The following is a 288,358-nucleotide window of genomic DNA, read 5'->3' as shown; positions in this document are numbered from 1 at the left end:
CTGATAGCATTGGCACAACCAGCCATGACAAAAGTCTTCAATCTGTTGCACAATCTGTATGAGACAGGCGGTGAATATTACTGAACTATCAGTCTAATAAGTCATAGCTGCAAAAAAAAACACGAATTCTTTATAGAAGAATTGGAAAACTGGCAGAAGCCGACCTCGTAGAAGATCAGCTTGGAGTCTGGAGGAATGTCGGAACACATGAGGAAATACTTACCATATGACTTAGGTTAAGAAGAGGCACACCTAAATTTATAGTGTGAGTTAACGAGCATTTCGCTTTCATTTAAATATATGGCCGACAGAGTCAGCCTCCAGGAATTGTGAAATGAACCCTGACGTCCAGGACCGTGTGCTAAAAAAAAAACGCAGATTCGCCACGAGATAGGAAATTCACAGGCGTCTATTGTGCTGAATGAGGCCTAGGAGCTGCAGTGTGCGAGTGAGACAGACTAGAACCTACGTCATAGGGAAACCCTGTAGAAGCCCTTTGTGGCCAGGGAGACGTAACAGTGTTAAATATGGCGGACATAAGATCGGCCATAAAGAGAAACATTTATGAAAACTATTTATTTCTGTACTAATTTAGGAAAGGAAGCCACAGCAATTTTAATCTAGCATCCTTCATAAATTTTCATGGTGATCCCAATAAAACTTGAAGATTGATCATATCTATAATAATTTAGGATTTAATGTTAAAGTGAAATTAACAAGTTTTATAGCTAAAATATGAACGGTCTGGTCGATCTTAATGGTCAACATTTCATATAGAAGCGTATCATTAACATGACAAATGTTGTAAATAGCAACTCTGTAACTTTATTTGTTTAAAAGATATAGTAAATTTAAATTATCAGTATTTTCAGTTAAGCATCAGATCATCGTTTGCGCCACGCAAAACACGTTGAACGATGACAACATGACACCTTATTGAATCATTAAGTAACAGAATATTTGTTGTAAAGTTTAGTGCATAACAGTTACTTTCGTTCTTTATTTCTTTCTCAGAAAGCACATTGGTGCAAGGCTACTGGCTGTGGCATTCAAAGCTAAGAAGGAAATTCAAGCTTTGATTATTTAAATATGTTAAAATGTAAAATAATGTAGAATAAGCTGTAGCCAATCAGATGGACGACTTCAGGAAAGGGAACTGCCCGAGTCAGTTGAGCTACGATGTTCGGCACGCGGGGGAGGCTGCTGGAGACGATCAGAGGGACAGTTCCGGTCTGAACATTGAACGGACAGTGCTGTAGAGACGTGAAAGCGGACGGTCAGTTTTTAGGTAGCTAGGAACTGAAACGTCTTAGAAAATGTCGCGTTGTGTGATATCGTGGGACTTCGTCTCTGAGCCGTGAGCAGCCGCGATCCTGGAGTGAACTCTAACTCCTCGCGTAGTTAATGACGTGGAGTATTGGACTTTAATTCGCAATGAGATAGCGAATGATCAAACTGTGTCAAATGTACATGCTCTCGAGTGTAACAGTAACTCTACATACGACCACTTTTGTTATTAGTTTCCTGAATAAACATTATTCTAACCAAATCGTCACTGTGTGGCCTACATCAGTTATGGGTTATTAATTTAGATCCTGATATTATTATTATTGTTATTATATGCTATATTAACTTTGTAGGTTTATTTCAATCTCGCAAACTTGCCATGAGTCAGACAATTTAACCAAAGGGTCACAAGCGTGTAATTTAGGGCTAGCAAGGCGACAAGTGCGGTTCAACACCTAGACGAGTTTGATCCAAGACATTTTGACAAACATGAACCACATGTGAGAACGAACATCTTCGGGATGTTAGCTCGCAATAGCTTGCAAACTTAGAAAAAGTTTTTGACAGTGTTGAATGGGATACTCTCTTTGAAATCATGGATGTGGCAGGGATAAAATTCAGGGTGCGAAAAGCTATTTACAACTTGTATAGAAACTAGACGGACGGCAGTTATATGAGTCAAGCAGTAAGAAAGGGAAACGGTAACTGAAAAAAGGGTGGGACACTGGCTTTAGTCTATTACCAACGTTATTTAATCCACTGAGCAAGCAGTAAAGGAAACCAAAGAAAAATTTGGAGTAGGAATTAAAGAACAAACAGAAGAAATAAAAGCTTTGACGTATGCTGATAACATTGTAATTCTATCAGGGACAGCAAAGAGCTTTGGGAGCTACTGAACAGAATGGATGGTGTCTTCGAATGATTATATAAGATGAACATCAAGGAAATCAAAACAAGAATAACGGAAAGTAGACGAATTAAATCAAGAGCTGCTGGGGAAATGAGACTAGGAAACGAGACACTTAAGTAGAGTAGTAGAGTTTTGCTATTTTAGCAGCAAGACAAGTGATGATGGCCAAAGTAGAGAGAATATAAATGTAAACCGACAATGGCAAGAAAAGCGTTTCTGAAGAAGAGAAGTTTTTAACATCGAATATTTGTTTAAGTTTTAGGAAGAATTCTGGTAGAATGGCCCACCCATCTCGTGTAGTGTCCTGCGGTCAGCAGGAAAGAACTAATGATCAAGTTTGAACACACTTTATTTACACACGTTAACATAAATGTCAAAAAGGATGGGAAACAATACAGAGCCTTGAGGGGTACCCGCTGACATGTGACGTATGCTGGAGCGGTGACCTCGCTGAGTAACCAAGAAAGTCCTATCGTGGAGGAAATTATCCACAATCTTCACATAGATGTCGGGAATGGTCATCTGTGTAAGAATTTTGTACTGAGACTATCCTACCAGATATTGTCATGTAAGTTTTGCAGGTCCATAAAAACCTCTGGTGTCGACATGGTGGCGTTAAAGCCCTTACTGACATGTTCCGTGATCAGAAGGACTTGGAGTCTGGTCGACAGGTGGCAAGAGAATACAAACTGTTTCAGACCGATTGTCACAGCCACTGCCTGTGACTGGGAATTGCAATGGAGAATCAAAGATTCTAGAGCCTTGTCCATGGCATTCATAAGGCTAATGGGCCTGTTGTTAGTAATGACCATAGGCTCCTCTGTAGGCTTGGGAATGGGAATCATTTTGGCCTGCTTCCACTATGCGAGAAAAACGCCAGTTGTGAGACATCGGCTCATGATGCTGGTAAATAAGACCAAAGGTTTGTGTGGGAGCTGTCGGAGGTGTTTGTTTAAGATACCATCCGAACTGGGAGTCGATTGTCCATGCTTCTGCCAGAGGATCCATTGGATTTCCCCTGGAGACATAGGGTGAGGGGCAGTCAGAGATGGTCTACATCTACATCCATACTCCACAAGCCACCTGACGGTGTGTGGCGGAGGGAAATTGTCTTTCTCGGAAAATGGCAACGGCTGCTAGAATATCATGTTCATCTTGGGGTTCATCTGGCCTGGTGTCCTGGATGAGAAATTGGTTTTGGGCCTCAAACATATCGGCAAGAGTTTCTACCACAAGGAGGGCATCATAAGTTAAGCCATCCACTGTGCAGGTGGGATGGTTGGTCTTCACTGCAGAACACCACAGAGCTTGGACAAAAGCCCATTTGGATTTATGTTGGAGGAGGAAGGCAGAAATTGTGTCCCCCCATTGTTCCGTTTCCCAATTGGCAAGTTGGTGGAAGAATTCATGCTAGAGGTGTTTGATGAAATGCTTATCGCAAGGATCACAAAACTGTGTCCACCACCTTCTCGATTTAGAGTTTGTGCAAGAGGGGAAGCAAGTCATCGAGTGGGGTTAAGGCCCTTGGAACAACGGAAGTAGTGGCCTTCATCGCCTTTTGGATTTTTGTGGTTGGGTAATCAACAGCACTGATCAGATTGGCAGGCATTGTCAGGTCGTGATGTTGCCGAGTGGTATTATTAAGTATCCTGAAAAATTTGTCCCATTCCGTGAATGTCAAGGTAGAACAGATGTCTAAAGACAGAGCGATGTCAGAAAGGTGCAGGAGCACAGTGTCTTGGTTTGTGGAGTGTTCCAAACGACAACTGCAATGCAATGTTCCTGAAAATGGCCATGTCCAGAACATCCTGCTGGCTATCAGAGCGGACTGGTACGTGGGTGGGAGTTCGGAGCCACAGACCGACAGTGCCAGAGGATCTTCTAGGTCAAGGAGCAGTCTGCTCTTGGGATATGCAACGTGAGAACGTGAGAATGCTTGGCATTGAGATCTGCCCCAACAATGAGTTTGTCAAAAGATGTCAAGGTACAAAGATCAGCTTCAAGAAGTGGGAGATTAGGGCTCAAATACGCGACATCAAAAGTTATAGCACCAGGGCGAGTAGAAATATTGACTGCCATAGCCTCTGTGTGTTCGAGTGGTTGGAGAACCTTAGGATTATGGATGAGCGACTTATGCAGAAACAGCGCTATGACCACACCTCGTCGATTGAGTTGGTAAGTCCGCCAGAAAACATGCTGCGAAGACGAAAATCGTCAGTGGGTTTCTGAGACAAGTAAAATGTCCACATTTACAGCCATTAGCATTAAAAATACAGACAACTACATCCCGAGGGGATGATGGTTGTGTGGTGGGCAATTTGCCATTACAGCAAAATCTGGCTGAGCCCTTCAACAAAAACGATGACCTTAGTGAGCCCATCCGACCGACAGATCTTTTGAGCTGTTTCACTGATAACAGCCATGATATGGGGCCGTCTAAACTGACAGATGACCTGGAGGATCTCCCACATATCATCCCACAAAGAAGAATCTATCTCCAACACTGGAGGAACATCCCAGGTGGGCTGTTTCACCCTGCAGCAGGCAGGGGTGGGCATGGTGGCTGGTGGAGAAGGCACCGCAATGGATGATCAAGGTGTGGGTGGAAGGAGGCTGCAGGCAGTCTTTCAGCTTGGTGGGCGTTGGTATGCATCATGGATGAGCAGGGGGGAGACTGAGCTGCAGCGGAAAATGTGGTCATAGGGGATGGAGTTGGAGGTGGCTCCTGTGTCGCAGATGCGTCAGGCGCCTGAGCATCAATGGTGGGATGGTCGTCGGATTTACGACGTAAGACGATGAAACGGTTCGGTCCTATGATGGCGGGGGTGGCCGATTCGTGTTTTCCTTCGTGGTTGGCGGGAGGACTTCATAGCCATCAGGTATATAGGACATAGGAAGCTAGATGGTGGGGACCGTAAGAGGTGCCCAAACAGTGGGCACATGTAGGTTTTTCTGAGACTGGGAGTTTGCAGTCCTCTGACAGATGCGAGCCAGCACACTTGACACACCAAACAGGCACTGAAGAGCAACTGTTGGTGAGGCGCAAACTTTGACACATAAAGCAGCTGGAGGGGGCGTTGTGGCCTTCATATGATTCAGTACACACCTTGGTGCACAGGAGATACCTGATTTGGTAAACGAGGTAAATGCGTTCGACGTCCTCTCTCTTAATAAGGTAGACAACATGGGTGGGAGTAGGGACCAATTTCCAGGTCTCAGGGTCCTTCTTGTTGTATTGGTGGACCAAAGGATTCAGGAACTAGAGACAGAGTAATTAATTCCTGACGTTGTTATTGTAACTTCACAAGGAAGGTCTTTGATAACTATTTTTGTTCTTCTGTCGTCTGAATCCTAATGAGTGTGGTAGTACATAGCCCTGGACTTCATAAAGTTGAGGACTTGGCGATAATCCTCCATGGTGTCAAGCAGGTACTTGACGTGGATTTTCTCATACACTGCCCACAGTTGGCCTGCAATAATGCGTTGCAGTTCAGTGTTCAGTTTAATGTAGTTTTTGGGATTGTGAACAACGATAGGAGGGATCTTCTCCTTCTTTGGTGGTGGTGGCGGCTGATTCTGGGAAGCGAGGTCGGGAGGGGGACCCATGTCCTGGTCCATGGCAGCAACAGGAGTGTGTCTGCTCCGGGTACAGATGCATCAGAATCTGAATCTCGGTCGCTGGGGATGGGCGTGAGTGAAAGACTGTTCGGATTGTCGACGGGGGGGGGGGGGGGGGGGAGGGGGGAAGACGACGAGATTGCGTGGACGAAGCAGCAGTGGTGGTCAGGTATATTAATGCTGAGGGCCAACATGGCCTGATTGTCACTAGGTGAGAGGTCGATCACTACATAGCCATTCGAAACGTCTGAGGACAAAGAGGAAGATCGGTCTCTTATGCGACGCTGAGTGCATGGTTCACCTGAATCGGTATCTCTCTCGGCGGTTATCGGTGACATGTGGTGGGAAGCACGAAGTGCGCGTTAGGTGGTGTCAGTATCAGCGCAGCTGGTAGCGTGCTGGGACGGCCGAGGAGAGGCCAGTGTCACATAGCTGCGCGAAGGGGCGGCGGAAGAGCAGCCTAGCTGCAGATTCCGGTCCTTGGCCCTATTCACGCTTAGCCCCAGCCCGACTGACGCGGTCAGAGCGCTGGCAGGCTATAGGTATAAACGCCTGTCGCTGATATATACCCAGTACAATGGGACACATACGAAATAACAGTGCTACCTTAAAAGGCGCACGATAAATCAACGTCGATTCAACGCCACGACTACACAACATCGAACAACACTCATGACCGTAACAAACAACGCGCACGTACTCGCAAGTAAACACTGTCAGGCTCCAACCTGACAGACGACTGCTGGTCTGAGTCTGCTGGCGTGCTTATAACACGGACTCGGTGGAGTGCTACTCGTAGTTACATTGGATCCAATTGGTGGGTTTCTGTAAAATGGCTTTTCACGAAGTAGTGCCGTGTTTATGCAGAAAGTCTGTTGAAGTTTACATCCACTGGCGATGTTTTGATCTGAGCTCTTGAAGGGCGGTCGGCAGCCTACCTTGCTTGTCTGTTGTGCGGCCTGATAAGGGCCGCTACGACATGTCGCATTAGGTTTAGATGCTCTGAGGTGGACGGAGGAATTGTGACAGTGCGAAACATTAGTGACACATTGTAAGAGGTCCGAGCAGATGCAATTTCGATGTATTGCTCATGCGCTGCCTGCGATATGCAAGGTATAAGAGAATCGCTGACCAGAGAGCAGTGTTGACTGAGTAGGAACTGTGTAGCTGTAGCTGTAAGTTGTTGCTAGTCTGCGCTAGCCTGCAGTCTGCTCTGGTCTGGTATAGTGTATCGTTTTGGCTGGCCGGTCGCGGTGCTTAGATGCCGGAGCCTGAGTATTATTGTATAAGGTAAAAAGCAGCCTCGCGCATATCTAGTAATGTCATCTGAACTCCCGTTTAAATGTCCTAATAATAATCTTTGTCATATAAAGTAATTTTTGACAAGCATTCATTTCAATTTAAAGAACTTACTAATTTCTCCAATCCATGATCATTCTGATTGTTGCAATAGAAAAATCAGTTGCTTCCTTTCATAAATGACAAATCTATCGGCCAGCATTGCACAGAGCTGTGCCGGAAAAATTTATTGTAAGAGCAGATATTTGGCGACTTTATTGACGTAAGAATTTTTGCTTTTTTATTCAGAATGATTTTACAGGGCCATGACGCAGCACTGCTGTCGTCCAAAATTTACCAAGTTACTGAATTTATTTTTTATTGCGAGGTTTAGGAATTTTTCTGTTTCGAGCTTACATTAAATGAGAAAAGAAATTTGTAGGTACATTAAATGGCAAACAAATTTTGTTTGGAGGTTAAATGTGAATGAATTTCTGTAAGGAGGTTATAAATGGGAACCAATTTTGTTCTGAGGTTACACTAAAAAAATTAGAATCGTATTCAGTATTATTATTATTTATACTATTTATGTGGGGAGGTTACACTTGACGACAACCGGCAAGGATGGTATTTCTTTGTGAATCTCTGAGAAGTAGTCATATATCTGCTCTTATTTACGTAAATGTAGTTTGCATCTGGCGCAACGCATTTACTAATTTGTCACTTTTTCTTTCACAGATCATCGGCAATTTATTGCTCTTTGTTGTAATTGTGTTTGTTCCACTTCGCTTTGTCTTTGTTTCATTTTGTGGTTAAATTTTTATTTGTGAAAAATGCCGCGAAAAACTGTTAACAGTACATCGCGATGTGCAATGAGTGAAATAGTCGACTCGAATAATTTGACCGATAATACTTGCGACACTCAGTGTAATAATGATGATCCCCTAACTACAGATAATCAGTGCCTGCCGAACACTAGTATTGAGTCAAATCCTGATATGGGCAAATAAATTCAATTATGTCCACAGTAAATTTAACAATTGATGACGCGGCACGTTCCGATAAAACGAACGCTGCCCAGTTTGACACAATCGGTTTGCAAAATTTGAATTGTGAACAGATAAATTTTTCTCATGAAGATGAACAATGTAGTCAAAATACGTCAGATTTATTTGGTTCCGAGGTAGTGACCCACAGTGCACATCCGATTGGCAAACCTTTTCGAGAATCACAGAATGACCAAATGGTTACACAAAACATGACAATTGCAGGTACGCCATCAAACAGCACAAAGAATAGAGTAGGTAATTTTGGCATGGATCAAGTTGTAGCATTATTACTACAATTCAGGAAAGAACAAGGCGACAATCTCAAACAACTAAATGAAAAACTAGACAACAATTCCAAACAGTCGAATAATAAGCAAGATAACCATTTCAAACAACTTAATGAACAGAACAAACAACTTAGTGAACAGATTACAGCCGTTGCTGCGCAATGTCATGATACTAAAGAACAATTACGTGAGGAAATTAAGGCTTGGGCTGGGAGCAGTAGTGAAGAAATTAGATCTGTGGCTCAAGAATTAAGGAATACGCAAGCAGCTACAACGAAATTACTTAGAGATGAAATTAGTGCAGTCGCTAAACAATGCTCTGAAAACGCAACACAGTTATGCGACGAGTTTAAATTAATGTCAGCAGAACTTTCATGCACACTGGATGCAAAAGTAGACACGAAATTTGACTAACAGAACAGCCAAATTGACGAACGTTTTAATCACCACCTACAAAACAGTGAAATGCGTTACCGTAAATTTATACAGGAACAGAATAAAGTAAAGCAACAAGTCATGGAAACAATTACTGCACAGAGACAGGAAGATAAGCGTAAATTGTTTACGAAAGCAAAAACATACGTAGACAACAATATTGCTACAGTATCAGACGAAATTAATACTATCAAACAGTTGAACACCGAATTACATGATGAAATCTCTGATCTTAAAAACAGACACACACACAGTAGACTTTCAGACAGTGACCGACAGACTTGAACAATTAGAACTAATACAGGATCCCGATGCCATCAAAGCAGACGTTAAGAAATTAAACAAAACCACACGTAAAATACAAGAACAAATTAATGCTTGCGATACTAAAAACGATGATCAGGTAAAAGTACTGACTGAAAAATATGATGAACTGGCCAGTCGTATTGACGTTATCGAAAGTAATAATGACACCAAATCAGACGATACGTCACCAGTTTCGTTTAATCTAACACCTGAATTCCAAAATTTACAGCAGACGATCAGTGAGATAGGTTCGTCCAGTAATACATTACGTAGAAAATTGTCAACTTTACAGCAAGAAGTGACAGAGATGAAAAATATTTCAGCCTTTAACACATCACAGCATACGCCACTTTCCGAACATTTGTCAGACTCACACAGCCAGTATAATTTAGGTAATTTACAGAGAGTACGTGAGTTAGATTCCGAACAGTCACAGACAAACAGATTATCATACAATCCTGAACCTGTTCAGACATACAGAGACGATAATTTTGATTACAAGCACTTTCTATCCGTGAGAAAATTTAAGGTATTTAATAATGACAGAACACAGATTCACCCCTTGGATTGGATACAACAATTTGCTTTTGAATTTTCATCGGCATTGCCTGTAATGCGGAAACTAAAATTTATTTGTAGCGCATAATTGACCTCAGGGGATTCATTACACTTCGATGAATATGTGCTGTAGCGTGCACAGGGCCCCGAGCCGTAGTAGCGCTATTTCATCTTTAGTTTTCTGCACTGCTGCCTTCTCTTTTACTATCCTTTATATCTATCAAAACAGCTCTTCAACTCTTCAACTATCTAGGATTAGAAACGTGTAAAGAAAACCTGATATGGCAAGTTTTACCGAAAGTGACAATTTTCATTAGACACTCCCGAAATGACAAGAAATACCAGCATAATTTTAATAACAGTAAAAATTTTAATCATCAGTATCTACGAATTTTCAGCAATCGCAGACACAGTTTGGCAACAATAGAGGTTTTTCCCCACAACAACAACAAAACCAGCCAGTTAGCATACTTAACCAACAATGTAGTCTGCAAGGTCAACCAAGCTTTAACGTTTCGCCGCCTACACGTATAGCGTCGGCCACACCAAATAGTAATGCACAGCAACAAGGAAATCAGTACGTACAGAAAACACACCATTTCAACTCATACCGCAATGCACCGTATAGAAATGACTATCATGACAGACGTAAAAGTAATGAGCACAATTTTCAGCGTACGTTTAATAACAGTCGGTCTTACCAGCAACAAAATCACCCGCAACAACAGATTATCATGAATGAACCAGACAGTAGATATCATCCCGAACGTAATACGTCAGGAAGAAATAACAGAACAGTACAAATAGTTGAAATGCCACAGCATCCTCCCGCAAATAATAGCACGTCAGATAGAATTTGCCTAGATACAGTACAGGTTGCATCTTCCAGTAACGCAAGCAATACTTTTGACACACAGAATCTTGTTCACGAAAATGTTATTATTTTTGACGACATCCGATACACACTTTTGCATGAAAGACAGAATCACAACGTATGTAGACGACATCGCTATCGCATAAGCTAACTGGTCTGAACACAATTTGATTCTTGAACAACTGTTGCAAACTTTTCGTGCACAAAGACTCACAGTTAATCTTAGCAAATCGCACTTTGGCAAAACTTCTATAAAATTTCTTGGACATGTAATTTCAGCAGAAGGCATTGCGCCTGACCTGGAAAAACTTCAAGCTTTACGTGACATTACTGTTCCTACGACGAAGAAACAACTACGCAGCTTTTTGGGTTTAATTAACTTTTTTCGTAAATTTATTCATTACTCTGCTTTAGACACCCCTAGATTATGTCAATTGACGGGTAAAAAAACTATTTGGTCCTGGGATAGCCAAGCACATTCTGAATTTGTCAATCTGAAACAAGCTTTGTTGAAAGCACCGCTTTTATCACATCCAGATCTTACTAGAAATTTTTCCATTGCTACCGACAGTTCTAACACCGCTTTAGACGTACACATTTTTCAGGAAATTGAAGAAGATGGTTGTACAGTAATTAAAAACATCGCCTTTGCAAGTCGCATTCTGTCACCTGCTGAACGCAATTATTCTGTCACAGAACTTGAAACATTATGTGTTGTATGAGCATTTACGAGATTTAGGCATTTTCTTTATGGAAGACACGCTACCGTTTACACAGATCATAGAGCTATACAGTTTTTACTTTCCGCTAAATTTACACACGACTGATTAAGCAGACGGAAACTTTATTTACAGGAATTTAATTTTTCAATTGTTCACATTACCGGTACACAGAATATTGTAGCAGACGCACTATCCCGTTCTTTCAGCAACAATCAGCAAGACATCGCAACCAACTTCTGCAAAGCAAATTTCAGCGTCATGTATATTCAAGAAGTTGCATTTGAAAATTTCATTTCGTCGTCATTACGAGACATAGCACAAGAGCAGAGCAAAGACAACATGTGGAAAGAAATTAAACACCTTTGGCAAGATAGGAATAATGTTACCATCAGAAACCATTACACTGTACGCAATAATATTCTGTTTCGCCGCTCTCACCCTGACAGCAACAACTGGTTACTATGCATTCCTGACGAACTTGTTAACAAATTAATTTGGTATACTCATTTAAGTTACGCTCATTATGGAGCCATAAAATGTTTTCTTATACTCAGACAGAACTGTTATTTTGCCAATATGGAGAAACGTATTCGACGAGTTTTAGCGTCATGTAAAATCTGCCAGAAAGCTAAATCAGACACGACGTCACATATTCCTCCGTTACATCCCATTGTACCTGTAAAATTGAGACACATGGCCGCTGTAGACATTTTTGGTCCGATTCCCAGAACTAATAGAGGTTTCTGCTACATCTTTGTCGCTGTTGAACTCACTTCGAAATTTGTTACCTTCACTCCGTTACGCAAAGCTACTGCTAAAACTATTTCGAATGCATTTGTAAAACATTTTTTATTCCATGTAGGACATGTATTTAAAGTAATTTCCGACAATGGATCACAGTTTCAATCTGCTATATGGACACGTATGTTACGAGCAAGAAACATTTCTCCGATCTATATATCCAGGTACCACGCTTCTTCGAATCCTTGTGAACAACTACTGAAAGAAATTGGTAAACTATGTAGAATATACTGCCATAAAAAACATATTGATTGGGACACACACATACTCTCATTCCAGGATGTAATTAACTCCATACCAAATGAATCTACTATGCTCTCTCCGACTGTTATACTGAAAAATGTTGAACCACCCAACAAAATTAAAGAATTAGTATCCTTTCCTACATCTCGTCGACTACGCCACCATGAAATAATTGACATTGCACTCAACAACATCAAACGTGCCGCAGAGCACCGGAGAAGACAGCAAAAACAGGCTTGTACACGCCGTGACCTTCACGTTGGACAGAAGATATTAGAACGTACACACTATTTATCCAACAGAGGAAAGAGTAGATGCAGTAAATTTGAGCTTCTATACGCAGGTCCATATCGAATTCGCAGCATTCCTCATCCCAATGTACTTCACGTCGAAACTTTGAGAACCAGAAAAAGCAAAGGCAATCACCATGTCTCCAATATTAAACCCTTCATTGAATGAACATACTTTATGATTTATCACACTGTAATGCCATTTGCAGATATTTATATGAACACTTACTGATGATTATTATATTTTTTCTTGGCAAGTGCCCGGCAAGGTAAGGTTAGCAGGTCGCTTTTCTTGTCGTTACACATCAGACAGACCGTGCACATTTTTTTCAGATAAACTTACATATTTTATGACCACTTGAGCAATTGTATTTATGTGAGTACTCACTGATAATGATCGTATTTTTTCTTGGCAAGTGCCCGGCAAGGTAAGGTTAGCAGGTCGCTTTTCTTGTCGTTATATATCAGACCGTGCACATTTTCCATTTTTCGTGTATGTATGATTGTTTTCCTGTAGCACTATGAAATGTTTAAGATGTAACAAACATCAGTTGACTTTGACATTTTTCCTTATGATATATCAATATCTTGACTATTCTACACTTTTGGCTACTGCATTATGAGACTCAGTGTACATTTTTGCACCTGAACACTCTCTATGTTTTTGACATAATATGTTTTCTGTCATGCTATGTTGTATGCTTAATTATATCACTAGAAATCAGTTTTTATTTAATGGGTATATGATTTAAATGCAAGATATTAATCCTTATTCATCATTTTCAGAAAGCAATAACGTGTAAAAGAAATAAATTAAACAAACCACAGTGGATTACTATGAAATGGGAATTTCACCTTCGCAATGAACGAAAGAAGATGCAATACCTCGTCACGAAGAGTAAATGGATCTGAATTAACTAACATTAACAAGAATATACTATACACATCGTATGATAGCGGTCTTAACTAATTATTTTTCTTTCAGAATACGAGGCGATTGATGCAGGCTGTCAGACAGAACTACATATCTTAGTTTTAGTGATGAAATATGCTAGAAATAAGAAACTCTATACTATTAATAGTTGTATGAAGTAAATGGTAATATGAATAATGAATAATGAAGTGTCTTTTTGCAGATGATAATGAATGATGATGAATAGTGGTGAAGAATATGGTAATATGAATAATGAAGTTTTTCTTTGCAGGCGATGATAGTAATGAAGTTATGATAATATGAATAATGAAGTTTTTCTTTGCAGGTGATGATAGTGATGAATTTTATATGGCCGCTTAACGCACCACTTTTAAGTTTTTCTTTGCAGATGAGATTAATGATGAAGTTTATATATTTACTGTTAGTTAAGAAATGCTAAGTAGTTATTTAAGTACTTGTTGCAGTTCGTTTTGACAGCATGTCTTATGTCACATGGTATAATGACTGAATGTTTTGGAAAGGACAGCTAGAGTACATACATATTGAGTACACGTTTCATTACCTGTTAATTCGAAGTTCACTACTTTTCAGCATAATATGCGTTTCTTCTTTCTGCTCAATAATCCATTTTGTATTTTTTCCAGGAGAAGCTATTCATGAAATTAATGTGCTATAAGCAGTTAATTATTAAATCTGTTCTAGTACTTGCATTTTTTACCCATTTGTGTGTGTCATTCATGAATGTGATCCCATATACTCTACTTGTTTCATAACCTTGCTACAGCTGACTCATGACGAATGACGTTACTAATCCTTATTTGCAGCAATAAGTGAAAAGCAAATATTTTCATGCTCCAGCAATTAATTATCGATCCCAACGCAATGCATTGCTAGCACAAAAAAATGTATTACCAGTCCCAAATAATGCTACCAGTTTAAGAGAGTTCTGAGTAATACTGAATGATGTTTTCTAACCACTGACCTTGAGTAATAGTCACAGCGTGTTACATTTTTATATATGTCCTATGTCACTTGAATGATGAGTTCTGAGTAATACTGAATGATGTTTTGTAATAATGCATAAATGCTACGCCAATAATTTCTGTAAATAATATTTTTGTTACGTCACTTGAATGATGACTTCTGAATAATACTGAATAACGTTTTATAAAACTATATGAATACTTTGTAATTGGCCAATGAATGCCAATGTTTCTTATATTTTAAATTTGTCTTATGTCACTTACATGCTATTATATATGAATACCAGTAGCTTGATGCTACACTCATTAGCTCCTGTTTTGAATGATGACTTCTGGTGGTTTGTAACTGGCCAATGAGTGCCAATGATTACTATAACTAGATGAATTATGTTAATGTTATGCCATTAATTAACTCTTGTTTTGAATGATGACTTCTGATGGTTTGTAACTGGCTAATGAGTGCCAATGATTACTATAATTAGATGAAATATGTTAATGCTATGCCATTAATTAACTCTTGTTTTGAATGATGACTTCTGTTCTGAACAATGCATAAAAATGTTTAGTAACTGGCCAATGAGTGCCAATGTTCACTGTAATCAGATGACTTATGAATAATATTCTGTAATACTTCATACATAGTACAGAAATGTTTAGTAACTAGGCAATAAGTGCCACCAATTTCTCAAATCGGTTGATACACTAGTGTAATTCTCAATTATGAGTAGCATAAGACTTAATGTCCTTCACCTTCTGACCTAATTACCAGAAATTACTGCAATATCCGTTTGTCCTGTCCATCCTTATGATCATGGAGCACTGTACTTGGTTTTTGCACTAATTCTACGTTGGTGAAAGAATATCGATTCTGCAAGAGTGTGGTGTTGGCACATCATGCTGTCCACCTTGAACAATGGAGATGTTCTTATGATCCCACTGTTTGGTGTACGTAATGTACTACCAAAATGATAACATTGAATGTTAATACGACATTTCAGTGTCTTGGCTACACTGATTAATACTTCAGGGAAGAGAACTTCAGATTGTCTCACATGGTGTTGTGCTTCTGTAGAAAGATACGGACTTTCAGTACAGCTACGTGCAACCTACTGTGCTAAAACCATGATGCAATCCTTCCCTTTCCTATCCTAGTTCTTGTAAAATAGTAAAAATATATACAGTGCGTGTGCACTTTATGTCATTTGTTAATATGTTTTGTACTCATTGCGTATACTAGTTCTTGTAAAATGGTAGAAATATATACTGTGCGTGTGCACTTTATGTCTTGTTAATATGTTTTGTACTCATTGCGTATACATTTTGTGATTTCTTGATATGTTCTATACTCAGTGCATGTGCACTCTATTTCATTTCATGTTCTGCACTTATATATATATATATGTATATACTCTGTGACTGTAAACTTAGTTAATTAAGAAAAATTTGTTGCTCATAGCAAGTCCAATTGACTCACCATCGCTGCCAAATTTTTGCCCCCCCAGTGGAGGGTTATGTAAGAGGTCCGAGCGGATGTAATTTCGATGTATTGCTCATGCGCTGCCTGCGATATGCAAGGTATAAGAGAATATCTGACCAGAGAGCAGTGTTGACTGAGTAGGAACTGTGTAGCTGTAGCAGTAAGTTGTTGCTAGTCTGCGCTAGTCTACAGTCTGCTCTGGTCTGGTATAGTGTATCGTTTTGGCTGGCCGGTCGCGGTGCATAGATGCCGGAGCCTGAGTATTATTGTATAAGGTAAAAAGCAGCCTCACGCATATCTAGTAATGTCATCTGAACTCCCGTGTAAATGTTTTAAAAATGTCCTAATAATAATCTTTGTCATAGAAAGTAATTTTTGATAAGCATTCATTTCAATTTAAAGAACTTACTAATTTCTCCAATCCAAGATCATTCCGATTGTTGCAAAAAAAAAGTCAGTTGCTTCCTTTCATAAATGACAAATCTATCGACCAGCACTGCACAGAGCTGTGTCGGAAAAAATTATTGTAAGAGCAGATATTTGGCGACTATATTGACGTAAAAATTTTTGCTTTTTTATTCAGAATGATCTTACAGGGCCATGACGCAGCACTGCTGTCGTCCAAAATTTACCAGGTTACTGAATTAATTTTTTATTACGAGGTTTAGGAATTTTTCTGTTTCGAGCTTACATTAAATGAGAAAAGAAATTTGTGGGTACATTAAATGGCAAACAAATTTTGTTCGGAGGTTAAATGTGAATGAATTTCTGTAAGGAGGTTATAAATGGGAACCAATTTTGTTCTGAGGTTACACAAAAAAATCAGAATCATATTCATTATTATTATTATTTATACTATTTTTTGTGGGGAGGTTACAACATAAAGGTACACTTTATTGTACTGTAATACTTAACTAAAGTTCTACAGTAAGTCGTTGGATGTGCTTGTGAACAGATACAGCTAATCAATGGCCTGTCAAAGCGTAAATTACTGAATACAATGTCAACAAGACTATATCCATCCTGGGCGCTGCACTGTTAATCACTGTAGTAAACACTTGTCCCTAAGTGAAGGCTGTAGGCGACTCCAGTTCTAGGCAAAGTCTGATCTCCAGTATGAACTGTAGCTATGAATTGTAACCCTGGAATTCCGTACTAGAACTGTCGTACGCCAAAGTCGGACATGTCGCGTTGTTGCCTGTGGCTGCCACTTATTGCTAGTTGGGCCGCACTTGTGGTTGGCAATGAACTTCAAAGCAGTGGTGCCATTGGGAAACATCCTCAGTGTACCATCTCCTGTTGCGTCCATTGTCCATTGCCGAAGACACAACACTCATCCCCCCTTTCTCCCCCCCCCCCCCCCCCACCTGCTGCGCTTACAGATCCTTCATCTGCCGTAAACCATGAAAAAAATGTTGATTAACGTTATACATTGCCTGAATGGGCAGAGAATGCCTGGTTGCCATGGTAGTTGTAGCAACTGAAGCTGTGTGCAATGGTCCACGGACCAACAAAGGGGCATTGTGGGGCTGGGATCAGTAATATGAGAGGAAGAGAAGCAAAGCTTGTTCTCGGGTGTGGTTGGTGTGCAACTCGTCCATCTACTGTTTGGAATCGCGCTCGAAGCCTTTCGCTTCTCAATTTGGTTGAGAGTGACGTGGTGCACTGGTGATGAAACGAGTGCCATTGGTTGCAACAAAAGTCCTCAAATTCTGCCGACACAAAGTGAGGGCCACTGTCCATCACTAGGAACTCTGGTAGACCTTCAATGCAAAATATGGACTGCAAAACAGAAGTGTGCAATGTTCTATGTTGAATTCATGGGCACGACGAGAGGAAACTTGCTGTGTGCATCGACGACAATCTTCCAACGAATGTACTGTAGGGTTAAGCAAAATCCAAATGAATGTGCTGCCAAGGCGCTTTTGGTTTGGCCAGTCAAAAAAATTTTGAGGACGGACTGCCTCATGTTCCGCATAAGCATGGAACTGTGCCATCACTTGTTCTATTTGAATGTCCGTGCCGAAACAAGTGCAGTGTCTGTGAGCTAATTGTTTCGTGCAAACCATATCCTAGTGACCCTGGCGAAGCAAGCTGAGCGCACGTCTCTGGAGGGCTTTTGGGATCACCACACGCTATTGTCGTGATTCAGTGCATAGCAAAATATAAGGGGCGTTCAAAAACAAATTAGCCGGAGGCATAATTACAGAAACCAGTGCCTGTACGTTAGAAGTATTGACTCTGGCTGTTGAGACACTACTCCCACTCTGACAGAAGGCGGTGAATGGCTGTCTCATAAAATTACCACGGCTGCGATGTTAACCAGTTCCGCACGTACAGCTGGACATCGTCGTCCGAGGTGAATCGCTTGCCCCTCAGACCCTTTTTAAGGGGATCAAAAATGGCGTAAGCACAGGGAGAGAGGTCCGAACCGTATAGTGGGTGGTCGAGAACCTCCCATTTGAATATCTGTAGGAGTGCCGCGACTGTGTTGGTAGTATGAGGCTTTGTATTGTTGTGGAGCAGAATGACCCCATGGGTGAGATTGCCTGGTCGTTTTGATTTTATCGCTTGGCGAAGGGTGCTCAAGGTTTACGAGTAACGCTGGACATTCACTGTTGTCCTGTGGTACAGGAAGTGAATCGTAAGTGAATCCCTTTGCGTCCCCCTAAAAAGGCTCTGAGCGGCAAAAGATTCACATCGGACGACAACATCCTGCTGTACATGTAGATCTGGTTAACATCACAGCCCTGGGAATTTTATGAGACATCTATTCACCGTCTTGTGTCAGAGTGGGAAAAGTGTCTCAACAGCCTGGGTCAATACTTCTAACATACAAGTATTGGTTTCTGTAATTATGCCTCCAGCTCGTTTCTTTTTGAACGCCCATTACAATACCTTGAAACACTGACAAGTCATGCCGATGTCCGAAGTATCGGCGAATCAACGGGCTAATGATATGTTTCACTGAGCGACGCCAAAGCATGAGGATATAATGCAACAAAACCTATAAGTCCATGTCCGCTGCTGTTGCCCGGGAGACCTTACGGTGATCTGAAAGGAACTGGTCCAGAGCATCTAACTCCTGCGGATCGATGTGATGACATTATGTTTCCGATGTGTCGAAGTCTGCATCTGGTCCCACAGAAAGATGCAAGAGCATGTCTGCATTGGCATGCTTGGATGTGGGCCTGTAAATTATCTTGTACTGATAATGTGAAAGAGTAAGAGCCCATCATTGTAATTTTTGTGCAGTACTGTTTGGAATAGGCTTGGCCGGGTTGAAATGTGATTGCAGCGGTTCGTGGTCAGTGACTAAGTAGAATTTCCTTCCGTATAGGTACTGGTGAAATTTTGTCACTCCATAAATGATTACAAAAACCTCATTCTCTATCTGCGAATAATTGGTCTAAGCCTTGCTGAGCAGTTTGGAGGCGAAAGTTATTGGTCTGCCTGCAGAGTCAATTCATTACGAAACCATTGCGCCACTGCCGCACGAGGACGCGTCCGTGGCCCAGACAGCTGGCTTGCCAGGGTCGAAATGGACCACACAACAATCGCTGAGCAAAACATCTTTCGATTTTTGAAATGTTATGTCATACTCGTGGAGCAGCACGAAGGTACATTCTTGCACCGAAGACGAATTAACGGAACCACGATTTGAGCTGTATGAGGAATGAAGCGGATGTAGTAGGTCACCTTCCTTAGTACTGATTGCAATTCAGAGAGATTTCTTGGAAGTTTGAGGTCACAAATAGCCTGCAAGTGCGACTGCATCGGGTGAACGCCTTGGGAATTGATCACATGACCGAAGCACTCAATTTCAGTCTGTAAGTAAACCCACTTGTCTTAGTTACACTTGAAGCCTGCCTCTGCCAACACTTTTAAGAGGGTACGTAAACTACTGACAAAGGAACCTCCTCATCGCACCCCCCTCAGATTTTGTTATAAGTTGGCACAGCAGATAGGCCTTGAAAAACTGAACTCAGATCAATCGAGAAAACAGGAAGAAGTTGTGTGGAACTATGAAAAAATAAGCAAACTATATAAACTGAGCAGTCCAAGTGCAACATAGAGACCATCCAGGAGCTTGTGAGCTCAGGAGCGTCGTGGTCCTGTGGTTAGAGTGAGCAGCTGCGGAAGGAGAGGTCCTTGGTTCAAGTCTACCCTCGAGTGAAGATTTTAACTTTTTTATTTTCGTAAAGTTATGATCTGTCCGTTCGTTCATTGACGTCTCTGTTCACTGTAATAAGTTTAGTGTCTGTGTTTTGTGACCGAAACACAAAACCGTGCGATTAGTAGACGAAAGGACGTGCCTCTCCAATGGGAACCGAAAACATTTGATCGCAAGGTCATAGGTCAACCGATTCCTTCACGGGAAAACACGTCTGATATATTCTATACGACACTCGTGACGGAATGTGCGTCACATGAGAGGAATATGTTGTCGACCCACCTAACTTGTACACTTGACGAATGGGTAAAAAGAATCTTCTACCTTGCCCGATTTAGGTTTTCTTGTAGATGTGATAAACACTCCCAAAAAAGTGATGAAAACATAAGAGTTTGTCACATAAACTGCAACAATTGAATGCAACAGTTTCACAGTCCACAGTTTTCCCTGAGCTCTGTCAAAACATATGTTTTTAACGTTTTCAAATTTTTCCGTGTGTAGACCGTCAAATCGTGCATATTTCCAAGCAAATGTGAACATGTCCTGGAATTTTGGAGAGCGAAGTTGATTATGTGTGAGTGCCTGAACTTTGATAATTGTCTGAAAATAAAAAATTAAAATTTTCACTCGAGGGAGGACTTGAACCAAGGACCTCACATTTCACAGTTGCTCACGCTAACCACGGAACCACTGCGCTTTTTTTTTTTTTTTTTTTTTTTTTTTTTAAATCTGATTGTGTTAGTCTTCGTTCTTCGTATCTGCTCGGGGCGGACGTCGCAAGACACCCGTTTCAGTTCGTCGTTGGTTCATTAACTCAGTTTTTTTATTACAGAGGGTAGCTAACGCTCTGACCGGACACGCTGAGCCACCGTGCCGGCAGCGCTTCAAAGCTAAGACTCTCCTCGATGTTGCATATCTTGCCCATGGACTGCTCAGTTTATATATTTTGCTTATTTTTTCATAGTTCCACACAACTTCTTCCTGTTTTCTCGATTGATCTGAGTTCAGTTTTTCAAGGCCTATCCACTGTGCCAACTTATAACTAAATCTGAGGGGGGTGCGATGGGGAGGTTCCCTTGTGAGATGCTCTTCTTCTGTGCGGCCTGATAACCGCAATGTCATCCAAGTAATTTGCAGATGAAGGCACAGATATAGTTAATTGTTCCAGTTTTGGCTGGAAGGTCGCTGGTGCAGAGGCGCTACCGAAAAACAAGGGAAGGAATTTGCAGAGTCCCACGTGTGCATTTATCACAAACACTTCCTGCAACTGTTCGTCTAATGAAATCTGTAGGTAGACATAGCGCCAATCGGTCTTAGAGAAGTAACGACCTGCTTCTAAACGTTCGATAAGCTCATCAGGTAGCGGCAGTAGGAATGAATCAACTACTGTCTCAGGATTAATTGTCGCCTTAAATTCTGCACAGATTGTCAGTTTCCCCGAAGGTTTCTTACGAAAACCAAAGGTAAAATGTAAATGTCGTGTGACTAGGGCCTCCCGTCGGGCAGACCGATCGCCGGGTGCAAGTCTTTCGATTTGACGCCACTTTGGGGACTTGCGTGGCGATGTGGATGAAATAATGATGATTAGGACAACACAACACCAAGTCCCTGAGCGGAGAAAATCTCCGACCCAGCCGGGAATCTAACCCGGGCCCTTAGGATTGACATTCTGTCCCGCTGACCACACAGCTACTGGAGGCGGACAAAACCAACGGCGATGCCCAAAAACTGCCTGTGATAGATGCAATGACGTCTTTTTCTTGCCGCTGTGCAAATTCCTTTGCAGTATGTTCACGGAGCACATGCAGTATCGCGTGAGCGGTGCAAAAGCGGGACAACACAACACCAAGTCCCTGAGCGGAGAAAATCTCCGACCCAGCCGGGACTCTAACCCGGGCCCTTAGGATTGACATTCTGTCGCGCTGACCACACAGCTACTGGAGGCGGACAAAATCAACGGCGATGCCCAAAAACTGCCTGTGATAGATGCAATGACGTCTTTTTCCTGCCGCTGTGCAAATTCCTTTGCAGTATGTTCACGGAGCACATGCAGTATCGCGTGAGCGCTGCAAAGGCGGGGCTGTGCAGTGTCTCACATTGTCACATGAGCAACAAAGATAGCTTTTGAGCACTATGGGACTTAACTTCTAAGGTCATCAGTCCCCTAGAACTTAGAACTAATTAAACCTAACTAGCCTAAGGACATCACACACATCCATGCCCGAGGCCGGTTTCGAACCTGCTCCTAGAACCGCTCGGCCAGCTCGGCCGGCAGACCTTCCCACAAATTTCCAATTTCCAAAGCGTGCGTTACTGAGTACAGTCTCAACAAGACTATGTCCGTCCTGGGCGGTACGCTGACAACCACTGTAGTAAACGTTTGTCCCTATGCGAAAGTTACAGGCATTCCACTTGCAACCTAGATCTTACAGGCTTATCTCCACTACGAACTGTAGTTACAAACCACAACCCTGGAATTTCTTACCAGACGTGTCGTACGCCAATGCCGAACATACCCGTTGCTGCCTGCGGCCGCCGCTTAACACAACGCGGAAATCCATCTCAATGGCGGCGGTGCGGAGATTGCTAATAGGGCTGCGCCTGTGGTTGGTGGCGAACTTCAAAGCGATGTCCATTGCTCCAGTCGGAAACTGTCTCAGCGCGCCAAATCCTGTGCGTCCATTGGCGAGGACACAATAATAACCATGTATGGACGATACAGAGTTTAGAGAAGAAGAAAATAGAAGCTTTTGAAATATGGTGCTACAAAAGAAAGCGTGGGTGAATCACGTAACTAACAAGGAGAAACTGAGTAGAATTGGGGAGAGAAGAAATTTTTGGCACAACTTAGCTAGGAGAATGCATTGCACGCCAGTCTTATTAGGAGAGTTAAGAGAGATAAAGGTCTCTCAAAGGTACGGGGAGAATTTAACAATCTAAAATCGGTGCAACTTACAAGGGAAACTTCCCACCGCACCACCCTCAGATTTAATGGTAAAATAGTCCAGTAGATAGAATGTCAAAAACTGAAGACAGGTCAAGCATGAAAACAAGAAGAAGGTGTTCTGAACTGCAAAAAAAAAAGTGGCCAAATGGAAACAGTGAACGGTCCATGTTCAAGATGTGCAACATCGAGCGACTCGCAAGAGCCACTGCGTCGTAGTTGTGTCATCACGGCGCTGGACTGCAAAGCAGGAGATCCGTGTGCAAACTTTCCTCGTGCCCCCTTTTTTTCTGGCAAATTTGTAAACTGTCCGTCGGGTCCTTGATGTGTCTGATCCACTTCTGTAGTCTTGGCAATTGTCAAATTATACATTGGTTTAGGATATGAGTCACGTGGTAAGAATATTAGCGTCGCAAGTGAAAGCGATGAACACTGTGAACAGACGAGATACATCATAGACCTCTCACAGAAATGAAAACTACAAGTAAACGAGTGTGAACTGTGTTACAACGAAGTAAGTCAAGATTCAAAACTTCCAAAACGGAACGCAAGAGGTTTAAAATGTGGTATTTGCGTAGAACATATAGGAGATAGAAACGTATGGAGGTCCCTCCGTTACACGTCGCTGTTGTAAACTGAGGTTACACAACGATACAGACACAAATTTGAATACAGCGAACAGACACGTCAATGACCGGATGGACAGTTCATAATTTTGTGAAAAAAATTGGGAGAGAAGGGAGATTTTTATCCCGGATCTCCTCCTTCGTCGTCCAAAAACATTGACCACGTGAGTAGGACGCCACGATCAACCAATGTCGCTCGATGTTGTACGTGTTAATCTTGGACCGTTCACTGTTTCTATTTTCCTTATTTCTTCTGCAGTTAAGTACATGTCCTTCCTGTTTTCGTGCTTCATCTGAGTTCAGTTTATGACGGGCTATCCAATGGGCCATCTTACCACTAAATTTGAGGGGGATGAGACGGTGAATTCCTTTGTTAGTACAATAGAATAACCGTGACATGGTGACAACGCGCATTGCGGATGGATCATTTTCATAATACGTGCGGAGTGTGGTGTGTCTCAGGAAAGTTCCCTGTTCTTATACAACGATTTACCTTGTAGAAATCCAGGCTCGTGTTGTTTACTTGGACATTTGGACGGTATTAGGTCACTGACTAGGCTGACAGTCCTCATCGTTCGGAAGCGGAAACCGACCACATCCGCGCAGGTTCGTTGCAAAATATTGCATATCGCTGCAGGGGGGGGGGGGGGGGGGTCCGGGCACTTAATTGAAAAGTAATTAACGAAAGGCCACTGCTTATGTCGGACCTACAGTGTCCGAACAATCCGCCACCTACCTTGTCTACCTTTTCCCAGAGCATATGCAAATCACAACATAAACGATTCATAGACAAGGTAGTGGCTTGACTCAATGATGGAGCCAACACAACATATAGATTTAAATCACCTTTATCGATCAAATAATGACACTATTATGAAAAGGATAGTTGCTACTCACCATATAGTGGAGAAGCTGAGTCGCAGATCGGCACAAAAAAGGAACTGTAGGAAAGTAAGCTTTCAGCGAGTGAGGCCTTCATCGGAAATGCACAATCAATAACATTCTTCTGGGCTGATGACCGCATTGTCAAAATTTAAAATTGTCAGCGCAACACATCCATGAGGAAGGGCACTTGCAACAGTGGCCAAAACATTGACAGTTTTATACTTTTTCAATGTGGTCAACAGCCGAGATAGTGGAAATGGACCTACGCTTGCAACAATCGTACACACTCACGCCTACGCCAAGTGCAACTAACACACATGTGACCAAGGTCTCTGGCTGCTGAGATCAGACTGCGAGCAGCAGTGCCTGACAGAAGAAGCAACTGGGTGTTGGGGGCAAGGAGAAGGCTAAGGTGTGGAGGATGAGGGGTAGCAGGGTTGGGGTGCTGGATGGTAAGTTTTGCTTGTGGGGTCGTATACGGACCAAGTGGAGAGAGGGTAGGGGAGCTAGGTGCAGTCAGGAGGTAAGATGGTGGGGGAGGGCTGGGGGCTAGTGGAAAGTGGAAAAGAAGTAAAAAGACTGTGGGTGCATTGGTGAAATAGCTGACTGTGTAATACTGAAATGGGAACGGTGGAGGGGCTGATGGGTAAGGACAATCACTAACGAAGGTTGATGCCAGGACAGTTATGGGAATGTACGATATATTGCATTGAGAGTTCCCTCATGTGTATTAAAAAAAGCAGGTGTTGATGGGAAGAACAGGCTGTGATGAAGTCATTGAAATGAAGAAAGCTGTGTTTGGTACCTCTTTTTTGGCAACAGTTTGTTAGTGGCCATTCATGCGGACAGACAGCTTGTTGGTTGTCATGCCCACATAGAACGCAGCACAGTATTGCAGCTTATGTTGTAGATCACAGGCCTTGTTTCACAGGTAGCTCTGACTTTGATGGGATAGGTGAAGCTGGTGACCAGACTGGAGTATGTGGTTGAAGGATGATATATGGGACAGGTATTTCATCTATGTCCATTACAGGGACATGTGTCATGCGGCAAGGGTTTAGAGATAGGGGTTATATGGGGATGGATGAGGATATTGCATAGGTTCGGTGGGCAACAGAATACCACTGTCAGAGGTGTGGGAAGGATAGCGGGTAAGACATCTTTCATTTCAGGCCACAATGAGAGGTAGTCAAAACCCTGGTAGTGCATGTGATTCAGTTGCTACACTCCTGGATAGTATTGAATTACCTTGGAAATGCTCATCTGGGGGGCTTTGAGAAGTGGTGGGAGGCTGGAGAGATAAGACATGGGAGATTTGCTTTTGTACAGATGCAATGGCCATGGGCAGCAAGGCTGTATGGAAGGAGCTTCTTGGCACACAATGGATGTTGCAGTGGAGTTGTTGCTGGTGGTTGGTAAGTTTAATATGTACAGAGGTACTGATGTAGCCATGTTTCAGGTGTAGGTCAACATGGACAAAGGTGGCTTGTTGGGGTGAGTAGAGCCTGGTGAATCGAATGGAGGATCAGGTTTGAGTTTCTGGAGGAATTTCCTTACCCTTGATCCAGATCACTAAGATATTATCAATGAATCTGGACCAGGTGAGGAGTTTGGGATTTGGGTGTTTAGGAAGGACTCCTATAGATGGCCCATGAACAGGTTCACGTAGGATGGTGACTTTCAGGTGCCCTTAGGCGTACCCCAGATTTTTTTGAAGGTGATGCCTTCAAAAGAGAAGAAATTGTGGGTGAGAATGTAGATGGTCATGAAGACCAGGAAGTTCTGGGAGTGTGATATGGGATCGAAGAATTTGGGATTGCATATGAAGTTCTGGGAGTGTGATATGGGATCGAAGAATTTGGGATTGCATATGAAGTGGTATTGCAAGTACGTTTGGAACTGAAAGATATGTTTTTGCAGGATTATGTTGGTGAGTATTAATTATTGTGCGGAATCTGAACAGATGGAGCTCATTGTGGGAGGATGGGTGGAAGCTGGAGATGGATAATGTGATGGTATGGCTATGTGAGGGGATTCCATCAGCTAAGTAACAACGCTGGAACAGTATGTCGAACTGGGTTCTGGCTAGGGATAAGGAGAATGAAAGAAGCGAGGATCCATGATGGAGGATAAAAATACGTAAATAACATAGAAATACGACTGAAAAAATTCGCAAAAATTCACCCAAACACGCGGGAAAATCAAGAAAAGAATGAAACGGATGAAGTACGGCGAAACAAGCTGAAATCTGAAGTAATAGGCCGACAGGTGCCTGAACATAGGTGCCTGTTGTGAGCGGCCGATATGGTTGATACATTGTGGTCTGTAAGAACAGCATGCAGTGCGGTTCGTAAGGCGATAAATGAATCACAGGAAAGAAGAGAAAGAAGGAGGGATACTGAGTATAATGGTACATTAGCAAATAGTAACAAAGGAAAATAGTACTGTATTGCAAGATGAAATAAAAGCTGTTAGTCAAAATCAAACAATGGAAAATACAAGTTGAAATAATTATATTATGAATAGGATAATTGCTACGCACCATATAGTGGAGACACTAAGTCGCTGATAGGCACAATATAAAGACTGTCAGAAAGTAATCTTTCGACTAACAAGTCCTACATCAGAACCAGACAACACACCCACACACACACACACACACACACACACACACACGCGCGCATACACACATATGAACACACTCTCTGACTTCTGAAGCCAGTCTGAGAGCAGCAGCACACGATTGGAGAAGCAACCAAGTGGTGAGGGGCAGGATAAGGAAGAGGGTGGGGCAGGGAGGGGAGTCTTAGCAGGGTAGGGGTGGGGAACAGTAAAGTACTGCTTAGGGGAACATACAGGGACAAGGTCGAGAGAGGGAAGGGCAGCTATAAGCAGTCATGCAGTCAGAAAGTGCGATGGAGGGTGGGGGTGGGGCGGGGGGTGCGGAGAAGGAGTGAAATAAAAAGGCTGTGGGTGTGTTGGTAGAATAGAGGGCTGTGTAAGCTGGAATGGGAACAGGGAAGGGGCTAGATGGGTATGGACAATCACCAACGAAGGTGAGGTCAGGAAGGGTATGGCAACATAGGATATATTGCAGGAAGGTTTCCCACACGCACATTTCCAAAAAGCTAGTGTTGTTGGGAAGGATTCAGATGGCACAGGCTGCGAAGGCCTCATTGAAACGAAAATGTCGTGTTGGGTGGTATGCGCTGCAACTGGATGGTGCAGTTATCTCCTGGGCTCAATTTGTCAGTGATCATTCATGCAGACAGAGAGATTTTTGGTTATTATGCCTACATCAAATGCAGCACAGTGGTTGCAGCTTAGTTTGTATGTATATCACATGACTGGTATCACAGGTAGCCCTTGTGAAGGCATTGCTAATTACGCATATAAAATTTTTTATCGTGACTTTCTTTGGATTTCTATTCTTTTTCTTTTGTTCATATGGGCATTTCTAATTGTGATTATGTAACATTCTACTGCAGTTTTTAAACGTAAAGATGTAATTGTGATTATTTCGTTTGCCAATGGATAAATACACTCCTGGAAATGGAAAAAAGAACACATCGACACCGGTGTGTCAGACCCACCATACTTGCTCCGGACACTGCGAGAGGGCTGTACAAGCAATGATCACACGCACGGCACAGCGGACACACCAGGAACCGCGGTGTTGGCCGTCGAATGGCGCTAGCTGCGCAGCATTTGTGCACCGCCGCCGTCAGTGTCAGCCAGTTTGCCGTGGCATACGGAGCTCCATCGCAGTCTTTAACACTGGTAGCATGCCGCGACAGCGTGGACGTGAACCGTATGTGCAGTTGACGGACTTTGAGCGAGGGCGTATAGTGGGCATGCGGGAGGCCGGGTGGACGTACCGCCGAATTGCTCAACACGTGGGGCGTGAGGTCTCCACAGTACATCGATGTTGTCGCCAGTGGTCGGCGGAAGGTGCACGTGCCCGTCGACCTGGGACCGGACCGCAGCGACGCACGGATGCACGCCAAGACCGTAGGATCCTACGCAGTGCCGTAGGGGACCGCACCGCCACTTCCCAGCAAATTAGGGACACTGTTGCTCCTGGGGTATCGGCGAGGACCATTCGCAACCGTCTCCATGAAGCTGGGCTACGGTCCCGCACACCGTTAGGCCGTCTTCCGCTCACGCCCCAACATCGTGCAGCCCGCCTCCAGTGGTGTCGCTACAGGCGTGAATGGAGGGACGAATGGAGACGTGTCGTCTTCAGCGATGAGAGTCGCTTCTGCCTTGGTGCCAATGATGGTCGTATGCGTGTTTGGCGCCGTGCAGGTGAGCGCCACAATCAGGACTGCATACGACCGAGGCACACAGGGCCAACACCCGGCATCATGGTGTGGGGAGCGATCTCTTACACTGGCCATACACCACTGGTGATCGTCGAGGGGACACTGAATAGTGCACGGTACATCCAAACCGTGATCGAACCCATCGTTCTACCATTCCTAGACCGGCAAGGGAACTTGCTGTTCCAACAGGATAATGCACGTCCGCATGTATCCCGTGCCACCCAACGTGCTCTAGAAGGTGTAAGTCAACTACCCTGGCCAGCAAGATCTCCGGATCTGTCCCCCATTGAGCATGTTTGGGACTGGATAAAGCGTCATCTCACGCGGTCTGCAGGTCCAGCACGAACGCTGGTCCAACTGAGGCGCCAGGTGGAAATGGCATGGCAAGCCGTTCCACAGGACTACATCCAGCATCTCTACGATCGTCTCCATGGGAGAATAGCAGCCTGCATTGCTGCGAAAGGTGGATATACACTGTACTAGTGCCGACATTGTGCATGCCTGTGTCTATGTGCCTGTGGTTCTGTCAGTGTGATCATGTGATGTATCTGACCCCAGGAATGTGTCAATAAAGTTTCCCCTTCCTGGGACAATGAATTCACGGTGTTCTTATTTCAATTTCCAGGAGTGTATGTTTCTTGCTTTGTACCTGTGGTAAAGTTTCTAAAGTTCTCTTTTGGAATATTATTAATTGTGAAAAATGCAGTCAATAACATTTATAAAGGCTTATGTAATTTACGATAACGATATAACATCTATAGACAGGGGACAGCGATAGTGATATCGAGAGTTGAAAGGATGTTGCGTAGTAGAGGGGATGGTGGATGGCGTGTCTGTGAAGCGTGCGCGGGAAAAATAATACTGTGTTCCATGAAAAGCATACGTAATTGTATGGACAGTGATACCGAACCATCAGATTGTTAATTCTCTTTACCACTGTCGTATGTAATGCCATTGCCAGCGAACTTTAAGAGCAAATAAACCGGACTGTGAAAGTGCCGCTAACATTACTTTGTTGTGGCCGACACGAACTGTGCCTTTATTCAAATGAACTTTGCTGGTATTGGTTTTGGGTGGTGGAACTGTTGTATATCACATTCTATCAACCCATGAAAGTGAAGACTAATTAACTGTGACGTTGTCGAAGTTTGAAATGCGAGAACAGAGTGGACATTGTTTACGGTGTGCTTCACATACATGAACAATTCTATGAGCTGTGTATTTGTGGCTAAGACTATATGAATGTGACGAACCGTGTAATTATGGACGATAGCGTCACGGACAGTGCATAAAGTGTAAAAACAAGCGATGTCTACGTCATGTAGTTTGAAAGAGAGGACATGTCAACAACGTTCGTGTACTGGCGTGTTGTGGTTTGTTAATCACCACGGGGTTTATGATACAGCTGTCCCGGAACTTTATTTGCGTTTCGCCGGAGATGATTAACCAGCGGAATTGTCTGTATCCTGCTCTCATCATCGTAATCCGCCGACATCGTGCTGCCTAACGCAACACTTCGTATGCAACAAAAAGTTAAGGGATTTCGCTGAACGCTATCCCCTGATCTGGAAACTTTCTTTCCCTATTAAAAGTATAAGAATTACAGACTCTGTTTAATTAAATTCTTTGTTTAGTTTGTTTGCTTCCTGCTAACGAAAATAAAATTACAATGAGTGAATTAAAAGTTTCCTGTGGGTTCAGGTCATCACACCCTGTCTTTGATAGGTGATGCTTGTGACCAAACTGGAGTGGGTTTTGGTGAGAGGATGTATGGGACATGTCTTGCATCTAGGCCTAATACAGAGATATGAGCCATTGGCAATGGATTGAGAGAAGGGGTAGTACAGAAATGGACAAGTACACTGTGTAGGTTTGGTGGGCATTGGAATACCATTGTGTGTGAAGGGTGGGAAGGATAGTGGGTAGGATATTCTTCAATATATGGCATGAACAGAGGTAGTCGAAATCCTGACCGTGGATGTGTTTCATTTGCTCCAGTCCCAAGTGGTACTGAGTTACTAGGAGAATGCTCCTCTGTGGCTGGACAATGGGACTTTAGGAGGTGGTGGGAGACTAGAGGGACATGCCAAGGAAGATCTGTTATTGTACAAGACTGGGAGGGTAATTATGTTCTGTGAAGTGTTCAGTGAGACCCTCAGTAAATCTTGAGAGGGACTGCTCGTCACTACAGATGCGATGGCCACTGATAGCTGGGCTGTATGGAAGGAACTTCTTGGTATGAAATGGGTGGCAGCTGTTGAAGTGGAGGCATTGCTGATGGATGGTAGGTTTTTTATGTGCAGAGGTAGTGATGTACCCATCTTTGAGGTGGAGGTCAACATCGAGGAAGGTGGCTTGTTGGGTTGAGTACGAATAGTTGAAAGCTTTTCAGAATAGTGTAGGTGGAACTCTCCCTGCAATATAGTCTACGTTCCCATAACCCTCATGGCCTCAAACTAGGTTATTCATTGTCCTTACCCATCTAGCCTCTTCCCTGCTCCCATTCCAACACTACACAGCCCTCTATTCCACCAACGTACTCATAGTCCTCTCTCCTTCACCCCTACCCCCACTCATTGCCCCTCCATCCAACTAACCTCCCAACTGCACCTAGCTGCCCTACCCTCTCTGCGCCTCTTCCCTGTATGATCCCACAAGCAGTACCTTACCATCCACCACACCTACCTTGATATCCTTGCTGATTCCCACCCAGCCTCCTTATTACACCCATCACCCGGCAGCTTCTCCCATCATGCACTGCTGCTCGAAGTCTGGTCTCAACAGTCAGAGACTGTGGACATGTGTGTGTGAGTTGTGTTTCTGTGTTTGTGTGTTGGGGGGGGGGGGGAGGGGGTGAGTGGGTGGGTGGGTGTTGTCTGTTTCTGATGAATGCCTTGTTGCCAAAAAGCTTACTTTCTCACAGTACTTTTGTTGTACCTATATCTGACTCGTCATGCCGGCTGTATGGTGAGTGGAAACCATCCTTTCCATAATATTACACCTGCTCAGCTTGAGCTCCTCATGACAAAAGACGATATCACAGGAAGAAGATTAAATAGCAGCACTCCTCGAATTATTATCAGTGACTTTCCATTCAGCACTTATAAAACATCTAGACGTTTTGCAACGTAAAATGCAATCTTTGGAAACTGAGCTAATGCTTGTATCATAAACATTTTTTTTTTCAAAAGGAGTCATCATTTTCTTATTATACATTACTATATTTTCAGTGTCCGCCCCCGGTAGCTGAGTGGTCAGCGCGACAGACTGTCCATCCAAAGGGCCCGGGTTCGATTCCCGGCTGGGTCGGAGATTTTCTCCGCTCAGGGACTGGGTGTTGTGTTGTCCTAATCATCATCATTTCATCCCCATCGACGCGCAAGTCGCCGAAGTGGCGTCAAATCGAAAGACTTGCACCAGGCGAACGGTCTACCCGACGGGAGGCCCTCGTCGCACGATATTTCTATTTTTACTATATTTTCAGTTACAAGAGTAAAAATTAGGGCAGAAAGGAAATAATAATATAAACCACTTTGATACCTCCTTGATGCTTGTAGTTATCGTGGAATAGTATACACGACAAGCATTCAACTGCAGAAGCGGTAGGAGTTATCTTTGAGCATATTATATCTATGTTAACTTTTAGTAAAGAAACAGAGAGTGTGAGATAAATAATAAATTAAAGTATTCGGTGAATGGTCTGTAAAGAAAACCTTACAGATAGGATAAAGCCCTGAAAGATATTCAGGATAAATTCTTAGGTGACAAGAAAATTAATGATGAAAGAATTCTTTTTTACGTTTTAGTATGGGATGAGAACTCAACAGTTGGTCTGATATTCTTTATTGTTTTTAGTTCTCTATCCCTCCCCATCTCGGAGAAGTTGAAAAGGAGTAAAAGCTAAGGACAAAGAAAACCAGTGGAGTGAGGGATTTCACCATGATTTTTAAACCTCTTATTCTCTGGCTTAAAATTGTATACTTAGTAATGTGCGACATCGGGAGACGAGGATAGACAGGCGACGATCGGTAGGCGGCACCGTAGCAGCTGGAGTGCATGGGGCATGATCTGGAACTACCCCACGAAGGACAACTACCGATCGATGCTCAGGTAGCCTGGCGTGATGTTCTTCAAACCACTCGTCAAGTAATTCATGAAACAGTCATAGGGGCAGTATCAGTTTTACATTAACACTTGAGATTCTATGCTTCCAAGTGATAAATTTGGTTAGCAAAGTCACATTACAAAGAAACTACCGAGTCCACACGGGATTTATATTTCGAAATAATTATGATTCAGTAATCCTGTTTGCTGCATTCAATACGTAACATATTTACAACAGAACTGTCTTTCTGAGACATTTTTAATACATGAAACATTTCGTTACCTAGATGTCACTCAAGTGTTTATCACTGACAACAACCAAACGTCAGTGTAGTGTAACGGTGCGTGATTCGCGTTTTATGCAGTTACATACAACTTAGTTTACGAGAAACATATCGACATTTGGTTGTGAAGCGGCATCACTGACACCCACTGTTTGAGCAGGAAGTTAGTTAATGACGGCGGCGTGCAGCGGTACTACATGTTTTTGTGGGCATGAGTGTTTATCACCACTTGCAGGATATACCAAAGACGGAGAGCGTCGTTAGATTCATCGCTCAGTTCCACGTCTCTTCCAGTTCATTAAAGGTGGGTACCCAGGCACAGTGCACTTTCAAATGTCTTTTTAAATGTCTCCTTCTGTGCACCACATGCCATCTTCACCTGAATGAGCATGTCACATGCTACATCATCCGTTCAAAATGTGTGAAAGAACATTAGGTCCACAAATACACAAGTCCGACTCTAATAACTTCATGTAGGGGCTTACACAAAGTCTCTTTCATAGATAGTCCCATGTATTCTGAAACTTTCTTTATAGTATTTGGCTTAAGGAATATTTATAGCTGTTCTTTATATTACACAGAATACAGTGTCTCCCATTTTATTTCTTTAAAAAAATTTTTTTGTTTGACTCTTTATGGCCATAATTCTCATATGGAGCTCAGTGGCCTTATATTCGCAAGTAATTCCAGTTTTTTTCTTTCATTTATGGAGCAGCAGAGGTACTAATTCCAGTATTTGGGATAACACTGTTTTATGCTCACAAGTGACAAATCGTCAAGTACCCTAGATCGGACTAGATATGACAAGCATATCTAAACAAAGAAAAAGAAAATACGATTTCGAAAGAGATCAAGAACTCGAATTTAGTGTGAGACACTCATTAAACCATTCGACACTCATATTACATCAAGTATTATGACATTGTGCCACCAATATACTGTTACAATCCCTGGGAACTCAGGGGTTCTAATATGCCAGGATGACTGAGAGATATGGTTTGGGAGAGACGGGTCAATCACGCTGCGGCGTATAGGCAAACACAGACAAATTTGGCATTGACTTTATTCCGCTGAAGAATACACAGTTCCTTTGCAGATCCAGGAGACGGCGGCGCGGCGTGTATACGTGTGTCAGTACAAATGCCAGAGTTGGAATCCGCTGCTATGACATCCAGCAGCTCCGTCCTCGTCCCAACACGGGCGACATGGCCGGCAACGTCTGCAATCTAAGCTGGAAGCCCTCCAGAGCGCGGGTACCTATTCCCTCAAGTTCTTCTTATGGTCACCATCTAGTGCACGGAAGAGTAATGGCCAGCAGCCGTCGTCGTAGTAGAGCCTCAGGAGCTCCAGCCGACCACCCAGGACAGCTCAGTCGGTGACTAAGAACGGACTCAGAACTGGGAGGCCAAGGTGTTGAGTCCAGGCTCTGCCCATACTGATAGGAGCTTGCAGTCCCTTGGACGACGTCATGGAGAATGGAAACTGGCTGGCTCCTGCTCCCTGCACCTGTGCAGCAATTATCTGTGGTATAACTATACAGCAGGGCTTGATTCAGATGGACAGCTGGTTGCAGAAATTCATCACTTGATGGTAGTCGTAGTTGGCCTACAGCTTAAACATCCGTCTTTCTGTTCGGTTCGGCACGCGAACGGAATGGCGACGTGACTGTTTGCTTTGAGCCGGCTCCCTTATTTATACTTCTCCTTATGCCACTGACTTAGTCACTCTGGAGGGTATGAGCGGATTGTTCCTTAATAATTATAGCGTCAGCTTTTGTAGCACTCGTCAGGCCCCAGATACAATTTCCTATGTGCAGCGGTGACTGCAACGTGCTGGTTTTTCACAGATTCTCAGTGCCCTGTATTGCTTGTGATTACTCCACACCCATCTCCACATTTCTGTATAGTGCCAGCCAGGCCATGCTTCCTCACCTGCGAGCAGTGTGTAAACCTGCCTCACAGAACCGTAAGCTTAATTACAACATGGCCAGTGCCTACCACCAGATGTGTCCATTGGTCCCTTAACTTTTACATTCATGCCACAGCTGCGCAAATTTTCAAGAATTCCCCAAACCCATGCCGATACTTATTCTCGGCGCTGCACGCCTCTACACTTTCGAGAAGATTCGTCCCAGATTTTTAACATCTGACTCCCACTAAACTACCTTAACTCCATTAATTCTTGGTTGCCTTCTGTACATTCTCAAAACTACACCACCTCAAATGGCGGCAAACTCGTTGAAGTTTGGACCTTCGAATTATGCGCACACAGACATAGGAAAGATAGGTTTCCAAGTCATCGAGCCTGCAGTTAATGTAACAAACTCAATATCGTTGCAATTGTCTTGTGCACGTATTTGGTTCTCCCGTTGGTCTGCGGAGAAACGGACTCGTATGTAACATCCGTATACCCAGCAATCGCCACACTTGTTTCATTCAATCTGATACAAAGTTTGCACCCAGTTCCGTAGCTATGGTATCAGCTACCCCAAACTTCAATATCTATTTTTTTTTTCTAACGGCTTCACCACAGTACTATCTCACTGGTCTGGCATCGGTGCCATAATCAAAAGTTAACGAAAATGGTCGATGATTGTGAGAACGTACTTATTCCCTACAGGTGTTTTATTAAACATCAATCTCCTCTGGTAATCTTTTCAATGGCACTTTCTGACGTGCAGTGTCAGTCCTTTGTGTGCATTGCACACAATCCATAATATAGTGGCCATGTCACGCTTCCTGTACCTCCACCAAAACTGCTCTGCTACACATCTATGCATAACATGTCGCCCTCCGTGGCCTGACAGCATATGGTCATGAGTTTGCTGCAAAACTTGCTTCTGAAAAACCGCTGGAATCAACACACATGTCTACACCTCGTCATTCTACATAAAAAACTTCACGAATAAGAAAATGAGGCGGAGACATAAATGCCTGCCACTCCTTATCCTTTGCCTGCGACCCCTGACATTCTTCCACTTTCATCATACTCTTCCCAAAGGTCCTCAACATTACTGCATTAGGACTTATGCATCCCTGGCTTACGTATTACCTTGTACATGAATTCACTGCTTTTTAATATTCACTAAAAGACGGATCTTTTAAAAAAAGCAACCATTTCAATGAGGCATAGTCTGTCATGACGTTACATTTCCTACCATACATCGAAAATACATAATACCATAAATGAGCGGCAACATCTCTGTCTCTCTCTCTCTGCCAATGAGTGGTTATGTTCTGCCTTGTTTAACTGCCTCGAATTGTAAGTTACTGGACGTTGTTGACCACCTTCCATGCGACCCAAAACACAGCCAACTGCCTCATTTGAAGTATCACATGAAAGAATAAACTCTTTCTCAAAATCTGGAAAAAGGAATACTAGGGCTGAAATTAATTTTTTTTTTAATTTTTCAAATGCCACCTGACATTCCGGTAACCAATGGAATTCCATCCCCTTTTTTAGTAGTTCGTTCAAGGATTTGTCTGCTTTGGCAAAGTCCTTCATCAGCCATCAATAATAATTACAAAAGCCGATGAATGACTGTATCTGCTTAGTTGTTTGTGATATCAGAAATTATTGAAACGTCTTTTTAAGTCGTGGATCAGTCTATACACCATGTTCACTTATCATGTGCTCCAGATATTTTACGTCAGTTTGTGCAAAGTGGCACTTCTCCCTACTTAACGTCAAGCATTCCAGCCATATTCTACGAAATACATCCATCATATGTCTAACATGCTCCTGTAAATTCTTTGAAACGACGATAATGTCATATAGAAACACCATACAACTTTTTGGTTTTTATCCTCTCAATAATCCATCTCACAACCACTGAAAACATGTTGACACATTCTAAGTCCAGACAGCATGCACTTGCAAGTATAGTGACCACATGGTACCATGGTACAATACATGTTGTTTTCTGCCTATTTTCAGATGCCACTTCCAGTTGATGACACCCACTCCTCAGATCCATAGTTGTATATAATCAACACTGACCCAGATTATCCAAAGACTGTGGTGTCTGCAACTGAATATGCATCAAAAATGGTTTGTACATTTAGACATCTGTAGTCACAGAGAAATCTGTGTTCCATCGAGTGATTTCTTCAGTATGACCACTATATTTGTGCTCCAGGCTAACACTAGATTCTGTTATGCCACCCCATAGTTGTTCCTCAGTAAACTCTACTACATATAGTTGCCCTGCTGTAAGTATGGCTTCCTATAAATTGGTATGCTATCCCCTGTCGGTGTATGATGTTGTGTCAGAGAGGTTGCTGGTAACCCTTTGTCTACACAAAACAAATTGCTAATACTTAGCAACATATTTTCCTTAGCCCTTTGATCATGAACTTTCAAGTAACCTACTATCCCTGGTAACACTTCTGTGTTGACAATTTGTCGTAGCTTTGCTCTAGACTTGACCTATCAGAGTCCTCATCTTCCAAGACTTCCAGAGTGTCTATTACTGCACTCTTTGAAAGAGTCACTTCCTCTCTGGCAAGTTTTCCACAATAACGAGAATCGTCCATTCCCCACTCAAGTCACATAGATGCACCAAACTCCTGTGGATGAAGCAGTGCGAACTATCAAACGCTTCATTGCTTGAGAGTTGTTCGACCATATATAATGTTTCTCTTAGAAATCGGTATCCACTGAAAATCACAGTATCTTCCTTGTTACTGCTGATATTTGATTTTCTTCATCGATCTTAACTGAGAACCTATGCAATTCAGTTGGTCTCATCTAAGTGATAGATGAACCTTTAGCCATTGCCTCAGTTGCAATTGTTTCCCCTAAATGAAACAAATTCCTACTGAGTTCTAGCGTGCATCACCACAGATCAATCTTACTATGATGTTGGTCGTGAAAGTCTAGCCTGAAAATCACTGAATAACTGTCGTTTATACGTGGCAATAGCTCCGTACATTCCATGAACGTAGTTTTTCCAACTGAGTTCTCCAGTACTGCCGTGCCCAGTGATCCACAAACCCACGGAAACTGTACCACGCTCGCCCCAGTCTCCTCTTTCCCACGAGGTCCTGCTTGAGCCTACCAAAAGCCTCTTTTTCCTGTCACTCACCAAGATCACTAAGCAGTATTCCAACTGTGCACTAACTTGCGCAGTGTTAAGATCTATCGCGACTGAAGTACTCCCATTTCGGTTTAACGACTGCTCCCTAAGCTGGTGCTTCTCACCATTCCTATTTCTACAGTCAGATGCTTGGTGACCCACTCCGCCACACGCCTAGTTCTCTAGTAGCCTACATTGCTTTCATATGTACCCCTCAAAAATGTTGAAATGTGTGTGAATTCCTATGGGAGCAAACTGCTGAGGTCATAGGTCCCTAGACTTACACACTACTTAAACCAACTTATGCTAAGAACAACACACACGCCCATGCCCGAGGAAGGACTCGAACCTCCGGAGGGAGGGGCCGCGCAATCCGTAACATGGCGCCTCAAACCGCACGGCCACTCCGCGCGGCATATGCCCCTCCTAACCATTTTTGTAACACCTGATTTTAGAATCGAACACCCGGTGGTCCACTGCTTGCTTTGTTGAAATATCCACCTCATCTCACCTCCACACGTGTCACAATCCCAAGCGCTGACGCTCAGTCCCCCCGGAATTTCCATCCTCTTTGGGTATACCATGCAGAAACACGTCTACTGTTCTATTTTCTGCCTCTTGCAACAACGTCCTATTAGTGTCTGAATTCTGGGCTTGTGCATTGGTTTTCGCATTCACTTCATGGATTATATCCGAAAATGCCTTCGCAGACTCGTTATGCTGCATTAACAAAGTATTTAGTTTCTCCACAAAAAAATGTTCTCTTTTGCTTTAGCTAACGCTTACGAAGTCCAGCGGCCCACTCCTGAAACGTTTCTGCTTTATGCAAGGTCTCGTGGTACCCAAAATATGCTCTGACGTCCTCTGTCAAACGCATATTAGTAACATTCAGGATTATTTCGTATGATCACCCACGCAATTCGGCAGCATCCCTAGCATTCTTAATAAAAATTGTCATATCTTCTGTTGCCTTGTCCAAGAAGGGATTGATTAATGTGACTATTGTCAGGTCATAGGAAACAGAAGCTACTCTGAAGCCACATTTATTTTCGTCAGATTTTAATTACGGCTAAACCTGTCTCGTTTTCCCAGCTGCTAACTCACGATTAAGCTAGAAATTTCTCTGTCTCTAGTGCCCCAATTCCTGTGTTGACGCGTGCTCTCACAGAGTTAAAGCAGCAACAGCATCCCCCGTAGTAGTATCACGTGTTTTCACCATTTTAGATACTTTCTACTTCTATCTTATCCCAAATTTTAAAAAAAGACCGAAATCCATCACCAGGTGGTCGTCGTGGTTGGCCTGCAACTTAAACATACACCAGTCTCTCCAATTCAAGTCGTGAACAGAATGGGGAAACGATCGCTTGCCTTGAGTGTCTGGGTTCCCTTATTTACACTCCTTTTCTTAGTCACTCTGCATCCTATGACTACAGTTTTCCTCAATAATTATAACATCAGCTTTTTCTTGGCCAATTAGGCCTCCACACACTGGGCGCTAAGCACTGCTGAGACTGCAATGTAGCGGTTATCTGCAGCTTGTCAGTGCGTGCTGTTGCACCTGATTACTCCATACCCATCTCCACATTTATTTATAGTGAACACCAGGTCATGCTTCCTCTCCTGCCAGCAGTGTCGTAAATCTGCCTTGCAGAACCGTTTGCTTAAACAACCCTGACAATGCCTGCTACCCACCCATAACTGCGCTAAGCTTTCAAGAAGTCCCCAAATCCGTGTCCATATTTATTAGTGGCGCAGCAATATTATGAAAGTGAAGACTTGCCCATATAAGAGCTAATAAAAGTCAATTGCGTCTCTTATGATATAAGTAAAATATTACATAACACACTGCTTACATAACAACTTCTTAAAATATTTGTCACAAGTGGCAGCTTGGTTTAAAACTTGTATGATTGACTCCTTACTTTTTCTACATTACACGTCGTATGGAAGAGCAGGCTCCTGTTTTTTTTTTCCTCTTTTAATTCCTATTGCTTAAACATGTTCAGAAGACACATAACCTATACTGCATATACACTGCCAGAAAAAGTATTAGTATACCCTTTCAGAGAATTTAAATTAATTCAAGATTTATTGTCACAACAGTGGATATGCAGTACGTAAAATACTTACAGATCAATAGCACAAGCGGTTCTGAAACACCCACATTACTATGTGGTATAGCCTCCACAGGCGTCCATGCAGGCGCTGACTCTCGCCTCCAGTCGATCATACAGATGGCAAATACTGTCCTGGAATAGGTTATGCCACGCTTTCTCAAACTGCTCACGTAGTTCTGTGAGAGTTGCTGGTTGACGAGTAGCACCAGTCGCTTCTCATACCATTCTATGACACATGTGCTCGATTGGCGACAGGTCTGGAGATAACGCTGCGCAGAAGTTGGTACACGTCTTGCAGAGAAAGTTAAGTTTCATTGGCAGTGTGGGCGAGCATTATCCTGTTGTAACAACACGTCACCTTCCAGTTGCAAGAACGACAAAAAAGTGGACCTAAGAACATTCTGCACGTACCAAACACTGGTCAGCGTCCCGTCCAGAAACACCAAAGGTGAACGACAGTTGTAACTTGTTGCACCTCTGACTAAAAGGTCTGGGGTGGACCAAGAGTCTTTTGGACGAAAACACTCTATGAGGCAGCACTCACCAGGTCTATGTTAAGCACAAATGACCATCACCTGCGTGCAGGCAGGATCTGTTTTCATCGTTCAAGATAATGGAGCTCCATTCCATCATCCAAGTGATCCCTTGACGACACTAGTCGAGCTGTGCACAGTGATGTTGTGGTGTGAATGCAAGGCAGGTTAGAGGTGTGTGTGCCGGCAGTCCCACTTCTAATAACTGGTTCACAACAATTCGTGCTGACACGTCAGGGTTCACAAGCTCTCTCATCTGTGCTGTGGCAGCTGCACGACATGCCACTGCTGCTCTTAGAATACGACGATCCTGGTGGGCGTCTGTGCTGTGTGGAAGTGCACAAACTCGTCTACGTATGTGACAATGTTCACATGACCATTGATACCAGCAGCACTGAACAACTGACGTCCAAGTTGTGGCAATTCTCTTAAAAGAATATCCCACCATTCTGAAGGCCACAATTTGAGTCCTTTCAAACTCGTTCATTTGGATGTAGGAAGCACGAGTGCATCTCCATGGAATCGTCCCTGCTTACTTCACACGTTTGCACCACACTGAGCCTTCTAGCTGTGATCATTCCCTATTAAAGGGTAGACACAAATGGCGCTCTGGTAGCTGTGCCACATAGTATCTGTTGGTGGACGATGCTGAAACCATTATCAGTATATCTCCCATCCCCCAGGTGGAAAATGCCATCGTAAGATCCAAATCGATGTCTTCTTTCCAGGTGTATTAATTTTTCCAGTAGTATACAACCTCAAGGCGTGCAAATAACCTCAAGCGGTGCAACTAAGCCAGTGTTTCGCATTTAACTTAGTCGTTATTGGTAACATCGGAGCAGGATGTCAAATAGGTGTTTCCAGTTCTCATTAATATCACTCAAGCAGGAGAATTTTTCTGGAGGAGCTTAGAAACAAACGTCTTTTCCACTTAGGATCTATACAACTATTTACAAATCACCTCTTAATGTTGAATAGACTGTCCATGTTTTGGCTAAATGTCCATAACTTTAAAGGTAGTAGGTCAATTAATACGCTAGCTAGTCAGTCTTGAATTATTTACATTCTGATTCTTAATCTCCTAGGAATACTAACTACGGTGTAGTGACTTTGTGACCTAGTAGATAATTTTTAAACTTGTTGAACGCCCAATGTACAGCCAAAAGTTCTTCCTCAGTTATAGCGTATGTCTTTTGATGTTTCTGCAATACTCAACTAGCAAATGCAAGAGATCTATGTTGAATAACGTCATCAACTTCAATCTCCTGAAATAAATGAGCACCCAAACTAACATCACTACTGTCTGTCATAATACAATAAGGAAGAGACAAATCTTGTCTGAGCAATATCTGACTTTGACAAATCTGTCCTTTGATCTCATCTCGACAATCCTGATTCCAACCCCAAACGGTAGTCTTCTTTAAAATTTCACACAAGCATGGAGCATTCAAAGAATGGCTGCTAAAAGTTTTGTATATTATCCAGTTAACCCAAAAAATGATTTAAGCTCTTTTTTGTTGCGAGGAGTAGTGAAATCAGCAATAGCATCAAGTTTCTCTTTATCAGATGCAAATCCTTTCTCAGAAAAAACATGTCCTAAAAATTTAACTTCTGCCACACCAAATTTAGACTTACCCATCTTCAAAGTGATGCCTGTACTCTAAGGAGAACCTTATAATATGACGTCTTCATTGTTCTACAGTCATACCCCTAGTAATTCTTGACACACTACCGCAGTCTCACCTGTCATACATAATGATATCTTACAAATTCTTTTACTTCTTCCAATTCGCACTGCAAATTTGTCGCAAATAATCATCCGTCACTGCAGGCAATATGTTGAACAACGTATTATTACGTATATCGGAAGGCCCGACACAGTTGGAGAAACGTTTGGGGATATTGCAGAGTAGGTTGCGACGAGAAATAATTCTTAAGAAAAAAATTCGATACGCTGCATCGTTTACGAGTTAATTAGCATTGAAGTTAGCCATTGCGCACGCAAATTCAAGCAGCCCGCCAGACACAATTAGTATTAGTTGTTCTCATATCGTAGACGATAGCGAACGAGACAGTTCTGACTTTGGCTCGGGTTTGATCTTTACTACCGACCCATGTATCACTCTCTTGTTCGGTTTTAGAAAACCAAAAGAGGAAAACATTTGGCGACACTGTCTCTGGCAGATGCTTGAAGTTTCGTGCGCAACAGCCTGAATCGTTACCTTCAATGGTAATTAACCCCGAAACGGCGCAAAAAGCTCTTCAGACTGTTTTCAACCATGCTGCATGTATATATTGACCAATATTTCTTCGGCAAGAAAACACTTTACTTGAAATTCGTTGAAAATTTCCGGAATTTTTCGGTTTTAGGGGTTGAATCAGTTCTAGATGAAGTTCAACGATGGACTTCTAAGGATGCTGTGCTTTGTGCAACCATATTACGAATTTCACACTCAAATGTACAGTTCTTCAACTCGCCTAAATCAGTACATGAGATAACCTCAGAACGAAACTTTCATTGAGATTATATTTATTGTATAGCCTGATGAATTTCGACCACTGAGGGCTGTCGAGGTGACGCCGTGGTTAAGGTATTGGACTCGTAGCTGGGAGGAGTGCGGTTCAGATCTATTGCCAACCATTCACATTTAGATTCTACTTGGTTTCGCTAAAGGCAGTTACGGCTACTGTCAGGATACTTTCTTTGAAATGAAGAAGATGAAACTACCTCTTCGTCACTGTCCATTGTGAAACTATGAGTTCCCTGTAATCACGTCATCATCTATGGGACTTTTTTTCTTTATTGTGGCTCTACGCAGCACCACAATCTTACGTTGGGATCGATGCGTATATCTGGTATAACTGCATATGAAAGCAGAAATAAGTGTACTCATACTTTGATATTATCATTCTAATTAAACTACGTTAATGCTGTGCACCGACAAGTGTAGAACGAATTTTGAATTCTTCAACCACACTGACCAACACTTGGGAGTATATTTGAAACCAGCGGTATTGGTTCCGAAGTTTCTAAGCAAAATTCTGGGTACCTATGAAAATTCATACGACCAGCGCCACAAAGCTCTGTTGTGTTGCAACACTTCGCACTATCACCGCAGAGCAACAACGAACCTGTGTGAACGTGCAATTCGAACACACGGGGAGCAGATCCTCTATTCCTACACATGCAACCTCCTGTAGGCTGCAAAGTGAAGCACTTACATTCTATGCAGCGCGGAATAGCCGCGCGGTCTAAGGCTTCACGTCACGCACTGGGCGGCCCCTCCCGCCGGAGGTTCGAGTCCTCCCTCGGGCATGTGTGTGTGTGTGTTGTTCTTAGCGTAGATTGCTTCAAGTTAGGTTAAGTAGTGTATAAGTCTAGGGACCGATGATCTCTGCAGTTTGGTCCCTTAAGAACTCACGCACATTTGAACATTTTGAACTTACGTTCTATATTTACTGAACGACGAAGACTCGGATCGGAAGTTTCATAAGGCAAATACACTTCTGGCCACTAAAATTGCAACATCAAGCAGAATAACAAATAAAGAAATTTTACTTGTTTAGCGTACACAGTACAGCAGAATAAGTGATTAAATTTGTATGGTTTTCGATCTATAGGGTCCTAAAACGAATACACAGAACTGTCATCTCTGGTAAAAACAATGGTTCTAGCCCGGTTGGGGACCGAGTTGAAGTGAGCTTGTATTACCTCATTTCATGGTACTTCAAAGCTATGTCTTAGTTCATCAGTAGTGCCAATTTGTCACCAGTGACAGGTTGTTAAGGGATCTGCAGAACGCACTGAGGGATCTGCAGAACAGTTGGACACACTCTGTATCGATATACGTCAGGACAGCGCAGGCAACAAGTGGTTTTATGGTTTTTTCCTAAGATAACGTCATGCAGTCCTCGAAGACAGGGCACAGCCTACAGCCTTAACACGTCAGAAATGTAATAGCTGCTGCACGTGCGAACTAAACGTGATCGTGTTTTGTGCCCAGTGGCAAACAATAAATTATGCAAGGTACTGTCCTGTTGGACAATGACGAATGTAATCTTCCGTTTTCTCGGAGACTCCACATGCGGATACTTCCATCGTGAAGCTGTACACATAATTGGGACCAACGACGTTGTGTTACTCCTGCGTCCAGTGTTGTTGTCGCTTGTGCTAATATCAGAATGTCATTCTTCACTGCAGAGACACTGGAACCCGCAACAATGGCTGTCGTACTGACATCTGTGCTGCTCTAGACGTCATCGCACTGTCCTTCCAGAAAGTTGTCTTGGTGAAAACAATCCCATTTCTTGCACGGCCGAAGGAACAGTATGCTTCTTTCCTCGGGGTGCTAGTCGCTTGAGATCTTGAGATACCGATTAGCATTAAGTATGGGCCTACTGAACCTTTCGAATTCCATATCTGCAATCCAATGGCGAGATCATGACAAATGGGAACAGTAATATCATGGAACGATAAACAGCAGTCTGAATAGGCAACAATCTAGCATCTATCGAATCCTGCCATGTACTGGTGAACATTCCTCCTCCTTAGGCGAAACAGATCACATTCTACATACATACAAGCAATATTCAAATGCGATTTCCGAATGTCATTTCATCCAAGCATGTAGTACACTTAATGCTAATTTGACGTTTGTGCAAGCCACATTATTTTAAAGGTGTGATATTCTGCAGATGAAGAGATTGGTCGTAATGGGCGCTTGTATAGTGCTGCTGCTGACCTGAACTCAATCTACATATTCACCGGGATAAAGAAAAGAATTTACTTAGTATTAATGAGTATCTATTCATTGATTACATCCTATAACATCATATGTATTTCGATATTGGTCAAAAAGCGATTTATCCCTTCCACTGCAGAAGAGATATTTTAATCAAAGCTCTATGGGTCTACGTCTCATTGCCATTAAATTGCAAATGTTTGCTTGGAAGACATTCAAGGAGGACAATTGTGAGCAAGGGTTGCTGAACACCCACGAAGCTCTCGTGACATAAGGATAAGGCCACTCCACTGCTATCCGTGGAAGACGAAGGGCAAACATTGTCAACAAAGCCCAACAACATTGAATGTGCTATGAGAAATCACTGAAGAATGTTATACACTCAACGCTCCTAAGATATTGGTAACTGAAGTTAACTCAGCCGTTCTGAAGCGTCAAAAGGCTGACGGTGGGCGCTTCGAATACTGAACAACGATCACCATTCACGCAAAAATTTTGATTATATTTCCTTTTCTTGGGACTAATGAAGAAGACAGACTTTTGGTGAATTGAAGTATTTGTAACATTTTTGTGTCTAGCGAATACGCTTCCTCCAAGGGCAAAATAAAAATTTAATTGTAAGTCATCAATGAATAAAGTATATACAAGGAATCAAATTACAGCTGCAGCTGCGATTTTACTTTTTAACCCCACGACTGGTTTCGCCACACAGACTCCAACCGTGTACCTCCACGACTCCTAGCCTCCCAACCCGATGAGAATAGCCAAGGTCGGTGAAAACGGTCGAGATATTAAAAAATAATCCTGCAAGCTGTGCTGTAATTTGTTGCTAATTAATTATTACAATTGCAGATACCCTGAACCGTCAGGTTCAGTTAGCTGGCCAAAAAAAAAAAGATTAAAACTATACACGAGCCATGCTGACTCCTATTGATATCTGCTTCGAAGCCTATTTGCATAACTTCATCGCGCCATTGCGAGTATTGCTGTGATCTCTGAAGCGAGTGCTAGAACGGCCTCTCTGGTGAGAGAAAGAAAGAGAGAGAGAGAGAGAGAGAGAGATAGCTCGGACGAGAGAGACGGCCTCTGGAGCACGAGACGGTGCCCGTGTTGAAATAGTGTGTGCGTTGTGAAACGTCCCCTTTGAACAATTATACATGACTGTGCTTAAACTGACACACAATATTTTTTTATCGCAACGCAATCTGACTTTCAAAAATCCCTACAAAAAAATGGCCCTGACTCCGCCATTTCTTTACCCACATCCACCACTGCTGGCGGCTCACCTCCAACTGCGCAACGCTACGCGCTGTTAACAGCCAACTGCCCAACACTACAATGGCAGACAACAATGCAAACTAGCCACAGACTGCACACATCACAGCCAGTGATTTTCATACAGAGCGCTACATAACGTTGCCAATAAGAAAACATAAACAACCTACTTACATAGCCCCCATGCTCCCCACAAAAAATTTTACAAATTGTCTTGGGCAGTGGCCAATAATGATTTGATAAAATTTTTCATAATTACAATAACAAAGATATCAAATGCACACACTTATTGATACAATGATGGTCAAAAGCTAAAATTTTCTCACAGTCCATATAGACAGTCCTGATCATTCATCACAGTAAAATTGCAGTGTTTTTCTCAATGTCTGAGCAGTAAAAGAGAATGCACACGGAAGTAGTGGATTTCCATGCAGTCTTGAAGTAGTGTTGTCCTTCCAACAGAAAGACAGTGCTGACTCTTGACATGCAGACAGGTAATGGGCCACAACAGAGCAAACCCACAGCAGAGTCATTCGAAGTTTTGAAGAATACTTGTAAGTAGGTAATTATAGAGCAGACCCACTGTAGTCCTTGTAGAAATAATGGTATTGGTGGGTCATCAAAGGTACACACCCACTGTAGTCCTTGTAGAGACGGCCAGCAGCCATCTATTACGACTGTGCAGGTGCACAGTCACCATCGAAGAGTCTTGCGGAGAATATAGCAAGTCCATAAACCACCACTTGTGCACTCACAATTTTTTTTAATTGTCCTTAGAACCAGCAATGCTGTTATCCAGACCCTTGCTGAATTATTAACACACGTGCAAACACTATGAGTCCCTATGTCTCACATATTGTCCATATATTATGACCAACAGAAACGTGTGCAGTGAAATGTAACTTACAAGTTACTTAATTTGATGAACTGGTATCAATTACAATTTTATAACATAAGAATACAATAACAAAGGTACAAAATACATCATTAAAAACATAATAATACAGATAACATTTGTAGTAATAGGGGCTTTACAAAAGAATAGAAATAAACATATACATCAGTATTACAGGAATTATGCCATAAGGAAATACATAAAAGATCAGAATAATTATTGAAACATCAACTTCACACATGAGCATTAAAACAGAACAGAATTAATAATGTCTAACATCTTTACAAAGTAAATAACATATTATTAATGCAAATTATATTTGAGGATAACAGTATTCCTCATCATAGTTCATGTAGCTGAGCATTAGAAAAATTCTACAACATAAGTCTTATCGGATAAACATATAAAGACAGGAAGAACATAAATACACAAGGGTACACAAACACATATTGGGATAACACAAGGAAAGGACAGGGTTTGTTTTACTGCAGTATTTTGCAAACAAAACTTTCTTTGCTTCTCGGAGATCTCCCTTCGTTCTTCATCATTTCCAAAAAGTCCTACCTATACCTGCTTTCTGTACTTTTCTCGTATAACCTCTCAGTGCATTTCTTCAAATTCATTGCAACTCATTCTCTTATAGGCTACCCCCTCTTAAGCTAACTTAAATGTACTCAGCTCAGATGCATAAACTAAGGGACGAGGCAATGCAGCAGCACAAAACAATTAACACAAACAGCAATGACAAAAAAATTGAAACTGGCAAAGCAATTGCATTATCACAACTAATATAAGGCACTGTGCAGCAAACAATAAAAATAAATCCGTAGTAAAACTGGCTTAACAGCGTAATACAAAGTCAAATTCAGTAACATTATGCCTGGCAACCAGCAGCAGCAAATGCAATAACTTATATCTAAACATGACAAAGCTCAAGCAGAAAAAATATTACAGTAAAAATGGCCATGTTTAATACCTATGTCACATCTTAACACTAGGGTGATGCATCACGAGAACTTACGCTAGCAGATAAGTTACCAAATCGTAAAAAAATTATTAATGCAATTCCTGTGAAGGGAAATGTCTATTTATGTGCCCTCGTTTTCTTGGAAGTAGATCATAAATTTATAATTGACTGGATCTGTAGGCATAAAATAACTGTATTAGTACATCTATTAAATTTTATTTTAACCAATGCTGCAGTGCAGCTAGAAACTAGATATTAAACAAAATGATTAAGAGCTCCACAGTGTAATCATATGTTTTCAAGTTCGAGTGTGTCGTATTTGCGATGCTTTCTACAAAGAAATGTCAATAGCAAGGATAATGGCCTCTTTTTTTTCTCCACCTGTGCCTCTGAAAGACACACACTAATGGCTTTTTTCCAGGCGTCTATCACGCAGCTGGGTGCCCACGATGCATTACGTGAAGGTGGTCACTTAACTTTCTTACCGAAATATTTATGACAGCAGTTTCCGCTACAGTGACAGTCTCATATAAAAATATTTCACAGGTCAAGAATTTGCGTTACAAATCTGTAGAAACAAAATCCTATTGATATAACAGTGTCCAAAAAATTTTCGGCGGCATTGTAATACATTCACGCATTTATATAACTCTTAAAGTACGGTTCTTGGTTTCCAACAAAATTTTTCACAAACCAGAGTCCCTAACCACTACTCATTATTCCTTACCTTATTCGTTGACACTTCTTCAATATTTCACCATAACAGATATGTAGCATAATCAAATAACTCATATAGCATCAGCTTATTGATCATAAACATACTGCAACAGCATAATACACATAGTCATTGTAATAATAACATCATAACACATCAGTCAACTCTGAAAATCGTTGTAGCTTCCTCCAATAATTTCAAAACGTAAAAAAAATTCTTTGCTCATTTCAATAGTGTCATCTACCTCAAACGTACTTTAAAAATCATGATCCCATACCAAATACATCATTCAAAGCTCTCATAATATCACAATGGGTCCGAAAAAATATGAACAGTTCACAAAGTACAGACAAAATACAGTTTCGTAAGTGTGAAGTTACCCAACTGTGTAATTGCGTAAACATGTGTCACTGATGTAGTAAAAAAATGTTTATCTCTCAGTTAAATGATCAGATAGCTGTGTAATTTGTGTGTTAGAGAAATATGGTACCGATGTGTAAAGTTGTATAAGCAAATACCATATTAGCTAGGGCTCCTCGTGTTTGCCAAACAAATGGTACACAAAGCAGGCGTGTACCCCCTGAGGATTAATGTAATTATACCCTCAGGTGTTACAGATTACAGCAATAGAATGAAATGTATCACGGAAAACCTTTGTAATTCAAAAATCTTGAAAAATAAATGGTTCAAGTACAAAATTAATCACTCAAATGCGTGTCCTGTAGCGTTAAATGTGCGTCTTGTTGTAAGATAATTCTGTGGAAGTGTCGTAGTTATTGTCCTCCGAAAGCTAAGTTCTGCAGAAGCCAATGTACTTACCTCATGATAAACAAATCCTGGCAGGGTCGACATATGAAACGTCCCCTTTGAACAATTATACATGACTATGCTTAAACTGACACACAATATTTTTTTAGCGCAATGCAATCTGACTTTAAAAAATCCCTACAAAAAATTGGCCCTGACTAACATTAACCTATACGTTTCACAAATCTCTTACCTCACAAAAATCTTGGTTACTCGAACTACTGCAATACAGCGAACGCCACTACTGCCAGCTAAATAAAAGATTCAAACTACAGAAGGCACTAACTACTGATAGGGATAGTTAGCAAATGAAAGATTTTAATAGAGAACAAACAATGTATTTACCTTAATATCATCAAAAGTCATAATATATATAGCAGTTCATGACATCCAGTCTTACAAATTTCAAAACTCCGCCATTTCTTTCCCCACATCCACCACTGCTGGCAGCTCACCTCCAACTGCGCAACTCTACGCGCTGTTAACAGCCAACTGCCCAACACTACAATGGCAGACAACAATGCAAGCTAGCCACAGACTGCACACAGCACAGCCAGTGATTTTCATACAGATCGCTACATAACGTTGCCAATAAGAAAACATAAACAGCCTACTTACAGTTGTACGCGGGAACCGTTACGGTGGAAAGTTGATCTATGGGGAACCTAGAAAGCTTGGTGTTTCGAAAGGTGTTTTTCTGCTCCATTCACTTCATGGGCTAACTGGATCAGCCCGCCACCTTCCTGGCGGTTTATCCTGATTTACTTGGACGCTGTTCGCCTCCTCGTGCAGTTGGTGAGACGCTCAATCGCTTGGTTGCTAATGTAGGACAGAGCTCCTCTGCCTTCCTTTTGTCTCGTGTTGCTCCCCAGCATTTTATCAACGTTACTGGGAGCATATTTGTTTCAATATAGCGTTAAGGGTATCCATTTGTAATTGTTCACCTACTGAGGTCTTTGTCATGCTGACCGAATATTTTGTAAAAATACCTCAGCAAGTTCATGGTGTATTTAAAGTTACTGTGCTGAGCTAAAGTTTCAGTGTAAGTCACTTGTTTAATATTCTCCCCTCCCAAAGTGCTAGTATCATATGAGTTTCCGCTCGTTTGTCCTTAATCATGGTTATTCATTTAATGCGCATTCATGTTTTAAAAGGTATTGGTTTTAGTTATGTTATAGATGTGTGACGTGTCCAGGTCCCCGAGGTGTTTATTGAGGCCGTTAATAAGGAGAAATTGGTTAGTTACCCGCCATTGCACTCTCTGATTCTGAGTTATGGTGGTGTTTGGCTTACTTTGGATCACTACATCCGTTTCGGGCCTTACGTTAATGTCTCAACAACGAAAAAAATTTGGGGGTGCTATTTGACCTTTCTCACTCAGCTCTCAGGGTAAGTAATTTGTAACTATTTTTAATTTAATCAATTTGAGTTGCAAATTGTATTATATTTGGTTTTGGTTTGTCTCTTTTAGAGCTTTTACTGAATGAATTTGTTTGATACACAATTTAAGTGATACTCAAATTCTAACTTAGCGGGCAGTAAGCTGATTCTTTATAAAAGGTTGTCATTCAATTGAACCTAACTAAAGGGGCTTATGTGTCTATCCATCTTGCGCTTCCTTTGGTGAAGGACTATTGTGCCTGAATTACCATTTGATTTGGACCCGTCTTGCTTAGCCGATTCCTTCGCTATGCTGTTTCCTACCGGGGAGGCAGTGCTTCTCGCCTTGGTTGCAGGACATGGTGGGACCGGTGGGGGGGGGGGGAGGGTGAGGGCGGACCCGATACCCGATACTAGAGCGGCCGTGTATTGGCGCGTGCGTCTGCTCGGCACGGGGCGGCGCAACTCGGCTTGCTGTTGGTCGGACAGCGCGAGGTCTGACACCGTCACTTACCTCTACGGGCACCTTTCATGCCACTTCGTCAGCTCCCTGAGTCTACCTTCCCTTCCGTAAACTTCAGCCGCTTGTTCCTCAGTGCTTCACGTACTGAGATTCTGTCTAGCCCCTTGATCGTTAGTGACAGTGAAATCCTTTGACAGTAAGGACTTACTGCCCTTGAGTCAAATACTTGCTATTCAGTTGCATTCTTGCTAATTAATTCATTCTCTTAGAAGGGACCTCTCTTAAATGTAGTTGTTTTTAAATTGTTTTGAGGCCCCTACTGATTTGGTATTGCTTGAAATTCAATTGTAAGTTTTTTTGTCTATACTGTGGTTGTTCTAATTGTCATTCAGCACTGCCATAACGAAGAATTTATTGCGCTCCTTTAAAATAAAATATAATTGTAAAGTGCAATATTTGAGCTTGTAATGTCATTAACAGCTTTACAATTGTTCAAATTCTTTGAAGCAAATTAGCGCTATTTCAATTGTGATTATCTCCTTAAAAAGTAAATTTAGATTTTGAGAAATTATGAATGACGTCATATGCGGTGTTTAGCCTTCCAATCCATGTCCTATTCATGGCGATTTCATACACGTTGAAAAAGTTAGTCCCAAACTCTTTCATGTATGATGAGGGCAAAAGAAGAATTTCACATTTATGTCTTTGACAATGATCTAGTTATACTGAAGTGTCAAGTAAGTATTATATCTTTTGTATCGAAGATGCTAGTGGTGTGTGCTTGTGTAACATTGTGGTTTTGCTGTTATGAATGAGTATGGAATGAAAAAAAAAGGGAAACAGTGAAATCTAGTGCTGACACATTGATTTATGTACGTGTTTATACTGTAAGCCATCATGCGGTAGTTGACGAAGGGTATCGATCCTGAGTATCTTCTCTCCTTCGTACAGCATTCGCGGATAGTGCATGAGAAAAAATGCTGTCGATATCGTTCTCTACAAGCATTACTTTCTATGTTGGTACTATTGTGTGCTTACGCGAGATGCAAGTCGAAAGAAGTAAGGCATTCCTTCACTCTTATTGGAACATGGGCTATCGGCATTTTGAAAGTAAGACGGCACCTTTCTTGCAGCGTCTCTCAATAAAATCCACTGAATATTTCCGTAACGGAAATACTCAGCCTCTAAGAAACATGACACAAAGTGCGCAGTTCTTTTTGAAAGCCCACTGCACTGTAAATCCTACTTTTCTGTGTTTACAGACCGAAGAACAATACCTCGAGAACAGGACGAACAAGAGATATTTAAATATCATCCTTCATAGGATTCTTCCCATCAATCTCTACATTCTGCGTTCTCCGTGGCTAGATTTGTATGGTGGCTCCACTTTAAATCTTTCGGAAAAGGTACCTCTAGAATGTCTAATCTTGATGATTCACCGTCGATTACTTGTCAAATGATATGAGGTATTTTCGTCTCTTTTCATTAAATTAAAGTGTGATGAGAGTTAGCTGCCAGTCATTGCACCACATACGAAAATCTTGACTTCTTCCTGCACTTTTTAACAATTTTCTAACAACGTTACCACCCTGAAGACAACATCGTTTTCTGAAAATGGCCATTGAAAGTTAAAAACAATTATTTGTTCAACGTAACGTAATTGTTTTCGTCTTCCATCGGAAGACTGGTTTTATGCAGTTTTCCAAACGAGTCTATCCTGTGAAAACCTCTTCATTTCTACATAAGTTCTGCAACCTATAACAATTGTAGCCTCTCAAGTCCAGGTCTCCTTCAATTTTTACCGCCTGGACTTCCCATCATTAATAAACTGACGATTCCTTGATGCCTCAGTTTGTGCTCCTCCTTTTAGCCAAGTTGTGCCATAAGCTTCTTTTCATGCCAGCTGAAGGCATGCAAGTTATCCCACCACGACGAAGTCCATGATTCAAGGGGAGGGAATTCTAAACAGTTACAGCCCTCCGACACTTTCTTGGGGTACATCGGACTCTAGCCCCTGATTATGCCTCCCCATTAAGATCGATAGACTGGATTCTCTAGCTGAAATGTCTTCAATTCATAGCATATCCATTTCGGTATTTATTAAGATTGTATTTGTTTAATGGACGGTGACAACCGTGTCTCTTTCCTGACATCAGGCCACACAGCATAAACGTGGGCTCCACTTACAACAGCGGTCGGAATATCGCGAATTAATAGAACGCTCAGAGTATACACACAGAAGAGTTACCGGGTCTTTTAAACAGTCATCATACAATACTACCAAAAACATTAATTAATTCTACATCAAAATGACATCAGAAGATTAGTCTCTATTTCTGAGACCCCTACTTAAAAACAGGACCATTTCCAGCGATCTATGACTGATTCATTTCTCATATTCTACGCAGAATATGACAGATACCCTGCCAGCTCTAGAGATCTTTCCTCTATCAAATATCTTCAGTTATTCTTCAATTTCGTGCACAATAATTTCTCTGTCCGTTCTGTCGTACAACACCACGTAGGTAGCTCGTATCAACACCATCATTCGACAGATTGAGTTCCATTAACACTATGACATGCTTTCACTTCATGGGTCACTGTAGGAGGGATCGGGGCACGTTTACGCAAGGGGCATGATTACGCACAAAACTTCTCCCGGGAACCACCCTTCCTATGGCGCTACCGACAATAGAAGAATATGAAACTTCCTGGCAGATTAAAACTGTGTTCCGCTCCGAGACTCGAACTCGGGACCTTTGCAAAAGTCCCGAGTTCGAGTCTCGGCCGTGCACACAGTTTTAATCTGCCAGGAAGTTTCATATCAGCGCACTCTCAGCTGCAAAGTGAAAATCTCATTCTGGAATAGAAGAATGTTATTGCCATCTAGTGAGGGCTTTCACAAACTGCACAGCATCTGGTGAATGAACGTCTTAGTGCGAAGCAGATATTTGTGTTTTTGTGCAAGGTGGGTAAATTTTGCCGCTCAAAGATTGAAGTTCTTGCGGAGCACGCCATTTAGAATTAAGAATAGATAAAATACAATGACGGAAAAAGAGTGAACCCTTTTAGAAGTTTCCAGTTCACTCAATATTTGATGTTGCTTATAGGGAACATGAAATGATCACATATACGGATCAATAGCGCAAGCGGTTCTGAGGTACCAGGTGTCAACCCAGGCCCAAACATCCGTATTAGTACGTGGTATAGCCTCCAAAAGTGACAGTGCAAGCTCTGATTCTGGCACCGAGTTGATCGCACAGAGGGAGAGCACTGTCCTGGGATATGTTATATCACTCCTGCTCGACCTGTTCAACTGATTCTGTAACAGTTCCTGGTTGACGAGTCATACGAGTCACTTCTCGTCCCATCGTATCCCACACGTGGTGCATTACAGGCAAGTTCGGACATCGTGCTGGCCAGGGAAGTTGCTGCACGTCTTCCAGTGTATGTTGAGTTCCACAGGCAGTGTGTGGGCGAGCATTATTCTCTTGGAATAATACATTACTATTCAGTTGCAAGAATGACAAAATAACGGACGTATAAACATTCTGCGCGTATCGGGCGGTGGCTAGCGTCGCCTTCAGGAACACCATAGGTGAAGGAGGGTTGTAGCTTATCGCTCCGCGAACTATAAGGCACATTGTGAGGCTAGTGTGTCTTGAACGAATGCAGTCTACAAGGCAGCGTCCCTCACTTGCGTGCAGGCAGAATTTGCTTTCATCGCTGAAGACCACAGCTCGCCATTCCATCTTCCAAGTGATTCTCTGACGACACCAACGGAGCTGTGCACAGAGCTGCTGTGGCGTGACCGGAGGACGGGCTAGAGGTGTGCATGCATGTAGTCCTTCTGCTACTAAACGGTTCGCAACAGTTCGTGCTGACACGTCTGGACTTACAATGCCTCTTATCTGCGCTGTGGTGGCTGTACGTTTCGCCACTGCTGCCCTTACAATAAGACGATCCTGGAAGGCATCTATACTACTAGGAAGTCTATGCGTGTAAGAATGTTCTCGTGACCACTGATACCAGTATCGTTGCTCAACTAACGCAGCGCGTCCAAGTTGTGTGGACCGAAAGGACCATCTGACCACTAGGAATGCCACAGTTCGACCCCATTCAAACTTGCTCACTTGGCTGTAGGAACACATGTGCGTCTCCGTGTCATGGTTGCCTGCTTGCTTCAAATATCTGCAGAACACTGAGCTTCCTGTTTGCGAGCGTTCCTTATTAAAGGTTAGACACAGATGGAACTCTGGTAACTATGCAACTACGATGTGTGTTGACGGACGGCGTTGAAACATCTACTATCCTCTAGGTGATACACGCCATAATCGGATCTAAACCGACGCCGTCTTTTCAGGTGTTCCTATACAGAGGGTTATTCTACACCAGAAGGTACATCTCCATAACTCGCTACCATGACAGTTACTACTGTAGTTTCGAAACTAATACAAACATGACGATGGGGTATGTTTATTCAGTTCAGTTGGGGCACGTTTACTCATTTTTTGCATTGTCGTCCTAAGTGGTACTCAAGTCCAGAAAACTTTAAGACAATATCAGTCAGAAACACAATCTAAAAATGTATTTACAGTGGAATAAAAAGTAGAAATGTAATGCAATCTCAAGGAGAAGGAATTAATTCTATGAAAGCAAAGATCGATAGCGGCAAAAAATTACTAAAATTAGGAACAAGTAAAACTTTAGGCAGGCCCACTTCTGATGTCATCTTTAGTGTTCTTCCCGAAGCCTGGTTTCTCACATGGTAGATCTCCACGCTCTCCAGCCTTTTGCCATCTTCTTCAGGTCTGTGCCCAGAAAGGTTTGGCGCGCGAATTGTGAACTTTTAAAAAACTGGTTCAAATGGTTCTGAGCACTATGGGACTTAGCAACTGAGGTCGTCAGTCCCCTAGAACTTAGAACTACTTAAACCTAACTAAGCTAAGGACATCACACACATCCATGCCCGAGGCAGGATTCCTCTGACCACGAGCCTTGTGTTCCTTGTGTGTTGCAGGCTGTGTGATTGACACAGCGTACTGTAGGCAGCAGAATGGTCCGATATTCATGTTGGGAACAAGCTGAGATGGTGTTTCTGTACGGCCAAACAGATGGAAACCGATGATAGCCAGCTCGGCTACACCATAAAAAGTACCCTAACAGACACCAACCACATCACACAAAATTTAAAGCTCTTGAGTGTAATCATGAGCCCTTTCAGACAGATGAATGTGCAGGGAAACAGCGGACTGTGCGTACGCTAGATCTGGAGGACTGGTTTCTACAGGATATTGAGATGAACAATAGTACAAGATCCAAGTAAGTGGCCTGCCAACATGATGTAAGCTAAAGTACGATTATGTGTATCCTGCAAGACAATCGATACTATCCCTATTACCTGCAACGAGTGCAAGGATTATCAGCTGAGGATTTCTCTCTAACGGAAGGATATTGTCGATGGTTTTCGCAACAGATCGTTTGCAATTTTGTGATTTTTTCATCAGTTCTTTTTACTGACGAAGCAGCCTTTACAAGAACTGGCATCATCAGTCTACATAATCGTCATCTGTGGGTTACAGGAAGTCCTCGGGGAATGGTTGAGGCGTCTCATCAGCATTGGTTCAGCATCAGAGTGCGGGCAGGGTTTCTTGGTAACCGCATACTTGGAACGGTTACTATTCCAGAACGCCTCGACAAAGGAAAATTCCTGGACTTTCTGCGAAATACTCTTCCTAGGCTGCTTAAGAATGCGCCTTTGGCAATACGACAGGTTATGTGGTTTTTGCTTGACAGAGCATCATCCCACTTCCACATTACAGTTCCCTAACGTCTCAAGAACATCTTCCCCGGAGTTCGGGTAGGACTCGGAGTCCCCGTAGCATGGTCTGCTAGATCGCCGCACTTAAGCCTCCTAAATTCTTACCTCTGCGGTCATCGGGAAGGCGTTGTGTATGCTAGACCATTTCACGATAGGCAAATCCTTCAACGGCTATCGGAGAGAGGCCGGAACGTGCGAAAGAGTGTGGCAATCCATGATGCGACGTATGAACGCTTGCATTAGGTCTCGCGTGCATTACATTTGTTGTGACGTGGACACGATGCAGCTAAGTACTGTGTTCTGGGACGATTTGTTGTTGTTTCATGCATACCGTCCATTTCCAGACACATGTTCCTGGGATCTTTCTTCCTCCATTTACGGTCAGCTATCCGTCCCTGTAGTTTGTCTGTTTTATTAACGTTCACTCTGTATAAAATTATTTCGCACTCTTAAATAATACGTTGGAAATACATACAGGATGGTCAGAAACAGTGTAGAAAGCTTGTAAGGGTGTTGCAGGGCATGTTGTGCTGAGAAACAATTGTTAAGAAAAAAATTCGATATTTTGCGTCGTTTCCAATTTAATTAGCACTGAAATTAGCCGATCAGGTCGATGCTCGCTCAAATTTCAGCAGCCTACCAGAGGTGGTGTTGCTAAGTGTGTTCTTCATTTGGTTTCTTAAAAGGGAGCGATACAAAAATTGGTCATGGGATGGTAGTAACGACTGAACCCGAGCCAACAGCTGAGCAGTCCCGTGCTCCAAAATCAGTGCTACGAGAACAACTGACACTAATTGTACCTGCCAGGCTGCTTGAATTCTTTTATTTTTCAGTACAACCTACCCTGCATCACCGTTACATGCTTATCAGAATCTTTCTGACCACCCGGTGCACTAAGTTAAACAGGGTGAGTCGAAAAGGACTTTACAACTTTGGAATGATACAGAAACTTGTTGAGATAACTTACAGAATCAGTAGGTGTGTCATTTTGTAGCAAGAAACCTCAAGTTTGATTCATGTAGTGCATCAGTATCCCGTTCCGCCAGTAGAAGCGCCAGCTTAGTACACAACTAAAATGGATACTTTCACTGCTGAACAGCGTGTAGGCTCTGTGTTTTGATTTCATGAAAAGAACTCTGCAACAACTGTTCAGTATAACTTTCGCACAGAATAGTCTAAAGAACCCGCAACCAGGCCTACAATTTGCTCTCGGCAAAAGAACTTTGTTGATACGGGTTATTCACTGCGACATGATAAATCACCAGGTCGCCCGCATGTTGATGTTCTGTCGAACAGGTTAGGGAGATTTTTGCCAGCAGTCCACAAAAAATCAACACGACGTTCGTCTCACGAGACAGGTATTCCATAAAAAATCTTTTGGCGTTTACATTTGAAACCATACAGATTCACAATGGCACAGCACATTAGTGATGGAGATAATGTTGCTCATGGGGAATTCTGTGCGAAATGTTGCATCAGATAGAGGACGACCAGACGTTCCTGAACATAATAATGTTCAGCGATGAGTCAACATTTCACATCAATGGCATGGAAATTCTGGCTGTAGAGAATCACTATCACACGCACTTGCTCAGAGAAGCTGTAGAAATACAAAAACACGCGAACAGTTTCAACAAGAAAGAGGAAAGCCTTAAGGTAAACGGATCCTGGCTTCCCGTACTGCAGCCAACGACCGTCGCAGGTAGCAAGAGGAGAACCGCACCAGGTAGATGCTATTTTTCTTGACTTCCGGAAGGCGTTCGATACAGTTCCGTACTGTCGCCTGATAAACAAAGTAAGAGCCTACGGAATATCAGACCAGCTGTGTGGCTGGATTGAAGAGTTTTTAGCAAACAGAACACAGCATGTTGTTATCAATGGAGAGACGTCTACAGACGCTAAAGTAACCTCTGGCGTCCCACAGGGGAGTGTTATGGGACCATTGCTTTTCACAATATATATAAATGACTTAGTAGATAGTGTCGGAAGTTCCATGCGGCTTTTCGCGGATGATGCTGTAGTATACAGAGAAGTTGCTGCATTAGAAAATTGTAGCGAAATACAGGAAGATCTGCAGCGGATAGGCACTTGGTGCAGGGAGTGGCAACTGACCCTTAACATAGACAAATGTAATGTATTGCGAATACATAGAAAGAAGGATCCTTTATTGTATGATTATATGATAGCTGAACAAACACTGGTAGCAGTTACTTCTGTAAAATATCTGGGAGTATGCGTGCGGAACGATTTGAAGTGGAATGATCATATAAAATTAATTGTTGGTAAGGCGGGTACCAGGTTGAGATTCATTGGGAGAGTGCTTAGAAAATGTAGCCCATCAACAAAGGAGGTGGCTTACAAAACACTCGTTCGACCTATACTTGAGTATTGCTCATCAGTGTGGGATCCGTACCAGGTCGGGTTGACGGAGGAGATAGAGAAGATCCAAAGAAGAGCGGCGCGTTTCGTCACTGGGTTATTTGGTAACCGTGATAGCGTTACGGAGATGTTTAATAAACTCAAGTGGCAGACTCTGCAAGAGAGGCGCTCTGCATCGCGGTGTAGCTTGCTCGCCAGGTTTCGAGAGGGTGCGTTTCTGGATGAGGTATCGAATATATTGCTTCCCCCTACTTATACTTCCCGAGGAGATCACGAATGTAAAATTAGAGAGATTAGAGCGCGCACGGAGGCTTTCAGACAGTCGTTCTTCCCGCGAACCATACGCGACTGGAACAGGAAAGGGAGGTAATGACAGTGGCACGTAAAGTGCCCTCCGCCACACACCGTTGGGTGGCTTGCGGAGTATCAATGTAGATGTAGATGTAGATGTAGAAATGACCGAGGAGAAGCCCTCGAACGTAGGCGCGCCAGGTACATATAGTCTGCGGCCGCGAGCTCGGCTCCAGTTCACCACCGGCAATGAAGAGGGAAGCTTTGACAATGCCAACCACTCGTGCTGGTGAACGTCAATAAAATCATTAGATGAACGTCGGCCGAAGAACCCGATACAGAAGCCAATAGGGAATTTGTCAGCAAGTGGCCACGAAAGCCTTCACAATTTTGTATACTGCCCTTTCTTCTTCGTGGAGGAAACTGTCACTGGTGTTGTTTATCTGGATATGCTTGAAAACCTAATTCCACAAACCGATGAAAGTGACTGAGTTGGGATGGTTTACTACCAGAAAGACCGTGTATCGTCTCATTTCCTCACGGAACTTCGGCGTTTCCTCGATAACCGGTCCCAAGTCGGTGGATTGGCCGTGAAGAGCCAATCGGATAATCGCATGATCACCTCGCTCCCCAGACTTGACACCACTGTATTTCTTTCTCTGGGGTTTCAGCAAGGACCGTTTGTATGTTCCTCCCCGAACAAACAGTTTAGCCGACCTGTAAAGTCGCATCTACGCTGTCTTTGAGGAAGTTACACCAGATTTGCTTCAACGGGTGTGGGAATAAACTGATTGCCGATGAGATGTTGCGCATCACAAGTGGCAGTCACATCGAACCAAAATGACAGTTGACGCTTTCATGTGAGACTTAAGGTTGTTTGTTACAAAATGACACATCCATCGATTGTATAAGTTATCTAATTAATTTCTATATACTTTCTATATACTTCTTTTTGACTCATTCTGTTCTGTAATAATCAGGTTATAAGACTAAATAAATTAAACGCATTAAATCTAATCAAAAATAAATAAATATATAAAAAAGTCTTAAAAGAAGTATACCTAAATGTGGCCCTGTCTCCCCAAAGTAGATTTGGGATTGAACCCTAGACACTGATGCAAGGTTGAATAAACCTGGCCAAAGTATCATCTTTTTCCCTTGCCGATATAATTCTGACAATAAAATTGTTTCGCAATATAAATATGAAACAAGAGAAACAAGAACGTATTTCACAGCCACACGTCCAAGTACTGTCACGTACCAGCGACCTCGCATGGACAGGATTAGTTTCGAGGATAACCAAGTAATCTCCATACAAATTCCGTTATGGAAGAGAAAAGCTCTCTACTGTAGAATACCTGAATTACTCGTCACCACGAGATGGAATGCCAATCTGGATGAAGAGTGATGGGGCACTTGTGTGCACCCAGTTGACCCCAAATAAAAGCGGAGCAATGACAGCAGAGAAGCCGCGTAAATCTGGCAAGAGTTTTGTCGCCCGGCGAGGATGCTCGGCGGAGAGCATTTAATTAAGCTCACGAGCCCGCCTGTGGCCATGGCCGCAGCGGTAATTGGCGTCGAGTGCGACGAGCGCTGAGTGGTCTGCTCTGCTCGTCTGGTCTGGCTGCGTCCCCGGCTGGGTCGCCCTGTCTGGGGTGTGGGGTGTGGTGTTGGTGGATAGGGGAGGGGGGTGGGCGCCATCGCATTCTGCGCATGCGCACTGGACTCGGTCTCCCGGCCCATTGTCCGGCAATCTCCGGCGAGGTCGCCGCTAGACAAGGCGGAAATCCTCCAAATATACGATTACGCCTCGCGACCGTGCATATTTGCTCTGCAGATTGTCCTCTAATCTCGCTCAACGGGAAATTATACAGCGGTTTCTTTTGTCGTCGTAAAGCAAATTTAACAATGCTCCCAGACATTGTTCTGCCTTCACAGCACAGGTTCTGCAAGACCATTTCTTGTCCGACTTGATACCATAAAGGTTGTACATATACTCAAAACGAAATGGAGTGAATAAATGTGTTCATAGAAAATATTTTTTTTTGGGGGGGGGGGGAGGAGGGGGGATATATAGATACACTGCCGTGTACACAAAATGTTGGTATTTATCATTATGGTCGAAGTATTACACGCAAGAAGAAAAGTTAGACAAATACAGGATATTATGAGCTCGTGAGTGGCACCAGCCAAACAGCTTGTGCTATAAATATAAGAAATTAATAACACAGTATGAAAGAACGATAGAGTGCATGGGCGTACCCACGACTCACTGGGTACTAGAGTCTGGGGTTGTTTCCATCTACAAAAATATTGTCTTCACAAACGGAGCTCGAATCCCTCTGCACAGACAGATACATCAATTCAGTATTAATCTGAAGAAAGGCAAAACAAATAAACGATTCCCACAAATAGCAAATGTATCCAAAACTATTCGCCATGAATTCTCTAAACTTCACTGTTGGAAGAAGAAAAAAATCTCAGCACTAACAAGGAGTTTTGAGACACAAACAGAAGTTGGTAGGCGCGTTCTACATCTAAAAAATGATGACTATTCAACTTTCGCGCCAGTCGCATATGAGTGGCGCTAGTAGCGCCGCTATGAGACTGAAAATCATGGTTGCTTTAAATACAAGCTGTAACGGTCGTGAGCGTTAGTTACCTTTGAGATTGGACGTGGTGAGTTGATGTCATTCAAGAATGCCTTTAAGGCGACAGTGACGCCATTATGAACACCTCACTCAGTTTGAACAAGATCGTGTAATAGGCCTGCAACAAGGCGGATATTCCTTCACCGACACAGCAGGAAGACTTGGCAAGAATGTAGCCACTGTAGTGACTGCTGGCAGCGGTGATCACGAGAATGTACGATCGCAAGAACACCGGGCCCAAGGCGGCCACGTGGCACTACCGAGACAGAAGATCATCGTCTTCGACGTACAGCTGTGGGGCATCGTATTGTCTCTTCAACGGCAATTTCAGCAGCTATTGACACCACAGCGACGCAGTGAACTGATGCAGATCGGTTATTTCAAGGACAGCTCCAAGACCGACGCCCTGCAGCCTGCATTCCACCCATTATAAACCATCGCCATTTGCGACTACAGTAGTGTCGAGCGAGAGCCCACTGGAGGGTAGGGTGGAGCTCTGTTCTGTTTTCTGGTGAAAGCTGGTTCTGCCTGGGTGCCAGTGCTAACCGAGTAATGGTTAGAAGGAGGCCACATGAGAGTCTGCAACCATCCTGTCTCCGTGCTGGACACACTGGACCTGCAGCTGGAGTTATGGTCTCGGTTGTGATTTCTTATGATAACAGGAGCACTCCTGTGTTTATCCCACGCACCGTGACTGCAGATTTGTACGTCAGTCTGGCTATTCGACCTGTTATTCTGCCATCCATGAACAGCATTCCAGGAGGTGTTTTCCAGCGGAGCAACACTCGCCCAGATACCGCTGTTGTAACCCAACATGCTCCCGAAATTGTCTACATGAATTTTCTTGTAGTGTTGCGATTTTTATTCCGTCTGTGTATTTCGCCATTCACCTCCCTCCTTCTCTCCGCTCCCTCAGCGCAGATTTTGGGTACGCTCTTGCTTGAGGAAATCGGTTCATGCCGCTCTAAACAAGGGAAAGGGATTTAAGCTAAAAATTAAAAGGTACTTCTGATTATCTGTTTAGCTCCTTCGTATTTCTGAACAATAGTTTGCCCTACAGCTTCTTGTAGTGCTGTGCCTGATATTCGACATCTATCTCGCGGTTTCCTATATGTTTCTTTACTTTATGTAACTTGAAACAGGTAACGACTAAACAAATATTCTAGTATTACAAATGCCGACTGATTACTGCCATTTCTATCTGTAAGCACTATACCTTACGATATGGTTTTCATTTTAATTTGGCAGAAACGAGATTTCTGCTTCTCAGGCACAAAGATATTTGTTAAAAAGTGGCATGAAGCTCGTATCTGATGATTCGTACTTTACGTTAGGACACTTTTGTATAGGCTCAAAATTGGTGGGACAGAGTGTCACGATGGTGTTATTGTCTTTGCTGGTGGTGATGATAGTTCTGCATGTACACCAGATTATGATGCTGCTGCTTATACTCTGGGTGACTGTGCCGCCGCAAAACTCTGGATATGATGCCGGGCATGAAGTCTCAAAAGTGGCATATTAATGCATCCTCATTGATGTTAAAGAGTGACATGGGACATAGGACGACGAGGGTATAGAAGTAGGAGGAGAGATTCTGGTGAATGTACAAGGGTTTGAATTGTATAATGTGATATCGGTATAGAGAAAGTAACATGGAAGGATGAAGACATTACGATAGGATGTTCAACGAGTAATTATATATCGAAAGGAAATGAAAACCTAATAATTATGATTGATTCGAGAGCTGTAGTAGCCGAGTGAATAGAAGACGAAATTAAGGGGGAATGTGGGCTTGGTAGTAGAGCGAAAGAGGAGAAAGTCTAATTGAATTCTGCGATAAATTTCAGCAGGTATCAGGGTCACAATAAAAGAAGGTATACTTGGAAAAAACAGGGAGACACGGAAAGCCTACAGCTGTACTAAATCAAAGCCATACAGAAATTCTGAAATCAGGAATTAGATTGTAGAATATATCCAGGAGTTTATGTGGACTCAGATGACAATTCAGTTACTATGAAGGGTAGAAGAGTAGACTGAAGTTTAAGAGAATAGCCAGAAAGAGTCAATGTGGAAAGAATTGGGATACAGAAGTACTGAGGAACGAAGATGTGCGTTTGAAGTTCTCTCGGGCCACTATGATAATGAACACCACAACAGGCAAGTTAGTTGTAGAAGAGTGGGCATCTCTAAAAATGGCAATCTGAGAAGCTGTAGACAAATGTATGTATAAATATGTTAACAGCGAAGTAAACATAAGTAACACAGGAAATATTTATGTATTCCATTCTGACAAAATGAAGAGGGAAAAAACAGGAAAATAAAACCGAGGATCTGTTATATGACGATATGATTGGCTTAAGGAAGGGAAAAGGAGACAGAGAGGCAGTTCTGAAATTGCGCTTGATAATGGAAGCCAGACCGAAGAAAAATCAAGACACACTCATAGGATTTGTGGCCCTATAAAAAGCTGCCGACAACGTAAAATGGCACAAGCTGTTCTAAATTCTGAGAGAGTTGTAAGGGTAGAAGAGTAATGTACAATATTTACAAGAACCAAGAGGGAACTATACAATTAAAAGTGCTAGGATTAACGTGGGTGTAAACAGGGATGCAGTCTTCCGCCTCTGTTGTTCAATCTATATCTCGAAGAAGCGATAACGGAAATAAAAAAAAGATTCAAGAGTGGGGTTAAAACTCAGCATGGAATGATATCAATGAGTAGTTCGGACAATGACAGTGATGTCGTCAGTGCAAATGAAAAGGAATTACAATACGTATTAAACTCAATGAACTGTCTAATGAGTACAGAATATGGAGTAAACCGAAGCCAGGCTACAGCAATTAGGAGTAGCAGAAATGAGATTACTGAGCATCTCACCATCAGAAATGGGGACTACGATGTAAGTAAAAGGATTCTGTTACCTTGGAAGCAAAATAACACATGACGCCGTAAGCAAGGCAGACATAAATGAAGGTTCTCCGCAAAACCGACAAGCATTGAAACATGTGGAAAAACATTGATAAAAAGAAGGGACAGGACGGTAGGATACGCGTTATAAAGCAGCAGGGAGTAACTTTCATGGTACTAGAGGCAGATGCAGAGAGTGGAAACTGTAGGCGAAGACAGGGATTGTAATTCATCCAACAAATTATTGAGGACGTCGGATGCAAATTCCAGCCTGATATAAAAAGGTTGTCACAGGAGACGAATTCGTAGCGGGCCATCAAACCAGTCAGAAGATTGATAACCCCCTCATCCTGCAACACTTAGTTATGTTTCAGCTTGGGAGATGTGGTGCGAATGGGTTTATTAGGGACCGACTGAAGTCTGGGGAGGAAGAACATAGCTCTGTTGAAAATAAAGTATGACCAGATCTGGGACGAGCTTTGTGCTTTGTGCTGGTCACTTCGCTGGCTGTCAACAGCGTCCACACACCAAGCAGCTGATATGAAAGTAGCTTGTCCCAGATTGCGGAGGAGCTACGGATCAACAAGCCATCAGGATTCTAATAATGATTATCTATTCAGTTTCCAACGGTATAAGGCGTCGGAAACGTTCCTACTTGCAAGGATTCCTTGATTAGTATGGACACATAAAGTTGAGGATAAAGGTCACAATAAAAGAATTTCCGAAATAGCAGTGTCTGTGTTATGTATGCAATGTTCCTTCAGACATGAATACATGTCCGAAATAACAGGCGCTGTAGCGACTACAGCTTTCAAGAAGGAATATTGCGATGTACTTATTAATAACACAGTCACTGCTTTTTTTTCGTTTTTCTATTTCTTTTTTTTTTTTTTTTTACCTTTGCCTTTCCCTCCAACCTTTCTGTCTCTTACGTCATACTAATCAATGAACCCCTGCAAGTAGGCACGTCTCCGATGTCTTACGCTGTTGCAGACTGAATAGATAATCGTTATTAGAATCCCGGTGGCATGTTCATCTTTACCTCCTCTGAAAACTGCGTAAAAGTTGCTTTCGTATTAATCACTTGGCGTGTGAGCGCTGCCAATGCCAGGCCCTCGTCTCTCAAGAGGTATGTCCTTCCTGCACAGGAATATAAGTAACGTACGAGTGCAGAATCTGACACATAGACGACGACATATGGAAGATTGGGTGTGGCCGTGATTTGTGCACGGATAGCCGAAGCGGTTAAGACGACAGCTTGCGTAAAGCTAGAAATCCGTTTTCTAGTCGTGGTCTAACACAAATTTACACTGTCGCCATTCGAATATACATGCGATGGTGGTTCATATTCGCAATTGCGAATACTTTCCCCGTAAAAAATTAATTAATTAATTTAAAAAAATTAAATAAAATTGGTGTAACACAAAAATTACATTTATTCAGAGATTATAGGCTTACAATAATCATCCAAGAGCAGCCATCAATAACGTTAATCATTACTAAAGAAGAGTACGTGAATAGAAAACTAAAACGCATTTCTCGATGCAAATTTACTTGAGCTGTACAGACGGCAGGGCAGTTCTAGGTGGAGACTGTTGGAAGGGAACCGTTTACGCCAGTGAGAGAGAACTGAACCATAGTATACCGAATCAGGCGATAAAGGCAGGAGTTTACGGCTGAACCGTACGGCATGGCTGTTTGTGGCCGTAGCGTGTGACGGTCGCGCTCGCCAAGCGTACCTAGCGGCTTGTCTATGCACGTTCCCGAATTGTGTTCAGTTACACTACATGTCTACAGAAACGCAGCTGTGAAGGAAATGAAATTGCATCTGTTTGTAGACACCGAAGCTGGAACTGAATGGGGTTGGGGTGGCGGCTATCGCACTATTTATGACTGCAGAAGCGCTACCCGCCAGTGAGATTCTGAATCCCAAAAATAGGAACGTTGCCAACTTAAGTGAACAAGCAAGACCAAAGTCTACCAGATGTGACATAAGGGAACTGACCACGTTTTTTTGCTGACAGAAGTTTTACTTCTGGCTGACTGCCAACCCCGGATCAGCGGTCCTCACTGAATTACTCCGCTTCCACATGTCGCCATTCTGAGTAAATTAACAACTTTTGACGAAATGGCCACAGCTATAATTCACTTCCAGATTTCGATTCCTCAGTACTTCAAGAATAATTATAGCAATGTCTTTATTTTTGTTGTGGGTTAAAGCACAACTGAAAATTCAGAGAACTCGATATAAAATTTGTATAAAAAAGTGAGTACATAAGCGAATTCTTCATTATCAAACGATCCTCAAACTGTAATCAGACTTATAGATTTTCGACTATTACTCTTTTATTTCTTTGTTTGAGAGCTAAGGTGGGTGTACCTGTACTTGTCCCGACACAGCTTGTCTTTACATTTAAGTAGAAGATGACGTTGACTGCAAATTTCTTGAAAAAAAAAATAGGTTCCCTGCTTTTACTTGTATTCATTTCCATTATTTTGTCTACTACTGTACATCCATTTGCAAGTATAATAACTAATACGTGAAGTTCCTATGTTTTGGGTTAGACTCATATAATTTCATAGGCAGTCCGCCGTCCGTTACAGTCCTCAAGCTCGGCTACAGCTCTCAAGCCAGGTCAACGACGGACTGCCCATGAAATTATATGGCTGTAAGCCCAAACTTGAAAATGGCTACACAGCAGAAAAGTCATTGTGCACAAAATATAAATAAAATGGAAATGAATATCGGCCAATGCAGGAAACTTAGTCATTTAAAGAGTTTACCACGGCTGTGGCTTCTTTTTCAACAAAATTATTTGTGCAGATATTTGGGATATAAGGGATGAGTTTTCAGGAGGGAATTTCTTATGAAGCAGATAATGTCTTGAGATTTAGGTGGAGGACGGAGATAATTGTTTGGGTGCAGAGGCGCATCAGTTGATCTGACGGGTAGATTACTGCTTGTTTTGGGGAAGGATTTCATTAACAGTTGTGGTAAAAAGGTAGATTGATCCCGAATACATGTATTATTGTCGATGAAGGGGAGTCATTACGGTTTGGTCATTGCTGGTGTAAGTGGGGTTCTCTGTAGTGTAACCAGATGGGAGGATTTCTGCCGTTCTCTGTTAAGTGAGCATCGCATGATGCTGGCCATTAAACTTGTTACAACATGGCAAAAGGCAAGGAAAAAGCCGTCAAACTTGCATTCTGTATGCTTGGATGTTCAAATGCTTAGAATTTCCCAGAAAAACGTAGGACGAACGTTATCTACATTCTGGATGTAATGACAGATTACGCAGAAATTGCAATTAAACATTGGTTGTTCGTTAAAAAATCGTGTTATACCTCATCTCAAAAGGAGGAACATCTGCCTGCAAGTAAGGTAAATCAGTATTGGCTAAATGGTAGCCTATCGAGATTTCGTTTTACCGTTCCACGATATGCTGCCCATTTTGGTTGGGATATCACGACTGTAGTTGAGACATGGAAATCGATGACTTCAGGAGTGCTGTATTCAAAGTTAAGTAGCATCGTACCGGCCCCACTCTGCTATCGGGTGAGAGGACAGACATATTGTTTTGATGGCTGCTCTTAGATGAATATTGTAAGCCTATAATCTCTGAATAAATGTAATTATTGTGTTACACCAATTTTATTTAATTTTTTTAAATTAATTAATTAATTTTTTACGGGGAAAGTATTCGCAATTGCGAATATGAACCACCATCGCATGTATATTCGAATGGACTGTACGACGACGTCTCGAGCACCACGGACCGCCAGCACGGCCACTATTATTGCATATCCCCTTGCCGCGGCAGCTGAGGAAGGCGTGTGGACCGCAACACACCGAACGGACACTCTGGACAAAGCATCGGTGGGTTATCATCATTTACGACAAGTTACAGATCCATTTGCGGCGCCTCTAAGGAGCACTAGCGATGCCAGATTGTATTCATCGTCTTTTGGCCTCAGCTCCTGCCGCGAATGTACAGGGTGACATTAGGTTCGCGCCGACGATAAGCTAGACGGCAGTCGTTTTCAACACTGACGTGTGAGGACAGCAGTTATGTCCTGTCGCCGATGTCTCCGTGAAGTTGCCTTTCTACAACATAATAACTGACAGCGTGCGCCTTCCTCGATGCAGAGGGTGCTCGACTGTTCTGGCCAGTTCATCCTCTAGGTCTCTCGCCCACTGGGAACGTCTGGTCATGGTATGCTCAATGGAACGCCGAAAACTATAACTGAAGAATGTGCCGAATAAAGTTTTGAGGGATGGAAAAAGATCCGCCGTGGTTCGACAGCCGTGTTAAAAAACTGCTACGAAAGCAATGAGAGCCTCACTGCAAATTTGTATGAAGTCAAAGCCTCATTGACAAATAAAAATCAAACAATACCAAAATTAGAATAAGGAGAGCCATGTGTGAAGCGTTCAACGATACCTAAAGTGGAATTCTGTCTACAGATTGACAGAAAATACTAGCAAGTTTTGGACTGTGTTAAAACCGTAAACGATCGAAGCCATCTGTCCAGGTAGTTTGTGACCATAATGGCACTGAAGAGCAAGACGACACAGAAAAGGCCGCAGTACTAAACGTTATTTTCCAAAACTGTTTCACAGAAGAAGATCGTACTGCAGTACCGCCTTTAAATCATCGCACGGACGACAAAATCGCTGGTACCAAAATAAGTGACCAAGGGACAATACACGAACTGAAATCAATCAACAGAAGGAAGGTCATTCTACCTCATAGGTACCAGTTCGATTGTACACAGAATATGCGGAAGAACCTGTCCCTCTTCTGGCAGCAGCGTACCACAGCGCTCTTGAGGAGCGTAGCGTTCCTAATGATTTTCCGAAAACAACGACCTCGTGAAACCCATCGCGCTCTGCTCATTTCCGAGACCGAGAAGACGGTATATACCACTGCCTAACTAGATGCCGTGTTCCTTGGCATCTGTAAGGCATTCGATTCGGTTCCGCCCTCTCGGCCAATGAAAAAATTACGAGCGTACGGAGTATCAGACCGTGTGATTGACTGAGAGAAGTTTCTATCAAACAGAACTCACTATCTCATTCTGAACAAAGTCTTCAGACATCGAAGTAACTCTGAACGGCCCCTGTGTATTTTTCACAGTGAAACAGGGTGTGTATAATTAACGGCGTAAAAGAATACAGGTGGAAGTAGACGATAGCAGAAGCCAAAAAGTTTCTATAAAATGGGCTATGAATTGCATACCTTAAGAGGTATGAGCGCTTCTTAATCTTCGATACTCGAACAGAAATTCTTCTCTCTCTGCTTTCCATATTTTGAGAGGTGATAGTATGGACCAAAAAAAGGAAAAAATCCAGTAAACGTGTGCTCTGAAGAGCGTACCTTAAGAACTATGAGCACTTGCTAATCTTCGTTACTGTGAGACACATTTCGTGTATTGAAAAATGTTTTCTTAACTCTTAAGTTATGCGTTTTAGAGCCCATGTTTGCTGCTATTTTTTTTTCTTGTAGCATCGCATACTTTTTGTTTGGTATTGCGTACTTTCAACTGTATGCGTTTACGCCATTAATTACGATACACTGTTGTAAATGACCTAGTACATAACGTCGGAAGTTCACGGATGACACTGTTTTATAAAGAGAAGTAGCAACCGTAGAAAATTGTAGCGCATTTCAAGGGACCTATAGAGGATCGCTACTTTGTGGAGGGAATGGCAACTAACCCTCAACATAAATAAATTATTGCGAATACATAGGCAGAACGAGTATTTACTGTATGATTGCAGCCGGCCAGGGTGGCCGAGCGGTTCTAGGCGCTACAGTCTGGAACGACGCGACTGCTACGGTCGCAGGTTCGAATCCTGCCTCGGGCATGGGTGTGTGTGATGTCCTTAGGTTAGTTAGGTTTAAGTAGTTCTAAGTTTTAGGGGACTGATGACCTCATAAGTTAAGTCCCATAGTGCTCAGAGCCACTTGAACCATTCTGTATGATTACACGATTGCAGACCAATCACTAAATGCAGTTTCTCCCATAAAATATCTAGGAGTACGCATACGGAGCGATTTGAAATGGAACAATCATAAAATTAATTGCGGCAAAGACAGATGCCAGACTGAGATTCACTCGAAGAATCCTGAGGAAATGTACTGCTTCAACAAATGAGGTAACTTACAAAACACTCCTCGACCAGTATTTGAATATTTCTCGTCGGTTTTTGATCCAGACCTGATAGGATTGACAGAGGAAACAGAGAAGATCCAAAGAAGAGCAACGCGTTTCGCTACAGGTTCAGTTAGCAAGCACGAAAGAGTCATGGAGATAATAATCCAAATCCAGTGGCACATGCCGCAAGATGGCGCTCTGCATTGCGGTGTGGTTTACCGTTAAAGTTCCGAAAGCGTACGTTCCTAGAAGTCATCAAATATGTCGCTTTCTCTTACTCATATCTCACGAAAATACCACTAACATAGAGAGATTCGAACGCACACGGAACCTTACCCGCAATTGTTCTTCCTGCGACCAACTGGCAAGTAGAAGAGGGAAGGGTACACAATACATTCTCCGCCACACACTGCAAGACGTTTTGCGGAGTGTAGATATATATGTAGGTGCAGAAATAGATGTAGATATAGGACTCTAGCATTGAAGGGACCGATGACCGTAGCAGTCTGGTCCCTTTCATCCCCACAAACCAACCAACCACTGAGTTGAAGCAGCATGGAATGATGTACCTGTAACCGTCAAAAAAGCTAAGTTCTCTTCGCTTCCCAACCAGGCTAGAGTCATTGTTGGTACCAGAGGTAACAGCTCTGAGTGCTAAATTTTGAACCCTATACAGCAGTGGGAATCAGTATAAGGACAGGGTTCCTAAGAAAGTGATATACAATATGTGAAACACAGATGCAGAGAATTTTTATTATTAAAGTAGTAGTACATACAAGACAAGTAATCATGACTTTATTTCATAGTTTCTTTCATATCACAAGTAACAAAATAACGTGTTCGCTTTTCAATAACGTGTTCGCTTTTCCTGAATGGAAATTGGTATAACGACGCTCGCTGTCCTGTTGTTTTATTGCACTGTTAGTACTTTGTCCAACCTCCTGTCTCCCTAATTACCTCAGAAATTCTCTTCGACATTGATTTTGTTAGGGTTTGTAGTTCTTGCAGTAAAGTTGGCAGCCACTCTTCTCTTGTGGCTCTTTTCACCTCACATACGGCCACAAGTTTTCTTCCATTGCGATAAACACGCCTTGAAAGTGTTCCCCAAAGGTGTTCCACGGTATTCAGATCTGGACTACAAGCAAGCCAGGGTAAGTCACCGATATTTTTATCTTCAAAGCTCTTACCTGATGTAGCAGAAACGTGCACAGATGCACTATCTTGTTGAAATACACTTTCGTCCTCTAGGTCCCCATACATTCCAATCCATTCTGTCTCTACCATCTCAGTGTAGATATTAAAGTCCATTATAGTGTTCACGCAGGCAATGCATGATTTACCTTTACTGAGAAGGTTGCCGAAATCATAACGCATCCACATGCAAAATTCCTTCTCATTCTTACTGCTGCTTTGTTCTCAGTTTGTGACAATCATACTGAAATCCCACCACCGAAGATCACTATATATCATTCTCAAGTCCATGACATGTTTTCAGCAAACTCCAATTTAGCCTGTTTATGTTAAAGTGTTAGAGCAGGTTTCTGAAGTCGTTTCTTGAATGCAAGGTGTTTGTCATTTGACAAAAATATCCGTACACGTCGGGCAGTTACTCACAGCTGTAAATTAGCAACAAGTTGAGGAGAATAACAGTTTGTAGTACTTGCTTTGTAGGAAAGTAACCGTTTCGATGTCTTATATAATTTTCTACTTTTGCATTCTGTCCGTATTGTGCGCTAAATCTAACGAAATTATAAATCACTGTACTTGCATGGTTCAACTTTTTTACTACTTGACGATTAAGAGTCCCATTCCCCCCCTGCCAACCAATTTTTGCTTTTTCATCACATGATAACTGTTCTTTCACGTAGCAATATCACAATCGTGAGGTATGAAGACAATACGCACTGTTACTAGTGTGTCTGTTTCCTGTCCGTGGGAAAGGTAAGCACACACACACATGCACAGCTGACTACCTTTATAACGACTTCCAGCTTGTACCACCCGAAATGTTGACGTCTTGTCATATTGTACTACTGACATCAAATGCGATACCATTTAACTGCGTTTCTCACTATATTGGGTCTCAATCTATTGCATATACACTGTGCACAATTATTCCGAACGACAATGCTAATTTTCTTGCAAATATTCATGCCTTTATACTGATTTTCACTACTGTGTACTTTCAAACCACCTTCAAATTTTATTATGTATTCTTTCCACGGTACTAGAATGAGATTTTCACTCTGCAGCGGAGTGTGCGCTGATATGAAACTTCCTGGCAGATTAAAACTGTGTGCCAGACAGACTCCAACTCGGGACCTTTGCCTTTCGCGGACAAGTGCTCTGCCATCTGAGCTACCCAAGCACGACTCACGCCCCGTCCCCACAGCTTCACCTCTGCCAGTACCTCGCCTCCTACCTTCCAAACTTTACAGAAGCTCTCCTGGGAACCTTGCAGAACTAGCACTCCTGAAAGAAAGTATATTGCGGAGACACGGCTTAGCCACAGCCTAAGGGATGTTTGCAGTATGAGATTTTCACTCTGCAGCGGAGTGTGCGCTGATATGAAACTTCCCGGCAGATTAAAACTGTGTACCGGACCGAGACTCCAACTCGGGACCTTTGCCTTTCGCGGGCAAGTGCTCTGCCATCTGAGCTACCCAAGCACGACTCACGCCCCGTCCCCACAGCTTCACTTCTGCCAGTACCTCGCCTCCTACCTTCCAAACTTTACAGAAGCTCTCCTGCGAACCTTGCAGAACTAGCACTCCTGAAAGAAAGGATATTGCGGGGACACGGCTTAGCCACAGCCTAGGGGATGTTTCCAGAATGAGATTTTCACTCTGCAGCGGAGTGTGCGCTGATATGAAACTTCGTGGCAGATTAAAACTTCGTGCCGGACCGAGACTCGAACTCGGGACCTTTGCCTTTCGCGGGCAAGTGCTCTGTCATCTGAGCTACCCAAGCACGACTGGCGCCCCGTCCCAACAGCTTCACTTCTGCCAGTACCTCGCCTCCTACCTTCCAAACTTTACAGAAGCTCTCCTGCGAACCTTGCAGAACTAGCACCCCTGAAAGAAAGGATATTGCGGAGACATGGCTTAGCCACAGCCTGGGGGTTGTTTCCAGAATGAGAAGATGGCAGAGCACTTGCCCGCGAAAGGCAAAGGTCCCGAGTTCGAGACTCGGTCCGGCACACAGTTTTAATCTGCCAGGAAGTTTCATATCCACAGTACTGCATACACACAATAAGTAAAATTTCATTATTCGCTTTCCTTGCTGATGTCGCAATTTTAATGGTCAGCAGTGATTATTCTCGAACGATGGCCACGAAATATTTGGGAATTCATGTTGCGATTGGCGCACGGATATGTGAAAATATTAAATACGAGCTGCGGTCACGGTGTAGTGAGAGTAGCGTAGTACGGGTGTGCTGCAGCCGGACTCGTGTCGGCACTCGGAGACTCCACAGAGCGACCACTGGGTGGCTGCGCGCGCAGCGAGGCGCAGCCGACACCGTCTCCCGGGGCTGCCCTGTGGCCTCTGTGGTGGCTGCCGGCAGTCCGCGCCTGCCCTGCCCTGCTGCCCGCAGCACTCCTCCGGCGCCTCTCCCACAGGAGGGGTCGGCGCCACTCAGACACCAGTCTCAAGCGCGCGCTGGTGTAGGGGCCGCCACGCACGCATTACTCGTGTGGAACTTTGATTTAAAGCGGCGAAAACGCTCTACGTGGACGGCCGTTATGGCCAGCTGCAAAGCGAATGATATTAATAGGGGCAAGAGCAGGGCTAGTTGAACGTTGTCCACTGCGTAAAAGTCAAGGCCATCTGTACGCTCGTTATGTATGGTTCAAGAAGAGCAGCACGACAGTACACCCTAGTTACTATGAATTTCAAATGTTAAATCTATTCCTATCTCATTTCAAGCCTTCTTTCCGATGTGCCTTCACTCGTCACTGTTAAGTAATAATTTCAATATGCATATACCCTTTCACTTTTTCGGTTTCGTCTTTATGACTGTTTTAGATCGTTTCAAACGTATATAAACGCGTCCGACTTACGGCGGGTGTCACTCGTGGCTGAGAGAGAAACATTTCGCAATTTGAAATACAAAAGATTCGATGTTCCTCTGCCGAGGCGTGAAAACAATAAAAGGAATGTACACAAACATATTAACAAAATTATATGTAGTTCGTTAGTTCGAAAGTGGTTCAAATGGCTCTGAGCACTATGGGACTTAACATCTGAGGCCATCAGTTCCCTGGAACTTAGAACTACTTAAACCTAACCAACCTAAGGACATCACATACATCCATGCCCGAGGCAGGATTCGAACCTACGACCGTAACAGTCGCGCAGTTCCGGATAGAAGTGCCTAGAACAGCTCGGCCACCGCGGCCGGCTTCGTTGGTTAGTTCCAGAACATTTTACGCGGTAGATTGTAATAACGTGGTATGAGTTATTTACATTTACATCGCAAATCAATTTGTACATATGGTAACATTCTGAACATTTCGATGTCTCCCCCCCCCCCCCCCCCCCAAAAAAAGGAACAAAGATACACAGATGTAAGTTAGTTATTCCTACCCTCCACGTTCTACATATTACAGTACTAGAAATTTTTCTGCGGAACAGAACGAGTTGTCAAGGAGAAACTTTCTCAGTTTGCTTTCAGATGTTTCTTTGCTGTCTGTCAGACATTTTATATCAATGGGTAAGTAATCAAAAAAATTTTTTGCAGCATTGTACACACCTTTTTGTTCTAAAGACAAGATCAATGTGGAGTAATGAATGCCATTTTTCCTTCTGATATTGTAATTACGTACCTCACCGTTCCTTTTGAACTGGAGTGAATTATTTACAACGAACTTCATGAGGGAATAAATACGAGTACACTGTGAAGCGGTAGTCAGAATGCCCAACTCCTAATATACATGTCTACAAGATCATCGAGGGCTAGTGCCACTTATTATTCTTACAGCACGTTTTTGTGTAATGAAGACTTTCTTTCTTAAAGATGAGTTACCCAAGAACATTATTCTGTATGACATTATTGAATGAAAATATGCAAAACATGCTTAATGATATGTCTCCCCCCATGTTTACAATAATTATAAGTGCAAATCTAGTTAAACTAAGTTGTATTAGGAGGTCCAAAATGTGATTTTTCCAATTTAAATTCTCATCAATATAGACACATAAGAATGTTCAAGTTTCCATCCTATTCATTATTTCGTCGCCATGTGCTACACGTGTCATTGGTGTAGTACCCCTAGTTGTGGAGCCCCGAATATGTTGGGTCATTTTAATTGTGTGTAAGACTATTCCCAGATAATCAGTCAATGATACTATTAGAACTTCATTTAACATTTCTTCTGTTTCTGTATGTATGCTTGGATGGATTACAAGACTCGTGTTACCTGCAAAAAGAACTAATACTCCGTGTACGTATTCTAATGGGACACAAAATTCATAATCCAACACTGTAACCCTAAGTAGTTACGTGGCAGCAGTAGAGAATTACAACAGTAAAACCACCAGCCTAAGTGAGTGAGAACGGTAATTTTAGGATGTCACCTTACGTAAGGGGGGAGCTTTGTAGACCAAAATCATCAAAAAACACCTTTTTGGGGTTTTCTACGACATTAAACACTGCATACTATTCTGAATCGTGAAATATATCTTTATCGCATTCTTGTTTGTCCCTTAAAAAACTTTGTGAAAGGGGAAAGTTTCCGAAAGTATTTAAATATACCTGACACGCCTCCTTGACAACGAAAGTCATAACGCGTTTGATATTTTACAGCACATTCATAGACTTGAGGAACTAATATGAATTAAAGTTTACAGTGCTTTGGAACCACCGTGGCATCACTGGATCCAATGTAGTCCAAAGTATGTCAGCTTGAACGTTACAGCAAGTTATCTACTTCGTCTAAGTGTTGAAGCGTGACAGTGTACGCATTTTTCTATATTGGTTTAGTGAATAGTTCACGTCCAGGAAAATGTTTCACAAAACATATCTTCAGATGAACTTCGGGTAACGGTCCGTGTGATCTTTTAGGCAGCAAAATTATGTCTAACCTTGTTGGAAAAACGAGTTCTCCATATTAAAAGTTTTTGGAACTGATCAGTTTTCCTATTATAAATGAATCTGTCGTAAACAATGTAATCGCTGATACGACGACAATTTCAGATTTAATACAGCAGAATGATGCGTAAATACCACGATAAATGCAGCTGTGTGTATTTGTTTACTGATTTCGAAATAGGTGTGGTATTGTTTCTCAAAGTTTTCTGGGGAGATTTCAAAAATACACAGTCTATATTTTTAAAGATTTTATGAAGTTTCTAAGGACTGTGATCCACTGGTAAATCTTACGTCCTATGTTAGACTTTCCACCAGTGCCTGTGAGATTACAAAATTGTTACAATGTTCGGTTAATGACACTTACATATGTCAGTGATCTGTCTACGACAAAGGTCATGAAGAGAAAATGTGTGTTCTTTTTTTTTCGAAGATTGTTGTTGCAATTGATGGAATTTCGCTAAAGATAAGTCACAAATCCCTAAATTAGAATATAATAGCAACATTGCTTCCGCCAGATAAAAAGGGAGAGGGGAATGTTGTTGTCTTAAAAAGTACTGCTCATGCTGTAACCTGATTTACATTTTTGTACATAATATTTCAAGAAGCTCTTACGGACCTATGTTAACATGGTGCTATGGTAATATTCCAGTGTTTAGTGTCAACGTGCGATATCATGTATGTTGAGTTTCTGGACCACGGTGGTCCCAAGGCACTCACAGCAGTAAAGGCAATGCTATGGAAGCATCATTTTAGAGAGGAAGACTGTGTTAGTCACATTCAGAAACGTATTGTCTCCAGAGTAAATAGCCATAGAAAGGAACAGAAAAGGAAGAAAGTTTTTGATGGTAAACCACTCTATGGGAAGGGTCATGAGAGTCCTGAAATAGATAAGCCTCAAAGATATCGTGGAGTAGCCACCAAAGGAATCTGTAGAGATTTTGGAAGCATAAAGAGAGCTGTCTGGGCAATTAATTTTCTATAAATCGTCAAGCTGAAATGATCCAGCTAATGTTGTGGGTATAGAAACCATGAAGCGATTGATGGTACCTAAGAACACATTTACTGCTTGCATTTGACTGTGCTAGATTGTATAAAACCACTGATTAGGAATAACAGTAATCAATATTTACTTAGAAAGTGTCTTCTTGGTCATAACAAAATCTTGAATGAAAGCTTTAATTGACGGATGTAGTGTCGTTCACGTAACATAAAGATTTGTTAGGGACTCTAATTACGTTCGGTGATGGTATTAATGGCGGTTATAGTGCTGCAGACTATGTAACATGCAATGGCAAATAGACATGATAGACAGTGTCTTCAGTGTTGATTGAACTAGTATACTAAGTGCTGACCTCACTCTTTTTACCATGAAAACCTATTAGATCGCTCAGCCTCGGCATGATCGATTAATGGTGGTCCTTCTGGTGTTCAGCTGAGTAGCTGATTCGCGGCAATGTGATTGCATCGGTACGTGGAGCACACGTTTGTGGTGTAGTCACATGGAATGAAAAAAACTTGAAGAGTTCCTGGATAACAATCTTAATATAGCCTTACCTCGAAGAGTTACCTAATAAAAGAACGCACCGAACCCTAGGTTACAGTGTATACAGAAAACCCTCGCACTCTGACCTGTATCTCCACATGACGAGTCACCAACATCCACCAAAAAGAAATTCTGCGGTAAAAATTCTGATCCACAGAGCACGAACGCTGTCAAACGAGGAAGACCTTACTAGTGAAGTAAAAGAGAGACTAAGACTCGCTTACCTGGCTTATGCTGGACCAACCTCCGGAAAGATCGGTAAACTACACTGGTCTCCAAAACTTATCGACGAAAGCAACTTCGCACATTGAGTCATTGCCAAGTAACATCGCTCGATGAAACTTGGACCACACATAGAAAAAACCTGCTACAGTACAGTATAGTTTAGTACAGTACAGAACGAATCTGAAACAAATACGTAATGGCACGAATAGAACTGACTCTCTTATTCAAATGCAATAATTATGTTGAAGTCACCGTGATTTATGATGGTCCCCTGGACATTACAAAGGGTGGAACGTGGTTCTTCACAAAGTGTGTGGTCACAGCGGACGGCAATGCGTGATCCGAAACGTGCTCCCATTCTGACCACGGGGTTGATAAAGAGTTCTTGTTGTAGAGTGTAAATCAGCACGGATGATAACTGCTGGATAGTGGACGTGTTGCAATAGGTCTCCCCAACGCATCCGACACATGTTCTATAGGACTCAATTTCCAAATTCAGTTCCTTAGTGATTCTACTCAGAATATACATTTTTCCATGTATTGTTTGTCCTCATAGGTTTTATTTTTCATAAAATTGTATTAGTGCGTTGTCATGATCTTTCCGTGTGATATTAATTTTTCTATACAGAATGAATAATAATATAAACTTAAAGCAATATTGTGTTTTTCGTAATAAAGAAAAAATACGTTAAATACAGGAATAAAACTGTCTGTAAGGTAGTTAGAAATTTCAGCCAAATTCACCAATTGACTGGTGAAGTATATCTATGTAATTAATTTGAAAGAGAGGTCTTTATAGAATTCAGTCTACAATCCCCCCCCCCCCACCCACCCCGTCCACCCACCCATCCCGTCCCCCCACCCTCCAAGACATCCTGATCTTCATATAATAGCACGACTGTGCGGCGTTTGTGCCTGTAAGATGAGCAATGGACGTGAAAATCGTTTGATATTAGGATGTGCCTTCTTACATTATTCTATTGCATTTCTTTTCCAAAGAGAACACTAATAAATTAAAAATGTGTACCGGAAATTGGACTCACACACGGGACTTTTGCCTTTCGCGGTCAAGTGTTCTGCCTGTTCGGCATACAGTTTAAATCCGCGAGGAAGTTTCATATCAGCGCACACTCCGCTGAAGTGTGAAAATTCATTCTCGTAACAATAGTACGCTATTCGTCTTTATAAGAAATGCCAGAGAAGATAAATTACAAAATTTTTTCTTGCTGTGTGTTTACAGAATAAAGTGAAAAATACACGATTAAGTTTGTAGTTGATTAGGGAGCATACAGGGTGCAAAATGTTGGACATACAGCAACTATCTCAATGGCTGTAACCTGGCTGGCCATAATATGCTGTTTCAGTTGCTTGCAAAGTTCACCAATGGTAGTGATAACGAATGGTGACACGCCGATCTCGTGGCAACCTATGGACGAAAACTTGGGACAGATACCTGGAAAACGTGATGGAAAGAGAATAGTCCAACAACTTTTGCATCAAATTAGATCAGGAAAGCACAAGCAACATTCGACCCTCTGTTATCTTGTTGAAAGATAACACGGAGGCCTCGAAGACAGGGCTCAGCAACGTGTAACGGAACTGAAATGATGGTGGGCTGACAGTAATTTGGAGCCCGCGCGTCGGAAACGGGCGCGCTGGTGTGAGACTGCCAGGGAGTGCACCCTGATGCCATCTATTGGCGAAACTGGGAATTAGCGCTGCCTGTCAGACAATGCACTAAGCTCTCGGAGTCAAATGTATTCTTTTTCTTGGTAATTATAAGTTATTACTGTATGATTTAATGTTATAAGGCGCTAGTAGTAAATTATTATGACTGGTATGAAATCCAGGGTAATAAATATAAATATTCTTAAATACTAAATGATTTCGGTGAAAAGGTGGTAGGGGAACGCCCCCACTCTTGGTGATACGAGCGTAGCTAGAGGTAGCTGGAGACACAGGGACTGAACAATGGAATGGCCTGGGGAGTGTTGACGTGACCGGACGTGCGTAACTGTGCTCACGCAAAAGTGATTGTGCAACAGCGAAGAGGCGAATATCGTCGCCGTTTGTGGAGTAGAACGCGACGAATGGTTGTCGAAGCCGTCTCTATGCCACTGGGGCTGATTGTAAGAGTTCCTGCGCCCAGATTTTATGGCGGACGTGCAGTAGCTTATACGAGTGCTACAGCTCGTAGTTCCAGCCGCCATTGAGGGCATGAGGTGTGAAGAGCTGCGTTAGCCACGTGCATCTCACCACCAGCACCGACACGTCTACCCAAGGCAAGACTGCTTGCAATTGTTAAGTCGAACTTTGTATACATGTAAAAGGAGAATACCAGTTTTCTTTTATGCAAGTGCAGAGGACAGAATATAGTAATGAGTAAAATTACGACGCATGTTGTTCATTGTAAAGTGTAGTAACCTGAAACATAGTGTAGTGAAATCAGACTGAGGCCACCATCGCCTCTTTCATTTACAATTCCTTTGGTTGTAGAATACTTTGGCATATAAGAATGTTGAAAAGAGCAATGGTCACACCAGAATGAGTCGCCTATTTATAGTTACTTAAATTTTTCTGAGTAACCTTTCAAGTAAAGTCACTTAACTAATTCTATATCAATTGTCCAAAGAGTAATATCCAAAATCATTAAATAAGTTGAAGGATAGAATTTTGTTAACCTAAGTTGCATAAGTTGTCTTGGTGGTAATTACCAAGCCAACTCACAGAAATTGAGAGAGTATTTGCTTTGTAGAATCACCTAGAATGATCAGAAATAGTAATATTCAGAATTAAGTTTAAATTCAACTCAAGCCGTTTCACTTTGAAACGAGCCAAAAAATTGATTTATTCTTTTGCTCCTTCAGAGCTGGCGACCGTAGTTATAAGTATTTTCAGGAGGATTCGACGGTAAGTCTGCTGCTCTCGTCGTGCTGATAGGATTATCCACTGCTGCTAGCAGTGGTGATTGGATACATAAGCTCACTACCAAGTTAAGTGGGTCAGGTAGGCAGTGTTACCGTGTGAACTGTAGGGCACTGTAGGCCGTGGATCGAGCCCGTTCAATCATCACAGCTCTTTGGGAAATAGTCCGGTTAGGAGTGTACTAATCATTAGGTAAATACTCGCAAGTAACGGTCAAAATTGTATACGCAAGTGAATTTAGCAAGGTCCATGTAGCACCTAGTTAATGTGGTGCAATGGCGAGGGTAGGAGTGGAGTAAAAGTGAGCGGAGCTTATGGCAGCTGTGCTGTCTTCAAAGATTAATAACGTGAATTCACTACTACCTCTTACCATTAGGGCTGAGCTATTTACGGTTAAAATACGTAGCAGTAAGCGCAAAGGCGTGACAGCTACAAGTCCGTATCGGCTTTATACATACGGAAGTAGGAAGCGGGTCATTCCGTCAGTGGAGGGGTTAAAACAACCGAGTCAGTTGAGAACATACCCCATTTACTGATGGAAAGATTCGGCGGTTCGGTCGCAAACGGCCTTAACTTGCTAGAAACGTAACGGCTGCTGTCGAAATCACCGTCTATGCAAATCGGTGGTAATAGTGTTGTGTACCTAAAAGCATCCCCTAAAATCACGTTAGAGGTCTACAGAGCCCGCATTGCGATGGCGAATGCAGTCTGGCAACGTTAATTCTCATTGAAACCATCATGCGGGAATTACGTCCATCGTGTCCAAAGTTTCAATTGAGCTCATCATCGTCGGCGCGCCTCTCTCAACCACTGTGTCAAGGGAAGCCGTTACAATGTTCGCCATGCGAACAGATCGTGGGGCTTCAGCCTTCGTCGCACTGCCCTTGTTGATGCTTGCTACAAACAGGCTCCGATCGTGACCCAAGGAAGTGGTATGTCTTACGATCCTGTACATCTCAGTAAACAACATGTCTGTCCCAGGTGATTTTGAGTTCCTGCACAGCGTCGAATATTCATATGACACCCAACGGCAGGAATACAGCGTATCAGTAAATCTCAGTCTCTATAGACGTCTCTATAGACCTCGATCCCGCCACTTTTGAATTCAGACTGGTAGATGTTTTGTTTCTTAGACAAAGCATAACACGAACACCTCACAATAAAAGCGATTTCTTAAAAAGAAATCTGCTACGTGATCTTTCCTTATACGCACAATGTAGATGACGTTGCTCCTACTTACTGTGTACAGCTGCACTGAAATCCTTATCATCTGCATATACAAGTATGTGGTACACCTCACACTAATTTGAAGTTTGTTGCATACCATGTTCATGGTAGTGAACTGAAAATATTTTACTTGGCATTGCTAAATAAAAGTAAAGACGCCGCCAATGGATTATTTCAGGGACTACATGCTGACAGAGCACTGAAAGACCTGAGTCGAAACAAGGCCCCGGGAGTAGACAACATTCCATCAGAACTACTGATGGCCTCGGGAGAGCCAGTCATGACAAAACTCTACCATCTGGTGAGCACGATGTATGAGACAGACGAAATACCCTCAGACTTCAAGAAGAATATAATAATTCCAATCCCAAAGAAAGCAGGTGTTGACAGATGTGAAAATTACCGAACTATCAGTTTAATAAGTCATAGTTGCAAAATACTAACGCGAATTCTTTACAGACGAATGGAAAAACTGGTAGAAGCCGACCTCGGGGAAGATCAGTTTGGATTCCGTAGAAATGTTGGAACACGTGAGGCTATACTGACCTTACGACTTATCTTAGAAGAAAGATTAAGAAAAGGCAAACCTACGTTTCTAGCATTTGTAGACTTAGAGAAAGCTTTTGACAATGTATAGATGTAAGTGTCAGGAAGTCGTTTCTGAAAGTATTTGTATGGAGTGTAGCCATGTATGGAAGTGAAACATGGACGATTACTAGTTTGGACAAGAAGAGAATAGAAGCTTTCGAAATGTGGTGCTACAGAAGAATGTTGAAGATAAGGTGGGTAGATCACGTAACTAATGAGGAGGTATTGAATAGGATGGGGGAGAAGAGAAGTTTGTGGCACAACTTGACTAGAAGAAGGGATCGGTTGGCAGGACATGTTTTGAGGCATCGAGGGATCACAAATTTAGCATTGGAGGGCACCGTGGAGGGTAAAAATCGTAGAGGGAGACCAAGAGATGAATACAGTAAGCAGATTCAGAAGGATGTAGGTTGCAGTAGGTACTGGGAGATGAAGAAGCTTGCACAGGATAGAGTAGCATGGAGAGCTGCATCAAACCAGTCTCAGGACTGAAGACCACAACAACAACAACAACAACAACAATGCTGATTCTGCAAGTACTGCTGCAGTTACCACATACTCGAGTTCCGACGGCGCAGCGAGTGCCGCATCATTATTTAAAACAGTAGTAAGACAGAAGCCGTTGTGGCGCTAGTGTCTTGATTGCTACACGACAGAGCCGTGACTTACGTGATGGGAAACAATGCCCTGGCAAAACAGACGTGAAGCAAGCTCGCAAAGGGACTGCTCTTTCTAGACAAGCATTATGGAGTCATCACTAGGATTCAGCCATGAGGGAAGGGTCCAGGCTAGTTCACGATTGAAAGTTAGTCAAGGGGCTCCACTCTGCTTGCACTAGCCGCATGCCTATTGTCAGCGCTAAATTTAAAATGTTGTCGACTAAGCGTCTTCCAACCAGCTACCTATCTGCTGGCTAATTTCCATCTAGTGATGGCGCCGACTCTGAAGATCCACGGTTCGAGCCTGGGACATCTACCTGCCTAGCCGCCAGGTATTTTTAATCCGGTTTTCATAAGTGAATCGTGGCCAGTAAACTTATACAACGTACCTAGTACCCAATCATTTATATCGCAATCTTTTTCCCTTTTATTCTCATAAGCTTCCTTGAGTGAATGTGCCTGCCCCACCTTTTCATTCACACCATTTGAAACAGAAATTATGTCACTGGATTTTTTACAACTACTCATAGCATCTGTCACAATATTATTTTCTGCAGTCTTATTCTGCACATCATAACCACTATCAATACAAATGCTTAATGTGGGGTATCCAGCCCGCTCATCAGTATCATCATTCCCACTACTAAAACATGTACCTCCATCCACATCTCCAACCTTAATAACACTAGTAATAGGCACTACTGTCTATGCATAATTAATATCACCTCCCACTGGAGTAGTCTCAACTTCGTCCAGTTCAGTGTTTTCCATGTAAACATTCACACACTCCTTCTCTTCCTCACACCGCACATTCACTTTATCCAGTTTCACGGTTGATACATTTTCCACGCCCGGGTTCCCGGGTTCGATTCCCGGCGGGGTCAGGGATTTTTCTCTGCCTCGTGATGACTGGGTGTTGTGTGACGTCCTTAGGTTAGTTAGGTTTAAGTAGTTCTAAGTTCTAGGGGACTGATGACCATAGATGTTAAGTCCCATAGTGCTCAGAGCCATTTGAACCATTTGATACATTTTCATTGCTTAACATAGAGACCAAGTCAACACTATTTATTTCACCATCTACCACACTGTGATCCATTTCATTAAACAAGCCGTCAACATTAATTTCCATCCCTCGAGTCCTGTGTTTTCTGTTAAAAAATTTTCTATACGTTCTTATCATACTGATCAAACGGCGCCAAAATAGCTCAACACGGCCTAGGATGGCCTCCGTACTACATATCCTTTTTTCTCTTACTGCCTTGCTTACATACTTATTTTGACACTGAGACATGGCAGCTTCAATTCATTTCTTCTTCACCCGCCCCGCTATGTGGCAGGAATTACCCATAGCTTCCTGTGTGTAACCGCTGGCGTAAGAGTCTTGAAAACACCCCGCCGGCCGGTGTGGCCGTGCGGTTAAAGGCGCTTCAGTCTGGACCCGCGTGACCGCTACGGTCGCAGGTTCGAATCCTGCCTCGGGCTTGGATGTGTGTGATGTCCTTAGGTTAGTTAGGTTTAATTAGTTCTAAGTTCTAGGCGACTGATGACCTCAGAAGTTAAGTCGCATAGTGCTCAGAGCCATTTGAACCATTTTGAAAACACCCCGAAGCCCGTCGAGGGTGTTGTGTCTGGGTACGCGACGAGAGGGCAACACGGACAGGGACCGGCCAATCGGCTGTGTGGGTCGTTGACTGTTTGTGCACAGACCGATTAGTCGCAAGAGTACCTTTAGTGGCTACGTCGGAGTTTACATCATGCCCTTCAGTGTGCTTCAGCTGAAATGTCTTTCCTTATGTCCATGCTGTGCGCTTTTAGATGTTGGCGTCTTGCACCGGGCTGAAATTATGGAATAACGACTTCTTGGTGTAGTAATGGTTGGTATCAATCACGTTGTTATATGCCCGCCTCCTTGACTCTTGCTTTAAGGATCTCAAAAAAGTGTTTCACCTGTTGTAATTATTTGCTAACCTCAACTGATCAGTCTGAGTTTGATCCATTTAATGGTTAATGTTCGTTCCGCAAGTGTAACAGAGATACTTGTTTGCGACAAGAGCTGTCTGGTATCTTAAATCCAGTGACTTTCGAATCAGTGTTATTTTCCTGTGAGCCACCAGGGCATTTCTCGTTACCCTAGAGCTTACTTAAAGTGCGTATTTAGTACTGTTAAATTGTTCATAATCTACAAAATTGTTAAGGGCTTCGTGGTCACTTGTTGACAAACTGCCTATTGGCTTCTGTCTCGGGTTCTTCGGCCGATGTTCATCTGATGATTTTACTGGCGTTTCACCAGCACGAGTGGCTGGCATTGTCAAAGCCTCACCCTCCATTGCCAGCGGTGAACGGGAGCAGAGCTCACGGCCGCAGACTATATGTACCTGGCGCGCCAACGCCCGAGGGCTTCTCCGCGCTGATTTCCGGTGCGGTTCTCCTCTTGCTGCCTGCGACGGTCGTTCGCTGCAGTACGGGAAGCCACGATCCGTTGACCTTAAGGCTTTCCTCTTTCTTGTTGAAGCGTTTCGCGTGTTTTTGTTGTTCTAGAGCTTCTCAGAACAAGAGGGTGTCATAGTGCTTCTCTACAGCCAGAACTTCAGTGTCGGCGAATTTTATTACGTTGTCGGTCTCACTCATAAGCTCTGTGGTAAATCTGATTTATTAATTGATTGTTTTTAACGTCTTGGAATTATTGTTTAATCTTTTAATTATTTTAAGGAAATTATTAAAATGCGGGCGACTTATGTTTTCTCAACTTGCATCTTTTAGCACATGTTTCACTTAATTGCGGCTTGTTAACATCTCTTAGCTTTACAAGTTGCGGATCCGCTGTCTGGAGCGGCGCTTGGCCACAGGGACCTGTTGCTGTTACGCAGCGGCATGGTGTTTTTCGCGAAACATTACGTTACACGTCCGCTGCTTAGCTCAGTGGAAAACTTGCTTGCCTCCTATGCAAGCGGGCCCGGGTTCGATTCCCGGCCGGGTTCGAGATTTTTGCCGCTCGTATACTGGTGTTGTGTTGTCCTCATCATCATTTCATCCTCATCATCGGCGCGCAAGTCGCCCAATGTGGCGCCAAATGAAATAAGACGCACATGACGGGCGAACTTCCCGAATGGGGCCTCCCGGCCAACGATGCCATACTCTCATTTCATTTCCATTACATTACAGGCGCTGTTCGTGCTAGCAGCGTACTTCATAAGTCTGTGTGCAGCGATGCAACTGGCACCAAATTTGTTATAAAAGTAAGTAAATTACTCAGCGGAAATTATTTATCAGTACAGGTAATTCGTTCGTACAAAGCAAGCGTCGATTCGTGACGTCATCGTCCAGACACAAGTTGACTGTAATCTGAATCCGTTTTAGCCAACTAATAATTTCTCTCAGGTGATAAAATTTTATTGATTATGAAATACAAGTTCTTGAAGTTTATTCAGAATCGAAAATGTTTAATTAGTACTTACATTCCATAATTTATTTGTTTAATATAAAGGTGTTTTGAATTTTATAGGCATAAAAATGTGTCAATTTATGTGCGGTTTTTACTCTCAAACGAGTTGTCACTGAGAGTGCTAAGAGTGCACGTGTACAGTTCGCTAACCTGCGCGGTCAATTTTATTCTTTGTGATTTTGACCCGAATGGAGACAAATCCAGTTTCATTTATACTTTACGTGAGTTAGGCACATCACGTTTTTACAAAAGAGTCGTTTAGCTCATTAAGGAAAACTGAAACCTGAGCGCTCAATTTGTAATACACGCCAGTGCGTGATCGAGTTGTCCAGTAAATCGCTACAATAGTGACAAATGCGTTTGAACTTAATGCACGAAGTTGGAAATTAATTTTAAGACAAGTGCTGATTTTGACAAAAAATGAACCGAAAGTTTATTCAAAATATCGAGGTCCAGTTTTAATTGAGATACGTATCACCTTGTTGATTACGTTGCCTAGCAACACTGTAAAGCAGCTTAATTAATTCATTATAACGATTTGCGACATAGTAAGGCCCATTATACACACAAAACGTTACGAAGTTTGCTGACCGCATGAGAGTACGACAGTGTTTTTCTTTCCACAAATGCCAATAAACCGGCAGTTTCAAAAGTTAAATTATTAACTGTTGTGTAACTTCACTGAGTGTCCTAAACCACTACAGAACTTGTGGGTCTAGTTTAGCAGGGGATACAACCCGTCGGCTTTGACCAATGACGTCAGAACTCGCCAGAGAGCGTGTGTTACAAAGATGAAAGAGCTGAGAAGAATGTTCAGAAACAAAGGAATGCAAGAGATAAAAACTATACTTCACATATATAAGGGCCAGTAGTATTTTCACGTTAACGATATCGCGTGTTTGTATCTTAGTATTTATCCGCAAAATACAATGGAAAGAAATGAATGAAATATATTACTAGCAAAGAATACATCACGTTACATGTATGTCAGTTGTATCTCGAAAGTCTTTCGAACTGTATTGCTTAAGTGCAGTACGGGATACAAGTTCAGCGTAGTCGATTTCTTAGTTTCAACTAGCATTGCTGTCCTGTTGTTCACGTGAACTACGTATCCCCTGCTTCACTAAACCGTAAATGAAACACCTGATACAAATTAAAAGCCCATTCGAAGTATGTTACGTAAGTACAGTACGGAATACGAGTTTGTCGTAAGTCGATTTCTTCGTTTTCACTAGCATTACTGTCCTGTTCTTCACTTGAACGATGTATCCTCCGCTTCAGTAAATCCTAAGTGGAACACGGGATACAAATTGTCGATGTGTTGTTCATTTCGTCTCCGCTATTACTAACAGTCTTTTCTTACATACATATCAGTATTACTGATGACAGAAGGACCTACGTATGTAATATATGTATACCAGACTTCCGTTGACCTCGATATATGTACACTGGCAACGAAAAGGTGGAAATAGACGTACGTTACATTTGCAACCTGTACCTCAATTGAACTACACGGAGACAAGATGACGACACATGTACAATTTGCATCCCGTACTTCACTATGGGGTAAAGTTTTCTTGTTGCCTTGAACTCTAATAGTATCCCATACGTTACTTGAGCTATAAAGCTATACGCAACATTTGTGTCTTGCTCGCCAATTGACATGTATAATGTCAGTGTAAAGGCGAAGTGAAGGACGGGATACAAATTTTAGTTGTGTCGTCAGTGTAAAGGCGAAGTGAAGGACGGGGATGCAAATTTTAGTTGTGTCGGGGGTTTCGCCTGTAATATAGCAAGTACATATTCGAAAATTTCGTACTGATACTAGTGCTGGGAAACGAAAGAAGATCGACAGCTGAGAAATTTCTATTACGTACTTCACAACACGAAAATACACATATTGGTGGAATAAAACAGTGAAATCTGTGAAAGTTGTGAAATACAGTGAAAGAAGCAAATGGAAAAGTGAGCTTTCCACACGGAAATATCGAGGAATAACCGAAGCTCGCCTAGACAGACAGTAACGAAAATTACATACCCACAAACAGACAAATCCATTTCTATAAACGAAAATAAGACACTAAAAATTGTTCTACAATAACAAACTAATACTCCAAATTACCTCAATATCATTACGAATAATTATTTTAATGTACAATGATAGCGCTTATCCGGAACACAGAACTGTTTTATTATCTATGCCTCGAAGTGAAGACATTACTATCTATGACTGATGTATGACGTCATTGGTCAAGGCCGACTGGTTGTATCCCCTGCTTCACTAGACCCGAACTTGTTGTATCGTGTCTTTTCACAAGAGATCTCAAGAAGCCGGGATAAACAAGAAGACGAAAAAGACTAAAGAAGAGGCATCGGTATACAAGCTCTTGTTAACATGTTCCGCCAAATATTTTACATCTCTCCTGAAATGGATAATATTATCCAATTTATGATTAACCTTCAGGTTTTCTATGTCAGGCTATTTCAGCCTGTACTTACTGTGCTAATATTTGGAAACTTTGAGCTCACTTTCTCTAGTGTTCAATATTTGAGACATTTTTCTAATTATTTTGCCATCTCTTCCTTATTACATTCATTCCATGCATGTAAAAAAAAAATCTTGCTGGATTGTAGCTGTTGGCATTTAATTTCACGGTTGGTCTGTTCTGGAGTCTGTTTGGATTTGTGATTTAGTAACCGCTGCTGCTGATGTTCCTTTCAAAGGCTAGTGTGATTAATACTGAAATTAATTTAAATTTCTTATTCAAAACGCTGCTAAAACTTGTAGGTGGTGATGTGTTGTTAAGGTTTTTGGAGAGTAATTCTTTAAATTATTCTGAGGCCAAACTTCTTTAGATAAGACTTGTCTTATCTTATTATCTCATAATTTCGTATTTATTACTGATTTCTTACTTGCCTTTGATCAGTGGCTTAAACCAATTATTTGTAAAATAATAGTCCTGTTGTTCATTCTTTGACATAATTAGCAGTGTATTTAATTTAGTAGTGTAGTGTTTTCTGTAAATAAACGTGAGCAGCCAAAGGAAAAGTGATGCAATTATCGTGGGTCCATCTTTCGACGTGTTTTTTTTCCTTTCCCACCTTATGTAAGAGGATTTCAGAAAACTCCGATTATTTTTCCTATTCTTATTTTCCTGTTACCTGGTCCTATTTTTGTCAGTGCGTCTTGTCCCAGCTGGAGCATATCCTAATTTAAAGAATTCTGCTCCTGTTGCCCTCTATTATTCATCTCTCGTCTCCTATTTCTGTCTTTCTGCTCTGCCCTTTGCTCATAATTGTATTTATCTCCCTTGGACCCCTTTGGTTCCTATTTTCATCGCTGTATGTTCCTCTGTTTTCTCTCCAATTTTCATTTTGATTTATATTTCCACTTCTGTTCGCCCTCCAGTTTTCATTTTGGTTTCTACCCCTGTTTGGCTTTCGGTAATTGCTACCCCAATCCATACTCTTCCTTTTCTCTCCACACTACCTCTGAGCCTGGCTTATAATATATGGCCTGATCCGTCCTTTCAGTGAATTCCAAAACGTGCTCAACTCAATCAGTGGGGCAGTGTATAAGTTTCCGCTGCAATTTCTCTTGTAATGTACTTCTTAATGTAGAGATTGCAGTTAACATTCCCAACGGTCTGTCGAAATGTATCAACTTCCTTAATTTTTCCAAAACTCTCGCGTTGAATATTTAGCACTCTTATACATTGGTCCATTTAGAAATTCATTCTGCAGCCTACTCTGCTTTGTTTGGCTCCTGTATCTATTTAAAACCATTTGTTTGAACATATCATATGAAGTGAACTATTCAGCATATTTATTCGCCCATCCAACAATCTTTTAACAAATTAGGTTTATGTTATCATATTTTCGCCGAATGAAACTGTCTCTGAATGCTGAAAGAAAATCTACGACATGCTGCTTACTCTCCCCTGAAAAAGTTTTACCACTGGGTGCCTGCATCACAAGGCACCCCACATTTCCAGATGCACCACATAATTCTAAATTACTTATCCCATCACTTACCTTTCTAATTTCATTATTATTAACAGTAGCTAATTTCTCCATTTATTTTCTCAGACTGACAGATGTGCCTCCCAATTCACCCATCAATAAAGTATTAGTGTCGTCATAGGTAGCCACAATTTTTCTGTCTACGTCAACAAGAGCTTGCGTTGTCTGCTCATCCCTTGTGTTACACAACTGCCTGCCTGAACCAGTCTCAACCCTCAAAGCAGCCTCAACTCTATCAAACACATTGTTTTCGACCTCCCCAAATTTTACGGAAAAATCCTCAACTTGACTGGTTAATCCCTCAATTTTACACACAGTTCGTCTTCTAAACTCTCCACAGAACTATCCATATTGTCCATATCCGTTCTCTGGTTTCCCATGTCGCTCATCAGTGACCTAAGCAAGTCACACAGTAAGTTGTATCCTCTACTTTTTCTTGTCTCTGCGGGCTCTGAGGATTGCTTCCACATGCTGTTGATTCACAATCAGTCGGTGATTTTTTGATTTTCCCAATCTCGCGCTCCCACTCTGGCTGGCACTGAAGCTGAAACTACAAAGGAAATTGAGCCTCCTGTAGCACTTAACTTGTGACTTTGACTATGCTACTGCTGCTGACGAGTGCTGCACTGCTATGCTGCTGTTGCAGCAGGCGGTCTCGGCATCTGGCGCGTCGTACGGCGAACTGTGTAGCGCTGGCGGCGGTCGCTGCTGCAACGAGCGATAGTTCGGAGGCGCGGCTGCGGTCTCGGCGCGCTGGCGTTTAGCGATGTTCGATGAAAGTGTTCTATGTCGAGGCACTGTTCCACAGGATGCATTCCTGCACTGCCTCCGGAATGTTTTCACTCTGAATTATCCCAGAAACGAGTCCACAAATGCGACCGTACTCGTTGCACGGGAATGCGCATGTCCGTGGATGACGAAATGAAACACTATCTCTGTCATCAACACTCTGAGAGTCAAAGTCCTAAACTCTTCACAAGTTGTATGTCAGCCCGGAGACCCCATGTGCCGGCCGGGGTGGCCGAGCAGTTCTGGGTGCTACAGTCTGGAACCGAGTGCCCGATGGGGTCGCAGGTTCGAAATCTGCCTCGGGCATGGATGTGTGTGATGTCCTTAGGTTAGTTAGGTTTAAGTAGTTGTAAGTTCTATGGGACTGATGACCTCAGAAGTTAAGTCCCATATTGCTCAGAGCCATTTGAACCATTTTTGAAGACCCCATGTGCTACTGTACGAAAAGATTTATCCACACATTACACAACACAAAAACTTCAATCAGCCCCCGTAAATGTGGCTGTACTTACTATTTGGCTTCGTTTCTTCTATGAAGGACGTACTCACGTCGTCGCAGTGTACCCAACGTTCCACAAAAGTGTTTAATATACACACAGGCTGGATTTGCTATGCAAAAGTCATGTATGCACTCACGTATTTTTTTAAAGTTTCAGAAATTGTAATTTATTTCCAACAAGAATATAGAAAAATCGGAAGTCAGAGATCACAATAAATTAATTTCATAGTCTGACAGAGTCTATTATGACCTTGAAGGTGGTTGAATAAACCACGAGTAAATGGGTTAGTTATCTTTAGAAAACCATTAAACTTCCGCAGTACAGGGTGATTCAAAAAGAATACCACAACTTTAGGAATTTAAAACTCTGCAACGACAAAAGGCAGAGCTAAGCACTATCTGTCGGCGAATTAAGGGAGCTATAACGCTTCATTTAGTTGTACATTTGTTCGCTTGAGGCGCTGTTGACTAGGCGTCAGCGTCAGTTGATGCTAAGATGGCGATCGCTCAACAGAAAACTTTTTGTGTTATTGAGTACGGCAGAAGTGAATCGACGACAGTTGTTCAGCGTGCATTTCGAACGAAGTATGGTGTTAAACCTCCTAATAGGTGGTGTATTAAACGTTGGTATAAACAGTTTACAGAGAATGGGTGTTTGTGCAAAGGGAAAAGTTCTGGACGGCCGAGAACGAGTGATGAAAATGTAGCACGCATCCAGCAAGCATTTGTTCGCAGCCCAGGAAAATCAACTCGCAGAGCAAGCAGAGAGCTGCAAATTCCACAATCAATTGTATGGAGAGTCTTACGAAAAAGGTTATCGTCTGAACGTCAACTACCCGAGGCGATGGATCGGCCGCCAGGAAGCCCGTGACAGAGCACTTCATCACTCCAAGAAGCCCTGATCTTACCCCCTGCGATTTTTTCTTATGGGGGTATGTTAAGGATATGGTGTTTCGGCCACCTCTCCCAGCCACCATTGATGATTTGAAAGGAGAAATAACAGCAGTTATCCAAACTGTTACGCCTGATATGCTACAGAGAGTGTGGAACGAGTTGGAGTATCGGGTTGATAGAGTGTCTGGAGGGGGCCATATTGAACATCTCTGAACTTGTTTTTGAGTGAAAAAAAAACCTTTTTAAATAGTCTTTGTAATGATGTATAACAGAAGGTTATATTATGTTTCTTTCATTAAATACACATTTTTAAAGTTGTGGTATTCTTTTTGGATCACCCTGTATTTCAAATTATAAATTCCACAATGGCTACATACTGAAACGTAAGTGCGGCTTATATCATACGAAACCGGAAAAATAACAAGTTAATCAGATGCCGAAAAAATTTCTATGGGTGAAAGTAGGTACAATGAATAATAATTTAAACACGTGAATTAACTTCTATTTCATCGCTCATCAGATAAAACTTTCTCGAAACACAAACACAGCCTGACCGCCTCAGCGACGTCAGATCCCTCCAAAATGCCTTTCTTTTGTAAGTAGGCTGTTTAGGTTTTTATGTTGGTAACGTCACCTAGCGCTCTGTATGAAAGTCACTGGCTGTGCTGTGTGTAGTCCGTGGCTGGTTGGCTTTGTTGAAATATTCTCTATTGTAGTGTTGGGCAGTTGGCTGTTAACAGCACGTAGCGCTGCGCAGTTGGAGGTGAGTCGCCAGCAGTGGTGGATGTGGGGAGAGAGATGGCGGAGTTTTGAGAGCGGATGATCTGGACTTGTGCCCATCAGAGACAGTAAATTTGTAAGACTGGATGTCATGAACTAATATATATACAGAGTGAGTCACCTAACGTTACCGCTGGATATATTTCGTAAACCACATCAAATACTGATGAACCGATTCCACAGACCGAACGTGAGGAGAAGGGCTAGTGTAATTGGTTAATACAAACCATAAAAAAATGCACAGAAGTATGTTTTTTAACACAAACCTACGTTTTTTTAAATGGAACCCCGTTAGTTTTGTTAGCACATCTGAACGTATAAACAAATACGTAATCAGTGCCGTTTGTTGCATTGTAAAATGTTAATTACATCCGGAGATATTGTAACCTAAAGTTGACGTAATTCGGTGCTCTCCGATATACACGATCGAACAGCGGAGGAGTGGTACTCAAGCGTCAACCATTGTGATACTACGAGAGCTTTGAATGATGTATTCGGTATGGGATCATGATTTTTAAAGTATGTTTGAGGTAGATGACACTATTTAAATGAGCAGATAATTTTTTTTTAGGTTTTGAAATTATTGCAGAAAGCTACGACGTTTTTGAGATTTGACTGAGGTGTTATGATATTATTACGACAACGATGTGTGTTATGCTGTTGAGGTATGTTTATGGTCAATAAGCTGATGCTATATGAGGAATTTCATTATACTACATATTTATTATGATGAAATATTGAAGAAGTGTCGACGAATATGTATATGTGTAATAAGGTAAGGAATAATGAGTAGTGGTTAGGGACTCTGACTTTTGAAAAAGGATTTTGGAAACCAAGAATTGTACTTTAAGAGTTATGAAATGTGTGTAAATGTATCACAATGCCGGCGAAAATTTTTTGGACACAGTTATATTTATAGGAAATTGTTTCTACACATTTGTAAAGGAAATTCTCGACCTGTGAAATTTTTTAAATGAGACTGTCACTGCTGTTCTAAATATTTCGGTAAGAAAGTTAAGTGACCTTCACGTAATGTGTCGTGGGCACCAAGCTGTGCCACCTGCCTAGAGAAAAAAAAGGAGACCATTACCCTCGATATTGACATTCCTTTGTAGAAAGCATCGCAAATACGACACTTTCTGATATTTACTGAAATGACTAATGAAACGATGAGAAACTTTTCATGGCTATTGTCTTGCTAGTTGAGAGATTTTTTACTGCCTTACGAAATGCCATATGGCTAGTGAATGACGTTTCACCCCTTGCTTTATCTATTTATTTGCTCATTTTGTTTAATATCTAGTTTCTAGTTGCACTGCAGCATTGATTAAAATAAAATTTAATAGATGTACTAATATCACTATTTTCTGTTTACAGACCCAGTGAAAAATAATTTTATGATGTACTTTCTTAGAAAAGAGAGCACAAATAGACATTTCCCTTCACAGGAATTGCATACATAATTTTTGTCAGTGACTGGGTAACTTGTTTCGTAGAGTAAGTCAAGGTGAGGCATCACTCTAGTGTTAAGATGTGACATAGTTATTAGACATTTCCTATCTTTACTGTAATATTTTTTTTGCTTGAGCTTTGTCATGTTTAGGTATAAGTTATAGCGTTTTCTGCTGTTGTTTGCCAGGCATAGTTCTACTGAATTTTACATTGTATTAAGCCAGTTTTACTACTGATTTATTTTTCTTGTTGCTGCACATTGGCTCATATTAGTTGTAATGTTGCATTTGCTTTGCTAATTTAGATATACTGCTGCTTGCTTTGCCAATTTCCATTTTTTTGTCATTTCTGTTTGTGTTAATTTGTTGTGTGTTGCTGCATTGCCTTGTCCCTTAGTATATGTATCTGAGCTCAGTAGATTTAAGTTAGCTTAAGATGGGTTAGGCTATATAAGAGAACGAGTTGTGATGAATTCGAAGAAATGCTCTGAGAATCTATAAGAAAATAGTTTGGCCGAAAAAGTTGTGTACAGTGGAGAATAACTATTTTCAAAGAGGATATGAATAGAATACAGAAAGCATGCTTGGATAGGATTTTTTTTTTTTTTTGTGGAAACAAATGTTGAAATAAGAGAAAAGATGTATGGAATGAAGTTTTGGGTTGGACTGCAGTACCAGGTGTCTCACTGAAAACAAAGCCTCTCCTTTCCTTTTCTGTTATTCCGCTATGTGTTTGTGTACCCTTGTGTATTTGTGTTTTTCCTGTCTTTATGTGTTTAGCAAATAAGATTTATGTTGTAGAATTTTTCTAATACTAAGTTACATTCACTATGATGAGGAATACTGTTATCCTCAAATATAATTTGCATTAATAATATGTTATTTACTTTGTAAAGATGTTTAGACATTATTTTCGAAAGGTATTCTGATCTTTTATGTATTTACTTATGTCATAATTCCTATAACACTGGTGTATATGTTTATTTCTATTTTTTTGTAAAGCCTGTATTACTACAAATGTTATCTGTATTGTTATGTTTTTTAATGATGTATTTTTTACCTTTGTAATTGTATTCTTATGCTGTAAATTTACAATTGTATAGACACCAGTTCTTCAAATTAAGTTACATTTCACTGCACACGCTTCTGTTGGTCATAATGTATGCACAATAGATGAGAAGTTGGGACTGTTAGCGTTTGCACGTGTTAATAATTCAGCAAGAGACTGGTTAACAGCATTGCTGGTTCTAAGGACACACCAAACAGTTTGTGAGTGCACAAGTGGTGGTTTATGGACTTGCTATATTGTCTGCAAGACTCTTCGATGGTGATATTGCACCTGCACAGTCGCAACAGATGGCTGCTGGCCGTCTCTACAAGGACTACAGTGGGTCTGCACTTTTGATGGCCCACCAATACCATAATTTCTACAAGGACTACAGTGGGTCTGCACATTTGATGGCCCACCAATATCATAATCTCTACCAGGACTACACTGGGTCTGCTCTGTGATGCCCTACCTACCAGTATTCTTCAAATTCGACTGACTCTGCTGTGGCCCATTGCCTGTCTGCATGTCAAGAGTCAGCACTGTCTTCCCGTTGGAAGGACAATACTTCTTCTGCAAGACTGCATGGAAATCCACTACTTCCGTGTTCATTTTCTCTTACTGCTCAGACTTTGAGAAAAACACTGCAATTTTACTGTGATGAACAATCAGGACTGTCTTTATGGACTGTGAGAAAATTTTAGCTTTTGACCAACATTGAATCGATAAGTGTGTGGATTTAATATATGTGTTAGCGTTAATATAATTTTTTTTCAAATATGTATTGGCCACTGCCCAAAACAATTTGCAAATTTTTTTGTGGGGAGCATCGGGGCTATGTAAGTAGACTGTTTAGGTTTTTATGTTGGTAACGTCACCTAGCGCTCCGTATGAAAATCACTGGCTGTGCTGTGTGCAGTCTGTGGCTGGTTGGCATTGTTGAAATACTCTCTATTGTAGTGTTGGGCAGTTGGCTGTTAACAGCACGTAGCGTTGCGCAGTTGGAGGTGAGCCGCCAGCAGTGGTGGATGTGGGGAGAGAGATGGCGGAGTTTTGAGAGCGGATGATCTGGAGGTGTGTCCATCAGAGACAATAAATTTGTAAGAGTGGATGTCATGAACTGATATATATATATATATATATATATATATATATATATATATATATAATGACTTCTGAACACTATTAAGGTAAATACATTGTTTGTTCTTTATCAAAATCATTCATTTGCTAACTATGCCTATCAGTAGTTAGTGACTTCAGTACTTAGAATCTTTTATTTAGCTGGCAGTATTGGCGCTCGCTGTATTGCAGTAGTTCGAGTAATGAAAATTTTTGTGAGGTAAGTGATTCATGAAAGGTATGCGTTATTGTTAGTCAGGGCCATTCTTTTGTAGGTATTTTTGAAAGTCAGATTGCGTTGCGCTAAAAATATTGTGTTGTCAGTTTAGTGATGATCAGAATAAGTAAAGAGAGAAATGTCTGAGTACGTTCAGTTTTGCTCAGCTGTTTCAAAATCAAATAACGTAAGGGGTTTACCAGCACAGTAATTCACTAATTTTTTTAAGGGGACGTTTCAGTTTACCCAGGAAACCTCGGTCATTTAACGTACTGAAAATGAAAATTGCTGAAATTCTTAATTTTAACGATACATCAGTTCACATGAAAATTTTTCGAGAGATATTTTGCTGTTATTAATTTTCTGTTACCTATCACAGTTCATTTATAAACAATAATTTCTATACTTTTCCTTCATTTTCCGATTTGTAAGTGCAAATACTAGGAAACAATTTAAATCATACATTAAATAATTTCCTATATATCTCAAGTTGAATTAGGCTGCTAATTCACTCGAGGAACTCCGCTATCAAACTGCGGCGGGATCGGTGCTGCGCCTGCCTTAAGCCGCCTGGGTAGCGGCGCTGCTCGCACGTACAGCAGGATGTTGGCATCAGACCGTCCGCGGGTTGGTGAGACCGTCACGTGGTTTACAGCCAACCGCGGGATGCGTTTGCCTGGTATCGATAATGTACGGCACCACGCCCACAGTACTCTCCCCGCCGTACATGTCAACCGTTAGCGTTGACCACATCCCATATCCACATGCCTACTGCTTGATGGTTGTTTCTTCAAAGTGAGAAGCTCTTTCCGTCTTTCTTGCTGCTTTTGACTCATTTCCTGTGGACGCTTTTTGCCCAAATGTTTGTAAACTGACTCAAGAAAGTGTCTCACGTGTTTATTTGATTCGGTTCAAGCTTCGTGCTTCTGATAGTTTAGCTTATATGAAAGAAATTACAAAATGACCAAGTCCCTAGAGAGAGAACTCATATTTCACTAATCGTACGGAACAGTCACTCACCTGCTTAGGCGAAGACGTTAACATACACTAGCTCGATGACACTCCATCTAGAAATAAACGTATTGAATCCTGTAGCAAAAATAATTTTTCATCGCTAGAAATTGGTGAAGTGGTCGTTGACGTTCCAAGACACAAACGCTGCAACAACGCCACTCGTTAAATACGGAAACCATCTGCTTGGTGACTTCCTTGGCGTAGTTCGAGACGACAGCATTTCATACCCTCTCACTTCCTTTCAGTCTTCACTCACCGACGACATCACAGACGCGAGAGCACGATACAGCCACACAAGATGGAGTAAGACCAACGACCTGACCTACGATCTTGTCCAGGACTGACTTCGACTCTGACTATGGTATTGAAATAAGTCATTGGTACATCACATAAAATACGAACTCCTCTGGTTGTGCACAAATACGGAGTGAACTGAAAGACGTACAGATTTTCCAAGTGAACAGATGAACCTACTCTTAGGCAGAAGAAATAAATACCGGAAGAACAACTGAAAATGTTTGCTATTTGTACACTGATAACCATTAAAACTATAGCAACATTGTAGAGGTCAGGGAGAATGATCTCTCTGGTGGGTAGTGGAGCAAAAAGCGTGGTGGAGTGATCAGCCTTCGGTGTGTTTGCTGTGGTGTGGCTGGTAGATGTCAAGTTGTTGTCCAACGTTCCGTCATGAAAACACTTTTCTTACGCCTTCGTTTTATTGTATGACAGTCGTGACAGTCCTGAAGGTGACCAACGCACCCAGGTTGCAGGCTGGCCTCAGTTTGTGACAGCGTGCTTCGCTCAGCAGCGGACTGCCGTCTCTGACAGCGTACAGCATCCGGCGAGTCAGTACAGGGACTGACTCAGGCCGGCAGGGGCGGCCGGTGAAGGCGGCCGCGAAGACTAAGCACGGGAATACACAGCTTGGAGCGGGGTGTGCCAGAGCGTGCAGAATCAAGCCGTGGACACAGAGCGAACGGCGGCGCTCACAGTTGTGATGAGTCCCCGCACCCGCGATGGCGAACAACTACAGCGTTTGCCTCCACGGGGCGGTGATCAACAGGATATGCCCACACAGGTGATGGTGGCTGGGCAACTAGATGGCCGAGGCTCAAACCGTGGACTTCCGGAATCGGCAGCCAGCAGCAGATGGCAACCTTCCAGCAGCTTCCTTCGGCAGCAGACCAGAAGCTCGTGACCGCAGCTCCTTGGAGTAGTAGGCTGGCCTGGACCTGTCCTCGTAGTTGCTTCCTGGCGGCAGCTGTATGACACTTGTTTAAAATGAGTAGTATTTATACGGGGTTGGCTTCTTTCTCTTTTGCCAAGGCATCGTTTCCTATCGTGTAAGTCGCTGCAGAACGACGGCTCGGTCGTGTAGAAATCAGCTCAGCAACGCCTCAGTGGCTTCTGCCTTTCTGCTGTGCCAATTACAGTGCGACTCTAGCGTCACTGTCTGGACTTCAGCACGTGGTAACGGCCCCGACACTACGGCAGCATTACTTGCGGTATCAGCAGCTCGGCCCTGAAGTACCTGCTCCCGGCCAGCCTCTGTCCGAGCTGCTTCCACGGCGCTCCTTGTATTAATCCATGTGCGGCGCCCTTACTTTTATTTAGCCATGCCAGGCGAACCAGCTGCCACGCGACCTGTCTCCCTCCATTGGAAGATCTGTTATTCTAGATCACATTTCATGGTGATTCTAAAACGGATTGACACACTTTACGGTGTGATAGATATATACAGTATTTATCAGTTTTTTTCCATATACTAGTTGAGCTTAATCCACAATGTTCAATGGCTGAGTAAATAACTAATTGTTACCTCGTAATCACTATTTTCCTGCTTTAACTCAGTCTACTGGCAACTGATTCACTTTTGAGTTCAAGTGAGTGGGAAGTTTTCCTCCAAACATAGATGCATGCTACACGAAGTACCGCCAGAACGAAAACGGTAATAGAAGTTAAAGCATATACTTGTATTCTTACAACCTTACGATGTCGATCATTACGGTATTTCTATTCGTGTAGGAGTATCGGCTCCACTTCAGTGCGTCCATTTTCTTTTGCTATAAAAGTATTGAGCTTTCGTCGTTTTCAACCCATTCTCTTTCTTCTTTCTTTAACAAATCGTGCTTTAAAGGCAAATGGTGACATTCAGTGAGTTCTTACGCTTGGAATTTCTTCCCGTTTATAAATTTGTTTTTGAACTTTATTTTTTTGGTTCAAATTTCGGAAATTTTTCTCTGCAAGAATTGTTCGCCTTACGTTTTTCTATGAAATTCATTCGCAAAACTATACTCATACATATAGCACACATCGTACTACCACATAGACACATGGATAGGTAGTTCCACTTACTTACCTAACTTTCAAAAATCAAATGTGTGTGAAATCTTATGGGACTTAACTGGTAAGGTCATCAGTCTCTAAGCTTTCACACTACTTAACCTAAATTATCCTAAGGACAAAGACACACACCCATGACCGAGGGAGGACTCGAACTTCCGCCGGGACCAGCCGCACAGTCCGTGACTGCAGCTCCTAAGAGCGCTCGGCTAATCCCGTGCGGCTCTTACCTAACTTAAATGCTTCAAGAAGATCACTGTCTTTGCAGTGCTAGGTTTGCTTGTTGGTTGTGATACTACTTCATGCATATTGAATCTTAATGACTTTGCTTGCAGTTGTAACATGACAGCCATTGTAAAGGGAAGAGACACGTTATTCAGTCACAAACACGCGACCGCGTAGCAGAGGCGTTGGCTAAGGTCGGGTCATATTCGTGTTGACAGCTGAAATCAGCTCGATTGGAGCACGTGGACGGCCAGTTTCATACTATACTTCACAGATGAGGTTGTTTCTGAAGTTCAACTGGCCGCTAACGTGAACGCTTGACCTGGAAAATCCGTCAGTTGTGCAGCACAATGGCTGCTCGTTTCTCATGTCCGCTTTTTGCGTCCAGTGCAAAATTAAATCGTACCCTGAAATGAATAAATATTGAACCATATGTATCACTGAAGAGCCAGTAGGCTCATTTGAAGCATAAAGAATGGGCAATTACGCTTCTGAATACGTGCGTTCGATAGCCGCCTTAGCTTATAAGATATTCTAAGTTAAATGTCATAAATAATTCCTGAACTTTAAAAGTGAATATCTCGCAATGCATTATGCCATTGCAACAAACGAGGTGTTTACGGATACATCTCATAAAACTGTATCCAACTATGATAGTATATGTACTGAAATTATTCTCATATTTAAATGAGGGGTCGAAAAGTGGATTTCGCGCAATTAAAAACAGCTTTTCTTACCAAATAAAAAGAGAAACATTCAAAGTTGCGGCAGTACTGTAAACCCAGACGGCTTAAGGCAGACGCGGCACCGATCTCGCTGCAGTTTGACAGCAGAGTCCCTCGAGTGAATTAGCAGCTTAATTGTCACTGACATCTACCAGCCTAATTCTCTAGATTTTGATAGCTTATGGCGACTGGTCTCTAACGGATTTCTGTAATACAATTGGACTTGCTGAATTGAAATTAAATAAAGTGCTACTCAGATTACGCGTACTTATGATTATTTCTACTTTCTGTCTGGGCACCCATCTATTCCCCATTCCCCGGCACCCGCCTCTGCCAGATCCAGTTGCAGCACATTAATCATGCAGAGAGAGTCCGCACGATGCGTGCAGCTGTCCTGTGGTCTAGTGTCCTGTTTGATCGATAGTAACACTAATAACAAGTAACCAAAACTGCCACTGAAATCTTCGCAGGTGTCACTGATAAATCAGGGTTTACTGATCATGGGAAACCTGATGGCCTCATTAATATAGCACGAGTTGGTGTAATCCCAATGTTACAGATGAGCCAGCAACCAGTGCGTACAGTGAGCACACAAAACATCATACTAACATACTGGTTAAGGTAGCTGATACAGTTTACGATATTTCGAAAACATCCTTATGACTCATTATTAGGAAGTCAGATATTCGGGTGATAAAATCCAAACTAAATAAGACTAACAGAGGATGTTGAGCGTATATGAAAAAGGTCACCACGCCCTTCACAGTGATTTGTAGATTATACTGTAGATGTAGACGTAGAAGTACTGCCATATCAAGAGCATAGAAATGTTCGAGCTGTGAAGAGTAAAAAGTCAGCTGGTTTCACAAGAAACAGCTACATCTGGAAGTGGAGTAATACAAAAGGAACTGGAAAATATATTGCGATATTTTCGGTGCAAGATTTCCCTCAATATTGCGAAGTGTAATTATTGTACTACCCAGAAAAGACATAAAAACAGCTGTAGGCGTATCAGCTTCGTCTCTGTGATATATACTGGAAACCGTACTAAAATTATCGACAACAACACATAAAGAGATTAAATTTTAGTCAAAATTTAGACATCGGCTACTTGGATATCATTATAGAAGTTGTAGCATATCACTACGAAACCACTCCGTGTGCTTGGCTGAACACATTAAGAATGTCTGGACCAACGGGTTAGAATAGGGGGGAGTGGGGAACTGAGCATTGTTCTTTCAAAACACGAGTATTTTTAAATTTATTGGGTATTATTATTACAACTGAAAGTTGAGCACCATATAGTTATTGTGAATTAAAGTGATTTTAACAAGGGATTATTATTTCATTAGGAAGAAAGTAAAACAGAACTATTAAAACGTAGAAGATTGGTAACAGAATTGGGGTGTTCTTCGAGAATCGCTTAAGTTTTGTCCAACTATCCTAATAAACAGATTTAAAAGTCTTTAGTTAAGAAAAAAGCACACAATAGTAAATTTTACCAATGGTAAAAGATAAAAATACCAAATTTAACTGACAGAATTCAGACAGAAGTGGTGCCTATTAGGTGTGATCGACAACAGCGTGTCCTAAAACCGGTCAAGGCTCCCAGCTGCCACGTCAACGGAAACAAGCACGAACAAGGTACACCCAGGCCGCGGAGGCACACGCCAAGGCTGATGTGAAGAACCACATTATAACAGACATCTGTAACACACCAAAATTCTTCAAGCAAGCGAGAAACGGGAATTACAGCCGCCATTTTGACGTAATTAAAAGAAGGGAATGTTTCGAGAGAGGTTGCAACTTTTAACAAATTCAAACATGAAATACCAAAAGCCTATAATGTGACGTCACCGAAAAATTGAACACAAAACACAGAGAAATATAACAATCCTCCAAAGGAAAACTTACTTTGTCATGACTGGGGTATCTAAGCACAGTATTATCAAGCTACTCACCTATTGCACTCAGTGAACCGATAAGTGAGGTGCTTGTCACTCGACTCAACATCAGCAAACCTCTACACACTGCTGTGCATCGCAGTTAACAGACACCTACCACTGCCAGCAAAACAAACCCGTGACAGAACCGAGCACTACTAACTTCATGCTTGAGAGCGTAAAATACCGCCAGTGAATGTAGCAAATTTGTTTCCATACAAGACACACAGCCTAGTCGACATTTGGATTATGGTACATATATTTTCAATGTAATACATTTACAAAGTTAAACGGGAGTAAGTAGTCAAACGAAATACAATACAATGTAATGAACTACCGGAGATCTCGGATGACTTACATCAAAGTGCTCAGGATATGTCGTTGAACAAGTTCCGAAAATTTATCGATGGAGTTCGGGTTCACACTACATAACTTCTGAACCGTGCTGCAAGGTCGATACCTCGCGCATGACCGGCGGGTATGTCTGTGGTGCTGCGATGTGAGGCTCTCTTTAGTTTGCTTACAGAGAGCAGGCTAGGGCAGTGCGCGAGGAGAGGATTGTGGTGGTAGCCGTTGAAAGAGGCAGCTGGCGGTTTTTTTTGGCTACGAGGCGGTCGGTACGGAAAAAATGCCTTAAAAGAATTTACAGTGGGTACAGTAGCCCAAACGTAATAATATATAAAGCCCAATTACAAATGAACACAATAAAGCAGAAACACTTGGAAATAGAAGCCAAAAGAAAAAACAAATTACATCCCAGAGGGCGGCTGAGCATAGTGTTGCTAGATCTAAATAAGCAATATGGTTACGAGCCGATATATAGAAGAAAGTGATGCACCGCAGCAGGGTAAACGGGCAAGGTGTAGTGTAATATTCCAAGAACAGCGCTAAACTCTCCACAGCCCAGGACTGAGTAAAACCACCAACGCATGAGGATAATTACGGCGCTCAAGCGGTCTTAAGACGTCCAGCACAAATAAGGCTTCGTTCTTCTATGGAAATGAGCGTTTGGCGTCAATGGCCGGGAGGCCCCTTACAGGGCAGGTCTTTCTACATTCAGCGCCACATTTGGCGACCCGCCCGCCAGATGGGGATGACAGGCCGCACCTCCTCTGGTCACGGTGCATTCTCAGTGCAGGAACGTCCCCCTTGCATATTTATGTTGCTTCTCCTTACACGCCCAGCGAGCTCCAAACAGAGTCCTTCCCTACCGAGCGCCTCGGAGTCAAAACAAACTGCCAGCGACATCTTTCAGCGGCTACCACCAGAAATCTCTCCCCGCTCGCTGCCCCAGCCTGCTCTCTCTAAGCAAACCAAAGAGAACCTCACATCGTAGCACCACAGACATACAGCGCTGCTACTACGGTCACAGATTCGAAACCTGCCTCGGGCATTGATGTGTGTGATGTCCTTAGGTTAGTTACATTTAAGTAGTTCTAAGTTCTAGGGGACTGATGACCTGAGATGTTAAGTCGCATAGTGCTTAGAGCCATTTGAACCATTTGAACCACAGACATACTTGCGAGTAGGGCACCAGATATCGACCTTGCAGCATCGTTCAGCCTCCCTCCCAAATACTCGAGCACCAGGGTGAGATTGGTCAACAAGCCTTGGTCCGTTGGGCCCATTACTTTTGACTTAGCTAACATGTACTCTCTGGACCTACCCCATCCCTTCGTTTTGGACGTGCAAGCTACCCACAAAACGCGCCAAGGGCTCATGAAGCGTGGCGCTAACTTTCTTGATATCACACCTTCCTGCTTTCTCCCTCAAAGTTTTCAACAGAAACGGTATGTCCTCCTTAAAGTTATGGGATTCACGCCTGCGGCTATACCGCTCTGCCTCCAACTTATGGGCTCTTTCAGTGTTCCTCTTTGCCCTTTGCGAATTATCTTGAACAACAGTATGTGTTGTTTTATCGAGGAGTAAATCCACAATGTCTTATAAGTTGGCAAGCTGGAAGTTAATCAAGTGAGCGAAAAGCAGAGAGGGTGGCCTGTGTTGAAAGCAAAATTCATCCGTGGCAAGGAAAGCTCCTATTTGGTTTGCGCCTCGGTGTCGAAAATGATCAACGTGGCCTTTAAGTTTCCATTACGTCTTTCGGCAAAAGAAGGTTTAGGGTAATACGGTATAGTTGTCACATGGGTGACGCCATACCGAAAGCAAAACCGTCGAAATTTCCGAGAAACAAAAGCAGGAGAACTGTCACTGACCAATAACTTTCGATAACCAAAGAACGAAAATATTCCGCCGATCTAATGTGGGCTAGCCAGAACCCACGTAAGGGCTTAGTTGTCATTTTCAAGTCCAAATTCTTGGTGCTCAAGAAATAGCTTAAATTTTTCGACGACGAACAGGCTCAAGAGTACCTCCAACTCATACGTGGAATACTTCGACAAGAGTCAGGGAACGTGAAGCTTTTGGAGTAGTGCCTGCTGGGTTTCCGTCACTTAAAGTCGAAGCCTCTCTGACACAAGGCGTTCAAAGAGGCCACTAGCTGGACAAAGACTGGAATGCAATTTCGAAATACACTGTATTTTATAAGTCGTACCTAATCTGTTGGTTAAAGTGAGAAAATTCACGAGATAATTGCAACACGTGTTGTGCCACTTCATTTGATAATTCACTCAACACATATTCATTAGATTCAGAAACCATAGAACAAACACCTAAACGACTAGTATACTTGCAGAACAAAGTCCTTAAGGAGGTGCAAAACCTGAAATAATAGGAGCCCTGAACATAGTCCAACAGTAACTAAGTTTTTCCTATGAAAATGCACCCTAAAAGAAGTTTGGTACACAACCCCTTCATCACAGTGACCTGAACATACCAGGTAAATCAGGAAAACAGAAATTGCCACAGGTTGCTCGTCTTCTGGCCGCGGTGCGTCCCGAGTGCGGGAAGGTCCTCCTTAGCGTGTTTATGCTGTTTCTGCCTACTCGCCCAGCGAGCTACAGACAGAGTCCTTCCGAACCGAGCGCGTCAGAGCAAAAACCAAACCGCCAGCTGCCTCTTTCAACGGTTACCACCACAATCCTCTCCTCGCGCACTGCCCTAGCCTGCTCTCTGTAAGCAAACCAAAGGGAGCCTCACATCGCAGTAACACATACATACCCACCAGTCAGGCGCGAGGTATCGACCTTGCAGCACGGCTCAGAAGTTATATAGTGTGAAGCCGAACTCCATCGATAAATTTTCGGAACCTGCTCGGCGATATATCCTGAGCATTTTGACATAAGTGACCCGAGATCTCCGGTAGTTCATTACATTGTATTGTATTTCGTTTGACTATTTACTCCCGTTTAACTTTGTATAGGTATTACATTGAGCATATATGTACCACAATCCAAATGTCGACTGGGCTCTGTGTCTTGCGTAGAAACAAACTTGATGCATTCACTGGCGGTATTTTACGTTGACTCTACTCTTCGCCCTCAAGCGTGAAGTTAATACTGCCTTGTCCTGTCACGGGTTTGTTTTGCTGGCAGTGTTAGGTGTACGCTAACTGTGATGCACAGCAGTGTGTACAGGTTTGCTCATGTTGAGTCGAGTGACAAACACCTCATGTATCGGTTCACTGAGTGCTGTAGGTGAGCAGCTTGATAATGCTGTGCTTAGATATTCCAGTCATGAAAAAGTAAGTTTTCCATTGGAGGATAGTTGTACTTCCCTGTGTTTCGTGTTGAATTTTTCGGTGAAGACACTTTATAGGCTTTTCTATGTTGTGAAAATATTTTTAAAAGAACCAAGGAATTTGTGGGAACGAAACTCATTATGATAACAGTACGATTTATACCAAAATATGCACAGAATGTCACTGTAAAGCCAATCAAATTTTTCCAATGGGGATCAGGTGCAAAAAGTATCAATTACCACTTCAACTGAGAATCATAGTTTGTCAAAAAACGCAATTTCAACTAAATCTGTACTAAGAATTCTTTGTGAAACAAGGTGCTGATTGAAGCATTGAGAGATCATTGAATAATATTGCGAGGGACACTTTATAAATGATGTACAATTTTTTTTTACTTACATTTTTTCTCAATATCCCTTTACAGTCCAACAGTATAGTCTCCGTGCCTCTACGAATGAATCCCAACGTCATGAAAGCTCTATTATACCATCAAGAACACCACTTATGCTCATTTGTCTAGTGGATCGGGTAACGGTGGTAGAAAGCTCTTCCAGAGAAAGATAACGACGCCCACGCATGGATTTTCTCAACCTCGGGAACAAGTCGCAAGTCGACGTCTCATGGAATAATATCCTGGCTGTAGGGAGAATCCGCAGACACTGCCCATCCGTACTCCCGTAGTTTTTGTGCTACATCATTGCCGATACGCACTGTGGATTTCTGCCGGGCTTTTGCCACATAAAGTTTTACTCTTGATGTCGTACCTCTGGTATTCAACAGTCATAGTACCTGAGATCCCTGCAGGGTCTACTTCTATCTTTGGCCAGTTTTATGTTAGATTACACAGCTAAAAGAACAAGAACACTTGCTTCTTCCTCAACCACCCAATTACATCTGATGTAATTTTCAATGTTGCTGCATCAAACAATCCACAATAATACCAACCAGTTTTATATTTATGAAGTGTCACCTGTGTATTGAAGAATACTGCCAATTGGAATAAATACATAAATAAAATAAATATATACGCCAGTGCTATTGCTTCCGTTACAGCATTATACACTCGTCAACAAACTAGCCGCTTCGGATATCAAATACACTGAACACAATTTCGACGCCATCGAGTGTCAGCGATATGAGACTAGCTGTTTCCTAGTGAATCACATTATGTTTCTGTAGACAAGTACCGCCATAACTTGTGCTTATTTGTGCTTGTACTGTTATGATCTCGATGGTCGTTTCCGACTCATCGCATGTTTTTTCTTGTACATCAGTCAACATACCTCAGTTTCAAGCTTTTAGCATCCAGTGGAATTATTTATGGTTTAACTATGGTTGGTAGACGAATTTTTCTTATTTCCTCCAAGGAAGAATCATCAAAAAGTTGCGAAATAATATTTTTATTCGACTACTGATCTCTGACTCCAAATCATCAGTTAAAAGCCCTATTTTAAAAGTTATAAACTTTTCTAATCAAAACTATCATTTGATTTTCTATTACTTAAAACGAACTTTTAAATTCTCAAGGCACGTTTATACTGCTCTATATTTCTATTTATTTAATTGCCGTATCGGCCTTTTTATGACTCATTTCAAAAAATTCCGTTTTCATTCCACAGTAGATGTTTTCTGTGTGTACATTATCAGTGTTGGCTCGCTGATCCGAAATGTTTGTCATCTGAACCCATTTTTCACTTTTCCTCCTCCCTTTTTGCTGTGAATTTACACCCATCTCTTTTACGGTAAGGAATGTTATTTAGTCAGATTTCCTACAAATCGGTGCAATTCATTTGATTACAATGCCATTTATTCTATGATGATTTCATAACGCGTTCGTAATATGAACCAGAGGAAAATGTAGATTAGTAGTCACACTGATCTATTATGCTTCATAGATGTTCTCGATCCAATACAATTCGTCTGGCAAAATTGGACTCTTTTATTATGACTTTTCATTATTTGACATGTGGTATGCGATGGAACCGCCGACTGTGAAATTTAAAACAGAAATGAAATATTTATTTTGACTCTGTTTTTCACCATAATAAACGTCGCGTTTTTATTTTTCTTCTTTTCGTCGTTCCTTGCTTGAAACTGTTTCTGCTTCTGACAAGTCCTTTTCAATGCTTGGTTTCAACGTCTACATAAGTAGCTTGTAAGGGGTTAGGTTAGGTTAGGTTAGTTATAGTGAAACTAAAGTTGGAGCATCTGCTTTTATACGTACTCTCAAGCTAGGAAGTCTGAAGGGATCCAAAAGCAATGAATATTTCATACCCACTATTTCTCTCGTGCGCATATAAATGCTTCAAACAGCAGTTTATGAAGCGAATTGTTATAATAAGGTTGAATTTGTTCCATAGAATTCTTTGTGTGAGCTTTTTATTTAGTATATTGAAGTCAACTATGAATAAGATTAGATTGCTTTCGTGCAAGGAGAAAATATCTCACTTCCCTTGCGGAATCCTGAAGTTGCAACGAACTCGAAGTGTCACCGAAAGTACGTGAATGGTGGCGCAAACTTGATGGCCCGACGCATCCCCCAGATCTGATATTACAGTCAGCGACGGGAGTGGTGGGACGTCCTAGCCAGGGGACGCAGACAGACGATGGCGGCAAGTCGTGTAGAAAAGTAACAGATCCTTCAAACAACCGTTCAACCCCCAGACGCGGCTGTAATCCATACTGCTGAAAGTGTGGTCCAGCACAGATTTAGTTTATGTGTTCCGACAGGGACACTGGAAAATCAATTTTGTTTATTTATCGTATGGTAACCAATAAAGTAGAAACAACGCAACAAGCAATGAAAAGGGAACGTATTTAACTATCTAGAGATTACTCCACGAAGATAACCACGTAGCATGTTTTGAAGTCGTAGTATCTTGATGCCGTAATGATCCTTTCTTGAGATCGAGCACAAAGATGTCAGGGTATTATAACATGGTCACAGTGAAATCTGCGATACTTGACAGTAAAACTAGCGTAGAGATTAATCCCTAATGAGAGAGACTTCGAATTTCAGCATCAGAAGCATAATTCGGTACAGTTTTAACACGTGACTGTGACTGTCCTTTCATAGAACATAGTTCGCTGCTTTCCGTACACTCTTCACTATTTTAATATCGTAAGTATGGCCTGAGTGGTGCATAAGCAAATAAACTGTGAGCTACTTTGAGCCGCAAAATTATTAAGTGAAACTGAGAAAAATAATGCAAGACTCTTAAGAAGGATGAAGTTGTCGAATGTCAGCAGCTGATTTCAGATGTAGCCTAGGAAGACTGAATAAATCATTTATTTCTGTACGGTATTCATCTCAAATAAAATCGTTGATCACAATGGAGAAATGCTGTAAACTTTTGCATCCGTCCAGTAGTCTGTTAAGCAATACTACTTTCAAAATTACGTTGTATGATGGGACAGTCATTGAATCAGTAGGATGTACGGTATGATAAACTCTCATATGAGATCTTTTCCGGTTAGGTAGAAAGTGGAATCTCTTGTGATAGAAGCTTTGATGACAGCGTTCGTAGTGCACAGATGCATCGCACACACGTATCAGAGTAAGTACTACTATTTCGTTTCTGAGACCCTTCGGGGTCGCATAAATAGATCAAGGCCAGGGCGACACGTAGATTTCCTGACTAGTGACCACGTTGTTGACGTAACCGCGGAGTAACTTGAAAAAGTCGAAAATTGGTACGACAGTGGTTTTAGATAATATGAGGCCGAAGAAATAAGTTAAGAATTTGGAGCTCATACCTAATTCATTGCCCCCGTAAGTATTCCCGTGTTGAAAACACCCCTACATGACGAACAAACGCCAAATACTTGTCACCGAAAATCTCTTAGAGTCGTTTTAATCACTCACTTTGGTAATTCGAGGTTGCGGTTGGGGAGTAAAGTCACTGAATAAAGCAGAATCACTTCTGCTTTACTCAATGACTTTTCCTTCGTTTACTACAAATATGATCTTTCTGACACGAAATCATTAGTCCAGTCTCACAGCTGAGACGATGAGACGATACACTATAGGTACGCGCTATGCCTAGAACTCTCTTGTGAGGAAAGATGTCCAAAACCTTCTGGAAATCCAGAAACACGGAACTAATTTGAGGCACCTTGTTGATAGTACTAATTACTTCGTCAGAATAAAGAGCTATCTGTGTTTCACTAGAACGATATTTTCTAGATCCGTGCTCACTATCTGTTAATAGAAAATTTTGTTCGAGGTAATTCATAATTTACGAACACAGTGTATGTTCGAAAATCCTACCGCAAACCGATGTAGGTTATGTGGGTCTGAAATTCATCAGATGACTCTTATTTCCTTTCTTGAGTGTTCGTGTGATCGGTACGGATTTTTCGTCGAGCCAACAGTTGTATATGATTGCTAAGTACAGAGCTACTTGTAACAAGTTACTTTGAAAGGAATCTAAATTGTATTCAATCTGGAACGGAATACTTGCCTTTATTAAGTGATTTAAGCAACTTCGCTATACCGAGGCTATTCACTTCTAAGTTACTCGTGTTTTCAGCTATTCTTAATTCGAATTCTGGAATATTTACTTCTTCTTTGGTGAAGAAAATGCGGAAAACTGTGTTTAATAACTCAGCTTTAGTGGCACAATCACCAGTAATATTACCATGGGCACAGCGTAGTGAAGCTACTGATTGTGTTTTGAATCTGGTCTATTTTTCATATTTGCCAAAACCTATTTGCATTTTCTGCCAGAGTTCGTTGTGGAAGCTATTAAAAGCTTTTCGCTTTGAAATCCGCTCTAAGTTGCGAGCTTCAGTAAAACATAGCCGGTCTTAGAGCTTTCGTGTTATCTTCAATTTTGCATGCTTTTATCGTTGCTTCTGCAACAGTATTCTGACCTGTTATGGTCCATACTATCTCTTTTAATTCAAACCACATCTGATCTATAATCACATAGTCAGTTTGGAAGAAGTGGAGATTGCCTGTTCGGCAGGCATCAAGCGAATTTTTGTCAGCTTTTTTGAAACATATATCTACCCTGTATTTTTGGTTTTGGACGTTACGACTTTCAGTCTCGCTACAACGCACTTATGGTCGCTAAACCCTGTATTCTTCATGATGAGCTCTATTTGCTGAGGATTATTTGTTGTTAAGACGTCAAGTACGTTTTCACAACCATTTACACTTCGGGTGTGCTCCTGAACTAACTGTTCAAAATAATGTTTGGAGAAAGCATTTAGTACTGACAATTTTTTATACCAACCTCCTAATTTAAACATTTTCCCACACATGCGACAGGTTGAAGACATCGCCAAATACAACTGTGTGAGTGTGGTTACTATTTGAGGGGAGTCAGGTTTGTTTTGAACTGTTCAGCAACTAAATCATCTATGCTGGTGGATGATAAAAGGAACCAGTTATAAATTTATTGCGATTGTTAAGTATAACCTCTACCGATACTAACTCACAGGAACTATCTACTTCAATTTCGCTATATAACGCGCCGCCACCATCTGCATTTAATGTCTTTACTAAGCACCGTCAGGGTTCTTGCTAAGATTTCGGTTGAACTTCTCTCCGGCCTTAGCCAGCTTTCGGTACCTATAAAGATTTTAGGTTCAGTGCTTTATATTATCCCTCTGAGATCTGGTTCTTTTACAACACAGCTACGACAATTTACAACTACAATACCTACAGTGCTGATTGTTACTATAACTACGTCATTCTATGTCCTGCAGTCTGAGACTGAACCCTTTCTGTACTTTCCCCATACCCTCTAACTTAACTAACCGCCCAGTCCATAACAGATAGCGCCTCTCTCCGTGTAGCCGTATCCTCTGTGTAGTGGACCGCCGACAGATTAAGCGGAAACTGAGCCCCCTTCCCCTCCTCATCCACCCAACCCTACGGCGTAAGTCGAGGAATCTGCAGACCCACACTCGGCTCTATACCAAAGGTTCGCAATCGATCCCGTCGACGATGCTACAGATGGTGAGCTCTGTCTTCATCCCACAACCGTGAACGGCAGTCTTCACCACTTCAGACAGCCGCGCGATCCCAGACAGAATCTCTTCGGATACAAAGCGACGTACGTCACTAATTCTGACATGAGTTACCACCTTCAGTTGGTTGCATATATGCTCTTCATGGCATCCGAAAGCGTCTGTTCTATAACTGGAATGACTCCACCTCGTGCGCAAACAGAACTCACACTCGATTTCTCCCCTTCCTAGGGAGCCATGTCCCTAAGTGTACCGGTAGACGGCGAGCCGTGCAGACACGCCAGTAGCAGCAGCATTTGCCTGATACACAGTAAGTTAGTTTAGCTTTTGCAAAGGAGTGAACTGCACTTGTGTATTTTACCGTGTAGACTAGAGCTTAGCAAACTACTGTAAGTTTTTTGTTTCTGCGTGCACATCCTATCGTATAATGTAATGTAAGTTTCCCACCGTCAGACCGCCACGTCACGGCCCAAAGTTTAAATCTCGTTCTGGTACATACCCTATAGTTTAGATCAGTGCATTCTGGTATTCATACTTACCTTGTGCAGTAGCTTTCGGATAAGCAAAGTTTCTAGTAACAGGTAACTGTAGATACATCCACTTCAGTAGAGAAATTTATTTCTGCTTAAGAATTTTCCGTCTCAGGGCATAGTAATAAATCTGCAGAGCAGCTTTTAGTGTTTCTTTATTCTCCTCGTTATACAATGCGCACACTCCAAACTCAGTAGCGACATTTGAGATCTTTTATCTTACACACTATGGTAGGAAGTGTGCTTGTTGTGAGCGGACACAAGGAGAATTGGCTGCTGCCCGTAAACAGCTGAAAGCAAGATTGGCTACCGTCTACGTGCTTCTGGCTAATATTAAAAGTCGTGGCGGCACCGAGGCACTGGAGAAGAGACACCTTTGGTGTCTTTGGAATCCCCTGGTGACCCGGATGTCGCTGCATTTTCTGATTCGCAATATCTGACTTGTCTGTGCTCAGTTGGGACCGGGTGGCAGACAGTGTTGGGTTCACGTGTCAGTGGACGGAAGGCGAAAGAGGGAGCATGCCGCGCGGCTGGTTCCCCACGCCTTAGCAACAGGCGCGAGGTGCTACCCGATGTTGATGGTAACTCTGGGCCAGCACGAAATGCTTCTTCTGTCCAGTACGGACAAGTGTACGGGTTGGGTATGCTCGTCATTGGGATCTCCAATGTTAGGCGGGTGATGAAGCTCCTCAGAGAAATAGCACGCAAGGCTGGAAAGAATGCCAGTGGGCACTCGGAACGTTTGCCGGGGGTTCTCGTCCCTGATGTGGAAGAGGCCTTGCCGGCAGCTATCGAGCGCACTGGGTGCAACCGGCTGCTTATAAGGCACATGCCGGCACGAATGACACCTGCCGATTGGATTCTAAAGGCATCCTCGGCTCCTTTCGGAAGATGGCTAATTTGGTGAAGGCAACTCGCATCTTCCGCTGTCTATTTGTAGCATCGTTCCCAGAATTGATCGCGATCCTCTGCTTTGGAGCAGAGTGGAAGATCTAAACCAGATGCTCAGACGACTCTGCGACGATATCCGATGCGAATTTCTCGACCTCCGCTATCGGGTTTCAGAGTTTCCCGTAATAGATTAGGCGTGCACTACGCGCAGGAAGCGGCTACTAGGTAGCGGAGTATGTGTGGTGCGCACATGGGGATTTTTTCGTTTAGAGAAACCCTCCCCGGGGATCAAAGACGATTTGCCTGAAAAATTAGCCACACTGTCTTCAAAGAACGTTCGTCGTTGCAAATCAGAGACATAAAAGGCTGATATGATTTTAGTGAACTGCAGGAGCATCCAAGGAAAGGTCCCAGAATTAGTATCGCTTACTGAAGGTTATAAAGCAGAGATATTACTTGAAAGCGGACGTTAATGACAACGAAATCCCAAGTTAGAGACTGGAATGGATACGTTAGTCGGAAATAGTTGCGGCGTGTTTATTGCAGTAAAGAATTCGACAAAATCTAGCGAGGTTATCACGGATTCCAACTGTGAGTTAATCTGGGTGAAGTTAAGTATCAAAGATCGGTAGAAACTTGTAGTTGGATGCTTTTATAGACCGCCTGGGTCAGGAGCTCTATTGGTAGAGCGCTTTTGACAGAACTTACAGAATATCGTTAGTAATTTTCCTTATCATGCCGTTGTAATATGGGGTGACTTCAACTTGTCAAAAAAAAAAAAATGGTTCAAATAGCTCTGAGCACTATGGGACTTAACTTCTGAGGTCATCAGTCCCCCAGAACTTAAACCTAACTAACCTAAGGACATCACACACGTCCATGCCCGAGGCAGGATTCGAACCTGCGACCGTAGCAGTCCCGCGGTACCGGACGGCGCACTTAGAACCACTAGACCATCGCGGCCGGCTCAACTTGTCAGTTATAGATTGGGAGTGTCACACTATCTAAACTGGTGCCAGATACAGATGTCTTGTCCAAAAATTACTTTAAATAGGTTGTTAGAAAACTAACTCGTGACGGTTAACGTCTTAGACCCTGTGGCAACAGACCTGAGCTTACAGAATCAGTTAACGTAGAGGAATGTATCAGTGATCATAAGGCTGTGATAGGATCTGTGACAACGTGTCTGACAAAGTATGTTAAGAAAGGTAGAAAAATATTTTTGCTTAGCAAGAGTGACAGAATACAAATTTCAGAGTATCTGAGCTGTCAGCACTAAATATTCGTCGATGAGGACGAAGATGTGGAAAATAAATGAAAAAATTGAAAGGAGTTGTGCAATATACTCTAGACAAATATGTTCCGAGTAAGGTCTTAAGGGATCGGAAACACTCACCATGGTATAACAGCCATGTTAGAAAACTGCTATATAAACAAAGAGAACTTCACCTCAGATTCAAAAGAAGTAAAATTCTAGCTGAAAAACAAAAACTGAACGAGGCGAAATTGAGGATAAGGAGAGCAATGACTCTGAAAGTAAACCTTTCTCAACCGACCTGAGTAAAAACTCCAAGAGGTTTTATTCCTATGTAAAATCAATAAGTGGGTCAAAACCATCTGTTCATTCACTCAGTGACCATACTGGCACCGACACGGAAGACGACAGAGGGAATGCTGAAACACTGAATTCGGTCTTCCAAGATTGTTTCACCGCGGAAGATCGTAACACGGTCCCTACAATCAATCGTCGTACGAACGTCAAAACGGCAGATATTGAGACAACCGATCGCAAAATAGAAAAACCAATACAATCGTTTAGTATTGGAAAGGCGTCACGACTAGTTGAGACGCCTACAAGATTATACAAAGATTATGCGAAAGAAATTGCTACCCTTCTAGCAGAAATTTATCGTAGATCGCTTGAGCAACGAAGGGTACCAAGTGACTGGAAGAAAGCGCAGGTCATTTCCGTTTTTAAGAAGAGACGGAAGACAGATGCATGCAATTATAGACCTGTGTCGTTGACGTCCATCAGTTGTAGAATTATGGAGCATGTTTTATGCTCAAGAATTATGACGTTTTTCGTGAAGGAAAAGCTCTACAAAAATCAACATGGATTCAGCAAGCGGCCGGCCGCTGTGGCCGATCGGTTCTAGGCGCTTCAGTCCGGAACTGCGCTGCTGCTACGGTCGCAGGTTCCAATCCTGCCTTGGGCATCGATGTGAGTGGTGTCCTTAAGTTAGTTAGGTTTAAGTAGTTCTAATTCTAGGGGACTGTTGACCTCAGATGTTAAGTCCCATAGTACTTAGAGCCATTTGAACCATATTTTGATTCCACAAGCAGAGATCCCGCGATACTCAGCTCGCTCTGTTCCTCCATGAGATCCACAGTACCGTACACAGTTCTGCGCAGGTTGATGCCGTGTTTCTTGACTTCAGGAAGGCATTTGACACCCTTCCGCACTGCCGTTTAGTGAAACAAACACAAACTTATTGAGCACCGGAGCATCTTTGCGACTGGATTCAAGACTTTCTTACAGAGAGAACTCAACATGTCGCTCTTAACAGAACAAAATCAGCAGATGTAGAGGTAATTTCTGGCGTACCCCAAGGAAGTGTGATAGTGCCGTTACTATTCACAATATACATAAATGATCTAGTAAAAACCGTCGGATGCTCTCCAAAGCTGTTTGCAGATGCGGTTGTCCATTACCGAGTAGCAACGCCAGAAGTTAGTAACGATTTGCAGAATGACCTCCAGAGAACTGATGAATGGTGCAGGCCCTGGAAGTTGACCGTGAACGTAAATAAATGTAACATATTGCGCATAAATAGGAGAAGAAATCCTCTACTGTATGACAAACCACTGGAAACAGTATCTGCTGTAAAATACCTAGGAGTAATTATCCGGAGCGGCCTTAAGTGGAATGACCATATAAAACAAATAGTGGGAAAAGCAAATGCCAGACTCAGATCCATAGGAAAAATCTTAAGGAAATATAACTCAACCATGAAGGAACTGGCTTATAAGGCGTTTCTTCCACCCATTCTCGAATATGGTTCTTCTGTCTGGTATACCTAACAGATACGAGATACTGAATTGCCAGAAAAGATAGAGAAGGTCTAACAGCGGCACGTTTCGTCACGGTATCTTTTAGTCGGCACTCGAGCGTTACGGAGACTTTCAACAATCTCTATTGTCAGACGTTACAAGAGAGGTGTTGTGCATCACGAAGAGATTTACTACTGAAATTTCGAGAGAGCACTTTCCTGGAAGAGTCGGACAACATATTACTTCCCCATACATACGTCTCGCGTACTGACCACGAGGAGAATTCCAGAAATTAGAGCCAATACAGAGGCTTGCCGCCAGTCGTTCTTCCCACGCGCTATTCGTGAATGGAGCAGGGTTGGAGGGCTCAGTTAGTGGTACAAAAAGTACTCTCCACTACACACCATTAGGTGGCTTGCGGACTATGAAGTAGACGTAAGGGGCCCCAATGCGCGCCTAATATTGGAGCTTCCAGCTACCAGTAACTGCACCCAAATCTTACAGACCGAGAGGCTGCCTCTGAAACAGGGAAAGCGACTGCACCTTGCTCATGATCTTTAACAGCCACATATAGCACCTGAAACGTGTTTGTCAGACGAATCGTGGAAACATTTCGATTGATGTTCTAGAAAGTCTTTCCCTGTAGCCACACCTTTAAATGACCTCGCATTCCACCAAGGCTGAAGGGTTACTGTCAACGCAGTCTGTAATCAGGGCGGTGACAGTAGTACACCGATCGGTTGATGTGTGGGACGTGCTGGCAGCACCACCTGGAGCTGTGAGCGAAGAATCAAAGTTCAGATCGCATTTGAACGCAGCAATCACAATTCCTATACATGCTGAAGAACTACAGAATACGCACCTATTAAAGCGCGGAAAATGGGTACTAGATAAACACACACGCGATGAATTTAAGAACTTAAACTAAAATACACAATGTAGATTTTAGTAAGTCGCTTCTGGTTGTTAGAAGCTTGTACAACTCACAAACCAAACGCGGTGCTTCGATGTACTGCTGCGGAGGGTGATTTAGATTTCATCTCGGAATATTTAATATATTTCATCAACATCATACCATCTCAAACGGTTGTCGTTTGAGTTTCAACTTTTTCAAGTTATTCCACGGTGATTTTAAGAGTGAGGTTACTAGTCTTCATGCCTATGTGTCGTTCTTGTTTTGCACTACTTATGCTACCCCCAGTTTTTTTAGTTTAGCCAGAGTAAATGAGCAATAGCATCGGGAGACAAGTCGACGAGCACAAGGGGTATCTTGGAAGTGTTATTAATCCTTTCCAGTATTCTCTATGACTAAATGAAATTACAGTTAGCATCGCCTCTGAGTCAGGTTCAGCTGCAAGTACTGTAGTACTCGTAGTACTCGTAGTATAGAGACATCGTTAGTGAGAAACAGTCAAGAAGTAAACTACGAGTTAAATGCCCCAGGTGCGAGGAAACGCAAAGAAAACTCGCTCCCATGCCCAGTTAGGTGAAACTCCCACGGCGGCCGGTCGGTTCCGTTGGGCCTTCATGGCCTGTTCGGGCAGAGTTTAGCTACATCTATAGTCTACATCTATAGTCTCCTGCAAACTCATTTTAGCACCCCTGGATTTAAAGGTGAAAATTTTAAGAAACTGTGAGGTTGCATCTTTGTTAAAAATTAAATCCCTCTGCTTATCCTGACTTTATTTTCTGAATACACAAATTGACTGATTTATGCGTCGCACTGAATAATTTAACTGGGTTTCTTTTTGAGTCTACTCTCACTGCCAGATCTACATATTCTGGTAGCAGTCCCAAAATGCTTCTTGGGTATGACTCAGTATTTCATATAGACAAAGAACATATTGAGGACAAAAGTTCATGATATCTTATTAAGTGGTGTGAAGTTTTGGGCAGGCTTGTTTTATGAATGCTTTATGTTTATTACGTAATGTCTGAGATGGGCATATCTTAGTCTGATCTGATGTTTATGTAACAGGCTCCCCCAAAAATACAATATCGCATAGGAATCATTACAAAACTACATATATTTTCATAATTACTATTAAAAACAGTCTTGAACACAATTTATTTATAAGGTGACCAGTTTCGACCACTACTGTGGTCATCTTCAGACCATTGAGTAGGAACCTCTTTGTTGGAGAATCAATCTCCAACAAAGAGGTTCCTACTCAATGGTCTGAAGATGACCACAGTAGTGGTCGAAACCGGTCACCTTATAAATAAATTGTGGTCAAGACTGTTTTTAATAGTAATTATTTATAAGACATTGATCACTGCTGTTCCCATAATGCATTCAAAAGTAATACATATATTTTCATTGTTTCATTTTTTCTAAATTTTCTATAGTTGTTTTGCGATCTCATATATGTGAATATGTGATGTGAAATTATTATTTAAATTAATAAAGTTATTTTGAATTGTAATATTATTCTTAATTTATGGTGTATACTGTCTATGCATTTCTGGAAGCTGTGTAAAAGTTTTACAAAAGCAAGAGGGACAAGGGATCAGCGAGTTACTTCAAGATGGGACTCGGTGGTGTTACAACAGGGGGTTGTGGTATGTCGAATTATTGGTAGAGAATCAGTTATTTTTGTAAAGAGGAGTATTTCCGAATAGTATTCGTCGGAGGGCGAAGTTCGGAAGAAGAAAACGTTCTGGAAGAATAGTTGTTCGAGGCCGGAGCGGGATCTGACGCGAGAGCGGCGTGAATCGATGAAAAGTTTCATTAAATTGCAGAGAAGGAAAAATTTTGGCCTGTCGAGGAAGTATGAAAAGAGTGGAGGAAATATGAGGCAGTATTTATGAGATAGAGAATGTCATTAATTGCGAGGAAATGCGAGTCGAACTTAGAACATTCTAGAAGACAACTGCTGCACTATAGACCTTTAAGACAAACTAGTGACTATAAACCATAAAGTCCTACCGATCGTGTTCTGTACACCGAATTGTGTTCTGATTGTTCAGTACTGAGCTTTAAATTGTATGAGGACCTAGCTTCCGCTCAATTAATTTTGAGGAGAGTAATGAACTGACAACTTGCTGTTCAAATACGCAGTCGAGCAATCGTCATTGTTAAAGGTGGAAGTATTCGCAACATTAATCCCGACTTATCCCATACCGCATCTTTTGGAAACCGTGCCAAACTTTTAATTATAATGCCTTCTGCTACCAAACGGCACGCCGGAGCAGCCGTCATATCTAATTTCAATACTGTTAACTCAGCAACATTCGAGGAGAGAAGAGCATGGGTAATGCATGTTTCACAACAATTTCTGGGAACGTGACGTCATTTTGACCGCATGAATGGCTATTGACTGTCCGACAAGAAAGAATACTATTCACTTGCAGCAATTTAAGCTGTCCTCTTAGATTCCTGCCTAACCAGACATTCGGAAATCGCCACATATTTGAAAATAAAGAGCCAAATATCAGTGAAAAGACACAATATGAATTTTATTGCTCCTCGTTTCAGTCGCAGCAATTTAAGTTGTCCTCTTAGGTTCCTGCCTAAACACACCCTCGGAAAACGCCACACATTCGCAAATAAACAGCGATATATTTGTCACAAGGAAGAACACAAATGTTGATTACAATTAAATTAACACCCTTAGCTGCATACAGGCGTTGATATAAGTCAACGGGGACAGTTGAAAATGTGTGTCCCGACCGGGATTCGAACCCGGGTTCTCCTGCTTATATGGCAGACGCTCTATCCATATCTTTTTTTTGTGTTCGGTCGTTGCGGACGTCATATGACATCCGTTCAAGTTCGTTTGTTGATCCTTTCACTCAGTTTTTTTTTATTACAGAGGCCAACCAGCTCTCTGACCAAACACACTGAGCTACCGTGCCGGCATCCATTCGAACCACCGAGGACACAGAGGATAGTGCGACTGCAGGGACTTATCTCTGGCGCACCTCCCGTGAGACCCACATTCCCAACTTATTGTCCCGCACTATATTCATAGTACCCCAGCCCATCATACTCATTACTCGCCGCTTTACTGCCGATTCTCATAAGAGTTTGGGCACTGTTTGTGCATCCGCACAGAAGAAGATGGTCATGCCCGAAAGAACAGATACCATCTTCATGTATATAAATGTTAATGCTCCTCGTTTCTATCGCTATCCTCTTAGGATCCTACCTAACCACATAATCGATAAATATTTATTTTGTCCTTCGTTCTCAGATCAGATTTAATGTAAATAACTTCAAATATTGCAGAAAATACTTGCATTACATTCATAATAAGGTAAAAACGTATTAATTCGCTAACATGAAAAAAATTGCATGTAACGGGATTATTAGGCGACATTTAATGATACTGGTGATGTGTTTGTGATAAATTTTCAGTGCTCCGTTACATTGAAACGGCATACTGCAAATTATAAAACAAGTGTGTTTCATGCTTTATATGTAATTATTGACGATAATGACTCACTCCTAAAAGAACGTTCTTATATGAAGGCATAACCGCAGATAAATCATTACGTGACATTTTATTACAGCAAAAATTACAGTAAATAAGTCCAAGAATGGCCTGTAAATCTCCAGTACGTGCGCATGAAATCTTGTGGGAGACCCGTATCGAATGCTAACAAAAGTCAACAGCCGATCAAGCGGCCTTCAGTATTGTGTGTGACGTCAAAACGACGTCACGATTGCGGGAATTATTGTGAAACGACCTTTATCCGTAGAACATCGGCACCAAAGACTAACACCGCTGCCACCACGTGATAGGCTATTATCTGTGACACAACGATCAACAGTACACCGCCATTTGTTTTGCTGTACCGTAGGAAACAAACCCGTAGCTGAGCATCATGTTAAAGAGCATTACAGGTAAAGAACAGTAAGAATAGGTATTCCTTAAGACAAATACGAAACATCATATCACAGTGTACTAATTATATCTGCATTTCATAGATTTATCTCGCTGCCAGAACTTCACAAACAGACGATACAAAGTAGTGGTGTTAACATCATATGTTATGAAAGTCACTATGTTTTGAAAGATTAGAAACATGGTTAAAGGCGACATTAGTTTACCTGAACTTACGAGATTGAAACGGAGACTGTTACGAATCATTTCAGTAGATTGCGTTCAGCTGACGGCTACATTCAATTGCGACTTCACATAGTAGTGTTATTATTAAGCATGACATGTAAGTCATGGTTTGCTTCCGAAGTCATTTATCTCCAATTATGGTTCACATCGCCTTGTTCTAACAGCCTATATACAGGGTGTTACAAAAAGGTACGGCCAAACTTTCAGGAAACATTCCTCACACACAAGAAAATATCTTATGTGGACATGTGTCCGGAAACGCTTACTTTCCATGTTAGAGCTCATTTTAGTACTTCTCTTCAAATCACTTTAATCATGGAATGGAAACACACAGCAACAGAACGTACCAGCGTGACTTCAAACACTTTGTTACAGGAAATGTTCAAAATGTCCTCCGTTAGCGAGGATACATGCATCCACTCTCCGTCGCATGGAATCCCTGATGCGCTGATGCAGCCCTGAAGAATGGCGTGTTGTATCACAGCCGTCCACAATACGAGCACGAAGAGTCTCTACATTTGGTACCGGGGTTGCGTAGACAAGAGCTTGCATGGGGGCTTAATAATTTTAGAATGCAAATATTTTTTTAATTTTATGATTTAGTAGCTGTATGTACGATTACGAAGTCTCGTAACCGGTTGGCCTCGACTAGTAATAGTACGCAATCTGTCTGCATAGAACAACAACAAAGAATGAAACGGAATTCCCGTTAACACAATTAATTAATTAAGTCCCCAGCAACTACAAAACCTAGAAAACAACAAAACACAAGTGTAGCTGTTCTGTGTGTGGAAGTGTGATTCAACGTACACATCTGGCACGGTTCTTCCTCGATAAGACCAGATATTTTAAACACCATTTATACTGAAGTAATTAAAAAAAACAGAAATACTATAGTTGCACATAGAAACCAGAAATACAGTCTAATACAAGAACACGAGCCAGATGCTTTGTTGACTGAACCTGTGACCAAGAGGCATTATTGTTTAAGACATTGAAATAATAAAAAAAAGGGAATTTTTTACCTTCATATATATTGACGAAAAGCACATTACAGCATCCCTAATCCAACAACAACTGGTGTCTAGCCCATCAAAACAATACTACAATTTCTGAACAAGCACTCTCCATGGGAACTTCTCAACAACGACTCACCACTGCTACATCTCAACAAGCACTCTCCACCACGACTTCTCGATAAGAACTCTCCACTACCACATCTCGACAAGAACTGTCCACTACGACTTCTCAGCAAGCACTGCCAGTGGAGGCGGCTGAATAATACTCTTTGGCGCAATCTCTGGCGCTGTGGCTCAGTGTAGCCACCTTTCATATGCCCCTCCTCCACGGGCCAGAATTTGATGGTATTTTTGCCAGCATTGGTGGTGAAAATACCACCAAATTCGTCCAAATAAAAATACAGACAAAAATAAAAGATAATATTAATAAGTAAATATCACTTCACTAAATAAATTTTGGCTTTGCACTGACCGTTCAATAACCTAATATATAATACAGTAGGGAATACAAATGCTTTCATACATGTAATTTTACATAATAGTTTACACAAGTATCATTCAATCAATGGCACCAGCAATGTCAAATAGGTGTAGGTAAGAGTCTCATAACATTTCACAAACAGTAAATACACAAAAAAATCAGTTTATACAAATATTCACATAAAATTCTTTCCATAGTTCAATAAATAAGTAGTTGACAGTTCCAGCAGTAGCACCCAGCAATGGTCAACAGGTGCAGACACCAACAAGTGACATTATGTCAGTAGAAACAGTTCCATCAGTGGCACCTAGTAATGTTGAGCAGGTGCAGACACCAACAAGTGACATCATTTCAGTAGAAGCAGTTCTACCAGTGGCACCCAGCAATGTTGAGCAGGTGCAGACACCAACAAGTGACATTATTTCAGTAGAATAAGTCCATCAGTGGCACCGAGTAATGTTGCGCAGGTACAGACACCAACAAGTGACATCATTTCAGTAGAAGCAGTCCATCAGTGGCACCCAGTAATGTTGAACTGGTGCAGACACTAAGAAGTGACATTATTGACATTATTTCATTAGGTGCAGTCCATCAGTGGCACCCAGTAATGTTGAGCAGGTGCAGACACCAACAAGTGACATTATTTCAGTAGAAGCAGTCCATCAGTGGCACCCAGTAATGTTGAGCAGGTGCAGACACCAACAAGTGACATCATTTCATTGGAAGCAGTTCCATTAGTAGCACCCAGTAATGTTGAGCAGGTGCAGACACCAACAAGTGACATCATTTCAGTAGAAGCAGTTTCATTAGTGGCACCCAGTAATGTTGAGCAGGTGCAGACACCAACAAGTGACATCATTTCAGTGAAGCAGTCCATCAGTGGCACCCAGTAATGTTGAGCAGGTGTAGACACCAACAAGTGACATTATGTCAGTAGAAGCAGTTCCATCAGTGGCACCCAGCATTGTGGAACAGGAGCAAGTAACAGTATATAATATTCACTATCACTAAACAGACAATTTATCAGAGTTTATGAGCAAAAATTAAACATTTCCAAGTGGCACCCAGCAATGTTGAATAGGTGCAAGCACGAACAACAGTTTGAAGGCACACACAATTGCTTTTACAAAATTATTATCAATGCTCTTACACTAAATATACAATTTATAATAAACACACAAATGATATAAGATAATTGTCACATTAACTATTACAATACACAAATAACAGTAAACCTATAATATTTGTGGGTGTCAGTGCAAGCCACAAAAAACGTGTAAAATAATATTTAGGAGATAGGTCGGTACCAATTATCTAGGATTAGGAAAGGAAAACACACAAAACTCACTCACTCATCTTTCATCCACATTAAGTACTACTGTGTAATTGAATAGTGTTAACTGTATAAATGCAATTCTGTCCAAAATTTCATGTTCAACTTGTGTATCAAGTAGTAGTGGTAACAGTATGTAACAATCAATAATAGTTAGTCAACGTCATAGTCATCATGTCAAGACCAATGTTTGCCAAGCCAAATCAAAATGTACGGTTGCTGAACAACTGTCAGCGTGCCAAGATATGCAAACACTTCCTCTCTCCAAAAAAAAAGTATATACTGCTTAGTGATTTAACAAAGTATGTGTGTAGACAATCTTCTTTCCACTTGAGTGTTCTAGTCTGCCATCTTTATCCTCCTTGTTCCATATAAACCAACAAAAAAAACATGCTCCTCACTTACTGTACCTCTTATCCACCAAAACTCCAATAATCGTCAGCATCACATAATCTTAATACTTCAATAATACCTCTTACGTCGATACATATAAACCTTATCATCAATATCATTTACCTTACCTCTTGTCCACCAAAACCCCAATAATCATCAACTTCACACAATCTCAATACCTCAATAATACCTCTTCAATACGTTGATACATATAAACCTTATCGCCAATATCATTTCACTTCCATAACAACTCCTTCCTCTAGTCAGTCTCCTCGAACAAGTGCAAACTTCAATTCATCATCCCATACAATCCGAAGACACAATGTCCACACACAACCTCTGTGTAGTCCATCTGACCCATATCTTCTACTCATTATGAATCATAAAATACATTTTGGTTACCTTGTCCATCATAAAATAAAATAAATGCATACATGACCTCTAACAGCCTTTAGTTCGAAGAACTTTCAGTAAGTAAGTACGATTACGGAGTGTGAATGATCATAATATTTCACAGCGTGTACACCTCTTCAAGAATCGTGGCAAAACAGAAGCAAACATGTGGAGTATTTCTTGTGTCAAGTGTCACTTGCTATTTCAATTGCTCACGAAGAATGCAGTGTAACAACTGTCAATGGTCTAAACCTAGTGTTGGTATGTCATGTCGTTAGCTTCCTTCCTATTAGCATAAATTTATACAGCTTCCATAAAACCTCCAGCTCATGTGACTTCAATGAAGTTCCTTGTAACAATGTCGTTCGTAGAATTACAGCAGTTCATTTTCTTATCTTAAAAATATAAGGTACTGAGCGTAAGCAAAACCTGCAATAGCCAGTAAATATACCAGTGGAGAACAGAATGTCAACAAGTGGATGCAGCACAATTCCTACAACGAGGCTCTGCCAAGCGAACAATCTATAATTAATACCATAGTGTGACCTAAACTCTAAATTTGCACACAGTATATCAGCATTTCTACATACCAAATTAAAGAGTAGTTATGACAACAAACAGAAATGTGTAAATATGCAATCCATACGCAAGCAGCAATTATGTATCTTACATAATAAACAGGTCATTAGCATCATATCAGCATAAGCAAATAAATGTTCATATGTAATCTTCATAAGTAAACACGAAGGCGCAGGCTGATAAATCACAAAGTATAACTTACATACATAACCATATCAGCACAATTAATCATGTGACAATTATAATTTAAATAAATAAGCACAGCAAGCACATAAAAGAATATGACGTCAGTGAAAAAGCATAGCAGCCAAGCGATCATAATATACACAAGTAACAACCCTGTTGATTAATCAATCATTGTCAAATTAGTTAACGTACGCAAGCACGTCGCTTCACAAGTAAATTCATAGAACATGAAATTTAGTACAAAGTATGAATCACGTAATCGCGAGCAGCAAATTACGTCTAAAGTATGTACCTAAGTGGAAATATGTTACCTGAAAAATAAACTCAATTAACAGTTACCTTTTTGGTTTATTACTTTTTTCTTCGAAATTACATTCTTCCTGAAATTTTCTCCATAGCAAGTTCTCTTAACGTCGGAGACACACAGAATTTACCTGAAGTTCTTAAATATTTTATACAACCGTATCCTGAAAAATACTGAACGTTAATAATATAATTTATCAAGTCACTATAGCTTTATACTGAATTTAGTCAGAGAAATTAGACTGTGTATCAGTTTACGGCTGTCAGTGCATTCGCACTGAGCGCTCGATCAGCTGTAGGTACACGTGACGTAGGAAGCAATTGTTTGCGGTCAACGACTGCCTTGTGCGGCGCACAGACTTCACTGTTGCTTTGAGTATGTGCCGCCGCCAAAACACAGCGCGGTATCCTTGTACTCTCCGCATGTATACTTATAACTGTTGGTTTCGCGAAAGTATGTCATTCCACAAAAATTTTAACGTTAGATATATGATGTACTCCCTTAGAGCGTCGAGATTTAAGAGTTTCTACTTCTACAGTGTTATCATGAATAATTTTGCAAACTCTATATGGAACGTTATAAAGCAGAAAAAATTTGCGACACTAGCATTTTCCTTTGTGAGACAAACGATGAGATTTAATTAACACCTTTTGACCAACTGACAAGGTTTTTAAACCACCAGGACGTTTAGCTGATTTCTCTCTTCTAGCAGCCGCAGATGCAATATTTCGTAGAGCCAGGTTGACAACTTCAGAATGCCGCAGTTTCCGTGTAGGTGGAAAAGGAACGATTTCAGAAATGCGATTTGTCGCTGCTTTATTTTTTAATATCAGTATAGGCGGTAAAGAAGTTGAATCATTAGGGAGTTCATTCAGAATGTTTTTAAATATATGAAGATACTGATCCCACGTTCTGTGATTCTGATGACAATAAAGTCGACACAATTTATCGATTTCCTTCATCCATCTCTCTGAAGCATTAGATTGAGCGTGAAAAAGTGAAATGAAAATTGGTGTAATCTTACGACGCCGTAGAGTACGAAGCCAGATTTTAAAGCGAAACTGTGATCCATTATCTGATATAACCTTATCAACATGTCCCACTTCTTTAAGAAAATGTTTGATGAAAGCATTAGATACTGAACGAGCTGTTGCTTTGTGTAAAGATGTAAAACACACATATTTTGATGTCAATTCCACTACTACCAAAATGTACGCAAAACCATTAGTAGAACGAACCACTGGACCGAACAAATCGACTGCAGCCATGTCCTTTAATTTTGCTGGAATGATAGGAAACAACGGTGCTCTGTGAGAAATAGTTGGCGGCTTAGCCTTTTGACATAATTTGCATTTGGCAAGAACAGATCGAATACGTTTTTCCGTATTACTGAAGTAGCAAATTTTCTTGTAATTTATGAAAGCACTTTCTGGGACCAAAGTGTGCATAACTGAAATGTGTGTACCAAATCAATTTATTAACCCACTCATCAGGAATACAAACTAACCAAACAGAGTTGTCGACCGATTTTCGTTTAAAAAGAATATCATTACGAACTAAATAATACTGTCTAATCGCTACGCTTTCCTTTCTCCTCCACTTCTCCTTAATGTTCTTCCAGATTGGATCCTTATTTTGCTCCTTAGCGATGTCCTGGAGCGAAGACGAAATAAAATTCTCAAACGCAACACCTTGAATATACATCAAACAATAATTGTTTTCTTTGCAGTCCTCCTCAGCACTTTGTTTCAAACCCATAGGTGCACGTGATAAAGCATCAACGATAATATTTGAAAAACCCTGTATGTAAACAATACGAAAATCAAATTCCTGTAGATACAGCGCCCATCGTGACAATCTTCCATGTGTTAATTTTGTTGACATAAGAAATTCCAGAGCTCGATGATCAGTGTAAACCTTAGTATGTCTGCCAAACAAAAATGTCCGAAATTTTGTGAAAGCCCATACAACAGCCAAAGCTTCAAGTTCCGTAATCGAATAATTCTTTTCTGATTTAGAGAGAACACGACTTCCAAATGCAATAGTTTTCTGTACTACAACGCCGTTTTCTTCTATCTCTTGAAATAAATGAGCACCTAGGCCTTTGTATGATGAGTCCGTCGCCAAACAAAAATGTTTAGATAAATCCGGATGTGAAAGAAGTGGAGCAGCAACTAAAGCATCACGAAGTTGTTCAAATTCTGATTGAGCTTCCTCATCCCAACACCAATTAGAATTCTTTCCAGATAGTTCACATAAACGAGGTGTGTCCAAATCGTCCAATCTAACAAAGCGTCTAAGAAAATTACAGACACCAAGGAAACTACGAACATCACGTTTTGTAGTAGGAACAGCATAATTACGAATAGCGTCCAGTTTCTCTGGATCAGGGAGAATACCTTCTGTAGAAATAATATGACCAAGAAATTTCACCTGAGAACGACCAAATTCAGATTTTTCCAAGTTCACTGCAATGCCAACTCTTGCAAAAATACGTAATAATGAATCCAAAATTTTGTTATGCTCACTCCAAGAACGTTTAGCAATAAGAATATCGTCAACATATGAAGTAATATTGTCACGAAGATGAACAGGTAAAATTTCGTTTAAACTACGAATGAATGCTGCTGAAGACACAGTAAGTCCAAACGGTAATTTCCGAAATCATTTTTGGGTAAAATAGTCATATCCGGTTATTCTTTACCGACTCTCTAGATAGATTGATAGTTGAAGAGTTATTTTGATAGATACAAAGAATAGTAAAAGAGTAGGCAGCGGTGCAGAAAACTAAAAGGGAAATAGCACCACTATAGCTCGGGGCCCTGTGCACGCTACGGCACATATTCGCTTAGTGTAGCGAATCCCCTGAGGACATTAATAGCCACACATAAATTCCAGTTTGTGACTTAGTGGTCAATTTGGTGGAAGTGCGTACATAAATTGATCTAACCATGAACATGGTTGTATGTCATTCTTAGAATTGCGAAAGATCTTAAATTTCCGAACAGTTAAGAAGTGTTTATATTCAAAGTTTTCTCCTCGTGGCGACAAAGACCTACCGCGTCTGTCCCTGTCCCAATGTCGATTATTGTCAAGTTCGCGCGCCTGGCGCTCTCTTGTTGCTTCTCGTAAATGAAATAAATTATTTTCTTTAAAGCCCTCTTCTATCGGTGATTCCAAATTTCTTCTACCGTCTTTTCCCACGATTTCGCTTTCAATTTGTTTGACTTGCTTTCGTAACGCCTCAAATTCCCTTTTAACACGTCCGTTAAATTTTCCCTGATTTTCAACATGTTTATTTATGTTCTGGTACTCTTCGGTTTCAGCAAATGGCAATGGAGCTGTATCATCTGAATCTCTGTCCCCATGTAAACTAAGATTTGTCAATTTATCTGAAATCTCCTCAACTCTTTCCGATAAGTCACCTATTTTTTCTTTCTCTTTATTTATGTCTTCCGTAAGTGTCGCGACTCGGATTTCAGTATTGACACATTTAGTAGTTAACTGTTCATATTGCTGTGTTAGGTTATTGATTCTGTCATTTGGTACGGATTCCTCGATTCTCTCAAATATTTCTTCCTTATCATGTGCACGTTGTAAATTTAACTCTGAAAATTTTTGTACTATCGCGCGATCTCTTTCTTCTTGTTTTCTATCCTGTTCCTTTTGTCTGATTTCTATTGAAATTAATCTATTATTGTGAGCATTCAAAATCGGTTGTACTTCCTCTCTAATTTCTTTTTTAATTCATCTTTCATGTTTTTGAAACATGTCCCTATTCGTGAGTCTAACCGTGTTTCCATTGTTTCCATCTCTGTTTTAATTGTTCCTATTTGTGAGTCTAACCGTGTTTCCATTGTTCCCATCTCTGTTTTAATTGTTCCTATTTGTGAGTCTAACCGTGTTTCCATTGTTCCCATATCAGTTTTTTACCGTGTTGCCAAAGTTCCCATCTCTGTTTTAAATTCAGATCGTAACTGTGATCCCACTGTTTTTAATTCAGATCCCAAATTAAATATTGCACTCATCAACTGCTCCATATTAACTGGTTCGAAATTCTTTTCGCCCCTAACATTTCCCGCAAAACCAACTTCTTCCGGTAAAGCTGTAAAGCTATCTGTGTTCGATACTATTTCAGAGTCTTCTGTCGTTAATCTCGTATTCTGAAAATGTTTTGATTGTGAAAATTTTTTAACTGGTTCTGGACTATTTTCCCTGCTTATTAAATTGTTTTCTACTTCATTATTCATGATACTGTTTTCCTCTGTTGGCGAGTTCGCCATGTTAACAATTTCGTCATTCTCACTATCCATCATTTTTGCCTTTTTCATCGATCGCATAATCATTTACAAAACATACAAAACTCGTCACTATATGAGAAATAAACACAATATGACACTTTATCTCCAACAATACCATTCACACGAAATACTTCGCGACAAACACGATTAACGAACAATTGAAATCTTCATAATTGCACAAAATAGTCAAACGGGTATACAAGACATCAAAAATTAAATTCTGCAAAAATACCATTAGAAGAATGACAATTACCAAATCTACACATGAAATATCGACTACAATTACTAAACTACAAATTACTTCAACAATACTACTGTCTGCTATTTTTTCAATCAGAATAATTCCAAGGGACGATCCGAAGCAGCGGTCGCCACGTGCATGGGGGCTTAATTAAATATAATGCAAATAATTTTGATTTTTGTCGCTGTCTGTCCGGTTACGCAGTCTCGTAACCGGTTGGCCCTGACTGGTAATGGTACGCAATCTGTCTGCATAGAACAACAACAAAGAATGAAACGAAATTCCCGTTAACACAATTAATTAATTAAGTCCCCAGCAACTACAAAACCTAAAAAACAACAAAACACAAGTGTAGGTGATCTGTGTGTGGAAGTGTGATTCAACGTTCACATCTGGCACGGTTCTTCCTCGATAAGACCAGATATTTTAAACACCATTTATACTGAAGTAATTAAAAAAACAGAAATACTATAGTTGCACATAGAAACCAGAAATACAGTCTAATACAAGAACATGAGCCAGATACTTTGTTGACTGAACCTGTGACCAAGAGGCATTATTGTTTAAGACATTGAAATAATAGAAGAAAGGGAATTATTTACTTTCATATATATTGACGAAAAGCACATTACAGCATACCTAATCCAACAACATCTGGTGTCTAGCCCATAAAAACAATACTACAATTTCTGAACTTCTCAACAACGACTCACCACTGCTACATCTCAACAAGCACTCTCCACCACGACTTCTCGATAAGATCTCTCCAGTACCACATCTCGACAAGAACTGTCCACTACGACTTCTCAGCAAGCACTGCCAGTGGAGGCGGCTGAATAATACTCTTTGGCGCAATCTCTGGCGCTGTGGCTCAGTGTAGCCACCTTTCAAACTTTCAAATGCCCCCATAAATGAAAGTCAAGAGGGTTGAGGTCAGGAGAGCGTGGAAGCCATGGAATTGGTCCGCCTCTACCAATCCATCGGTCACTGAATCTGTTGTTGAGAAGCGTACGAACACTTCGACTGAAATGTGCAGGTGCATGTTGTGTCGTACTTGTAAAGGCACATGTTCTAGCAGCATAGGTAGAGTATCCCGTATGAAATGATGATAACGTGCTCTATTGAGCGTAGGTGGAAGAACATAGGGCCCAATCAAGACATCACCAACAATGCCTGCCCAAACGTTCAGAGAAAATCTGTGTTGATGACGTGATCGCACAATTGCGTGCGGATTCTCGTCAATTGTTCCAAGTGGCGGTGAATCGAGGAAGTACAGTACATACTGATGAAACTAAAATGAGCTCTAACATGGAAATTTAGCGTTTCCGGACACATGTCCACATAACATCTTATCTTTATTTGTGTGTGAGGACTGTTTCCTGAAAGTTTGGCCGTACCTTTTTGTAACACCCTGTATAAGTAACATTTTGTCTTACGAGAGATCTTTTGCTACAATGACTTGTCAACACTTGTCAGCAACCTTGTCTATTCACTTACTCTGTGCATAAAATTCACGGAAAACATATTTGAAGTTACTTACTCATAAATCTAATTGTCATACAAAACAGTTAACTGACAGCCACCATCAACAGCAGCATTTACAATATTTGTGTATTTATACCTATTTATGTGTTTCACTGTATTGTGTCTTCCGAAAACGCGTGTTGTATTGATCATTTAAGAAAGAGGAAAAGCTAGCTGACAGGTATTTTCCTAAGTACATATATTCGTACAGACTGTAAGCTTTCCGCAATAAGTTGTGTTAAACAGGAGGACGGGGCACCTCGAGATACATTTTAGTCAGCAAGATGTTATGGTGACACTGTATTCAGAGTTACTACGTTTCTACGTAGTACCGTATACTCCTGTTATCAGGGTGAAAATATACAGCCCGGAAAAGATACTGATTTGTTGGTTACAACTGCAGCTACTGTTGACAACATTAAAGTTTTATAAAGTTTTAAGGGCTGCACAAACTTTGATATAAACCGTCTTACCCTATTTGGAAACAATCACGATTGCTAATCAGTCACGTGGCAGAGTAGTTAGAACCGTTTTAGGTTATCATGCTGAAATGTAATTCATTAGTATTAGAACAGCGCATATTTCGTACAGTTTGATTGTTTTATTGAATACAATAGAAAACCATAAGAGATAAATTGTCAAAAATATATTCTTTCGCATTAGCTTAAGTACAACAACTTCATGCATCTCAGGCAGTTTTCAGATTCCATGCTTCTGTAAATCTACTTCTTCGGAGATAAACACGTCGTCCATCCAGGGTTTAAACTGCATTATTGTTCACAAAGAAATCCTCTTGGTGGTTGTTCGATAAGGAGCGAGAAATGTAAACGTTTAAGTCTGCAAGACTAGAAGAATTAGTGTGGCAGGGACTGTTTTCCAGAAGCGCTCCTGGACAGATTCACCAGTAAAATCAGCAAAGAGCAGACGAGTGTCCTCGTGCGGTAGCAACACTTGATGTAGTTTTCTTGGGCGCTTTTCTTATCTGGCGGAAACAAGATTCAAATGGTTCAAATGGCTCTGAGCACAATGGGACTTAACTTCTAAAGTCATCAGTCCCCTAGAACTTAGAACTACTTAAACCTAACTAACCTAAAGACATCACAAGCATCCATGCCCGAGGCAGGATTCGAACATGCCACCGTAGCGGTCGCGCGGTTCCAGGCTGTAGCGCCTAGAACCGCTCGGCCACCCCGGCCGGCAGGAAGCAAGGTATCTCATGGTCAGTTGGAATCAAACGCCAGCTGAGGTGGGATGCAGTCCGTAGCACAGAACACTTTACTAGCACCACCAGATGCCTAAAATTATCTTTTGTGGACTCACATTGGCATTTAATTCTGTTTCTTAAAAAAGCCGATCAATATTTTCTTTTTACGAAGTTAACACACGGTAGTTCAAATTTCCATCTGGCCTTTGTGATGTTATTTCCGCAAGTCGAGTAAGGCAAATACTGGGATCTTTCCGTTGAATTAACACAGTTGATTTCCTTCCCCATGCTTCCCAGCCTACTGTATACAAGCGTCTCAAGAAGGTTAAAAGGTCGCACCTCATCACATTTGTCAATAATCTGGTAAACCATAGTGGCAAACCACAAAAACGTCCACTGGTTTTCTTAAATGTTACAAATAATTCACGTCGTAACGTAATGAAACCATTTTTAACTTGATTCCTCATGCACTTACAACATACACCATACAAATATTTCCATCTGCCTCTGTCTCCGGCAACTCTCTATTAAATAACAAAGATAACAAAATATCAGACTTTTTTCCCATTTTTTATGATTAAACGACATTCCTCATAATCTTCAACTACGCCACATTCAGTAAATCAATGCAGGACCAATTCTATAACGTCAGATAATAATGAAGATTGATAAATATACTTATAACAACCTGCATGACAACACGCCAACGAAATCTTCGCGAATTTATGTGCCTACCTATCTTTCCAGAACATTTGCCTGCTATTATAGATTACAAGTATTAATGTCTTCAAGTCATATACTGCTTGAACAAATGTCATACCGCTATTGGTTACGAAATTATATCAGACAAAATGTGGTTTACAAAGTAAAGAGATGAATGCGCTCCATACTTCTGTTCCGCATTTACACTGCGAGGTGTCTTTTTTCTGTCTTTCAGTTTTTGTTTAATCAAATATTCCTCTTAAATAGCAGTCTAGACAGACTAAATTGGACATCTCGTGTTGAATTTGTCACTTCATATTAAACGTCTCAAGCGAGTTAAAATACGTTTATGCATAAAAGTAGCTCTTAGGAATATATGATTAAACAGAATAATATAATCATAAATTAAATTCGCCCCGATAGCTGAGTGGTCAGCGTGACGGATTGCCGTCCTACGGGCCCGTGTTCGATTTCCGGCTGGGTCGGGGATTTTCTCCGCTCAGAGACTGGGTGTTGTGTTATCTTCATCATCAGTTCATCCCCACCCTTCGCGCCTCCATGCCAATGACGCCAAACGTTCATTTCCATCATAAATTAACACTGGTATTTTCTCAGAAGCTCTTGACGTCTCATCAGTTGAATTTTATTTCTTGTTTCTATACAGAAACTGACGTTAAATAAAATGGAATGCCTTAAGTTAAGAAATAATAACACAGTAAAAAGCGGTCGCTCCGCCTGCGAAACTAAAACAAACCGTATGAAGAAAACCAAATCGTGTACCTGTTTGCACATGTGATGATGTAGAGTTGAATGATTACAGCGAGTAAGTTAAAGGCGGGAGTTTTGCGGTAGTGGAAAGTAAGTCCCATGCTTCTTGACAGAGCGTACGGGAAAGATGCGGGAGACTCTTACCGCCGTACTAGGCAAGGTCCTAATGGAGGTGGTTTGCCGTTGCCTCCCTCAGACAGTAATGGGGATGAATGATGGGATGAATGATGATGATGAAGACGACACAACAACACCCAGTCATCTCGGGACAGGAGAAAATCCGTGACCCCCGCAGGGAATCGAGCCCGTAACCCCATGTTCGGGAAGCGAGAACGCTACCTCGTGACCACGAGCTGCGGACTTACAGTAATGAAGATAGTTAAAATGTGAAGGAGTATTGGGAGCATGAAGTCATATGTGTGTGATACGCTGTTAAACATTCTGTTCAGTTGTATGATATGGTGTAGCAAGTGGGCTGGCGGTGCGCCGCGTTAAGCGACACGATGCACAACACTGTGTCACTGACCCATTCGCCGCACACCAGGGTTTCAATATCGAGACTGGTAAATAGGTCAGATACACCATCCGAGCGCAACACCAGAATATTCCACCGATCTACTGGGGGAGAAGAACCGCAGACATCAGTGGTAGAAATCCGTATTTAAGGAACGGGAGCCAGCTCTTCATCTCATCCGACGTCAGGCTTTGGAGTGACACAGAGCCTGAGTCTCTTAGCGCAGCCAGCATTTCGGAATCGCAGTCGCAATCGGAGTTCGCGTCGTAATAGTCACCGTCGTAATGCAGGTGGTCGCCTAGGGGGCGCCAGAGTGACGCCGCCGCTGCAACTATCGTCGGACGCCGTGAACAGGCAGACACTCGCCAGAGGAGTCATCGCTTGGGGCGTGTTGTGGTAACGCGTTGTCGCCATCATCCTGGGACACTGCCCCCACAAACACAGTGATAGGGACCGGGGCCAGAGCCGGAGTCCCTTGCCCCCTAACTTCAGACAGCCGCAGCCGAGGATGGCCACTGTGATAGGGTACTGGGGTACTGACCTGTCCCGCTACCACGCCCCTCAGACACCACCACATCAGTGGCCCGCGGCACGTGGTTCCAGCAGCCGCTGTACGACCCAGCGACGCCGCCTAGGGATCAGATTCCAGTCGCCGCAATGGGCGCGCTTGTGAGCGGCCGCCGGCCGCCTTTGCCGCCGCCAGTGATATTACTAGCGGCAGCAAACTTCGCCCACAGGGCCCACAAACAATGTATGTACGTATTGTAGTGTATGTTGGTATTCTGTCATCAGAAGCCATCCGTAGACACATCCCTACCATCCTCTTCCTTACGCCCAGCAGAGAACCCACGTTACAAGCTGGCGGTGGACAGTGGAGTCCTGTGCCTCTTAACACAGCCCGTTTACGATTATCCTTAGTTTTAAAATTTAAAGCATCTTTTCTAGATAAAGGATTAACATTTTTCTTAACTGAACTGATTTCCTTCTCCTTTCCTTCATCTTTTCTTTCTTCTGTTCTTTAGTTTTTCTTCTTTATCCTGTTCCTCCCTTTTCAAACAATATTACTACCATGTTATCAAAGTTTATTTCACTTCAGCACATCATTTTGTCAGTGTGCTGTTTTCATGTACATTTGGAAATCCATTGTGTTGTCACCATCGCATCTACTAACTACATAGGTTATATAATTACCGATAAGCCACATCAGTGTTTCTTTCTTCGATTTTTATTTATTTTTTTATTTTGTATTTCAGCTGAAGTAGAACTATGTATTTGGACACAGTGATATCTCTGTGGTAAAGCCCGTTTCGAAGCTTCTCGTGATCAGCCTTAATCTCTTAGGTACCCATTTCCAGTAGTTTATCTGTCCACCACAAATGAATATAATATGTCTAGTGTACCTATTAGCTCACATTCAGAAAATTTATCACTGTCGCTCGTACGTATCCTGCACAGCATTTCATTGGTCCACACATTTATACCATGATGAGACGACAACAGAGCAGTGCTTTTTAAAAATCTCTTGCTATTATCGTTGATAAATGCTCTATAAAAAGTTTCTCCACGTGGTTTACCACTTCACAGCCAGTTATTTGATTTCAGTATTGTTGCGATTGTCAGACGGTTTACTTTTTTCAACAAGCTCTCTTATTGTTAAATATATTTCCTACAGCGTGGTTTCTTCCACTTCGATAAGTTAAAGGTTTTCTTTCATATGCTTTAGGTTGTTGTTGTTGTGGTCTTCAGTACAAAGACTGGTTTGATGCAGCTCTCCACTCTGCTCTAATCTCTGCAAGCCTCTTCATCTCCAAATAACAATTGCAACCTACATCCTTCTGAATCTGCTTACTGTATTCATCTCTTGGCTTCACGCTACGGTTTTTACCCATCACCTCTCCCCCACGCTTCCCGACCAGTACTAAACTTGTACTACTGTGGTAGGCGTCGGCTTCGTGTCTGTTATAGGTCAGCTTACTTTCATTAATGGGTGGTCGCATGGTAGCAGGACGCGCACCCATAAAGAGCTTGGCTGTGGTAGTATTAAGATACTTTTTTTAACGGTGTTACGGTTCGTTTCTGCAGATGTTTATTAGGCCAGCCCTGCATCTGTGACATCACTATATTTCATTTTAAACATACTTCCATGTCATCCATATTTATTGACAAGTTGGATAATTGTTTTCGCTTGTAACTTTGGCATTGGGAATACTGTGCCATCTCTCGGGCTTTCGAGATGAAGGTATTTTATGGATTAGATTCACCCAGCGCCATTTGCTGTCTTTTAGTCCACGACGTGTTTTACTACATTCCATTTTTGGCTGACATTTTTATAGAGCATATATCAACGATAATACCAAGAGTTTTGCGGGTTTCAAAAATCTTACTCAAGTTACGTCTAGATGTTCTAGCACTGTAAGATATACTATTTTTTATTTCCCTGCATTAATTTTCGCCTCAGATGTTAGACTATATTTGTCGATTTCTTCCTTCAGTAGTCTTATTTTGTCTTCCTGTAGCACTACAACTCCTACATCATCTTCGTACGCTACTGCCACAAAGGTTTTACCTGATGTTCTCACATCAGTTAGTTTTTCATTTACTACTCTAAGCAGGACCTCGAGACACGCGATACACGCAGTAACGTGAAAAGTGGACTGCCATGTGGAATCCTTCTCTGTATATTAACGACTTTCGTCAGCTGATCATTCATAGAGAGCGGTGCATTGATAATGTTGTGAACTACCGTTATTGCTCTTTTTTGTAGTCCGATTTCTTTTAATATTCATTTTATGTACCGACAGCTACTTTGATCAAAAGCTTTACAAAAGTATATGAGCAGTAGTGTGCATTTTATATTTGTAACTGTGACTGTTGATATAGTACCTATGTATTCAGAATGTGCTACCACACGTGACCTTCTTAGTAAACAGGTTTGATATTTGTTCATTATATTTCTAATTACTGTCGTCTCTTTCACGCAATCGCTCTAGGAGTAGTTTTATAATCGAAATTCTTAAGTTTTATCGGCGAGATCTGTCTAATTTCTTTTACCCGTTGCGTTTCTGCAGTAGAGCAATTTTTCCTTCCTGCATTTCTCTAGGTATGTCTCTACCACTCATTATTTTCTTTAAAACCTGTTCGAAACGTAGATAAAATTCTTTTGGGTGGCCATCTTGGCCTAGTGACCTCTTTGCAGATGATTTTCACACGAAATCTAAACCGTCTTCTATTGAAAACTCAGATAAAAATTCAATTTTTCGGTATTTCTGATCGCTGTATTTAAGAAATTTATTGCTTATAAAAAAATGGCTCTGAGCACTATGGGACTTAACTGCTGAGGTCATCAGTCCCCTAGAACTTAGAACTACTTAAACCTAACTAAGGACATCACACACATCAATGCCCGAGGCAGGATTCGAGCCTACGACCGTAGTGGTCGCGCGGTTCCAGACTGTAGCGCCTAGAACCGCACGGCCACTCCGACCGGCTATTGCTTATAGTAGCGATGGCTTGTCAGTTGGTTTTCTTCGTATAGTTTTTCGAAATATCGGTACATTTCTTACATAATTTTGGATTGTTTTGTGTGTGACCTACCACTTTCTACAGGAAACACTTCAATTACGGTACGTCTTCGTTTGGAGCGGTGTTTTATCAGGTGATACAGCGATGCGATTTTTTTCTATGTGTGAGATTGAGTCTGCGATTTGAATTTCAGGCCTTTAGCTGTTTCAATTTTACACTTATCAATGTGGCTTTTATTTCTTCAACTTGTTGCAGATCGATGTCCGTCTGATTTATCATACAGATCACTTAACATTCTGTAGTAAAATTCGGTACTACTCCTTCCTTCTCTGGAGTTTTGGTTACTAAAGCTAATTAAGCATTGTCTCAGCTTCTTTTCGGCAATCTTGGTGCATCAGTAGGATCTAACGCACATCTGTACATTGACCGCAAGCAGAGAGCCCATGTTTCTTTAATGATAATATCATGTAACTTTTCTTGCTTTTGGGTGAGAAGTATTTAAGTGCCACTGACTTGCGTATATTTCTGCAGGCGCTCTTGGTAACTTTATTGTTACGGATGGAGCACAGCGATCAACGAAACAAGCCCGAATAAAGTCCACTGCTAAAAGCAGATCACAAATGTTTTCAGAGATGTAAATTCTGTCAAGTTCAATACGTGATTTCGATGTAAAAAATTTTATCAACTTAGGATTCTTGATCAGTTTTTTATAATTTTTTTAAATTTATGTCTTGCAGTTCCTTGCAACAATTTAAATGAGGAATCTGATCTTTTCTACTCACTACAGGATTAAAATCTCCGCCTATGTTAATGTTCAGAGTGTTCCTTTTCAGCAGGTAAATGCCTTCTTTATAGAAAATGGTGGTTTCTAGTTTGTCCGTATTAATGGAGGCTGCATAACGATTTACTGCAGTGCCATCATAGATTTTGCATTCTGTGCTGCCTCCTGTTTCTAATTCCCCTACTTTCTGTATAGGAATAAATTCCCGGATCAATATGACTGCTTCTGTGCTATTTCCAGGTGCCAGATACGTGCAAGGTTGTGGTTGTGACCTCCTGCGGGGTACTGTATCAGCATCCGACTCTCAGATAAACTGACGCAGGGACTGTATTCTTAAATGTGATTTTATTTTATGTTAGTGCTAGTATCCCATAAGCTTGTTTCATTTAATGATGTAGAGCTGAAAACAGTTTATTGGTCACCGTGTAACCTCCTTGTGACACAATACTCGTTAAAGCCTGTGCTATGGTAAGTGAACGGGGTTCACATCATGAGAAAGGATTTTCGTATATATTTAGACCGCGTGTACCTGAATGGTGGTATATCAAACTAACACCCACTCTGTAATAACAATGATCCGTCACGCAAGTTCGAAATGCAATTACACGTCAGGATGGACCAAAAGCAACCCCGAAGATGCTACCAATTTGTTAATAATACGGTCGCCAGCCTAATTAGGAATTAACTGAGTTTCTTCCCTGTACAAGTTGGTATATATTCATGCAAAACAACAAGTAGTAACACTGCATAATATAGCAGAATTATAGAACCAGAAATCCATTGAACTGATAGTTTCACGTTCTGTACTGATAAGGAAAAACCATGAATACATAACACTACACTATAATGTATACTACAAAACTTTATACTGTCTATTAATCTGATTAAAATCGGGCATAGGTTACCCTAGAAATAGCACTTTCGAGCCACACACAAAATGTCAATTTTGATGAAGATAAAACACTGATAAATTTTGACTTTTATATTGACTTAAACTTTTGCTGGTCAAACCAATTTAGAACACTTCAGAATTCAAATGAATAAAAAAGGGGGGGACCCTGAAACTATTATGATCACTGTATTAAAAAAATGATTACTTAATTTATTATGCGTTCAAGATTTCCAGTATATAAGTTACTGCTCTTTTCATCTTATTTACTGCTCATTTAAGTACCTTTATATCTGTCTCGAAATAATAAACTTCATCACTATATCAATATTAAAGTTATCTTTCAACTTCGTTAGACCATCGTTATTCATTTACTGGTTCATTAACAAAACATTTCTTTAAACACCTTTCTAACATAGCTAATTCTGCAAATAATTATTATTAACACAAATTTTAGTTTTCATTTTGGGACACTCGGATTACACAACATTTGGAAAGGACCCTGTCTAGGTTAGTTGTGAGGATAATTAAATGATGGGAAAGTTCTGGTAAAATTTAGGTTATTATTGCTCAGTTCACTCTCTGATCCATACGAATACAGTACTAAAAGTTTCAACCTGCTAGTATCGATGCGGCGGTCGGCGGGCGGCGAGATGACGAGGCACTGAGCACACATACAACCACAGCTATGGCTCTTGACGTATCGGCACTTTAATTCTTCTTGGCGTCGCAATACTTTTCCATTTAGTGCCTATTGAATTTTGCCATGCTGTGTGGGCGTTGGAACGGCATACCCGAGGCTCAGTGAAACTACGTCTTCCAGGAGAGCCTCCTCGCTCCAGAAGGTGTTGCTCAAACCAGTGCCAAACTCCAACTACTACTGAGCCCGTTGTGCCGTGCAGTGCCCGTGCGGATTTTCCCGGGCTCGCCTGCCATCCACCTTTTACCGCTCCCTGACAGACCGGGTATTCACCTTAGGTTTTGCATTCTACATATCCTAACACATTGCCTACGTATGGACCAGACGCACAATTACAATTTTAAACATCTTACAATATTTTCAACATTTGTTACATTTACTTGTTTACAGTTTTCTTAACATAATGACATGAAACAAACAAGAAATGAAATCAGACCATCAATTACACAAGTTTATAGAAAAATCAGATGGGAATAATTACTTATATGTACTATATCACAGAGTCGTTGTTGTTACAACCGCTATACATCGAAGCTATTTTAATTCCAAAATTTTCATTTTGCCCATCTAACAAAACTCATGTACGCTGCTGATATGCGAGCTTTCGCTAGAACTATGACTCCGCGCTCTTTTTCTAATGTTACAGTAAAGGACGTGATGCAGCCTGGATCTCACAACGTTGAGCCATTCACTTTTTTTACTTCATCTTTATATCGGTTTAATGTTCCATGGTATTTCTTTCTTCCGTATCTCGATCTTGGTTCTCTTTTTCTTCAGCCCAGTCGTAACGTCTCTTTGGAGGATGACGTCTTGATCGAGTTTCTTGTTCTGCTTCTGTTTTTAAAGTATCAAGCCCAATTTTTTTTCTTTTATTGCTAGCGTAGCCACCGGTAGTCCGGCTGATATTCAATATCTGCTATTCAACTGATACCAGAACGCCCTTATCCTTCTTTTTTGTACCTTTCTCGATGTTCCGCAATTTCTCTCATGCAGCTCGACCAAGCTGTCAGTAGCCCGATGTGCTAGTCTCTCTTTGTTTCTTATTTTCCGGAATTTCCTAGCGGACCCCTTTGGCGATATATCACGGAGCTTCTCGGACGATTCCGCAGGTGATGTCCCACACGGAAACAGAAGTTCTCTCGTCACCATCCATTTGTTGTCTAGAGATTGGCTCTATCTCCTGAGCACCTACAGTGTTAGAACTTCTTTCGTTGTCGATGCGCTATTCGCACTTATTGTTAATGATATTTCGTTTTTTCCCTTCCTGCCTATTGCGATGAAATGCCATTATGAACGTAACGAAACTCTTTTCCAGCTTCTGCCTTCCTTGGACTTCAGTATTTCAATTTTTGTGTTACTATTGTCATGCTGTTCAGTATGGAATTACCTCTTTGTGGTCAGTTCGTATTTGTATTCCAAAGAACTTGCACAGACTGTGTCACCATTTCTGTTTGATGTATTATTTGTGACATCGTTGACATCTGGTACACTCGCAAATTGACTGACTAGTGCTTTACTTCCATCCATGTTGTTTGCAGCTTCAGCCTATAGCACAAACGTTATCCTTGCTCCACTAGTGTGTGTTCGGTTGATATTGGAAACGCTGTGGCGGCATCGTAGGACTGCTTCGTCGCAGTTACCGGCCCCGCTCTTGCAACTTCCCAAGTTGGCAGCTGAATAACCCGTCTTCTATTGCACTGTACGCGAATGTGACCGTGGAAACCCCGTAACGCCCCTGTATTAGATTCACTTATCCCGCTCATATGCTACTCTTCTCTGGAGTTATGATCCTGCTTTCTTTACTAATGTTACAATAAAAGATTTGACAAATTTTGCATCTTAAAACTGTTATCCATTCGTTCTTACTCACCTTTAAAACTGTTCAATATGCTATACCATTTGTTTCTTCCATATCCCGAACTTCGTTTGCCGTCATATATTGTTAGTGCACTGTATCCACAAACATTTACGTTGGTGATGTATCCCGTTGCAGCTTGATTTTAGTTTGTCGCATATCATTCAATACAGGAAAATTTAGGAGTCTGACCATTTTCCTGCAACATTCAAATTTCCATACGAAATAAATGTTCTATTCTTTTACTCGTCCAGAATGTCAGATGAAAGTACAAATTCTGACAATTCTTATGTTGAGATACTATTACTAACTGACTTACCATTGTACTGACTGAACTTACTTGCCACATCACAATTTTCTGCAACAGCACAACACATATTACAGTTCTTCAGTTTAATATAGAGTGATTTGTGGATGAAGGACAAATGCACACCTATAATGTCATCTTCGGTAATGTTGACATTTTACAACATCATGTTTCTATGTCAAGAGCTTTGGGTGTAGGCCCCGATCATAGTTACAATCGAATGTAAACTTGACCATATCTTTTCTCTACTAACTCTACATATACATCATTTTTCGATTTACGTTTTCTAAGAAAGCAGATTAGCGTGATGGCAGCTTCGAGTAACCAGGTTTTCAGGTAAACAGCCGTTGTTTACACACGGATGATGCCCCGCACGGGCACCTGGCATCCATCCCCCTCTGCGGCTGCCAGGCGATTCGGGATTAGACCGCTAGACCATTAACACATGGAGCACCACAGTAGAAGTGGATAGCAATACGTCGTTAAAATAGCAAACGGTCTATTTCAAAGGAATTTTTTTTACAGCAAACTGAGAAAGCTTTCTGGCATGTACGATTTTTAAGTGATAAAATTATACTACTGTAATGAGATGTTGAGTCTCGAACAAAAGTAATACTATCTGTTCCACATATCATTTGACAGTTTTGTGGCTTTTAGACCTTATTTTCTACAATAAGAGGTGTTGAAACAAGAAACTGTTAACACACATTGCTCTCAAATAGTTTTTAATGTTACTAACGGAACTAACCATATAAACACATAAAACAAATTTAATTTGAATTTAAAGCCTTTTTACACAAAAATAAAAGATACGCGAATGTTCTTTGTGTCTTTCTGACGGTTTGCTTGATGTTATTAGTAGACACCTTAAAATATGACTGCAAATATGCAGCCAGACGGGGTGGCCGAGCGGTTCTAGGCGCTACAGTCTGGAACCGCGCCACCGCTAAGGTCGCAGGTTCGGATCCTGCCTTGGGCATGGATGTATGTGATGTCCTTAGGTTAGTTAGGTTTAAGTAGTTCTATGTTCTAGGGGACTGATGATCTTAGAAGTTAAGTCCCATAGTGCTCAGAGCCATTTGAACCATTGTTTTTGCAAATATGCATGAAAAGTGCGTAAAAATGCATGAAAAGTGACGAAATATGCAAGATCAAATAACAAAAATACATGGTATTTACTGCGTGCACTGTATCTCAAAGTCGAATCAGGGCATAGTGCATATCATTTCCGAGGAAGAGCGCCGGCCGCGCGAAAAATCGGGTCATTTCGAATGCTGATATTATTTTCTCTATACTTTCTGGTAGAGGTTAGGACGGGGACATTTCTAGGATTATTTTCTAGAAATTTGCAAACTGGGGACGCGTACTGTTTTTCAGAATTGTTCTTTCTGTGCCATTGTTATTAGTTGCAAGCGGATGCGATGCGATTCGCACCGAAACAATCGATGTGTACAGTACGAACTTCGAGATATATCGCACGTACAGGGGCACGATCAAAAACTCTGTGATTTTTTGTTTAAAAAACAACATACAATTGTGAATTCTTTTGAACAGCATAAACCTTTAATTAATACTATTGGACCAAAGCATCATTTACAATTTATTTTACATTTTTCTACTATTGTAAACGCAAAGGACCAAGTACTGTTCCAAATTTTTGGTAGTAATATTGTGTCTTTGACAATCAAAACATTTTTATGGTCAGAAAAGCACCATTCTACATCAACTGATGTAATTGGGCAGTATTTGAATTTGTCTTCTGGTAAACCTTGCGGGATGTAAGGTCGTGGTCTATGAAACTCTTCAGCTCCTAACGTTTCGTCCAGAGCTGCGCTGGACATCTTCAGAGGGGTGTTTCTCCTCCGGTGAGTCTTGCCGACCAAGACTCACCGGAGGAGAAACACCCCTCTGAAGATGTTCAGCGCAGCTCTGGACGAAACGTTAGGAGCTGAAGAGTTTCATGGACCACGACCTTACGAATTTGGTTGGTATGTTGGCACTTGCGGGCTTTCAAAGCAATTAACGAATGAAATGTGGCCCTCAACTACGTACCCTCTGACTCAATGTTGCAATATTAAAAGTTTTGGCTGGTTTCGTTTGCTAGAGCTGGTTGGTTCAAATGGTTCAAATGGCTCTGAGCACTATGGGACTTAACAGCAGAGGTCATCAGTCCTCTAGAACTTAGAACTACTTAAACCTAGCTAACCTAAGGGCATCACACACCTCCATGCCCGAGGCAGGATTCGAACCTGCGACCGTAGCGGTGGCGCGGTTCCAGACTGAAACGCCTAGAACCTCTCAACCACTCCGGCCGGCTCTAGAGCTGGGATACGTAGTTGCCACAATACAGGCCAAATACTGCTGAGTCTACAGTATACGATAATAATACACACATGAATCGAATGGTCGAAGGTTTCTATCACTCGGCAATTGCGAATTATGAATGTAACACATAAATTTGTAAATGAAAGATTGCTATTAAATAAAATCTGAAGGTACTGTCTTAACGACGTTAAATTATGAGTATGATAGTAGAAGTACTTTCGAGGCACATAATGAGTTATGAACAACAATACAGCTCGCGAGATATTCACTTCTAAACGCACACTTCGTCTTCACTGTAGAAGCCACGGAAATCTCACTAGTGCACAGGTCGGCACTCCAAAATATTCCTATCTGCCACGACCACGCGCAAGCCTCTCCACACTCTCCAAGTCTCTGCCGCGACTCTCGCGACCACGCGCCGTCGCGTCCAGCACTCCACGTGACCCGTGCGAACGTCCCTCGCGCCGCACTCTCCCGAGCTCCCTCGTGTCCGCTCCTCCCTAGTCTCCATACGTCTCTCTTAGTAACGAGCGCTGTGATTGGCTAGAGCGCTCCCTCCATGGTTCCAAACCAACGTACACTCACATACATATTGAGACACATACGAAATACTGGATTTACATTTAAATAACTTGAAATTAAATAAATATTCCTACGGCTGGACCATGAACACCCTCTAACACACATTATAAGATAATAAACAAATTAATCAAATATATATCGAAGGAACAGAACAACAGGTAGGCAAGTAGCCTAAAGTCTCTGTGCTTTCCAAAACACAGTAAATATTTATCCAATTTTTTCATGAATAGTATATATCGGATATAAACAAAGACATAAATGAATAAATATATTTATAAGCATGCTGCTACCGTGTTTTCGTGTAACTGTGGAGTACTTATGGCATGACACAATCGATAGTAATCGGCCACTTTGACCTCCAATAACTCATGTACGATTCAAGTTACATGCCTGTAATTCATATCAATTCAGGTTTACACTAACAGCTTTCTAAAGAAACGGCGATCCACAAAATCGGATGAAGGGTTTATATTCTGGAAATTCGTTGCTGGGTGTTACTTGTATAATTTACCGTTAGATACTAAACTTTAAACTAATAAAGATATTGAAAATCTGATTACACCATCAGAATGTACCTGTTTCTTTTTGAGGTATCACGATTCATCTGGCTACTAGTAATTTCTATACGAACTGTGAAATGTCTGCCATTAAGGTTTCACAAAATTCGTCATCTTTGGCCCACCCGGCGCACAGCGTCACCAAGGAATTCCCAGCCACGCAGCTGGACCATGCGCTGGGGCTACTCCTCTCGTTCGCCTACCATGGGGCACCACGTGTTTGCTGCCGGGCCACGGCTGGCCGAGCGGCCCGTGCGGCCACTGCTTACTCCGAACTTTGAATATTTTCTGGGCGCGACGACTCGCCCGTTACCTCACACACTTATTGTTTCTGTTTAAAGTTCATCCATCCCATTAATGAAACTATCAATTTGGGACAAGGGTTCAAAACCTGGATTATTGTTTAAAATGTTTTCAACTTTTCTTTAAGTTTTCTTTGAAATACCTCCGGCAGTGAGGGGTCCACTTGAATAATTTTGTTAATTAACCGAATGGATCCATTCAAGGCTAAACCTTGAAATCTGTTTATTTTCATTCACAAACGTGGAACCTTCTTCTTCAACAAGGGGATGTAATTCAAGAGCAAAGCGCGTCACATGAATCAAATTGGGATAAAATACTCGAAGGGCTTTTCCTGTTATGATCATATAGCAAGCAGCATCTGAAATAAATACAAACACCCTTTCATCTACTAGGGCCTCTTTAAAATATTTTTTCTAATACCCTCATTCACAAATCAGGCGAACGTAGAACGACTTACTTTTTTCAAGTTCTTTGCAGGCCGCTAAATAGGAAGAAGAAGGCTCTTCTTGTGAAGCACCAACAATTAAATCTGCAATGGAACGGCCGCAAGTGTCTGCAGTTTCGTCAGCTGAGATACAGATAATGTTGTCCTTGAGTTCATTGCGTATTTCATTCAAAACATTTACGTAAATTGCCGGTATGTAATTTTCACGCAATGTTGATTCATCTGATATACTTCGATGTAATCAATATTTGCGCAGGAAGCATTTAAGGATAGGGTTTGTAAGTTTGTGAAGAGGAGTATTGCTTGCAATGAATCCTTCACATAGATCCATGTAAAACCGACTTTTTTGATTACCTTTAGATAAATCCCTTCTACTGCAACTTGCTGTTGTCAGAAGTTGTTGTCGTGGTGTTTTCTTCTGCATTCCTGCGATATGAAGAGTGTTTTGCCATGCTGGTCTATTTGGAACTTTTTTTTCACGAAAGGTTTTTCTAGCAAACTCGACAATTTAAAACAATTCCGTCATCTGTAAATGTTCCATGATGGTCAGCTACCCACGAAACTATGTTCCTTTCTTCGGGCGGCATGACACGCAACATGTTCACACTACACGTCGTAAACACGGTCAACTGTACACAAGTAAATAGAAAGCTAAACTGAAACCATTGAAGTGCGACTAAAAGCTTGCATAGTTTAAATTAATTGTTGCCGACGTGTACGGAATGACAGCGGAGGGGATTAACCGGGGGCGAGGGCGCAGGAACATTGACCCTGTCTGCCTATTACTGATCGTCTTCTGTAATGATTTCGCTAGGCAGTGGCCTCTCGGTTAGCGATTGCACGCAGTTCTAGATCGCGGTCAATCTCTGAGACGTCAAAACTAGATCGAGTTAGAGACTGCTCGTCTAAATGTTTAAAATATTGTAAACATAGGGGGAAAATATGCATCGTCACTAGTTTCTAGTTAAAATATCCGAGAACCATGAAAAGAGCCAAGTATGCAAATGCATGTGCAACATGAAAATGCATATAATCCAGTCTCTTGTTACTAGTAAACATACCTTCACAAAAAGAATGATAATCTCTTGAAATTTCTTTTTTAAAGACATAAAGTAGTGATACTCGTGTTCAGAAATTTCTTTTCTGCGGACGAGATAAATCTGTGTTGTTTTTCTCCGATTTGTTTCACAAATTAATATTTTCCAGCAATTGTTGCAGTGCCATAACTAACGCCATCACTTTTGAAGGCTTTGTACAGACGAAAAATTTGCCTCCAAACAAAGCTTATAAATAGATGCTCGGCAATATGGGATTGCCAGTTGTCAGTCTTATCTAAATGTTGCAGATATTTCCTTCCATTGCTTAACTTTCATCACTCCATTTCCTTCCTCTTTTGAAATAACTATATTCTTCACTCTGTTCAACCCAAATACTGACTGACCATTCACGAATTTCTAAAACTGAAAAGCACATTTCTTTACACACGTGTTACACCTCATCTTGTACTTTATTTTTACTTCTTTCCTGTGAGCTAGGGTAGCATTATACACTTTCTGTTATGCCCAATTCATGTTTGTCCAGAATGTGTGAAATACACTCCTGGAAATTGAAATAAGAACACCGTGAATTCACTGTCCCAGGAAGGGGAAACTTTATTGACACATTCCTGGGGTCAGATACATCACATGATCACACTGACAGAACCATAGGCACATAGACACAGGCAACAGAGCATGCACAATGTCGGCACTAGTACAGTGTATATCCACCTTTCGCAGCAATGCAGGCTGCTATTCTCCCATGGAGACGATCGTAGAGATGCTGGATGTAGTCCTGTGGAACGGCTTGCCATGCCATTTCCACCTGGCGCCTCAGTTGGACCAGCGCTCGTGCTGGACGTGCAGACCGCGTGAGAGGACGCTTCATCCAGTCCCAAACATGCTCAATGGGGGACAGATCCGGAGATCTTGCTGGCCAGGGTAGTTGACTTACACCTTCTAGAGCACGTTGGGTGGTACGGGATACATGCGGACGTGCATTGTCCTGTTGGAACAGCAAGTTCCCTTGCCGGTCTAGGAATGGTAGAACGATGGGTTCGATGACGGTTTGGATGTACCGTGCACTATTCAGTGTCCCCTCGACGATCACCAGTGGTGTACGGCCAGTGTAGGAGATCGGTCCCCACACCATGATGCCGGGTGTTGGCCCTTTGTGCCTCGGTCGTATGCAGTCCTGATTGTGGCGCTCACCTGCACGGCGCCAAACACGCATACGACCATCATTGGCACCAAGGCAGAAGCGACTCTCATCGCTGAAGACGACACGTCTCCATTCGTCCCTCCATTCACGCCTGTCGCGACACCACTGGAGGCGGGCTGCACGATGTTGGGGCGTGAGTGGAAGACGGCCTAACGGTGTGCGGGACCGTAGCCCAGCTTCATGGAGACGGTTGCGAATGGTCCTCGCCGATACCCCAGGAGCAACAGTGTCCCTAATTTGCTGGGAAGTGGCGGTGCGGTCCCCTACGGCACTGCGTAGGATCCTACGGTCTTGGCGTGCATCCGTGCGTCGCTGCGGTCCGGTCCCAGGTCGACGGGCACGTGCACCTTCCGCCGACCACTGGCGACAACATCGATGTACTGTGGAGACCTCACGCCCCACGTGTTGAGCAATTCGGCGGTACGTCCACCCGGCCTCCCGCATGCCCACTATACGCCCTCGCTCAAAGTCCGTCAACTGCACATACGGTTCACGTCCACGCTGTCGCGGCATGCTACCAGTGTTAAAGACTGCGATGGAGCTCCGTATGCCACGGCAAACTGGTTGACACTGACGGCGGCGGTGCACAAATGCTGCGCAGCTAGCGCCATTCGACGGCCAACACCGCGGTTCTTGGTGTGTCCGCTGTGCCGTGCGTGTGATCAATTCTTGTACAGCCCTCTCGCAGTGTCCGGAGCAAGTATGGTGGGTCTGACACACCGGTGTCAATGTGTTCTTTTTTCCATTTCCAGGAGTGTATTTGACTATGGTTCTCCTCAGATATTGAAGAGCACATTCTCTTGTTTTATTTGCAATAGTACTCCTACGAGCAATGTGGATCCATTTATTTCGATTATCTTGTTATTGCAGTTCTTTCTCTTTTTTCCTTACTCACAGTACTTCTATATTCTTTGCATTTCATTCTAGAAATTTTAGCTTCATTTCCTTTCCATACGGAAGTATGATTTACCTACCTTATTGTACTTTAAGGTGTACCCGTGGTGTAGGAGTAGTGTCTTTGTTTCATAATCAAAACGTCTTCGATCCCGGGTTCGATCCCCACCACTGCCTAAATTTTGATAAATAATCAGCATTGGCGGCCGAAGAAGTCAGCCTCATTCTGCCAACGGCCTTGTCAAAGAGGACGGAGGAGCGGATAGAGGTTCAGGACACTCTCTTGTCCTAGGGGTGGGAAATTGCCCCTAAAGGCGAAAGAATCAGCAATGATCAACGACATGAGGATGCAGAAGGCAATGGAAACCACTGCATTAAAGACACGTAACGTGTATCCACAGGACATGTGGCCTGTAATTGAAGAAGTGTCATGATGATCTCTCCATTGGCAAAAGATTCCGGAATAGTCCCCCATTCGGATCTCCGGGAGGGGACTGCCAAGGGGGAGGTTACCATGAGAAAAAGATTGAATAATCTACGAAAGGATAACGTTCTACGAGTCTGGGCGTGGAATGTCAGAAGCTTGAACGTGGTAGGAAAACTAGAAAATCTGAAAAGGGAAATGCAAAGGCCCAATCTAGATCTAATAGGGGTCAGTGAAGTGAAGTGGAAGGAAGACAAGGATTTCTAGTCAGATGAGTATCGGGTAATATCAACAGCAGCAGAAAATGGTATAACAGGTGTAGGATTCGTTATGAATAGGAAGGTAGGGCAGAGGGTGTGTTACTGTGAACAGTTCAGTGACCGGGTTGTTCTAATCAGAATCGACAGCAGACCAACACCGACAACGATAGTTCAGGTATACATGCCGACGTCGCAAGCTGAAGATGAACAGATAGAGAAAGTGTATGAGGATATTGAAAGGGTAATGCAGTATGTAAAGGGGGACGAAAATCTAATAGTCATGGGCGACTGGAATGCAGTTGTAGGGGAAGGAGTAGAAGAAAAGGTTACAGGAGAATATGGGCTTGGGACAAGGAATGAAGGAGGAGAAAGACTAATTGAGTTCTGTAACAAGTTTCAGCTAGTAATAGCGAATACCATGTTCAAGAATCACAAGAGGAGGAGGTATACTTGGAAAAGGCCGGGAGATACGGGAAGATTTCAATTAGATTACATCATGGTCAGACAGAGATTCCGAAATCAGATATTGGATTGTAAGGCGTACCCAGGAGCAGGTATAGACTCAGATCACAATATAGTAGTGATGAAGAGTAGGCTGAAGTTCAAGACATTCGTCAGGAAGAATCAATACGCAAAGAAGTGGGATACGGAAGTACTAAGGAATGACAAGATACATTTGAAGTTCTCTGACGCTATAGATACAGCAATAAGGAATAGCGCAGTAGGCAGTACAGTTGAAGAGGAATGGGCATCTCTAAAAAGGGCCATCACGGAAGTTGGGAAGGAAAACGTAGGTACAAAGAAGGTAGCTGCGAAGAAACCATAGGTAACAGTGGGTAACAGAAGAAATACTTCAGTTGATTGATGAAAGGAGGAAGTACAAACATGTTCCGGGAAAATCAGGAATACAGAAATACAAGTCGCTGAGGAATGAAATAAATAGGAAGTGCAGGGAAGCTAAGACGAAATGGATGCAGGAAAAATGTGAAGACATCGAAAAAGATATGATTGTCGGAAGGACAGACTCAGCATACAGGAAAGTCAAAACAACCTTTGGTGACATTAAAAGCAACGGTGGTAACATTAAGAGTGCAACGGGAATTCCACTGTTAAATGCAGAGGAGAGAGCAGATAGGTGGAAAGAATACATTGAAAGCCTCTATGAGGGTGAAGATTTGTCTGATGTGATAGAAGAAGAAACAGGAGTCGATTTAGAAGAGATAGGGGATCCAGTATTAGAATCGGAATTTAAAAGAGCTTTGGAGGACTTACGGTCAAATAAGGCAGAAGGGATAGATAACATTCCATCAGAATTTCTAAAATCATTGGGAGAAGTGACAACAAAACGTCTATTCACGTTGGTGTGTAGAATATATGAGTCTGGCGATATACCATCTGACTTTTGGGAAAGCATCATCCACACAATTCCGAAGACGGCAAGAGCTGACAAGTGCGAGAATTATCGCACAATTAGCTTAACAGCTCATGCATCGAAACTGCTTACAAGAATAATATACAGAAGAATGGAAAAAAATTGCGAATGCGCAAGATGACGATCAGTTTGGCTTTAGGAAAAGTAAAGGGACGAGAGAGGCAGTTCTAACGTTACGGCTAATAATGGAAGCAAGGCTAAAGAAAAATCAAGACACTTTCATAGGATTTGTCGACCTGGAAAAAGCGTTCGACAACATAAAATGGTGCAAGATGTTCGAGATTCTGAAAAACGTAGGAGTAACCTATAGGGAGAGACGGGTCATATAAAATATGTACAACAGCCAAGAGGGAATAGTAAGAGTGGACGATCAAGAACGAAGTGCTCGTATTAAGAAGGGTGTAAGACAAGGCTGTAGCCTTTCGCCCCTACTCTTCAATCTGTACATCGAGGAAGCAATGATGGAAATAAAAGAAAGGTTGAGGACTGGAATTAAAATACAAGGTGAAAGGATATCAATGATACGATTCGCTGATGACATGGCTATCCTGAGTGAAAGTGAAGAAGAATTAAATGATCTGCTGAACGGAATGAACAGTCTAATGAGTACACAGTATGGTTTGAGAGTGAATCGGAGAAAGACGAAGGTAATGAGAAGTAGTAGAAATGAGAACAGCAAGAAACTTAACACCTGGATTGATTGTCACGAAGTCAATGAAGTTAAGGAATTCTGCTACCTAGGCAGTAAAATAACCAATGACGGACGGAGCAAGGAGGACATCAAAAGCAGACTCGCTATGGCAAAAAAGGCATTTCTGGCCAAGAGTAGTCTACTAATATCAAATACCGGCCTTAATTTGAGGAAGAAATTTCTGAGGAGGTACGTTGGAGTACAGCATTGTATGGTAGTGAAACATGGACTGTGGGAAAACCGGAACAGAAGAGAATCGAAGCATTTGAGATGTGGTGCTACAGACGAATGTTGAAAATTAGGTGGACTGATAAGGTAAGGAATGAGGAGGTTCTACGCAGAATCGGAGAGGAAAGGAATATGTGGAAAACACTGATAAGGAGAAGGGACAGGATGATAGGACATCTGCTAAGACATGAGGGAATGACTTCCATGGTACTAGAGGGAGCTGTAGAGGGCAAAAACTGTAAAGAAAGACAGAGATTGGAATACGTCAAGCAAATAATTGCGGACATAGGTTGCAAGTGCTACTCTGAGATGAAGAGGTTAGCACAGGAAAGGAATTCGTGGCGGGCCGCATCAAATCAGTCAGTAGACTGATGACCAAAAAAAAAAGAAAGCATACTTTCTTCTTATTTCAATACCTTCATTTACAGGTTCTGGCTCTGCAGCATTATTCAGGACGTTTACTCGTACAATTTGGATTTTCCTTTGATTCTGACTGCGTAATGTCACTTTATTTTTTTTTTTTTTTTGACGTTTTCCTCTATTTTCTTGTTGGGTTTGGATCATCTACTTGCAAGCTTTCAGATTCTTCTATTGTGGCAGTCTACTAACTTATACACGAATATATAAAATACTGCCTTCTGAATTATTCACATTTATGTTAGTAAGTAGTGAACATTCCTTTGCTGGGGAGAATCATTCGAGAGGTATACTCGAAATTTCTGAGCAGAAGAATATGCTAAATACGACATCACTGCATTCTGAGTTACCTAAAGTAGATGCTGAACGTTCATTTGCTAGTGAGAATGATTTCAGAGATAAACTTGGAAATTCTAAGCAGGAAATGCCAGATAACTGTAGGGCCATATTGAGTATCCAGATTCCCCTTAGTCTGTAATTATTTACTTGTATTTGACTTTCTAGCAATATCAAGAGAAACCCCAGAAAATAAACTGTAATACTTATACATTCCCTACTTCTGGATCACTCTGTATAATTCTTATAGTCCCCATAGAAGAACCAACAAAATGAAAGTTAAGCTTTGGAATCGTAACATAAAGTAAGGTGGAGATAGAATCTAAGATAACTTCATTTTTATTGGTGAATATTGTTTTATAATAGATCCTTGAAAATATTGTCGATCATTATTTGTCTGCTTATCATTTTTGGATAGTTTTAGTGTTAAGCAGAAATTAACTCATCATTGAACAAATAATAATTTATTGTGTATTAATAACTTCACTATAACACTCTAAAATTAGACAAATTTGGCTACAAATATCGCCAGCAAACGCTAAATAATTATTAAATTGGCCCAACTCAACACGTTGACAAAGTGGTGTCAAAAATTTGCACCAGGCCGCTTACAACCCGAATTGGGGTCCTCAAGACAACAATGCCATACCATCGTTTGTCATTGGTACAATAATCGAAAAAGCGTGGCAAATCTCTAGGAAAAAAGTTCTTCTGAGATACAAGATTTCATACTTTAAGATTTGAAACTTACAAGATACGAGTTTTTGATGCTTCGCTATAGAAGACCATTCCAGTACTGAGATATAGGAGTTTTCTTCTTATGCGAAACACATTGATAACGTGTGGAGAGATGTAATTCCTGATGGTCAGTTTCTGAGCCAAGGCTCTGTGATCTTAATTATTATAGTGCCCTTAGAAATTTCGCGTCCCAGTGTGTTGCCAATTCATGCAGATGGCCGTTATGTAATTTTATTTAAGTGATTCAAAATCAAGTCGAAAGTACGCACGGGGTAGCAAAGGCAGCTGGTGAATGGGAATGTGGCACACAAGGAAGAACATGTTTTGAATTGTCAGAATACCCATCCAGTGTGGAGCATCCTTTATTGAGACAGTATCGTGAGCTAAGTGTAATTCGGTGGGTTTTAGGAAAGATTCTAGACTCATATGCTTAAGGTTTGGGTTCGTTTAACACTTCAGATAACCATTTCTAACAAGAATAAACAGCTACCTCTGGTAGCACCAATTGAACAACTTAAGGTTGCACCTTCGTTCAAAATCCAGGTTAAATGTAATGTCCCTTTTCTACCAACTGGAGGAAACTCGGGGTAGGTTGCGCCATGACAAAAGCTTAAGTTCCGGCAAGCAGAAACCCTTCCACTTCTAAGCTTTCTTACCCCAGCAGTTTTATTTTTTTAACAAACTCGTCGTTATGAAAAGTCACAGGGCATTTATTTCTTATTTTATTTGAAATTGAGATGTTGAAAACATTGATGCTAGATTGAAATCCAAACTCATATCTCCCCTTTCACGGGAATTGAGACCTTGTGGGCGATTCAGTTCCATAGTTTCTTTGTTTTCCCAAGATGCCCAACTCCTCAAGATCTCAATTACAGGAGAGTGTCGAATTCTGGTTCAACACAAAAATATTCAGCATGCCATTTCAACCAGCAGCATCTGCACACCAAACTACAGGTGAAAAATAATTATGATTTGAAACATTTCTCCAAGCGTTCTCCAGAATTACATATGGTTCCGGTTTTGGCCCAATCAGTCACAGAACTTTTCATCAAATCATTTCAGGTTCAAACATGCCGCTCTCAGCTACTGGTGACAAAAAAAGAAAGTTAACATCTCTTCACGTGTAGTTGAAAGACGCCAAGCTGTTGTGGCTTGTCCCCTACTGATTTGCCTTGATTCAGCTCTTTCTCTTTAAGCTCCCGAGTGATGACGACTAATTAAGGTTATTGGAGGAATGAAATCAGGAATGAAAGCTTCAAATTTCTTTAGACACAAACCGGGTGATGGGGCTGACGAACTTTACTAGGTGTGCAGCAATGTGTGACGGCACAGCTACACGAGCGATAAGAGCAGAGTACGGTCCACTCGTCGCACCACAGGGAGTGTCCGGCATTTTCACTTTTTGTGGATAGGCAAGTAGGGTGGGGATGTGGGCAGCCTCGGGGCTGGCGCCTTGCAAATCGTTTTAGTGCACTTGGGCACGCCACTCGCCTGCCAGACGAAGCCGGGGGGCTGCATTCTATGTGTTGGTTTGTAGAATTCTAATGTCTGTGACACTATGGCGCCCTCATAGACCACTGCTGTCCAATAGCCAGAGGCAATTTCAGGCCTATACTTTACCGCACACAGAGCGGAAAACGCAATTTGATTGGTGGACCCGTATGATGTGCTCTGGCACAAAAGAGCGCACCCTGAATTTGGCAGGACAACACGTTATAGGCGGAAAATTTTTTGTAATGGTTTGGAGGGAAACTAGCAGCTGAGTCTAAGAGTGGCAGCTGCCTCTGTGTCCTCCCGCGATTGGAGAATTTTCTGTGCGGCGTTGACAATGCGCTAATCTTTCAGCGTGAGCATTTCAAGAGATTCGCTTCTGGACAGCCGGTGTTTCACTTCTGAACCGGCAGAGCGAACAATAGACTTCTTCACATCAGTTCAGCCAGAGTGAAGCTATTCGTAAGAGTCACAAGTATTACTGTCACGGTACTCTGAGCAGAGCCTGTCTGTTATCATTTGATGACAACAATCGGTATTGTATGTCATTTCGCATTTGCGATATTTCGGTCGGGTCTTGATCCACGGCTGCCGACCACCACTGAGAGGAGCTGCAACATCATCCTGTGCTCTGAGCTGTTGGTGCATATCCAGTCTTGAGGGTGGTAATGTATTTGCAGCACCAGCACAGTAGTGACTTATCTAACTAATTTGACCCCTCCCAGTTTACACTGTTGCCTTGTCGCCATACACAGCCAAAGTTTGCGAGTGTGATCTGAATCAAGGGCTCACATTCCCGATGAATATTGTTCGTAATAGTCAGGAGTAACGTGTTAAGCCATAGTCTCACTCATAAAGATTGTAGGACTCTACAACGTGATAGCTGATTCCACTCTTGCACAGGAATTCAGTCAACATCTGATTACACAAGTTACATTCTTCTCATTAATATTCCATTCAATATTTGTATCTTGCAGTAAATCAGTTCGTGATACTAAAATCTTTTCACATCTATTGTCAGGGCCTTTTGCTAGATATGAGCGATGAGCTATTAAATTATCATAAATAGAATTATGTCTAAAGTGCAACTCTAGAACAGACCACAAGCAGAGCTATGTCATAATTTCCTCCATAAATTATCGGCTGCATGATAGGAAATATAGTAGCTAAAGGGAGAGTTGAGGATATTACCTTAACTAATGCGCATTTCTTTAAAGAATTTGGGTGACATGTCCATCTCTCAACCCCAACACCTCACATAGGCAGCAACGATAGTATGTACGTGTTCGACTCTCAGTCAGCACTGAACACTTGTTGTTTCCTGTTCAGACTTGCGCACATCTCACTAATGACTTAATAAACTGCTTTTTAACGTGTTTTGTGGCTAGGGAACGATAGTGGCAGGTGCTGGGACCAAAACCCTACAAGCAAAACTTCTTCATCGCGTCATTTCACTTTCAGTCACCTCGTTACGAGTGAAAAGTATCGATACCTAACATTTGGTTTTGCTAAGTTAACAATAGATTGCGTATTTAAAGTTTTAATATGCTCACATTTCCTAATTTGTGTATAAAACCGTATTTAAGATCTTTCGTGTTTAGTTAAAATGGTGCTGGTCCGGTACAAAAATTTTCATCATTTCAAGATGAATCTTGCTTCTTGAAACGTTATTTACAGTAATAAACTAGTCTTTCCCCATGGTTTCGCCCATTTGTGCATTTGACACATGTACTGAACACACTACTCTATTACAAATTCTGAAGGTGGCAGGGGTGAAATACAGTGAGCTAAAGGATATTTACAATTTGTACAGAAACCAGATGGCAGTTATAATAGTCGAGGGGCATGAAAGGAAAGCAGTGGTTGGGAAGGGAGTGAGACAGGGTTGCAGCCTATCCCCGATATTATTCAATCTGTTTATTGAGCAACCAGTGAAGGAAACAAAAGAAAAATTTGGAGTAGGAATTAAAATCCATGGAGAAGAAATAAAACTTTGAGGTTTGCCAATGACATTGTAATTCTGTCAGAGACAGCAAAAGACCTGGAATAGCAGTTGAACGGAATGGACAGCGTCTTCAAAGGAGGATATTAGACGAACATCAACCAAAGCAAAACGAGGATGCTGAGGGAATTAGATTAGGAAATGCGACACTTAAAGTAGTAGATGAGTTTTGCTATGATGGTCGAAGTAGAGAGGATATAAAATGTAGACTGGCAAAGGCGAGGAAAGAGTTTCTGAAGAAGAGGAATTAGTTAACATCGAGTGTAGATTTAAGTGTCAGGAAGTCTTAAAAGTATTTGTACGTAGTGTAGCCCTGTATGGAAGTGAAACATGGACGATAAATTTTGAAATGTGGTGCTACAGAAGAATGCTGAAGATTAGATGGGTAGATCACGTAATTAATGAGGAGGTACTGAATAAAATTATGGAGAAGAGAAATTTGTGGCACAGCTTGACTAGAAGAAGGGACCAGTTAGAAAGAAATGTTCTGGGGCATCAAGGGATCACCAATTTAGTTTTGGAAGGCAGTGTGGTAAGTAAAAAACGTAGAGGGAGACCAAGAGATGAATACACTAAGCAGATTCAGAAGGATGTAGGTTGCAGTAGGTATTTGGAGATGAAACACCTTGCACAGGATAGAGTAGCATGGAGAACTGCATCAAACCATTCTCTGGGCTGAAGACAACAACGACAACTACTGAACACACCTTCTCTCTCCCCTTTCTGTATCCATCTGTACTCTCTCTGTTTACCTCATCCTCCCACCAATATCTTTCTCCTTCTCTCCACTGCCTCTTGGCTCTTCTTCTCTTTCTCCCCCTCTCTTTGTCTATCTCTTCCACCATTTCTGTCTGAATGTATTTTCCCAGCTCCCCTGACTACCTCTTCCTCCACCTCTCTCTTTCCATCTCTTCCTCCCTCTCTTCCTTTTTCACCTGCCCACTACCCCTCTACACATTCCACTTGCCTCATGCATCTCTCCCTTCCCTCCTCTCTCTGTCCATTCCCTCTTCTCCCTCGCTCTCTCTATACAATTCTTTAGCCATTTCAAGCTATCCCCAGCCATGCTCATTATCACTTGCTCCCCTGCCACTCAGTTCAGTATAGCAGGCTGATACAACTCTCAAAAAAAATCTTCCCTGCAAAGTAGGATACAGATCAGGAGCTTGAAATAGTTTGTTTGCTCTGCCATGCAGATCGAAAAAAAGGCCAATACTACTCCTACACAACACGTTTATCATGCAGGGTAGCCTACATGTTGGGGCCCATTTCTTGCACCTGACCTGTAGGCTGCCCTGCAAAATATGCCTGTCATACAGGGCAGTCTATATGCCAGGGTTTGGAAAAGCACGTTTTTGCTCATATCTTCGCTCCTGTTGGAGTTGGTAGATTAGAAGCGCCACAGTGCTGATACCCATGAGGCCTGCTGCTTCTGTACCAAATTTGGTTGAAATCGATACAGGGGTTTAGAAGGAGGTCCCAGACATACACACGTGAACTCTGCTTACACATACACACACTGCTTTAGTACATGAGGTGTGTGACAAACCTAATATGCTGATTTTTTAACTACCAAAGTTTTATTTTTTCAAACAACGCTATGGTCCTCTTCAAAGCAAATCTCTTCCAGTGCTATAAATCTACATCTACATATACATATACATCTAGGTGATTATTCTGCAATTCACAATAAAGTGCCTGCCAGAGGGTTCAATGAACCACCTTCAAGCTGGCTGTCTACGTTACACTCTCGAACGGCGCGACGGATAAATGAGCACTTAAATTATTCTGAATGAGCCCTGATTTCTCTTATTTTATCATGACGACAATTTCTCCTTGTGTAGGTGGGTACCAACAGAATGTTTTCGCAACCAGAGGAGAAAAGTGGTGATTGAAATTGCATGAGAAGATAACCTCGCAACGAAAAAATCCTTTTTTAATGATTGCCACTCCAATCCACATATCATAGCTGTGGCACTATCTCCCCTATTTCACGACGATACAAAACAAGCTGCCCTTCTTTGAACTTTCTCGATGTAATCTATCAGTCCCACCTGATGTGGATCCCACACCACACAGCAATACTGCACAATAGGGCGGACAAACGTGATGTAAGCAGTCTGTTTGTTTCTAAGTGCTCTGCCAATGAATCACAGTCTTTGGTTTGCTCTACCCACAAAATTAACTGTGCAATCGTTCCAATTTAGGTTATTTGTAATTGTAACCCCTAAGTATATATCTATACAGGAGGAGTCGTTGTTCCCAGTCTTCGTGGTACCACTGAAAGTCTTTCATCTGGTATGGCCTTTAACAAGTCATTTACATTCTTTTGAATGTTCTCCAGAATCCCAAAATGATGTCCTTTTCAGAAATTTTTTCAATTTTGAGAAACGAAAACCTTCACAAGGACTCAGAGCAGCTGAATAGAGGGTTGTGAAATAACAGGAATGTCTTTTATGGTAAAAAAAAATCTGTACTGTAAGTGGACATGCGACAAGGGGCGTTGTCACGATGCCGCATCCACTGTCTGCCATGTCCAGCCACACTCATTTCACCCTTTTCCTGAGTCTTTCAAGGACGACTTGTTTAAGTTTAACAGATCAACCATCGTCCCTATTGTTAAACATCAGTCCGATCTCACAAGACCATGCATTTGCTCGACGTTTTCATCGGTTTTTATAGTTGAAGGCCTACCTGAGAGAGGTTCATCTTCAAAATATTCTCGGACTTCCAAAAGTGATTTGTGCCAGCGAAGAATTTGTGCTGTTGGTAAGGAATGTTACCAATAGACCTGTTTCATACTCGAGGATTCCCCATATTTAACGCAAAACTTGATTGCATAACGTTGCTCGCTCTAAATTCCAGTGTGCCATTTTCGTAACCAACAACAAAAACACAACTTCACTGGTGATACTCACAAAAAGCACGCGACGGCTGTGTGGAGCTGAAACTCGCAGCAGTGAGTGTCACGAAGGGATGAACGCATTGGTGTACGCAAGTAGAACAACACAGCATTGACACACCGCTCACAGTGTTGTCAATTTCATTAATTTTCTCACACACTTCGTGTAAAGGAAGAAGATTTATACAGTATGTCACATTTAAAGTTTAAATATACCGTAAGTAAATGAAATTAAGATGAAAATTTATTTTTGCTTTTAAGTATATCAGAATTTTGGAAATTTACAATACGTATCATTTATCTTAATACTAACGGACCACAGTTGCTTTCACAATTTACTGCGTACTCAGCAATACTCGTAGCGGCTTTTGTTTGTGTAGCTTGTACTAGAAGACACAAAATCCTAAAAATTAAGCAGCTATCGATTTGATAAAGAGAACTACATCCACACGCTTTTGTCACCCATGGAACAACCATAAATGTCCTCACACAGTTGTACGGTACTACTTGAAAAATTTTGTGCAGGAATCTTTCCCACTTTTCAGTAACACGATTTTACCATAAAAATTAAATTTTTAAAACATATCGCGGTTAAAACCGATCTTTGTGTAATCCCAACTGCGCCTCCTGTAATCACATTTTCATGGATATAGCCAGTCGAAATTTACGACGCCCACCGTAGGGCTATTGGTTCATATAGAACTTCTTATAAAGTAGCCTCATCGACATTATGCCTGTCAATAGACGCTGTCAGCACAGATTGTACTCTGTCCGGTGTAAGGTTGATATTTATGGCATCGTTTATAGCCTTTTAACCCTAATGCTCTCTGCTGTTACAGACTTCGTGATCTAGAACAGTGTTATTGCAGTGTCTATTTTTAATAACGGTGTATCAGTTACCTATATGGTCGTATTAATATACTCCACATCATGAAAACGTTCTGCTGCTCTATTTATAATTGATAAAAGATATGTCTCTGTCTCAGAGGCACGATAAGTAAAACTAACAGAATACAGACTAACTCAGTGTAGTTTACAAAAGACAGAATATTCTTACTGAATAAGCAAAGATGATTACTGTTTTCCCCTTGTAATTGTCCTGATGATCTCTGAATGTCTGTACAGTTATTTTGTTGTACTTAGTTGAACACCTATCCCTTCCGTAGAAGGACTCTCAGCTTTCCACAGGACACTTTTGTTGTCAATTAGCAGTTTTCAACATCGTCTCGCTGCCTTCTGAGTCACTGATTTACGAAAATAATATATAGCAGTAATATCTTTCATCGTGAACATTTATCGGACAGCAATTACAGTGAATATCGAACTTCTGATCATAACTTATTGATCATATGCGTTGTTAAGGAGTACAGGAAAAATACCTGGTGGACACGAGACATACAAGTATAGCTTTCACAATCCACAGAATGGAGCTTGAATTCACATCGTTTGTACTCCCTAAGTTACCTAACAGAGTATCTGCCGTTGGTGTTTAGGAAGATCTACTGCCAGTAGGCCTCGGTACGAAATTACTTTTTTTTTCTGTCAGGATCGTTTCGTGAGACACATGTGCAAGGAAGTGGTGGAACTATAAGAGAAACGAAAGGGAATAAAGTTTATAAAGAGGCTCCAGTAAAGTTTTATACAAACGTGGCAGTGTGTAGTTTACTCTCTGGTAGCGAAGAATGGATAACAGGGAAAAAACATTATCATATACAGGCAACAGACAGGATTTTTAAGATCGGGGAAACGATGTACATGACAAGACAGAATAAGGAATGAATTTGTTTGTCTTGAACTAAACATCATTGTCCTGGGCTGCAAGGCTACCAGCTACAGGGAAAAATAAGAAAGTTATATAGATAGGATGGATAAAAATTGGCTATCCAGAGCGACGAGATATATGTACTACGGGTAGAAGAGACGACGGTCGACTGAAATAAAGATGGAAAGAGGCAATTACAGTGAATATCGAACTTCTGATCATAACTTATTGATCATATGCGTTGTTAAGGAGTACAGGAAAAAGCCTGGGAGGAAAAAAGAAGAATAAGTAGTAGAAGAAGAAAGTAACATGTTGCTTCACTGTTCCTTGAACATGTATTTTCCTAAAGTTACAAAATTTTACCGCGAGGTGGAAGACTTCTACTGTATGTCGCTGGTGTGGGACGAACACTATCGTGAAGCCCTCTCTCTAATAAACGGAGACGCAGTAATTTACACTTATTTTCTATGAGGAATAGCTGCCAGTCGTTGGTGTAAGTGTTGCTCCTTTGCACTTCGCAACAGTGTTCTGATGTCGCGACTTACCTGCGCTGGAGCACCAAAGAAACTGGTATACGCAAGCATATTCAAACACAGAGATATGTAAACAGGCAGAATACGGTGCTGTAGTCGGCAACGCCTATATAAGACAACAAGTATCTGGCGCAGTTGTTAGATCGGTTACTGCTGTTACGATGGCAGGTCATCAACATCTAAGTGAGTTTGAACGTGGTGTTATAGTCAGCGCACGTGCGATGGGACACAGCATCTCCGAGGTAGTTTTGAACTGGGGAATTTCCCGTACGACCATTTCGTGAGTGTTCTATGACTATCAGGATCTGGTAAAATATCAAATCTCCGACATCGCTGCGACCGGAAAAAGGTCCTGTAAGAATGGGAATAACGACGACTGAAGAGACTAGTTCAACGTGACAGAAGTGCAACACTTCCGCAAATTGCTGCGGATTTCAAAGCTGAGTGATCAAGAAGTGTCAGCGTTCGAACCATTCAACGAAACGTCATCGATATGGGGGGCTTTCGGAGCCGAAGGCCCACTCGTGTACTCTTGATGACTGCAGGACACAAAGCTTTACGCCTCGCCTGGGCCCGTCAACACGGTACTGTTGATGATTGGAACCACGTTGCCTGGTCGGACGACTCTCATTTCAAATTGTAACGAGCGGATGGACGTGTACGGGTATGGAGACCAGCTCAAGAATCCGTGGACCCTGCATGTCGGCAGGGGATTGTGCAAGGTCGGCAGGGGATTGTGCAAGCTGGTGAAGGTACTGGTGTGAGAAGTGTGAAGTTGGAGTGATATGGGACCCCTGTACAATTGCGTACGCATTCTGTCTGATCTCTTGAATCCAGTCATGTCCATTGTGCATTCCGTTTCAGGGGTCCCGTAACACTCCAACTACACACGCCCCTCACCATCGCCGGCTGGTGTGGCCGTGCGGCTATAGGCGCTTCAGTCTGGAACCGCGTGACCGCTACGGTCGCGGGTTCGAATCCTGCCTCGGGCATGGATGTGTGTGATGTCCTTAGGTTAGTTAGGTTTAAGTAGTTCTAAGTTCTAGGGGACTGATGACCACAGATGTTAAGTCCCATAGTGCTCAGAGCCATTTGAAGCATTTGAACCTCACCATCACAGGGTCTCCAGCTGCTCGGCTATAACAGTATGCATTTGTGTAAGTCGCTTATGTCAGTGGATGTCCTCAGTTGCGGCTCGTGTCATCTCTACAATGATTCCACATTCTTCCCTTCTGTGATTGTACAGGGTGTTTTACAATTTATGTTACAAAATTCTAGAAACTGTAGAGGACCTTAGTAGAAAAGAGTTTTACGTAGGAACCCATGTCCGAAAACACCATCCAACGGCACTGCAGAGAATCAAAGTTATAGGCGCTGGCGTCTGTAAATGTATGTATATACAGGATTATTGCGTGGTGATGGAGAAGGATAAATGTATCAATTTGAGGTGAGGGTGCCTCGGAATACATGTCCCGGTACTGCTGTTGCTAAGATTGTAGGATAGGCAGCTTTCAAGGGGGGGGGGGGGTCATATGGAACAAAAAGAAAAAATGTCTAGTAAACATGACGAACTTGGGAAATTCCAGCAGGACAATGCGAAACCCCACACGACCAAAATTGCTACAGAGTGGTTCCAGGAACACTCTTCTGAGTCTAAACACTTCCGCTGGCCACCAAACTCCTCAGCCATGAACATTATTGAGCATACCTGGGATGCCTTGCAACTTGCTGTTCAGAAGAGACCTGTCCCCCGCGTACACTTACGGATTTATGGACAGCCCTGAAGGATCCGTGGCGTCAGCTCCCTCCAACAATACTTCAGAGATTAGTTGAGTCCATGCAATGTCGTGTTGCGGCATTTCTGCGTGCTCGCGGGGGCCCTACACGATATTAGGCAGGTGTACCAGTTTCTTTGGCTCTTCAGTGTATATAAAGCAACATCATCCGCGGAGAAAGTAATAGAGATTACAACTTTATCGATGAGATTGCTTATTTAGTCACCAGCTACGCGAGGACCTTCAATCCAGAAATGAACTAACAAGCGTCTAATTTAATGAGATACAAATGTGCTTCAGAAATCGATAAATATCTCTGATGTTTTAAAATTATTGGACATTCATTTTATAAAGAAGCTTCAAAATGGCTGATCGTAAGCATGAGAAAAGAACTACTGATAAGAAGGTGAAATCTGTTAAGGCACTCACCTAAAGAATTAGGAAATACATCAAGATCTACAATGCCTAAATAATGGAGTATTACCAAAATATATGACATGACATTCTTAGTTCAAGGTTAAGCAAAATCAGTACCTGGAATCGACATGGCAACAAGAGTAAGATAAAAATGCGCTTAATGGGAACCTTCCCACACCAAGCCACAATCCTGAACTAAAATCGAAATGTTCTTCTGCTTATGTTGTAGATATTTTACTCACTAGTTTACCATGTTTTACCAAATGGCAGTCTACCGTATGACAAAGCTTACGCAATGACAGTGAGGTTCATCATCTCCGTTGCTCTGCCTTGACAGTCTCACTTTCGAATATTACTCATGCTTTTTATTTGCCAAAGTAAACTGTCTCCCTTCTCAGAAACCATGATGAAACTTCAATTCGCGATGTGACTCGAGCTCTGAAGCACTAAAGTAAATTTCTTAGATGAGGCGTAGTTCATTTAACACCTCCACCCATTGTCGTTCTGGGAAGAACGTGAACGCAGTCGCAATGACAGTTGAGTTCTCAGCCCGTTTGTTCCGGAAAATCTGGAACTGCCACGTCAGCTGGTTAGCTGTTCGCCGGCCTGGAAATTTCTCGAGGGCGGCTGACACAAACGCAGTCAGCACGCTACGGAGCGTATGAGAATTATCTCTCCGTCAAAACGACCTAAACGCCAGAATAGCAGACAAAAATGCCAAATCAAGCAAAAACAGACCACGTGTAAAAATTCTCCAACTAGAAACCTTTCATTATTCACCATAAATTGGAAAATTATAAGAAACACGCAGATGAGACAAAACATTTGGTCCATTGAACAGCGTGAAGTGGCGTTTCGGGCACATGTTCACAAGGTACGATACACCCTTCAAGAGGTTACAGAGGGGATGTAGTAGATCAAGTTTTACGTAGAAATACATGCCTCTAAGTAATAGGCGCCGGCGCCTGAAAGGTATGTATATACAGGGTGACTACGTGATGATCTTACAAACTTTCAAGAATGATGGAGACGGATAAACTGATCAATTTGAAGTAAGGGTCACTGATTCGGAAACTAACGAGTCGAAAGTTACAACCGAAACCGTTCTGATACATCTGACAGTGCAATAGAAGTACCGGTACTGTTGTTGCTAAGAATGTAGGGTATGCAACTTCCACAAGTGGTAGCATGAACCAAGACAAGAAAAAATATCTAACAAACATGGGCTAGAAAATGCATATCAGAGGAACTACAAACACTTGTTCATCTTCGCTAGTGTGAAACACATCTCTTCTACTGAGCAAGTGCTCATAGTTTCTAAGGGATATATTTTAGAGTCATGTTCACTAGACATTTTTTCTTGTTTTGTTCCATACGACCACCTCTGAAATTTGCCTATCCTACAATCTTAGCAACAGCAGTACCGGGACATGTATTCCGAGGCACCCTCACCTCCAATTGATACATTTATCCTTCTCCATCTTCACGCGATCACCCTGTATATACATACATTTACAGACGCCGGCGCCTATAACTTTGATGCTCTGCAGTGCCGTTGGACGGTGGTTTCGGGCATGGGTTCCTACGTAAAACTCTTTTCTACTAAGGCCCCTCTACAGTCTCTAGAATTTTGTAACATAAATTGTAAAACACCCTGTACAAGCGCAGAAGAGACGAATGAGAGGTCATTATAGAGACGACATGGGCCGCAACTGAGGACATCCACTGACATAAGCGACTTGCACAAATGTAGGCTGTTATAGCTCAGCAGCTGGGAACGGTCGTTTCGGATGAAGCTGGCAGGTTGTTACTGTGCTGCTGTCGTGAGTTCCTATAGAAAACTGTAGGCGACAAGGTGTTCGACGTCCACGCATCGCCACTCACTGTGAAGGTCAGAGGCTGTAAGGCAGGGTAGGAGGCAATCTGTGGCAGATGTCTACAGCTTCATCTACATACGTACTCCGCAAGCCACCGTGAGGTGTGTGGCGGAGGGTACGTTGTTGCACTACTAATCATTTCCTTTCCTGCTCCGGTAGCAAATAGAGGGAGGGGAAAACGACTATCTACATACAGATTTACACAAATTATTGTAACCAGTCGCCTTTCGTGTTATTCGTCAATTTTTATTTCCATTACCGGTTCCGTATCACCTAACGTTTCATCATCAGAAGCATATGTATTGCATGTTTGCATCATTGTGGGGGTCGTGTAGCTGTGGCAAAATGAGTAAACAAACACGTAAGCACTAAATGTCACGAGAATTATTCACATTATGAGATCGCACATTATGAGTCGGATTACTTACAGTTTTTAGTAATTGTTGGTTTCTCTTGGTACATACATTGTTTTCGAAGGTAACAACTTTGCTTTACAAAACATAAATAAACCAAAGAGCATTATTAAATTTGCGCTTTAAGAGTTATGTGCTGTGTTCAGCGCTTGCATTATACGTTGGCGATAGTAAATATACACTCATTCATATTCTAATCATTGCTGCAAAAATAACATGTATTTTAATTACAAACTTGTCACGTACTATTTACAAAATCTATTGTTCAAATGGTTCAAATGGCTCTGAGTACTATGGGACTTAACATCTATGGTCATCAGTCCCCTAGAACTTAGAACTACTTAAACCTAATTAACCTAAGGACATCACACAACACCCAGTCATACAAAATCTATTAAGCAATGAGTTTGGATGATATTTAATCTACAATTTTAGTGCTGAAATTACATTTGAGAGTTTGTTTGATTGTCTACATGCTTCTGTACGAGACCTAATTTCTATTATTTTATGTTCGTGGTCTTTGCGCGAATTTTAGGTTGGCGGCAGTAGGATCGATCTGCAGTGAGCTTCAGATACCGGTTTCCTAAATTTTGTAAATGCTGTTCCTCCAAAAGAAGGGCATCTTCCCCTCATGGTTTCCCATTTGAGTCCACGAAGCAGATTCGTAACACTGCATTGCCCGAACATATTGATAATAAATCTAGCAGCCTACCTCTGAATTGCTTCGATATCTTCCATTAATCAGACCGGGTGCAGATCCCAAACACTCGAGCAGTATTCGAGAATAGCCCGACCTATAGGCGGTCTCCTTTATAGATGAACCACATTTTCTTAAAGCTACCCCAATAAACCGAAGTCGACGAATTCCTTCCCCACGACAATCTTTACATGCACGTTGCATCTTATATTACTTTGCAGCGTTACGTCTAGATATTTAATCGCCCCGACTATGGCAAGTAGTACATTACTAATGCTGTCTCGAACATTAAGAGATTATTTTATCTACGCGTCCCCATGCTGACAGAGTTATGGTGCAGACGCACCTTTTTCGGGGCTCACCGTTCTGTGCACATTGTTGAACATGTGCTCCGCAGCAGATAACCACTAAATGTTTCCATATTGACGCCATTACAGCTAGGGACTACGTGAGCACTATTGCGGATCATCTGCATGCCTTCATGCTTGATAAAAGAAAGTGAAGGAAGCATAGAGTTTAAAATCCCATTGACAGTGTGGTCATTGACCCAACGACAACAGGAATTACGATTGCAGTAGTCACCGTAACATCTACAACATTATGAACAAACGGAAACATGTTGTTTACTCGGAAGAATTACGTTTCTTCCTGCACCAGGAGTCCGGATACACCGTTATCCAGGCGAAAGGCTACTTGAAACATGGACCACAGGGACGTAGGCCTGTGGTGGCAGAATTGCGTTGGGGGAAATTCACCTTGGCTTCCATGGGACCTGTGGTTGAGGAGCAGTCAAATGGAAACGATAACCCACCATAACTGGACCATTGAATGGGTCCACTCAAAAATAATCACCATATGCATCAAGACATTTATCTCGCTAGGAGACTCGCTCAGTTCCTGTTTTGTAGAACATGTCTGCCGCTGACAGATTCACAACCGCACTCACGCTCGTACATCCTCGTCCTACAGAAAGCGACGTTCACGCATGTCTTTCTTCAGGTCGCCAAAGATGCAAAATGCAAGGTGAAAGATCCGGTCTGTACGAAGGTTGTTGCCATGTTTCCCAACCAAAACACTCAAGTGTACACTTCGTCCGATTGGCAGTGTGGGGGCGGGCGATGTCGTACAATAAGGTGCTTCAGTCCGACAGCATTCAGACAGCCCTAGGGCACACGATAAATCCAACAGGGGAAACATCCCACATCTCCCTCGCCAAAGAAATCCAAAGCTGTTCATATAACTTCCGGTAAGGTCATGAGGGTCCTCTCTTCAAATGCAGGGGTCTTCTGCTTATCGAATTTCTCGACCATGGAACCACAATCAGTGCGCAGCGTTATGAAGATGCTTTATAGATCCTGTGACGCACCATAAAGTGAAAACGGCCAGAAATTCCGCCGGACGAAATCATTATGTTGCACGATAACGACGAGCCCCAAATTGCCAATTGGATGAAGGGCTAAGCTTCATAGATTTAGTTATAAAACCTGGGAATGTCCTCCGTACAGCCCGGATATTTCACCGCGTGATTTTCACATTTTGGACGACCTGAAGAAAGACATGCATGGACATCGGTTTCAGTGGGACGAATAAGTGCAAGAGTGGATGTGGTTGTGGACCCGTCAGCAGCCGACCGCGTTCTACGAAACAGGAATTGATCGTTTCGTCTCCCAGCGGGATAAACGTCTTAACCAGTTTAGTGACTTCTTTTGAGTGGGACCGTACCATGGTCCCATTGTGGCGGGTGTTCGGTTTCCTTTGACTGAACCTTATAGCAATCGAAGGCACTATGACAGCTACGGATTACATGGACATTATTGTGGATCACCTTCACCTCTTCATGCCTGATAAAAGAAGGGAGCTTAAAGTCCCGTGGATAGCAAGTTCATTAGAGAAGGAGCACAAGCTCAGATCACGAAAGGATGGGAAAGGAAATCACCCATGCCCTTTTCAAAGAAACCATCCCTACAGTACCTGGAGCTGTTTAGGAAAATCACGGAAATTTTAAATCAGGATGGCCGGACGTGGATCTGAACCTCCGTCCTCCCCAATGCAAATCATGTGCGTTAACCACCGCGCCACGTCGCTATGCTTTATGCTTGACGTCTTCCCCGACGGCAATGACTTCTTACAGCTGCATAACTTTCATTGTCACAAGGTCAGAATTATATTACAGAAGTTTAAGGAGCATGTTGGTGAACTTACGTTCTTGAGTTGTCGACCAAATTCACCTGTTCTGAACCCTATGGAACAGTTCTGGGACGGCATCGAGCGCCAGCTCTGCGCTCACACAGCATCGGCCACTAATTTCAGAGTTTTTCTTGACATGTGCATCGACATCTGGTGCCATATACCGCTGGAAACCTATCAACGACTTGTCGAACCCATACCACGCAGAAACACTGCTGTATTGTGCTCCGAAGTAACGCTTAACTAAGCAGGTGGTCAAAATGTTCTGGCTCATAAGTGTACGTCTGTATGATTAAAAAAAAATCTACCGAACAGCCACCTGCTTTCTTTGCACACACAAATACCAGTAATCTTTCTCAACATGTACGCATGCGCGCGGGCCACTATATTACATAAAAGTCTCACACCGAATTATATTTTTTTATAAAAATAGTTTATTTTGTGTTTTAAATTAGTTTTAAGTATTTTGAACCATTCTTAATCATATGACTGCAGCTGAAGAGAGCAATTCAATGAAAACATACAGTTTAAATGAAATCTGCTAATTTATCTTTTTAAAATGGTTTCAAAGTCATGAAGGAAATGGGGAAACTCAAATCAACCGCATTCTTAACAATAAATTGAAAATCCTACTGTCATTTTCTTTCCTGGTCTAAATGCAATTCTAGAATGCGAAGTTTTGGAGTAGTAGGACACTGGGCGAGAATTTAGGAAGGCGACGTCCAGCGAAACGAAACTTAGTTTCTCTGAAATTTCCCTAACTCGCTTAAGGCAAATGCCCGAATACTTCCACACCCAACGCTGTGTGGCGGAGGGCACTTAACGTGCCACTGTCATTACCTCCCTTTCCTGTTCCAGTCGCGTATGGTTCGCGGGAAGAACGACTATCTGAAAGTCTCCATGCGCGCTCTAATCTCTATAATTTTACATTCGTGATCTCCTCGGGAGGTATAAGTAGGGGGAAGCAATATATTCGATACTTCATCCAGAAACGCACCCTCTCGAAACCTGGCGAGCAAGCTACACCGCGATGCAGAGCGCCTCTCTTGCAGAGTCTGCCACTTGAGTTTGTTAAACATCTCCGTAACGCTATCACGGTTACCAAATAACCCTGTGACGAAACGCGTCGCTCTTCTTTGGATCTTCTCTATCTCCTCCGTCAACCCGATCTGGTACGGATCCCACACTGATGAGCAATACTCAAGTATAGGTCGAACGAGTGTTTTGTAAGCCACCTCCTTTGTTGATGGACTACATTTTCTAAGGACTCTCCCAATGAATCTCAACCTGGTACCCGCCTTACCAACAATTAATTTTATACGATCATTCCACTTCAAATCGTTCCACACGCATACTCCCAGATATTTTACAGAAGTAACTGCTACCAGTGTTTGTTCCGCTATCATATAATCATACAATAAATGATCCTTCTTTCTATGTATTCGCAATACATTACATTTGTCTATGTTAAGGGTCAGTTGCCACTCCCTGCACCAAGTGTCTATCCGCTGCAGCTCTTCCTGCATTTCGCTACAATTTTCTAATGCTGCAACTTCTCTGTATACTACAGCATCATCCGCGAAAAGCCGCATGGAACTTCCGACACTATCTACTAGGTCATTTATATATATTGTGAAAAGCAATGGTCCCATAACACTCCCCTGTGGCACGCCAGAGGTTACTTTAACGTCTGTAGACGTTCTCCATTGATAACAACATGCTGTGTTCTGTTTGCTAAAAACTCTTGAATCTAGCCACACAGCTGGTCTGATATTCCGTAGGCTCTTACTTTGTTTATCAGGCGACAGTGCGGAACTGTATCGAACGCCTTCCGGAAGTCAAGAAAAATAGCATCTACCTGGGAGCCTGTATCTAATATTTTCTGGGTCTCATGAACAAATAAAGCGAGTTGGGTCTCACACGATCGCTGTTTCCGGAATCCATGTTGATTCCTACATAGTAGATTCTGGGTTTCCAAAAACGACATGATACTCGAGCAAAAAACATGTTCTAAAATTCTACAACAGATCGACGTCAGAGATATAGGTCTATAGTTTTGCGCATCTGCCCGACGACCCTTCTTGAAGACTGGGACTACCTGTGCTCTTTTCCAATCATTTGGAACCTTCCGTTCCTCTAGAGACTTGCGGTACACGGCTGTTAGAAGGGGGGCAAGTTCTTTCGCGTACTCTATGTAGAATCGAATTGGTATCCCGTCAGGTCCAGTGGACTTTCCTCTGTTCAGTGATTCCAGTTGCTTTTCTATTCCTTGGACACTTATTTCGATGTCAGACATTTTTTCGTTTGTGCGAGGATTTAGAGAAGGAACTGCAGTGCGGTCTTCCTCTGTGAAACAGCTTTGGAAAAAGGTATTTAGTATTTCAGCTTTACGCGTGTCATCCTCTGTTTCAATGCCATCATCATCCCGGAGTGTCTGGATATGCTGTTTCGAGCCACTTACTGGTTTAACGTAAGACCAGAACTTCCGAGGATTTTCTGTCAAGTCGGTACATAGAATTTTACTTTCGAATTCACTGAACGCTTCACGCATAACCCTCCTTAAACTAACTTTGACATCGTTTAGCTTCTGTTAGTCTGAGAGGTTTTGGCTGCGTTTAAACTTGGAGTGAAGCTCTCTTTGCTTCCGCAGTAGTTTCCTAACTTTGTTGTTGTACCACGGTGGGTTTTTCCCGTCCCTCACAGTTTTACTCGGCACGTACCTGTCTAAAACGCATTTTACGATTGCCTTGAACTTTTTCCGTAAACACTCAACATTGTCAGTGTCGGGACAGAAATTTTCGTTTTGATCTGTTAGGTAGTCTGAAATCTGCCTTCTATTACTCTTGCTAAACAGATAAACCTTCCTTCCTTTTTTTATATTCCTATTAACTTCCATATTCAGGGATGCTGCAACGGCCTTATGATCACTGATTCCCTGTTCTGTACATACAGAGTCGAAAAGTTCGGGTCTGTTTGGTATATCAGTAGGTCCAAGATGTTATCTCCACGAGTCGGTTCTCTGTTTAATTGCTCGAGGTAATTTTCGGATAGTGCACTCAGTATAATGTCACTCGATGCTCTGTCCCTACCACCCGTCCTAAACATCTGAGTGTCCCAGTCTATATCTGGTAAATTGAAATCTCCACCTAAGACTATAACATGCTGAGAAAATTTATGTGAAATGTATTCCAAATTTTCTCTCAGTTGTTTTGCCACTAATGCTGCTGAGTCGGGAGGTCGGTAAAAGGAGCCAATTATTAACCTAGCTCGGTTGTTGAGTGTAACCTCCACCCATAATAATTCACACGAACTATCCACTTCTACTTCACTACAGGATTAACTACTACTAACAGCGACGAACACTCCACCACCGGTTGCATGCAATCTATCCTTTCTAAACACCGTCTGTACCTTTGTAAAAATTTCGGCAGAATTTATCTCTGGCTTCAGCCAGCTTTCTGTAGCTATAACGATTTCAGCTTCGGTGCTTTCTATCAGCGCTTGAAGTTCCGGTACTTTACCAATGCAGCTTCGACAGTTTACAATTACAATACCGATTGCTGCTTGGTCCCCGCATGTCCTGACTTTGCCCCGCACCCATTGAGGCTGTTGCCCTTTCTGTACTTGGCCAAGGCCATCTAACCTAAAAAACCGCGCAGCACACGCCACACAACCCCTGCTACCCGTGTAGCCGCTTGTTGCGTGTAGTGGACTCCTGACCTATCCAGCGGAACCCGAAACCCCACCACCCTATGGCGCAAGTCGAGGAATCTGCAGCCCAGACGGTCGCAGAACCGTCTCAGCCTCTGATTCAGACACTCCACTCGGCTCTATACCAAAGGTCCGCAGTCAGTCCTGTCGACGATGCTGCAGATGGTGAGCTCTGCTTTCATCCCGCTAGCGAGACTGGCAGTCTTCACCAAATCAGATAGCCGCCGGAAGCCAGAGAGGATTTCCTCCGATCCATAGCGACACACATCATTGGTGCCGACATGAGCGACCACCTGCAGATGGGTGCACCCTGTACCCTTCATGGCGTCCGGAAGGACCCTTTCCACATCTGGAATGACTCCCCCCGGTATGCACACGGAGTGCACATTGGTTTTCTTCCCCTCTCTTGCTGCCATATCACTAAGGGGCCCCATTACGCGCCTGACGTTGGAGCTCCCAACTACTAGTAAGCCCACCCTCTGCGACCGCCCGGATCTTGCAGACTGAGGGGCAACCTCTGGAACAGGACAAGCAGCCATGTCAGGCCGAAGATCAGTATCAGCCTGAGACAGAACCTGAAACCGGTTCCTCAGACAAACTGGAGAGGCCTTTCGTTCAGCCCTCCGGAATGTCTTTCGCCCCCTGCCACACCTTGAGATGACCTCCCACTCTACCACAGGTGAGGGATCAGCCTCAATGTGGGCAGTATCCCGGGCAACCACAGTCGTAGTCCGATCGGGGGATGCGTGGGACGAGCTGGCCGTCCCCGACAAACCCCCATCTGGACCCCCACAGTGATGCCCATTGGCAACAGCCTCAAGCTGTGTGACCGAAGCCAACACTGCCTGAAGCTGGGCGCGAGGGGATGCCAACTCAGCCTGCATCCGAACACAGTAGTTGCAGTCCCTATCCATGCTAAAAACTGTTGTGCAAAGAACGTCTGAACTAATCTACAGAGAGAGCAAACAAATCGACACAAAATTTAAACGGTTATTAAAATTCAAGATTGCCTAGTAAATGCAGTAATGCTGCTACTTGCGCACTGCTGACACACTGCTCGGCGGCGGAAGGAGACTACGCGATTTTACACTATTCAGGTACTAAAACGCGATGCTACAACTCTCAAATACTATAATACGCCCGAAATTTATGAATTAAACAATGCAAGTACCAAAAACATGCAAAGAAATTAAGAATTAAACTATGTAACAAATGAGTGAGCTAGGAGTATACGACTTGCTGCTGCAGCTGCTTATCCAACGGCGGCAGGGAGCACACTCCTAGTGTAACCTAGTAGTCGATGGGACGCTGAACCCTCACTTTCCTTCCATTGTTCTGATTGAAAATTTGGACATGATACCATGCAGTGTTATTGGAAGTGATACCACGTAGTGCTGTTGGTCACGATACCACCTGGTGTTATAACTTTGGTGTTCTCCTCTAAGAAATTGACGTCGTAGATTTAATTTATATTCAGACTCTGCTTTTCTCTTAATATGTGATATTCCTTGTTTCTTATTTCTCACCTCACTCATTATAACTGAAGACATGTTGTGGCAATACAGCTACATGTGGGTCACCTGACCGTTACCAACAATGTTTCGTACCGAATCATGTTGGAACGCAGAAGCTCGCACAAGATTTTACACCGTCCAGTCATATTAATGTGAGCAAAAGTCAGAAACCTGACTAACCACCTTTTCACTGAGGACCGCTGCGAGACGTGTAAGAAGAGAGTCACTGTGGCTTTGGAACCGTAGCGACTCCAGTGCTGCCGCCAGCAATGCCAGCTTTCACGGTTGGAGGATCCATGGCGCGAACAGCCGGACGACTATGGTTCCACAAATTCCCGATGGTATTTATATCTGGGGAGTTTAATGGCCAGAGGAGTATGATAATCTCATCCTGGTGCTCTCTGAACCACTCAAGCACACAGAGAGCTGTATGACGCGTTGCGTTGTTCCGCTGGTAGATACCATAGTGCCGATGAAAAACAAACTGTATGTAGGGATGGACATGGTCCGCAAGGATTGATGCAAATTTTTGTTGGCCTTCCAGAATGACGAGATCACCCACGGAGTACCACGATAACATTCCTCAGACCGTAACACTCTCTCCTTGTTTGCTGTCAAATGTTTCTGTCCGATGGAGCATAAAACGTGACTGATCTAAAAAGCCACCTGTCACCACTTAATGGACGTCCAGGTGCGGTACTGGCGTGCAAATTTCGGCTTTCGTCGACAGTGAAGAGCAGTCAGCAAGGACGCATAAACCAGGCACCCGCTGCAGAAGCCAATACGCAGCAAAGTTCCCTGAACGGTAGTTGAGGAGACACTGTTGGTAGTCGCTGGGTTCATCTGGGTAGTCAATTGCTCAACAGATGCACTCAATTCGCCCGTACACATCCCCGCAGTCATTGTTCACCCCTGTAATCTATGGCTCGCGGTGCACCACAGTTACCTCCATGCTGGGTTTGGAAAGCGTCATCTTGGAATGCGCAGTACACTTTGACCACAGCGGCACCGAGCTGTTTACAGACTTAGCAATTTCGGAAATTCTTCCACCCTTGGCTTGAAAGCCGATGATTATGCGGTTTCGTATGTCACATAACGACTGCATTGCACTGTTTTCTGTATCCCCCACCCCCTCCGCTTTACATGCCCTCCACTGCTAATACTGCCACCTGCCGTCTATGAGTGATTATTGCACGTTGTCGCCGAACGAAGACTGTGGTAACATTAAGGTGATTGGACCGCGTAGAAACAGCGCTGTGCGTATAATTTTCGGGCGATAAGTCAGACACATGTGGCACAGCATGGGAGTCCATTGTCGAAAGGCTATTTGCTGTGCGAAAAGAGACCCTATGGGTGTTCCCGGGATGGGGAAGTGGCGCCAGCGGCTCCACGTGCTCTCTCCTATGCCGCAGATGAGATCCCGCACGTGTGAAAGGCGCGTCTCGTTTAAGGCAGACCAAGCTCAGAATCATGGCCCTTTCACAGCAGTCTGTTTTAGTTTAGGGTAAGATCGCATGTCTAGGCGGCAAACTGACCGAACCAAAATCAAAAATTTGGTGTGATGTTTTGTCGGCAGCAGTATCATTCGTGCTGGTGACATATGAATTTGGTCGCATAGCAAACACATGAAAGTTTGACGAACATGTTTAACTCAGCTGAACACTTTCCTTAACTTTAACTTCTGCATCCCTAACCATAAGACAAGTCTGCAACGTAGCACGTTATTACGAGATGGCATTTGTTGCAGTAAGGCACGCAGCCATTTGATATGGGGGCTGAAGGATGGCTATGCTTTTTTTTCCGCTTTGCTCACAGCGCAACTCACGCTGCCTGCCGTGAGAACTGCATAGAGTATCATTCAGTCGATCCGAAGATTCATACCCTCTACGAATCTAAATAATCCATATTAATTATTATCCGATTTTGTCCAAATTTGGTACACAGCCTTTTGTTATTAATGGAATGAGGCTGTCAAAATTTCAGATTCTTGTTCATTATAGTGCCGGAGATAAAGAAAATTACCTAAAAGTCCTAAAACCAATGCTTTTTTTAAAAAAACATGTTAGGAACAAATACAGCTTGACTTGCATTATCGTTTTAAGCCATTACTAAATTACCAGCGCATATAAATCAATTAGAGTTTTCTGTTTTAACACTTTAGTCATTGTGCATTGCGTAGTACAAAAATCGGTCAAAATTATTATTTGATTATATTTTGTTGCGTGAGTATGATTGAGAGAGTGTATGCGGGACATTCGTAAAAACTCGATATGTCATTTTCCATAAAACCTTTTGCAAATAGACCGTGGGATAGTTAAGGTGCAACCATGATTCAGATGATGTATGTCGGTGAGAGCTTGCTTTTCTATAAAAGCAGCCAGAATCAAAGTTATAGGCGGAATACGTTTATTTATCAATTTGGAGAATAATTCGTACTTCGCTTATCTTGATTAAACAATATACTAGAAATTGAAGTTCTAATGGCGTTAATTACTATCAGATTATTGATTGGATAAGGCAAGTTTTGCCGCGAGAATGATCTGGAAGGAACATTCCATTTTAGATACCTCCGAAAAAATACTGTGAAAAAATGAAGAAATAGTGAGTTAATTGCGGTTCGAATACCTCATGACTGAAGCGACTAGAGTTACGAATATTTTAATTTAAGTTTGGTGGTTTTAAATTAAATAGTTTGAGAGAGTTGAACATGTGAACTTTCAGGTCGTAGTAACAATTTCGCATGACATGTTTCGTGCTCTGTACGGAATACTTTGGCGAGCACTTGTTTCGAAGAAGATCACTGAAACGACCAAATGTTTAACTCGCGAATTATTGTGGGTCTTTCAATGTTAGAACGTGAAAATTAGTCGGGTCGGACTTTCAAAAATTCTGGCTGTTTTTAGAGTGAAACTGTGTTGTACAGACAGTGAACTTTGAATGATAGAGTATTACCATAGTTAATACTGACTTGATAGCCATTTCATGCGTTTCCATATGAATAAAAAAGGAGATTCAATCTGATTTTAAATGCTTTCTGCAAGTAGACTGCATGCTCCGAACGCCCAATTTTTTAAATATGAACTTTCAGGAACTGACTTTCAACTCGAGTTACGTGGCCTCTGTGTGGTAGGTATTAGGTAGTGGTTTCATCAACGCTGCTTTACACTGCCCAGCACAAATCTGCTACTACAGAGTGAAGGGATGTCGGAAAGAAGCATATCGAGGTAGATGGACTTTCGATAAGTGAAAGAGAGAATGCAGACGACCGACCGCCCCCCCCCCCCCCGCCCTCCCCCCCTCCCCGCCGCAAGCCTACAAGAATTTGAGGTTAGACTACCTTGGAATGAGTGTGGTCTAGTGAGACACAACTTGGGTCCAAGATAACATTGTGCGCCCTCCATTCAAGGAAATTCTCAGTCCAGCCACAAATTTGTTTGATACTTTCGTTACTAAGCCTTGGTGTGTGACCGAATGAAATGGTTTCCGAAAGTCAAGAAATATTGCATCCACCTGATTTCCTTGACCCATTGCTTCAAGGATGTCATGTGAGAAAGCGTGAGTTGAGTTCTGCGTGATCGATGTTCCCTGAATCTATGCTGGTAGGCATGAGGAAGGTTATTCTATTCAAAATACCTCTTTACGTTTGAGTTCAGTATATTTTATATAATTCTACAATATACGGACGTTAGTGATATTGTACAGCGGCCTTTGGCATGACTTATGTTATCTTTCTTGAGACGAGTGTGACGTATGTTGTGTTTCACCCATTGGGAATAATTTCTTTGTTTAAGGGATCTTGGTATGTTATGGTTGAGAATGAAGATAGCTAAGTTTAGAGTTCCATGTGGAATCTGACAGGAATTCCGTGGTAGCTTGCTGAATTGTTCAGATCAGCTGTTTATCCATGCCACTGACATCGATATATATATCGCTCTTTAGAGGTGCGAGAACTGAACTGGGCAAGACTCATGGATATTCGTTTGAAAAGGAACATCTCAAAACAGAGCTCACCGTTTATGTTTTTACTTTGCGACCCTCAATTACAGATCCTATGCCATTTATGAGCATGTGTACATTTATTTTGATACTACTGATAACCTTTACACATTTCAGAACTTTATTGCGTTTTATGGGAGCTCTTTCGACAAGATTCTGCTAGGGTGAGTTTTGAAAGCTTCAAGTATTGCCCTTTTAACAACCAAATGCCTTTCGATCAGAATATTTAATACTTAAGCACCACACTTCATTTTACACCTCCTCGCTGTTTCTTTACAAGTTTCCATAAGGGCAGTGTTCCTGACATTATGAACGTTTCCCTTAAATACGTGTCTGTCCTGTGTTTGGTCACGTGTTCCTCTAAACCAGATCATATGACGTTGCTGTATCTTTGTACACATTCTGGAACACGTAAATTTCTGTATTTGTTTTATATTGCACAAGTACTTTGGTAATCTTTCTCGCTGAAACTGCTCCATGGTCATCAGTCTGAGCGTGCACATCTTCAGAGAGCTCAGGTCTATTTCTTACCATTAGATCTAATGCATTTTTTTTTGCATGACTAGACTTCCAAACTACCTGTTGTAAATAATTTTCACAAAAACAGTTCATTTTGTATGACAAGATATCTTGTCACGTCCATCCCTTACAAAATTATGTTTCCCACTTGGTTATTGAATTATTAAAATCTGCTCTCATGATGTTAGTATGATCATGGAACTTTGCTTCAGTGAGCTGACTTTTGTATACTAAGTTTTCGGTTACATCTGGGGGTGAGCCTCATAATTGACAGAAAGAAAGTTGAAGGGGAATATTCTTGTCTTCATCCTCATTTTGTTTGTTGACTTTTGTTATCACAATCTGATTTCTGTGATCTTGTTCAGTTCTACGGGCTTTTTCTGTGGTCTCGTCCCACGACATCTCTTGTGTTTTCATTCTGGCTTTGACTCGCTGTACTCATTCAATAACACAAGTGTCGAATTCAAGAAGACAATAGATACTCGAGCTCGGCGCGGTAGGCCAACATGAAAAGCAAACGTGTCTAGTTGTAAATCTGTCTTAATATCTTGTAGTTCCCAACGAATCTCATGAATCATCTCGGTGCATCTAATTACAATCTATTTCAAACGTGAACAACTGACTCAGGAAATTTTACGATGAACTCAGAAAGTAAAAGTGTTGCCGAACGAGATTCAGGAGGCAACATAAATCCAAATAACTAAAAATTCACTTAAAACATACCTAGTAAATAATTGATACTTCCTAGTCACGGTATATTTAGATAACACAGAGCAGCGAATAGCAAAAAAATATAGTTACTTTGTAATAAATTACTATCATTCTACAGTAAACTGTCATACACTCCTGGAAATTGAAATAAGAAAACCGTGAATTCATTGTCCCAGGAAGGGGAAACTTTATTGACACATTCCTGGGGTCAGATACATCACATGATCACACTGACAGAACCACAGGCACATAGACACAGGCAACAGAGCATGCACAATGTCGGCACTAGTACAGTGTATATCCACCTTTCGCAGCAATGCAGGCTGCTATTCTCCCATGGAGACGATCGTAGAGATGCTGGATGTAGTCCTGTGGAACGGCTTGCCATGCCATTTCCACCTGGCGCCTCAGTTGGACCAGCGTTCGTGCTGGACGTGCAGACCGCGTGAGACGACGCTTCATCCAGTCCCAAACATGCTCAATGGGGGACAGATCCGGAGATCTTGCTGGCCAGGGTAGTTGACTTACACCTTCTAGAGCACGTTGGGTGGCACGGGATACATGCGGACGTGCATTGTCCTGTTGGAACAGCAAGTTCCCTTGCCGGTCTAGGAATGGTAGAACGATGGGTTCGATGACGGTTTGGATGTACCGTGCACTATTCAGTGTCCCCTCGACGATCACCAGTGGTGTACGGCCAGTGTAGGAGATCGCTCCCCACACCATGATGCCGGGTGTTGACCCTGTGTGCCTCGGTCATATGCAGTCCTGATTGTGGCGCTCACCTGCACGGCGCCAAACACGCATACGACCATCATTGGCACCAAGGCAGAAGCGACTCTCATCGCTGAAGACGACACGTCTCCATTCGTCCCTCCATTCACGCCTGTCGCGACACCACTGGAGGCGGGCTGCACGATGTTGGGGCGTGAGCGGAAGACGGCCTAACGGTGTGCGGGACCGTAGCCCAGCTTCATGGAGACGGTTGCGAATGGTCCTCGCCGATACCCCAGGAGCAACAGTGTCCCTAATTTGCTGGGAAGTGGCGGTGCGGTCCCCTACGGCACTGCGTAGGATCCTACGGTCTTGGCGTGCATCTGTGCGTCGCTGCGGTCCGGTCCTAGGTCGACGGGCACGTGCACCTTCCGCCGACCACTGGCGACAACATCGATGTACTGTGGAGACCTCACGCCCCACGTGTTGAGCAATTCGGCGGTACGTCCACCCGGCCTCCCGCATGCCCACTATACACCCTCGCTCAAAGTCCGTCAACTGCACATACGGTTCACGTCCACGCTGTCGCGGCATGCTACCAGTGTTAAAGACTGCGATGGAGCTCCGTATGCCACGGCAAACTGGCTGACACTGACGGCGGCGGTGCACAAATGCTGCGCAGCTAGCGCCATTCGACGGCCAACACCGCGGTTCCTGGTGTGTCCGCTGTGCCGTGCGTGTGATCATTGCTTGTACAGCCCTCTCGCAGCGTCCGGAGCAAGTATGGTGGGTCTGACACACCGGTGTCAATGTGTTCTTTTTTCCATTTCCAGGAGTGTAGTTTGGTGAACGTTACTGCATGATCTTATGCCCACGATGTATGATGGATAATTTTAACCCCCTCCTACTTTTTTTTTCTTCAGAGTCTCAGTCATTGTAGTGAGGTACTGACTTAGCAGTTTCTGAGTTGTCAACGGCGCAACGCTAAGAATACAACATAATGGCGCAGGAATGGTCAGGATCCAAAGGCCAGCCGAAATCGTGTGTGTGTGCACGCGCGCTATGTAGTGCAGTATAGTGTAGAGTAGTGTGTGTTTGTATGTAGTGTGGTTAGTGACCAGTGACGTGGTACAACTGGATCGTGTAAAATTATTTTTTCAGATTAATTTTACACTTCTAATCAAATGTGTACGAATCATGGCGCACAAGATATCAAAATAAACAGCACAACATGTGGATCTATAGTTACAAGCGATAATATTACTCTATTTATGAATTAGTTAATTTAAAAAATATATGCTAAATCAATTAAGATGGCATGTCTGGTACCATTGTGTAAATGATCCGTCGATGAAGGAACAATTAACTACGTAGACATATGTTAGACTGAAGGTACGATAAAAAGTACTGTAGGAAGCATGCGACCATAACGAACAAGATAAATAGTACTGCACAAATGGTGGATAGGTCACTCAATGTAATGTCGCTGGTTGGTGGATAAATGACTTTATTATGATAATATGTTTCGGGTTTATCCATCATCAGATATTCTGAAAATAAAGGATTCGTTGTCATGAAATACGATTTTTTTTACCGCACCGACATGCCCCTATGAAGCAGAATAAATGGTGGTTGCAACAAAATGACCATATGCATCACGTTGTTCAAATGACCTGATAGTGCATGTTGAGTACGTAACTGACAGAGACATACTGGTAGTGCTAGTTAGGTGACATCATCGTGAAGCAAAACTTCTTATAATATGAATGTTCAGCACGCCGCAATCACTCTGTGTCAAAGACATTTCTTGTGAACAATTCATTGTAACGTAAAATGAAAACTGTATTAGCACTGATGCTTCATGGGAACGTTCTCACAAAATTCTGCTCCAGTAGACATTCAAAACAAGACGGTCGCATTTTGCGGCGACTGAAGTATTCAATTCTCATGTTCGTGACACATATCCATCCGTTATCGTGACGGAACGTCCAGCAAACGTAGTACTTATGCATCTTGATATTGTGTACAGGTAACGCAAGTCGAACTTTCTATTTTGTGAAATTCACAGACTCCATACGGACCAACAGAGAAGGCACAATACGTCTGGCTACGGCTCTGCGTAATGGCAATACCGTATCGTAAAAACCAAACGCTACTCGATCGACCGAACGCAGGATTCAATTGGATAGCGGACACTGAAAATTTACACTGCCTCTGGGCTTTGAAACGTATTAAACGCACCACATTTGTAGTGGCATGTTTTTGACACTGTCGTTTACAGTTGCTCTGTATATAAAGCTTTTTAGTTACAGCCCTTTGTAGTCGTAAGAAATGAGTGACAATAAATCTAGTTCAAATATATCAGTCATAATATTTTTTATGATACGTTTTTGGCTTTTGTGAGAAGTGGATAGTAGGCATCGAAGCAGTTGTCACTGAAGACAGCATGTTTGCCTAGGACAATGGCAGTTATGTTATTGTCAGTTGAATCTCTGCTTCGAGCAGTCGAGATAACACGGCTCACATTTTTTTCTAATTGTCTGACCAGTCGAGTGAACTAGGCTTTGCTACGGTCGCAGGTTCGAATCCTGCCTCGGGCATGGATGTGTGTGATGTCCTTAGGTTAGTTAGGTTTAAGTAGTTCTAAGTTCTAGGGGACTGATGACCACAGATGTTAAGTCCCATAGTGCTCAGAGCCATTTTTTTGAACTAGGCTTCCTTAGGCCATAATTCCTGCTAAAATTGTAACTGGCCTTTATGAAACTTATCGTTAATCAATCTTTCTATCACACACTAAGATAGAACAAAAACAATAATATGCTCTTTTATTAATGATTATCTCGTGGTTGCTTTGCTGAATGTTAGTCATTACGTTGAGACAGATGGAACATTGGTGGCGGATTTAATGAAAGTGCTTTAATGCATTTCGTTACTCGGAAGCATATGGCCTTAAGTTGTCACCGGGAAACTCCTGGCAATCACACATTAAACGCATGACAACAAAAATTCAGAGTGGAAGGGAAGAGACTCAGAAATTCATCAAATTAAGCATTGGTTCATCTGTGGTCCTTATGCAAGCAAGCAGTTATTCGGCTTCGCATTGATTGATAGACTGAGGTACTTGCGCGTTAAATCGTCAAAATCCCGACCTGATTGGAGGGCCCTACGCGTAGAGCTCCAAATGTTCTCATTTGGGAAGAGATCCATGACATTTCTGGCCAAGGTAGAATTTTAAACGCGAGAAAACAAACATTAAAAACTCTCAAACTTCCTGGCAGATTAAAGTTGTGTGCCGGACCGAGACTCGAACTCGGAACCTTTCCCTTTCGCGGGCAAGTGCTCTACCCATTGAACTACCCAAGCACGACTCAGGGCCCGTCCTCACAGCCTTACTTCTGCCAGTACCTCGTCTCCTACCTCCCAAACTTTACAGAAGCTCTCCTGCGAACCTTGCAGAACTAGAACTCCTGAAAGAAAGGATATTGCGGAGACATGGCTTAGCCACAGCCTGGGGGATGTTTCCAGAATGGTAGAACACTTGCCCGCGAAAGGCAAGTTCGAGTCTCGGTCCGGCACACAGTTTTAATCTGCCAGGAAGTTTCATATCAGCGTACACTCCACTGCAGAGTGAAAATCTCATTCTGGATTAAAAACTCTCTTCGTCTGCGGGCGGGCATTAGCTTGCTGAAATGTAAGCCCAGGTTGGCTTGCCATGGAGGGCAACAAAACGGGCGTAGAATAACATCGACGCACTGCTGTGTTGTCAGTGTGCTACGAATGACTAACAGAGGGATCCTTCTATGAAAAGAAATAACACCCCAGACCATCACTCCTGATTGTCGTGTCGCATGGCGGGTGACAAGTTGATATTACACCGCCGTTCGGGGCGTCTACAGACACGTTTCCGCTGGCCACTGGAGCCTTAATCATACAGGGTGTTTCAAAAATGACCGGTATATTTGAAACGGCAATAAAAACTAAACGAGCAGCGATAGAAATACACCGTTTGTTGCAATATGCTTGGGACAACAGTACATTTTCAGGCAGACAAACTTTCGAAATTACAGTAGTTACAATTTTCAACAACAGATGGCGCTGCAGTCTGGGAAACTCTATAGTACGATATTTTCCACATATCCACCATGCGTAGCAATAATATGGCGTAGTCTCTGAATGACATTACCCGAAACCTTTGACAACGTGTCTGGCGGAATGGCTTCACATGCAGATGAGATGTACTGCTTCAGCTGTTCAATTGTTTCTGGATTCTGGCGGTACACCTGGTCTTTCAAGTGTCCCCACAGAAAGAAGTCACAGGGGTTCATGTCTGGCGAATAGAGAGGCCAATCCACGCCGCCTCCTGTATGTTTCGGATAGCCCAAAGCAATCACACGATCATCGAAATATTCATTCAGGAAATTAAAGACGTCGGCCGTGCGATGTGGCCGGGCACCATCTTGCATAAACCACGAGGTGTTCGCAGTGTCGTCTAAGGCAGTTTGTACCGCCACAAATTCACGAAGAATGTCCAGATAGCGTGATGCAGTAATCGTTTCGGATCTGAAAAATGGGCCAATGATTCCTTTGGAAGAAATGGCGGCCCATACCAGTACTTTTTGAGGATGCAGGGACGATGGGACTGCAACATGGGGCTTTTCGGTTCCCCATATGCGCCAGTTCTGTTTATTGACGAAGCCGTCCAGGTAAAAATAAGCTTCGTCAGTAAACCAAATGCTGCCCACATGCATATCGCCGTCATCAATCCTGTGCACTATATCGTTAGCGAATGTCTCTCGTGCAGCAATGGTAGTGGCGCTGAGGGGTTGTCGCGTTTGAATTTTGTGTGGATAGAGGTGTAAACTCTGGCGCATGAGACGATACGTGGACGTTGGCGTCATTTGGACCGCAGCTGCAACACGGCGAACGGAAACCCGAGGCTGCTGTTGGATCACCTGCTGCACTAGCTGCGTGTTGCCCTCTGTGGTTGCCGTACGCGGTCGCCCTACCTTTCCAGCACGTTCATCCATCACGTTCCCAGTCCGTTGAAATTTTTCAAACAGATCCTTTATTGTATCGCTTTTCGGTCCTTTGGTTACATTAAACCTCCGTTGAAAATTTCGTCTTGTTGCAACAACACTGTGTTCTAGGCGGTGGAATTCCAACACCAGAAAAATCCTCTGTTCTAAGGAATAAACCATGTTGCCTACAGCACACTTGCACGTTGTGAACAGCACACGCTTACAGCAGAAAGACGACGTACAGAATGACGCACCCACAGACTGCGTTGTCTTCTATATCTTTCACATCACTTGCAGCGCCATCTCTTGTTAAAATTGTAACTACTGTAATTTCGAAAGTTTGTCTGCCTGAAAATGTACTGTTGTCCCAAGCATATTGCAACAAACAGTGTATTTCTATCGCTGCTCGTTTAGTTTTTATTGCCGTTTCAAATATACCGGTCATTTTTGAAACACCCTGTAGGAGTACATTTGTCTTCAGTGATGTGTCCCGCTTCACACTGAGCCCCGTTCACCAGCGAAGACGTGTCTGCGGACTCCACATACAGCGGTGGGATACCAATCTGACTGTCGCCCGCCATACGGCCCGACAACCAGAAGTGATGGCCGGGGGCGCCATTACATTTCATTGCAGAACCCGTGTGGTTGTCATCCGTGACACCCTTACAGCACAGCTATACGTCGACGATATTCTACACCACATTTTGTTGCCCTTTATAGCAAGCCATCTTGGACTTACATTTCAGCAAGAAAATGCCCGCCCACACACGACGAGGGTTTCTACCGCTTTTTTTCGTGCTGGTAAAACACTACTTTCTTCTGTTACCTATAGTTTCTTCGTGTTCCCTCCCTTATATGTACGTTCAGCTGTCCATCATCTACGATTGCTCTTTTTAGATACGCCCACTCCTTTCCAACTTAACTACATACTCTGTTATTAGTTATCGCATTATCCATATCCTTAGCGTACTTCATGTCTCAACAGTCCTCAATGTTTCAGATTTCCACTTCGTTCCACACAGTTTCTTCCAGATAATTCTCTTGAACTTTAGTCTACTGTTCGTCGTTACAAAATTATCATATGAGTCTACACCTGCTTCTGGGTATGTCTTACAATGCAACATCTCTGTCTGACCATGATTGATCAAGCTGGAGCGTTCCTGTGTCCCTGGGTCTTTTCCAAGTTTGTTTCTTCCTCTTGTGAGTCTTGATCATAGTATTGGCTATTAGCATCTGAAATTTGTTGCAGAATCCTGTGTTTCGCGTCCTTCGTTCCTACTTGCAAGTCCATCTTGTCCCGTGAACCTTTCTTCTATTCCTTTCCTTACAACCGCATTCCAACCCTTTATAATTATTAGATTTTCATCTCCCTTTGCATACGGAATTATCTGTCAAATATGTGCATGTTATTTGCCTATCTCTTCATTTTCTGTTTGTGACATCGTCATAAATAACTGAATTATCGTTGTCGGTTTTGGTCTTCTGTCGAATCTGGTGAGGCTGTTCACACTGCCTCACTCTGTACTCTACCTTCCTATTCGTAACGAATCCTATTCGTATTATGCAATTTTCTGCAGATATTGATATTTCCCTGTATTCTCATGACCAGAAATGTTTATCTTTTTTCCACTTCACTTCACTGGCCCCCACTACACCTAGAGTGAGTCTCTGCATTTCCCTTTTTACATTTTCTAGCTTTCCTTCTTAAATTCAAAGTTTTGATATTCCATGCTCTGACTTAAAGTGTGTCACTCTCTTTGGGACAGTTTCCCACACCAAGGCCAAGAGAGTGCATTAAACTTCTACCCGATCCTCCGCCATCTGTGACAAGGCTGTTGGCAGAACAGGGGTGACTTCTTATGCCGGAAGTCTTCCACCGCCATTGCTGATTATTTTTATTCAGAATGTAAGCAATGGTTGGGTTCGAACATGGCATCGAATACGTTTTGATTACTAGTCGAAGACGCCACCCCGCCCCCTCTCCCTTTGTTTTTACATCAATCTCCGCTATCAAGACCAAAAGAAAAACCAAAAACGAAGTATAGATACGGAATTTTCTCATTTGTAATTTTTTAAGGAAACACGAGAACTTCATTTCCAAAAACTAAAGCAAACGAGCAGGTGCCGTCAGAAAATGCAAATAGGGAAACTGGCCATTCCTTGTGAGAGGACGAAACCTACGGATGATGGGTGATGAGCAAGTGTGGGGCGCCTCCGGCTCGATGACACCGAGGGGGCAGAGGGGGACGGTGTAGGCGGGGGTAGAACACACGAGGACTTACCATGGCGTCCTCAACAGCACTAACCAACCGGAAGTCGACAAGAAAGGACATCTGAGGAAGGAGATGTAATCACGTGCCACAGCTGGGGTAGGGAGAGGGAGAAGAGGGAGAGGAGAAACGGAAAACAAAGACAATGTGGCGGCAGCCGTTGTACCCGCCAAGGGCTTGAAGTAACGCAAGGGGCCGTTACAAGTCTCCCTCTGCAGCATTTAGGCCAAATGTGCCAGGCACATTCCAGCTGATAGGAGAATCGCGTAAAACCCCCGCGGACGTAACTGACGAAATAGGCGTGGTAGTTTGGAGGTCATTGAATTACTGCATCCGCCTTCCTTAGGAGGGTCCAAAGATAGGTGTGATTACCCATATCCGTAAGGACGGCGACGGTCCATCCATTGACTTAGAATATCACAAGAATCTTGGCTGAAGGGAAGCACACGCCATCTCGGCGAATAAAAGCATAAAGGTTCGACCACGGATGGAGGGGCGTCAAGGAAACAGGCGACCATTTGTCTTACCAGTGCCCATGCTTCACTAACACCTACGCAGGTCATCGTCCACCGAGTGGTATGTGGAGCATCAAGGAGTGTCCATCAAACCAGTGCCATGTAAATCGGGTTAGTGGTGAATTTTCCACAGGTTATGCAATGTCTTGTTGCTTGGACTGCTGTTGGGAGATACGACTGATAAAATTTGATCTCACTGGTGTTGAAAGGTATGCCATGTAGTGATTGAACGTAGAACTCTTTGGGGCGTGGGAGAGGGGTCATGCATGGAAGGTCTAAGCATACATAGCTGAGGTCCACGAAGAAGACAGACAGTTGCACGAATAGAAGCGCAATGTGTCCTACCCTCACTGGAGGGGAGATGGAGGCCATCATGTAAATGTCCAAGAGTTGTCATGTGGGTGAGTTCCCTGTGCCTGACCACTGTTTATTCATGGCGTTCATATATAAGGCCGCCACACGCAACAGGACGTTGGTGAGTCCAAGTCCTTCATCCTTGTGGGTGAGGATACGTGTGTCGTATTTGACCTTAAAAAAGTATCCAGCTTTGAGGATGCAGCCCAATGCAGTCTGTAGGCATGCTACCAATCGCCGGTGACATCAGATGGACCCTTGCTATGTGCACCAACTTGGAAACTACATGGGCGTTCGGACATTCCACACATCAAGGGAACAGAGGCGATGTTGTCGAACGATCGTGCAGGTGGCTTGAAGGTCGTGCGAGTAGTTAAACGACGGGTGGTGAACAATGTCAGTGTAGCGGAAGCTCTGGAAGCGGGACAGAGGCGCCAATTCTTCTTGTGTGAGTCTGCGCCCAGTTGGCATCGCCGTAGATTTGGTCACACTCAAAGCACCGCCTACCATGTCTCTGTATGTGGAGATCAGATTAAGTGTGAGCATGGTCCCGTCCTGTGACCTTACCAGCAGCAACAGGTCGTCTGCATAGGCGCAACAGTGGAATGTGTATTGTCGCAGAATGAACCCTGACAAGTGTGTCATGAGACTCTCAATAAGCAGCTCCAGGGCGAGAAATATGGGCATCCCTGACGTAAGAAACATGGGATTGGTACCGTTCTAGCGATAAGGCTGTTAAACTGGACAAGGGAGCAGATGCTGGCATAGAGATGGTATAGATATCAGTCAGGGTGTATAAGCGGACAAGGAAAAAAATTTCCTGGATTTTTCTCGGATTTCCCGAATAAAATACACTTTCTCTCGGGTGAAAACACACTTTTTCCGTGTTAAGTGACAGTATATTTTCCCTGCAAAACTTATCAGTCCTTTAAATGGTTATGGTTTTATACACGGGCGTTGGATTTCCCGGCACTTTAGGAAACTAAACTCAGGGAAAAAAACATGTTTTGGAAATATCTTTGATGTGCAGCAACATGTACGCTGCGTATTTTCGTATTACGAAAGTATACATTTGAATTTCACCAAACACCGCACGTTACTTTCCGATCATTGGAATCGAGATTGCGATGCGCTTTTGTAAGCTAATCATAGCTCATGTCACGTGATCTCTGATATTCAGAGCATAGGACACGTGATGTTGTCAGCCGACAGCAACATCACTGTTAAGAAGCACGAACACTCGAACAGGGAAAGTTAATATTTTAAATTAATATACATAGTGTCGCTACAAGAAAAGTAAAGCTTTCACGTATAATATTGGTCTCTAAGATTAATAAACTGCAAGAGAAGCTAAGCTTTCGCATATATTGTTGATCCTTTTTGCACGTGTTACACTTTAAGATATATCACACAAATGTGCCAGTAAAATTTTTAATAATGACATAAATGTCTGATCCTCAGGGTTCTAAATTCTTCTAAATGGCTCGTCATCAAAGAGTTGACTTTTAAATGAGAGTCAAACGCTCTGTGATTTAAGAAATTCTCGTACATTCTTGCACATAGTTCAACTTACGTAAAGGGATATTTTTACTTTGAAAGTAACGCTTTTCAAATCACCATTTGCAATATTTTATCTGCGACCTGTTAGAAATAGGTTCGTTTCAGCAGTTGCCAGAGAGCGCAGATAACAGGCGACAACGGCGCTTGCACATCTACCATGACGTAGGAAGCCCGTAAGTACGTACGTGTAAAAAATTGAAAGATCATACATTATGTCATAAAAGAAACAAGACATCAGAGGATACCCCAAGAGCATCGGTATTTCGTGAACCATACTACAACGTGCACATTTAAAATGCATACTTAAAGTGCACATTCGTATGTCCAGATTCACAATTAAGTAGACCTCGACCTGATATTAAGCTTTTCAGTGTGGTTTTCGGGATGTAAATTTTCTTGGAGCACCAGTACTGTATTATATCATGATTGGTTCTTTATTATGGCATAATGCCATACATAATGCCATACGTGCTAGAAGATAAAAACGTGCACTTGAAATGCAGCGAACAGTTGAAACTACCCAGTACTGTGGAATTAAACATTTCGTTTCAAATATATTGACTGCCTCTGCGGAAGAGGTTAATAAAAGTCAAATTTCTTTAGCAAACAGACAAAAATAACTTCATTGTTCAGCAAGGCGTTTAATGCTTGACTGTCAGAATGGTGGAAATAAAATAAACTCTGAAACTAATCACATATTTTAGACTTCCGTAATTATGTGAATGTATTTTAACTCACTTGATAGCTCCCGGCCACACATATCCGTTTTGCACATAAGAGTAAACGAAGGAGAAACAGCAAAAATCACTAAATGTAAACACTGGTCACGTGGAAACTACCCAATATAACTCAGACTGCTCTGTGCATCAGCCCCGAAACGATATATACGTGTTCGAGGAAATGTAAGACGTGTTGTTTGGTCTTAAGTGTGTCAAAGTGCAGTTCCACGCCTCTTCAGACAGTATTCTTGTATCGCACGTCACTGTATTTCGCTCAGTGGTATTGAAACGTGTATATTTTGTAATGGATGCCATCAAACTAGATTCAGGACAGTGGAAATTAAAATATCCTTGGTGCCTCTGCTGGTCCCAGTCAGCCGGTTTGACAGCCCGCCTCTTTATGTATATATATAAACACTCGCAATTAATAGCGAATGGGATTATTTGTAATCGAGAGAACAAAAACTCTTCAGAAAATTTGCACTCATTATTGCCTATTAGCTAGTAACGTGCTATTTTGTGTGACATAAATTAAATATAGGATACCTAAAACCAGTAAAGACAAGAGACAAGCAAGGAAGTATACATTTCTTCAATCCTTAGCGCCTAGCATTTTTTCTCTCTAATCCCGATACAGCTTTACATGGTGTGCTTTCCTTTCTGCGAAAGAATCTATTACCTCATCAAAGTTCGTCAAACGTTTTGCTACATGAAAAATGGAAATGTCGTTATCTAATACTGAAAAACACAAATAATACCCAAGACTGGTGTGGTTTCTCGATCTGATTACGTCTATTTTGTCACTGTCTGCTAGATAAAACAAAATAGGCCTTTCCAATATTGCACCTATTTTGTAACACACGCCAAGTAAACTAGACTGTTTTGGCACAAATGGTCATTTTTATAACACGACAGAATATAATTCACGAAGTACCAATATCAAATGCCAATTAGGCATGTTAGGAAATAGTTTCACATTTCATTCATACGCATCAGTTTCTCAAGCATGAGATCGAAAAGTAGTATTACGAAATTTTTATTTAAATTTGGAATCGTCTTATTCTTTCATAATTTGTGTGGTGTCCCCGTTTCTTCTCCTTCCTCATTTTAACTAACAATTTCGTCATCACCAGTTCTGTAGCTATTCCTGCTATTGTCAAAATTTGTCCATCGATTAACTGTCCCTGCCAGAATCACAGGTTTACTTATTCTCCGGATAGTCGTTGTTACATGTTCGTACAACATGTTTTCCACGTTACTTCCAGAATAGAACTTAAGTGGCTGCTAGCCGGGGACTGTTCAACTGGTCCTTACCAGTGTAGTGATCTGGCCAAAAGTTTCTGTAAAAATTTCACTTTCTTCGATACACCGACAAGATAATACGTAATCTTTCTCACCTGTTATTCCTGTTAGTCGTTTATTTCCACTCTGGTAATCTGAATCTATGGATTTCACTAGTAATTATAACAAAATTGAACATTTGCAAATACAATCAATCACATAATCAGACAGCGATTGGCGTTCATCCGTTCGGCTTTACTCCGCTCAGCTCGTATAGCCCAGTCGCGTTTTGTCTGCGGAAAGTTTATTTCTAGATGCGACGAGGATTCTCCTGACAGAGACATCACGTACACTATGCACGCATTCAAAAATGAATTTATGATTCATTCAGAAATCAACTTAAAATGTTTTCAAAAATGTTCAAAAACCAACAGGGATGCGTTTCAAAATCAAATGAATAATCAATAAACCAACGTGCGCTGGATGCTAAGCGCTTTGTGAAACAATTTTTTTTTTACCTCAAGAATATGAATTTGGCCCCCCCTTTTCGTGGTAGCATCTAGCTGCTTGCTGCGACTGCTTGCACAGCCAACAGTCACATTCCTATAGCCAGAAGCGGGAGAATCTACTACTAAAACGCGACTCAACTTCACATGCGCATGAGCCTGCTCCTACCTGCCTAAACGAATCTACATCTACATTACCGTGATTACTCTGCTATTCACAATAAAGTGCTTGGTAGAGGGTTCAATGAACCACCTTCAAGCTGTTTCTCTACCGTTCCATTTTCGAACGGCACGCGGGAAAAACGAGCACTTAAATTTTTCTGTGCGAGCTCTGATTTCTCTTATTTTATCGTGATGATCATTTCTCCCTATGTAGGTGGATGCCAACAGAATGTTCTCGCAATCGGAGGAGAAAACTGGTGATTGAAATTTCATGCGAAGATCCCGTCGCAACGAAAATCGCCTTTGTTTTAGTGATTGCCACTTCAATTCACGTATCATGTCTGTGACACCATCTCCCCTATTTCACGATAATACAAAATGAGCTGCCCTTCTTTGTACTTTTTCGATGTCATCCGTCAGTCCACATGATGCGGATCCCACACCACACAGCAATACTCCATAATAGGGCGGACAAGCGTGGTGTAAGCAGTCTCTTTAGTAGACCGGTTGCACTTTCTAAGAGTTCTGCCAATGAATCGTCGTCTCTGGTTTGCTGTACCCACTATATTTTCTATGTGATCGTTCTAATTTAGGTCATTTGTAATTGTAATCCCTAAATATTTAGCTACATTTACAGCCTTCAGATTTGTATGACTTAGCGCGTAATCGAAATTTAGCTATTTCTTTTAGTACTCTTGTGAATAACTTCACACTTTTATTTATTCAGGGTCAATTGACACTTTTCGCACCATACAGATATGTTATCCAAATCATTTTGCAAGTCGTTTTGATCATCTGGCGACTTTACAAGACGGTAAATGACAGCATCATCTGCAAACAATCTAAGACAGCTACTCAGATTGTCTCCTACGTAGTTAATATCGATCAGGAACAATAGAGGGCCTATAACACTTCCTTGGGGAAAGTCGGAAATTACTTCTATTTTACTCGATGACTTTCTGTCTGTTACTACGAACTGTGACCTTTCTGACAGGAAATCACGAATCCAGTCGAACAACTGAGGCGATACTCCGTAGACACACAGTTTGGTTAGAAGACGCTTGTGAGGGACGCTGTCGATAGCCTTCTGGAAATCTAAAAATATGGAATCAATTTGACATCCCCTGTCGATAGCACTTATTACTTCATGAGTATAAAGAGCTAATTGTGTTTCACAAGAACGATATTTTCTGAATCCGTGTTGACTATACTAAATCGTTTCTTCGAGGTACTTCATAATGTTCGAACACAGTATATGTTCCAAAATCCTACTGCAAATCGACGTTAGTGATATTGGCCTGTAATTCAGCCGATTACTCCTACTTCCCTTTTTGGGTATTGGTGTCACTTGAGCAATTTTCCTGTATTTAGGTACGGATCTTTCTTTGAGTGACTGGTTGTATATAATTGCTAAATATGGAGCTATTTCATTAGCATACTCTGAGAGGAACCTGACTGGTATACAATCTGGACCGGACGCCTTGCCTTTATGAAGTGATTTAAGCTGCTTTTTAACACCGAGGATATCTACTTCTATGTTTCTCATCTTGGCAGTTGTTCTTGATTGAAATTCACGAGTATTTACTTCGTCTTCTTTGGTGAAGTAGTTTCGGAAAACGGTGTTTAATAACTCAGCTTTAGTGGCACTCTCATCAGTGTCTTCACCTTTGATATCGCGCAGTGAAGGTATTGACTGCATCTTGCCACTGGTGTGCTTTATGTATGACCTGAATCTCTTTGGGTTTTCTGCCAGATTCCGAGACAGAGTTTCGTTGTGGAAATTATTAAAAGCATATTGCAATTAAGTATGCGGTATATTCGAACTTCTGCAAAACTTTGCCAATGTTGGGGAATCTTGCGTCTTTATTCGTTGCTTCTGCAACAGCGATCTGAGCTGTTTTGTGTACATGGTGGGACAGTACCATCGGTTATTAATTTATGTGGTATTTGTCTCTCAATTGCCGTCGATACTATCTCTTTGAAATCATTCCTCATCTTTTCTACGCTTTCATGATCAGATCGGAAAGAATGAAGACTGTCTCTCAAAATGAATTAAGATCATTTTTATCAGATTTTTTTACATACATATACTTTGCGTTTCTTTTTGATGGTTGCAGATGTTACGATATTTAGCCTAGCAGCAACTGCCTTGTGCCAAATGAGATATCATTCTTATCAGCGTACACTCCGCTGCAGTGTGAAAATCTCATTCTGGAAACATCCCCCAGGCTGTGGCTAAGCAATGTCTCCGCAAATATCCTTTCTTCCAGAAGTGGTAGTTCTGCAAGGTTCACAGGAGAGCTTCTGTGAAGTTTGGAAGGTAGGAGACGAGGTACTGGCAGAAGTAAAGCTGTGAGGACGGGCCGTGACTTGTGCTTGGGTAGCTCAGATGGTAGAGCACTTGCCCAAAAAAGGCAAAGGTCCCGAGTTCGAGTCTTGATCCGGCATACAGTCTTAATCTGCCAGGAAGTTTCAACTGCCTTGTGGTCGTTAATCCCTGTATTCGTCACGATACATCCTATTTGTCAAGGATTATATGTTGCTAAGAGGTCAAGTATGCTTTCGCAACCATGTACGCTTTGAGTGGGCTCATGAACTAATTGTTGAAAATAATTCTTTGAGAAAGAATTCAGTACAATTTCGGATGACGTTTTATGCCTGCCGCCAGCTTTAAACGTATAATTTTTCCAGCATTTCGAAGGTAGATTGAAGTCACCATCGACTATAATTGTATGAGTGGGATACCTATTTGACGTGGTACTCAATTTTCTTCGAACTGTTCAGCAACTATATCTTCTGAGTCTTGGGGGGGGGGGGGGGGAGGGGAGGTTCGGTAAAAGATCCAATTAATAGTTGTGAGGGGTCCACTTGTACGCGGAGCCCGATTTTGTAATATATTTCATGAAAAAGTGACATGAAATGGTTATCACATGTAGAAGAGATTGTATCTTTGACACTACTAAACCAAAGATCTTGCCTGAGTGGCAGAATCGATTATAAGCAGGGGCTAGGAGAGCGCAGTAGCAGTTGCCGTTGCAATCTGTTAAAGGAAGGATGTAAGACTTATTGCTAGTGGCCAGCTGTGAGAATTTAGCTGTTGGTCTATGGATGCAGCATAATACAGTTTTGTAAGGTAATGAAGTTTTGTATATTTATTTTTAAGTATGCAGCAACGCAATGTGCATCTTGCTAATTTTACAGTACTGACCCTTCAATGTAGAAACCACCAAATATTTGCCATCAGGTTGAATGTATAAGTTGATTAGGTATACCCGATTTGTAATATTATGTGTTTTTTGCAATCCTTATACAGACAACTCAATTTTGGAATCTATTTTGTAAACGATGTTGGACCATCGTCATGTAACAATCCAAGTGTGTTTAATTACATCAGTTAGTGAGAATTGTAGAACAACTGACAAGTTCACTGATAGCACAATTGACAAGTTAACTGATTTTGAAGTTAATGTAAAATGTTTGAGATTAGATTTTGTGAAGGAGAAACTTTATTTTGAATACAATTTTCGAACTGTATCATTCAGTCTTAGCATATCCCGTTATCAGTACCTCATCCTCTTCCATGTCATGTTTATTTAAATCCAATGAATATTTTTAAAGCAAATAATTGTTTAATCAGGGACAGAAAAATATTAACGTGCCAGAATCGGAAAAGTATTAATGTGTGTAACAGTTTCGTTGCGGGTAGCGTCGCACAGTGCTGAGTCAATAACCAAATTTACCGCTGAAAATTTGCAAGGTTATTCATTAATCAGCTAATCTACTGACATTATTTGTAGGAAGCTATTTTACGGCCGGCTTTGCACTTCGCTGAGCTAAGACTGAATATTTTGTGTGCCTACTGTGGAGAGAACAGATTCCAAGATTATATCCATAGCACCTCAAGAGCTAAAAAAACGTTTTTCATTGTTTATTCGCATAGAGAATTTTATCAGTTTATTGCACACGGCCATAGAACTCGGCGATCACGAGACTGAGTAAATTTCAGAGGGATTAATTTCCATATAGATATTACATACTGGTTTTCTGGATTGTGTTGTATAATTTTTCTGTCGATAACAGCAAAACTGATTAAGCACACCATTTGCTCAACAAGTCACACAGTAAATTTGGATAACCCAAAGATATTTTTTAAAGTCTGTTACACTTAGACATTTTTTTAAAAAACGTTAAACTTGGTGACAGCTCTGCAGGTCGTTTGCTCTGTGAATTCTTTGCTCTCAACCATTCTGTAGCAATAATAGTAGGTTACATTCTTTTCGGCGCAACTGAGTTTACTAACTTGCATAAATTTTTTCCACATTTCATAGGCATTCTTATGCTCCACTTTGTTTTCCATTGATTTCATGGTTCAATTTTTTTTGTCTTTGGCTTTGTACCCTTTATTTCATATACGATCCGCTCAAAAGTGTTACGGTTCCGGCACGTAGTCTCACAATTAAAGATACCGAAATGGACGATTCTCCGATTTTTGACAACAATGTTGAGAATGATAGTGACCAGTCTGCGGAGCAACAGTTGCAAAGCACCACAGAAAACGTGAGTTCCGTTTCCAAAAATAATGTACAGTTTCCTGGTACTATAATTTCGCCCAGTGATTTGACTCGTAATGAGACAGTAGATTCTGGTATTGCGGACGCCGCTGATCTGCACATGGCTGATGTGCACAATTCATAACTTGATTGATTACGGAATGAGGTCACTTATTTCCTTACTTTTCACATCATTAATCAGATTGCCAATAGTATGTCACAGGAAACAATAGAGCAAAATCTGTCAGATTTTATTAACGGTAATTGTGCAGATAATGCAACAAACGAAACGTCCATGGTTGTAAAAGATGTCACCAACCCACAAAACACTACACAAGTGACACCCGACGCATCACTTAAAAAGAATACGGGAGCGACACTTCAAAATCACATGCAAATGATCGTTACCTGAACACTCAGTTAAGACAAGAAATACGAGAAATACAAGTTGACACCACCACTCAGTTCAATGAACGATTTAATAAGACCGATGAAATGATGGTTAAACAGAATGACAAAACCGATCAGATCAATGAACAATTTTCCACCATACGTGACGAGCTTAACTCTTACACAGAAACGACTGATAACCGTTTCGAACAGATACAGACATAAAGGCCAGTGAAAAACGTCTTTGGATAAAACTGAAGCGATAGCCAGGCAATGGACAGACAGTACCAAACCTTTGAGAGATGACATTAATGCTTGAAGATACAAATTTAGTGAAACCTATAAAAAGCTTACTGATGAAATCTAATCAGTTAATGACAGAATAAATCAACAGGACTCTCGATTAGAGGCACGTCTTAAAGTTCACACTGAGCCCTCAGAAAAGCAATACCAAGACTTTCTCCGTAAACACACTGACGAAAACAATCAGTTTTACAGTAATTAGCAGTAAAAAGACAGGAAGTAGAATAGCAGTTGCTCACTAGTCTTACAACTCATGTTGGTGCTAGTATAAATTCGTTACAGGCGAGGCTAACAGTGTAAAACAATCACAGAACCAAATACAGGTAGATGTAACTTATTTCAAAACCATTGTTGACACACGAATCCAGAAAGTTAAAGAAAAGTGCACAGATGACATGGAGTCGTTAAACTCCCGTCTGGAACAATTAAAGCTGGTGCAGAACCCTGACACAAGTAAAGCAGAATTAAAAAGATGAACAAAACTACATGTAAACTACAGAAGCAAGTGCACGCTTTAGATTCAAACAATTCCACACACATTCTTACGCTCACGGAAAGATGTGATGAGCTATCGGCAAGATTAGAAACACTTGAAAATCAAACCAATTTAAATCAGACGACACAGCTCCCATTCCGTTCACTGAATCTCAATCACCAGATTGGTGCACGTAACAGTTCCCTACATAGGAAAGTTAATAGTTTACATAAGGAAGTGGACAATATCAGAAAATTTTCTCCACACAATCATATTCAAACTAACGTGCAACAACAACAGTCAGATACTTTTCAACCTCACAATAATATGAGCAGACTACAAAAAGTGAGCGACTTTGATACAAGCCAGTTATTTCGCTATCAGTTTTTTTACGCCGCCGAAACCTCTCAAAATTTACAACACGAAGGATTGGACTATAAACATTTACTATCCGTAAAGAAATTCAAGGTATTTAGAAATAACCGCACAGACCTGCATCCCCTTGATTGGGTGGAGCATTTTCATTTTCGCTGCTACCGAACTGGCCAGTGACACACAAGCTCCAACTTATCTGTAACTTTTTAGAGGGAGAACCTTCGATGCGTATGACAACCATAGCAAGGCAAGGTCACTTCGTCGACTAGTTTCAAAATGCTTTTCTAACTGCATATTGGTCGGAAACGGCTCAGCGAGGCGGTAAAGACCAGCTAATTAGTTTACCCAATTTTGAACACTCCAGTTTTCCAACTATCACCCAGTTTTTTAAAAATATGGTCCAACAAAACCTGTATTTGACCGAACTATGCAGCCAATCTGCGTTCATACAATTATGCATCTCAAAGCTTCCACGCTCGTTACGAGTTTCCCTTCTCACAGGATAGTAAAAGGAAAGCTTTTCAGCTTTCAGGGAGTTATTACAATTATTAGAAATTCTGCAGTCGGACTACTCATTTGTCAATAAAAACTTTAGTGACATCAATCAAGGTAACAACTCATTCGGCTACAACGAGCAATCTCACCCACTCCGTAACAAGAGGAATAAAAGATTTGGTTCCGATAACGATTTTCATGAACATTTTGACAGACAGTATATTCAGAAGCAGCAGCAGCAGCAACTATATCAGAATTTTTACGCCCACAATCACAGTTTCCAGCCGAAATTCTTGCCGCAGCCATAGTGGCCCGTGAATATCCAACAACAATACCGTCGACAAGACAAACCGAAGGTCAATGTGTCACCGTCCAGCTTTGCCAGTAGAGCCCAGTCCAGAAATTTTACGCAACCGCAAGGGAATAACTTCTCCCACAAAAACCAACGGTCACAGTCGCATCGAAACGATCAACAGCAAAGAAATTTTCACCACAATTTAAGAGTAATTTTGGCAACAGAAACTTTCATCACAATCAGCCCCAGCAGTCTCAGTTCATTCTTAATGAACCTAATGTTTGTTTCCACCCATAGCGGGATTCTGCAGGCTAAAACAACCGTACATGCGTATAATTGAATCATCACAGCAATCGTCTGCCACCAATCAGCCCACTAGTAATGCATGACTAGAAACTACCGAAGCTGTTCAATCGGAAAACATGCAATGCAATTCTTCTACTCATAATACCGTTCAGCAAAACGTCATAACCTTCGACGACATTAGGAACACATTATTACAAGAGAGATACCAAACTCAAAAGAATATTTCTCATCCCGTTGTTGAAATTAAAATTGGTTTATATTTATTTTCTGCAGTGATGGACTCTGGTTCACCAGTAACAGTGATAAATGAAATAGCATTCCAAAAATGTAACGCGGATAATACCTGTCTCTACCTTTCCAATTAGTAAGACGAAAGTTCGAGGCGCAATCTCCAACAAGGGAGTAGAAGTGAAACTGAAAACCCACCTATCTTTTATACTTTCTGATCACACATTTCATGCTAATTTCTGGATCTTTCCTCTCTTAACAACCTACGTCATCCTTGGTATGGATTTCCTTGTCGAACATGACCCGATACGCAACAACTATCTGTCACTTTACAGAATACTTTGTCAGCTGAAGAGGAAGACATTAACAGAGTAGAGGTCATTTCAGCATTCTTTACAGACAAGTATTTCCGCAATAACAATATACTGAGGAAGACGATTATGACATTGTACAGACGATACAGTAAGGTGAATGAATGTAAAGCTTCGACCGACGAAGACCGCCAACAGTTGCAGGATATTCTTTTACAGCACTCTGAAGTATTTAACAGTGTACCAGGAATCATGTCCCGTTTTGTTTTGCGAATTCCAAGTGAAACCGGGTGATACATTCAAAGCAAAACATTATTCCATTCCGTTCATCTATCGAGATCAAGTTAAACAAGAACTTCCGGCTATGTTACATCCGTGTGATGAATACTATTCTTCCCAATGAATTAAATGACTGAATCACCACTTACATTGACGACTTTCTAATTGAAGAACCTTCTTGGTCAGAACATAATACTGTTCTTCGCATGCTATTGCAAACTTTTCTTACAGAATGTGTTACCGTAAACCTCAGTAAATTTTGGCAAGACTCCCACTAAATTTCTAGGTCACTTAATTTCGGCTGACGGCCTTACGCCCGATCCCGACAAACTACAATTCCGTCTACAAAAAAAAAAAAAAAACAACTTCGCAGCTTCCTCGGTTTGATCAATTTTTTCGCAGTTTCATACACCACTCTGCACACGTTACCCCTAGATTGAGTCATCTTACTGGTAAAAATACTATCCGGCCATGGGACCACCAAGCACAGTCCGAGTTTCCCAATTTAAAGAAGGCTTTCCTTAACGCTCCACTTCCTGATACGACAAAGAATTTTTCGACTTTTACAGATAGTTCCAAGACTGCTCTTGGTGTCCATGTATTTCAGGAAATAGAAGAAAATGGTACAACTGTTAAGAAGAACATCGCGTTTGCTAGTCGCATCCTCACATCGGCTGAAAGAAATTATTCTATCACTGAACTCGAAACATTACGTGTTGTTTGGGCTTTCACTAAATTTCGTCACTTTCTATATGGCAGACACACAATAGTATAAACAGATCACAGAGCTATTCAGTTTCTTTTTGTCAGCTAAATTCACACATGACAGACTCAGTCGTTTGAAACTTTAATTGCAGGAATTTGATTTTACCATTGTACACATCCCAGGAGCCCAGAATATTGTAGCAGATTCACTTTCTGTAACCAGCAAGAAATGGCCGCAAAATTTTGTCAAAATAATTTCAGCCTTCTCTATATTAAACAGGTAGCTCTTGAAAATTTTATTTCAACATCGTTAAAAGACATCGTCAGGTCAGAGAGGAGAGCAAGGACGACGTCTGGAAAGAGATCAAACTTCTCTGGAGTGACACGAACCAGACCACAATCAGAAATATTGTGTTTCGCCGCGCTCGAACTGACAGCGATAATTAGACTCTATGCATACCTGAAGAACTTGTCAATAAGATAATCTGGTATACACACTTGAGTTACGCCCGTCATGGTGCTCTCAAACGCTTTTGATACTACGACAGTACTGTTATTTTACAAACATGGAAAAGCGAATTCGACGTGTCTTGACGACTTGGCAATATTTTTCAAGAAGCTAAATTTTCTACAGTATCTCACATTGCCCCTTTATCCTCACTGTACCCATTAAATTAAGACATATGACAGCTGTTGATTTGTTTGGACCCATTCCAGGAACTAATAAAGGTTTATGTCACATTTTCGTTGCTGTAGAACTAATTTCGTTATCTTTCACTCCGTTACGAAAAGCCACTGCTACAACTGTTTCTAATGTTTTTTCTAAACATTTTTTGCCTCAAATCTCCGACAATGGACCGCAGCTTCGATCAGTAATATTGAAACACATTTTTCTGAAACAGACAACATTTATTATGTGCCCAGCGGATCGCATCCCTTGGGTCTTAGGACCACCGCAAACTGCAAACATTTTTCATATAATAAGAATTTGTGTCCTTTTTGTATATAGCCGCTATATACCTTATGTTCACTTGTTTCTGAAGCTATTTTGTCTTTACTGATGCCATGCAATGTGCTATTTTTATGATACTTTGCTGAAATTTATGACATTGTCTGTTGAATTACTAATACGTTTGTTGTTAGGTTAGTAACTCTTTGTATTTTATAATGTTGCCATGTTTCATTTATGCGGAGTCTTGTGCTCTAATTTGCGCTATATCTCTTGTACTTGATGATGTCACTAGTTTACTTGCCTTCACCTATATAGCTTTAAGAAATCAGTGTACCCTGTAACATATGTTCATAACATGTACTCATACATTTTGTACGTTTTGCAGAACCAATGTACCAAAGTCCCGTTATATCCAAACGAGACATTATGCTCATAAATAGAAGCACATGAAAGTTCAGGGAATGCAGTACATAAGAAAGCATGACATAAGCAACTTATATGGAATTAAACACCTATGACACTTCTCACATTGTTTCCTAGCAGACCTTTATAAACATTTTCCTCTTGGTGTAATAGGTAAATTAGGTAGATTGCTTATAAAGATTTAGGATTAAGGATATTTTTTCCTACATTTTGTGTTAGATATAAGAGTATTATTAGAATATTTAATGAGAGTTCATGCCCTGAGTTGCATCAATATTTTTGAATAATGATGGAATACTGATGTTTTAATGAGTGTTCATGCCCTGAGCTGCACTCCAATAACGACGATTATTTTGACATATTGATGATTTTTCTTAATGATATTCTATTATCTTAATACACATTTTGCGTAAGTTTTGTCCTTTCTAGGAAAATCTGTCTTGCCTTGTGCCACATGATTGGTGTTGTTTGTGAGAGACTGTCTCAGGGTCGAATTCAGGACGTTTGTTTTTCGCTGGCAAGTGCTCTATCGACTGAATTTTAATCTCCCAGGAAGTTTCATATCAGCACAAACTCCACTGTAGAGTGAAACTTTCACTCTGGAAACATTCCCTGGCCTTCCAGAAGTGCTAGTCCTGCAAGTTTCGCAGGATATCTTCTGTGAGAACTGTTCATGACTCATGCTTGTGTATCTCAGTCGATACAGCACTGCCCGCGAAAGGTAAAAGTCTCGAGCTCGAGTTTCGGCTTGGCACACAGTTTTAATCTGTCAGGAAGTTTTAGCTGTTTCCTCATTTGTTTTGTGAAGATTTAATAGCGTCCAGCTTAACTACATCTGAAGCAGCCATTTCCTTATCCAGACAGCAATTTGACAAAAACAACGAAGGAATGTTCTCAAATTATTGTACATACTTATTTTCTTCCTGTGAAATATATGTTGTGTGGCTTTAACAATTATCTCTGTTCCTTCTTCCAGTTGTTCTAGTCAGGAGTATGCAGGGATTTTAATTGTGTCTCTTATTTCCTGTATAACACTATTGCTAAAATAATCTTCCACATATTCCAGGGTGTACACTGGCAACTCCTCTGCTTCACATTCTTACGGAATGTGTGTAGAACAAAGTTTACAATTTTTGCAAATGAGTTTCCAATAAATGTTCTTGTTCCATCGGTTTTCAACTCTGCATGTGGGATTTCTGCTGCAAGGTGCACGACTTCAGGCCACCACAGATAGAATATAACCATCCTTCCCGAGCCTGTTCAAATGGGGGGAATATCATTAATTCGTGTCTCCCTTAAGTAAACGTCCACGGGTCTATTGATTTCTGTGAGTACGCCTACACGTGATAAGTTTTCATTGCTATTTACAGTAAAAGTTGTTATTTCATATTCCCCAGTCACATCCATATTCCTCCATACTTTTTTTTAAATTAATACACAAGTTTTACTTGTACAAGTTCAGTGATTTCCTTTTCAAATTACAATTTACATCCTTCTCTTATGGCAGATTTTTTCGTCATGAACTCCATTTCTCGTTTTTTTTAGTGTGATCTCCTACAGTTCCGGTTTTCTTTTGTGTGTGTGTGTGTAACATATTTACTGTACTTAAAGAGGTAATTTCTTTAATATGGAATGGAAGAGGTCTAAGCAATACATCTACGGTTTTTCTTAAGACTTGTGGAATAACACTGTGGAAAGTAGCACTAGTTTGGTAATATCTATATTTGCTAGAGTTATGGTGAACATTGATCTGGTTTGTGAATAATATTTTCTCCTACTTTAACGTAACATTCCTGAATATCATCTTTGTTAGGGTCTGTGTTAACAGTCTCCACACAGTTTGTAGGTAACTGATTAAAACTGTATACAGAAAGAACATCTACATTTACATCCATACCCCGCAAGCCACCTGACGCTGTGTGGCGGAGGGTACCTTGAGTACCTCCATCGGTTCTCCCTTCTACTCCAGTCTAGTATTGTTCGTGGAAAGAAAGATTGTCGGTATGCCTCTGTGTGGACTCTAATCTCTCTGATTTTATCCTCATGATCTCTTCGCGAGATATACGTAGGAGGGAGTAACATACTGCTTGACTCCTCGGTGAAGATACGTTCTCGAAACTTCAACAAAAGCCTGTACCGAGCTACTGAGCGTCTCTCCCGCAGAGTCTTCCACTGGATTTTATCTATCATCTCCGTAAAGCTTTCGCGATTACTAAATGATCCTGTAACGAAGCGTGCTGCTCTCCGTTGGATCTTCTCTATCTCTTCTATCAACCCTATCTGGTACGGATCCCACACTGCTCAACAGTATTCAAGCAATGGGCGAACAAGCGTACTGTAACCTACTTCCTTTGTTTTCGGATTGCTTTTCCTTAGGATTCTTCCAGTGAATCTCAGTCTGGCGTCTGCTTTACCGACGATCAACTTTATATGATCATTCCATTTTAAATCATTCCTAATTAACTACTTCCAGTTGCTGACCTGCTATGTTGTAACTAAATATAAGGGATCTTTCTTTCTTTCAGCACATTACACTTGTCTACATTGAGATTCAATTGCCATTCCCTGCACCATGCGTCAATTCGTTGCAGAGCCTCCTGCATTTCAGTACAATTTTCCATTGTTACAACCTCTCGATAAACCACAGTATCATCCGCAAAAAGCCTCAGTGAACTTCCGATGTCATCCACGAGGTCATTTATGTATATTGTGAATAGCAACGGTCCTACGACACTCCCCTGTGGCACACCTGAAATCACTCTTACTTCGGAAGACTCTCTCCATTGAGAATGACATGCTGCGTTCTGTTATCTAGGAACTATTCAATCCAATCACACAACTGGCCTGATAGTCCATATGCTCTTACTTTGTTCATTAAACGACTGTGGGGAACTGTACCGAACGCATTGCGGAAGTCAAGAAACACGGCATCTACCTGGGAACCCATGTCTATGGCCCTCTGAGTCTCGTGGGCGAATAGCGCGAGCTGGGTTTCACACGATCGTCTTTTTCGAAACCCATGCTGATTCCTACAGAGTAGATTTCTAGTCTCCAGAAAAGTCATTACACTCGAACATAATACGTGTTCCAAAATTCTACAACTGATAGACGTTAGAGATATAGGTCTATAGTTTTGCTCATGTGTTCGACGTCCCTTCTTGAAAATGGGGTTGACCTGTGCTCTTTTCCAATCTTTTGGAACGCTACGCTCTTCTAGAGACCTACGGTACACCGCTGCAAGAAGGGGGGCAAGTTCCTTGTTGTTGTGGTCTTCAGTCCTGAGACTGGTTTGATGCAGTTCTCCATACTACTCTATCCTGTGCAAGTTTCTTCATCTCCCAGTACGTACTGCAACCTACATCCTTCTGAATCTGCTTCGTGTATTCGTCTTTTGGTCTCCCTCTACGATTTTTACCCTCCACGCTGCCCTCCAGTGCTAAATTTGTGATCCCTTAATTCCTCAGAACATGCCCTACCAACCAGTCCCTTCTTCTTGTCAAGTTGTACCACAAACTCCTCTTCTCCCCTATTCTGTTCAATACCTCCCCATTAGTTACGTGATCTACCCACCTAATCTTCAGCATTCATCTGTAGCACCACATTTCGAAAGCTTATATTCTCTTCTTTCTTCCTTCGCGTACTCTGTGTAAAATCGAACTGGTATCCCATCAGGTCCAGAAGCCTTTCCTCTTTTGAGCAATTGTAATTGTTTCTCTATACCTCTGTCGTCTATTTCGATATCTACCATTTTGTCATCTGTGCAACAATCTAGAGAAGGAACTACAGTGCAGTCTTCCTCTGTGAAACAGCTTTGGTAAAAGACATTTAGTATTTCGGCCTTTAGTCTGTCATCCTCTGTTTCAGTACCATTTTGGTCACAGAGTGTCTGGACATTTTGTTTTGATCCACCTACCGCTTTGACATAAGACCAGAATTTCTTAGGATTTTCTGCCAAGTCAGTACATAGAACTTTACTTTCGAATTCATTGAACGCCTCTCGCATAGCCCTCCTCACACTACATTTCGCTTCGCGCGATTTTTGTTTGTCTCCAAGGCTTTGGCTATGCTTATGTTTGCTGTGAAGTTCCCTTTGCTTCCGCAGCAGTTTTCTAACTCGGTTGTTGTATCACGGTGGCTCTTTTCCATCTCTTACAATCTTGCTTGGCACATACTCATCTAACGCATATTGTACGATGGTTTTGAACTTTGTCCACTGATCCTCAACACTATCTGTACTTGAGACAAAACTTTTGTGTTGAGCCATCAGGTACTCTGAAATCTTCTTTTTGTCACTTTTGCTAAACAGAAAAATCTTCCTACCTTTTTTAATATTTCTATTTACGGCTGAAATCATCACTGCAGTAACTGCTTTATGATCGCTGATTCCCTGTTCTGCGTTAACTGTTTCAAATAGTTCGGGTCTGTTTGTCACCAGAAGGTCTAATATGTTATTGTCATGAGTCGGTTCTCTATTTAACTGCTCAAGGTAGTTTTCAGATAAAGCACTTTAAAAAATTTCACTGGATTCTTTGTCCCTGCCACCCGTTATGAACGTTTGAGTCTCCCAGTCTCTATCCGGAAAATTAAAATCTCCACCCAGAACTATAACATGGTGGGAAAATCTACTCGAAATATTTTCCAAATTGTCCGTCAGGTGCTCAGCCACAACAGCTGCTGAGCCAGGGGGCCTATAGAGACATCCAATTACCATGTCTGAACCTGCTTTAACGGTGACTTTAACCCAAATTATTTCACATTTCGGATCTCCGTCAATTTCCTTCGATACTATAGCACTTCTTATCGCTATAAACACGCCTCCCCCTTCACTGTCCAGCCTGTCTTTGACGTATACATTCCAATCTGAGTTTAGAATTTCATTACTGTTTACATCTGGTTTCTGCCAACTTTCTGTCCCTAGTACTGTGTGGGCATTGTGACCGTTTATTAATGAGAGCAGTTCTGGGACCTTTCTATAGACACTCCTGCAGTTTACTATTAGCACATTAATATTGTTATTCCCTGTTGCCTTTTGCCTACTTCTACCTTGCCGCTTCTCAGGAGGCGTCTTGTCGGGCCTAGGGAGGGAATTCTCTAACCTAAAAAACCCACATGTGCACTCCACACGTACTCCGCTACCCTTGTAGCCGCTTCCTGTGTGTAGTGCACGTCTGACCTACCCGGGGGGACCGTACATTTCTCCACCCGATAGCGGATGTCGAGAAATTTGCACCCCAGATCTCCGCAAAATCGTCTGAGCCTCTGGTTTAAGCCTTCCACTCGGCTCCAAACCAGAGGACCGCGATCGGTTCTGGGAACGATACTACAAATAGTTAGCTCAGATTCCACCCCGCGAGCGAGGCTTTCCGCCTTCACCAACTCCGCAAACCGCCTGTATGAACTGAGGTTGACCTCTGAACCCACACGGCAGGAGTCATTGGTGCCGACATGAGCAACAATTTGCAGTCAGGTGCACCCAGTGCTCTCTATCGCCGCCGGCAGGGCCTCCTCCACATCTCGGATGAGACCCCCCCGGCAAAAAGACAGAGTGAACACTGGCCTTCTTCCCCGACCTTTCCGCTATTTCCCTGAGGGGCTCCATCACCCGCCTAACATTGGAGCTTGCAATCACTAATAAACCCCTCCCCCCGTGTGCCTGCTCGGACCTTGCTCAAGGAGCGGCCACATGTCCACTCACAGGCAGAGCGGGTGATGCCACACGGCCAGCTTCCACATTGGCCCTCCGCCTCGTGCGCCGCGAACGCCGCTGAACCCGCCACTCCCCTTGGGGAGAGGGTGGCCCAACCGCGCCCGGTACCCGCGAAGATGTCTCGACAGCAGTGACAGTGGGCGAAGCATGTAACACCTGGGGTTTACCATGCGACGCACCAGACTCCCCACTGCCGCTACACTCCTACGCAACAGCCTGAAGACGGCTGACCGCGGCCATCAATACGTTCAGCTGTTCTCGAACAATGGCCAGTTCCTCCTGCGTCCGTGCACAGCAGTCACACACATCCTATCCATCCTAAGAAATCAATTTACTGTAGAGAGTTAATCAACTTTTAACTAGACTGCTAATTCACTAAAGGCGGCTGATAGTTGACTAAACTGTGGTTACTAGGCACTTCTTGCAGAAAACAATGAAAATAGCACTACCTGCCTCTGGACTGTATTTAAAACAAACACTAGCACTTCTGGCACTATGGCTGACTAAAGGGACTCTCTCTGACTGTATTCAAAACAAACACGAAATCTATGGAACACTATTACTAGCACTCGACAATTAAAGCTACCTAAAAGCAAAAACTCACGGAAGAAGAAGTGACAAGTTAGAAAAATACAGTTAATACTTAAGTTAACGTAGCTCGCTACACAGCAGACGTGACGCAGACGGCAGTTACGACGACACTGACACTGGCACTACGGCTGACTAAATTCATTATCTTTTCTCAGCCTTCATTGATGGACCTGTATACCAGTCAATCTTTGACTTTGACTGTGCGTAATGCCCCTGTAAGCAAAGTGCATAACACTACTAAACACTACACAGCAGCACTGTTCTGTCAGTTATTCGTTAGTTGACACCCCCCTCCCCCTCTCCTAAGCAACTTGCACACAGTAACAGCTTTCTAAATTTACTCGGCCTTTAAATTCAGGATGTACAATCGGAATTTTGTGTATCGAACAGATTGGATTGCAAGTACAAGCATATTTGGAAGGCACCATCTTGGATCTTTAAGAGTAGATAAAGAGGCATGAAAGCCGCAACTGATCGGTCTTCTGTGAAAAGTGTCAACATGGCTCCCTTTAAAATAGTAAACATTCCTCAGCTATATAGGGAGAAGAAGAGGCCAACCGACGAAAGCTTTGGTTTTTGGATCTTACTGGGGAATCTGGCCAATTCAGCTACTGATGCTGGTAACATAAGTTAACTGGAATTGGTTTGTACTTTAGCAAGAAGAATTTAAAGTGCTGACGACTATTTCAGAACACTCTTTCGGTGACATTATGGTAGTTAAAACCTGTAATCAACTGGACTGCCAAGAAAAATTATAAGTCTAAAATGTTAAAGAAAGAAATGTGTGGCGCATTTAACAGATACCTACGTGGTTCATCGCAGTAATAAGACAATAAGTCAAACCTACCATTTCTACTACATTAGCAAAACGATGTGATGGCAAGAGGCATATTGGAAAAATTCTGCAAGGAAGCACTGGAAATCATTACGAGGAAATATAAAAATTCTTTTCCTTTGTCATATAAAGTGAAGTTAGCGGACGCTAAAACGGGTATACCAATGGAAGAGCTGCCTGGAATATTGCAGCAGCTTTGTGTAGACTATCTGGACATAGCACAACAATTTGCTGGGATTTTTAATAAAATGGACATGTGTGACTATCTAGCAAGAAACCACGACTTCAGCGAGCAAGGAGACTAGCAAGCAGATAGCAGTGTGACAGTAAATAATGATAAGACAATTGTAATAAACTGTTTAACGTAGATGAGCTCTAATTGTTCAGTAAAGTATAACAAATAAATGTCAGATCACAAGCCTAGGGGTGCACAAAGATATCAGTAACCACTTTATCAATTTCATAAATTGTCCAGACATGTATCTACTAGTAACTTTAATGTCTGCCTGGCTGCAGAACATGGTATTACCAGACTTGTACTTCAATACACAACAGTAGGATGGATCACATGTTTGACCCTGCACAAAACTGTATAAGTGCATTAAACACGAACAAACAGCATTGCCAAACAGCTCCTCTACGCTCTGTGCCCATAACTTCTCTGTGGTGTCAATTAATGAATAACTTACAGTACAAATGCTGTGTGGCTTATAAAAGTATTCTACATGTAATGTATTGGGGTAATAAGAATATCCCAAAACTGATTAATGTACAGGAAAACCACCCAGATAGTAAATACTGAGGAAAGATTATAAACCATTATCTGTCAGAACACAGTTTTAAGTACTATCTACATACCGATTTTCACAAATGGTTGTAACCAGTCGCCTTTCGCGTTATTCGTCAATTTTTATTTCCATTACCGGTTCCGTATCACCTAGCGATTCATCATCACATGCTTATGTATTGCATGTCTGAACCATTGTGGGGGTCGTGTAGCTGTGGCAAAATATGTAAACAAACACGTAAGCACTAAATGTCACGAGAATTATTCACATTATGAGACCACACATTATGAGTTGGATTACTTACAATTACTAGTATCTGTTGGTTTGGCTTGGTGCATACATTGTTTTCAAAGGTAACAACTTCCACGTGCTTCACAAAACATAAATAAACCAAAGAGCATTATTAAATTTACGTTCTACGAGTTATGTGCTGTGTTCAGCGCTTTCATCATTCGTTGGCGATAGTAAGAATATACTCATTTGTATTCTATTCATTAGTGCAAAAATAACATGTATTTACATTACAAACTTGTCACGTACTATTTGCAAAATCTATTAAGCAATGAGTTTGGATGACATTTCATCTACAATTTTAGTGCTGAAATTACGCTTGACTCTTTGTTTGATTGTCTATATGCTTCCGTACGAGACCTAATATCTATTATTTTCTGTTCGTGGTCCTTACGCGAATTTTACGTTGGCGGCAGTAGGATTGATCTGCAGTGAGCTTCAAATACCAGTTCTCTAAATTTTCTAAAAGGCTTTCCTCCAAAAAAAGGCACCTTTCCTCCATGGATTCACATTTGAGTTCACGAAGTACATTCGTAACACTAGCAGGTTGTCCGAACCTACTGGTAATAAATCTTGCAGCCTGCCTCTGAATTGCTTCGATATCTTCCTTTAATCCGACCGGGCGCAGATCCCAAACACTCGAGTAGTACTTGAGAATAGGCTGATCTATAGGCGGTCTCCTTTATAGATGAACGACATTTTCTTAAAACTACCCCAATAAACCGAAGTCTACGGTTCTCCTTCCCCGAGACAATCTTTACATTCACGTTGCATGTTATATTACTTTGCTTCTAGATATTTAATCGCCCCGACTATGCAAAGTAGCACACTACTAATGCTCTCTCGAACATTACGGGATTATTTTTCCTACGCATCAGCATGATGACCAAGTACAATTATGGTGCAGACACAATTATTGTGGGGCTCACATTGTTGAAAATGTGTTCCGCAGCAGACAACCACTAAATGTTTCCATATTGACGCCATTACAGCTGGGGACTACATGAGCACTATTGCGAACCATCTGCATGCCTTCATGCTTGATAAAAGAAATTGAAGGAACCTTAAGAGATTAAAATCCCATCGACATTGAGGACATTGACCCAACGACAACAAGACTTACGATTGCAGTAGTCACATCCAGTAGTAACATCTACAGCATCATGAACAAATGGAAACATGTTGTTTAGTCGGAAGAATTATGTTTCTTCCTGCACCAGGAGTCCGAATACACCGTTATCCAGGCGAAAGGCTACTTGAAACATCGACCACACGGACGTAGGCCGGTGGCGGCAGAATTGCGTTGGGGAAAATTCACCTTGGCTTCCATGGAACCTGTGGTTGAGGGGCAGTCAAATGGAAACGATAACCCACCGTAACTGGACCATGGAATGTGTTCACTCAAAATTAATCACCATATGCATCAAGACATTTATCCCATTAGGAGACTCGCTCAGTTCCTGTTTTGTAGAACATATCGACCACTGACAGATTCACAACCGCGCTCACGCTTGTACATTCTCGTCCTACAGAAACCGACGTTCACGCATGTCTTTCTTCATGTCGCCAAAGATGTGAAAATAACACGGTGAAAGATCTGACAGCACAGAGGATATTGCAGTGTTTCCCAACCAAAACGCTCAAGCGTATACTTCGTCCGATTGACAATGTGGGAGCGGATGATATCGTGCAATAACGTGATTCAGTCCGACAGCATTCTGACAGCCCTAGGGCACACGATAAATCCAACACAGGAAACATGCCACATCTCCTTCACCAAAGAAATCCAAAGCTGTTCACATCTACATCTACATGGATACTGAGCCGTGGTAAAAATTGCTGTTTTGAAGAACGTGCCGCAGCGCGTAGTGTGAAGCGGTCGCCCTCTGTGGCAATCGCAACTTTGGTGTATCCTTCTGGTGGGAAAGGGGAAAGGTTACCTGTTCACGTGGGTTTAAGGGGCGCTATGAGCTCTCCAGTGAGTTAGGAAGGGTCAGTCCCTCGTCCCCAGCTTGCTAGTCTGTCTCTCGTCCGCATTTGTTAGGCAGTTAGTGTCTGTCTGTCGTTCGGAGTGCTAGTATATCTGTCGTTCGGATCAACCTTTAAAGCCGGCAAAATGAGAGTCTTTCCACTCCGCCAGTAAGAGAACTCAGCGAGTGGTCGCCTGGTCGGGGCTTAGTTCTTGCATCTGAGTCTGCGCGTTAGGCCGCCAGTCTGCTCGAGTTTGCTCAGCAATGGTCATTGGGGGTTGGATCGATCAGTTGGTCGGTCGCGCACTGATACACAAGATGACTTGAACGTCTTCATCGTCGGCGCATATGAGGTCGCCACGTGAATCCAGTGGGCCGCTGCGTATAGCGAGGGGTAGTGACTTCGCGGTCGACACGAGAGCAATAGGAGTCAACCCATGACATCAGTCTGGACGGTGCAAGCTGCGACGCCGTGAGACGGGAGATCGGCCCGATTTCCTGCGTCCGTTGAAGCGGCTGGCAGCGGACGGTTCGGGAGAGCGATTTGGGGGTGCTGCGCCAGGTCTTCTCGAGAAATCGCAGTTTATTAGAAGTTAAGTGATTGGTGATATGTTGTTTGATTTACTCTTGTTAAATTCTACTTGTTTTCTTGGTGAGATCACCAGCCGTTTTGCTTTGGGCTTGTCCCACCATTCTTCCCCGTTTGCCCACCCGCGGGAAGGTGGTTGCTTATAAATTGGGTGGTCCGTTTTTCACTTGTGGAGTAGGGGCGGGTTAGAGCAACCTGCAGTTCGGGTTGTTCGGTTATCTCCCTATCAACCTACCGTACGTTAGTAGCTGCCTCTGTCATGTTTGTCGGATTTGGTGTGTTACCGAAGTTATTGCTTGGAGTGTAACGGCCTAATACCTGAAATATGTTTTGATCTTTAGAAACTTTGATATTATTGCCTATGATCTTGAGAGGCGGTATCTGTGTACAGTAGAGCAACTTAACTATTGTTTGACCAGCCTTGTAGAATTTTACATAAGATTGCATTTCATGGGCTTTTATTTAAATGATCATTTTGGGATATAATGTTGCCACGCTTTCACCGTAAAACTTTTCTTAGAAGTTAAAATCAAGTTGCACTTTCGGTTACAAGGTTAATATTTTAATTGTTAGGGTTTTGTACCATTTCCATTCCTCCTACGGGGAGTGCATAGTTTGTGTGCTTGTGTAAATTGTTAAAACTCTTAGGTTAAAGTTAATTGGTGTGTTGCAGATTTGCTCCAGTGTAGTCTTTCAGAGGCTGTTGTGAGCGGTCGTAACTACGGCCGTCTCAAAAGGGAGCGGCAAGGTTCTCTGCCCGAAAGCGCATAGAGTCAAAACTTGTTTCTTTCTGCCTCTGAATAAATTGTAACTTTGGTATTTAGAGGGTGTTATCTGATTATAATTTTAAATCTGTTTCTGTTAAAAAATGCTGTTAGGCACTATTAACGTGAATAAAATTGCCATTTGTTAAAAGGAATTTGGTTAAGATTTCATCAGTTACTCCCTGGCAAGCTCGGATTACGAAAGGATGGGGAATCATCCCTACAATACCTGGAGCGATATAAGAAAATCATGGAAAATCTATATGAGGATGGCCGGACGCGGATCTGAACCATCGTCCTCCTGAATGCAAATCATGTGTGTTAACCACCCCGCCACCTCCCTTTGCTTTATGCTTGACGTCTTCCCTGATGGCAATGAGTTCTTACAGCTGCATAACTTCACTGTCACAAGGTCAGAATTGTACTAGAGAAGTTTAAGAAGCACTTACGTTCATGAGTCGTCGACCAAATTCACCAGTACTGAACCAGATGGAACAGTTCTGGGACGGTATTTGGCGCCACCTCGGCGCTCACGCCGCATCGCCACTAATTTCCGGGTTTTTCGTGACCTGTGCATCGACATCTGGTGTCATATACCAATGGAAACCTACCAATGACTGGTCGAACCCATACCACGCAGAAAAACTTCTGTACTATGTTCCGAAGTAACACATAATTAAGCAGGTGGTCTCAATGTTTTGGCTCATAAGTGTACGTCTGTATAATTAAAAAAATCCCAAGCTACCAAACAGCCATCTGCTATGCTTGCACACACAAATACATGTAATCTTTCTCAACATGTACGCATGCGCGCGGGCACACACACACACACACACACACACACACACACACACACACATCCACATTGCTATATTACATAAAAGTCTCACACCGAATTATATTCTTTTATAAAAATAGTTTATTTTTTGTTTTAAATTAGTTTTAAGCATTTTGAACCATTCTTAATATTATGACTGTAGTTGAAGAGAACAATCCAATGAAAACATACAATTTAAATAAAATATGCTAATTTGCCTTTTTAAAATGATTTCAAAGTCTAGACAGAAATAGAGAAACTCAAATCAACCGCATTTTTAACAATAAATTGAAAATCCTACTGTCATTTTCTTTCCTGGTCTAAATGCATTTCTAGAATGCGAAGTTTTGGAGTCGTAGGACACTGGACGAGACTATAAGAGAATGACGTTCAGCAAATCGAAACTTAGGTTCTTTGAAATTTCCGTAAGTCGCTTAAGGCAAATGCCCGAATGCTTCCTATGTCATGGATATGGTCGACTGCCTGCCCCATTTGTCCTAAATCCGAGCTGGTGTTCCGTCTGTAATGACCTAGTACTCGATGGGACGTTGAACCCTAAGTTTTCTTCCATTGTTCTTATTGAAAATTTGCACATGTTACCATGCAGTGCTATTGGCAGTGATACCACGCAGTTCTATTGGTCATGATACCATTTTGTGCTATAACTTTGGTGTTCTCCTCTAACAAATTGACTTAGCAGATTTAATTTACCTTCAGACTTTCTGCTTTTCTTTTAATGTACGATATTCTTTGTATCATATTTCTCACGTCACTCATTATAACAGCCACAAATTTGTTTGATACTTTCGTTACTAAGGCTTGATGTGTCACAGAATGAAATGGGTTTCGAAAGTCGAGAAATATTGCATCCACCCGATTTCCTTGACCCATTGCTTCAAGGATGTCACGTAAGAAAGCGTGATTGAGTTTTGCATTGTCGATGTTCCCTGAATCTATGCTAGTTGGCATGATGAATTTTATTCTATTCAAAATACCTCTTTACGTTTGAGTTCAGTATATTTCATATAATTCTGCAATATATGGACGTTATTGGTATTGTACAGCGGCCTTTTGCATCACTTCTGTTATCTTTCTTGAGACGAGTGTGACGTATGCTATATTTCAGCCATTGGGAACAATTTCTTTGCTTAAGGGATCTGTGGTATGTTACGGTTGAGAATGAGGATATCTAAATTTACAATTTCATGTAGAATCTGACAGGAATTCCTTCGTAACTTGCTGAATTGCTCAGATATAGCTGTTTACCCACGCCACTGACATTAATATATATATCGCTCTTTAGAGGTGCGAGAATTGAACTGGGCAATACTCATGGATATTCCTTTGGAAAGGAACATCTGAAAACAGAGCTCATCGTTTATGGAAAACTTTGCGACCCTATGGCACTCGTGAGCACGTGTCCATATATTTAACAACCAAATACCTTTCGATTAAGATCTTTCATACTTTAGCACCACACTTCACTATACACGTCCTCCCTGTTTCTTTAGGAGTTTCTATATGGGGAATGTTCCTGACATTACGAGCATTTCCCTTAAGTACATATCTGTCCCATGTTTGGTCACCTGCTCCCTTCTACATTGTCCTGCCCATACATAAATCTTTCTAGTGCCACTCTGACATATGACACTGCTTTATCTTTGTACACATTATGGAACATGCAGTTTTTTTTACTTCTTTTAGATTGCATTAGTACTTTGGTAACCGTTCTTGCTAAAACTGCTCCATGGTCATCAGTTTCAGTGTGGACATCTTCAGAGACCTCAGGTCTATCTCTTACCATTACATCTAATGTATATTTGTCATGACTATACTTTCTAACTACCTGTTGTAAGTAATTTTCACAAAAAAACAGTACATTTTGTTTCGCAGGATATCTTGTCACGTCCATCCCTTACAAAATTGTGTTTCCCACTCGGTTACTGAATTATTAAAATCTGCTCCCACGATGTTAGTATTATCACGGAACTTTGCTTCAGTGAGCTGACTTTTGTATACGAAGTTTTCGGTTACATCTGGGGGTGAGCCTCGTAATTGACAGAAGGATAGTTGAAGGGGATTAATCTTGTATTCATCCTCATTTTGTTTGTTCACTTTTGTTATCACAAACTGTTTTCTCTGATCTTGTTCAGTTCTACGAGCTTTTTCTGTGGTCTCGTTCCACCACATCTCTTGTGTTTTCACTCTGGCTTTGATTCGCTGTACTCATTCAACAACTCAAGAGTCGAATTCAGGAAGACAATAGATACACGAGCACGGCGTCGTACGTCAACATGAAAAGCAAACGTGTCTCGTTGTAAAGCTGTCTTAATATCTTGCAGTCCCCAATGAATCTCATGAATCATCTCGGTGCATCTAATTACAATCCATTTCAAACGCGAACAACTGACTCAGGAAGTTTTACGATGAACTCAGAAAATAAAAGCATTGCCCAACGAGATTTATGAGACAATATGAATCCAAATAATTAAAAATTCACTTAAAACATATCTCGTAAGTTACTGATACTTCCAAATATGAATCCAAATAATTAAAAATTCACTTAAAACATACCTCGTAAGTTACTGTTACTTCCAGGTCACGGAATATTTAGATAACTTAGAGTAGCGAGTGGCAAAAAAAATTAACGTTATTTAATAATAAACGACTATCTTTCTACAGTAAACTGTCATGGTTTGGAGAATCTTACTGCATGATATTACGCCCATCAGTTATGGTGGATAATTTTAACTCCCTCCTACTTTTTTGACCTCAAAATCTCATTCCTTGTAGTGAGGTACTGACTCAACAGTTTCTGACGTGCCAAGGGCACAACGCTAAGAATACAACAGAATGGCGCAGGAATCGTCAGGCTCCAAACGCCAGACGAAATTGTGTGTTTGTGTGTTCCGATGTAGTGCAGTACAGTGTAGGGTAGTGTGTGTTTGTGTCTTGTGTTGTCAGTGACCAGTGACGTGGTACAGCTGGATCATGTAAAATTATTTTTTCAGATTAATTTTACACTTCTGTTCAAATGTGTACGAAACATGACGCACAAGATATCAAAATAAACAGCACAACACGTGGATCTAGAGCTACAAGCGATAATATTACTCTGTGTACGAATTAGTTAATTTAAAAAATGTATCCAAAATCAGTTAAGATCACATGTCTGGTACCATTGCGTAAATGATCCATCGATGAAGTAACAACTAACTACGTAGACATGTGTTAGATTAAAAGTACAATAAGAAGACATCTAGAAAGCATGCGACCATAACGAATAAGATAAAAATATTGCACAAATGGTGGCTAGGCCACTCAATGTAATATCACTGCTTCATGTATATATGGCTTTATTATTATGTTTCGGGTTTACCCATCATCAGATATTCTGAAAATAAAGGATTCATTGCCACGAAATACGATTTTTTTACCGCAGTTACATGCCTGTTCTTCTTCTTCTTCTTCTTCTCTTCAGCGAACACAGGCACTGTAGACCATGCACTGCATCAACTATCTGCTTCCATCGCCTTCTATTTCTCGCAGTCTCTCTCTCCACCCTGCGGAAATTCCTAATGCTCCGATGTCCTTCTCTATGTCATCTTTCCACCTTGTACGCGGTCGACCCAATGGTCTCGTTGCCTGGAGAATTCCTTCAAATGCTTTTTTGGTGATTCTGTTGTTTTCCATTCTAGCCACATGTCCAGCCATTGCAGTCTCCTACTTCTTAATTTCTGGATGATAGTGGGTTGCTTCATTATCTGATAAATTTCGTTGTTCTTTCGAATTCTCCATACGCCATTCTCCAACACAGGTGCTCAGATTTTGCTCATTACTTTTCTTTCGAAAACTTTCAGTTTTTCTCTTTCATTCTTTGTAAGCGTCCAGCTTTCTGAACCGTACAATACTATAGGGCAGATGATAGTGTTGTATATCTTCATCTTTGTGGTGTTTGACAAAGCTTTACTTTTGAGTGGGTTGCTTAGTGAGTACAGACATCTTGATCCTGAGGCTATTCTTTTGTTTATATCCATTGTTATGATATTTTCACTGTTGAAACGTGATCCGTGGTATGTAAAGAGCTTTTCTGAATTCAGAATGTTGGTCAATTTCAAGGTAAGGATTTGGGTTTATGACTCGACCTATTTCCATATATTCTGTTGTCTCTTGGTTAATCAAAAGCCCCATTTTGCTGTCACTGTGCCTGAGAGATCTGTACATGTCTTTCAGTTCTTCTTCAGTTTCACTCAGCAACACTATATCATCTGCATCAGCCAGGAGTTTTACTTCAGTGTGTTCGAATCGGAACCATTGTATAGATGTAAATTACTCTCCCGAACCACTTTCTCTAATGCAAGATTGAAGAGGACACATGAAAGAACGTCTCCTTGTCGTAAGCCTGTTTTAATTGTAAAAGCGGGGTATATGGATCCTCTGAACTTCACTGCTGCCTGGGAGCCATCCATGCACAGTTGTATCATCCTAATGATTTTACTGGGTATACTAAATTCTCGTAACGTTTTGTAGAGGCTACTTTTGTGGATGCTGTCATAGGCTCGCTGGAAGTCAATGAAGAGACAGTGGATGTTTTTGTTGAATTCCCAGTATTCCTCAAAGATCTGTCGTATAGTAAACAAATTATCAGTTGTAGAACGGTTTGTTTGAAATCCAGCCTGGTAATCTTGAATAATGTTTTCTGTGTAAGGTTTAAGTTTTTCCAGAATGATCATTGACAGTATTTTGTATGTTATGTACAGAAAACTGATTCCTCTGTAATTTCTACATTCCGTTCTGTTTCCTTTCTTGTATGTGGGACAAATTATTGCAGTTTTCCAATCTTCAGGCAGTGTTTCAGTTTTCCATATCATTGTGATAAGATTATAAATTTCTTTGTGTAGTTTGCTTCCGCTTCTTTCCACATCTGTGCTGATATCTGGTCCTCGCTAGCTGTCTTGTTGTTTTTCAGCTTTTGAATGGTGTGGATCACTTCCCGCTCTGTGATTCTACATTCGTCATTATTAATGCTGTCACTATCAGACATTGCGTAATCGAAGGTTATTATGCGGATCAGTGGAATTTAACATTTCTGAGAAATACTCTTTCCATCTTTCGAGGATATCTTCCAGCTGTGTCAGCATATTTTGATTTTTATCTTTTATGAATAGGTTTTCACTTTGATAACCTCTTACATTTCTTTATGTACTGAAACAACTTCTTTGAATTTCCATTCTTGCTTTCCACTTTTATAGATTCTAGGACTCCAGTTAGATACTTCCTTTTCTCTGTTCGTAGAACTCTTGCTGTTTCTCTTCTAACCGCCTTGAAGGTATCTCTCCTGTCCTCACTAACCTTACTATGCAGCCACAGTATCCTGGCTTCTTTCCTCTTTTCCACTGTTTTCTGACACTTTTCGTTGAACCATTTCTTTTTCTTCGTTTTCTTTTTTTCCTGCCCAGTGTTTCTTCTGCTGCATCTGTTACTACAATCTTAATTCTTTCCCAAATCTTCTCGACGCTATTTACCTTCTCAGCTTCTTGGAATGCTGTAAATTGGTTATTTATTTCAATCGCATAGGTTTCTTTAACAGACAGTTCCTTCAATCGTTCGCTGTCTAAATTAGGTTTTGGTTTGGCTTTTGGTTGTTGATCCCAAATCATCTTGATTTTTCATCTTTCCTACCACTATGAAATGACCTGAGCCAACTTCAGCTCCTCTCTACGTTCAGACATCTCTTATAAATGAAGTGCAACGTTGATCTGTCACAACATGGTCAATCTGATTTACTGTTTTGTCATCTGGAGAGCACCATGTACCTTTATGTATTTCTTTGTGAGGGAACATCGTCGAGCAAATTCTCATATTCTTTGACAATGCGAAATTGATCATTTTTAATCCATTTTCGTTTGTGGTCGAGTGCCTGCTATGTTTTCCAATTGTGGGGATGAACATGTCCTCTTTACCTGTTTTTCCTTTAAAGTCCTCTAAGATAATTCTCATATTTCTTGTTGGAATACGATCGACTACTCTCTCTAATTCTTCATAGTACTCATCTTTCTTATCCTCAGTTGAATCTTCAGTCGGTGCGTGGACATTTATGAATGTTATATCGTACCACTGGTGTTTGATTGTTATGTAAGACATTCTTTTGTTAATGGAATGGAATTCCTTAACCCGATTAACAATCCTGTTCTTATCAGAAATACCAGTACCCGATTCATGATGTTTTTCATCTCCACCATAAAAAATGACACAATTATCCTCGGTGTGTATCCCTTCTCCAAGCCACCTAACTTCCTGTAGGCCTACAATGTCTGTCTTGTATGTTTTTAATTCAGATATCAAAGTCGCTGCCGCAACTGGTTTATTAAGACTACGAACGTTCCATGTCCCAAATGTGAAGCAGTGTTTCTTGTTTCCATCTCGCGAATTCCTGTTCCATAGCCTATGTCCATTTCCTATGAATCCACTATCCGAGGCAAATCGTTGATGTGCAGGTTAAGCTTGGTGATGGGGCTGTCACCTCACAGCTTCACAGCTTCCAAGCTCTCTGAATAATATTTTGGATTACCATTTCCTAGGCAGATTGCCTTTCCCAGACTCTGAGCTCTGCCAGCTCCGTAGAGATTAATTCCGCCTCTTCTACCGTTGGAATGCTGTAAGAACATTCTATTCCGGCATCCTAGCCGTTGACTTCCCCTTCACTGGTTTTGGTCCACCCCGGGTATTTTATTTCCCCGGTACCCACCATATCTAATGAGCATTCCCCTATCCGCGACCTAGGGATGCACCCGACTGGGGACCAGCAACCCCTCTACGAAGCAGAATAAATGGTAGTCACAACAAAATGAGCATATACATTGCGTTGGTAGGCAAAGACAGAAAGGAATTTGAGCAAGTATTGGGATGTTTTGGATATGGAGGCAGAAATGAAGAAGGGGAAAGACTCCTGGATATGTGCCAGAGGAATGGAATGAAAATAGTAAACAGCTGGTTTATGAAGAGAGAAAGCCATGTTATCACCAGATACAGTTAGGATGGAAGAACCAAGAGTGTAATTGATCATATTCTAGTAGATAGGGAATGGGGAGAGAATGTGAAGGTAATTCCAAGTGTGAGTGAAGATGGAGAATATAGATTACTGGTGGGACAATGAAAAATGAATCAGTGTGTGAAAAATAGAAAACAGAAGAAAGTGATGAGGATACGGGATTGGAAACTGAAAGAGAGTGAATGTGCTGCGAAGTACAGAGAATTAATCACACAAAAATTTTCAAAAGAAATTTTCTGCGATGTAGAAAAAGAATGGAGTTTATTCAAAGACACTTTTGTCGAAGCAGCACAGAAAGTATGTGGTAGAACATCTGGAAAGGAAAAAGTAAGACAGACAAGTTGGTGTGATGATACCACAATCCAAGCAGTTAGAAGAAAAAATGGAGCATGGAGAAAGTCGTGGAAAACTAAAAATGACGAAGACCATAAAAGATATATAGAGGAAAAGAAGAAGTGCAAAGAAATAATGGAAACAGCAAAGAAAAAGGCATGGGAAGAGTTTACAAAAAAAAAAAAAAAAAAAAAAAACTTGAAGAATATGTGAAGAGCAATAAGAGAATGTTCTATAAAATTATGAAAAATAAAAGGAAGGCTTCTGAAGTACCAGTAAAGATGGAAACAGAGGACGGTACCGTGATTGAAGATCCAGGGAACATAAAAGATCTCTGGAAAGAACATTTTAAGAAGCTGTTAAAGGCTGAGGAGCAGGTACATGAGGAAACAACAAATAATGGAGAAATTGAGAGAAGTTGGGAAGCAGAATTAGGACAAATTACACTGGAAGAAATGGCAATAGCTGTGAAGACGATGAATAGGGGGAAAGCCCCAGGACCTGATGAAGTATCAGTGGACATGATAAGAGCAGTAGGTCAAGTGGGGATGCAGTGGTTGTGTAGAGTACTATCAAGCATGTGGATAAATAGTACAATACCTGACGATTGGAGAACAGGAGACATTGTTCCCATCTTCAAGAAAGGCAATAAAAGACTTTGTAAAAGCTACAGAGGAATAACCCTGATGAGCCATAGAGCCAAGATTTTTGAAAGAATTTTACAAAATTGAATAAGTGAAAAGATAGAAAAGGAGCTGAGTGAAGAACAGCATGGGTTTAGGAAAGGAAGAAGCACGATCGACCTGATATTTTCTATCCGTCAACTGATGGAGAAAAGTTGGGAGTATAAGAAAAGGGTGATAATGGTTTTTATAGACATAGAAAAGGCATATGACTCAGTTAATGGGGAAAGACTTTGGGAAGAAATGAAGAAGATAGATATAGAAGAAGGATACATTAATGTAATAAAGACAATCTACAGAGGGCACAATTGTAGAATTAGAACACCATTGGGAAACTCTGAATACTTCGAAATAAGGCAAGGACTTAAGCAAGGAAGTATTCTATCTCCTGCACTTTTTAATGTTGTGATCAGGGAATGAATAGGGCAGTTAAAGATATAGTAAAGGAAAAAGACAAAAAGATGATTTTTGCAGATGATATGGTAATATGGGGTGATAAAGAGGTAGATGTACAGTTACAGCTTGATGTGAGCAAGGGAATAATGAAAAGGTATGGATTAAAAATAAATAAAGATAAGAGTGAAGTAATGGTATTTGGAAGAGAGAAAGGGATCAACGGAAACATTACCTGAATGGAGAACCCCTCAAAGTGGTAGAAAGTTTCACTTATTTAGGGAGTGAAATATCTAGGAATCGACGAATAACTAATGAAATTAATAGGAGGTTACAGAAGGGAGGCAATTTCTACCAAGCAATAAAACACCTGATTTGGAATAAGGAAGTTTCAGAAAAAGCAAAACTCCTTATAAGAATTATTACTTCCCTATTATCACCTATGGTGGAGAAACATGGACAATGACAGAAAGGGACTGGAGCAGATTGCAAGCAGGGTAAATGAAATTTCTCAGAGCAGTTAAGGGAAAAACAAGAATGGACAGAGTAAGGAATGTAGAGATTAGAAAAGACCTTAAACAAGAAAGAATGAGAGAAGAAATTGAAAAAAAAGATATTAAGATGGTATGGGCATGTTAAGAGGATGCATGGGCAGAGACTCCCCAAAATTGTGGAAGAACTAAATATGGATGGGAAAAGACCTAGAGGGCGCCCAAGAACACGATGGAAAATGGGAGTGAGAATATCTGGAGAAAGGAGAGGTGTGACCTGGCAGCAAGTGGAGGAAGAAAAGTGGTTGGATGACCGAGCCAAATGGAGAGGACTCGTCAGCACCTAGACCCGGCAGTAGCTGGAGCGGGATTCGGATATAGATAGACATTGCGTTGTTCAAATGAACTGAAAGTTCATGTTGAGTACGTAACTGTCAGAGACAGATTGTTAGTGCTAGTACGGTGACATCATCGTCAAGCAAAAATTCTTACAATATAAATGTTCAGCACGCTGCAATATAACCCACTCTTTGTCAAATACTTTTCTTGTAACCACTTCATTGCAACGTAAAATGAAAACTGTATTAGCACTGATGCTTCATTCGAACGTTCTCACAAAATTCTGCTCCAGTCGACATTCACAACAAGACGATCACATTTTGCAGACCTGATGTACTCAATTCTCATGTTCGTGACACATATTCATCCGTTATAGAGACGGAACGTACAACATATGTAGTGCTTATGCACCTTGATATTGTGTACAGGTAACGCACGTCGAACATTCTATTTTGTGAAGTTCACGGACTTGATAAGACAGATATTTAGGAACCAGGTTTCAAATTGTAAGACATTTCCAGGGGCAGATGTGGATTCTGACCACAATCTATTGGTTATGACCTGTAGATTAAAGTTGAAGAAACTGCAAAAAGGTGGGAATTTAAGGAGATGGGACCTGGATAAACTGACTAAACTAGAGGTTGTACAGAGTTTCAGGGAGAACATAAGGGAACAATTGACAGGAGTGGGGGGAAAGAAATACAGTAGAAGAAGAATGGGTAGCTTTGAGGGATGAACTAGTGAAAGCAGCAGAGGATCAAGTAGGTAAAAAGACGAGGGCTAGTAGAAATCCCTGGGTAACAGAAGAAATATTGAATTCAATTCATGAAAGGAGAGAATATAAAAATGCAGTAAATGAAGCAGGCAAAAAGGAATACAAACGTCTCAAAAATGAGATCGACAGGAAGTGCAAAATGGCTAAGCAGGCATGGCTAGAGGACAAATGATGTAGAGGCTTATCTCACTAGGGATAAGATAGATACAGCCTACAGGAAAATTAAAGAGACCTTTGGAGAAAAGAGAACCACTTGTATGAATATCAAAAGCTCAGATGGAAACCCAGTTCTAAGCTAAGAAGGGAAAGCAGAGAGGTGGAAGGAGTATATAGAGGGTCTATACAAGGGCGATGTACTTGAGGACAATATTATGGAAATGGAAGAGGATGTAGATGAAGATGAAATTGGAGATATAATACTGCGTGAAGAGTTTGACAGAGCACTGAAAGACCTGAGTCGAAACAAGGTCCCAGGAGTAGACAACATTCCATTAGAACTACTAATAGCCTTGGGAGAGCCAGCCCTGACAAAACTCTGCCATCTGGTGAGCAAGATGTATGAGACAGGCGAAATACCCTCAGACTTCAAGAAGAATATAATAATTCCAACCCCAAAGAAATCAGGTGTTGACAGATGTGAAAATAACCGAACTATCAGTTTAATAAGTCACAGCTGCAAAATACTAACACAAATTCTTTACTGATGAATGAAAAACCTGGCAGAAGCCGACCTCAGGAAAGATCAGTTTGGATTCCGTAGAAATGTTGGAAGAGGTGAGGCAATATTGACCCTACGGATTACCTTAGAAAATAGATTAAGAAAAGGCAAACCTACGTTTCTAGCATTTGTAGACTTAGAGAAAGCTTCTGACAATGTTGGCTGGAAAACTCTCTTTCAAATTCTAAAGGTGGCAGGGGTAAAATACAGGGAGCGAAAGGCTATTTACAATTTGTACAGAAACCAGATGGGAGTTATAAGAGTCGAGGAGCATGAAAGGGAAGCAGTGATTGGGAAAGGAGTAAGACAGTGTTGTAGCCTATCCCCGATGTTATTTAGTTTGTATATTGAGCAAGCAGTAAAGGAAACAAAAGAAAAATTCGGAGTAGGAATTAAAATCCATGGAGAAGAAATAATAACTTTGAGGTTCACCGATGACATTTTAATTCTCTCAGAGACAGCATAGGACTTGGAAGAGCAGCTGAACGGAATGGACAGTGTCTTGAAAGGTGGATATAAGATGAGGAACAACAAAAGCAAAACGAGGATAATGGAATGTGGTCGAATTAAGTCGGGTGATATTGAGGGAATTAGATTAGGAAATGAGAAGCTTAAAGTAGTAAATGAGTTTTGCTATTTGGGGAGCAAAATAACTGATGATGGTCGAAGTAGAGAGGATATAAAAAGTAGACTGGCATTGGCAAGGAAAGCGTATCTGAAGAAGAGAAATTTGTTAACATCGAGTATAGATTTAAGTGTCAGGTAATCGTTTATGAAAGTATTTGTATGGAATGTAGCCATGTATGGAAGTGAAGCGTGGACGATAAATAGTTTAGACAAGAAGAGAATAGAAGCTTTCGAAATGTCGTGCTACAGAAGAATGCTGAAGATTAGATGGGTAGATCACGTAACTAATGAGGTGGTATTGAATAGAATTGGGGAGAAGAGAAAATTGTGCCACAACTTTACTAGAAGAAGGGATCGCATGATAGGAAATATTCTGAGGCATCAAGGGATCACCAATTTAGTATTGGAGGGCAGCGTGGAGGGTAAAAATCGTAGAGGGAGACCAAGAAATGAACACACTAAACAGATTCAGAAGGATGTAGGTTACAGTAGGTACTGGGAGATGAAGAAGCTTGCGTAGGATAGATAGCATGGAGAGCTGCATCAAACCAGTCTCTGGACTGATGACCACAACAACAACATATCTCCCAATTGCCGTCGACACTATCTCTTTGAAATCATTCCACATCTTTTCTACGCTTACATCGTGAGATTGGAAGGAGTGAAGACTGTCTATTAAAAGTGCGTTAAGAGCATTTTTCTCATTTTTTTAAGTAGATATACTTTGCGTTTCCTTTCGATGTGTGTAGATGTTACGATATTCAGCCTAGCAGCAACTACTTTGAGCCAGAATGCGATATCATTCATATCAGCGTTCACAACGCTGCAGAGTGAAAATCTCATTCTGGAAACATACCCCAGGCTGTGGCTAAGCCATGTCTCCGCAATACCCTTTGTTCTGGGAGCGCTAGTTCTGCAAGGCTCGCAGGAGAACTTCTGTGAAGTTTGGAAGGTAGGAGACTAGGTACTGGCAGAAGTAAAGCTGTGAGGACGGGCCGTGAGTCATACGTGGATAGCTCAGATGGTAGAGCTTGCCCGAGAAAGGCAAAGGTCCTGAGTTCGAGTCTCGGTCCGATACACAGTTTTAATCTGACAGGAAGTTACAAGTGCCTTGTGGTCGCTAATCCTTGTATTCGTCACGTTACTTCCTATTTGTCAAGGATTATATGTTGCTAAGACATGAAGTATCCTTTCATAACCATTTACGCTTTGAGTGGGCTCATGAACTTATCATCGAAAGTGCACTCATGCTCATAAATTAAGTATAATTGCAGAATGTGGTGCGACACAACGTGGCACTGCACAAAACTGGTGCTAATATCCTAGGAACATAGGGAACACACACGACACAGATCTGTAAGTCCACGGAATTGGTGATAAGTTGAGAAAACCGTCCTGAAACACAAGTGCTACAAAACGCCACTCTTTCCTGCGCATGTACCGCGACATCAATATGAGATATGATCACCACGCACACGTATACAGGCCGCAAAACGTGGTCAAGCTGCTGCAGGGGTATAGCCTCCCATTCTTGCACCAGTGCCTATCGGAGCACCTGAAGTGTCGTAGAGGTTTGAAGACGTGCAGCGATACATCGACCGAGAGCATCCCAGACGTGCTCGATGGGGTTTAGGTCTGGAGAACAGGCAGGCCACTTCATTCGCCTGATATCTTCTGTTTCAAGGTACTCCTCCACGATGGCAGCTCGGTGAGGCCGTCCGTTATCATCTATCAGGAGGAAGGTCGACCCAATGCACCCCCCCATTCCCCCCAAAAAAGGCGGACATACTGGTGCAAAATGACGTCCTGATACACCTGACTTGTTACAGTCCCTCTGTCAAAGACACGCAGGGGTGTACGTGCACCAATCATAATCCCACCCCACACCATCAAACCACGACCTGCATACAGGCCCCTATCAAGGACATTAAGGGGTTGGTATCTGGTTCCTGGTTCACGCCAGATGAAACTCGGCGAAAATCACTGTTCAGACTATGTCTGGACTCGTCCGTGAGCATAACCTGTAACCACCGTTCCAATGACCATGTGCTGCGTTCTTGACACCAGGCTTTACGGGCTCTCCTGTGACCAGGGATCAGTGGGATGCACCTTGCAGGTCTCCGGCCGAGTAAACCATGTCTGTTCAGTCGCCTGTAGACTGTGTGTCTGGAGACAACTGTACCATGGCTGCGGTAAGGTTCCGAGCAAGGCTACCTGCAGTACTCCGTGGCCGTCTGTGAGCACTGATGGTGAGATATCGGTCTTCTTCTGGTGTTGTACACTGTGGAAGTCCCGTACTGTAGCGCCTGGACACGTTTCCTGTCTGCTGGAATCGTTGCCATAATATTGAGATCACACTTTGTGGCACACCGAGGGTCCGTGCTACGACCTGCTGTGTTTGACCAGCCTACAATCGCCCAAGTATTCTAGCCCTCATAACGTCATCAATATATGTTCTCTGAGCCATTTTCAACACACAGTCACCATTAGCACGTCTGTAAACGTCTGCACACTTACTCGCTGCACTGTACTCTGACAGGCACCAACACACCTCTGCGTATGTGGACTGCTGCCAGCGCCACCGTGCGACGACCGTAGATCAGATGTACCGTATGGTCATACCTCGAGGTGATTTAAACCCGCAAACCGCCCAACAGAGCGTTGTTTCACCATGTGTCATCATTATACTTAATTTATGAGCATGAGTGCGATTCTCTGAGAAAGCATTCAGTACAATTTCGGATGACGTTTTATGCCTGCCGCCGACTTTAAACGTATAATTTTTCCAGCATTTCGAGGGTATATTGAAGTCACCACCGACTATAACTATATGATTGGGGTACCTATTTGACGTGGGACTCAAGTTTCTTCGAACTGTTCAGGAACTGTGGCAGAATCGATTATAAGCAGGGGCTAGGAGAGCGCAGCAGCAGTTGCCATTGCACTATGTTAAAAGGTAGGGTAAAGCTAGTCGCTAGCTGTGAGAATTTAGCTGTTGGCCTATGGATGCAGCATACTACAGTTTCGCAAGGCAATGAAATTTTGTATATTTAATTTTAAGTATGCAGAAACGCAATGTGGATCTTACTAATTTTACAGTACTGACCCTTCAATATAGGAACCACCAAATATTTGCCATCAAGTTTAATGTATAAGTTGATTAGGTATACACGATTTGTAACATTTTGTTTCGCAATCCTGATACAGACATGTTAAATTTTGGAACTTATTTTGTTAAACGACATTGGACCTTTGTCATGTAACAATCCAAGTGTGTTTAATTACATCAGTCAGTGAGAATTGTAGAACAATTGAGAACTTCACTGATTTTGAAGTTATGTAAAATGTTTAATATTAGATTTTGTTAAGGAGAAACTTTATTTGGAATACAATTTTCGAACTGAAGCATTCGGTCTTAGCATATCCCATTATCAGCGCCTCATCCTCTTCGATGTCATGTTTATTTAAATCCAATGAATATTTTTTTAAATAAATAATTTTTCAATCAGGGACAGAAAAATATTAATGTGCAAAAATCAGAAAAGTATTAATGTGTGTAACAGTTTCAATGCGGGCATCATCGCACAGTGCTGACTCAGTATCCAAATTTACCACTGAAAATTTGCAAGGTTAGTCATTAATCAACTGACCTACTGACATTATTTGTATGAAGCTACTTTACGGCCGGAATTGCACTTCGCTGAGTCAAGATTGAATATTTTGTGTGCCTACTGTGGAGAGAACACCATGATTACATCCGTTGTGACTCAAGAGCTAAAAAACGTATTTCATTGTTTATTTCCATAGAGAATTTTATCAGTTTATTCCACAGGGCCATACAACTCGGTGCACACGGGACTGATTAAATTTCAGAGGGATTGATTCCATTATAGGCATTACATACTGGTTTTCCAGATTAAGTTGTTTAATTTTCCTTTGCATTACAGTAAAACTGATTAAGCACACCATTTTCTCGACAACACATTACACAGTAAACTTTCGTAAGACAAACATTAAACATTGTATATCCATTAACAGACATAAATATAATAATTTAACGAATGTTGCACTAAATTATATAAATGAACGCTACATAGTTTAGTCCGATTGTCAAGTATACTCTCTACCCATACACCTATTTCGCAGGAACTATCTGCTTCAATTTCACTACAAGATAATCTACTTCTGACAGCAATAAATACTCCACCACCAACTGTATTTAATCTATCCTTTCTGAACACTAATAGACTGTTTTAAAAAAATGTCGGCTAAACTTATTTCCGGCCTTAGCCAGCTTTCTGTACCTATAACTATTTGAACTTCAGTGCTTTCAATTAGGGTTTGGAGCTCTGGTTCTTTTCCAACACAGCTATGACAATTTGCAACTACATTACCGATCGTTCCTACAACGACCTTACTGTGTTTTACCTGGCAAGTTTTAGACGGACGCCGTTTCTGTGGTTTCCTGACACCCTCTAACCAAAGAAAAAAAAACGCCCAGTTCCACCCGATGGCGCAAGTCCAGGAATCTGCAGCCTACTCGGCCACAGAACCGCCTGATCCACTAATTCCGACCCTCCACTCAGCTCTGCACCATAGGAGCACGGTCAGTTCTATCGACAATGCTGCAGATGGTGAGCTCTGCACTCATCTCCCAAACAAGACTGGCAGTCATTACCATTTCCGCTAGCTGCCCGAAACCAGAGAGAATCTCTTCCAATCCAAAGTCACCCACGTCATTTGTACCGACATGAGCCATCATCTGCAGTTGGCTGCACCCTGTACTCTTCATGACATCCGGAAGCACCCTTTCCACATCTGGAATGACTCCCTCGGGTATGCAGACGGAGTGCACACTGGCTCCCTTCCCGTCCTTGGCAGCCATTTTCCTAAGGGCCCCCATCTGGCACAGGGTGAACGATTTTATCTGGCTTAGAGACTTTGTCAGCCACAGATAACGCCCGAAACATGTTTGCCAAACGAACTGGGGGACCTCTGATGGGCCTCTCGGAAAGTCTTTTGCTGCCTGCCAGACTTTGAAATGATCTCGACGAGGGGTCAACTTCAATGCAGGCAGTACCCAGGGCGGCCATATAAGTGGACCGATCGGGGGACACGTGCAACGTGCTCGACATCCCCGCGTCCGACGGCCCAGAAGTCAACACAGCCTGGATCTGTAAACAAAGGGTCACCAACTCAACTCGCTTCTGTACACAGCAATCACAGTTCTTTTCCATTATTGAAGTCGCTCCTGTTTGAAACTCGTAAACGAACGGTGTACTTGGCTTATTAGCAACAGGAATTCGAAGTACTCTCTCACTGATGGTCTGACCAACACTGAGCTACACTAACCAAAAGAAACAAAATCCTGTACGATACGAGGGTCGATAACAACTGTGGTATTGTACACTACATTGTTATTAAAATAAAAGGTTGTGCCTAGTAAGCACCCTAACATGCAAGATATTACAAAACTAAACTAGTACCTACAGATGTATCTGTAAATAAGTCGCTCCTGTTGGAAGCTCGTAAAAATATATAACAAACGAATGGTGTACTCGCCTTATTAGCAACAGGAACTCAACGTGCTCTCTCACTGACGTTCTGACCTGACTGATATCATCAGCTCCAAGCTAACACATAAGTTTTGTTATAAAGTCCTTGCCTACAACTCGGCACATCAATTTGGAAAACGAGGAAATCATATTGTGTGGCAGACTCCACGAAATTTAACTTTGCAGAAGGACAAACATAGTAGCTTCTTCTAGCATTACACATCAATCCTCAGCTTTTTATGGTAAAGGATGCACGTGCACAAACGGTTGAGTACACTATTGGCAATGTGAAGTGGGATTGATGTAAGGAAATGTTCATGGTACATTATATGTTTGGTACAGTTTGTTTATTCGAATGGTGCTTGTCAGCGAGGTCACTGCTTAGTGGTGGTGAGATCCCAAGATCCCACAGAGGTAGATAATTACAGAGATGTTGATTGATATATTTCACCCGTTGTTCCAAATAGTCCCAGAAGTGTTCTACGGCAGTTAATATGGGATATTCACTGGCCCATCCAAAAGGTGCAATAGGCGCCTGAGTGTTGATCAAACAAGGAACGTTTGCATGCAGCCAAGAGAACATACCTGTTGGAAGACGGGAGTGTCCACAGTATATTCGTCCCGAAGATATAGAAGAAACATCAATCTCTGGACACCAAAAATAGAGGAATAAACATCTAAGCATCTAATTCATGGGCACTGTAACCATAAGTGGCTCCAAGTCGTTGTACGAGGAACACACCCAAAATTCCACAGAACCAGTTCTGACATGTACTTCGTTCCTCATACATCGTGCATTATATGCCTCACTGCGCACTTGACGCCTTGCATCAGTTGGCGAAGATGGATAGAGGCAAAATCACGACTCATCAGACTACACTGCACGCGTCCAGTCAGCTACTGCTTAGTGTCTGTGTTGTTGGCCTGTTGAAGTGCACCTTTATGTGCCACAATGAACAATGGCCTGTTAAGAAACAGAGAACTCGAAATGGACATTGCATGGCTACTTTTCAAGGCCACCCAACTATCCATTTCCCTCATCCAAATGACACATATTTAATTAATTGTAAGTACAAGAAATTTTGGGACTTTTAGCAAAATAGCGAATAACAACCCAGTATTGTAGTAAAAAATATTTATTAAATTTTGTTCGTACATTTAGACACAGAAAACAACTTTCTCTCCAGAATGAAATTTTCACTCTGCCACGGAGTGTGCACTGATATGAAATATCTTGTCACATTAAAATTGTATGCCGGACCAACAGTCGAACTCAGGACGTTTACTTTTCGCGGGCAAATGCTCCACCGACCGAATTTTAATCTGCCAGGAAGTTTCGTATCAGCACACGCTCCACTTAGAGTGGCCGACCGCCGTGGTGGAGCGATACTAGACGCTTCAGTCTGGAACTGGGCTGCTGCTACATCGCAGTTTGGAATGCTGCCTCGGGCATGGATGTGTGTGATGTTCTTAGGTTAGCTAGGTTTAAGTAGTTCTAAGTCTGGGGGACTGATGACCACAGATGTTAAGCCCCATAGTGCTTAGAGCCATTTGAATCATTCTGGAAACATTCCCCACCCTGTGGCTAAGCCACGTCTCAGCAATGTCCTGCAAGTTTCGCAGGATATCTTCTGGAAGAACTGTTCATGACTCGTGCTTGGGCTAGCTCAGTCGATACAGCCCTGCCCACGAAAGGTAAAAGTCTCGAGTTTGAGTTTCGGCCTGGCACACACTTTTATTCTTCCAGGAAGTTTTAGCTGTTTCCTTATTTGTTTTGTGAAGTTTTAAAAACCAACGAAGGAATGTGCTCAAATTCTTGTACATACTTATTTTAATTTTGTCTCTTATTTCATGTATAACACTATTGCTAAAATCTTCCACATCTTCCAGGGTGGACACTAGCAACTCCTCTGCTTCCCATTCTTACTGAATGTTTGTAGAACAAAGTTTACCATTTTTGCAAATGAGTCAAATAAATATTATTCCATCGGTTTTGAACTCTGTAAATGGGTTTTCTGTTGCTAGGTGTACGACTTCTGGCCACCCCAGATAGAATATAACCATCCTTCCCAAGCCAATTCTAGTGGGGGTGAATGTCTTTAATTCGTATCTCATTTAAGTAAACGTCCACGGGTCTACCGATTTCTGAGAGTACACCTACACGTGATCAATTTTCACTGCTATTTAGAGTAAAAGTTGTTATTTCATATTCCCCAGTCACATCCATATTCCTCCATACATTTTTACAAAATTAATACATGAGTTTTATTTGCACATCTGCAGTGACTTCCTTTTCAAATTACAATTTACATTCTTCTCGTATGGCAGTTTTTTTCGTCATACACTTCATTTCTCGTTTTTTGAGTTTGATCTCCTACAGTTCCAGTTTACTTTTGTGTGTTTGTGTGTAACATATTTACTTAATATATTTACTACACTTAAAGAGGTAATTTCTCTAATATGGAATGGTAGAGGTCTAAGCAATACATTTAGCTTTTCTCAGCCTTCACTGACTGGACCTGTACACCAGTCAATCTTTGACTGTGCCTAATGCCCCAGTAAGCAAAGCGCATAACACTGTTAAACACTACACAGCAGCTGTTCTGTCAGTTATTCGTTAGTTGACACCTCCCCCGTCCCTGTAGCTTGCACATAGTAGCAGTTTTCTAAATTTACTCAGCCTTTGAATTCAGGATGTACAACCGGAATTTTATGTATCGAACAGATTGGATTGCAAGTACAAGCATATTTGGAAGGTATCATCTTGGACCTTTAGAGTAGATAAAGAGACATGAAAGCTGCAACTGATCGGTCTTCTGTGGAAAGTGTCAACATGGTTTCCTTTAAAATAGTAGACATTCCTCAGCTATACAGGAAGAAGAAAAGGCCAACCGACGAAAGCTTGGGTTTTTAGATCTTACTGGAGAATCTGGCCAATCCAGCTACTGATGTTGGTAACGTAAGTTAACTAGAAATAGTTTGCATTTTAGCAAGACACCTATTTCAGAACCCTCTTCTGGCGATATTATGGCAGTTGAAATCTGTAATCAAGTGGACTGCCAAAGAAAATTATAAGTCTAAAATGTTAAACAAAGAAATGTGTGGCGCATTTAACAGCTAACTTTGTGGTTCATCGCACTAAGACATGGTGTCAAGTCAAAGCCACCATTTCTACTACGTGAGAACAACGATGTGATGGCAAGAGGCATATTGGAAAAATTCAGCAAGGAAGCACTGGAAATCATTACAAAGAAATATAAAAATCCTTTTCCTATATCATATAAAGTGAAGTTGGCGGACGCTAAAATGTTTATACAAATGGAAGAGCTGCATGGAATATTGCAGCAGCTTTGTGTAGACTATCTGGACATACCACAAGATTTTGCTGAGATTTTTAAGAAAATGGACATGTATGACTACCTAGCTTCAAACCACGACTTCTGCGAGCAAGGAGACTAGCAAGCAGATAGCAGTGTATCGGTAAATAATGATAAGACACTTGTAATAAACTGTTTAACCTGGATCAGCTCTAATTGTACAGTAAAGTATAACAAATAAATGTCAAATCACAAGCCTATGGGTGAATAAAGATATCAGTAACCACTTTATCAATTTCATAAATTGTCCAGACATGTATCTACGAGTAATGTTAACATCTACCTGGCTACAGAACATGCTGTTACCAGACTTGAGACTTCAATGTACAAAAATAGGATGGATCATGTTTGATCCTGTACAAAACTGTATAAGTGCATTAAACACGAACAACCACATTTCCAATCTGCTCCTCTACGCTCTGTGCCCATCACTTCTCTATTGTGTCAATTAATAAATAACTTACAGAACTGCTGTGTGGTTTATAACAGCATTCTGCCGGTAGTGTATTGATCAATAAGAATACCCACAAACTGATTGATGTATAGGTAAACCATCCAGATAGTGAATACTGAGGAAAGATTATAAACCATTTTCTGTCAGCAAATAGTTTTAATTACTATCTGTTAACTACGTGGAGAGTGTTAACACTGACTCCAACAAAGGTAATATAAGTATTTTGCAGAAGTGTTATTAAAGCAGGAGAAACACGTTTTTCATAAGCCAGAACGTTGATCTCCAAAGTACTGTCAACTATGGATGTTACTAAACTACGACTGGTCCCCACAAACAATGTTATTCCACAGGTCTTAAGAAAAAGTGTACCACACAGACTTAAACCATTCCCTAATGAAGAAAAATTACCCATTTAGGTCAGTTAATGCATTATGTGTACACAAAAAAAACTGAAAATACAGGGGATCAAACTCAAAAAACGAAAAGTTGAGCTTCTTCAAAATCACTGTCATAAGGGAAGAACGCAACTGTGAAAAGAATAAGCCATTGCAGATGTGTAGGCAAGGCTTACATGTCACTTTAAGGATGGTGTATAGAGCAATATGCCTAGGCCTATGGAATATAAAATATCAGCATTTGCTGCAAATAGCTGCGGAAATTGGTCACATGTTGGAGTACTCACAGAAATCAATGGAGCCACCCAAGTTTCATATATTAAGATTTAGAAATTTATAAACATCAATTTCCATTTGAGTCATCTTGAAAAACGTACATTCTATCTAAATATGGAGGACTACAAATTGTGCACCTAGCAGTAAAACAGTTTTTGCTAACTACAATTAATGTGCACTCAATTTACAACTTTAATTCTGGACAGAAATTCCCCGAGAATATGGAGCAAAGATTTGCCTACACACACCCAGAAAGATGTGGTATGCTTGAATCATACTGTTATGTGGAAAATAAAAACAAAAATTAAAATCCTCAACTGCTCTCAGCTAGATGAATTGCAGGAAGGAACAGAGCTACAGTAGAACTCTTCTAATCCGTCACCTCCGGGACCGGGACCATGGTCGGAATGAAAAAAAGGTCGGATTATCCGAAAAATCTAATATTTATTGCAAAAAATATAAAATGACATTTATTACAAGAAATTAAACGAATTAAGAACTAAAAGACGCCTACAGTAATATAAAAAGATGTTTTTTACACAGTGTTAAACATATCAACTAAAAAACGTCTACACACACTATAATATGAATTGGTTTTAAAAGGAAAAACGACAAACAAATTACAGTACTGTACTGTACTTAATAAAGTATAAACGATATATACTGTAAACTAAAAACTGTTTATAGCGCTGCATATAAAAAGAAATTTTTTTTTCAAAGAAATAAACTACTGTATGTATAAACTAAGAAATGATTATACTGTATGCATTGTTTTTAAAATAAAAACGAAAACAAATCACTTGGAAGAAAAGTCAGTGATACATTTTTAACTAGCAGATGTGATTCTAGATTTTGCTGCAGTGTCCCTCCATTTTTTTTTGTCCACAAAATGTTCATTGGAGTGGAAGCTGGATTCTGCTCGATGTATTGAAGGGCAATGTCAAAAGCGTTTTTTGCATCGTTGTGTCAAATCCGGGTGGGGGGATCGTCTTCGCCGTCCGAGTCCTCATTCACAGTTTCCTGGCTAACAGCGACAACAATCTGGTCGTCATTGAGCTCTTCAAAAGTATCACAGTCTTTGTCACATTCGTTGATCCACTCTTCAACTTCATTGTCAGGGACGTTCGGCTCCAGAGTGTAGATCTTTAACGATTTCCAATGCGTCGTTGTTTTGCTCATCTTTGGTATGCTCATTTTCAGTCATAACCTGTGGCCAAAGCTTACGCCACGATTTCCGCAGTGTGTCAGGTTTCGGTTCATCCCATGCTGCAGCGATTTTGTAGATAGCATCATTGATGTTCAGGGATTTCATTGCCTCAAATAAGTTATGACCTCCTTCAGATTTTTTCCAAGATTGAGCTGATATACTTCTCTGCGATATCGCCTTTTTAACCATTGGATAACGCCCTGATCCATTGGTTGGATGAGTGAGGTCACATTAGGAGGCAGACAGAGAGCTTTTATGTCCCCTTTCACCTAATCTCCCTCAGACGGGTGTGATGTTGCGTTATCCAACAGCAGTAGGCACCAACAGGCTGACTTTTTTCTCAAGTCTTTTTCGACTGATGGCACAAACTCGTCGCAAAATCAGGATCTAAAAAGGTTGCAGTCCATCCAAGCAAATTTTTCATTGCAGTAATAAACCGGCAAGGAGTATAAGTTTATATTTTTGAATGCACTTGGCTTCTTAGATTTGCCAATGATGAACAAGGAGAGCTTGTGAGTGCCATCTGCGTAGCTACAAGGAATGGCTGTTATTCTTTTATAAGTTTCGTTCCTACCCCGGATTCATTTGAAGCTGCGAGCGTTTTTGTTGGCAACATTTTTTAAAGTTCTCGTCAATTTTATACACTTGGCAATGTAACAGTTCATTTTCTTCTACAACTTCTTGAAACTTAACAGAAAACTCCTTAGCAGCTGCGGCATCGGCAGATAGTTTTTCACCGGAAACAGAAACAAATCGGACAGGATGACGAGTTTCCCAACGATCAATCCAGCCTTCACTGGCAGCAAATTTACTTTCGGCTTACAGTTTTTTGTGCAAAACTATCGCTTTTTCTTTGAGAATTGGCCCGGATATTGGAGTTCCTTTCATTCTTTCTTGGCAAAACCACATCCACAATGCGTTATCAAGCAGTTCAAGTTTATGCTTTTTTAATGTTTTGCGATTCTTCAGAGTGTTTTCACCATCAATCGAACTGTATAGGATTCAATGTCTTTCCGATTCTTCCTCCAATCCTTAATTGTCGTAACACCTACATTCAGTTCCTTTGCAATTTTTAGAAGCGATTCTCCTTCGCCCAGTCTTTGCAGCACTGCTAATTTTTCATTTAGTGAAAGAGTTACGTGTTTACGTTTGAATCCAGACATGTTGAAAAACAGACAACTGTACATACAATGAATCTACAGTAATATGTACTGTAGAGAACACGGAATAAAGCAAACAAAGGATAAAACTGCACAATAACGTACAGTACAACAATATAAACAGCGACAGACACCGCAACAGTGGCCCCACAGGCGTCCAGTCAGTAACAAGTCAGCACAGGCTCGCGAGCCTGAGCATGGTCGGACTAACCGGAGTGACGGACCATCCAAGGTCGGATTAGAGGGGTTCTACAGTACTTGTTAAAGCCATGAAAGAGATAGTTTACAGGAAAACATTAAATATGTGATAGAATTCAACCTTCTTTGTATTTACCAATATACTGTTTGTAAAAATAAATACTTAATTCTAGTAATAAATGAAAAGCACCAGTTTGCTTTTGTTCTACAATATTACTCTTATTGCTAACCGGTTTTCGGCTTACAAGTAAATGTCTGAAGATGGCCTTGTAAGCCGAAAACCGGTTAGCAATAAGAGTAATATTGTAGAACAAAAGCAAACTGGTGCTTTTCATTTATTGTTATAATGTTGTTCTACCAAGAACCGACGGAAGATTCTTTTAATACTTAATTCTAGATTTAAATTATAAGTTAAACATTAAACAGGATATTATTAAAACTAAACGAACAAAAATGAAGGAAAATGTTGTTTTCTATGTGTATATGTACACACAAAAGGTAATGAAAGCTATTTACTATAATTTTTACTTTCTTATTTGTAATCTGGCCAAAAATCCTAAAAAGTCTCCCGTTTATAAAGATTTAAATATATGTCTTTTGGATGGGGGAAGTGAGTTATTGGATGTGAATTCCTATTCAAAATCATATGTACTCATTTCCCTCTACAAGGTCTAGAAATCGGTAACAGGAATCTCCAAACAGCCAAAATAGAGCACACATGCCCCGCTAGAAGTTATAAAATTACTGTGGCATGTCTGAGGGATCTTTTGTGCGTATAGGATGCAGGCATTACATAATACGCACATGCCTTGCAGGAAATTACAAATTTACTATGCTGCCTCTTTCAGGGCATTGTGTGAGGTTCCATTAATGTCTAGAACTAATCTACTGGCAGGTGGCAGTATGTCATGAGCAAGTACTTTGGGTGGAGCTATAAATTTACTGATTTCTCTGCAGGACGTTGTTCTAGGGATCCTTTGCGCATATAGATTACAAGCAATATATATCGTATGTTTACTCAAATGTAACGAACTGTGGGCGACAGGATATTATTATTCTGACTGTGTCCTGAGTGTATAATCACTCTAGGGAAATACTTCAACGTGCCACTTAAGGCAAGATAAGAACAGCCAGCTTGATGAAATTATATAAAGCGCACTGCTGCAGAGCAAATTCTTGGCGAGTCGGCCTTCAGGTTGCTGGGTACACGCACCTTTGCTCTGTAGAATGGACTGGCAGAGTTAGAGATAATTAAACAGTCTGCAATACAATGAGGCATCTGTATGCAGTGCAATGCCCCTGCTGCTGCTACGGCATTTTGACTGAATAGCAAGGGATCCTGGAACTGCCAATTGCTGACCTATAAGCAAACAGTGGGACAGCCGTGTACTGCGAGAGACAGTGAACCCACCTGACACACCTATAACACCGGTGTGGCCACACCACATCTACCGTTGACGTAGTTTGGAGCCAATGTCTCTGTGCAGCATGAAGTATTTGACATTTGTCCCTTACAGCGGAGTAAGTGCAACATGATATACTTTTACATAAAATAAAGCACATTCATAATATCAGATCCAGTTCCTTAAAGTGATTACCTTTTTTAAGTATTATGACAAACCAGCAGTTTTATATCAGCACAGTGCTGGTGGTGTCTTATCATGTTTTCAAAGTTGGTAAAAATATTAGGCAGTCGTTTTGTATCATAAATTATAGTAATAAAGGTAAGGAAGACGTAAATATCTAGAGGTGCCATGTTTTTATTGTAGTGGCCATTCTGTGTAATAAATTATAGTAATAAGGTTGGTCATAAATTATGGCCATTAAAATAAATAGCTGGCTGTCTGCCTACCCAAGCGAATAGGCTAATGCACATTTAAATTTCCTGCCATTTGTACATCACCCAATTGGCCTGGGAGAGAAGGGAAGGTGTGAGTGTTGGCGGTAGGTGCTAGGGGTGACCTTGAAAGTGACAGGTTGTGTTCGTTTATATAAGCGTCATAAATCATTGTGCTCATACACAGTTTGTTCCACTACTATAAGCCTGGTCTTTGTTTAACTGTAGTTGTTATTTCACGTCTCCACGTGACAGTCACTTCACATACATTCACATACAGTCGACCTGGGACGCTATAGAAGGGCTGAAATGTTCCTGGTGGATATGTTACCCAAGTGACAGCCCATGTTCGAAGTCACTGAGCTCTCCTAACTGACCGACTTATTCCGCTGTTACTGCTACTCTATTGACAACACAATACTCACGGTCTCTTTTTGTACTGGCGGTTTCGCCTCTCGTAACATCTAGTGGTGAGTTCCGTGTTACATAGGGCCGTCTGGATACTTTTGATCAGATAGTGTTCTTGCCATCACTCATAGCAACATGGCACTGCATATATCGGGTCTTGGAGTGTCTGTCTTTGAACGGAACGACAAGCATTGGATGAGGCGTTCTGTAGTATGAGTTAAAGTAAATCGATCAGAAAAGAATGACGTTCATACAGTACGTTGGTTTCGCTGACACGGTGCCTCTCATCCGGTCGCATCATACATACCATTGTTAGCATCAAATGCTTCTTGTAAGAGAGGAATTTTACATATTAATGCCAAAAGTATTCCATTGCTTTACAATCTTTGTTGCTCAGTTTCTGGTCCTGCAATCAGTTATAACTTGCTCCATATTATAACTACAACTTGCCTCGTTACATAAGTCGAGGAATCCCCAGAATCGAATTATAGCTACAACTTTCCCAAATGATGTGTGTCCGTTGTGATGATGACAGCACTGTACCTTACATAATTCGACGAAAAAAGAGATGGAACCATTTACGCAACAATAACTGGCACACTAGGTACACACTTTTACAGTTTGCATTACGGCAGTGTTAGGAGATGAACGAACAGACATGAACTAGGCACACACGGCTTAACATACTTTCAAAACGCGCCACTGTTCATTCCAGCACACTCTCTTCGCACCATAGAGATAAACCAACTTTTAGAATACAGGCATTATTCGAGAAATCGAAATGTTTTCGATGGCGTTGAGCCCTAGTTATGCAATTCTTTTTAAAGGAATAAACGGCCATTTGACTGTGTATTATTGTATTTATCTTTCGTGCAATAGAGATTTCGGTTTTACGTCATTATCAAGTATAATTCTAAAGGTAATTAGACAACTATTAAGTCATGTTTGTTAAGACAGTCCAAAGCAGCATTAAGGTAGCACCTGCTTTTGTCTGCCTTAACGAACATGACTTAATAATGGTCTCATAACCTGTAGTATTTTATTTGAAACTGGCGTAAAAGACGAAATCTCTATTGCACGAAAGATAAATACAATAATACACAGTCAAATTGCAGTTTTCTCTTTAAAAGGTCGAAATGCGTTTCTGGGAGCACAATGGTGCATTTCATGACAGTTTTGGAGACCTTAATATTTTGTATTCTTAATCTAAACAGAAGACAAGCGCGGAATTTTAACTCTAATACTGTTGTACCCACTTTCATTTACTCTCAAACCATAATTTTCTGCATCTGTTCGCCTTTGGATTAGAGCGTGGTTCAGTTTTGCCTTCATCGCCAGTCACACACTGTTACGCATGACAACAGGAAGTGCTCTGGATAACCTATAGGGTGTAACTGGTCTTGGACAGTACGACTGCAGCAATAGCAGTGATCAAAATCGATGAAACGAAATTCTGAAATATATTAAACAGTTTGCATCCCATATCTCATCTTCCATTTCTAGTGTAGACCAGAAAATTTCTTACCTAATCATGTTACAATTACTTTGGCAGCGTAACACATTAAGAGCTATCTAAATATTAACACTGCAGACTAGTGAGCAATTTAAAAGAGATGCACCCTAAAGTAAATGGATTAGAAATGATAATTAAATGGACACCCTAGCTGCAAACAGGCGTTGATGTACTTCATTGGGGACATGTTGAAAATGTGTGCCCCGACCGGGACTCCAACCCGGGATCTCCTGCTTATATGGCACACGCTATATCCATCTGAGCCACCGCGGGCACAGAGGATAGCGCGTCTGCACGGACTTATCCCTTGCTCGCTCCCCGCGAGATCCACGTTCCCAACATGTCCACACCACTACATTCGTAGTGCGCCTAATAGATGTTTGCCCATCATACTCATTACTCGTGGCAGATTAATCTACCAAGTCCCGTACGAGTTCGGGCATAGCGTGTGCGTTCGCACAAGAAGGTCAATGGCCGGGAAGCCATATTTTAACTATGTATGACGGTAGTATCTGTTCCGGAAAGAATAGTTACCGTGGATGACCATGCAGCTTTGCTAGAAATGAAATGATAATTAAATGGACACCCTAGCTGCAAACAGGCGTTGATGTACTTCATTGGGGACATGTTGAAAATGTGTGTCCCGACCGGGACTCGAACCCATGTAAGCAGGAGATCCCGGGTTCGAGTCCCGGTCGGGGCACACATTTTCAACACGTCCCCAATGAAGTACATCAACGGCTGTTTGCAGCTATGGTGTCCATTTAAGTATCATTTCATTTCTAGCAAAGCTGCATTGTCATCCACGGTAACTATTCTTTCGGGAACAAATACTACCGTCATATATAGATAAATGGATTAGCCTGTTGAATCGAGTTGTATGCGAAGGAGGTAATGAACCCAGCTTGATACTAAAGAGACATTCAACATGACGAAAAATTTAAGAGAAGGAGAGCACCAACTGAGGTGTAAACTAATGAAATTACGGGGATTTCGAAAACGGATATGCTGAATGGCAGGTAAAATGTGGACAATTTTTTGAGGCAATTTTCTGTATTTGATAGGATGTGATTTATCATCTGAAAGGAAATATCAATGGTTTAAAGAATTTGCTTCTGACTACATGGTGCACACAGCCTAAAAGAAAATATTATAATCTAGGAAGGGAAATGGGGCTTTTTCCAGAAAATGTCCTCTCCCTTGACGTGGCAAGCAGTTGTAAAGAAAGTTAATAATTTTCTTCTTATTGATAAACGGATAGATAATTGTTAGGCTCTTAGACCAAAGATTTATTTGAAAAGTATTTAACACTGACGGACAAAAGAGGATTTACGCTCTTCGTTTATTAGTTTTAGGAATAGTTACCTTCCGTTGTTCTCATGTACTGGTGGTTAGACGTTATAAACGAAGTGCTCTGTAATTTCAGGTGAAGTTGTGCTTAATAATGAAAGCAACTTCTGAAACAATACGATTTTCTCATTTACGATACCATGGATACCAGCTCCTGTAACTCTGGAAGATTATTTTAATTTGATTTTGTATGGAGAATTTAGATGGCGGCGACGATCTTCACGACGGCGCTGCTCAACAACAGAGGTACGTGAACGTGTTCATCCCCTTCCCTTCGTGGCCACCAATGTCAATTTCAATACTTAGGTCATATTTTCCGCGACATTCTTTCTTTTCATTTAATAACGAAGTACAATTATTTTCTTTCTCAGAGGAGTGTATACCAGATAACTATACTTATGACCCATTTCCCTTACAGTATTAATCTTTATTTTGAACCACTCACTCGCGAATACGTATGCCCTCTTATTTTGTGTAGTAGTCGGGTGTCTTCCTTAATAACGTTGCTTTTAAAGTTCAGTAGCTTAGTTTCCACAACTGGCCTTTGCCCTCTTTCACGCGAAATATTTATTACGAAACATTTATACTAGCTTTCATTTGAAAATTACGACACCGGTTGACTAAGTTTTTTACAATTTAACAGGGCGATTTCAATGTCGAGCGAGTGCCATGACCTTTGTTCTAGCATAAATTAGTACAAATTTTAAGTTGAAATATTTAAGTAATTTTTTCCATCCGTTATTGAACCTATAACCAATTTTTTCTGTTACACGTTACGCCAACTGCGTACCAGACAAGAAAAATGTTACCGAAATCAGTCCATAAAATAGACAAATATTTATCCTAAAAGTTTGGAAAAGAAGGAAGTGTTGGAACATTAAACCTACCGCTAAGAAAACCGATCGGCAAAAGAAAATAGGTAAGAGCAACAGCACTACTACGCTTTTGGTTGATCCTAAATGTAGGACAGAACTGCGTTTTTGGTAGATTTTTGTAAATATATTATACGTGAATATATCACAAGATGGCGGAAAATTTTTAGTAGCTGCGCGTCGGACTCTGGATCGTTAGTCTATTGTTTGAGCAGAGTGCTATTTTACTGTATTAATTCAAACGAACAGCGATACGACATCTGTGATTTGTTTACGTGTGATACGAATTCCTGCAACAGTGAAGCTTGGTTATCCATTGACTAACGAGTACAGGTAACGATGATGAAACTTTGTCTCAAACTAGCACAATGAATAAAATAGTTCATCGGACGACGAATCTGTTGCTCAGCCTTTTATAAATCCTGAGGTAGGAAACGTACACGACAGCGATACTACGGTTGCAGCGACTAGTGGTACTAGTGTCGCAAGCGGCAGGCGATAATACGCCTATGCTAGAAACAATACCAGACTCTTCACTTACGCAGCTTCCAGCAGAGCCAAACTCATTAAAATTGTTCAAAGCTATGCAAACTGACCTGTTGATACAGTTTGCAAATCAGATAGCCACACAAATGATAACACAGATGAGCAGTTTGGAAACTAAAGTCAGTACACAGATGAGCAGTTTAGAAACTGATGTAAAGTACTCGTATCTTACAGAAATGCAAAACAACATGACAACCCAGATAACACAGTTAAAACCGAATTGGCTGATGGGGTCATTGAAGTATTATGGGAAGATTTAAATAATATGAATCAGGACATTGACAAATTAAAAACAATGGCAAAGGATGTGACTGACCAAATAAGAAAACTGAAAACTTTAATGCTATGCATTTACAACAAACAACATTTAACACAAAAATGATGCAAGCTGTTACTAAAGTTGAAGAAAATAACTAAAAACCAGGAGCGGCAGATTGATGAATTTTTGCACGAGAAAGATATTCATATCAACAGCACTTTAGAAACAGAATTACAGAAATCTAAAATAACACAACGGAACAAGCTTACACTAAACAGAACGCATCTGTTATAAAATTACAGACAGACATAGAGCAAATTAACAGCAACTTCATGACATTAAGGCACAACGTAGAAACGCAGAAGAAGAGGAAGAAGCTGAAAACGTGCATGCATATAAGGACGACTGTGCACATAGTAACTATCTCAGTAGCAATGTTAATATGTATTCGCCTAACTACGAGGAGAATGGCAGTCAACGACACCAGAATGTGAATAGGAAACAGACCAGTAGAACCAACTATGTCTACCGTATTGCTCGAAGAGAGCCATATAAAACATCGGCAGTTTCAGAAGTTTATCCCCGAACGCACGTCAGTACATCCTGTTATTTTTATCAAGTCATTCAGGAATGTGTTGCCAAGGTCCGAAAAGCAAAGGATTCAGTATGTTACCGGATACATTCAAGGCGATGGTGCACTGTAGGCGACCGAAATGTCTGAAACTTGCCCAACAGCTCGAAAATGCTTTTCTTCCTAAATACTGGACCCGCTGTGTATAGGAATGATTGAGAAAATCGGCGTTCGCTCCTGAACAGTACTATCCAAAGTGTGGATCTTTACGGAAATACTTCGAAAAGCGTATAAACAAAACGCGTTTCTGGGATGAACCAGTTTCACAAACTGATGTTATACGTATTTTGAAAGTCAAACTGCCCTTTAACATCAGAGAAAAACTTGTACAGGTACTTGAGAGCAATTTAGAGTACTTCTTATCTACCTTAGATGCCATACATTTGATTTATAACGACGCAAGGCACGGCGGTAACAGACAAAATAGTTATCTTAACGGTGGTGGAAATCAGTCTCCGCATCACCAAGCACAATACGGCGCAACAACGCCGAGCGCGCGGCTGAGCCACGACCGGCTTTTGTCGATCCAGCCTCTGCAGCGCGCAAATGCAAAACCCGAATTTGGGAGGCAATTTTTATTCCAATTACAATTCTAATTACAACCAAGGCTTTGAAAAAAAGAGGAAGAATGGCGATAGGAATTGTTCTGGCTATTCTGGCAATATGGATCGAAACTGGAATAGGCAGGTTGGCAGAAATCAGTGGGGAAACGCTTGTAATCAATGTCACCCACAGCACAATAGCAACAAAAGTTAACCGATCCCAGAAATACGCAATGATAGTATGCAAAATGAACTAACGGTTTCAATTTCAGGCACAAAATAATATCACGCTAGTGAATTCAGGACCAAGTAATGACCGATATGCGTAACGTATAAATAACACCGAGGGCCATAGACATTATCGAAGTCGCGAATGAGACACCAAATAGAGAATAATGTGGTGTTAAACTAAATGTGGGCACACTATGCCCTCAAATGGTGGCCATGGATAGTCATGGGGGCTATCAATGCAATCAGAATAACAATTAATTGAGATACCAAGATGAAGCTGATATACGTGATGTGTTGACAAACGATGAAATACCCTGTTTGTACGAGGAGGACGGTGTGGTTCAAGCTAGTAGGAAAAATACATTACTGGACGCAGGTGCCAAGAATAATGTGATATCGAAAGCCCTTTTCGAAGAGATTGACAGTCACAAGACCCTACCAACCTACCCAGTACAAAATTATATGATACTAGGTGCCATAAGTGGCAAATACAAGCTGATTAAAGTAAAAACCGTGATCGAAGTACAGATTGTGAAGATCGTATTCCAGGATATTTTCCTGATGGTCGAAAGGTTGACAGAACAATGCATTTTCGGACTGGATTTTCTGAGGGAAAAGTTGGCTAAAATTGATTTAGAATCTGGGAATGTCATCTGTTTATCAATGGCCAAATTTGTGTAATAGATTTAATAAAGGTTAAACGTAGGATTGGTAAGCCTTGTAAAAACATACACATTGAAATATGAAGGGCGATGCATTTCACTGCCATGACTCGACAGTAAAGTGGTGCCAACAAGTGCAGCGTGATGAAATCGAAAATAAGTTAGAAGAATGCACAGGGATCTTTCCGCAACAAAAAGAGGAACTTAGAAGTTTATTGTTTGAATATGCACGTGTGTTCAGTACACGACCCGGAGTTATTGGGAAGTATCAGTACCACATGGATATTCTACCCCACGACAAGTTTTGCAAGAACACGTATTCCATACCATGGTTGCAAAGCGAGCTCAGGATATATAAAGGAGACCTCGTTATCACCATACTGCAGCCCGCTACTCAGAGTGAGGCTCGTTCCAGGCACCCGGGAAATTAACTAAATTATTGTCCCAGTAACCCCTGGCCTAAAAATTTAGAGCAAATCCAGACAGCAATTTGTGGTGTGTTTGTATTCCCAAAGCGTATGAAGAGACTGTAATTTGGCACACTCATTTCATGGTGTGCAGTATCTGTCCAATGTTGACCTCCGGAGTTCTTACTGGCAGATCGCACCAACACCTGAAAGCAGGATGTACACAGCCTCTTTTTGCAGGCAGATGCTACCAGTACTGCGTTTTACGCTTTGGGTTGAATGTTAGTGCTGGAGTCTTTATAATTGCACTTGACACTGTATTAGGGCCTGATCTCCTAGACAAGCTTACTGTGTACATTCATGACATATTAATCGCTACAGCTACTTGGAATGAAAATTTAGAACTATTATAGAGAATGCTGCAGAGATTTTTGGCAGCTGGGGTAGCGGCAAATCTTAAGAAATCAAAGTTTGTTAACAAAAACATTAAATTTTTCGGCCACATAATTTCACCCGCTGGAATAAAGCCTGACCCTGAAAAACTGCTAGCGATTATGAATTTTCCTGTACCTTGCACAAAACGAGAGCTAAAAGCGTTCATCGGCTTGTGCTCTTTCTCCGCCGTTTTGTACCTAATCAGCTGCTAAATAGTACCGCCTTGTTAGGATTGTTAAAGAAGGACAGGCAGTGGATTTGGACACAACAGTGCCAAGCTGACTTCGAGGACATAAAACATGCTCTGGTAAACTCTATCATTCTTGGCCACCCAGACATGAGATAAGACTTTTGGATCGCTGCCGATGCATCATTTTTCAGGTTTAGGTGCCTGCCTCTTTCAGATGACTGAAGGTGGTGGCGCCAAAGATTTGAAAGTGATCAGTTTCGCTAGCAGGACACTTACTGAATGTGAACGCAGGTACTCAACAACAGAGTTGGAGGCTCACTCTCTATTGTGTGGGCATTTAAGAAAATCCATAATTATCCGTTTGGTAAGCATGTGCGAGTATACAGCGCTCATCAAGCACTAAGTTTTCTACTCATTTGTAGGTTGTTACACAATTGGTTTGCATGGTGGACACTGTTCTTACAAGCCTACGATATTGAAATTACGCATGTGAACGGTAAAGACAAAGTAATTTATGATGCCTTATCACGATTACCTCAAGGTTCACCTGAATTCGAGGAGCTGGTAGAACAGGATACTGAGTTTAGGATTATGCTTATAAAGGACACTAAGATTAGAAAATATTTTTTATAGGTAACATGGAACATGTAACATGTAACATGGAACATGCTGTTGCCTCCTTGAGCTCCCGGTTCGTGATGTACCCTTGTCCGGTTTTAAGCTACGCTACAGATCAGTTTATTTACGAAAATACAAAGTACAATCTCCAACAAATTTTATATATTCACATACACCTTTGCCTTTAATCCAAATGAATACAGACTCATTTACAGATACTTTACGTCTACTACGGGTGTAGAGGGATAGTGGGGAAAGTGACATATAGACAGATTTTCCAAAGTCTTTATTTGCAAATTCTCCAATATGATATGTGCGATAGGCGATAATGTCTCTATCGACGAAACTCTCCAAGCCACCAACAGATGGAACACCAGTACCACCCCTTACGATGGCTACAGTTAACCATCCGTTGGCATGGGTAAAGGAATCATTAATGTCAATGCTGAAGTTCAGTCTGCAACCACGAAAAACACATGGTCCGTCGATCAGTGCAGTAGCAGCAATGATCTTCACAGTATTCTTCTTCTTGTCTGCAGCAGATGTTGTGAATTCGATGTTTTCAATAGTTTTGTAGACTGTTTGACGAGAGCAGCAGATCCAGCAAATTTTGATATCAAAGTATGGCCCGCAATCCCTTTGTAAGAATATTCCCTACGCTAATTAGATTCATGAGAACTTATGTAGCCGGTAAGGCTAAACTGGAAGAGGAGAAGGTTTCAGTTAAACAACAATCCACAGGTATCGGCGCGGCATCACTGCCAACTGTATCACGATGTTTTACTTTATAGGAGAAATCCAGACAGCAATTTGTGGTGTGTTTGTATTCCCAAAGCGTATGAGAGACTTTAATTTGTCACACTCATTTCACTTGGAGACACTACCGTGCCCGTAAGAGCTGTAAGAAGTTAAATGCTACTGCTATTTTCCTAATACGGCCAGGCACACCCAGTTTTAAAAACTTGTATTGTTTGCCAGAAGGCTAAGCCTTCCAGCCAGAACTGTGAAACAGCACTACATCCGATACTGCTAAAGAATCCGCTACAACTAGTTTGTATTGATGCTACAGGACCCCTGGCTTCTGCTCGAGGTGGTGTTAAGTACATAATAGGCGTATATGATGTCTTTTCCAAATATGTGAAACTGTATGCCACAAAATCTACGGAAGCTAAGTCTATCGTCAGACCTATGCTAAATAACTACTTGCCCTCTGTTGGGAAACCTCAAGTGATTTTATCTGACACTGCAACTAATTTTTCCTGCCATGCTTGGAAACAATTTTTAAGGGAGCAGCAGATCCAGCAAATTTTGATATCAAAGTATGGCCCGCAATCCCTTTGTGAGAATATTCCCTAAGCTAATTAGATTCATGAGAACTTATGTAGCCGGTAAGCAATCAAAATGGATCGAGTACTTAAATGTCTTTGAACAGGTGGTAAAAAATCTATCGATTTACGACACAACAGCTACACCGTCCGATCTTATTCATAACAAAATGGGGGACAACGAGTGGATAAATCCCATCCCATCTATTCAAAGAGAACAAATAATTTAGATGATAACGAGAGACAGGTGCTAGTTTCTATTACAGAGAAATTACGGAGAATGCAAATCGTAGGGAGAAACGCTTTGACAGGAAATTGCATAGTATAATCAGATTTGTTATTGGAGAGAAGATCTTGCTTAAAACTCAAGTTAAATCATCTTTATTAGCTAAGAGAAACGCTACGTGGCAAATTAAATATACTGGTCCTTACACCACTGTACTTAAGGGATGTTACCTAATTGTGTACCCCACAACGGCAAAGTCAAAGAACCTTACGCGCACCGAGACTTAAAGAACTTTTACCATGTTTATAGTCACACGTTACACTTGTTTATGTACATAAATACACTATGTACTCTATGATAAAAGAAAGAAAATCTGGAACTGTCAGAGTAATGCCAATTTTGTTTTCACCGCAAGTGAATGTGGACACGATACGTCATTAAGCTAGGACACACAGAGAGGAATTAGTGACTAGTGAAATAAGCACAGAAGGTACTTGTAAGGTTTTGACTGAATAATTTTTTGATCATGGAGGTTTTAGTTTTAAGTTTATGAATGCAGGTATCTGGAGAGAACAGTTAGCACTGACCTGGTATTAAAATAAAGTAGCTGTAAGTTTTTTTTTCACCACTTGTATATCAAGATAATAAGGATCTGGGTAAGTGACGTAAAAAATTCGGACTCCCTAAGGCACGGTATTAGTGTACGGTTACACAACTACATGTCATGGTGCATAGAAACTTTAACGACGAATCCACACCACTGCACAATTTCGGCACAACTTTGATGAGAATCTTTCCCATACAGTAACTCGCGGGCAGTTGAAGCGCAGATTTTGCGCCATTTGGAGACAATTTCTACAAAAACTTTTGGTGTATTCATTTTTTTATAGTTGTTTCGATGTATAAGTGCATTTGTTGCACGATCCTAAGTCAAGGAAGTGCTGCTGTTCCCGAAAACATGTTCTCTTATGCCCTGTGAAATTTAAGATACTATCGCGATCGCGAACTGTAGTGCTATAATCCATTCATCATAAGAATGGACTTGATCTAAACAAACACAAACGCGATGATTGGTCAGAAGTCCTATCATAAGTAGACTGGTGTTGTTAGGTGTTGTTACGCTCTTGGAAGTAGGTCCTACTTATGTATTAGATATATTATTACTAAGTTACGTTAAATGAAACTTTTTTAAGATTTTCAAATGTATTAACAGCCATCAATGTTTTACTTAATCACGCTTTAGCTACGTAGTTTTTCTTTTTTTTTTTAATCGTGTACAGTCACAGCCTCTGCAGCGTTGTGCTCTGACTGTCGCGCTGTTTATGCGCAGTATGAAAGTGGCTGAAGCTGCTTTCTGTTCCGTAGTGAAACACGCGTGTGGAATTCGGTTAAAAGTGCCGAGAAATAGGCTGTTCTTAACATTTTTCAAAAATTTACGGAGATAATAGGCTTTGAAGTTTTCCCAGAGACTGTATGTAATACAGTTCATTTATAAAACCGTATGTAATACAGTTGATTTTTAAACCCACGTTGTACGTGTAGCGCAGTCGGTAGTGAAACGGAATGTTAACGAAATACAGTTAATGTGTTCGTTGGTGCAAATCTCCCCAGCAGCATTTATTTTTCTCGTTCAATTTGAAATACCTGAAATGAAATGAAGTCCCATGCTTCTTGTCAGAGCGTGAGACCCGCACCACCGTAGTAGGCAAGGTCCTAATGGAGGTGGTATGCCGTTGCCTTTCTCCGACCGTAATGGGGATGAATGATGATGCTGAAGACGACACAACACCCACCCACTTGGGGGAGGTGAAAATCCCTGACCCCGTCGGGGATCAAACCCGGGACCCCGTTCTCGGGAAGCGAGAACGTACGCGAGACCACGAGCTGCTGACTTGAAATACCTGCATCTCGTAATTATAGAATTCATCATCATTTTTTATGAATAATGCACGTCTCCTTGTTTCTAATTACATTTTGGACGCGAAATTCCTGTTTTCATTTCAAATACAAAGTCTTAATTATCGATGTTTTATGAAAGACTGTTCATAAAAGTTGCTCAAATTAAGAAAACACAACTATTTAATTTCTGAGGCAAAAATGAAAAACCAAATCCTCTTTATCTGGACTACGTCCATCGTTTTATACCACAGAGGTAGATAAGTATCGTAGAAACATGAGAAACAGTGATTTTCACATCATACAAATGCTGCATTTTTACATTTTCTACTGTACCATTGCAATATGAACCCAACAAAACAGGTCTGGAGCCAAGTCGCGGGATTTGGCCTTAGAAGTAACAAGACTGTTAACCGGCCAGACGTACTGGAACTAACGCACGCAGCTTTTTCTCATGTCACTGCCGATCGCTGGCGAGCTATACAACGGCTCGTCAAAAAAGAAGAAGAGAAAATGTGGCGCCTGGTTAGATTCGTGGATTCTGTTGCTGATAGGCTCGTTATCAACGTAGCAGGTGACATTTCCAGAACTGAAATGTATTTCTCGTATTCGGATAAGGAAGGGGCTAAGAGACTGTAATTAATACCTTCAGTGGCTTCAGTATTCGACAATACGGTGAAATCCCTGCTGTATACTTTTCCATTACACACAACTCGCTCAGAAAAATTACGCTGTGTTGAAGTTAGAAATTTTCATCACTCTTGTTTTTACTTAGAATACTATGTCAGGTGAGAACGAGTGCATTTTATGCTTTCTATCTCGTCACCTAAGAAGCGCGCGGTAGTGCTGGAGTTTCTCCGAATAATATTTCATTCTCTCTAAAAATTAAATAACATTCGAAGCTATATTGTTTCTTTGCTCATCTCTTTTTACGTTTCAGCTGCAACTGCTTACATCATTGAAGGTTAGTTGGACCACTTGCTGGCCAGTGCTGTCCAAGTTTAATGCGCCGTAAAGCTGTTGTCCCACATTATCGCTCAGTCTGTGTGCGTGTTAACACAGCATAAAACGTATCCTTATGATTGTACTTGACTGTACTGGTCACAGGTTTTAGCTTCCGCTCCACGTGAAACGAAATCCAACGAGATTCAAGCAAACGCGGAAGAATACACAGCGTAATGTTTACATCAGGTTTATTCTTATGGTGTACAGAGTATAGGGGCACGTATTTTCTAAGAGCACATTCACCTACCAACTTGTGTAATGAAAAATTTTGAGCAGTATGTGCACAGACAACGTTTTGAAAGAGGATACAGAAGCAAATAACGAAAATGGGCGTAAACTACTTAAACCTAGCCAGTGGTCTCGTGAGCTACAATTTTTTTGAACGGTAAAGATGAATGGAACAGTGTACAGTTACCCTACGACAGTGAGTTATTCAGTGACAGTGGCTTATTCAGTGACATGTGAGTTATATGGATAGAGGCAAGTGAGAACAAGTTTCATACCACGAGCCTTCTACTTTGAAATAAATGAGACTTGGTGACTCGAGCAAGCCTGCTACGGTACAGGTGTTAGTGCATTATGACTGTGTGCCGTTGGCAAGCTAAATAATAAAGTGCAGTACTTACCTTCGGCCAGTGACCGTAGAAGGTGCTCTGTGGTCCCTTCTCACAGCCAAGGCGTACCACGAGTTGAAGCAGGTGCAGTAATTTCGTAAATGCTGCGAACGCTGCACTAAACACTTCATAAAGATCCAATGACCGTCACGCGCACATTGATACCCGGCGGTAGGTGCGCGGCTACTCGACTCCAAACGGTGCGTAGTGTGCTGCAAGACTAATTTTTGCGTGTGCGGTTACTTGTAACTTTCGCATTATTGACTGATGGCCTGATACAGGACGACAGTTTGAATAGAAAAGAAAAATCTACCTTCAAGTGATCACTCACCATAGTGCAAAGAGATGTAGAGACACGATTGCCTGACGCACTAAATAAAGTCTTACGTCTACAGCTCGTGATCTACGTCCCACCTTACGAAATAAAAACGACATCCATGTTCACTGAACTTAAGGCAGAAGAGTATCTATGGTTATGTATATGTTAGTGTTAAATTAGACTAAGTACTAACCTCTATGAATTTCATTTGTTATCTTGCCCATGATGAGACAACTATAAAACCTAGGAAGGAGATATACCGAGACGTTTTAAATAGATCCTATATAGAAGAGGGAGGCAGTGGAGAGCATAAGCAGCTATAAGGAAGAATTTATCACAATTTTCGCTCCAGATACACAAATCTGAAGGCTGCAAATTCAACTAAATACTTATGGATTACAACCTAAATTGGAACGATCACGTAGATAATGTTGTGGGTGGAGCAAATCAAAGACTGCGATTCATTGACAAAACAGTTAGAAGGTGCAACAGGTCTACTAAAGAGACTGCTTACACCACGCTTGTCCGCCCTATTATGGAGTATTACTGTGCGGTGTGGGATCCGCATCAGGTGGGACTGACGGATCACATCGAAAAGGTACAATGAAGGGCAACTCGTTTTGTATTAATCCGAAATAGGGGAGATAGTGTCACAGACATGATACATGAATTGGAGTGGCAACCATTAAAACAAAGGCTTTTTCGTTGCGACAGGATCTTCTCGTGAAATTTAATCACCAGTTTTGTCCTCCGATTGCGAAAACATTCTGTTCGCAGTCACCTACATAGCGAGAAATGATCATCACAATAAAATAAGAGAAATCAGGGCTCGCACAGAAAAATTTAAGTGCTCGTTTTTCCCGCGCGCCGTTCGAGAGTGGAACGATAGAGAGACAGCTTGAAGGTGGTTCATTGAACTCTCTGCCAGGCACTTTATTGTGAATAGCAGGGTAATCACATAGATGTAGATACCCTTACTAACCCTACAGCCTGGATCGGCACTCTAAAATATACGACGTTCTTGTGAATGCTTTTTTTATCTTCAGAAAAAAGTGCTAGAGAGTCTTAGAAAAGACTTTTGTCAACGTGCTACTGAAAATGTTATTTGTACGCAGGAACAATGGCGCTACAAACTAATCATAAAGAACTGAACTATGGACTTGTATAAAATGCAATGTAATATTCATATATTTGTTGTGAAGGACGATGCAGTAATTTTTGTGTGTAGTATGTAAGTTAATGTACATTTTGTGTACTCTAGTGGATATGTTTTCATTGCTAAAAAACAATAAATGTACAGTATACGAGAGAAACGAATGTTACAACAAGTGATTAGCCAAGTGCCAGGCCAGCACAAGAAATATATAAGCAAAGTGGTGATGACAAAATCCCGTAAAAGAAACGAACAATGCAATTCAAGTACGTGCATAAAGGAGTGAAAGGACTACCAGTGTGTAAAGTGATTGGACTCATTGTCCGGAATTTGACATTTCTTTGGACAGTTCACCCAAGGGGGCAATGTAAAGAAACTTAATAATTTTTTCTTTTTGATAAACGTATAGACAATTGCTCGACTCTCAGACCAGAGATTCATTTGAAAAGTATTTATCATTGACGGACAAAGGAAGATTTACGCTCATCGTTTATTAGTTTTAGGAATAGTTACCTTCCGTTGTTCTCATGTATAAACGAAGTGTTCTGCAATTTCAGGTGAAGTTCTGCTAAATAATGGAAGCAAGTTCTGCAACAATACGAGTTTCTCATTTACGATACCATGGATCCCAGCTCCTGTAACTCTGGAAGCTTATTATTATTTTAATGTTGTATGGAAAATTTAAATAGAGGCGACGATCTTCATGACGGCGCTGCTCAACAATAGAGGTACGTGAATGTGTTCATCCCCTTCCCTTCGTCGCCGCCAGTGTCAATTTCAATACTTTGCATTCATATTTACCGCGACATTCTTTCTTTTCATTTAATCACGAAGTACGATTATTTTCTTTCTCAAAAGAATGAATGCATTTTAACCTCGTTTATTTTTACCCAGGCCACAGGGAATGATAGTGCTTAGAACCTACGTGCCTCTATCCCGATCGTACGTTTGCATACAAATGAGTGTGTATGTACCAACGCAGCTATACTTATGACCCATTTCCCTTACTTATTTTGAGCCACTCACTCGTGAATGTACCACTACTTATTTTTTGTATTCAGTCGGCTGTATTCCTTAATAACGTTACTTTTAATATTCAGTGGCTTAGCTTCCACAGTTGACTTATCCCTCTGTCGCAACGGTGCTTCACGCGAAATATTTATTACGTGACATTCATACTAACTCTCATTTCAAAATCACGACACCGGTTGACTAAGTTTTTAACAATTTAACACGGCGGTTACACAGTGAAAGAGTCAGTTTGACTGGAGAATATAATAACGTGGCTATTCTATAAATGGTACAGAGCATAACACATACATAGAAACAATTTATGATTAAGAAAGTAAGTATGATAATTTACAAACGTTAGAAATATGATGAATTGACAACATGAGGTACTAAATCTGCTACTCAAAAATATCTCGTCCCCCACAATTCACTATCGAGCTCATGAAATACGGTAATCCTCAGCTCACCTGCAACTACAACAATCTCGTATTTTTATTCGCAAATTACGAAAGTAAGTATGTCAAAATTATAAACCATTCTCTTCGCAACAGTGCCTTGGAGAACTCAACTCGACTGTTTAGCGCAGGGCTTCACAACATACGTGCTCGCGGAGCAAGCTGTGAGCAGCAAGGCGCGAGTACGGAGTAGTGGTGGGCAGGAAATCGCGTATCAGTTAGAAATCACAGTGACTGAGAAGTCACAGATATCACAGTAGCAACTTTACAGAATCTAACTGCGATTTCAGTCACAGTTAGCAGTCGCAAGTAGTATTTCACATTCAAAGACGTGAACCATCTATTGGTCGAATTTAGCACTGCTTTCTGCGATTTCAGTGACAAGTCGCAACTAAGAGTCGCAAGTAGCATCTAAAAAGCGCGGTTAACAGTGGAATCTGTTGGCCAAAGTTCGTACCTCGTCCATCTCTGCGGTACGCTATGGAGTCCAACTGCGATTTCCGTGACAAGTCGCAACTAAGAGTCGCAAGTAGCAACTAAAAAGCGCAGTTAACAGTGCCATCTCTTGGCCGAAGTTCGTACTACGTCCATCTCTGCGATACGGTATCGAGTCTAACTGCGATTTCCGTGACAAGTCGCAACTAAGAGTCGCAAGTAGCAACTAGAAAGCGCGGTTAACAGTGCCATCTGTGGGTCAAAGTTCGTACTACGCCCATCTCTGCGATACACTATTGAGTCCAACTGCGATTTCCGTGACAAGTAGCAACTAAGAGTCGCAAGTAGCAACTAAAAAGCGCAGTTAACATACTTTTCCTAGTGCCATCTGTTGACCGACGGACGTACTTCGTAATGAGAGCCTTGTGCCTCACTAGATCGATGTTCTATGTGTGCATATGAAGGGCTTATTTCAATAGTGGTACAAGTCCATTTTTCTTCATTTTGAGATACAGAGTCGTAAAGTTAAATGAGCGCTGAAAAATCTGCAGTTGTGATACCAGAAATATTAAAGCATATAGCTTCTTGCTAGAGATGAACCTTCATTTATGTTTGCTTGGATCATTAATTTCAGAAGCATTATAGACAGAAAAGTGGAGGTAATGGACTTGTACCACTATTGAAATAAGCCTTTCATATTATATGACGACATGCACATTCAGCATCGGTTATGGTTGGTCAAATACTGCTGTGACTCTGAATGTATTATATTAATAAGAAGGAACATTGCCTTTTTCTCCTGAAAATATCAAGTAACGTAACAAATGTGTTTGATTCTGCTTGCAATATGACAGTTTTGGTTAATACTCCACATGCCTACAGGACTTTGCAATGTTACCACAGCAGAACTCAGACATCGTTGGACAGGTTTCGTTGCGCTGTTGAAGGAGAAAATGCAAAAACTGACCGTGCCGAATGATATAAGGGGCGTTCATTGTGTGATCCACCAGGAAAACTTACGTGCAAAGAGTATCACTCTAAAAAATGTGATGAGTGTTGTTGTTCGTACAACCAATTATATAAGGAAGCATGGGCTACAACACAGGCAATTTAAAAGCTTTCTTGAGGATGAAGAAAGCCAGTATGGTAGCCTGCCTTATTACAGCGAGGTCCGCTGGCTTAGTCGTGGCGAATTATTAAATCGATGTTTTTGCCTATTGGATGAGATAAATATGTTCATGGAAATAAGTAACATGTGTGTTCCTGAATTGAAAGAGTCTTCATGGAAATGTGATCTCGCGTTCTTAGCAGATTTAACTAGCCATCTGAATGCTTTGAACATTTCACTACAAGGTAAAGATCTGCTAATTACTCATTTCATAGATCGAATACGAGCTTTTCAAATGAAATTGACACTTTGGGTGAGTCAGCTGGAAACAGGAAATCTAGCTCATTTTCCTAAATTATCATCCATGCAAGATGTTCACAAAGACTGTGAACGTTATTCACATAGTTTAGTTGCCCTTAAGGAAGAATTTGATCAACGCTTTCAAGATCTGACAGCACTAGACAGTGATTTTGATCTGTTCTCCTCTCCATATTCAGCGAATATTGAAGAGATTCGTCCTGAGCTGCAATTAGAAATTATTGACCTGCAGTGTGACAGAGAATACAGAGACAAATTTCAGAACAAGAAAAACATTTTGGAATTCTACAGACACTTCCCTCAGGATAGATTTCCTCGTTTGCACAAACTGGCGGCTACAATAATATTAATGTTCGGTTCCACGTATGTTTGTGAACAACTGTTCTCTGCAATGAAATGTAACAAGACGCGCCTCAGAAACGCATTGTCTGATCGAAATTTAAACTGTACGCTGCGCCTACAATGCACAAGAACAATTACTCCGAACATTGACGCATTTGTAAAGGGCACAAAGTACAAGATAACCGAGAATCCCACACTTCAGTGACACCTTTTATTGCGTAACAGTTCACAAATTAATACGAATGTAGATGCATACACTAAGCTAATAAAATTATGTGGGACGTGTACATTCTCGCAGTAATAATTCGTGAGTGATATCCCTGCTGGTGACCGCGGATTTACATTGACTGGCGGCAGCTGTTGTGTGCCCCACGTGACTCTCCCCACTCTCCGCTCTGGTCTGGTAGTGGGGGTAGCGTGCTGGCGCTGCTCCGTAGTACGGATGGCTAAACTGCGATTTTCCGATATCAGTGATTTCAGTGAACGCTACTTTTCAGTATCTGTTATTCTTAACTGCGATTTGTCGCAGTTAAGAGTCGCAGTTAAGGAACATGGGTCGTGTATCCCTCCGCCACTGCTATTTCTGCGATTTCTGCTACTTCCGCGATTTCAGCGACTTCTGCTACTTCTGTGACTTCTGCTACTTCTGTGACTTCTGCGATTTCTGCTACTTCTGCGATTTCTGTGACTTCTGCTACTTCTGCGATTTCTGTGACTCCTGCGATTTCTGCGACTTACCACCATATGAAAAAGTTACATCTGTCAACACAGAATATTGCATCGCAACAAACCTGTCATTGGCAAGTATGTTTTACGTTTTTTCTTCCGTTGGCTTTAATTTTGTATTAAAGAAACAACTGTGAAAATATTAATAGTGTAATTAATGTGTAAGTAGCCGTACAGTACCATAATAGTTCGTGTTTAGAAAATGAATTCTAACATATTGTTATGTTCACAGGCATTTGAACTACATTTCAGTCACTCAGTAAAGTGATAACTCAAAACAACATTGTCAGCAGATCTGAAGAAATTTGCCACTGCGTCTTTAGACCGTTTTCGTCAGACGAGAGGTTAGTTTCTAAGCGTTTCGATGGACTTAATTACTTCAGTGAGATCGTTCTTGCAAATGTGAAATTCATTATAGCAAATATTAGCAATCTACTCTGTCAATTATATTGCTAGTAATTAGTGACAGCAAAAATTGTTTAATAATCCTTGTGTTTTTGCAGACGCAGTTCTGACTCTGATTACTGGTTGCTGTACGTATCTATCCACATCAAAGCTGTTGAGAGAGATTCGTGAAGATTCAAGACAGCTCTTAGAGGATTTGCTGTTTAAAAGTGAAATAATTGTGAAATAAGTGTGTGAATGATTAAACTGTGTTTTATTGAAGTTGTTGTGCGATTTTAAAGGCATAATAAATGTTAAATACAGTGAGTGAATAATAAAAATCTCATTTTCCACATGTTAAGCCGTCCAATACCCGTAATTTTCCGCCACTTACTTATTGGTAAACACTTGTTGGAGAGTGACATGCCGCCCCCCCCCCCTTTCTCCACAATCTTGGTGTGACACTGACCTGTAACATATCCCGAAGTCTACAATATGCATTTGGAAGCTTTTGATGTGAAAGTGGGAAGTACAGATCTTCCAGTTAAAATCGGGAATAGCTTAAGTGCATTACTTGAAAGTAACACAGGAAAAGCTTACTTATGTAGGTGGTAGTAGTGTCGGCAAAAAGTTCTTGTGTGTGGAGTTGCCATGTAGAACACCAGGTGTAAAACGTTTCTCCCGAGTCTTGAACTGTGTCGGAACAAAAGTGAGGCATTCATATGACTGTTTTCATTTCACTACACTTATCCAGATGTCTGAGTTCTGCTGTGTTAACATTGCAAAGTCCTGTAGGCATGTGGAGTATTAACCAAAACTGTCATATTGCAAGCAGAATCAAACACATTTGTTACGTTACTTGATATTTTCAGGAGAAAAAGGCAATGTTCCTTCTTATTAATATAATACATTCAGAGTCACAGCAGTATTTGACCAACCATAACCGATGCTGAATGTGCATGTCGTCATATAATATGAAAGGCTTATTTCAATAGTGGTACAAGTCCATTACCTCCACTTTTCTGTCTATAATGCTTCTGAAATTAATGATCCAAGCAAACATAAATGAAGGTTCATCTCTAGCAAGAAGCTATATGCTTTAATATTTCTGGTATCACAACTGCAGATTTTTCAGCGCTCATTTAACTTTACGACTCTGTATCTCAAAATGAAGAAAAATGGACTTGTACCACTATTGAAATAAGCCCTTCATATGCACACATAGAACATCGATCTAGTGAGGCACAAGGCTCTCATTACGAAGTACGTCCGTCGGTCAACAGATGGCACTAGGAAAAGTATGTTAACTGCGCTTTTTAGTTGCTACTTGCGACTCTTAGTTGCTACTTGTCACGGAAATCGCAGTTGGACTCAATAGTGTATCGCAGAGATGGGCGTAGTACGAACTTTGACCCACAGATGGCACTGTTAACCGCGCTTTCTAGTTGCTACTTGCGACTCTTAGTTGCGACTTGTCACGGAAATCGCAGTTAGACTCGATACCGTATCGCAGAGATGGACGTAGTACGAACTTCGGCCAAGAGATGGCACTGTTAACTGCGCTTTTTAGTTGCTACTTGCGACTCTTAGTTGCGACTTGTCACGGAAATCGCAGTTGGACTCCATAGCGTACCGCAGAGATGGACGAGGTACGAACTTTGGCCAACAGATTCCACTGTTAACCGCGCTTTTTAGATGCTACTTGCGACTCTTAGTTGCGACTTGTCACTGAAATCGCAGAAAGCAGTGCTAAATTCGACCAATAGATGGTTCACGTCTTTGAATGTGAAATACTACTTGCGACTGCTAACTGTGACTGAAATCGCAGTTAGATTCTGTAAAGTTGCTACTGTGATATCTGTGACTTCTCAGTCACTGTGATTTCTAACTGATACGCGATTTCCTGCCCACCACTACTCCGTACTCGCGCCTTGCTGCTCACAGCTTGCTCCGCGAGCACGTATGTTGTGAAGCCCTGCGCTAAACAGTCGAGTTGAGTTCTCCAAGGCACTGTTGCGAAGAGAATGGTTTATAATTTTGACATACTTACTTTCGTAATTTGCGAATAAAAATACGAGATTGTTGTAGTTGCAGGTGAGCTGAGGATTACCGTATTTCATGAGCTCGATAGTGAATTGTGGGGGACGAGATATTTTTGAGTAGCAGATTTAGTACCTCATGTTGTCAATTCATCATATTTCTAACGTTTGTAAATTATCATACTTACTTTCTTAATCATAAATTGTTTCTATGTATGTGTTATGCTCTGTACCATTTATAGAATAGCCACGTTATTATATTCTCCAGTCAAACTGACTCTTTCACTGTGTAACCGCCGTGTTAAATTGTTAAAAACTTAGTCAACCGGTGTCGTGATTTTGAAATGAGAGTTAGTATGAATGTCACGTAATAAATATTTCGCGTGAAGCACCGTTGCGACAGAGGGATAAGTCAACTGTGGAAGCTAAGCCACTGAATATTAAAAGTAACGTTATTAAGGAATACAGCCGACTGAATACAAAAAATAAGTAGTGGTACATTCACGAGTGAGTGGCTCAAAATAAGTAAGGGAAATGGGTCATAAGTATAGCTGCGTTGGTACATACACACTCATTTGTATGCAAACGTACGATCGGGATAGAGGCACGTAGGTTCTAAGCACTATCATTCCCTGTGGCCTGGGTAAAAATAAACGAGGTTAAAATGCATTCATTCTTTTGAGAAAGAAAATAATCGTACTTCGTGATTAAATGAAAAGAAAGAATGTCGCGGTAAATATGAATGCAAAGTATTGAAATTGACACAGCTTGAACAGTTACAGTCGTATTGGTAAGAGCGAGTGAGATTACAGTCAGCTTTATACGAAAGAGCGGAAGATCAGCTTCTAAACTACAGAATGTATGCGTGTGTGCTCGTCTAGGCTTGCTCTGTGGACTCGTAAGCTAAAGTGGGGTAGAGAACTGCCTTCTTAAAAAATTCTAGTTCTAAAAAGGATATTCTTCAGTATATTTTCTAATCTGATGCAGTGGCAACAGTACAACATGCAACCAAAAAGCTGTCCAGTGCACGGGAATGAATAAACAACAATGTGTGAAGCTGGTAAGTTTAGGACTGTTTTACTTCAATTTAATGTCTCTTAGAGTTTATAGCTGCCAGTTAGCTTTTCATTTCGTGGAGTTGGTGCATACTTCATACAAAAAACAATAACTTGCATCATATCTTTGTTTATTTTATTTAATACCAGTCAATGTAAGAAGTTAAAAGACATTAAAATAGTACATTACATGACATTACGTAAATTTCTGAGAAGTATAAAAATGTTATAGGATCACTGTAGTGGAATAAGCTGTTTCTAAAGTTCATTCGATACTTCTTCTGTTTTGAGAAGTATTAGTCAGCAGACCATTCTGACTCGTAAAGTTTTGACAGAAAATGAGATTTGCTCAAGGTTTACAGCTTTTTTTAATGTTAGATTTTTGTGTTCCAGAGTCAACTTTAAATTGCTTGTGTATAAACATTGTGAATATTTTCAAGATCTGTTCTCTATCATTTAGATGCCTTCGTTGGATACATGTTGCATTTGACAATATGGGACTATAATTTCATATCATTAAGTTCAAAATGGTCTCATTCATAATCATTTTAAGCACAAAAAATGAGCCACACCTGAATTTCAATGTGCAGTCTACTGCACCTAACTATGCAACCAACGTAACACAGCTGTGTTGCAAGTCCTATAAACCTTACGCAGTACAGACATTAGACTATACACAGTATCACAAGAGACAATTAGAGAAAACTGCTGTTTATGTTTATACAGTTTAGACAATTCTGTACAGTAAATGGCATAACACCACTTGATAAATATAGACTATGAACAGAAGTATGTTGTTAACGCAGATGACTCAAAATTTCTGGGTGTGTGCACTGATGAGAAATTGAAGTGGAAGAAACACATCGATGATCTGCTGAAACGGTTACGTTCAGCTGCTTATGCTATTAGGGTTATTGCAAATTTTGCTGATAAATGTATCAGTAAATTAGCCTACTATACCCATTTCTTTCACTGCTTTCATATGACATCATATTTTGGGGCAATTCGTCATTAAGAGAGAAAGTATTCATTAGAATAATTGAAGGAGCCCACCAAAATCACCTTGCGGACATTTATTTAAGGAACTGTGGTTATTCACAGTACCTTCGCAGTACATATGTTCACTTGCGAAATTTGTCATTAGTAATCCATCCCAGTTCAAAATTAACAGCGAATTGCATAGCTACAACACTAGAAGAAAGGATGATTTTCACTGTTCTGGATTAAATCTCACTTTGGCGCAGAAAGGGGTGAACTACGCTGCCACAAAAATCTTTGGTCACTTGCCAAATAGTATCAAAAAAGTCAACCAACATTTAAAAGCAAATTAAAAGAATTTCTGAGTGGGTTGGGGTTGTTTTAGGGAAGGAGACCAGACAGCAAGGTCATCGGTCACATCGGATTAGGGAAGGACGGGGAAGGAAGTCGGCCGTGCCCTTTCAAAGGAACCATCCCGGCATTTGCGTGGAGCGATTTAGGGAAATCACGGAAAACCTAAATCAGGATGGCTGGACGCGGGATTGAACCGTCGTCCTCCCGAATGCGAGTCCAGTGTCTAACCACTGCGCCACCTCGCTCGGTGAATTTCTGAGTGACAAGGCCTTCTGCTCAATTGATAAATTCTTAGGTCTGAAGTAGTAACTGTGAAAAAAATTTTTTTAATAAAAATAAAAAATAAGTGACACGTTCCACATCATTACAAAATGTCGTATTCATGATCTATGGAACAATGGTTAATATATGTATGTACGCATGGCAGTTAGTCCAGATACAAACCAATACCATAATATAACAAATACTATAAAACACAATAAGTGACGCTCAGAAGTCTTATCACACTCATTAAATGGCATGACGAGTTGTTGCTTGTGATCTAAGTTAGAACCCACTGTTAACCAAACAAAGCTTGCATGTCTGATGTAGACCTGATTAGGCATAAACAGATATAAAATATCGAAGTTTTAACCATTATCAGTCTACAGAGCCAAATGTCCAAACCCGGAAATAAATGACGGTACCTTTAGCACTGAACCGGAAGCTTCATGAAGCTTATATTGCCTCCGTGAAGTAACCATGAAAGGTATGCAATAAAATGCAGTGCACAAGTGTGGAACACCATGAAGTAAAGTTGTGGTGATGGACGGGGAGTAGTACCCAGTACCTATCTGAATTGATCACTAACCACAATCAGCTGTCAGATATTAAATACGTTCACCAGTCGCATGATATTGGAACGATGGGACAGTATCATCTCGAAGGTTTCAAATCAAGAGAAAAATTAGAATCGGAGCTCAAATCGCCATCCATTACCGATTTTTCCAAATCTCAAGGTCACTTAAAATAAGAAATGAGGGTCCTATGACGTTGCATGACGATTGGTTCGTGAACTAAAATAACATTACTAGTGTAAGACAGCTTACTAGAGACAGAGTTTCAGCAACCATCGACTTCTGCTGCTGACAACCAAAACTAATCCAACTCGGTTCCTATCAGCAGCAAAAGGACATGTTTAATGTTGATTTGGAACAACAGCACAGTTCTCTTTTCTTTACTTGGCGTTACTGGAGATGAAGAGAGTATGTTTGTGGCCTTTAAAAACTGGAATCCCCTGTAGGAATCAAACACACACCTTAGCCATTACAAGCTGGCCTCAGTCCAACCAATCACCAATTTTCACATGCGTTAGCATCATGTTTTTTTCGTAGTTGGGTATGCAACACACGATGCTGAGAGAAATGTTGACTTTCACTTGAGCTGTTGTTGTGAATAAGTTGTTCGTGGTCTAGTAGCTAATGCCATGCAGTGCGAACGCAAAGCTGTGATATCAGACCCTCCTTTTTCCTTTCTCTTTTAACCTATATGCCGTCTGTCTGCAACGAGCATCAGTGTGACAGAAGGTCAGAGACCGTTTCGTTCGTTTTCTAACCAGCCGGCAGTAGGGAAATCTTGTGGAAACATGTTCACAAAAGGGCGCGTGAGTTCTTATCATGGCAAGACCAATCTGAGCGCTATCAGCCAGCGGCCGCATGATACAGACCGGCTTCCGACCAAATGATCGCGACACATAGGGCATAGAGCCTACAATCAGCAGCGGACTTTCTTGCTCTCGAATCAGCGAGTTCCACATTTATAATGTTGCATAAGATATAATACTTTTTTTAAGCATGTTCCGTGTCGATTTTTATGGCCTACTGCTGTAAACGTATTTAAATATCGTCTTATTTGTTTAAGTTTGTAGTGTAGATCGTGCCATGACTACTTGAATATTTCTCATTTTTGACGTTATGAGGAGCGTCACTTATGCATTAGAAAACTGAGTCGAAAACGGAGAAAAATCTAGCATTTGTGACACTGTGTTCTGTTTGTACTTTAATAAAGCGGTGAAACCAGCCCAGATAAGACGTCTGGAGAAACCCAACCGAAAACAATGGTGACTCACGGTAGCTAGCTGCGTTAAAACACGCATGAAAGAAAAAATTTTTATCTCAGTATTACGCAGCAGAAGTTAAACTCTACCCTACGAAATAAATTATGCGTGTGGTAAGCTACAAAAGCTCTAGTGGGTGGAGTTATAAGAAGTACGAATACCCTGACTGGGCAGAAAGCAAACGTGTGGCCATCAACTTTGATCTAGGCAAATTTCAGGTTAATTGGCTCAGCTTTGCAGAAAATCGTCAAGTGTTTGAGTAAGGTGACTTGCGCTGCGCTGAAACGATTGCGAGAGTAATTATGTGAACACATGTTCACAGATTCATCTTAAATCATAATGAGTTAAACTGCAAAGTCTCCCAGTAAGGAGAGTCGCACCGAGCACTGACATTTAGCGCTTGCAAGCGAATTGAGGGCAACGAACTACAGTGTATTCTAGCCAAATAGCGTGTGCCATGCCAATTACCTTAACTAGGGATTAACTAGGAGCCTCAGCTTCACCTGAAGACGTAGGAAACGCATCCTACTTTTAACAGGCGAGATTTAGAATAGATTCTCAGGTTCACAGGTCGCGGCGACAGTCGCCACTTTTGCTGGTGATTGAAGGTAAACACACACGTGCTCACGCCACGCCAACAAGTGATATTCATTAAATGAAATAACAAGTTTACTGTTACAAGTCACTGTGACTGGTAACAGTAAACTTGTGGTTTCATTTAATGTCAATACCAGTCACGGTAAAGCCTCACCTAAAATGTTCGCATTTAAAGTGATATTCAATTGACGCTCAGAACTGCGGTGGACTCTGTCTCTCCCTTTTTTTATTTATTTATTTTTTCTTTTTACATTCAACAACGACCTGTAGTTAAATGTATTCAGAATTGTCAGTCTTAATTGAAGCAGGAACAGGAGATGTCAGATCTGACGAAAACGATTCATCAGCCACTGTAGAGTTATGAATTGTTTTAATTGTGTATTTCTATTTGATTGCTCTTTACCAACCCCTATTCAGTCTTGGGCTTTGGGTATTTTCATTCTGCATTTCGCGCATTTGATATCTCTGGCTCAAATTGTATTTAATTTGTTCGTATTTTTATCAACCCACAGACATGGTCATCAACAATCTTACCATTAAAGAACCTTATATTAGTAAGGAATTCCGCTTCACAGTAGTGAAAATATCAATATTTTAGCATCCTGTAAGTAATTTTGCTAACATTGGTATGTCATGAAGTCATACTTAGAGTAAAAATAGAACTTAGTAAAGAAAATCTAAGATTTTCAATTTTTGACAACATATGGTTATGCCTGAATCTGTTCACTGATTTCTGTTAGCGATAACGTTTCCTTTACAGGAAGTATAGTGGAACTGCATTGAGATCATTGTTTGATTACATCACTGACCATACTGCTGCACTCTTCTGAACCCTGCATGTGTGAGATGGTATCATCCTACCTACAGGCCATAGTTCGACACCAAATTTCTAAAACACTCACAGAGCGCCCTTGCGCAACTGTGCTAGGAAAGTAGATCAGAACCAGTCTCACACGTGTTAGAACATCATCTCGTCAGTGGAAATCGATGGAGTTCGGCCAATGCCAGCTGGTATAAAACATTGTCTTCACCGAACTCCTGTCTCACGGCGGATTGTCGTGCATACAGTCCAATGTACCTCAGAGTTCGGCAAATCGTGTCGTTGGAGCTAGATAACATGGTCTCCTGCCGCAACTGCTTCACTTTCAGAAAGGAATTTTCTTTGTTCTCAGATACTAGCTCCCTGTCCTGCTGTGAGCTCACTCTCTTTCTGTCTGAGCCAGGAGATCTGTTGGTACTGTGTCTTTCAAGGTGGTTCCTCCACTATCTTGTTGCAGTGGGATACTTTGCCAGTTTCTCTGATAGAACATCCACCTTCTTCTATAAGAGCGACACTCTATCTCGAGCTGATCTCTCCCAGTTAGCAACTGCAACAAAGACCTGACGTGTATTTCTGCTTGCTACTCTTGTATTGATGCAAAGAGGAGGGGGTGGTGGAGAAGGGGGCCTATTGGTCTGCCACCACTGGTTTGCTCGCTTCAGTCTCTCCTCGGCACCAGGCTGTAGCTGACTGACCAGCCCATCAGCCATACAGCCTGACTGGCCCGTAGCTCTCGAGACACATTTAGTATAGGCCAAGGCCACAAAGCCCCACTCACTGTTTGATGGATCAAATGTTTCATCACCCTAGCCAAGTTTGCAATACAAACTAAAGTAGCTAAAGCTATAACATGAGCAGGCACATCTACTTTTCACATTTCGTTCACATATTTAACGAAAAATAAGTCAAATAAGACACTTATGATAAACGTAGCTTCCACAAAATATTTCAACAAGTTAGCAATCCATGGATGTCCATCTTATTGCAAGCATTGCATTGCACAGCGTAGGAAACCATTCTTTCTTGTAAGCGCTCTCCATTAGATGTCGGCTTAAGAAAATATGTATTCTACAAAGATAAAAATGTAGACTGGCAATGGCAAGGAAAGCGTTTCTGAAGAAGAGAAATTTGTTAACATCGAGTATAGATTTAAATGTCAGGAAGTCGTTTCTGAAAGTATTTGTATGGAGTGTAGCCATGTATGGAAGTGAAACATGGACGATAAATAGTTTCGACAAGAAGAGAATAGAAGCTTTCGAAATGTTGTGCTACAGAAGAATATTGAAGATTAGGTGGGTAGATCACGTAACTAATGAGGAGGTACTGAATAGGTTTGGGGAGAAGAGAAGTTTGTGGCACAACTTGACTAGAAGAAGGGATCGGTTGGTAGCACATGTTCTGAGGCGTCAAGGGATCACAAATTTAGCATTGGAGGGCAGCGTGGAGGGTAAAAATCGTAGAGGAAGACCAAGAGATGAATACACTAAGCAGATTCAGAAGGATGTAGGTTGCAGTAGGTACTGGGAGATGAAGGAGCTTGCACAGGATAGAGTAGCATGGAGAGCTGCATCAAACCAGTCTCAGGACTGAAGGCCACAACAACAACAACAGCAACAAAGATAACTAAGGGGAATTTTAAAAGTAAACAGTTTCGGTCACAGCCTGGAAAATAATTTTGTATACATAGTATATCATTCACATTACGAGCACTTACAAAGTGTACTTAGTGTCTCTGAAACAATAAGTGCTGAAATTACCTTCTGCTGAGGCACATCATTTACGTCACAATGATAAACGATTACTCTGTAATTCAGAGTGAAGTCTTTCGTAAAGAGTTCACAGAATCACTTCATTTTGTCGTCCATTTCAGTCACGTATGAAGCTCAAGAAAAACGAACACCAGAATCTTTATCTGCGAGTTCTAATTTCTCTCATCTTATTACAGTTGTAATATCATCCTTTTATGGTGGTGGCGACAAAAACTGTTAGCATTCGGAGGAGAAAGATTGTGGTTGAAATGTCGTGAAAATAACCTGCAGTAGTGAAAAAGCGTTTGCTTTAATATCGCATCCCCAACTCGGCTACTTGATCCCTGCCGCCTCCAACATCAAGGGAAAGAAAAGAAAAACGCCTGTGACACTCTCTCCCCTAATTCGCTACACTACAAAATCAGCTGTCTTCTGTCAATATTTTCGATGTGCTCCGTCAATCCTGTCAGATATTGAGCGAATAGTGCTCAGTAATATTCCAGAAGAGGTCGAACAACCGCAATGCTTACAGTCTCCTTCATAGACTTCTTGGATATTTAAGGGCTGTGTCAATAACACAACTTTTGTTTCACCTTCGAAACAACACGTGATGTTTTCCAGTTACATTGTTGATATTTGCAATCCTTGAACTTTCGTTAGATCTTTTAAACTCAAATTTGCTTTACTTATCGATTTCTTGAAGCTTGACAAAATCTTCTCAGTAATCAAATCGAGAACTTCGGACATTGTATTGTTTAGAGTCAATTTTCACGCTTTCGACTGTGAAGATAAATAACTTTCGTGGTTTCTTCTCAGGGGCAATATAAATTTCATGGGGTTCCTGGAGCAGTGCTAAACATATCGTCAATTATATCCTGGTTCGGATACTTGGCCCTATAAACTGAGACTAGTGATAACTTCTATATTTTACATGTATGTCTCTTTATGCCTAGTCAAGTCTACATCAGACACGAAAGCTTTGTTTCTTAACAGTGGGTTCTAATTTGGATCACAAACAATTCGTCATGTCATTTAATGAGTGTGATAAGACTTCTGCAAAGCATTGTAATAAAATTTAATTTACAAGCGTTAAGGACTGTCTCATTTCTAACAACGTGTTTTCTTACTTTTGTCGTGTGGTGGTATCGGTTTACATCTGGAGTGACTACCATAAGAACAGTGTCCTCTAGTAGTCTCTTGTGTTGTAAGAGGTCCGAGCAGATGTAATTTTATGTAAGAGGTCCGAGCAGATGTAATTTCGATGTATTGCTCATACGCTGCCTGCGATATGCAAGGTATAAGAGAATCGCTGACCAGAGAGCAGTGTTGACTGAGTAGGAACTGTGTAGCTGTAGAAGTAAGTAGTTGCTAGTCTGCGCTTGTCTGGTGTGGAGTCTGCTCTGGTCTGGTGTATCGTGTTGGCTGGCCCGGTCGCGGTGCAGCGGTTCCGGAGCCTGAGTGTTATTGTATAAGGTAAAAAGCAGCCTCGCGCATATCTAGTAATGTTATGTGAACTCCTATGTAATTTTTTTTTAAAATATGTCCTAATAATAATCTTTGTGATATAAAGTAATTTTTAACAAGCATTCATTTCAATTTAAAGAATTTACTAATTTCTTAAATCCATGGTCATTCCTATTGTTGCAAAAGAAAAATCAAATGCTTCCTTTCGTAAATGACAAATCTATCGGCCAGCATTGCACAGAGCTGTGCCGGAAAAATTTTATTAAGAGCAGATACATTCGCCGTCTTTATTGAGGTAAGAATTTTTGCTTTTTATTCAGAATGATCTTACAGGGCCATGACGCAGCACTGCTGTCGTCCAAAATTTACCAGGTTACTGAATTTATTTTTTATTACGAGGTTTAGGAATTTTTCTGTTTCGAACTTACATTAAATGAGAAAAGAATTTTGTGGGTACATTAAATGTGAATGCATTTCTGTACGGAGATTATAAATGGGAACCAATTTTGTTCTGAGGTTACACAAAAATTAGAATTATATTCATTATTATTATTCATTTTATTAAATTTTGTAGGGAGGTTACACTTGGCTCAGAATCATTATCCATAATAATTATGTAATTATTTTTGTGGGGAGGTTACACTTGGCGACAACTGGCCAGGATCGTATTTCTGTGTGAATCTCTGAGAAGTAGTCATATATCTTCTCTTATTTACTTAAATGTAGTTTGCATCTGGCGCAACGCATTTACTAATTTGTCACTCTTTCTTTCACAGATCGTCGGCAATTTAATGCTCTTTGTTGTAATTGTGTTTGTTCCATTTCTGCTTTGTCTTTGTTTCATTTTTGTGATTATTTTTTGTTTTGTGAAAAATGCCGCGAAAAACTGTTAACAGTACATCGCGATGAGCAATGAGTGAAACAGCCGACTCGAATAATTTGACCGATAATACTTGCGACACTCAGTGTCTTAATGATAGTCCTCCGTTTACAGACAATCAGTGTGTACCGATCACTAGTAATGATTTTAATTCTAATGATGAGCAAGCAAATTCAATTGTGTCCTCTGTTAATTAAACGACAATTGATGACGCGGCACGTTCCGTTACAATGAACGCTGCCCAATTTGACACACCCGGTTTGCAAAATTTACGTAATGAACAGATAAATTTTTCTCATGAAGATGAACAATGTGGTCAAAGTACGTCAAATTTATTTGATTCCGGTGTAGTGACCAACAGTGCACGTCCGATTGGCAAACCTTTTCAAGAATCACAGAATAACCAAATGGTTACACAAAACGTGACACATGCAGATATACCATCACACAGTACAGAGAATAGAATCGCTAATTTTGGCTTGGATCAAGTTATGGCATTATTGCTACAAGTTACTGAATCGAATAAACAAATTAATGAAAATCTCAAACAGTCTAAGAAAGAACAAGACAACAATTACAAACAACATAGTGAAAATCTCAAACAACAACTTAATGAAAATAATGAAAATCTAAAACAACAACTTAATGAAAAACAAGACAACAATTTCAAACAGCTTAGTGAACGGATTACAGCCGTTGCCGTGCAATGTCATGATACTAAAGAACAATTACGTGAGGAAAGTAAGGCTTGTGCTAGGAACAGTAGTGAAGAAATTAGATCTGTTGCACAAGAATTAAATAATATACATGCAGCCACAACAGAATCTCTTAGAGACGAAATTAGTGCAGTCGCTAAACAATGCTCTGAAAACGCAACACAGTTACGCGACGAGTTTAAATTAATGTCAGCAGAACTTTCACGCACACTGGATGCGAAAGTAGATACGAAATTTGTCCAACAGAACAGCCAAATTGACGAACGTTTTAAAGTGACAGAAATGAAAAATGTTTCAGTCACTAACACGTCACTGCATACGCCACATTCCGAACATTTGTCACATTCATACAGCCAGTATAACTTAGGTAATTTACAGAGACTACGTGACTTAGAATCCGAACAGACACAGACAAATAGATTCTCATGCAACCCTGAACCTGTTCAGACATACAGAGACGATAACGTTGATTATAAGCAATTTTTATCCGTAAAAAAATCTAAAGTGCTTAATAATGACAGAACACAGATTCATGCTTTGGACTGGATACGACAATTTGCTTTTGTATTTTCATCAGCTTGGCCTGTAACGCAGAAACTAGCATTGGACTGGATACAACAATTTGTTTTTGAACTTTCACCGGCATTGCCTGTAACACAGAAACCAAAATTTATTTGCACCGCGTAATTGACCTCAGGGGATTTATTGCACTTCGATGAATATGTGCCGTAGCGTGCACAGGGCCCCAAGCCATAGTACTGCTATTTCATCTTTAGTTTTCTACACTGCTGCCTTCTCTTCTACTATCCTTTATATCTATCAAAACAGCTCTTCAACTATCGATCTATCTAGGATTAAGGATGAGTAAAGAAAACCTGATACGACAAGTTTTAGCGAAAGTGACAGTTTTCATTAGACACTTCCAGAATGAAAAGAACTAACAGCATAATTTTAATAACAAACAAAATGTTAATCATCAGTATGTACAAAATTTTCACCAAGCGAACACATATTGGTAACAATAGAGGCTTTTCCCTACAACAGCAACATAAACCAACCAGTTAGCATACCTAACCAACAATGCAGTCTGCAAGGTCAACCAAGCTTTAATGTTTCGCCGCCTACACGTATAGCGTCGGCTCCACCAAATAGCAACGCACCGCAACAAGGAAATAACTACGTACAGAAAACACATCATTTCAATTCCTATCGCAACGCGCCGTATAACAATGATTATTATGACTGACGTAAATGTAATGAGCACAATTTTCAGCGTACGTTTAATAACAGTCGGTCTTACCAGCAGAACCAACCGCAACAACAAATTATCATCCCGAACGTAATACGTCAGGAAGAAATAAGAGAACAGTACAAATAGTTGAAATGCCACAGCATTCTCCCGCAAATAATATCACGTCAGATAGAATTTGACTAGATACAGTACAGGTTGCATCTTCCAGCAACGCAAGCAATACTTTTGACACAGAGAAACTTATTCACGAAAATGTTATTACTTTTGACGACATCCGAGACACACTTTTACATGAAAAACCAATAGTCTGAATTTGCTAATCTGAAACAAGCTTTGTTGAATGCACCACTTTTATCACACCCAGATCTTACTAGAAATTTTTCCATTGCCACCGACAGTTCTAACACCGCTTTAGGCGTACACATTTTTCAGGAAATTGAAGAAGATGGTTGTACAGTAATTAAAAACATCGCCTTTGCGAGTCGCATTCTGTCACCTGCTGAACGTAATTATTCTGTTACAGAACTTGAAACATTATGTGTTGTAAGGGCATTTACGAGATTTCGGCATTTTCTTTATGGAAGACATACGACCGTTAACACTGATCATAAGCGATACTGTTTTTACTTTCCGCAAAATTTACACAGGACAGGTTAAGCAGATGGAAACTTTATTTACAGGAATTTAATTTTCAATTGTTCACATTCCCGGTACACAAAATATTGTAGCAGATGCACTATCCCGTTCTCTCAGCAACAATCAGCAAGACATCGCAACCAACTTCTGCAAAGCAAATTTCAGCGTCATGTATATTCAACAAGTTGCATTTGAAAATTTCATTTCGTCGTCATTACGAGACATAGCACAAGAGCAGAGTAAAGACAATGTATGGAAAGAAATTAAACACCTTTGGCAAGATAGAAATAATGTTACCATTAGAAACCATTACACTGTACGCAGTAACATTCTGTTTCGCCGCTCTCACCCTGACAGCAACAATTGGTTGTTATCTATTCCTGACGAACTTGTTAACAAATTAATTTGGTATACTCATTTAAGTTACGCACATTACGGAGCCAGAAAATGTTTTCTTATACTGAGACAGAACTGTTATTTTGCCAACGTGGAGAAACGTATTCGACGAGTTTTAGCGTCATGTATAATCTGCCAGAAAGGTAAGTCAGATACGACTTCACATATTCCTCCATTACATCCCACTGTACCTGTAAAATTGAGACACATGGCCGCTGTAGATATTTTTGGTCCGATTCCCAGAACTAATAGAGGGTTTTGCTACATCTTTGTCGCTGTTGAACTCACTTCAAAATTAGTTACCTTCACTCCATTACGCAAAGCTACCGCTAAATCTGTTACGAAAGCATTTGTAAAACATTTTCTATTTCATGTAGGACATGTATTGAAAGTAATATCGGATAATAGACCACAGTTTCGATCTGCTATATGGACACGTATGTTACGAGCTAGAAACATTTCTCCGATCTATATATCCAGGTACCATGCTTCTTCGAACCCTTGTGAATGACTAATGAAAGAAATTGGTAAACTATGTAGAATATACTGCCATAAAAAACATATTGATTGGGATACAGACATACTGTCATTTCAGGATGTAATTAACTCGATACCAAATGAATCTACTATGCTATCTCCGACTCTTCTAATGAAAAATGTTGAACCACCCAACAAAATTAAAGAATTAGTATCCTTTCCTACATCTCGTCGACTACGACACCATGAAATAATTGACATTGCGCTGAACAACATCAAACTTGCCGCAGAGCGCCGGAGAAGACAGCAAAAACAGGTTTGTACACGCCGTGACTTTCACATTGGACAGAAAATATTAGTACGTACACACTATTTATCCAATAGGGGAAAGAGTAGATGTAGTAAATTTGAGCTTCTATACGCAGGTCCATATCGAAAACGCAGCATTCCTCACCCGAATGTAGTACACGTCGAAACTCTGAGAACCAGAAAAAGTAAAGGCAATCACCATGACTCCAATATTAAACCCTTTATCGAATGAATATACTTTACGATTTATCACACTGTAATGCCATTTGCAGATATTTATATGAACACTTACTGATGATTATTATATTCTTTCTTGGCAAGTGCCCTGCAAGGTAAGGTTAGCAGGTCGCTTTTCTTGTCGTTATACATCAGACCGTGCACATTTTCCATTTTTCGTGTATGTATGATTGTTTTCCTGTATGCACTATGAAATGTTTAAGATGTAATAAACACCAGTTGACTTTGACATTTTTCCTTATGATATATCAATATCTTGACTATTCTACACTTTTGGCTACTGCATTATGAGACTCAGTGTACATTTTTGCACCTGAACACTATCTATGTTTTTGACATAATACATTTTCTGTCATGCTATGCTGTATGCTTAATTATATCACTAGACACAAGGTTTTATTTAATGGGTATATGATTTAAATTCAAGATATTAATCCTTATTCATCATTTTCAGAAAGCAATAACGTGTAAAAGAAATAAATTAAACAAATCACAGTGGATTACTATGAAATGGGAATTTCACCTTCGGAATGAACGAAAGAAGATGCAATACCTCGTCATGAAGAGTAAACGGATCAGAATTAACAAGCATTAACAAGAATATACTATACACATCGTATGATAGCGGTCTTAACTAATTATTTTTCTTTCAGAATATGAGGCGATTGATGGAGGCTGTCAGATAGAACTACACATATTAGTTTTAGTGATGAAATATGCTAGAAATAAGAAACTCTATACTATGAATAGTTGTAAGAAGTAAATGGTAATATGAATAATAAATAATGAAGTTTTTCCTTGCAGATGAGAATAATGATGAAGTTTATATATTTACTATTAGTTAAAAGATGCTCTGTAGTTATTTAAGTATTTGTTGCAGTTTGTTTTGACAGTATGTCTTATATCGCATGGTATAATGACTGAATGTTTTGGAAAGCACAGCTAGAGTACATACATATTGAGTACACGTTTCATTACCTGTTAATTCGAAGTTCACTACTTTTGAGCATAATATGCGTTTCTTCTTTCAGCTTAATAATCCATTTTGTATTTTTTCTAGGAGAAGCTATTCATGAAATTAATGTGCTATAAGCAGTTAATTATTAAACCTGTTCTAGTACTTGCATTTTTTACTCATTTGTGTGTGGCATTCATGAATGTGATCACATATACTCTACTTGTTTCATAACCTTGCTACAGCTGACTCATGACGAATGACATTAGTAATCCTTATTTGCAGCAATAAGTCAAAAGCAAATATTTTCATGCCCCAGCAATTAATTATCGATCCCAACGCAATGCATTGCTAGCACAAAAAAATGTATTACCAGTCCCAAATAATGCTACCAGTTTAAGAGAGTTCTGAGTAATACTGAATGACGTTTTCTAACCACAGACCTTGAGTAATAGTTACAGTGTGTTACATTTTAAATATGTCCTATGTCACTTGATGATGAGTTCTGAGTAATTCTGAATGATGTTTTGTAATAATGTATAAATGCTATGCCAATAATTTCTGTAAATAATATTTTTGTTATACTCTATAAATGCTATGCCAATAATTAACTCTCATTTTGAATGATGACTTCTGAATAATACTGAATAATGTTTTATAAAACGATATGAATACTTTGTAACTGGCCAATGAGTGCCAATAAGTATTTTCAATATGTCATATATCACTTGAATGATGAAAAACGCTTTGTAATATTCAATACTTGCTATATGTTTAGTAACTGGCCAATGAATGTCACTGTTTCTTATATTTTAAATTTGTCTTATGTCACTTGCATGCTATTATATATGAATACCAGTAGCTTGATGCTACACTCATTAGCTCTTGTTTTGAATGATGACTTCTGATGGTTTGTAACTAGCCAATGAGTGCCAATGACTACTATAACTAGATGAATTATGTTAATGCTGTGCCATTAATTAACTCTTGTTTTGAATGATGACTTCTGAACAATGCATAAAAATGTTTAGTAACTGGCCAATGAGTGCCAATGTTCACTGTTATCAGATGATTTATGAATAATATTCTGTAATACTTAATACATAGTACAGAAATGTTTAGTAACTAGGCTATGAGTGCCACCAATTACTCAAATCGGTTGATAGACTAGTGTAATTCTCAATGATAACTAGTATAAGACTTAATGTCCTTCACCTTCTGACCTAATTACCAGAAATTACTGCAATATCCGTTTGTCCTGTCTATCCTCATGATCATGGAGCACTATATTTGGTTTTTGCACCAATTCTACGTTGGTGTACCTTACAAGAACGTGGTGTTGACACAACATGCTGTCCACCACCTTGAAAGATGGATATGTAGTTATGGTCCCACTGTTTGGTGTACCTAGTGTACTACCAAAATGATAACATTGAATTTTAATACGACATTTCAGTGTCTTGTCTACACTGATTAATACTTCAGGGAAGAGAACTTCAGATTGTCTCACTTGGTGTTGTGCTTCTGTAGAAAGATATGGACTTTCAGTGCAGCTACGTGCAACTTACTGTGCTACAACCATGATGCAATCCTTCCCTTTCCTATCCTAGTTCTTGTAAAATGGTAAAAAATATATACAATGCGTGTGCACTTTATGTCATTTATTAATATGTTTTGTACTCATTGCGCATCCTAGTTCTTGTAAAATGGTAAGAAATATATACAGTGCGTGTGCACTTTATGTCATTTGTTAATATGTTTTGTACTCATTGCGTATACATTTTGTCATTTCTTGATATGTTTTGTACTCAGTGCATGTGCACTCTATTTCATTTCATGTTCTGCACTTATATATATGTATATACTCTGTGACTGTAAACTTAGTTAATTAAGAAAAATTTGTTGCTCATGGCAAGTCCAATTGACTCACCATCGCTGCCGAATTTTTGCCTCCCCAGTGGAGGGTTATGTAAGAGGTCCGAGAAGATGTAATTTTATGTAAGAGGTCCGAGCAGATGTAATTTCGATGTATTGCTCATACGCTCCCTGTGATATGCAAGGTATAAGAGAATCACTGACCAGAGAGCAGTGTTGGCTGAGTAGGAACTGTGTAGCTGTAGAAGTAAGTAGTTGCTAGTCTGCACTTGTCTGGTGTGGAGTCTACTCTGGTCTGGTGTATAGTGTTGGCTGGCCCGGTCGCCGTGCAGCGGTGCCGGAGCCTGAGTATTATTGTATAAGGTAAAAAGCAGCCTCGCGCATATCTAGTAATGTTATGTGAACTCCTATGTAATTTTTTTTTTAAATATGTCCTAATAATAATCTTTGTGATATAAAGTAATTTTTAACAAGCATTCATTTCAATTTAAAGAATTTACTAATTTCTTAAATCTATGATCATTCCTATTGTTGCAAAAGAAAAATCAGTTGCTTCCTTTCATAAATGACAAATCTATCGGCCAGCATTGCACAGAGCTGTGCCGGAAAAATTTTATTAAGAGCAGATATATTCGCCGTCTTTATTGAGGTAAGAATTTTTGCTTTTTATTCAGAATGATCTTACAGGAACATGACGCAGCACTGCTGTCGTCCAAAATTTATTTTTTATTACGAGGTTTAGGAATTTTTCTGTTTCGAACTTACATTAAATGAGAAAAGAATTTTGTGGGTACAACAAATGTGAATGCATTTCTGTATGGAGATTATAAATGGGAACCAATTTTGTTCTGACGTTACACAAAAATTAGAATCATATTCATTATTATTATTCATTTTATTAAATTTTGTGGGGAGGTTACACTTTGCTCAGAATCATTATCCATAATAATTATATAATTATTTTTGTGGGGAGGTTACAGTGTTAGTCAATGTGCATAAACAATCGATTGTAACCCACAGAGTTTCGGCATTTAGAGGACCTGCGACACAGCTACGTTATGTTTGTTGCAGTCAGCAGTGGCTGATTTTTTTTTGCTGTAAGTTGAATATGGTACTTGAAGTTTGGATATCAACTAACCTAACTTCAAAAAACGTAGAGAGCTTCACAGTAAATATATGATACAAGTTTTGTCAGTTTCAATCTTCCGTTTCACCGATACTTGTTACATTAAACGCAAATTTTGCAATCTATTACCCTCCCTGAATCAATTTCCACCGAAGACCGTGCCGTTTCACATACAGTGGAAGGCGTCAGGGAGCACACAGCGACCTGTGTGGCTGACTGCATATGACCTCCCAGTTTCCTTCAGGACTAAGCTAATGTGACTGAATTGTTGTCACAAAAGCAATTAAAAGAAAAATAAATGCTTAACTTGTGAAATAGGTCGGTCATCTGCAGAGAGAAAAAAATAACAAAAAAAGTAGTGAAAGATGACCAAGACAAGTGTAGATCAAAAAGTTTCCGTCTGGAGTCATTGCTGTAGCGTACATGCAACGTTGTGCGACTCCTGTGTGGATATGGAGGGTGAGTCAAATTAAAACTTTAAATGTTTTTTAAATGTTATTTATTGTGCAGAAATGGTACAAAGCTATATCACTATTCAACATAATCTCCCCCACGCTCAATGCAAGTCCTCCAGCTCTTACAAAGTGCATAAATTCCTTTAGAAAAAGATTCTTTTGGTAGTCCGTGCAACCACTCATGCACTGCGTGGCGTACCACTTCATCAGAACGGAACTTCTCTCCTCCCATTGCGTCTTTGAGTGATCCAGACAAATAGAAATCACTTGGGGCAAGGTCTGGTGAGTATTGTGGATGAGGAAGACACTCAAAATGCAGGTCTGTGATTGTTGCAACTGTTGTACGGGCAGTGTGGGGCCTTGCATTGTCATGTTGCAAAAGGACACCTGCTGATAGCAATCCACGTCGCTTTGATTTGATTGCAGGCCGCAGATGATTTTTTAGGAGATCTGTGTATGATGCAGTGGTGACAGTGGTCCCTCTAGGCATGTAATGCTCCAAAATGACGCCTTTTTCGTCCCAAAAGAGAGTCAGCATAACCTTCCCTGCTGATCGCTGTGTTCGAAATTTCTTTGGTTTTGGTGATGAGGAATGGCGCCAT

The sequence above is a fragment of the Schistocerca piceifrons genome, chromosome 1 (genome assembly GCF_021461385.2).
Source record: "Schistocerca piceifrons isolate TAMUIC-IGC-003096 chromosome 1, iqSchPice1.1, whole genome shotgun sequence".
In the NCBI taxonomy this organism is placed as follows: domain Eukaryota; kingdom Metazoa; phylum Arthropoda; class Insecta; order Orthoptera; family Acrididae; genus Schistocerca; species Schistocerca piceifrons.
The sequence above is the reverse complement of the archived record's forward strand: the minus strand, read 5'-3'. Positions refer to the sequence as shown.